This window comes from Sciurus carolinensis, chromosome 10 (assembly GCF_902686445.1).
Source record: "Sciurus carolinensis chromosome 10, mSciCar1.2, whole genome shotgun sequence".
Taxonomy (NCBI): Eukaryota; Metazoa; Chordata; class Mammalia; order Rodentia; family Sciuridae; genus Sciurus; species Sciurus carolinensis.
The window spans coordinates 97,316,308-97,534,134 of record NC_062222.1 but is presented as its reverse complement, the minus strand read 5'-3'; the positions used below and the strand labels follow the sequence as shown (position 1 = coordinate 97,534,134).

The following is a 217,827-nucleotide window of genomic DNA, read 5'->3' as shown; positions in this document are numbered from 1 at the left end:
CCATCAGTCACAAATTGTGTCTATTCTTTCTTAGTACCTCTCCCATCCATTCTGTCTTTGATATTGCTAATTTTATCATCACCATTTAGAGTGAATTGGAAAATAGGAAGTTAAAGATATGCATAATAGAGAACAAAGTAAGTTTTTATTGTGTGGCTCAGTTACTCATATTCTTTCTAGTCCCTTTAAAATATAGGGAAGTACATGATGTTGTGGACTTGCTAGTCAAAAGTCTAGGCTTAGCTCCTAATACTTCCTAATCTGAGAGACACTGAGCAAGTCAAGTAATTCCTCCAAGCATCAGGGTTCTTTAAGTTAGAAAAATAAGCATTTCAGAAAATTATAGCTTGGGTGCTGAGGATGTTGGTTGTAGATCTTTACAATTTGTTGTTGGAACCCTAGGAATGGTTAAAATGACTTAAAACTTTTTAACTCCAGCCTGTACCACTCCTTTGGGTTCCATACTCATATGTCCAATGACCTACTTGATGTCTCTTCTTAGGCATCTCAGATATAATGGATACCCCTTTCAATTTGTTCTCCACAGAGCAATAAGAATATTGCTTTGAATATATAAGTGGAATGACATGTTCCTTCTGAATACCCTTTATCATTTCCCATTCCATCCAGACTCTTAATCATGGCCACTGTATCATTTAGATCTGACCCCTGCCTAGTTCTCCAATCTTATAGCCTATAACTTTCTCCCTTTTCCCTAACACACCCACCCAGAAACTTATTTTTTTTATTCATTACTAATCTCTTTACTCCCAGGCATTAGCAAAGTTCATGCTGTTGCCTGGACCTCTCTCAGTACTTTTTCTCATGTCTCCTCACCATTTATATCTCAAAGATACAACTATACTGTTTAAGTAGATCTCCCATCTACCCACTCAATACCCACAGATAATCTCTTATTGTGTCTACTATTTACCCCATAATATTTTTTTAATTACATGTGTATGGTGTGTTTTCTTATTTTTTTTAGTTGTAGACACAATACTTTTATTTTATTTATTTATGTGGTGCTGAGGATCAAACCCAGTGCGTCATGCATGTGAGGCAAGCGCTCTACCACTGAGCCACAACCACAGCCCTGTTTTCTTATTTATTAACTCTCATTCCTATTACCACATGAAAGTAGGAAAAGAACCATTTGATTTGTTTACTACTGTATATGCAACATCCATTCCAGTGCCTGGGGTAATGAATAATTGAATGAATGAAATGAAAGGTAAAACAGGCTTTTTAGAATCATCTTCCAACCCAAATTGTGATTGTGGGTTGACTGTTGTCAAGACGTAGCCTTGGGCTGAGTAGCTCAGCAGCAGAGCGTTTGCCTAGCATGTGTGAGGTACTGTGTTTGATACTTAGCACCACATAAAGTCAAGCTGTCCATCTTTTTGTTTTTTATAAAATAAAAGGTAACCTTAGTAATGCATATGAAAGAAGAGGTAAATTTTTTTTAAATAAAAAGGAGAGGTAAATTGAAATCAGCAAAATTTGATGTAACAATAATACTGCACTAACAACTGAGTATTTGAGGACCCACAAGAATGTGTAATACTGTAAAATAATTGACACCTGTATGGGATGCTGAGTGAAGTCCAAAGTAAAACTGGACCTATCATAGCCAAAACCTCCAACTCCAGACTCAACCATATAAGCACAATGCTTGGGAAGAGGAGGGACCTTGAATCTTGAAGCTCTGTCTTCTTAGGTTTCTGGTTTAAGTATTGTGGCTTTTCCTTTTTATGCCCTTTCCCACACCAACTTAAGTGAATAAGGTTCCAAAAGAATCAGCTAGAGGAAACTTGTATCTCATCCACTAGCAGATTGGTGAATATTGCCCTGTATTTACCTGAACAGGAGGAGTAAGACTTGGAGAGAAATAGCTTACCAGGGAGTGGGCATAAAACAATCTGCACTTCCACCATTTGGAAAGGGAAGGATGTGTAAATTTCTCGAGGTTCGATTGCTTCTGTACAGAAAGTGCTGTACAGGTTTGAACCACCTTGACATTTATGGGGAAAGGAAATTCCCAAAACAAGAAGCTGTGTATACATCTGGGGGAGGAAGCTAAAAGATTAGAAGAGAAAAGGCCAAGTTTGATCCATCTCCCATGTTGAGTGAGGGACTACAGTGGAAGGCTGCCTTAGAGTTCCTAGAAGAACTCCAATGTACAATTCATGGAAGAGTGAACATTTGCAATATGGGTTGTACAGTTATGAGAAATGTAACCCTTTTCTCCTTCCCAGTTCCCAACATCAGGGAGAAAGAACTGGTTAAAAACAGTTCTTTCCAGCCAGGTGTGGTGTCACACACTTGTGATCCCTGCTGCTGAGAAGGCTGAGGCACAAGGATAATGAGTTCAAAGCCAGCCTCAGCAACTTAAGAGAGATCTTGTCTCTACATAAAATATAATAAAAAGCTGGGGATTTGGCTCAGTGGTTAAGCACCTGGGTTTCCACATAAAGACAAAAAACAAAAAAACTCAATTCTTTCCATCTTCAGAGTTCCTTGAGTCATGAATTCAGTCAGTTCTAACCTTAGCTTAGAACTGAGATTGGAGTTTCAAACTGAATAGATTTAATGATCTAGAGTGTGAGAGAAGAATTAAAGAATACGTTCAAACCGAATTTAAGGGATTTTCTGCCTAGTTCTTCTCAAATTTTAACATACATGCCAGTCACCTGGGGATCTCATTAAAATGAAAATTCTGACTCAAGTTGTTTGGGATAGGACCAGAGATTGTGCATTTCTAACAAGTTCCCTGGGAATGCAGATGATTCTATCTAGGACCACACTAGACAAACAAGGCACTATAAAGTACAGAAGCGTGTTTCAGGAGAGTAGTTGGCAAGAATAGATAAAAATATTAGAATGTAAAATAAGAAATACCTGCTTTTGTAGGTCAAAAATGGTTGAATATTATTGGCCATTTAAAACTTTTTAAGTCTCTACCCATTCAAATAAAAATCCAATAAAATGGAGAGCTATATTACATACCAAATAATTTTCCATATTCTGACAAATATTTATATCCTACTTAAATGAGAATGTGTCAATGAAGAAGCGTATGGAAGTAGTAGTGAGCTATATTGGTAGGTATGAGTCCTTGCTAGAAGAATGTATATGTACATATGGCAGAAGAGCAGGGCTAGAATCACAACCATTCCTAACATGCTATAATTTTAAGATTTTTACAAATGTTAAGGTCTTCAAAACTTTGTGGATGAAAACTTACTGCTGCTTGGTAGATCTTAGTTAAGAGGGAAAAATATGCAATTTCTATTTCAGCTTTCCTGTTAATTTCAATTTAAGATAATGGATAAATATGTATATACTTAAAATAAAAAAGAAAGATTACATTTAGGGAGACATTTTGTAACTGTTTCAACTGAAAGAGAATATAATGTCCATATTTATATGCATCAGATGGCACTAGAGTTACAGCATAACTTTATGGTAAAATGCCTCTTCCTTTGATCTCCACAACTGTTTTGTCATGAATATGAATTTATCCATCAATTTTAAGAAGTTCTGTTGGTCTAGATTGTTTCACAAACTATCAGAATTATGAGACAACAAAACAAACCAAGTAGAAGAATAAAACCTGTTACTGAACTGTTATGTGCTGGATTTACCTGCTTCTCCTCTGCAAGTGATACTCATTATTATGTCAAGATAAGACATCCTGCAGGTCTTCTGCAGTATCCTAATACTGTTTACTCATGATGTTTTCTTCCGTGATTACTATTAAAACACAGATTAGTCCCACAATACATTTTTACCTCCCCATCTCAGGATTTAGAAACTTACATGTCATAATACTGTTCTAAGAATTATATATTTTAATTATTAGTGAGAACACTTACTAATTTTCTAACTTAGTAGCAGAACTATTCAAAGCAATAATAAGATTTTTTACATACTTTTCAGAAGACTTAAGTTGCATTATCCTATTAAGTGGTTATTTTTAAATAGGTAAGAGATTTCATAGAAAAATATATGGTTGTAAATCTAAGAATTGTTAGCCAACACCCCTAAATAATAAAGACATGTTGACCTAAATGAAATTTATTAATTCTTTTATTATTTTCTGTCACAGGTCTCTTCTGAAGTGAATAGGCAACACAAAGAACTTGTGATCTTTGTGGTTTTGTCCAACAGGAGTCAGAAAAAGAAAAAGCCACAGAAAAATATAAAGGGGTTAATAGAAATTCTTATTTGTCAGAGGTAATGAATATTCTGAAGTACCAGAAAATTTTTGAAATGACATATATAGTTCTAACATAAAAATGAAAATAAATCTGTAATAAAGCGCTCAGTATGCATACACTTTAAAGCAATTTATTAAATATTTCTATTTGGTATCATTATCACTGTTGGAATTATCACTGTCATAAATAGAAGTGTTTCTAATTGAAGATACCATCATATCTTCAATGGCTTTCTTGGGGTTTTCTTCTAAATCAGTCTGTATTGCTCCAACTTCTGCTAGCTTCCATTCAAGTTCTACAATTTAAAAAAAAATCATTAAACTGGATAAAAATCTTGAAAAAATAAGAATTTCTAAACTATACAAAACAAAGATTGACTAATAAAATTAATGTGCAAAGAGGATATATTTAAAACTATTACAGTGAGAGTGCTACAACATCAGAATACACACTGGATACAGCAAGGTTATACTTAAAGGGGAAAGTGTGGTTAAAATGTAGTACTTTTAAAATGACTGGAAATAAGTGAGTTTAAAAGTTCAAATTGAAAAGCTATGATGAGAAGAACAATGAAGTAAACCTGGCGAAGAAAGAAAGAGGAACATGATGAAGAAAAATACCTTAGCAAAAATAGAAAAGCAAAAATGATAGGGATGACCAGCAAAGTCAAAATCTGAATTTTTAAAGAGACTAGTAGACCTACTTCAGGCAATAATGATCACAAGAAAAGAAATCTAATAATGCAAATAATGCACATGAGGACATAACCAAATAATAACAAGATACCATTTCTTATCCATCAAATTGACACACACACAAAACTCAAACAATACCAAGATCTGATGAGAATATGAGTAAATGAAAACTCCATAAAGATTAAACTTCTCTGAAGATTTTAAAACCCATGGGTCTGCTATGAAAAAAGCATACCAATATACTTGAAAACTTTAATGGGAGAATTTCATGAAAAATCTGAATTACCAAGAAATAAAGCCTGAATATACCAATGACTAAAAGAAAATTAAACTGACATCCCCAAATTCCCCCATCTATGCAAATTCATCATTGTTATATTTATTACTAAGTACTGTATGATGAACAGAACATTCAGAAGGCAATTTGCAAAATATATTTCCAAAACCAAAAGAAGACCAAAATAAATGACAAGATTTATCTCCTTCATGAATGGCCACATTCACTCTTGTTATAATGTCTGTTCTCTAACAATCTATAAATATGATTCTAATAAATATTCCACAGTATTTTTACAGAATTTGACTAATTCCAAGTTATATGAAATTCTGAAAGTTGTTACTGGAGATAATTAGATTATTATAAAGCTATAGTAATTACACAGTGCTGCATTAATCTAGGGATAGACAAAAAGAGAAGTAGAGCATAGAAGAGACTTCAGAAACTAATCCAAACATTTTTAAGCTATTAAAAATAATACAGGAAACATTAAAAACCAGTGGAGAAAACACTTCAAACCCGTTTGGATGACTATTATTAAAAAACAATAACAAAGTGTTGGTAAGGATGTAGAGAAATTGGAATCCCTGTGCACTGTTGGTAGTATAAAATGGTACAGCCACTATGGAAAAGAGTGTGGCAGTTCCTAAAAAAATTAGAATTACTATATGATCTGGAAATTCCACTTCCAAGTATATTCCCAGAATAATGAAGAAAGGGAATCTAGTGAATATCTGTACACTCCCGTTCAGAACAGCATTACAATAACCGAGAGATGTCTATCTACTGATGAATGTGTAAACAAAATGTGATATAATTTAACCTTAAAAAGGGAGGAAATTCTAATACATGCTACAACATGAGGAACCTTGAGGATATCATACAAAGTGAAGTGTGGACAGTCACAAAAAGACAATTACACAATTCTGCTTATATGAGGTACCTAGAGTAGTCAGATTCAGAAAGAGAGAGAAAGGTGTTCCCAGGGGATAGGGTAAGAAGGGAAGAGGAGATGTTTAGTATATAGATTATCATTCTACATGATGAAGAAAGTTCTGGAGATTGGTTGCACAAGAACGTGAATGTACCTAGCCCTACTGAACTATATACTTTAAAATGGTTATGATGGTAAATTTTATGTGTATTTTACCACAACTTTAAGAATAAATTTCAGAAACAGCAGTGAGAAACAAAATTTAATAAGTGGGGTAAGGACAACTGTGTTTTCTTACAGGAAAAAATTAAATTAGATACTATTCCTTATATCACATTATACATATGTTATTGAAGACCTGAGTTGAAAAATGGACTTCAAAACTATTGAAGGAACGTATAAGGGCATATCTTTTCACCTTGGAAAAATAGAAGATTTTTTTTAAAGTACAAAAAGTTAAAACCAAGAAAAAGAATTACATAATTTCAATTATGTCAATATTATTACTTATGTCTAACAATTAAAATAAAACCGGTCATGATGGTGCATGCCTGTAGTCCCAACTACTCTGGAGGCTGAGACAGGATTGCTTGAGCCTACAAGTTGGAAACCAACTTTTTTCAAAAAAAAAAAGGAAGAATTTTTCAAACCCAGACTGGGGATGTAGCTCAGTGATAAAGCACTTGCCTAACATTTGAGCAATCTTGGGTTAAATCCCCAGTAACAAATACAAAGATGGTTAGCTATAGATAGTGAGAATATATTGGCAATACTATAAAAGTAGTTTCCAGAATTTTACATACATTATTAAAGATAGACTTGAACAGATTTCTTATATGCCCATGTTAATAGCATTAAGCACAAGAGCATGTTAAGAGCATTAATCACAACAGATGAAGGGATACCCAAAATGTAATATATACATACAGTGGAGCATTATTCATTCTTGAAGGAAATTCTGATACTTGCTACAACATGGATGAACCTTAAGGACACTACACTAAGTGATGCTAGTCACAAAAGGTTGCTATGATCCCACTTATATGAGATTTCTAGAACAGTCAAATTCATGGAGAAAGTAGATCAGTGGTTGCCAGGGGCTGGAGAGAGGGTAGAAAGAGGAGTTACTGTTGAGTGGATCAAGGGTTTCAGTTATGCAAAATGAAAAGAATTCTGAAGATGAATGATAGTGATGGCAACACAACAATGTGTCCTTAAGACCACTGAATTGTATCCTTAAAAATGGCCAAGATGACAAATTGTACATTTGTGTATCTTCCCACAATTTTCAAAATATAACAATAAGTTTCATTTTGATGTCTCCTCAAAAAAAAAAACAGATAATAAAATTCATGATTGTGTTTGCCTATAAGGAAGCAGATAGGGTAACAGAGGTAGGAAAAGAAATGTGATGTGGATAACTTCGAGGATATTCGTGTTTTTCAAATTAAACAAACAAATTAGTAAACATAAAAAATGTCCATGTTTGTTATTTTTGATAATTGCTATGGTTTTGCATGTCGATGTACCCCGAAAATTCATATGTTGATATCAAAACTCCAGGATGATGTTATCAGGAAGTGGACTTTGAGAGGTGATTAGATGATGAAAGACAGAGCCCTTAGGAATGGTTTTAGTAGCCTGGCATGGTGGTTCATGCCTGTAATCTCAGCAACTGGGAGGCTGAGACAGGGCGACCTCAAGTTCAAAGCCAGCCTCAGCAACTTAACGAGGCCCTAAGTAACTTAGCATGACCCTGTCTCTAAATAAAATATTTTAAAAAGGGCTGGGAATGTGACATGTGGTTCAGTGGTTAAGTGCCCCTGGGTTTTAAAAAAAAAATGGTTTTAGTGCCCTTAAAGAGACCCAAGGGAACTTCTTGGGACACAGCGAAATGTCATCATCCATGAAGAACAGCCCTCACCAGACACTGAGACTTGAAATCAAACAGCAAAAGCAGGATATCATTTGAATAAGTAAAAAATAAATGGCATAGAGAATGTACACTACAGAAAATGAAAAGAAAGATAGAGTAGTTATTAGCCCAGGATTACATCAAAGGGTATGGAAATGAGGCGATCCATAGGAATGGGGTTTGAACAGGGAGAATAAAGAAGGATGGGGAATTTTAGATGTAAGGAAAGAACAAGTAACACAGTGTGATGGCATAAGTGAGTGAGATGCCGTCTGGGGTAATGGCTGAAGACCAGCCAGGCTGCAGCTGGGAAGCACTGAGAACATAGCTGGAGAGGTAGGCTCAGGTGCTAAGGGGGAAGATCCTAAATTTTTAAAGTTTTTTTAGACAGAAAACCATTAAGGATTTTAAGCAAAACAGTATTATGATAAGAGTATTAGTGTAGGAAAATTAATCTGGAGGCATTCAAGAAGGGACTAGAAACAAGGGGAAAAAAAGCTTTGTTTTAAGGAAATATACTTCCATGATACTTGTTCATCTAGGGAAGTTTTCACCTGCTATTTTTACAAACAAAATTTTGAATAATATCATTACCTTCTAGTTTGAGATTTAATCCTCCACATTCCATAATTCCAATGAATTTGCCTTCTATCTGACCACTTTTATAAACAAAAATTGTTGGTAAGCAATTGTCATGGTAGTGTTGAATACAGCTATTCACAATGGCTTTAACAAATTTGGTTTCTGGAAACTTTCTTGCTAGAAGACTAAGATGCTGGTTAACCAATAAGCACATTGGGATGCTGAAAAGAAAAACAGCACTCACAATATATTTTAAAACATTCTACTCACTTCGGTCTAATAAGTGAAACATGTCCCGGACAAAAAGGTTTCCTTAATTTTTTTTTAATATAAAAGCATATCGTCATCTTCCTCTATTGTGACCTAGCATAGACGAATGTTATGTACAGTCCTCTGGTATTTACTGGAAACATCACCATACCTGGCAATGAAGTAGCTACCAGAGGAGTCTGATGCTTGACTTGGACAAACTACATTCAATCTAGTGCCAATTTAGTTCAAGCCAGTTCCCAGTTGGTAGGACATAGGAAAAACAAAACAAAATAAAAAACAGCACACATCTAGGGATACTTCGGCGGTTCTGAGTTGAAATAAAAATATCCCAACTTTTGTCACCATCATGAGTTTATTTCCATGTAATGAGATTATCATGTCCAAATTTCCTTGTTTCAGACTTTCAAGACCTTAACAAAACTTCCCCCTTAGTCTTCTGGAGTCTCACTCCACACCACATCCTGGTCCCCATTATCCAGAGTTATTTCTCATTAGCAATTTAAGACTGATTGAAAGTCTGACCCAAACCTTCAATTCTTCCTGCTCAATCGCTTAACTCCTGTTAAACCCATTCTTCAGTTAGGCCCCTCTCTTCCAGCTTTACCAAATTGTATTGGGCCTATTCCATCACCTTTGCGTTAGAGTGCATGCCCCTTCCATTTCCTGTGGGACTCCTCCTTGTCGGTTTTTCTACTTCCCTCTTCTGTTTCCTCATCTTTCCTTCTCCAAAGACCCTTTTCTGATTTTATGTACACATATTCAAGTTCATAAATCTTTTTTTTTTAAATTCCTTTCTATTCGTTGTTTCCTTCTAGTAACTACTCTTTCCTTATAGTCACAATCCAGATCAAAACAAACAAAAAACCACTCAGTCTCTATGTTTTGCTCATCCCCCTTGTTGAAACACTTTCTTCTTTTGACTTCTATAGTAATGCTTTTATTAGTTTCCTCTTAATATCTGACTTTCTTTTTCTGTCTTTGCCTCAGATGTAGATGTTCTTTATGATTATATCCTGGGCTCTCATCTCATTCCAGATACATTCACTGAAACTCCTAACCATCTTGATATCAACAGCCAATGAATTTTGTCTCCCTTTCTCCCTCACCAAAAAGAAATAAATAATATTTTTTAAAACTCCGATCTTTCTCCAATATTTCATTAGGTTGGCCCTCAGGCCTGCTTTTCTTCTACAAGGTCTAATCAGTAATCCAGTCATATTGACTCTACCTCCTTGTTTTGTATTGATGCTCTCCTTTCTTTGGTCTTTGCTTTACTCCCTCATTTTTTAATCTGAGCTACATCAGATTACCCTGAATCTCAAATCTTCCTGTGTAAACCTGAGATTCCTCCCCCACCCCAACTGTAAAATATGGCAATGGTTCCTCACTGCCTTCAGGATAAGTTCTGGACTCTTCCATGAGGCCTTCAAGAGTGCCTGCCTACCATGAAAGGGGCCCTGGGTTTAATCTCCAGTACCGCCCCTGCAACACACACCCACAAAAGTAATGTTCTCTTTCATGGGAATGGTGTCCTATCAAAATTTGATTGAGAAACTGATGAGCTTGTAAATTGCAGTGTTATAATTTGCAAAAAAAAAAAAATCTATGAATTTCTCTAAGAACTCAAAGAAAGAATAAATTAATCAAATATTGGGATAAGGACAGTAAGGGCAGCTTGTCATGGTCTCTGAGATGGTTTCAGTGAGAGAAACAGGGAACTGTCCACCCTCCCTGTTGGTGAGGCCTAGGGATATTTAAGGTATAATTGATACAACTAGGCATTTTAAAATTAACTTATCAGGGAAATGGGGAAGTACAATAGAATTTTTCTATTTAAAGGGGCCTGAATAGACACAAAATATCTGTATGTCTGCATGACCTTTAATTGGCTCCTTGTTCAAAGATGTATGTGTTAATTAAAGATATTTTGAAGTTGGTTGGAAAAAAACATGAGTAAGGATTAGGTATTGGATGAACTGTTAATTTTCTTAGGCGGAAAAAGGGTATCGTGGTTATCTAGAAGAATGCTCTCGAAGGGACACAAAGTATGTCATCCCAAAATACGCCTGGCATGAGGATTGTCTTGATCTGAAAGTAACAGAAGAAACACAAGAAAAACTCTCTTGGTCAAGGGCAGGATGACTTCATCATTGGCGACAACTTAGCTCTTATCAGCTCAGAGTAGCACCAGAGCCATCAGTACAGCAAACCTTACTATAATAAGTCCTTCTTTCCCATTAGTTTTCCCCATATAATTGTCTCCCACAATATATGCCACCCCTAGAAGCTCAAAGTCCCTTTCCTTTGTCTTGTCACTTTTTTTTTAAATTTGTTTTTTGTTGTTGTTGTTGTTGTTAATATACTATATAAACTTCAGTTTTCACCATCCCTTTGAGTAACTCCTCACTGAGGTCTCTCTCGCCTTAATAGATTTGTTTTTCTCCTGTCAATCTGTCCTTCATCAGTTTAATGTGCAGGCCCCTACCAATAAATCTAAGATAGAGGAAAATGGAATTTTCTTCTACCTGACACCCTTATGTTTTGAAGACACATGCTGAAGTATTTAGGACAATCACCACACTGTGTGCAATTTACTTTGAACTGGTTCTGCATAAGCAATACACAACAAAAGCAATGATATAAAAATGGTAAAATATTTATTGTTGAATCTTTGTGATGGATATTTAAGGTGCTCATTGTTTTAACATTGTTTCTGTATTTTTAAAACTTTCATAATAAAAAGTTATTTTTAACTACCAAAGAGTGTTCATTTCTCTGAAGAATTGTTATAAGTTGTTTAAATTAGAAATGAAAATATTTTAAAATACCTAAACTTAATCCTTGAAGCTAATGATTATAGACTCCAGAGATGTATTATGTGTAATATATACACATTTTTCTTTTCCTTATGTACTCTTGATTATATTCATTATAAAACCTTAAAACTAGCAATGTTTTTAAAAGACATTAAATCATGAATCCATTCACATTTTGAAATGCTACAGTAATTACCTTGATCTGTATAGATGAATTATAACCCACACATCTTTTTCTGCATTTGTGACTTCATTCACATATTGATTTCCAGAAATTTCTCTTAATTCACCAAATTTTTGTTTTTTCTTCAGTGCTTTCCATTCCTGTAACCGCTTTTCTCTAATTAAAAGAATAAAATTAAGTTACATATGAAAATTGTTATATTCTTAAGATCATTCTTATATGCAGTAACAATTTAGGGCAATGTATGTCCATACATAGCAAATACTTTAAATGATAGGATAACCATTAATGATCTTGTAAAGTCACCCTCTCTTCTTACATGGGAATTTGTGTCATCATAAGTATTGCAAAGTATAAGAAGTTTGGTATTGGTTTTTAAATTTAGTTATATTTAAAACTAGGTTATTCAGACATTGGGCCAACAAATTCTCATGTACAGGTTAAATAATTCAAAAGGGAGTACATCTATAGTAATGATAATAACTGACATTGAGTACTTACTATGTTTTTAGGCACCATCTTAAGTATATCATATTAACAAATTTAATCCTTGCAAAAACTTTATGAAGTCAGTACTGTTATTAACCCCATTTAAGTAACATGCCAAGCTGCCCTCAAGTCCAAAGCCTTTGTGACTATTTATTATTAGTTTTAAGCATAAAGTTATTACAGGTAAAGAGGTAGTAGAGGAGAGTGATTAAGAGCTTGGACTCGTAAGGTCAAACCAAACTGGGTTTAAATGCCAGTTTCAGCATTTAAATAGTAGCATGAACTTGGGCAATTTATTTAATCTGTCTAAACTTCAGTTTCCCCTACAGTACATGGGAATAATGCTAATACCTACTCTTATGGAATTGCTGGAAATTAAACGATATTACACATGCACATTTCTTAGCATAGGATCTGGCACCCAGTGAGAATTCAACAAATTTTATATGTTTATTCTTCCATAGACAACATTATAACACTTTGTTAAGCAATTCTCTCAAATTTTACATACGTTCATGATTAAGCTGGTAAATGCTTGGAATTTGTGAAAGAAACTCAATGGTTTCTGACATGTCCAGATTTCTTTTTTCTTTGGTGGTGATACTGGGGATCACACCGAGAGGCACTCTGCCACTGAGCTACACCCCAGTCCTTTTTATTTTATTTTGAGACAGGAACTTGCTAAGTTGCTAAGACTGGCCTTGAACTTGTGATTCTCCTGCCTGAGCCTCCCTAGTTGTTGGGATTTCAGATGGGTGCCACCTCACCTGACAAGTTTCTTAACATTTACTGATTCTATACTTCTTAGAAGTGGGTACTTCTTCTCGTTCCCCTCCTCTATATGCTAACTGTATTTTCTCATTTTCTGTGTTCTTGATGTGCTGGCATCTGGAGCCTTGCCAATCTTCTAGAGAATGTCTGGCTAACTCCAAGAAAGAGCAAACACCTGCCAGAGAATAGTTCTTCAAATGTAAAGCAGCCAGTCCAGAGTACATAGCTCAATCACCTTCTTTATCAGGCTGAGCCATGGCCCCTGCTCTGGTACCAGACAGCTTGAGATAACCCTATAGCCCAGAGCCTACCAAAACCATTCAAACTAGCCAGTCCTTCACTTGCTTGGGCTGTGTTGTGTAGCCTTCCCACAGAAACCACAACAAAGCTTCCTTCTGACTCCTGACCAATTCAGGTACCTGCCTGTGTGGACCTGTGTGGCATGGTGTGATCCTTCCTCTTGGGAACCATGAGTGACAAACTATCCTTTCAATGGCAGCTGTCTCCTGACCATACTTGAATAAAAACAACATCCTGGGTACATTTTAAAGCACTCTGACTTTCACACATTAGAAACATGGCAGGTGAAACCTCTCACTTTATGTAACAACTGATCCAAACAAAATGAAGGCTAAGTGGGAGTGCTGAGGCTAATAGCTGGGCCCTCCCACAGTTTGCACATGGAAGTCCTTCCATTTTCCTTCTACTGGCTGACATATAACCTGGATTTACTTCAAAGATCTTTTGGAAGCCCTCATATTTTTGGACTGAAGACTGAGTATCACTCTCACTAACTTGCCTCAATTTGATCTCACTGGCTTAATATCATTCAGAAATTTCAAAATGTTCTTGTTCCAAGGATGGCACCATGCCCTACTCAGTGGTACAACTAACAACTACTTCTGCTCCTCCTCCCCTGTTCCACCTTTTTCTCCACCTCCTCCTCATTTTTCTTTGTTGTTTCATTGGAATTGGGCAGGGGAGAAAGGTAAACACCTGGGCTAGTTTTGTCATCAGGAAGTCACCTAGTGTTCAATGGCATGCATTTTTCACCTAACAATCATATCAGTTGGGATTCAGTTGCATAAACAGAAAGCCCTCTGGCTATTTTAAGCAGAGAGGAGCTTAATCTGGGGTATTAAGTGCTTTGCAAATCCAATGGAAAGATAGACGGAGTAGGCTCTAGGCTGGGCAACCAGGAATGACTTGCAGAACATTGCAAAACTAGTCTGCCAAGGCTCTTTGTTGCAATCCAGAAACTGGGGATTCTGGAACTGCTGTTCCAGTTATTGGCCCTAGTATCAAATTAATCTCAGACTCAGAAAGTCACAGTAATAGCTGTTGTCTCTAGAAACCTACCTCTCCAGCAACAATCCAAGGGTGAGACACTGTTGCCAGAATAATGGCTCCAAAACGATGCAAATTCTAGATTAGTACCAGCTAAATGAAAGCTTTGTGTGCTACCACTTCTTTCCCCACTTCATTTAGCTCTTAGTTCAAACACCCTGTGAATGTGTACAACTGCACCTAAATCACACTCATTATCCTTGTTGCATCAAAGTCTGAGAAATGTAGTTTTATTTTATTTTTTTAGCTTCTGCAGTACTGGAACATAACACCAAGAGAAAGAGGAACATATGTCAAGGCAGCCAAATTAATGTATTTGCCGCAAAAAGATATGTCCATGGCTATGTGTAGATCTTTCTTCATACTTTAAGCTTTAAGAATGTCTAAATTTATCCACTTATTATTTTATAATTAATACCCTATATAATAGCACTTATCTCTTCTTTTTTGAATATTATATTTTACATTTCTTTATCTTGTCCTGAGACCTGGTTAGGGTCTACAATATCATTATAGCTTCCTATTATGGGGCTTACAGGAAGACCACACTTTCTGGCTTCCTTTGCAAATAGATTAGGGTCATGAGACTAGATTATGCCCAATGGAACATGAGTGAAAGTGCTACATCTATTTCTCCAACTCATTCCTAAAATGTCCCTTGTGATCTTTCACACTGTATCTCTGATTCACGTGGTTGGAGATAAAGGATTCTAAGACGATGTAGCTCCTAATGAAAAAGGTGCAGGCCATAGTTATTGCCCAGAAAACAACTGCTCGGTAGAATTATAGGACATGGATCAAAAAGTTGAGGAATGATCACTACTAAATAGTGATCCAAAAACATTTTTATCATTCTAAAATTATGTATACATTTACAGTTATTCCCTATTTGCTCATGCCAGGATTCGGCATCCAATAAGCTGTTTTCTGTTTGTATGGTCTTTTGTTACTGGTTTCTTTCCCTTGGCATGATATTTTCAAAGTTCATCCATGTTATAGAACACACCGATATTCCATTTTGTTTTATGGCCAAGAAACATTCCTTGTTCATATATACCACTTTTGGTTATCTTCTCATCAGTTCCTGAATACTGAGGTAGTGTCTACTTTTAGTCTGGTGGATAACATTGATAGGAATACTTCTATACAAGTTTTGTGTTTTCAGTTCTCTAGGGCATATACCTACGAGTGGAATTGCTGGATTGTATGACAGCTCTATGTTTAACCTTTTGAGGGTTTTCCAGATTGTTTTTCATAGCGGCTGCACAATTTTGCATTCTCACTGGCAATGGCAAGGTGTCTAATTTCTCCATCTGCTCACCCACACTTCTGTTATTGTCTACCTTCTTGTATTATAACACCTTAGTGAATATGAAGTTATCTCTCATCATGGGATCTGCACTCTGATTGTTAAGTGTCAGAATTGAATTGAATTGCATGATACCCAGTTGATATCTGGAGCTGGTTAGTATGGGAAAAACAAATCCTACACATTTCATGTCAGAAGCAGAGTGAATAGCCTGACATGGTGGTGCACATTTGTAACCCCAGCAATTCAGAAGGCCAAGGTAGAAGGAACACAAGTTCAAGGCCAACTTTAGCAACTTAGAGAGACCCTCAGCAAGTTAATGAGATCTTATCCCAAAATACAAACAAAAAGGACTGGGGATGTGACTCAGTGGTAAGGCACCCCTGGATTTAAACCCTAGTACAAAAAAAAAAAAAAAAAAAAAGAAAGGAAAAAGTGGTGTGAGTAAAAACATACCAAAGAACAAAAAGTAAAATAAACTGAAATGAAAAAAATATACTGTAGTGCTTCATAGATTTGAGCAAGCAAAGAAAGATAAACTTGAAGATAAGAAAATGGTAAATATTAAGTCTGAAGAACAGTAATGAAGAAAAGTAAACAAAGGCTAATGCACCTGTGGGACACTGTCAAGCAGACGAACACACACACACTGTGGGAATCCCAAAAGGAGAAGAGAGAGAAAAAAGGGCATAATGAATAGTTGAAGAAATAATGCCTGAAAACTTCCCCAATTTGAGTAAAGACAAGGAGCTAGAAATTCAAGATGTCCAACAAACCCCAAGCAGGACAAACTCAAAGAGCACACAAAGAGCACACAAAGAGCACACAAAGAGCAATGACATCATAACCAAACTGTCAAAAGGCAAAGACAGATTCTTGCAAGTAGCAAGAGAAAAGTAAGTCATTACATAGAAGAGAGCCTTAATAAGACTATCAGCAAATTTCTCATTAGAAAGTTTTGAGGCTAAAGTGCTGAAAGAAAATAACTGTCAACCATGAATTCTATGTCTGGAAAAAAACTATACTTTGAAAACAAAGGAGAAATTAAGAAATTCCTAGATTAAAATAAAAAGAGCCAAGGGAGTTCGTTACTAATAGCCCTTCCTTAAGAAATATGCAAAAGGAATCCTTTCAAGTGAAATAAAAGGGCACTAGATAGCAATTCAAAGCCATAGAAGAAATTAAGAACATTGGTAAATTTAATTAACTAGAGAAATGTAAAACTAATTATTACTATACTTTGGAGTTTTAACTCCTTTTCCCCCATATGATACAAAAGGCAAATGCATAAAGCAATAATTTCAAATCTATGTTAATGAATACACAATATATAACAAGGTAGTCTGTGACAATAACAATACAAAGGGACAGGGATAGAGATGTGTAGGGGCTAAGTATTTGCAGGCCGCTAAATTTAAATTGCTATTATTCAAATTAGGTCATTATAGGATGCTATTTTTTATCTTAAGATAACCATTAAAAGAAGAAAAAAAAGGGAAGAAAATGGAAAAAGGAAATTAAAATGGTACGTAATAAAAATCAGCTAAATGTAAAAATAAAGCAGAAAAGAAAAATTGATAAACAAAAGCACATAAAAGGACTGGGGATATAGCTATGTGGGAGAGCACTTGCCTAGCATGCACAGGCCCTGGGTTTGATCCCTACAGCAGGAAAACAAAAAACCAAAAACACAACAAAAAAAGCCAACAAAACAAATTAAAAAAAATATAAGAAATGTAGAAAACCAGTAGCTAAATGACTGAAGTAAGACCTTCCTTAGCAATATTACTTTAAATGTAAACGGATTTTCTATTAATCTGATTAATCTCCAATTAAAGGCAAAGATTGGTAAAATGAATTTTTAAAAAGTTCTAGATTCCTCAGGCCTTTTGAAAGGGCACTAGTGGTGTCTTATTATGAGGATGCAGTCCTCATAATCTAATCACCTTCCGAATGCTCTATCTTTAAATACCATGGGCCTTCGGCATAGGTGGCAACCTGAATTTTGAGAAACAAACATTCAACCAAAGCACTGTCCTTTAGAGGTTTTTAATGGAGATTTCATTACATAGACATGATTTGTTAAATATTAGCCATAGGTGATTTGCAATGTTCGCCCTCTCCCCCTTCGATGGGGGCAGGGTGTGAGTGCACGCCCCTAGGCAAAATAACTTGGAAGGTCTAATCCTCTAATAATGTGGTTGGTCCCTCTGGAAACTAGCCTCCATTCTGAAGTTATTTCAGTGGAGACTCTCTGCCAACTCTCATCTCATTAGCTACCAAAGGCACTGTGGACCACAAATCATGGCTACCTTTTTATTGACTTTTTATTGCTATTTTCTGCTTTACTCATAGATAACTTGATAAAATTTCACTTTATGTTACTGGATTATTTTCTATTTAAGCAAAGGCAAGAAAATAATTTTAAATGATGTAATTTCATCTCATATGAAGAGAGTTTTAAATTTTTAATTAAAAATTAATTTTTTTCCTTTTAAAATTTATTACATTAAGACACAAATTCTTAGTTTTGCTCTTACAATACTTTTTCATTTAAAGATTTATTCTTAAGTAACCAAAATGAATCATTGTACCTATATATTTCAATAGCTTTCATATCTTCTTCATCGAATTCATCTTCAGCTTCTTTCAACTGTGCAAGAGTCATCTTTTCATATGGTTTAACTAAAACAACATAAATTGTAGATAATCAAGTTGTTTTAAAATATTTTTATTTTTAAGTCAATATCTAGGAAAAATATCTTAGATAAATGGAGAGCAAGAATACCTTTAAGTAAACCTGAAACGGCCACAAAATAGTGTACACATTGTAGAAATTATAGCATTAAAGTTTTATCACTCCCTCAAAGTTCACAGTACTGATAGGTTATATGTAAAAGTAGATGTGAAAAATCAATTAGACCCCATAAATTTAGACTCCCCCCAAATACCTGAAACTCTTAACAACTAATATATGCTATATGGAATTATCAGAATTGAAGGTAATCACCAGGAAAAGAGATATGGTGGGAAAAAAGTCTCATTAGACTACATAATAGCATATTTCAACTCTGTTATTAACTAGCATATGATTTCCAACATGTAAATTACTCATTTTAGGTTTCAGTATCTTAAATTTGAATGTATGGGTGGGGTTTACATTAAATTACTTCTAGTTTTTCTCTTCTATGTTCATGAAATACATTATCACCACCTTAACTGTATTATTCCCTTCATATCCATACCCATTGCTTCTTTCTGTAAACGTAAAACCATTTCTTCAATTTCATCTTTTGGTTCTTCTTTTGGAGGAAGAATGCCAAAATCTCTTAAAATTTCATTCCATTCTGTATCTTCATTTGGGTCCTACATAAGACAAAAGAAAATCTATTGACAAAATCATTCATTTTAATACAAGTATGCAATTATCCATGAACTCTACAGAGAGTTTTGAAGAATATATCAAAGTGGGCTACTTCTTCCCACTTCTCAGCATGAATAGATGACACACTTTGCTACACAGGATACATCTTCTACCCTCAATGTTACACTGAAAACTTAATAAAAATATCAATTTAGGGGCAACCTGCTGTGAGGTCCCGTTCACTCTGTGAGAGTTGTCTCCTTTTTTCTTACTTGAATAAGTCCTAGTCCTTAAAAAAAAAATCAATTTAAGACACATATCAAAAGTTAAGGAAGTAAACTTACAACCCATAGAAAATTCACTGATGACTATAGTGGGCAAAATCAATTCACATCATGCACAAATATAGTTAGGTTAAGCATTTAAGACCTTCAGTTGAACTTACTCCTATTTTCAGTTACATAGCTTTATGGGACTCTCACTCATGGATTAAATCTTAAAAAAGTTGGGGGGTCTTTCCACAGCTTAGTTTCTATCTAACCATTCATTTCTTTTCTATGAAAGTTAGCCTGTTTTCCTCATTACTTAGTCACTGATTTTTTATTTGCAACTTTTTCCCAGAAGTCGTCTACCATATGTAAGTTATTTTCCCTCTAGCCTGCTATCCACACCCTCTGACATTTTCAGGAAAGAATCATATACATGAGTGAAGACCATGCCAGACAAAGTCTAAGATGGCTTTTAATTATGGATGGGAACTGTGGCTTGCTTCTAACAAATGAGTATAGCAAAGGTAAAGGAATGTAATTCCTGTGATTACATTCTGTAAGATGATATCTATCATCTTCAAGGTGACTTGGTAGTGGGAGTGGGTGAAGCAAGCTGCCATATTGTGAGGTGTCCTATGCAGAGAATAATGTAGCAAGAAAACATGGCCAGGAATAAGTTAGGAAGTAAAGTTTTCAGCAAAATAGCCTCAAAGAACTAAATTCTACCTACTGTTGTACCTCTGTTGTACCTTCAAATGAGACCCTGGTTCAGTCTGATAACTTGGTTACAATCAACTGTCAAATCTATCAGATTTTTAAAGATAGTCTTTTAATTGTCTGGTTGCATTTTTTTTTTTTTTTGTCTCCAGTTTTCTGCAGTTTGGACATGATGCATCAAGGTGTATATTTCTTTTCATTTGGTTGTATGGGTTCACTGGGTTTTTAAAGTTGTAGAATAGTAACTTTTAACACTTCAGGAAAATTCACAGAAGTTATCTCTTCAAATATCCCTTGACCTCTTTCTAGTATTCTTCTTATTCTATTTTTCTGACCTGAAAAACCCATTCACTTACATTTTTTATTTCATTTGTTGCAGTTTTTAAATTTTGGAACTTTATACTAGGCTCTTTATCAAATATTTTTGTGGCAAAATGTATATAACATAAAGTTTACCATTTTAGCCATTTTTAAATGCACAGTTCAGTGGCATTAAGTTCAGGGGTCACACTGTTGTGCAACCATTGCCACTATTCATTTCAGGGTCTTCCAACCTTGTTCTTTTCCAAGACTGTTTGGCTATTGGGTTTCTTGAGATACCATATAAATTTTAAGGCAGGTTTTCCTATTACTGCAAAAATATGTGAGATTTGACAGGGATTGCACTGAATCTATAGATTGCTGCAGGTGGTATAGACTTTTCAAACAATAGTAAGTCTTCCAGTTCACAAACTTGGGATATATTTTCATTTATTTATGCCTTCTTCAATTTCTTTCAGCAGTGTCTTAAAGTTTTCTGTGTAGAAGTCTCTGGCCTCCTTGGTTAAATTTATTCCTAAGTATTTTATTCTTTTTGATGTTATTATAAATAGAATTATTTTCTTAATTTCCTTCCAGAGTGTTCACTGTTACTACACAGAAATGTCTTTATCAAAATCTCAAAGTGACTTTTTATAGTCTTCTATTCTCAGTAGATCCAGGGGCACTTATACTCCGAGCCACATTCCCAGCCCTTTTTTATATTTTATTAGAGACAAGGTCTCACTGAGTTGCTAAGTTGCTAAGGTTGACTTTGAACTCATGATCCTCCTGCCTCAGCCTCCTGAGTCACAGGTGTAAGCCACCACACCTGGCTCCAGAAGATATTTTTAAGCAGGTCTTTATTTTTAAAAAGAATAAGCATTGTTTTCTAACCTGTTTCTGACCATTCTAATACCTCGAGTATCTGCAAATCTGTTTTTGTTGGTTTATGGTTGTTCCTGTTTTTCCTTGTGTGCTTGGTTACTTTTGACTGATTTCTGCTTGCTATCCTTAAACATTTATTGATGGAAATTCCTTAAGACCACAGATTAAGATGTCTTCTGTCATGGGGGATTTATAGTTATTTCTTCCAGACATTTGGGAGCACAACAGGATATAAATCATTAATATCAAATTCACAGTTTGAGATTTGCTGGACCACCTTACGATGTACCTCAGATTGCAAAGTCATGTGAAAACTATCTTGGACCAAAACTTCTTGGGGTCAAGTTCTATCCTTGTCCACTAAGCAACAAGACGACCTTCCCTGAATTCCTCTAGGCAGAGTCCTCGTTTACCCTGCTATTAGTTCTATCCTTTGGCTCCCCCTCACCCTGTGATTATACCAATGACCACAATACAAACTGTTAATGCCTTCAGGGTAAAAGTGACTTTGGAGCTTGTAGGGCAGGAAAAAAATAATATTCTCTCCATACTTAAGAGATCTTAAATGGGACAGACTGCTGTAACAAAAAACAAATTAGCAAGAGAAAAGCAAGCAGAAGTCAATTAACAGGTATATCTTACGTATACATGGGACGTACAAGGGAAAATGAGGTAGCACATATAACTTCTTCAGTGGAAACAAAGGAAGAAGGTAAGTTATGGGAAGGTGATCATAAAAAGCATGGTAAACAAAGGTAGAGTCTACCATGCAGATCCAAGTCGGTACCCTCTCCACTGAGGAAATTCTCTTGTGGTGATCTAGGATCATTCTTCTCTTCCTAGAACAAAGAAGTAGACACCTTCCGGAATGGAGACTTCCTTTGTGAATGTAAACTTCCCTTACAAAAGGATAAGTTCTCTCTTCTCCCTGTGTCTGCTGTTTCTCCTAATAATCAGCTCAAAGAAATCTTTAAGCCAGAGAGGCATGTTTTGAGGTGGTATAGTCTAGTCTCCTACTGTCACATTTTGGAGTAGCTTGTTCTGGTCTCCTATGCACACTAAAAATCTACTGGTTTCCACTTTCCCTTTGATTTTTTTATGTCATCATTTTTTTACTATCATGTCACCTCTTTGATGCTTTCAGGGGATGCCTTTGATGCTTATAGAGGATCCTTTAATGGAATCAGTTGCAGTGGAACTTAATGTAAGAGTCAATACACTATATAGTCTGTTGATCCTTTTACTTTTAGAAATTATCAATGAAATTTTTGGGGGGCGGGTACTGGGGATTGAACTCAGGGGCACTCAACCACCGAGCCACATCCCCAGAACTATTTTGTATTTTATTTAGAGACAGTATCTCACTGAGTTGCTTAGAGCCTCACCCATGTGGAGGCTAGCTTTGAACTCTGAATCCTCTTGCCTCAGCCTCCTACGCCACTGGGATTACAGGTGTGTGCCACCTGGCCCAGTCAATGAAATATTTTCATTTGTTCCTTTTAGATATATATGACAGTAGAGTGTATTTTAACATACTGTAGATGAAAAATAATCTAACAGAAATAGCCACCACAATCTATTTCCTCAAGCTATAAGGGCATTTTATCTTGCCAGTTATATTTTTTAATCCCTCATAGTAAGCTCTTTTATAACAGGTCCATATCAAAAACATAAGTGATGTGTCGCTGGCTGTTGAATAAATCAGTGAATTCAATAAATACATAAAGCAAAGTTAGTGTGCTGTCGACTTCATTCTCAATACATTTCAGCTAAATTCCTAAAAAGCCGAAGCAAATAAATCAGGACAGATCTACAATGTGATGTCCCCCCCCCCCCATAAAATGTACTTTCTAGAAATTTATGACTAACAAGAAAGGGCTATTCATTAAAAATTTTATGTAACATGTTAAAAAGGTCCTAATATTTTGTACAATATGTACAAATATCAAAATCCCGATGGTTTTAATTTTGGGGAGCAGGTGGGAAAAGCTGTTTCTATAAATTGGAAAGTGAGAATTTTACTCTGCTAAGAAAAAAAAAAGTACAGACTTCTGGTTAATAAGAAAGTTTTAACAAAGGAGGAGTCTTCTAAGGAATAAATGGAAATCTAACAGATTTTTTTTTGCGATCATGTAGGTTGGAAACTCCAGGAAGAGAGAATCTTTAAGATCTGTTCAACTATTAGAGTCTCTACTCAGACCTCTTTTCCGTGCAGGGGTTTGAACTCACTGGGCCACATCCCTAGCCCTTTTGATTTTGAGGCGGGACCTCCCTAAATTGCTGAGACTGGTCTCGAACTTCCCATCCTCCTGCCTCAACCTCCCAAGTTGCTGGGATTACTGGCATGAACCACCAGGCCCCGAGCTATTCTACAGTGTGTGACTGTAGGATTTCCAGGACTCAAGCGCAAACGACAACACACAGCAACTGTAAACCGCATCAGTCTTGAATGTTGAAAAAATGGTTTTCTCCTGGGGCTCATTCGGATTTCTCTCAAAACTAGACAGAGATACAGGCAAAATTTAGCACTGAACAAGAACGAGGTTAAAACCCAACCCCAGGTTCCGCCCTCCCCATCAGCCTGGGACCCAACTGGGGTCCCCGCAGGGTGCTCCAGTGCCGCGCAGCGGGCTGCGACTCCACCTGCATGGTGTTCTGCTCTGCCGGTCAGGTGCCCGCGTCGTCCGGCACAGGTGAGGACTCAGGATGGAGACATGAAGCCGCCTCCAGGCTGGAAGGACCGCCACTGCAGGCTTGGCGGTTTCTAACGCCCGCGGGCCAGTGGCCAGAGAACAGGACCTGGTCCCCTTGTGTGCAGGTGACTCCGTTGCCAGGCAACACAGAAGCCCAGTCAGGCGGACGGTTTGGGGGTACTGAGGTTCCAGGTCTTGGAGAGTCTACCTCAAGCAGTGCCTGTTCGCTGCATGGTGCGGATGCTGCTGTTCCTCCCACCTTCCCTTTATCCCCACCACCACCATTTTCCGGTCTCTCTGGTGTCCTTCAACTCCTGAGTCCTCTCTTCAAGGAGAAACGACAAATTCCTGGGGTGAAGAATCTTTCACAGAGGTTCTTAATCTGGAGACCATAACCTATACCTGGATAAACTTTAGGGAAGGTCGAACCCCTAAACCCCACTTGTACTTATGACTTTGTTCTATATGTACATTTTTTTTCCCCTCTGAAGTTAAGAAACAGAACTTTCATCAAATTACCAAATGGAGCTGCATCTTAAAAACCCACTGCCTTAAAAACAAACAACAACAACAAAAACCCCACTGGCTTAGGAGACAGGCACTTTTAGGTAGGAAATCCAGATAGTTGGGTTCCTTGATGTTTACATTTACCTGGAGCTACTAGGACCTTGGGGGAAACCTTGGTGTCATTCACATTGATACACATGGTCCCAGAAATATACTCAAGAAATTTTTGAGAACTAGACAAAAATGTTTTTAATTATTTAAACTTGGGTTCAGCATTGGAGTGCTTCATCTGTAGTGCCTGGACTGCTTCATTTGTAATACCCAATTAATACAAATCCTGAACTCCTAGTAGCTGGTATGTTCCAGTTTAGATCTGGAAAGACTCCCACCCCCAAAAGGCTCATGGGTCAGGCAATGGTTCAGAGGTACAAAGATTGGATCATATAGGCTGTAACCTTATTAATCCATGAAATGAACTACTGGGTGGCAAGAGTACGGTGGGGTAGGGATAAGTCACTGGGGACATGGCCTTGGGGGCTATATCTGTCCCTGGTCCCTTCTTGTCAGTCCATTCTTCTTCCTAGCTGCTATAAATTGAACAGCTTCCCTCTGCCATGTTCTTCTGCCATGGAACCAGTGGACCATGGACTGAATCCTCTGACACTGTGAGCCAAAATAAATCTTTCCTCCTGTAGGTTGTTGTTGTTTGGTATTTTGACCGCAGTGACAAAAAGCTGACCAACACACCATATGTTTTGTTGTGTTTATATGTGACATTAATTTATTAAGTGCAAATACTTAAAAACATAATTTTTGTAACAAGGTCTTGTTATTTCTCCTCTTATCCCCTCTTCCTTCCTTATCCCAGGAACCTTAAATACGTAAGCAAACTTTGTTTCTGGAGTTTTGAGAGGCCCTGGAAACTACTGTTTAATATTCAACTACCTTGGGCTGGGGAGATAGCTCAGCTGGTAGAGTGCTTGCCTTGAAAGTACAAGGCCCTGAGTTCGATCTCCAGTACCACAAAAAAAAAAAAAAAAAAAAAAAAAAATTCAACTACCTTTCCTTATTTTACCAATCAAAAATCCAGGCTAGGTGAGTCACTGTGCACAGAACTTATTAGGCCATGCTGCCCCAGGCATTTGTGGCTTTGAAGCAGGGGGCCCTCCCTGCTCCCAGGACCCCATGCTGTCCAGGCAGTTTGTTTTAAAAGAAGAATACAATTTTTGCCTTCTTTTCTTATGAACTTCACTCAAATTGACAAAAAGTGAAATTCAGGAACTTTTTAGTGAAAGGTACGATTCAAGTTATAAGCCTTGGTCAACATCAGACAAAGGTTTGTAAGATACTTGGCTCTAAAGAATATACGGACCTGGCCCTACCAAATAGCCAAATAGCCTCCCTTCTCTAATTAGCAACAACATCCTTGGTGAAGGTGGGAATCCAAGAGGGGGTCAGAAGGAAAAAACTGAGGCAGAATGGAAGGGGACAGTAAACTAAGCTTCCAACTGCATTGATTCTGTGTCCACTAAACACTGATTTGATGTATGTTTAGATCCTCTACTAGTACAATTATTTTTTTCCTGGTAACAGACAAGACATTTCAGATGTTGCAGGATGAAAAAACTTATTTTAAGATAAACTAAATATTATGAGTTTGCAGACAGAGTCCCTTGATATATTTGTAGCAATCGGAAATCTGTTTTATACTATTTAAATCAGAACTTGCTTATTAGGTCATTGTGTGTGTCATGGCCAAAGCCCTCAACTAGCATAGTTTCAGTTGGTATTCACATTCTAAGATAGTTAGCTATTGGGCATTCTGGTAGAGTTGGTGTTATTGTTACTGAAAAAATCCAGATGTGATAAGTTAAAAAAAGCTTATTCAACTCTCTGTGTGACTTTAATAAAATATAAAAAAAGCTCCAGTATGTCAAAGACTGCAAGCATCCAAGGAACATCACCAACTTACAGCTTTATTATAACTATTTATCACTTTAACACTAAGAAAAAATACTTTAATATGCTTTATTTTCAACAAATCAAACATTTACAACCTTAACTTTTACTGAGAATGTTTACAATACAGGACTTTTCAACAGAGTTAACTTAGGAAGGACTGTTTTTGAGAAGAAAGCAAAATGTCATTACATTTTTTATTTCATAGCATTGTTTCTGTGAAAAATTAGTGGGCATCTGTAAAAAAGAAAAAGAAAAACTAAATTAGATTCAAGTGTAAATGAGCATGTGAATCCATATATATGATGTTTGTGTAAATTTCTATAATTATACTGTCAGAGTATAATAACATGGTGTCTGAGATATATTCCAACTGTTCTTCAGTTTGTATATTTTTTACTGTTATCAGTTAATATTTCTCTGATGAGAGATATTTGTTTTGCCCTCTTTCTAGATTAGGTTAGGCTAAATAGACTTTTTTTTTTTTTTTTAAGAATCAGATTTTTGCTGTGCCTATCAATTTTTCTACTTTGCCATCTTTTAATTTCTTGTTTTCCTGAGATTCATCTTGCTATTCTTTCTTGACTTATTGAGTTAAATCCTTTATTTATTAATTCTTCCTTGCTTAGGCCTTAAAATTTCCACTAAATAAGGAAATTTCCTATTTAGCCTAAGATCTACTATACAGTATTTTCATTATCTTTTCCCCCTAAATATTGTGTGATTTGGGTGTCAGTATGTTCTTCAGGTAGAAATTATGTGTTTTAGTTTTTTTTTCTTTGAAAAAATATTAAGAACTTTAATATACTTAAGCTAAGTATATTAAGGGCTGATATAAATGAAATATTAGCAAAAATATGTTCAGGAAAGAACCTGAATTTGCTATTGCATAAATTTAGTAGGTTATACTTATATTTCTGTGCTATAAATTTATCAATCTGTATTTTAGCTTGATTTCAAAATTTATAGTATAATAAAGTATATGACCAGGTATGCTGGCACATGCCTATCATCACAGGAAGCTGAGGCAGGAGGACTGCAAGTTCTAAGCCAATCTGGACAACTTAGTGAGACCCTGTTTCAAAATAACAAGCTAAGACAAAATAAATAAATAAATAAATAAACAAAAAAAGACTGGGACTGTAGCTCAGTGCCCTGAGTAAAATCCCCAGTAAGTCCTCCACATAGATATTGGGATTAGCATGTTCGTTAAATTTATGGGGCCAGTCACCAGCCACTGGTCCTGCATGTTTAATGAATAGGTTAATCCCACCAGCTACTGGCTACTGAGTTTCTACTGTGTGCTTAGCACTGAGGTAGGAACTCTGGAAGTACCAAAGTAGAAATTATGTTCTTATGTATTTCCACATTTTCTTAATTGCCTAGAAACCATTATATAACAAGCTTTTATAAAGATTCTTTGAATATAAGTTATTTGGAAGACAGAAGTATATTCAGTCTATAAATCCTGGGCCATCATGGTGAACACTGACTATCACAGTAAGAAGGCCATCCCTGGCGTGATACTACTTTCACAATAAGATATGACAAGGTTGATGTCTCCAAAGCCAAAGACGATGATTACCATTGTGGTTCCATCTGAAGAATACTATGGACAAAACAAATCTGGACCTTAAATACTGGTATTTTCCATCACATAAAACCCTCATTGCCCATATAATTGTACCATTTGTATGGAATATTAGTGTACACATACAATCAAATAATAGAAATATATTGAACATAATTTGTCAATGTTTGAAACCAACAGAAAATTTCAAATTAGGTAGAATTGTGAAACACTTACCACCATTTCATTTTATTTATTTATTTACTCATTTATTTTTTAAAAAACACATACCATTTTAAATGAAACCTGCTGACCTTCTTCCATTGCGTGGCTGAAAAATAGCAAATTAGAAATATATTAGTGAAACTAAAGATGGAAGCTAATATTCATAGAATATTGATATATCATAATGAAATAAAGGAAGGTTTATTTAATGTACATCAGAATCATCTGGACTGCTTTTGACAATGCAAGAACGGGACATCTGTGGCTGGGGATATAGCTCAACTGGTAGAGTGCTTGCCTCACAAGTACAAGGCCCTGGGTTCAATCCCCAACACCACACACACACACACACACACACACACACACACACACACAAAAGGGACATCTGGATCCCATTACTGTAGTTTCTGATTTAGTAAGTCTGAGGTGGGTCACCAAATTTGTATTTCCAACAAATTCTAAGGTGCTGTTAAAGCTACTGAGGACTACAATAAATTACTTGCTATTTGATTTTGCTTATTTCCTTGATGGTGCCAAAATTTTAGAAGAAATGTTCTGAAATTTAATTTGATATAAACCAAAATTAACTTACTGAAGTCATGGTTATTTAGTATTATGTTTTCCTACTGCCAATCTCCTTCATCTAATCCATTCTCCCAATTTGTTGTTAGAATTGTTTTCCAAAATACAAATCTTACCCTACGACCTCCGCTTAGCTTTCAAGTAAAGTTGAAAATTTTCAACTAAATATTTCATCAAGCAATTTCTGTTGATTCTGCAGAAATCAGCTCATGAAGATGTCTCTGTATCTCCTCACTTTCCAACTTAAGTGTTTTTTTACTCCACATCTTCCAGACTGAAGATGCATTTAACACAATGCAGTCAGCTTTCCATATATGAACCATATCCAAAAATGTTTGTTGCAAAAACTGCATCTGTAGTAAACACATATTGAATTGGTTTTCTTGTCATTATTCCCTAAGCAATATAACAACATTTTCCACTGCATTTACATTGTATTAGGTGCTATAAGTTATCTAGTGGTGATTTATAACATATAGGAAGATGTGCTAGGGTTGGATACTAAAGAATGACTTTATTTTGTATTTGTTTACTTATCTATTTCCTCTACTAGACTATAAACTCTTAGGGTGTGGGAATTGAATCCTATTTTTATTCTCATGCATTGGTACAATGCTCATCCCCAGTAGAAGTACAATAATACTTGTTGAATGAATTAATTAAGATTTTCTGGTAATGTATTAAGGAGCAAATATTTCAGAAAGTGTAGCTGCTTAGAAAGAAATCCACATTTCATACACAAATGTGGACATACAAAATGAGAAATGCAATCACAGTTTTTTTCTACATGAAGTTTTTATTGTAGTTGAGTCTTTGAATTTTAAAAATTTGTGAAAGTAGTCAGAACTCTTCCAATCTACTGCATCAAAAGTTTAGCAAATGATTCCTTGGAACTTAAGGAATAATGTGTCTCTAAGACATTCATATCCTATAAATGAAATATTATGGAATTAAATTATCAAGTAGGTGAATGTCACTTGAGGTATTTACAACTATGAGTAGTGAAGCAGAGAAAAGATCAGAGGCGCTGTGGTAGAGAAGCAATAAGGACTGACAGAACTGAATGTCAGATTGTAACGTCTAATGTCAAATACCGACACACTTTTAAACTTATAAGTTAATTAAATGCACAATGAGAAGTATTTTTAATTTTGATATTAGTTGATTTTTAAAAGTGCAACATGTGCATACCCTAAATAAAAAGTATCCTTTACTTCGACTTGCAAAAGGACTTTGGAATTCTTCCTGTAAGAGAAGAGGAGCGCATTACAAATCAAATAACTCTAAAAATAAGTGAAAACTCTTCTAAAGTGTATAGTAAAGCTCAAAGTTACTTTAACTATTATAAAAAAACAAAGAGCATCAAGGACTTGAGTAAATAATTAATATCAGTAGAGAATCATATTTATTCCCAAAATTTTTCAACTAGCAGTATCATCAAAATACTATATTTAAAAATATTTTCTCATATCGACATAACACATTCCTTTTTCAGGAATTTTGTCACTTGTATGTGTATTCATCAGTAGGTGGAAAGGTAATGGTCAGGCATATCATTATTAATTATATTTAAAATATCCTTTCACCATTTTGTTAGAATAAAATAATTTCTTTTAAATATATATTATTGTAATCCCAGCTACTTGGGAGGATAGGGCAGGAGGATCACAAGCGCAAGGCCAGCCTGGCAACATATCAAGACCCTGTCTCAAAAAAACAAAAATAAAGAAATAAACATATAAAGTAAAATATATATTGTATGCATTTTATGTGTACCAGGAAAAATATAAACAAGAATTGTGACAAAACCAAAAAATGTAAGCCAGAATCATGTTAAAACAATATTTCTATAGGAATGTAGATTGAAATTGAGGGACAATTTTGGCAAACCATGTTTATTCAACGATATTTTAGAAGAGATTTTCCTAATTGAATTATTTGTATAGAATGGTAGTAAAAAAAAAAAAAGGAGTAAATGAATTATTCATAAAGGGTATATTTTGTAGTGTTTCTTTTCTTAAACATGTCCTTTTAAACTTCATGGAAAAAACTTTAAATTTGTGGTTTTCATAAAAACTTGTAGCTTCCTGTCTGCATTAACAATTATTTACTATAAAAGTATTATCAGAATGACAATCATCATAAAATTTATCAACTAAGACCTTTTTCAAATATTCCATAATATAAGTAAATCATATTCTTAAATTATAATAAATGGTCCTGATATGTATTTAAATTCTGAAATCCCTGATTTATAATAAATGCATCTTAAATTCTCAATGATTGAATTCAATTCTCAATCTTTACTGTAACCCCCCAAAACTACTCAAGACTGAAAAATTAGTATTTAAGAATACATACATAATATTTATTTAGTTCCCTACATGAGAAAAGTTCTTGTGAATATAAAGAGAAAAAAGGTAGAACAAATTAAAATGCATCAAATATTTAAAACTTTCAAATGTAAAACTCATACAGTTTTTTTTGTCTTTTCATGGAGATTGGGCAAAATTTGGGAGATAGGGATAAAGAAGTGAGGATGGCAACCAAAATTCTAGAAAAGTGTTTGAATGCATTAAGATCTGAAACTTCATTTTCTTCAAAAATTCAAACTATTTCATTATCAAAAACCTATACATTAGGTGACTTAGGCAGTATAGTTAACACTATTGCAATTGTGTTTTTAACTCATCACTTACATTCCTTACTATTATAGGTCTCCAGAAATCTTGACTTGCTGCAAAACACTTTTAGGATTTATCATTTGTCTGACTATATAGAATATTCAGAGTTCACATCTTCAGCCTGTTGTCTGGACGTACAGATGGGCTGAACCAGCAATAGCACTAAATGTTTATCTTTGGATGTTTAAATAAAAACACTGAAGTAAAGTTGTTAAATTAATAATTGTTGGTTATATTAAGAAACTGGACCTATAAATTGAAATTATGCACTATTTCTAAGTTAAGCAAACATTTTGGGAAAGAAAAGTTAATTTAAAAAGCATATTTTATTTTTGAGGAAGTCTAATGACAACTGCCTTTTTTTCATTCTGGAAAATCTAAAATTTGAAGGGGCTACTGCATTCTCTCTTACATTTCTCTTTCAAATTAGCAGCAGATGCTGTCCTTGATGGAAGCCTACGACTAAAACGTGAAGAATTTAGAGAGGAAATTGTGATCACAAGGATAAATTTTGAGATCTTAGTTTGCTACACTGATTATTTTTAAAGTATTTGAAGACTTTGGTTAACATTTTAAGAAGAATCCATGAAAATTTGGTATTGAAATTAGAGAAAATTCGACCTAAATTCAACTTTTAAAAATAAAGAATATAGTTTAACAATAAAATAGCCAAAATATTCAAGGTTAAATTATAAACAGAAAATCATAATGAAAAAAATATTTGCCTAGATTAAAGTTCAGGGGCAGTGCCACCTGTCTTTCTAGTCTGATGTGGGGGAACTCCTTTATTCTAAGTTGTTTTCCTTCAATAAACTAAAATAACAGTACTTGTGTAAATACTAACAGAATCCCCAAAAGAGTAAAGTGAAATCATATAAAGTGAAAATTATAATATTTTGCCACAACATAAGACATTACTTAAAAATATCATCTATGAACTTTCAGCATTGACAATTTTAAGATTCTTCTTAAATGATAATTAAAAACTTCACAGTTTCTAGTTAAGAACATGTTAACTCCGTTATAGTCATCTTACACATAGGATTTAGGTCATCTTTCTGTTAACTGTGGGGAAAAAAACCCAAAATGTACATTCAGTTTCTGATCTGCCTATTTCATAATTCCTACTCCTACCAACATTTAACACTTGGACAAGTGTGCTGTCCTAGCTTTTTGCCAACACAAATGCAAAGGACAGCAAATTTTCTTCTGTTTCTTCTTCTATTTCTAAAGACTAGACATCCTGCAGTGTCCTTTCCTACGCCAAGAACAGCTTTTCTCACTTGGAGGGCCATGAAGGAAACGTAAAGTCAGATTTCCTGATGTTGGGAGCTTGGGTCAGAAGGAGCAGATCACGGGTGCGCCAGGGGTTGAAGAATTCTCTCCTTCCCCAGCGTGAACGCGCCTCCGCACACAGGTGCTGGGACTCTGGCTAGCCCGGCGTTAGTGTGCGGCTCATCCTGAACAAAAGCATTTCATAAACCACTGCACTGGGAATTCACAGAGTGGCAAAGCAAACATGCAGTGGGTGTTACATACGTCCACTTTGAATCTCTTCATTCTTCTCTCATGCAGTTGAGGAACGAGCTGCAGCAACGGATGCACGACAGATGACTGAGAGGACATGAACACACACGATGAGCACAGGGCTTCTCGGCATTGGGCATACAGAAGGTTTCCTGCTTTGCTTTGTTTTTGTTTTTGTTTTTGTTTTACTGACTCTACTTGCCCCAGAACTGCCCCCACCCCAATAAAAAAAAATTTTAAAGATGTTATCTATGACAGCTCTTTGTAAGCACTTCAAAGAACTGGGGTGAAAAAGCCAAGAGGTGGAATAAGATTTTTATTATTATTTGAAGAAGCAGTTTCCTGAGGGCCTCGGTTCTGTCCTCAGCTGCCAAGTAAAACCCCTCACTGCATCTTTGGGAGGCAAAAAGCCATCTGTTGGCTTCTAGACTTACTCAAAATAATTTGGTCCAGATGAAATCAACTTGTGAATATCAGTTTCCCATTATGAGCATGTTTATCTGGAAGATTATACTATACACTTATCTAGTAACCTCCTTTTATGAATTACGTATTTAAAATGGAAACATATGGAGCAAGACAACTGGGGACATGAAAATGACAATGTGTTGTTGATAGTGAAAAATGGGGCTAAGATATATTTTCTTAAAAGGTAAAGAGGCCAAGCAGAAGACAATGAAAACACAGCTGAGCCGTAGTTATCTCATATGGTTGCATTTTTTCTAAGGTATGGGTTGATTTGAGCCTTCTGACTAATATTAAATTTATGAAATGGATTACCGTAAGCCCTATATATGGCTATTTGTTCATGCAATCAACTTGTATTAGGTGTACAGCCAGTCTAACCTAACTTTCAAGTGCTCATATATCAGAATATTCCATGCAATAAACACTTAAAACTGAGCTTAAGCTTATAGTTAGCCTTTGAAACGCCAAAATAAACTGATTACTACTGTGCGTGTGTGTGTGTGTGTGGTGCTGGGGATTCAACTCAGGGTCTCACTCATGCAAGGGCTCTGCCACTGAGCTACCCCCAGCCCCATCCAGCTTTTTAAAAAATCCATGCATGTAAAAAGAAAAACTACCATGGAAAACACGCAAGTTTGAATTGAACTGATTTCATGCTACTGGTTTCTGGAAAAACTTTGTAAATTCTCCCATTAAATGCCTAATTATTGATAAGGAATAAGGATTATAGATATAGAAGAGGATTATTTCTAGTTATATTTAATTATTTTGATTATAAATAATTATTTAATTATTTTGATTTTTGATCCTCTTTTAAAATAATTCTTAAAAAGCTTTGGATAAAACTATTTTTCCTTGCACTAATTGCTATTCAAAATAATGTTTTATCTATTTCTTTTCTTGCTTTTTTTCCCCCCATGCTGTAAATTCCATGAAGGCAAGGATTTTCTTTTTTCTTTTACTGCTATATTTCTAGATTTAGAGTTGTGCTGAGCACATAGTTTTTACTCAGTAAATAATTGAATGAATGAATGAACAAATGAATATAATGTACATGTAGTTGTTGACATAGAAATCAAATGTATAATAAATTCTGACTTCTATTCTCACCAACAGAATAAACTTTTAAGGTAAAAAATCTGAATTTGGGGGTTGGGGCTGTAGCTTAGTGGTAGAGCACTTGCTAACCTGGGCTAAGGCACTGGGTTTCATCCTCAGCACCACATAAAAATAAATAAATAAAATAAAGGACAATCTACAATTAAAAAATATTTTTTAAAAAATCTGAATTTTGATCAAGTTATATTAGATAAACTGCAAAAGCAGATGCTTTCTTTTAACTAATACTAATGACTAATAATAAGTAGTTCTCCAACTTACCACAACATTTGAATTGCCCAACTTTTGTGTCTTTGAATAATGAAATAAGAACTGTTTAAAGAAAAAACAGTAAGTAATGCATAAAAGGTCAGTGGATTTTTAAAAATTGTTTTCTAATTATAAATATTTATAAAAATCACCTTACCCGCTTAGCATTATCTTTTTCATCTTGTTCCTATTGAAAAAAACATATAATCATTATCTTACATATTATAAAATTATAAATTTAAAATTTATATGCTACGCAATTATACCATATACTTTTTAAAAAAACATGATGTACATTACATATAAAATATGAGACTGAAATAAGTATTACTCTAAAAATAAATAGAAATAATACTGTTCATAAATAAAGATGTGAACAGCAATCCTTACAACATCATCCACAGGAGTGAAAAACTGGAAACATCCTATATGTTCAACATGGTAGAATGGGAAATTATGATATAACTACCTGATGGAATATCCAGAGAAAAGGACCAAGCAAATCACATCAAAATACTTGTCATTGTTATGACTGAATAATAAGATGATGAGTTATCTTGCTTTCTTCTATAAGCTTTTCTACAAACTTCTCCCCCTCTGAAAGTCTGTTTTTAAGAGTCATAAAATTTCTTCTTCTTTGTTGTTGTTTTTTCTTGTTTTTTCTTTTAATACCAGAGGAAGAGATTGGATATACACCTTTGTCATTTCATCTATCTTTATTAGAAAAAAATGTCAATTAAGTTTTTGGGAAAATGTCACCACTAAAAATAATAGATAATATACAGTTGTGTCTAAAGTTTCAGAAAACATTCAAACCATCAAGGTTTCCTTCTTTGAATTATTGTATATGGAAGGGATAGAGATTAGAGTGTACCAATGTTCACAGGTTAAGTTAGAGTTACTCATGAAAAATACAATTTTAAACTCAAGACTTTTATCTTTAATACAATAGTTTTAAAATAATTTCATCCTTTTCCTAAGATGTAGAAAAATCTTAGGAAATGAGATACAGTGAAAATGAGATACAGTGCTTATGCTTATTCAAGTTCCTATCTATCTTCTCTTAGGACAAAAAGTTCTCCCAGACTGATTAAATCATTTATATAAGAAAGTAGGACATGAAAGTAAGATTATGATTTTCAAACTGACTTTGACAATGTGACTTGCCATTTTGCTATTTTTGCTTTTTTTCCCCTTGTTTTTTGATACTTCTGGGGATGAACCCAAGACTTCATACATGCTAGGCAAATGCTCTACCGCTGAGCTACACCCCCAACTCTGCTTTTGCATTCCTAGCATCCTACTCTCTACAAAGTACAATTTCCTAACCTCTGAGCCATAAGACATTTTTGGCAGCTTAGAAAGATGCATCTGGTCTCCAATTGTAGTATGAGTCAGGGAGAAAAATACAGCCAATATGACCACAAATTTCTCCCATCAGACTGGAATACATTTTATAATTGAGGGAGGCACATAATTTCTCAATTAGATGATTCTAAACTCCATTAACATGACCCTAAATTATCAGACATGAGAGAAACTGAAGTATTTTTTTCTTATCCAAAAATCAATGTTTCCTTTTCTAGTTCTTCTTGGCATACTTCCAAAATGGGCAAACTTTGTTCTAGAGGAATTCCAAGAATTTTTTAGGCAATGTTTCTTTTGCCTAAAAGCCAAAACACTATTTCGAACTTACCCAAGGCTTTGGTAGAATTCCCATCACCATAAAGCAAAACTCCTTCAATGCAGTGGATGCCTAAGGAAATGAGAAAATGTATCTGTTGGCACAGGGTTTGCATAGAAGATGTAACTCAGAATGTTAGGAGCACAAGAATATTCTACTACCCAGTAAAGAATTCTTGCTGTGGACCACTGAAACTCTATTGGAATCCCTTGATTTGTCTCATAACAAAAACTTCAGTGTTAAAAGTAAAACCTTCCTTCTAACCAGACCCCCCCCAAAAAAAAGAAGAAGAAGAAGAAGAAAGAAAGAAAAAGAAAAAGGGAAAAAAAAAGTTGTATATACACTGATTAAGGCCTCCGCTGTGGTCCAGTTAAATAGTTCTCAGCACTTCCTATCATGAAATGCTATGACTAAGAGTAAGGAGGGCAGTGCCAAATAGGGATTAGTCTGCCCAGCTTGTAGCAAAGTGCATCTACATGCCAAAGCCATGAGCCTTGCTGAATATTACTCATTATTGGCTAATTTGAAAATCCTGCAATTGCTCTCAAACAATGGGAACTGCAGGAGAAGCAGCCATGTGTGGTGCCCTTAATCTGAGTACCACCCTTCCAGCTTGCTGAGTGCACTCCCCAGGATCAGGTTTGTCAAAGCATTTGGGTTCAGAAGTAGGGCAGGGCTCTTTGTGGTTAGCAGCCGGCTGGGTGTGGTAAGGAGCAGCTCAAATGGACAAGCAGGGGCAAAACCCACACTGCGCAGGATCTAGCACAGTAGTGCCATGAAACAATTGATTGCTTAATAAATGCGTTTTGGAAGTAATGAAGAGCTGGGACAGTCGGGGGCAATATAATTAGTGGTTAAAAGCGTGAGCTACGGATGTGGGCAGCCCCTAACTCTAAAGCACTGCAAATTCCATTTCTATTCTTAATAGCTGTGTTGCAGTGGGTCAGTTATCTAATCTCTCCAAACTTCAGTTTCTTCAGCCAGAAATCGGGGATGACATCACTGCAGGCAGTTCCAGGAAGGATTAAAGGTGAGTAAAATTCTTAGGTTTGATTTACAGCTAGAGTTATTCTTAATTTAGAAGATATGTAAGAAGTTGTTAACAGCCGCCAATATTCTCACCCCCTGAACAACAGCACACGCCTAACATGGCTGGTTGTAGACACAGTGAGAGTCATGACACAGTGTCTCTGTGTGTCCTTGGCATCAGAGGCCTGCTTTTCTCTTCATTTGTTTGCCTGCCATTCAAGTTGTTGGGATATTTATTAATAATTTAAATGGTTTATGTTTATACAGTGTTTCAATAAATTCCAAACACTTTCATATACATAGTTTGCACCTGTCCTTAAAACACCAGAATGAGGTACACTGGACAGGAATGGTTATTCTCATGGATAGAGGAAGTGGGTATTCCTGTGCTATATTGGCACTGTCTATTAAACCTGTAGTTAGGAGCTAATGTTTCCCATCCCCACACCACCCCACCCCCAAGTACTGGTTTGAATCCAGGGCCTCAGGCAAGCTAGGCAAGTGCTCTACCACTGAGCTACAGTCCCAGCCAGGGCAGTTGGGAGCCAAACAAGAGAAAATGTGGAGTGTGAACACTGATATTTCCTTTCTCATTTGTTCCCTTTCAGGTCACCCCATGAAATCTGGAAATAAAATCCCTAAGGCACCTTTTATGGTCCGTGTGGAAATAATGCAAAATATAAAACAGTAAAATGAAAATATTTGGACATGAAAAGTAAATTTACATATGTAAGCTGTTTCTCCTTAGAAAACGGTTTCTAGGTCAGATGAGGCTTGGCAATAAGACTGAATTTGACTGAAAGGTTTAAAAACGAATGCATTTGCTCTAGTTCCCCTTTATAAGAACCATTATTCTCAAACATTCTTCACGAGCAGTGGCACACACATGCCTCTAATCCCAGTGGCTCGGGAGGCTGAGGCAGGAGTTCAAAGCCAGCCTCAACAGAAGCAAGGCACTAAGCATCTCAGTGAGACCTTGTCTCTTAAATAAAATACTAAATAGGACTGGGGATGTGGCTTAGAGGTTGAGTGCCCCTGAGTTCAATCCCTGATACTCAAAAAAAAAAAAATTTTTTTTTTTTTAACTATTTTAATCTTAATTTATGGACTTAAAGATCTTTTGTTTTTCTATTTGGCAAAACCACTTTAAAGCATTGTTCAGATAATCAGTAAGTAATAAAATGAGGTGAAAATTAATGATGTTTTAAAAATACACCAAAGTATATTATAATTTGCACTATAAATGTAAGACTAGAGTAGCTAATTTACCAAGCTCTTCTTACACAGAACTGAAACCAATAAAAAGTTGGTTTGTCTTGACTGGGGTTTAAATGAGTGCTTTGAAATTCACCTTCCTGGTACTTCAAATATAAAAATGATTCTGAAGATATTTCTGAATTTTACATACAATACGAAAGCCTATATGCTAACATCCATCTCATGTTATACATCTGTCTACATTCTTTGGGTAACGCTCTTGGGTTCAATCCCCATTATGCATACCGCCCCCCCCCCCAAAAAAAAAGAAAAAGAATAAAACGTCATCTGTTGTGATCCTAATCTTGCTTTACCACCTAATGCCTCTAACTTCCTACAGGTGATCCTCTGTAGCCTGGGGCCTGGGTAGAAATAGGCAAAATACAGCACTTCATAAGGCTATTCTCTACACCAGTCAGGACAGGTATCTTCAGGGACTGAATGAATGACAGCCTGGGCCCCTTGGCAGGACTATGTAGGAAGTTTGTACCAGAAACATACTAGACTCTGTCCAGGAGAGCAGTGAGAGGTACTAAGAAAGTCAAGACAATTAGATGAACTCTCCTCTCTCTGCACTCAGACATGGATCTTCAGGCAGGAACAGCACATCCAGCACAGATCATGTAAAAAGAATTCACTTATTTCCCTCCTGTTTCCATGTAGAGAAGCTAGACTATCCCTCTAGGCCTCAGTCTGCAACCCATGCTTAACTCCCAGGGAAGAGGAGCAAGCTCTCTGATGGGTGAATTGGGAAGGGGATTCATGTTCAGCCTTTATGTTGGGGGAACCAGAGCTTTGGCTGGTGTCAGCTCTGAGGTTGAGAACCTGACTCTGGTGGGAGCTCAGAACCACAGCCTGAGACTTGTAGGCAAATTTACATCTTGGGACAAACACACTTGGCACTACATCTAAAACCACATTCAAATTGAGTTTTCAGTTATAATGATAATACTTTGATTTCCATAAGTCTGACTCATAATAAGTTTATCAATAGGTTTCAAACTCAACTGGGGGATAGAATTTTAGGCCTCCAATACAGTAAGACAGTGTTTTAAATTTAACACAGATTTTGATGCTGAAATTAGCATTCTCATTTGACATTCAATAATTCCCCAAATGTACATTATCCATGCATCTAATTTAGAGATAAAAGCACATAGTACTGATTATTACCTGCAGATGATGTAATAATACCTAATATGTTGACATGTTTTGATGAGTCCATAAAGGACCAAAGACAGAAGTGGAGAATTTCAACACTTCATAAATGCCTACATTGTTACCAAACACCTGCAATTGAAATTACCTGAGTCTGGGAATCAACAGACAGAAAAGATGAACAAGCATCGTCTATCTGTAGAAAACAAAAATGTCAGTTATATCCTGGAAACAGAGAGAAAAGAGCAGAAAACAGACTTTTCAAAGTCAAGTTACATACAGGACAGGAATCAAAGTTCTAAGGTAGCTTAGGATACTGGATATGGAAAACAGAAGTCCCTAAAACTTGATGCAGCAAGTCCTGGAATTGGGATTTGCCCAAGTTTCACTCCCAGCCACAAGGGTATACAGCCCTGTAGTTGATAGGGCTCATCAGAAAGTATAAAGATGCCTCAAACACTGAGGGCAAGAACTTCTGGTTCAGCCTGGGAAATGCAAGAAGTAACTGAAGAATGGCCTCGAAATTGAACATCCTTGGTTACTGTTCCTTATTACACATGGATCCAATGTCCCCTAAAACTTAACATGATAATTGCATGCTGCATGGCATGCAGGAAGTACTCTCAGGACCACACAAACAATTCACCCGTTCTGTACCATGAAACCAGCCTTAGATAAGAGTTCTATTTTATAACAAATATTTATTGAACTATAGTTGACAACAATCTGTTCTCAGCTTTTATTATAAAAAGAAATTTGTGAGACATTAAATTGTCGTTTAAGAGATTTATAGTAATCTTAAAAAAAAAAAAAACATACTGAGAAGTTAAGCACTAAGCTGGATTTCAGAAGTTGTTTATGGTACTTATGTCTTGGGTGACCTTTTCAGATGGCACTGGAAAAAATGGCACGGATTCTTGTGAGTCTGAAATGATTCAGGTTGAGTCCTGTGTATGGCATAACATCCCAGAGGCCCCTTCCCTTCCCAGAGTCCTTTGTTGATCAGTTTAACTTAATTTGGACTCTCACACCAAACTGAAAGGAGGCAGATTATTACACTTTTCAGTCATAATTTCTCAAACTCCTTACTGTTGCCACTTTGACCATGTCTCAAAATATATTTTTCTAATACAGAGACTAACAAGGTGTAAGACATACAGAAAAACTTAAGCATATGTCCCCCTCCTTTCTTTCCTCATAGAACTTCTCGTCTTTTCTATATATCAAAGATATTTGGGGAATATTTGGGATGTTTGGATGTCCATCTTCCATGACATACAAACCCAGAATCATGGATACAAGGGGACACACACACAAGATAAACTTCTTGAGGCAAGGTCAAAATGACTTGCTCAGAATAAGTGTTCAATAAAAATTCTTCAATTAAGTTGAATTTTCCAAAACTAAAAATAAAAAGAAGCCAATTGGGAAGGAAAACCCAAAAGATATTCTTTTAAGCGCAGAATTAAACCTTAATACACTGCCTTCAGATACATGGTCTTTGCTTTAGTTTGATAGGAGGAAGTGGTTCCTCCAGGAATGTTTGTGGTGCAGAACTATCTGAAGACCTTAGAAATTCAGGGAAATGTTGTCCATTCAAAAGCCAGGCTGCCCCATCTCTGTGAGGTAGTCTGTATCCAAGAACAGAGAACCCTTGAACCTCAGTTCTAATGAATCGGTGCATCAATGTTGCTTGATTAAAAACATCAGAATTCCTAAAAACCTAATTAATCAAATTAGGAAGTCATTGCAAAGCTTCCCAGTCTTTGTTCTTATTTCTTTGAAAGGTACAGCAATACTGCTTGCCCACCTTCCTTTTGGGTAAGCATTTCTTCATTTCACTCAGCTTCTGACTCTAAGGGTTTCAAGTGCCACTAACTGCTTTTGAGAACACGGTAAAGATCATTGGTGAAGCTATTTGAAAATGGTTCAGTCTCTGTATAAGGTCAGAAAAGTATGTTTTATAGTTCTGTAATTTTTAAAACCTCCAGCAGAAAAACTAACCATATGTTCTCAGCATCTTCTTTAAATATCTTTTTCTATACAATTATTTATAGTATTGTAAACACAAAGTGTCCTTCCAGCAATATTTCTAAAATATTTTCCAGTGATTTTCCATGAAAACAGATGATTTCAAGTAAAACCAAATGTTTCTTCTGTATTATACATTATTATCTGTGGTCTCAATTATTCTTCATCTTTTTTTTATATTTCTCTATCAAGGCAGAGACCCTCATAAAAGGCTTGGTGAATTTCTATATTCTTAAAGACTGTTTAGGACTAGGAGTTTATTCTCTATCTTGCTTTTTCCTTTATGTATTTTGGCATGGCCTAAGTACAAAGGATATTCTCCCCAGTTCATAGCTCATTATCATTATTAGCCTTTAGTATTTATTATTTAGTTTCAGTATTTATTATTTCAGTATTTTGATTTACTCCCATTCCATCCTTCCATAGGCAGGTCTTAAGTTATTTATGTGTATTTTCTAAATGTATGGTATTTTCTTTCTTTCAATTTTCACTTAACACTATACCTTGGGATCTATCCATGGTGCTGGGTGTACAACTAGTCTGTTGCTTTTAACTGGTGTACAGGACTTTATAACATGTGTCCATCATATATTACCTATCTACTCCCCAGGGATGGATAGTTGGATTCCAATTCCTTCCACTACAAACAAAGCTGCAACCAACCTCCTTGTAGAATTGTTATGTCTGTTGCATATCTTCAGCCTTTGTATCCAGAAGAGAGAATGCTAGATCATGGCGGTATTGAGACTGCTCTCCAGATGGTTCCACCAGTAAACAAGCCACCTGACCAGCAATGCTTGCGGGTTTGTATACTTCACATCCCTATGTACATGTGTCATTAAAGATTTCTAATTTTTGCTAGTCTAATGAGTAGGAAATAACACTGTTGTTCTAATTTTTATTTATTTGTTACAAATGAGTTTGAGCATCTCTCTAGATGTCTATGGAGCTCTAGGGCTTCCTTGTTTGTAAACTCTCTGTTCTTATCCTTTGACTGTTTTTATTTTGGATTCCCATCTTAATCCAGTTGATTTGATGGTGATTCTTGAGTAGTCTAGAGAAGCAATTCTTTATCAGTTGGAGTATTCATTGTATTTTCCTTCAAAAGCTCTTACTTTTTTCCAGAGTCCCTTATTGAAAGAAATCTTTCCTCTTAATGTAATTCAATTTATTATCTTCTTGGCCTTATACTCTATATTTAAATTTTTATTTAAGAAATCTTTCCTGATCTAGCTCACAAAGATATTTCCTATAATATCTTTTATTAACTATACAATTTGCCTATATTTAGGTATTTTATCCACATGAATCTCATCTTTGTACAGGGTGTTAATTTTACTTGTTTCCATACAGTGAGCCAATTTCTCAACCCTCATTAGCGAAACAAAACTTTCTTTCTCCTACTGAGTTCTGGCGTTACTTTGTTGTAGGTTAGGTTTATATGTGTGTGACTTTCTGACTTAACCTGGTTTCTGCCCAGAAACAGTACTTGAGATAAGGATGTGCACGCAAGGAGATAATTTGGGAGGTGATCCATGAAGCACTGGTAGAAGAGTGGAGAAGCAAAACAGGGAATAAAAGGAATCCAGTAAAGGGTATGTTAGTGAGTAGGTTTCCACAGTAACTGGGGCGTAATCTGTTCAGGGGACTCTGAAAGTCAGTGTAGAACACCTCAGAGTAAGCCCAAATGAGGGGCTGAGACAGCTAAGGTATTTATCTACCCGTTGAGGGCTGTTCTCAGTGGCTGGGGGCAATTCTGGTCACCTGAGTACAGGCAGGGCAGGCAGACACACAGATGGCTGTAATTAGAAACTAAGTTTGGCCAACCCTGGGATGGTGAATGCCAGCGGGATGTGGCAGGGTACTGATGGTGACTGCTGTGTTCTCCAAGCCTCGTCTCCATGCCATTAGTTCACTTCTCTGTTCTTGTGACCTTGCCTTACCTTTCTTATTACTGCAGCTTTACATTATGTCTTGACAATCTGTTAGGGAAAGTTCCTACTTTGAGCTCTTTGAATTTAAAATGCCCTTAGCTATTTGTTTGTCTTTATTTTTTTAAATCAACTTTAAATTTAGAATTGCTTTTTATTTATTTATTTATTTATTTATTTATTTATTTATTTATTTTGTGGTGTTGGGGATCAAACCCAGGGCCTTGCATGCTAGGCAAGCACTTCACCACTGAGCTATACTCCCAGCCCCTTATGCGTTTCTTAAGAAACCTAAATGGAATTATTCTGATTGGAATTGAGTTGACTTTATGGGATTTACACTGATTAATTTGGGGAGATTTGATATTTTTATTATACTAAATTAGAAACAATGCCACCCCATATATGCACATCATCATTTATTTCCTTTATTAGAATTGATTTTGTTCTGCATAAATTTACTGCATAATTTGGTTAGGTTAATTTCTAAATACTTACAGTTTTGTTGCCATTGTGAATAATACACAGTTGTTTCTCAGTATCTTTAGGGGATTGGTTCTAGAAACCTCCAAAGACACCAAAATCTGTGAATGTTCAAATCCTTTTATAAAATGGTGAAATATTTGCACATAATCTATACATACCATCTTGTAATAATTTAAGTCATCTCTAGATTACAATACCAAATACAATGTAAATGCTATGTAAATAGTTGTTACATTGTCTTGTTTAGGGAGTCATGACAAGAAAAAAGTCTGTATATGGTAAAGGCAGATCCAATATTTTCTCCAATTATTTTTGATTGATGGTTCATTGAATCTGTAGCTGCAGAACTCACAGATTTGCAGAGTCAACTATAATATTTTAAATGATATTGTTACCTTCTCCTACTGAAAAGAAACATTCTTGGCTCTTTTTTTTTCCTTGTCTTTTTGTTTTGTTTTGTTTTGTGATATGGGGATTGAACCCAGCGCCTTATGCATGCTAGGCAAACACTCTACCACTCAGCTATACCACCAGCTCTTTTTGGAGACAGGGTTGAGACAGTCTCACCAAGTTGCCAAGGCTAACCTTGAACTCGTCATCCTCCTGTGTCAGTTTCCTGAATATCTGGGATTATAAGCATGTGCCACCATGCCTGCCTATTGATTCTTGTATATTGGTATCATATCCCCAAATCTTCTGCACTCTTAGATTAGTTGTAATAGCTGGGGAGCAAGTAATTTAGTAATTTAATTCATCACAACTATAGACTAAAGGAGAAAAAAGCATATTGTTTCTCTTCAGTTAACAGAAAGTGCCTGATTAAGTTCAAACTTCATTTGGGATTTTCAAAATTTAGTGAGATAGGAAAAGAAGGGAACTCCTTAACTAAATAAAAACTCTATGTTCAGATTCTAGAGCAAACTTTTTGCTTTATGGAGAAGATTTAGACACATTGACTGTGTAAGACCGTGCACAGGGCATGGCCAATGAAATGAGGAAAGTGTTTCTTCAGAGTTTTTCATATCACTTTGGAACCTTTTTTTGGCATCAGATTTTTTTCTAAGAATTTATCCATTTCCTCTAAGTTTTCAAAATTATTGCCATATAGCTATCTATAATACTTATTCTTGGTAATAGTTTTACTGAGATATAATCTACATACCATACAATTTACCCATTTTAAATGTTCTATTAATAGCTTTTAGTGTATTACTGAAATGTCCAACTATCACCACAATCAATTGTCCATAATACTTAATTTTTTTAAGTCTCCAGTGTTCTTGATTGTCTACTCTTTTCAGTCTATAACTTGTTTATCTTCATTTTTTTTTTTCATCTTAGGCTCTAGCTAAAACAGTAGTTGGAGAGAAATTGTAGATATTATGTATAGTATATTCTAACACATGTGCTAATAACGTGTTAGTCTACAAATCTAAAATGTTTTTTTCATTCAGTTCTAAGTATTTTGTAATTTCATTTTATCCCAGGATTATTTAACAAAGTGCTACTTATTTTCCTAACACATGAGATATTCCAGTTATACATTCATTATTAATATTTTGTTTTATGGTATTATGGTTAGAAAAAATTTAAAACAGATCCCTTCTTATTTATGAAATCTTCCTTTCTGTTCTAACATACGTTCTATTTTTTTAATGCTCCAAGTATTTTCAATAAGAATGTGCACACTATCCAGTGTAAGTTTTTAACAGTTCAAATTTATTGATTGAATAATTAGGTTTTTGATATATACACTGCCTGTTATCTACTTTAATTATCAGTGACTGAGAGAGATGTGTTAAAATTTCCAACAATTGTTGATTTACCTTTTTAAAACAATTGAGGTGGTATTTGTAGTACATGTTAATAATGGCTGTAACTTCTTGTCTGTTATTCTTTTATCAGCATATAAAATCTCTAGTTGTGTGTTATGATAGTTTTTTCATTTGAATTCTATTTTGTCAGATATTAAGGCTACTACTCCAATTTTCTTTCAGTTCATATTTGCTTGGTACATAATTTTTCACCATTTTATACTTAGCCTGTTTTTTTTTTGTTGTTGTTGTTGTTTCCTATTTTAGTTGTGACTTTTATAGACAATTATTTCTGGATCTTTAACAATATTGAAAAAAATTCAAAATGGAAAATCCCTGGTTTTTTAAGTGATGTATTTTAGCACATTCACATTTATTATAGTTGCCTTATTTTAGGACTTAATTTCTTATTACTCTACCATTTACTATAGTGATTGCTCCTTTCCATCTTTTCTTTAATTAAAGCAATACTTTTCTTATATCAGAATGTTGGTAAAATCATAGTTGTCTCAAAACTCAATCACAATTTTTCATTTTACCGTAAAAATTACGAAGGGTAAAGTTTCCACTAATTTGCATAAGAATAATTCTTTACCTCATTCCACAGTTGTAGTTCTTCTGCAGGCTGTAATCCTTGAGGAAATATTGGAGAACCTAAAAGTCAAGTTATATCCACATGTTAATTTTAAAGTATTTCTTTTAAAACTAAATATCCATATATAATTACCTTTCAGATGTTCTCATTTTTACTGTATATTACTAACCAACTACTTCAATTGGATAGTTCAGCATTCAACTTTACATAAGAATACATAAAATAAATCTTAATGATACTATAAAGATATTATTCTCAAGAATGAATTACTTATATGTCTACATAAAACTTGAACTTGAATGTTCAGAGCAGCATTATTCATACTAGTCAAAAGTAGAAACAGTCTAAATGTTCATCATTAGGGAAAAAAATAAACAAAATATGGTATTTCCTTTTTTAGCTTTAATATTTTATTAGATTTGATAAATGATCAAGCTTTTAACATAATTCTGATTATGCAGCATCTACCAAATTTAAAATATCCAGTGATATTTTAAATGGTATTATATTATAAATATACATATACTCAATTTTTAAAAAGGAATCCAGCAAAACATAAAGAAAAGTTTTTTTGATTCATGGTACACAAATAGGGTACAACTGTTGTTTCTCTGGTTGTACATGAAGTAGAGTCATACCACTTGCATAATCATACATGTACACAGGGTAATAATGTTTGTCTCATTCTATTATCTTTCTTTCCCCCTGCCTCCTCCCCACCCCTCATTTCCCTCTACACAATCCATCCTTCCTCCATTCTTCTCTTACCTCCCCCACCCCCCGCCCCGTTATGTATCAGAGAAATCATTCAACCTTTGGTTTTGGGGGATTGGCTTATTTCACTTAGCATGATATTCTCCAACTTCATCCATTTGCCTGCAAATGGTATAATTTTATTCTTCTTTATGGCTGAATAATATTCCATTGTCGATATATACCAGTTTCTTTATCCATTCATCTATTGAAGGTTGGTTCTACCAACCATCTAGGTTGGTTCCACAATCTAGCTATTGTGAATTGAGCTGCTATAAACATTGATGTAGCTGCATCATTAGTCTGCTGATTTTAAGTCCTTTGGGTATAGGCCAAGCAGTTTGATAGCTGGGTCAAATGGTGGCTCCATTCCAAGTTTTCTAAGGAATCTTCATACTGCTTTACAGAGTCACTGCATCAATTTGCAGTCCCACCAGCAATGCATGAGTGTACCTTTTCCCCCACATCCTTGCCAACACCTATTTTTGCTTGTAAAATATGGTATTTCTATACCACGCAATCCTCTTTGGTCATAAGAAGGAATGAACTATGATATATGCAGCCTGAATGAACCTCAGAAACATTATGCTGTCAAATAAGCTCTTTGAAAGAAATCAAATAGCACACGATTTCATTTATATGAAATGTCCAGAAAAGTTTATATCTATAATAAGACAAAGACTGGTGGTTGCCTGGTGCTAGGAGTGGGGATGGGAATAAACTGCAAATGTATGTAACTAATCTTTAGGGGTGATGGAAACATTCTAAAATTGCTTTGCCAAGATAACTGTACAACTTTTTAAGTCTACTAAAACATCACTCAATTATATACTTAAAACTGGTGAATTTTATGATATATAAATTATATCACAAAACAAGTCTTTTTTAAAAGCATTACTTGTAAGATAAAAAAGCATTATTTGTTAAATCCTTAATTATTATCAAAACAAAACATTACTCAGCTTACATCCTCTAAAATAACATTTTCTCTGTATGTTTGATTTTCTAATTCATACTATACAAATTATAAATAGTATCTCAATGTTTCAGTTTTTACTAATTTAAATATAATTAGTTTTTATTGTCTTATATGTATACATTTATCTTTCCTAAAACAAGAAAACATCCTGTAGTAAAATAAAACAATTTTTTTTCTTTGATAGTACTAGGTACCACACCCAGGGCACTCCACCACTGAGCTGTATCCCCAGCTCTTTTTCCATTTTTTACTTTGAGACAGGGTCTCACTAAATAGCCCAGGCTGGCCTTGATCTTGTGATCCTCCTGCCTCAGCCTCCTGAAGAGCTGGGATTACAGGCTTGTGCCACCACACCCAGCTAAATTTCTTTTCAGAGATTTAAAATGTAGCAAGATTAAATACATAAAAAAGCAGTCTTCTGGCCTATGTATTCACAGGGTTTTTCTATATTCGAAAATATACTGTACTAAAGCTTATAGTAGTTTATAAATAAAGGTCTTTGACTATAAAATAGTCTTAAAAAAAAAGAACTTTAAAAACACAAATACTAACATTGCACCTATTAACATTGATCATTTATTTGATGCCTGATGTTATACTAAGTATTTCAAATGTCCTTTAATTTTCATATCAACTTTTCAAGATAGATGATATTATTATTTCCATTTTAAGTAGAGGAAATGAAAGAAAGGTTAAATAATTTGCCTATGGCCACCTAAAATAGACATGTAGCAGAGGCGGATTTCAAATACAATCTGGCTAACCACAGACCCTGAGAGTAATCTCCCCCCACCAGTTCTACCACTTTGTAGTCATATCTTACCTTGAGTTTTTACAAGTTTTTACTATTTCATTTACATTCTAATAATATTAATAACAGTGACTAATTATACTTTATATGGTACCGAGTATTAGAAATAACCTATAGAGGTCATGGAGTCCATAGCAAAGAGTTAATTTATTTCAGGACCTGACTGAATCCATTTTCATGGAACAACTCTTTAAAGTAGGTAAATAATCTTACATATTTCTCAATAATAAATTTCCCACAAATCCAAAGTAACAGTTGTCTGGTGAATCATATTCTGATCTTTTTAAGGCACCAGTATTCCTATGGCCGAACCCAAACATACAGAGAAATTTTTCTTTACCTTTTTCTTTTTTTTTTAAGAATTATTTTTCCTTTGTCTTTTTGTTAACTAGAGTTGATATGATTTCCCTCCCAAGATATTAGTCTATGTATTAGTCTGTTTTCCACTGCCATAACAAAATCTTTGAGGCTGGGTAATTTTTAAAGGAAAGAGGCTCTTTCAGCTCACAGCTTACAGTTTTGGAAGCTAAAGGTTCAAGATCACATGACCCTATCAATTCAGCCCCTTCTGAGGGTCTCCTGGCAGATGGGAGAGTCTGCAAGAGTGTCACATGGTAAGAGAGGAAACCCAAGAGAGCAGGAAGAGGCCAATGTCCAGTCTTGCTTTTTTTTTTTTTTTTTTTTTAAATCACTCTCTCTGTAACTGAAGGGAGTCCCATGAGAACTACCTTAATCCCTTCAAGGGGCAATGTTCCCAATAACCTAACTACCTCCCACTAGACCCCTCCTCTTAAAGTCCCAACACCTCAGTTCTGCAACACTGGGGGACCAAGATTCCAACCCAAGAACATTTGAGGGACATACTCAAACCATATCACCTTGGATGTGGGCTGTATATAGTACTTTAAAAAAGAATAATTCAGGTCACTTACCATATTTTCACAGTGTCACTATCTTCTATATCATAAAAACTGTACTGTTTTTTATGTTTCATTGACATATTTATACTTCAGTCATATCTAGTAAAACAGACCTGATTATTTAAAATATGGTGCCAACTTTCTTTTCTCATTACTGGCCCTTTAGTGCAGAGTTGGAAAATGAGAAATTGTTACTGCTGACTGAATGTTAAGAATTATTCAGTAATTAGGGACCTAGATAGGAAAAGACACAACTGAATTTAGCCTTGGCATTTGATCACTTATTGTCAGAGGCATATGCAAGTAATGGCTTGCAGCAGATATCCAAATTGTGGTTTTTAAATAGGAAATTCCCTTCTTTTAATAATGTTCTATGAATGAACTGTTTCTATCCACTAAATCTGTGGCTGGTCCATTCTCATCACATTGCTATTGTATGCTCTACTGATTCATTTTGCGCTGAGGATGCTGCATTTATTGACACTTTTATTTTCCCCTGGCTTTGTGACATTTGTTCTGTTGTTTTTAGATATATCCAATTACATTTACATAATGATCGATCATGGTGGACTGTCTCCAGGTTTTGCTTATGTATGTCATGTGTCACCCCTCCCACCACCATCGCCTAGGACTCGGGACTAAGGCAGATCACGCTGCCCTCTCCCCAAGGCCCACCCCAGCACATTTTTAGGGACATACAATTAGGTTTTTAGTATTAAGTCAGGTCTGAAGGAGAATGAAGACACAAAGGGGAAGTCTAGAGGGTCTCTAGGTAGCAAAAGAGGCATCTCATCCTTTTGCTTGAAAAATATCGAGGATATTCATGAGATAATTGGTTACCCTGCAGATATGCTCTTTTGGAAATAAAACCTGACTCATTCTTTTTAGGAACCAGCTACTTCCTTCCATAGTTACTGCTCAATTACCCGCAGCCTGAACTGGCCCCTCTGCACAGCAGTTGTCTCCCACAGAGACAAAAAAAATCATTGCTAGCACAGAGTATGTAACATGCATGGAAAGCACAGTTTGCTTACATAACTTTTAAAACTCTACCTGCTATCTTAAGAAGCCAGTGGTTATCATCTTAATTTTTCCAAAAACAAATTTAAAAATTGAAACAAATTTAAAATTGAAAAGGATGAATATTTATTTACCTTGTGGAGATTATGTTAATATCACTACTGCTTATGTGTGGAGATTTAGGTCTAATTAGCTGACATCTAATTGCTTAGATTTCAAAGTTAAACTCCCTTCAAGTCAGGGAGCCCCCCCCCCCCCCCACTCCCACTCCAATGCCTCAGGAAAGGAGAAAACCAAAATGATAAAATGAGGACAAAAATTAATAGATTAGGAAAATAATAATAGCCTTCGTTTTCCCATCTCTAATTAAGGACTGGGCTGAGCTTGGAAAGATCTCTGCAGTTGTGATTTTAAGTTCTCAACGTTTTGAAAAATGACAAAAACAGTCAGCCCACCTTTACCCCACTGGCAGGAGAACTGAGGAAAGCTAAAAGAATCCCGGGCTAAAGAATTTATGGCTGTAACCGGACAGTGGCTGGCACTGAAGGGGCCCCCAGAATTCAGGGATAAATAGCAGTCCCCTAAGGTACCAGGCAAGGTAGTCTTAAGAGAACCAAGGAAGTAGCTGGGCATAGTTGCTGCATGCATGTAATCCCAGCTGCTCAGGAGGCTGAAGCAGGACGATCTCAAGTTCAAAGCCAGTCTCAGCAATTTAGTGAGACCCTCGGTCACTTAGCCAGACCCTGTCTCAAAATAAAAAATAAAAAGGACTGGGGATGTGGCTCAGTGGCAGAGCACTCCTAAGTTCAACCTCAGTATAATAATAATAATAATAATAATAATAATAACAACAACAACAACAACAGCAATCATTATTTAATAACAATATTAATTATTATTATTATTATTTAAAAGAGAATCCGAGAAGTGTTCTTTCCACCGGTACCTTTGCACCCTGACACGTCTCCAAAGCTCCATCCTGACCTGCTATTCCTCTAGGCCAACCTCGGGAAGTCCCTATTATAATCAAACCACATCTGCCACATCACTGGTTTTAGCTGCACACCGCCCTGAAAGCTCCTTGGCACGCTTGCATCTCTACCTTTGAGTGATGAGAAAGTTTCCTGATCTGCTGCCTGCAAATCTGTAACACAGAATCCTCTCTTTTCCCCTTCTAACTGTCTCGAATGGGACCTACTCAGGGTTACCCGAACAGAAAGCGAGCTCACTCACCGCAGAGGTTGGGGGCACTCCAAGCACCCCTGACTCCGCAAGTGAAGTGTCAAACTCCTGTTTTGCTTCAACCATGGATGCCTCCGATAATTGCAATGAAAGAGAAAGCTTTTGAATTCTCTCTAATTTATTTTCCGTCACCCTTGGGCCACGGCTCTAAGTCGCGTCCTTCCAGTCTGCACCACCCGCGACCTGCCCGGCGTCTGGAGATCTTTGCCAGGGCCAGGACACTCTCGAGCGGAGCCACCCCACTGCCCCGCTGCCACGACTCGCGCCTGTGGTCAAGGGCGAGAACCTGTGAGGTCCGCAACAGTAGGGAAAGGTAGGTCCTAGAAGCCAAAAGGAAAAGAGGGCAATGGAACCCAGAGCGAGCGGCGGAGACAGCAATGGAGAGCCGCGAAGAAGCGCGTGGCTGGACGGCGGCGAGGGCCGGAGAGGTTCGGGGCCGTCTTACCTCGGCAGGCGCCCGCGCACCAGGCGAGCAGCAGCAGCAGCAGCAGGAGCGGGGAGACCACAACCACCTGTCCGGGGGATGGCCCGGGGCGGCGGCTTGCTGATAGCGGCATCTTGGCGCTTCAGGGCAGCTCGGAGCTCTGGACTTGGGACTCTGCGCTGTGCAGCGCCGGTACCCTGGCGATGCCTCCGCGTCCCTGGAGCTCAGCTCGTGGGGCCGACCACTGAACGAGCCTAGCGCGCCACCAACTTTTAAATCTTGTGCACACGTGGGCTTGGGTGGCGTGGTCCCAGCACGTGTCACTTCGCAGCCCGCCGCCCCCGGCCTCCTTCACGTCACCAGGACCGGCACAGCGCCCCCTTCGCACCCTGCCGCGGGCCACGCACGAATGGCCTGAGTATCTGACTCAGGGTAACACGCGATTTCACTCTGGGATGAGGGAATTAAAATAATGCATGTCCACTCCCACCTTTAGAAGGATCTGTGTGGGAGCAGGAGCTGGATGGCAAACTGAGCCGTCGGAAGAGTACCGGGGTGTAAATGGGCAGTGGTGACTCCTGTGCCTGCCTGGGGCGCCCCTTCTTCACCTTCCCCAGGAAGCCTTCTCTGCCTCACTGGTCTCTCGGAGTCCAGCGCCGGGTGGGAGCACCTGATTTGCTTCCGTGGTTTAGCACCAGCTTCTCGCACAATGCCTGATGCGTTTTAGGACGATGCGTTTAGGACTGATGCTTGTTCTACCTTGATGTTAATGCTATTGCCCATCCCCCAGATTCCCGCAAAGTCTGAAACCATTTAGGAAAAAAGCTCTTGTCTGTTACCGAAAGGTCCAGAAGATAGGAGGATTGGGGCTTGGTCCTACACACATTTCTAACAGGTGTGAAAGCGCAGTTGTCCTATGATATCCCAGCCTAAGGTAACTCCTTTTCCTATGAATTTCTGCAGCTTTGGCATTCTGATTTCTAGCGTGGCCTGTCGTCCTCTATCCCTCTCCCTTCTTTCCTGGGGACATCCAGGAAGCAGCCTCTTCCAGGACACCTGCTGATACCAGTCTAATTTTCCTCTGCAGAAAAAGGGAAAACTGATCTAACTGACCTCCTTTGAAAGGTGCGGAACGAGGAAGGAAGTTCATTAACATTCCCAAAGTGGCATTTTTGTGTTATGGACTTTCTCAGGCTATTGCATTTCACATTCATGAAATCCTTGTGATGTAAACTATTACATAAAGATTCTAAAAAGCATTTTTAAAACTCCTGTAAAAAGGTATTGTAAAATACATTAAATATGTTAGAAGATGATTATTTGATGAGGCTTAGAGAGTTTAAACAATCTGCTCAAGGATATGGACATGTGAGGGAGTCTGCTACGTGTTTCTCCTTAAACCAGGAGTTTTCATGCCAGGAATGTACTGTGCAACCCATTGTACACAAGGCATGTCCAACAATACAACTTTTAGTAATAAGCAGAACCTTTCCTAAAGGTAAGGACACCAAACCCATTCACAAATACCTGTGTTGCAGGAGAGACTATGATAGTACTCTGTCAGAAATAGAGAGGGAGGAGTAAAACCCTGACAGAGCAGGTGAAAAAATACCTGGCTAACAATTTTCACACATAAAAAAGACTGAATCATAAAGACTGGTCTAGGTTCACAGATGGATGAGAATAGAGTTGACTGAATTATTTACACTTTAATTTATTCCTAAAGTAGTAATAAATAAATAAGTGCAAAGGATGTGAATGATCTGAGAATGTGGGGAGGAGGGCGGCAGGAGAACATCGCTCCCCTTTCCCTCCCTAGTGCTTTTCAGAGGGGTGCTGAAAGATGACTGGTCTCAGCAGACAGTGTGGCCACTTGTTGTGAAAACAGAGAACCTTAAACAGTGGACTCAATACTGTCTATACCCCTGTCAGTCAGTAAAAAAGAACAACTCCTGTATTACAATTTTTTTCTGCATGAATGTTCTTGAATGTGTCCCTTGGTGCACAGGTGCAAGAATTTTCTGAAGCATATACCTGAGTAGAGTGAGTAAGTCATAAGGAATGACTTAGTTAAACTCTAAGTAGTTTTCCAAAATGTCACACCAATTTACACTCCCACCAGCAGTGAATGAAATTTCCATGGCTGTACATCTCTGCAAAAATCTTTGCCAGTCTGGTGGATGTGACATCTCAGTGTGAATTTAATTCACAAATCCTTGTTTACTAATGAGTCAGTTGAAGCATCTGCCTTGAATGTCTTTTTATACATGTATCAGCCATTATTTCCTCCATGGTGAACTATCCATTTATCTCTTTTGTCCAAACCCCCTTGAATAGTTAGGGGTTTCATTGTTCGTCCCTTTGTTTTGTTTTGTTTCCTTATTACAGGAATGCTTTATGTATTCTGGAACTTTTGTTGATTAAATATGTGACAAAAATTTCCTCTGTCTTTATGACATCTCCTTTACTATCTTTAATAAGAGTTTGTATTTTTGAAGAAAGATTTAAGGAAAGACTTGTAGACTTGAAGGTCATGCCATATGTGATTTTTATGTTAAGAGAAGATGGATGTGGTGGAGGGCACAGATAGATAGGCACTTTATTTCCCTAGGAACCAAGTTTAAGTTTGGGAACAAATGACTAAATGGAAGTTGATTGCACAGGTCCCCTTTTGTCCAAGCATTCCAAGAAAGTTAAATCCCGATCTCTGCAATGGAGCCTACATAATTTAATGACAAGTATTCAGATGTGTATCTAGAAATGCACTTTCACTTAAATTGAACTTGCATATAGGCATGCTCCACCAGGAGTAGTGAAGCATGGCAAACATTTACATTGACTCTGTTACAGACTGAGAGTTTGATTCTTAGTGTTATGCTGATTCCTTTTACCTATTGTCATTTATATTCTTACTACAGATTGGCAACAGGACTTTGCTCATTGCTAATGACCTATAAGAATGAAGGTTTAATTAGGTTATGAGACTGCAGATTAGCAAAAGCTGTTTGTGATAGAAATGTCCTAAAAATCTATCATGAAAGGCATTAGGAGAGTAGGATAGTAGGGTGCCAAGAGAATGGGGGAGTCAGCAATGAAAAGAAATCTGATCAAGTATTAGTTAGCAACTGGAAGTTCTAGTAACAGGTAAAGAGACCCAGTTTCAGGAACTGGGAATAGAGGGAAGATTTGAAAAGTTTAAGAGTTCCAGGCAAGATAGTCATATAGTCCTTCAAATATTTGAACTCTCACTAGAAGCTTAATTAAGATACAACAGTGACCAAGTTAGTTCAAGTCTCTGCCTTGATGAAGTTGGCATATTTTTAAGGAGAGTCAGATAATAAACTAGTAATCAAAACATAGCAACTACAGATAGTGACGAATGCTATAAAGAAATTATTGCAGGATAAAAAATAATAGGTGACTAGGAGTTGAGGGAAAGATTCTGGAGACAGTATCATCTGGGTATGCCTCTCAAGGAGGGGATGAAAGATGAGAAGGAGCCCAGCATGGGGAAAACTGTGAACAAAAGAACCACAGACAGAAGAACCTCAAGTGCAAAGACCCTGAGTCAGAAACAAAGTGGAAAAAATTCACTATCCTAAGAGGAAAGACCCAAAACCAAAGGCCATATAATTGTAGCAATATGTGAAGCCCAGAATAAGCAAGTCGTAGACAGAAAAATGAAACAGTAGACTCAGGGGCTGGAGAGAGTGATTGCTAATGAGTATTCTTTGGGAGGTTGAATATTCTGGAATTAGACCGTAATGATGGTTGCATACTCTTGTGAATAGAATAGTCAACACTGTTTCCTAGACCCCAGGGAATGAGGGTTATGTATGAGAATTTTATCTCAAATTTAAGAAAATACAGAAGTCTGGGTCAGGTATGATGATAACGGGTTGAACAGGATGGTGGCAATCTTTGCAGCTCAGCACAAGCAAATGTGTCTATTTTGGGCATGAAATATCCAAATGCCCCCCATTCCATCTCTTCACTATGTGGATATCTACCTCTGCTTCCAGGAAAAATCTTTTGACTTGGAAGGACTTTTGGATAAACTTGACTATACTGGAAATCATTCTGGGAGAAATGTTCTTCAAAAGACAATGAAAGTGCAATACATTAAAAAAAAAAAAGAAGAAGAAGAAGAAGAAGGACTATGGACCTAATATCTCAATGTTTCTTAAGACTTCCTGTTGTAAAATAATTAACTTCGCCCTGATCGTGACACAAAAGCTCACATAATTGTAAGAAATACAACATTCTTTACAAGAGAGGGAAGCTTTTCTTATTTTCTCTAATTGCTTGCTGAATAAATTTTAAGCATTTTGTAGAAATAATAAGCAATATTATTTAAAGTTCTTCCCCAGGATGTGGTTTTCAGTTCAGCCAACACATGTAGTGACTGTGACGGGGACTGATGGCAAGTGAAAGATTTGTGTGAGTCCCAGAACCGTTCTGGCTACTGATTTTCCCAAGGGAGTTAGTTTCATCTCTTCAGCTCCTTGAGGTTAGGAGTCACTGTGGGTGGGGATCCAGCTGATGAATTCTCTACCTGCAGGCCAGGAAGTTTGCGATGTGATCTGAAGGCAGCATGAGGTTTATCTGGGAGACAGCCCTGAGAGAGAAATTTCTTTTGAGAAACGTAATAAAAGAATTTTTTAAGCAACAAAGTCAGTAGCTTTTTGCAGTTACATGGATGCCTACAAGGTTAGATTTTTCACATGATAGATGTTCTGGGAGAAGAGCCATTATCAAAAGCAGCAATGTTATTGCTAATTTGAAACATGACATTAAAAAAATTCCAATCCGTTGAAGGCAGGATCGTTTCTTTGTTCCTTAAATTGCAATTAAAATATTAATACACACTAATAAAAGATTTATTAGGTTTTCTTGACATATTTATGAATCACATCCGGACAAAGCTGGCAGAAAAACAGAAACTTCTAAATTTATGAGGTTTTACAAAATGGAACCTAAAATTAAATGATAGCTATAAAAATCCAAGGACAGATAAGTAATTTTTATTATTTCTACACAGCAAATTGTATGGCCTTTTTTTTTTTTTTATTGCTAGACTGGTTTTCAATCTAATTAAAATGAACTAAAACATTATTATATTTTCTAAAACTATCCGGTATTTGAGAAACAATACATAAATTCCTTATATAGACCTGTTCAGATTAAAATTTTATTGTATTTGGTTGAAAGTAATTGAAAAAAATGAAAAGAAAAAAGGGGATATAATTTGACCTTTTTAAAAAGTTAAAATAATAAAGAGGCTTGGAATAAACTTCTGAATATAAAAACAAGTGACATTTTAGTTGATGCCATAAAAGGGGTAATACCAACTCATTTTATCTTTAGTGTCTCAATTTTAGCTCTGATTTTTTACGTTGACCATGCTTTATGAAATACCGAGAGTTGTATATGTATTTATGTCATTCTGTTCTGAATTAAATATTAGTTGATATTATTTAAGATATTTATGTTCCAAGAAAAATAAAATTATCCAATGTGGAATAGTTTATTCTCTTTACTCATCTGTAATCAAATTTATTTTTCTCAAAAATTAATCAGAGGTCTTGTTACTGTTCTTACTCATTAGTGTGATTTCTGACATAAGTCATTTTCAATCTTAGTGAGGCTCAACCCTAATTTAAAAGTCTATAATAGCTTAAAAAAATAAACAACAATATTTGTATTTATTAGAGAACATCAAAAAATAAAGGTAAGGCAATCATTGCCTTAACTGAGTATTTTTCCAAACGAGTCATCTCTGGTATTCTCTCTATGACTTCTAGTTGTCTACCATCTACTGGTTCACCTGCTGACTGATTTGTGTCAATCATTAATCCATTGAAATCACTTTGAACTTCTTTGTTCTCATCCTTCTTTCCTCCTATACTTTTATTCTTCTTCTAAAAACAAAAACAAAAACAAGGAATTGCCTCTGACTCCTATCCTGTTCTTACCATACCATTATTACTTTTCGTAACAGAGATCTTCTATACTCAAAAAAGCATTCAGGGAAGTAATATGTTACCATGTTGACGATATCTTCCTTGCCTGAGCTCCTGGTAGTAAATAGTACCCTTCCTCTCATTACTTCCAACCTGTTTGGTATAACTTTATTCATTCTCCTGAGCACTTCCTACCACCTGATAGATCATTTTACACACACACACACACACACACACACACACACACACACATACATATGTATGTGTGTGTATACCAATCTTCAGGGAGGCAGAAGGAGTAGTTAATTACCAAAATAAACTTTTACCATCCTGGCTTCTCAATAAACACACAACCTAAGCATCCATAAACCTTATTCATTTAGAGATAACATGGGAATGTTGCTCTATTCGCCAGGTTGGGCATAAGCAATTTCCTGTTTCAGCGTCTCAAGTTCCTGGGACTGTACAGGCAGCCACTGCAACTGATTTATGTTTTGATGATGCAAAGGATCAAACTTAGGGTCTGGAACATGCCAGAAAAGTGCTGTACCACTGAGTTACACCCCCTCATAATTGTTTTTAAGAAAACATTTTTATTTCGATATAATTGTAGATTCATAAGAAGTTGCAAAAAAATAAAAGGTACAGAGGACTTCTATGTATATTTTGCTTAGTTTTCCCCAGTGATAACATCTTGAATAACCAAAAATAAATAAATAAATAAATAAATATCAGGGCATTGACATTAGTATATTTCATACTGCTTATTCAGATGTCACCAGTTTCACACATACTTATTTGTGAGTGTGTGTATGTGTGCCTCTGTGTGTATAGCTCTGTGTGTATATGCAATTTCACCAGATGGGCAGATTCCTGTAACCACCATCGCAATCAAGATATAGAACAGTTCCATGAATGCAGGGCTCCTTAGGTAATTTTTTTTTATAATCATACTCATCCCTTCCCCTCGTTCCTCACCTCTAGCAAACACTAATCTGTTCCTCATCTCTATAATTTTATTTTAACAGTGTCATGTAAATGGAACCATACAGTATGTCATCTTTGGAGATTAAATTTTTTAGCACGACTCCCTTGAGATCCCTCTCAGTTGTTCATGTCAGTAGTTTGTTCCTTTTTATATTTCATTTAACCATTCCCCTATTGAAGGCATTTGGGCTGTTTCCAGGTTGTTATGAAAAAGCTACTATGGGCATTCTTTTACAGATTTTGTGTTTGACATAAATTTTCACCTCTCTGAAATTAATGCCCAATAGTGCAATTGCTGGGTTGTATAGTAAGTATATATCTTGTTTCCAAAGAGCCTGACAAACTATTTTCTAGAGTGGCGGTTCTGTTTTATATCCCCACTAGCAACATGTGATCCAGTTTCTCCATATCCTTGCAAGCACTTGGTATTATCACTATTTTTCATTTTAACCATTACTGATGGTTATGTGATGGATACAGTGGTTTTAATTTGTATTTCCTTAAATACTGATGTTGGGCGTCTTTTCACGCGGTTGTTTGCCATCTGTCTTCTTTATTGAAATGTCTGTTCATGTCTTTTGCCCATTTCTAAGTGGATTTTTTTTTAGAGTTGAGTTTGGAGAGTTCTTCATAAATTCTAGATATAAGATCTTATGTTAACTATGTGATTCTCAAATGTTTCTTCCAAGCTCTTGGGTGTCTTTTGCAGAGCAAGAATTTTAATTGTGATGAGGTTCAACTTTTTGAAATTTTCCTTTTATGGATAACACTTTTGGTGTCAAGTCTGAAAACTCTTTACCTAGACCTATCTGAAGATTTTCTCCTGCTTTTTTCATCAAAGTTTTATAGTTTTGGAGGTACTGGGGATCAAACCCAGGGTGTCATGTACACAAAGCATGTGCTGTAGCACTGAGTTCCTTCCCAAGTCCCTAAGCCCAGTTTTATATTTAATTCTGTGATTTTTTTTTTTTTTCTTATTTTGGTACTGGGGTTTAAACCCAAAGGCACCTCACCACTGAGTTACATCCCTAGCTTTTTTGTTTGTTTGTTTGTTTGTTTGTTTCCTTTTTTTTTTTTTTTTGAGACAGGGTCCCTTTAAGTTGCTGAGGGCCTCATCAATTTGCTGAGGCTGACCTCAAACTTGTGATCCTCCTGTCTTAACTTCCTGAGTCACTGGGATTACAAGTGTGCACCACAATGCCTGGCTTAATTCTATGAGTAATTTTTTAAGTTAATTTTTACATAAGGTGTGAGGTTTAGGTCAAAGTTAACTTTTTTGCTTATGGACATCCAATGGGTCCAGCACCAATTTTTCAAAAGTCTCTCATGAACTTATAAGAACATTAAGTTGGCCTTGTGTTTTTATTCTTTTGGTATTTTCCAAACTGTCTGCAAGTGGGATAACCACTTTTTATTCAAAAGTTACTTTAGGATAATCTTGTTTGCTTTGATTTGATTTACTGTACTCACAGTCTCAAAAAGTCATTTTTGCTGACAGATCAATTGTATCTCATTACATCTCAGGAGAAGGAACAGCAGTCCCCATAAAGAACACTCTTAGAAATGCAGTGACCTTTTCCAAACCAGGAAATAAATGCTGCTTTTAAAAATAACCTCCAAATTCCAAAGTTCCTATGATTGAACATAGTTTCTTCTTCCTCAACAAAACTTGGCATTTACATAAACATTAGTGAACCTATAAAAAAATCAACGCTTTAAAGTGTTACATGGAAATTGAAATCGTTTTCATAAAGCCCATCTCTGGAGTAAATCATTTTACAATTAAGTGTAGATCAAAACATGCTGGGACATAGCTTTAGCTTCAAGAAAACATACTCAGCCTTAAGCTGGAGTCGTGGCTCCGTAGTAGAACGCTTGCCTGGCATGTGTGAGACTCCACGTTAAATACTCAGCACCGCATATAAACAAATAAAATAAAAAAGATCCATTGACAATTAAAAAATTTTTGAAAAAAAAGAGAAAACATACTCAGCCTAAAATTTGAAAATGACAAAGAGACAACCTGTGCAGTCCTTCCATCAACTGAAAAGTTCAACCAGAAAGTGAGTGTGGGTCTGTAAATGGAATATAGTGTCTTTCCCCTTAATCCAACACGGAGACTTTTATAGTCTTGGGAAAACTTAAGCAGGTTTATGAAATCATCAATCCATCAGAAGACAAGTGAATAACATGCTGATACACATGTACATCCTTTGCTAACTGTCATTTAGACGTGGACATGATAGAATGGCATCAGATAGAATGCTTGGGGCTTCAAAATTCAATATAATGCATTCATAAGATTTAGAACTGCAAATTTCCTCAGCAATACATGACTGTGGAATAATATTAATAATAATAAAATATATAAGTATATATAATTGCTATAATATAGTTCTATAATACATAATATTTCTATAATATGCAATTTCATTGCAAAAGAAGCAGTCATGGGGCTAAGGGTATAGCGCAATGATAAAGTGCTTACTTAGCACACAGAAGACCCTGGGTTATATCCACAGGATCAAAAAAAAAAAAAAAAAAAAAAGCAAAACAGTTGTTATAAAGATATTAAAAGGAGTATAAAAAATGTTGATTGTGGTTTTTTTCCTCTAATTTTCACGTTTTAAAATGTGGTTAAATTATTTTCTAATTCAAAATACATACATATGTTTAAAAATGCATGTATATGTTTGGACTAAAGATTGGACATTTTAAATATGATGTTATTTCTCAATAAAGTAATAAAAATAGAGTAAATGAAATGTATATGCAAAACATACTTTTACTAAAAAGAAATTTTATTTTGTTTCTTGAGGAGGAAAAACTTGGGCGGGGGGATGTTACTTGAGAGGAATATCAAAGGCAATGTATGGAATTTGTTTAGATACCAATTCAAGCAAATCAATTATATAAATAAATAGGGGATTCAGAATTGGATACTTGATGATAATAAGGAATTAATACGTTCTTAATGAATGTATAATTTACATTCACTAAAATGCACTGATCTTAAATATTCATCAGACAAATCTTAACAACTACGTCCACCTGGATAAATACTACCCCAAACAAGACAAAAATGTAGATGTAGGACATTTTCCTCATCCAGAAGGTGCCTTACTCTTCTGTAATCAATAACACACCCCCCTCTGGGGCAATCACTTCCTGACAACTAGCACCATAGATCAATTTTGCTTAATCTTGGACTCCATGTAAGTGGAATCATGCCCTCATGTACTCTTGGGTCTGGCTCCTTCACATCTCATTACATTGCTTCAGATCCACCCATTCTAAGTAGACAACCCAATATCTTTTAGTGAGCCCACCAAAATGTACAACCTTCATCATAATCCTGTTTTAAAATGTTTTCATCATCCCAGAAAGATCCTCCTGCTCATTTTCAGGTAATCCCCATTCCCACATGCAATCTAGGCAACTGGTAATCTATTTTCTGTCTCTACACAGTTGCCTTTTCTGAACATTTCATATAAATTGAATTATACCATATGTGCCCTACTATGTTAGATTTCTTTCCCTCATCATGACATTTTTGAAGTTCATCCATGTTGTGGCATGGATGTGAACTTCATTCCTTGTTACAAGTGAATAATATTCCAGCACTTGGATATATCACATTTTGCTTATCCTTTTGCCTATGGACGAGCATTTGAGTCATATGTATTTTTCAGCTAGTGTAAATAATGCTTCTATGAGCAGTCATGTACAAAACATTGCACATCTGTTTTTATTTCTCTTGGGTAGATAAACCAGAGGTGAAATTATTGGGTCACATAGTAATTTTTTAAAAAAAAATTTAATTATTTTTATTTTATTTTTTTAGTTGGAAACGAACCTCTATTTTATTTCTTTATATGCAGTGCTGAGAATCGAACCCAGTGCCTCACATGTGCTAGGCAAACACTCTGCCACTGAGCCACAACCCCAGCCCTCACATAGTAAATTTATGTTTAATTTTTAAAGAATCTGCCTAACTATTTTCCAAAGTAGCTTCATCATTTTACATTCCCACCAGCAATGTATGAGGGTTTCAATCTCTGTATATACCCACCAACTTTTGTCTTAACAATTTGTCCATAACTGTCTTTTTTATTATAACCATTCTAATAGGTATAAAAGTTTTACTTGTTCCGGAAACTCACCAGCTTTTGGTTTCAACTCTTTTTTTTTTTTTAAGTTAGCTTCCTTATATCATTACTCCTAAATTGTGATGATGGCATTGTATAAACATGTTTTTTTTCCAAGTGTCCTCATCCTTTGGGTATAATGCCAGATTTCCTATAAATGAAATTATGTGTTATTTGGAACTAGTTTCATAAAAATCCAATGGGAGAAAGAAGCAGACAGTGAGGTTGAGTTGATATGGGAGGATGCGAGTTGGTGGTTTTGTAACTGGGGGATAGATGGCTTGAAGTTCATTGAAGATTCTCTCTAATCCTAACATTTGAAATATTCATAAGAAAATTTAAAAATTGAAAAAGGTATGAAAACATTTTTAAAAAGGAACCAAATGTTTAAGTTGTTGAACTGGAGATATTTCATTCTGAAACTTGTTTAACTGTCCCTTAGGTTCTTCTGGGAAAATGTTTCAGAACACAAAGTCAAGCTCAAGTGCCTTATACTGTCCACAGTCTCTCCTTCAAAACTATCGTCATGGAAGAAAATATCAAACCCTTAGTATTATAATGGCTGTATTGTCCAATGATTTAGTTTTTTTTTTTTTTAGGTGGACACGATACCTTTATTTTATTTTTATGTGGTGCTGAGGATCGAACCCAGGGCCTCATGCATGCTAGGCGAGCGCTCTATCACTGAGCCACAACCCCAGCCCAGAATTACCATGTTTAATCAGTTTGAACCATAGAAGGTCATTAAAAGTTGTCAAAGTTAAAAAAAAAAAATTGTCAGAGTTGAATTCCCTGAGTAAACTGTTTTGATGGTTGTAATGCTAATTCTTCCCTCTCTATTTTAGAGTATGCGGTTGAAATTGATTGCAAATAACACAACGGTAGAACGGAGGTTTAGTTCATGGATTGGTGGCTCCATTTTAGCTTCTTTGGTGAGTAGATAAGCTACTTCGCAAATTTAGATTCTTACTGAATTAATTAAATGTAGTACTGAAAATACCAAGTTTCACAAAAATACTAAAAATAATTCCAGTTCTTCATTTCTTTGCACTTTATAACTAGCAAATGAGTGGAAGACCCATTAAGAATATGTTTTATACGTTCTAACAGAATGTCTCTTTGCCTTACTAATTTGTTTCCCCGTGGAAGACCCATTAAGAATATGTTTTATACATTCTAACAGAATGTCTCTTTGCCTTACTAATTTGTTTCCCCTCTCAAACAGAGGTAGAAATATTGAACTATCCATGCCTCTTATAATAATAATCCTTGTTGGTACCAGTGAAGTTGCAGTGCATTTAAAAGTAAATCATTCCTTCTTAAAGTTCCAGTTGTTCCCATGTCTGTTGGTGAGGTATAGGAAGTTAGGAGTTGGCCCTTTGAGCAAATGAAGTTGTGGAGCTGGGTTTTGGACTGGTTTCTGCCTTGAGTCAGGAGGTAAAGTCCTTGTACTTTTCTGGATCCTAGCCTTGGGAGGATTTCCCCTTTACCTCAGTCCAGCTGAGTAACTCACTAAGTACACAGGTCTTTCGGTGATTTCTATTATTGCCTTTTGAAAGAGACGTTTTAATAGTAAGGAAATGTTATTGTTAAGAACTTTTCTAACACAGGTGATTCAGATACATAACTAGATCTTACCCTGACTGAGTCAGTTGTTCTTTCTTTGGGACAATCTGAAAGAAAAAGAGAATTTATAAACAATTCAACTTGTTTACCTCCTCTGAGCACCTTAATAACCCAGGATCATGGAAAATGGCCTAAAGCCATTGCGATCGAACTTTATTAAATCACTAGCATTGTTTTCAATATCTTAAGTAAATTAAATAATTTGCCACAGACCATAAATGATCAAGATACTTTATCTTAGGAAATGTATTGTTTTTCCTGATATATTATTTTATTATTATCTTTCCTAGTGTATTGATTTTTCTTGTCTTATAAATTGTTTTTTATATTTATTAGGGATCTTCCACCTGCCAAATATTAGCATTCTTGCTCTATAATCATTGCCATTTCTATAAAACCAAATGAGGACACTATTAGACTCAGACACCCAAGGAAACTGACCATCCTTATTCTAGAGGATAGTCTAGAGAAAACAGTTCATTCTGAACATAATCCCTATGAACTACTAACACCCGCTTGGGGCAGAGAAGAGTAGACTCTCATTGCCTGTCAGGAGCTTTGACAGAAGATTTTCATTTTCCAAGTACACACAGTACTCATTTAAAACTTATAACAATATTAAGTGGATAATATCTCCTTTCTTCTCAAGGTTTGATTGATGATTTCATCCTGTGATCTGCTTTGTGAGAATGTGATTTCATGAGAGTCATTTTAAGTCTCTCAGTCTGGGATAGAATTGAAGTGTTACTTTCTTGGTTGTTAATTGTAAAATTCTGAAATTCACTTTTGACTCACTTTTGAGTATTATACACCAAAAATTTTTTTAAAAGACACTCCAGGCATCCTGAGTTACTTAATTTCACTGTGTCCAAGTCTAGATTTATGAACTGCTCTTAACTTAAACTCAGTTGGATTGTGATTATGGTAAACGTGAATGGCTCTAGAGAGTCCCCAAATCCTGTATCTCCCCAAATGAAGGACTCTTAAACATCAAAAGAAGTGTCCTCTCATGAATTATATTAAAAGTAACATAAGTGGAGTGTCTACTTCTAAATGCCCTTTTTATGCAAGAGTACAAGTAACTTAAAAGTGAAATTTTAAAGTTTTTAAAAAGTTTATTTCACAAATGAATTTTCTGCTCATTTAAGTATTTAAAGCTTTGACAGCTATTATCTAAAAATCTTTTACAATTTTTCCTCAATTGCCTAGAAAAATATACCAAAAGTCCTGGTTAAACCTCCTATTTTATTCTTATATTTGGATGTTTCTCATGGACAAGTCATGCCCAAGGCAAGATTTAGCTACATATGAAACGAAAGTTTGTGTCTCTGCTTAAGTGATCAAGAGATATGGCATTTGAGGCAGCAAAACAAAAACAAAAACAAAAAAACACAGTCATTTTTATTTCAATTTTTTTTTCAGTATGGGGGATTGAACCCAGGGTCTCATGCATACTAGGCCAGCACTCCACCAATGAGCTATCTCCCCAGTCCATTCTGTTTTATTCTGAGACAGGATCTCACTAGCTTGCCCAGGCTGGGCTCACACTTGCAGTCCTCCTACCTCAGTCTCCCAAGTACTGGCATACACCACCCTGCTTGTCTTCAAATTCCTCTTTGAACAATTATTTGTTATAAGCTTCCCCATCTGGACTGTGTCCACCACTTGGGAGTGACAACCAATTAACTAGTAGACAGGCTGCTGAGCTCAGTAACAATTTCTGCACTTTCTGAGGACAATGATATTGTCTGGTGATAGTTATAATTTTGCAGTTTTATTAAATCTCAAGATAAAGCCCAAGAGAATGTCAAGGGTCCACAGAGTCATGACAAACATTTCACAGAGAAAAATAAAGCTCAAGGAAGGTAAGTAAGTGGCTTTCTCAAGGAAACACAATAAATGGCAGAGTCTGGATTCAAACTCAACTCTGTCTAACAAAGAAGCCTGTTCTCTTTCCTTCTGGAGTATGACCTTCACCAACACTGAGCAAACATTCTGGGAACAGGTGACAGTTACCCTGTATAATCCAAGCTTCAGTTATACAATGACAATACAGTCTACAAACCTGTATATTTAATTCTTAAATTGAAGGTTTCAGAACTTATTTGGCAGCAAAACCTGAACTGGCCTGAACTCATTTGGTGCTAAAACATGACCTGAAATATAAAGACTCTTCGTTGCTCTTATCTATCACATTTAGTATATAATATTCATATGTTTTGCTGCAGAAATGTTAATGTGTTCTTCCCCAGACCAAATGGGGGCTGAGTTGTAACACACATTATAAATGTACGGTATTACTTATCAATTTTTTAAAATTCTGAACTCTAAAATTGCACCTGGCCTGGCCTAAGTTCTTCAGTTAAGAAATTATAGACCTGAATAATAATAGTATTAATAACAATAGCAAAGATAGTAGAACTTGCATTCTACAGTTTTATCTCGTCTTTATGGGGTTTTTACAAAATACTTTCAAACAGACCTTATTGCATTTGTCATCATAATGTGAATATTTCCTGACTCTGGGTAGATTTTTTTCTGGTTATCTATTTAGAGTGAAGAAGAAACAAATCTCTTGTTGAGGATGCAGAGAAAGGGGAACTCTTATGTATAGCCATTCTGGAAAACGGCATAGAGATTCCTCAAAAAAACAAAAAATAGAACTACCATATGATTCAGTAATTCCACTACTGGGTATGGATCCAGAGGGGATGAAATAATTATACTGAAAAGATACCTGTGCTCTCATGTTTACTGGTGCTCTATTTACAACAGCCAAGATATGGAATCAACCTAGATTCCTATCGGTGGATGAATGGATAAAGAAAATGTGGCATATATACACAATTAATTATTATTTAGCCACAGAAATAAAGAAATCTTGTCTTTTTTTGCCTCCTCTGAGGCACGGGGGACTCAAACAGTGACCCCTGCGCATGCTAGGTGAGCACTCTCCAATATGAGCTATTTCCTCAGCTCAGAAATCTTGTCTTCTGCAGCACCATGAATGGACCTGGGGATGATTATGTTAAGAGAAATAAACAAGGTGCAGAAAGTTGAATGCCACACACTCTCACTTATTTGTGGAAACTAAAATGTTTATATCACAGAACAGGATGGAATAGTGGTAACTAGAGACTGGGAAGGAGGGTGGAAAGAGGTTCAGTAAGGAGCACCAAATCACAGAGGGGGAGTTAGTGAGGTTCTCATATAGCACAGTAGGGTAAATACTAGTTAAAACAATCTATGATATATTCCAAAATGACTAGTAAGAGCATAAAATTTCCTACAACAATTATTAATATTTTAAGAAATGGAAATGCTTATTACCCTGAGTTAATTACTATACATTATATACATGTATCACATTACTGTAATGTACTCCAAATGTACAAATATTATGTCTCAATATTTTTAAAAAATTAGAAAAAGGAGGAGAAAAGAGGAAAAGACTGAAGAAGAGGAGGAAGAGAAAAAGGAGGAAGAAGAAGCAGGAAACAAGTCCTTGGCCAAATGTAGACCTGATCTCAAACTGAGTTTTAATTTTCTAAGTAAGACTTCATTGAAATTAGAGATTTGATGTCATGGTGTGTATGTGTGTTTTGCTTGTTTTTATTTTCTGAGCTTTTCTTAAATCTTTTTAGTGATTTTATGTAAAAAGTAATGGTATAAAAATTTTAATTAGTTGTCTTAAAAGTAACTAGAGCACTGTAATAAATTAAGAAGCTTAGTGACCTGTTTTATATGAAATGGAATTCTAGAAGATATACTACGAATGAGAGTTAATTTTCATATAAACATAGAGTATTTCTTTATCTCAAAAATTATAAATGATCATTTGTACATATATAATTTATTATTTATTATAAATCTTTTTTTTTTCAGTACTAGGAATTGAACTCAGAGCATGGTACATGCTAGGCAAGCATTTACCACTGAGCTACACCACCACACCCTTTTTATTTTATTTTTTTGAGACAGGGTCTTGCTATGTTGCTCAGTTTTGCCCAAACTCCTGGGCTCCAGTGGTCCTCCTGCCTCAGCCTCCCAAGTAGCTGGGACTTAGGTGCATGCCACCATGCCCAACTTTCAATTGTACATATCTAACAAGATATTTACTCTCCAGGACATTTTAAATTCAAATTGAGTTTCAAATATAATATTAGTGCCTTTCTAGATTAATAGTTTTCAACCTCTTATTTTTTCTGCCTCAGAGTACATAAAAGATACAGCATATTTCCTCCAGTAACAGTGATCCACAAAGTAATTGTTATTTATACAACCAGCAACCATTTCTATGCTTGAGGTCCAACAGAACCAGATGGTGGATCAGTTTGAATTTTAATCAAAATTGAACACATTTCACAGGTTCTGGATGCTCACCTCCTACAATGGCAACTTCCTCTTAGTCTAGCTTATACTTTGTTAGCCCTGGTGCAGACCTAGGGCAAGGGGAATCTAGAATGGATGGAAGATGAGGTAGGGAATAAATATCAACTGTAGCCTTGGGACCATTTGCAGTAGTATAGAGGGTAGCTTGTTTTGACTTTCCTGAATTGAATCTTTTGAAGAGATGTGGCAGAGCATCTGGAACTGGACTTAATGTAGGGCACAAGTGGATCTTGTGGTGCAAGCCATAGCCTGAATGAATATCTCTGCTCAGACTCACACCCTCTCAGGTCATCTTTTACTACTGACATTTTAATGGCAACCAGCTTTGCACAGGTGTAACCCGGCAACACCTTACCCAGCCTCTGCCAAGTACTTCCTGTTTTCTGCTCTGGGGCTTCTTTGATGCCTCAATGTTTGACACACCCAGACATATACAGTCCAAATGCTCAGAGTTTAAGGGAGCCATTACCCTTCTGAAAAAAATCAGTGAAAAGGTGGTGTGGGGATTGCGAGTGTGTAAATGCTCCTACCTCTCCTTCAGGAAGACAGTTGTGAGAGATATGTTATAGCTCTACAGAACATCCCAGTCACATCGAGCCTCAGATATCCACCATCATCATCAACTTGGTAACATGTCTTTTTTTCCCCCTTCTTTCTTTCTGTTTCTTGGATCACCTCCTAAACAAACTGCCTCATGAGAATCAGGATTAGTCCTGCCTCTTCCGTGTTTTGTTGGGAATCCCCAATACTACCCTCAGGTTTGACAACTTGCAAGAAAATTTCACAGAACTCAGAAAAAGCTATTATACTCATGATTACTGCCTATTACACAGTAAAACCAGCAAATGAGATATGGACACTCTAGGAGAAATCAGGCAGAAGCTTCCAGCTGCCTCCTCTTGGGAGAGTTGTGTGAGAATGCATTGAATTCTCCAAGCAACATGTGAGGTATTGCCAGTCAAGGGAGCCCACCTGAGCCTTGAGGTTCAGGGTTTTTATTGCAAATTAGTCACATAGGCATGACTGGCCTAATTACTCAGACTTCAGCTCCCCTACAGGTAAAACTGAAGCATGGCCCAGGCTCCTCAGAGATACAAAAACACTCTTCTCAGGCAGTGTTCCAAGGGCTCAGAGGTTATCTCCCAAGAGCAAGTCAAGAGCTCCCGTCCTGTGGAGATAAGCTTTCTTTGGAATGTAAAGAGATAGAACAGGAATTCCGCCTTTGGGTCCCCTTCTTCCACCCGGGAGAAGTCTGCTTTTCCTTTTCTTTAATAAAGCTGCATTTTCCACTCTACATTTGCCTCGGCGTGCTTCTCCAGCGTTATACTTCAACACCTGAGGAAGCAGGACTCGTCACCGGTAAACAGCGGTATCAGATTTGGAGGTCCCACCGAGATCTACGCCGAGACCGCCCATCTCTCAAATGACCCTCCAACCTATCACTCTTCAACCAGACTTTTACCATGGACCCCTCGATCGACCCGATTTATAAAAAGGAACTCCAAGCTGCTTGCCCCTCGCCGTCCACTTTCAGCTCGAAGAAGTCAGAGCGGTCATCGACCCCCTTCCCCAGCAGCATGGAGTTCCTAAGATTAGAGGGGGGAATGAAGCCAGAATTGGGACAGGCAGTTAGTGTAGAAATAGGAAACTGGGTCAGATCGAGAAAATAGAGGCCATCAAGCCATCCGCCTCTGGAAGTTGGAGACTGCCATGGCAGAATGGAATATCAAGGACATGCAGAACCCATTGATAACCAGATTTACCTGCCCTTGCCAGAGACTGCAGGCAAGAAGGTGCTAATCAATGCCCCCTGGGCCCTTGCCTGTCTGAGACACCTTGACCCTCCCTCTGCCCCATCCGCTTTTCGCTTTTTACATTTCAAAACCAGGCCTAATCCGGTGGGCAGGAAGGGAGGAGATAAGGGGGTAAAGAAATGGGAGAATGAAACCCATAAAAAGGACAAGATTTGCTCATCCCATGGATTCCGCCTTTGGGTCCCCTTCTTCCACCCGGGAGAAGTCTGCTTTTCCTTTTCTTTAATAAAGCTGCATTTTCCACTCTAAAAAAAAAAAAAAAAAAGAGAACAATCCAGACCTGCTAAGTTAACCCTTTTCTGTACACTTGCATTGGTCTTATCACTGTAAGTAGATCATCATGACTTCAAAGGATCATGTATTTATAAAGTTTTATGAATTCCTGAACTTAGTTTTCTTCCAAAAGGATGTTTAAGTATTCCATTTGTAAAGTATTCTGGAACTGCTTTACCCAGATGATCTGATGCCCATTTGATTTATGCAGTTATTATTTACCGCCATGGAACACACAAGAATTCCACCTTTGTTGACCTCCTACTCCAAATCCAGACCTGTGACTTGGCTCCCAGTCACTGAGTCACACAACCAACCCACTAATCCCTGCTGAGAAGTAGTGGTGAAGCTGCAGACTCGTGGCCCAGACAGGCTGAGCATGCGTGGCAAGCAGGGGCCAGGACTGTGAGCAGCATGACTTGCCCACAGGAGCCTGAGGTGTGGAGAGCCAGGGCACACCAAACTGTCCCACTGTGGTGGCCCAGCCAAGCCCCTGAGTGAATGCCTAGGCTGGAAACCCATAGAAATGCAGAATTTCAAGCTTTACTCAGACTTGTAGACTCAAAACTCTGCATTTGAGAAGATTTTTAGGTGATCTATCTGTACATTAAACTTTTAGAAGCACTGATGTGGGCAAACAGAACTCCTCAACTCCTCATTGGATTTAGAAACCAAAGCTCCATTTGAAAAGATAGTATTCCTTGGCCTTGTAGGGTGGGGTGAAGCATGAATCAGGTTCCTACACTTCCCATTTCATTCAGTCTAACTACTTACAGATGTTTGCAGGGGAACGAAGACGAGGCTGGAAAGATGCCAGAATTTATTCCACCAATGATATCAATTTATGTAATAAAGATATATATTAATAGAGGATTTATACTATGTTCAGGAGGCCTGATTTCTTGTAAAATAAAGACACTCAAGCTTCAGGGAATTGTTTAAAATCTGAATTTTGATGAGCAAAATTTAGGGAAAGAGAAATCAATAATTAATATACCATAATCTTTCCACTTGACTTTCGAGCTACTAAATGGCAGTTCTGTGCCAGGCTTATACCTCACTAAAGGAACTGCGAACAAATCCATCCATCCACATTCTTCAGGCTGACCAACCATATCTCTGGGCCATTTTGTAGCTGCAGCTTTAGAATAGGACTTGTGATCTTAAGATCATGGTTTACAAAACTCATTGGCACCTCAATAATGGCAACAATGATTGTGTTTTGAGCACTTAGTATGTGCTAAACATTGTTCTGAGAGCTTTATAAATATTATTTCACTTATTCCTCAGGACTGTTTGAGATATTATTATCCACATTACATAGATAGGAAAAATCAGGTACAGAGAAGTTATACAAATGGTAATGTCAGGATTTAAACCAAGGCAGCCTGATACCTCCTACACGAGGTCGTAGACCTCACTGTCTAGAGAATCAATATGGTAAAGGGGAAAGAGACATCTTTCCTAAAGTGGTTGGAATCATCAAGTTGGAAGTCTTCTAAACCCCACTGGTATGTAAACTACATCCTGCTCTATCAAACAGATTCTACTTCAGCTTGGAGAATCTTCCTTAAATATATATTTTATCTCCTCATGTAATACCTTTCAAATGTTAATGTGCATATAAATCAGCCAGGGATCATGTTAAAATGCAGATTCTAATTCAGTAGGTCTAGAGCAGTGTATCAGAAAGTATAGAGAAGTGCCCAAGATTCCAACATTTCTATCAAGTCCCAGGTGATGGTCCATGCTGCTGGTCCACAGGCCGTGCTTAGAATAGCAAGGACATAGGATGCATATGTACTTTTTAAAAAATGTATAAACTCACAGACTCACCTCTTGATAAATATTAAGAATTTCATTCTTGTTAAATATTTCAGATCCAAGATGGCGGACTAAAGGGAGGCTGCATTCCTTGCCGCTCCGTAACTCCGGTTTCAGGCAGAGGATATCTGTTCTCGGTGAGGCAGTTTTTGCTGCTTATCAATCCCCTGGTGTTTACCCCATTTGTCTGCTGTGATGACCTGCAGTCTGCCAGCATATCAACGCCTTTTTTGAGTGCAGATTGCTCACTGTCAGGCGTCTATCATCCGCCATTTGTCTGCCTCTCGCCTGTCCATCGCCTGCCTTACACCTATCCATCACCCAACACACGAGGTTCACCTCCCGATTGTCTGACAACAGTCAGCAAACTGATAGCTGACCACCAGCGGAGCACCAGCTGCCTGCTATCGCCTGGAAGTTCACTGTTACAGTACCTGCAGGTTTGATTACACGTGGCTGCCGCCATTTTGAGACAACAGCCAGGCCCTGTAAGACCCTTGGCCGGACTGACTGAGCCCCGTCTCCAGGATACCTCAACCCAACCGATCACTCCCTGCCTCTGGGGCCTTCACATGGACTGACTGCTCCCTGCTGCCAGGACCCCCCAGAACAACTGACTGCGTCCTATCACTGGGAACCCAGATCAACTGATTGCACCCGGCCTCCAGGATCCCACAACCACACCAAACACGCCAGACCTCCAGGACCCCTGCCAGACCAACTGCATCCTATCTCCAGGATCTCCAGCTGACTACGTCCACCCCTGAGCTGCAGCTCCCCATTTGCCAACACATTTTGAAGCAGAGTGGCCATCTTGGATAATCCTGGAAGCCGTAGCTCCGATCTTTGGGTGGGGCAAATCCCATCCTGCGATGCCTGCTGGAGGCTTGAAGCTCACTGTCAGGTACCTCTCATGCATCAGGCTACTGAACACTGGGAGGTTTCATTAGTATATGACTGTTATACTGTAGATTTTCTTTTTTCTCCTTTTTAAAAAATTTGTTTTTATTTCTTTACTTTCCTTGCTCTCTTTTCCTTTTGTTTACCTGTTCCCTCAGAGTCTTTTTCTCCCTTTTTTGCATGCTAACATCTGATTTCTTTTGATTACACTCTCACCCTATTTTCTAGAACTTCTGTATATTCTTTTCTTATCCCATTAACAGCCACATTCTACATCACTCTGCATCCTCTTTGTCCTCCCTTAGAAACTGCAGACCTTATTGCAAACCTGTTTGTTTTACTGAAGATAATATTTGAACTCATTTTGTTTACTATGACAATTTTGTTACTGTCCCCATAGGGGCTATTTGGTCTAGGATTACATAGTGTCTGATTTGGGCACTGCTAATATTGATCTCCCCTTAAAGAAAGGATTTTGGAAACCTATAGGGCCACTATACGCCTATAGGGGGAAATCTGCAAAACCCAAATCTGCACTGCTAGAGGGGAATATACATGAACAACATGAAAAAACAAGGGAAGAAAATTATCCAAACAAATCTAGATTCTATATTAATAGAATCCAATGACAGTATGTTAGAAGAAATGTCAGAAAAGGACTTCAGATTATACATGATTAAGATGATTTGCGAAGCAAAGGATGAGATAAGAGAGCAACTGCAGGCAATGAATGATAATACCAATAAACTGAAAGAGCACCTACAGGAAGCAAAAGATCATTTCAACAAAGAGATAGAGATTCTAAAAAAAAAAACAAACAGAAATCCTTGAAATGAAGGAGACAATAAACCAAATAAAAAACTCAGTGGAAAGCATCACCAAAAGACTAGACCACTTGGAAGACAGAACCTCAGACAATGAAGACAAAATATTTAATCTTGAAAATAAAGTTGCCCAAACAGAGAAGATGGTAAGAAATCATGAACAGAATCTCCAAGAACTATGGGACATCACGAAAAGACCAAATTTAAGAATTATTGGGATTGAGGAAGGCACAGAGATACAAACCAAAGGAATGAACAACCCATTCAATAATATCATAAAATTTCCCAAACCTGAAGAATGAAATGGAAAATCAAATACAAGAGGCTTACAGAACACCAAATGCACAGAATCACAACAGATCCACACCAAGGCACATTATAATGAAAATGCCTAACATTCAAAATAAAGATAGGATTTTGAAGGCTGCGAGAGAAAAGCATCAGATTACATATAGGGGAAGACCAATATGGATAGCAGCCGACTTCTCAACCCAGACTCTAAAAGCTAGAAGGGCCTGAACCAACATATTTCAAGCTTTGAAAGAACATGGTTGCCAACCAAGAATCCTATACCCAGCAAAACTAACCTTCAGATTTGAAGATGAAATAAAATCCTTCCATGATAAACAAAAGTTAAAAGAATTTACAAATAGAAAGCCTATGCTACAGAATGTTCTCAACAAAATATTCCATGAGGAGGAAATGAAAAACAACAATGTAGGTCAGCAAAGGGAGGAACTACCTTAGAGAAAAACCACTCAAAGGAGAAACCAAGCCAACTTAAAAACCAAAAATAAGCCAAATGACTGGGAATACAAATCATTTCTCAATAATAACCCTGAACATTAATGGCCTAAACTCATCAATCAAAAGACATAGACTGGCAGGATGGATTAAAAAGAAAGACCCAACAATATGCTGCCTGCAAGAGACTCATCTCATAGAAAAAGACATCCACAGACTAAAGGTGAAAGGATAGGAAAAAACCTACCACGCACATGGACTCAGTAAAAAAGCGGGGGTTTCCATCCTTATATCAGATAAAGTGAACTTCAAGCCAAAGTTAGTCAGAAGGGATAAAGAAGAACATTTCATACTGCTTAAGGGAACCATAAATCAGGAAGACATAACGATAGTAAATATTTATGCCCCAAACAATGGTGCATCCCTGTACATCAAACAAATCCTTCTCAATTTCAGGAATCACATAGACCACAACACAATAATTCTGGGTGACTTTAATGCACCGCTGTCACCACTAGATAGATCTTCCAAACAAAATCCAAACCAAAGAAACCATAGAACTCAATAACACAATCAATAACCTAGACTTAATAGACATATATAGAATATTCCATCCATCAATGAGCATATTCATTTTCTTCCCAGCAGCACATGGAACCTTCTCAAAAATAGACCATATGTTATGCCACAAAGCAGCCCTTAGGAAATGCAAAAAAATAGAGATACTGCCTTGTGTTCTATCAGATCATAATGGACTGAGAGTAGAAATCAATGACAAAATAAAAAAGAGAAATTACTCCAACACCTGGAGACTAAATAACATGCTATTGAATGAAACATGGATAACAAAAAACATCAGGGAGGAGATTAAAAAATTCTTAGAGGTCAATGAGAACGACGATACAACATATCAAAATCTCTGGGACACTATGAAAGCGGTAAACAAAATAGACAAACCCTTAGCACACTAACAAAGAGAAGGAGAGAGAAGACTCAAATTACTAAAATACATGATGCAAAAGGAAATATCATGACAGACACCACTGAGATACAGAACATAATGAGAAGCTACTTTGAAAATCTGTATTCCAACAAGATAGAAACTTCCGAAGACATTGACAAATTTCTAGAGACATATGCTCCTCCCAAACTGAACCAGGAGGACATACACAATTTTAAACAGATCAATATCAAGCAATGAAATAGAAGAAGTCATTAAAAATCTTCCATCCAAGAAAAGCCCAGGACCAGACGGATTCTCAGTCGAGTTCTACAAGACCTTCAAAGAAGAACTCATTCCAATACTTCTCAAAGTATTCCAGGAAATAGAAAAGGAGGGTACCCTACCGAACTCATTTTATGAAGCTAATATCACCCTCATACCCAAACCAGGAAAAGACCCATCAAGGAAAGAAAATTTTAGACCAATATCCTTGATGAATATAGATGCAAAGATCCTTAACAAAATATTGGCAAACCGTATCCAAAAACATATTAAGAAAATTGTGCACCAAGATCAAGTGGGGTTCATCCCTGGAATGCAAGGGTGGTTCAACATTTGTAAATCAATAAACGTAATCCATCATGTCAATAGACTTAAGGATAAGAATCATATGGTTATTTCAATTGACGCAGAAAAAGCGTTTGACAAAATACAACACCCCTTCATGCTCAAAACACTAGAAAAAATAGGGATAGTAAGAACATACCTGAACATTGTAAAGGCTATTTATGCTAAGCCCATGGCCAACATCATTCTTAATGGAGAAAAACTGAAACCATTCCCTTTAACGATGGGAACAAGGGGCTGGGGAGATAGCTCAGACGGTAGAGTGCTTGCCTTGTAAGCACAAGGCCCTGGGTTCGATCCCCAGCACCCAAAACAAAACAAACAAACAAAAAAAAACGGGAACAAGACAGGGATGTCCTCTTTCACCACTTCTACTCAACATTGTCCTAGAAACTCTAGCCAGAGCAATTAGGCAGACTAAAGAAATTAAAGGGATACAAATAGGAAAAGAGGAACTTAAGCTGTCACTATTTGCTGATGACATGATTCTATATTTAGAGGATCCAAAAACCTCCTCCAGGAAACTTCTAGACCTCATCAATGAATTCAGCAAAATAGCAGGCTATAAAATCAACTCGCATAAATCTAAAGCATTTTTATACGCAAGCGACGAAACAGCTGAAAGGGAAATGAGGAAACCAACCCCATTTGCAATAGCCTCAAAAATAAAATAAAATAAAATAAAATACTTGGGAATCAATCTAACCAAAGAGGTAAAAGATCTCTACAATGAAAACTACAACATTGAAGAAAGAAATTAAGGAAGACCTTAGAAGATGGAAAGATCTCCCATGTTCTTGGATAGGCAGAATTAATATTGTCAAAATGGCCAAAGTACCAAAAATGCTATACAGATTCAATGCAATTCCAATTAAAATCCTAATGATGTACCTTACAGAAATAGAGCAAGCAGTCATGAAATTCATCTGGAAGAATAAGAAACCCAGAATAGCTAAAGCAATCCTTAGCAGGAAGAATGAACAGGGGGTATCGCAATACCAGAACTTCAACTATACTACAAAGCAATAGTAACAAAAACAGACACCAAAATAGACAGGTAGATCAATGGTACAGAATAGAGGACACAGACACAAATCCAAATAAATACAATTTTCTTAATACTAGACAAAGGTGCCAAAAATATGCAATGGAGAAAAGATAGCCTCTTCAACAAATGGTGCTGGGAAAACTGGAAATCCATATGCAACAGAATGAAACTAAACCCCTATCTCTCACCCTGCACAAAAATCAACTCACAATGGATCAAGGACCTTGAAATCAGACCAGAGACCCTGCATCTTATAGAAGAAAAAGTAGGTCCAAATCTTCAACTTCTTGGCTTAGGATCAGACTTCCTTAACAGGACTCCCATAGCACAAGAAATAAAAGCAAGAATCAACAACTGGGATAGATTCAAACTAAATAGCTTTCTCTCAGCAAAGGAAACTATCAGCAATGCGAAGAGAGAGCCTACAGAGTGGGAGAATATCTTTGCCACTCATACTTCAGATAGAGCACTAATTTCCAGAATATATAAACAACTCAAAAAACTCTACACCAAGAATACAAATAATCCAATCAACAAATGGACTAAGGATATGAACAGACACTTCACAGAAGAAGATCTACAAGCAATCAACAAACATATGAAAAAATGTTCACCATCTTTAGTAATAAGAGAAATGCAAATCAAAACTACCCTAAGATTCCATCTCACCCCAATTAGAATGGCGATTATCAAGAATACAAGCAACAATAGGTGTTGGAGAGGATGTGGGGAAAAAGGTACACTTATACATTGCTGGTGGTGTTGCAAATTAGTGCAGCCACTCTGGAAAGCAGTGTGGAGATTCCTTAGAAAACTTGGAATGGACCTACCATTTGACCCAGCTATCCCACTCCTCGGCCTATACCCAAAGGACTTAAAATCAGCATACTACAGAGATACAGCCATATCAATGTTCATAGCTGCTCAATTCACAATAGCCAGACTGTGGAACCAACCTAGATGCCCTTCGAATGATGAATGGATAAAGAAACTGTGGTATATATATATAATGGAATATTACTCAGCTATAAAGAATAATAAAATTATGGCATTTGCAGGCAAATGGATGAAATTGGAGAATATCATGTTAAGTGAGATAAGCCAATCTCAAAAATCCAAAAGACGAATGATCTCACTGATAAGCGGGTGATGACACATAATGGGGGGTGGGAGGGGGGCAAGAATGGAGGAAGGAGGGACTGTATAGAGGGAAAAGAGGGGTGGGAGGGGTGGGGGGAAGGAAAAAAATAACGGAATGAATCAAACATCATTACTCTATGTAAATGTATGAATATGCAAATGGTATGCTGTTACTCCATGTACAAACAGAAACAACATATATCCCATTTGTTTACAATAAAAATAAATAAAAAAAAGAAAAGAAAATCAGAAAAAAAGTCATCTGCAAGAAAAAACTGGTAAAAAAATATATATATTAATTTCATTTCTAGAGAACTCTGAGATAACTCCTATCTAATTGTTAGTAGGACTTAGAAATGTTCCCCCCATGGGCAAAATAGAGAGTCAGGTGACTTCTGAAGCTGAGTGGTGAGAATTGGAACTTCTTTCCTTGCAATGTATTACTGATACATTTAGCAAGGAGGCATTCCAAAGTGGTTTTCATCCCAATAATGACAACAGCTGCTAGTAAAATTTCCTTATTTGATACCTAACCTACTTGATGTTTCAGTTTTTACCTAAAGCAATAAAATATTAATCAACATAATAGTAAAAACAGTAATTCAATTTCTAGGCTGTGGACACAAGTGAATTTTCCTTTATTACTCTCCATTATAATGAAGGCAAATAAAAAAATGTCTTACATATTTTATTTTGAAAAGATGTGAGGAAATTGGATTTTAAAAGTAGGGTGGGCAAAGCATGAAGATTAAAGTACCAGGTTCCTACACAGCACAAGGGAGCACAGGTTTTAAAGAATCTCACACCTATCCTTTTCAACTTGTAAAGTTAGATGACTATCAGAGATGTTTTTGTGAGCTGGGGTTGTGGCTCAGTGGTAGAGTGCTTGCCTTGTATGTGTGAGGCACTGGGTTAGATTCTCAGCACTGCATACAAGTAAATAAATAAAGGTTCATCAATAACAAATAAATATATTTTTAAAAAATTTTTAAAAAGATATATTTGTTATGCCATGTACAGAGAAACAACATTATCCCATTTGTTTACAATAAAAAAAAAGATATTTTTGTAACATGACTCACTACCCAATAAAGAAAATTATCAGATTTCACACCAGCATGTCTAATAGGACGCCAATCTCTCTCTCTCTCTCTCTCTCTCTCTCTCTCTCTCTCTCTCTCTCTCTAACACACACACACACACACACACAAGAAACCGACAAGGATTTTATCAGTGGTTATATGTAGATGATTGACTTATGGATTGTTGGTCTATAATAAACACATAATCAAAGAAAACAGAACCAATTTATTTTGGCCTGATAGTTCATTTCTTTTTATTGCTGAATAATATTTTATTATCTGGAGGTACCATAGTTTATCCTCTTACCTACTGAAGGACATCTTGGTTACTTCCAAGATGGACAATTAGAATAAAGCTGCTCTAAACATAAAATGGTAATATAATAATAATAATAATAATAATAATAATAATAAATTTAATCCTTTTTTTTGTACCAGGGATGATTGAACCCAGGGGTACTTAACCACTGGGCAACATTCCCAGCCCATTTTTTATTTTTTATTTTGAGACAGAGTCTCACTAAGTTGCTGAGGCTTTCTTTGAATTTGCAATCCTCCTGCGTCAGTCTCCCCCACTGCTCAGATTATAGGCGTGTGTCACTGTCCCCAGCTATAAATTTAATTATTAAGGAAAAAATGTGACCTAGTGAGTCTGTCTATCTATTTATCTATCTATATTTTTTTTCCTGGCTACTCTGTTTGAATTAGTTAACATTCAATAAGTCAGTAATAGGATGTTTTAAGTTTCCTCAGTAATTCATTTGTTATCAAGCTAAACTTGTTTTTAAATTTTAAAATTGTTTTTCATAGCAGACTCTTACCACCTCAAAAATTGTTTGCAAATTTTTGTTAGTTTTGTGCTACAATAGTTTGGTTTTGTTTTAGTTTTAAAATTCCCAAATTGGAAGCTGCAATTTGTTAAATAAACAAACCATAAACAAATAAACCAGTGTCTTAATTATATCAATTTAGATATCAATTATTAGCTGATCAACTGCTTTACTCTATTAGAGAGACATGAACGTGAGATAGAAAATAAGTTTTTATGATACATTTCCCTACTTGCGAGAGTAAGGATTTTACAATCAATATAGAATATATTAAATGCTTTAGCTTACACATGAAAATAAGCTTGTGTAAGTTCTTGGACACTGAACATTTAAGAAGGATACAATGAGAGTTCCAACTGCTTGCTTGCTTCCTTCCTTCCTTCCTTCCTTCTTCTCTTTCTTTCTTTCTTTCTTTTTAAGAAACTGGAAAAACTATAATCCCAGCAGCTTGGGAGGCTGAGATAGGAGGATCACAAGTTTGAGGTGAGTCTCAGCAACTCAGTGAAGCCCTAAGCAAATAAATCTCAAAATAAAAAAACAAAAAAAGGGGTCTGGGGATATAGTTCAGTTGGTAGAGTGCTTGCTTACACATGCACAAGGTCCTGGGTTCAAGCCCCAGTAGCGCAAGGGAAAAAAAAAAAAAAAGGACTGGGCATGTGGTTCAGTGGTAATGTTCCTCTGGGTTCAATCTCTGGTCCCCACTCCCTACCTTTCCTCCCTCCCAAAAGACACTGGAAAATGGTAAGATTAATCTGAAAAAGGAGTGGTTCGGTGTTGAGCTCTTTTCGATATTTAAATATTCTTGGTGGACATTTCATAGGCCAGAGACCACTTGCAGACAGAATCCTCTCTAACTAGCTTAGGCAGAAAGAGGTGCTAATAGTTTGGATATGAGGTGCTCCCTAAGAGTTCATCTTTTTTTATTTTTATTTTTTAATTAAAATATTTTTTATTTTTACAGACACATTTTGATTCATTGAACACAAATGGGGTCAACTTTTCATTTCTATGGTTGTACACAATGTAGACTCATACCATTCATGTAATCACAAATATACATAGGGAAATACTGTCTGTTTCACTCTACTGTTTTTCCATCCCCACCCCTTCCCACCCCATTTTCCTCTACACCATTCGAATTTCCTTTATTCTTCTCTTCCCCCCACCCCCCCATCATTATATATTGTCATGCACTTATCAGAGGTAACATTTGGCCTTTGGTTTTTGGGCTTGGCCTATTTCACTTAGCACGATATTTTCCAACTTCATCCATTTACCAGCAAATGCCATAATTTTATTCTTCTTTATGTCTGAGTAATATTCCATTGTGTATATATACCACATTTTGTCAATTGGAGGGCATCTAGGTTGGTTCCACAATCTGGCTATTGTGAATTGAGTTGCTATGAACATTGATGTGGCTGCATCACTGTAGTAGGCTGATTTTAAGTCCTTTGGGTACAAAGCGAGGAGTGGGATAGCTGGGTCATATGGTGGGTCCATTCCAAGTTTTCTGAGGAATCTCCATATTGCTTTCCAGAGTGGCTGCACCAATTTGCAACTCCACCAGCAATGAAAGAGTGTGCCTTATCCCCCACATCCACACCAACACTTATTATTGCTTGCGTTCTTGATAATAGCCACTCTAATTGGAGTTAGATGAAATCTTAGGGTGGTTTTAATTTGCATTTCTCTAATTACTAGGGATGATGAGCACTTTTTCATATATTTGTTGATCACCTGTATATCTTCTTCTGTGAAGTGTCTGCCCATTTCCTTAGCCCATTTATTGATTGGGTTCTTTGTATTTTGGGTGTGAAGTTTTTTAAGTTCTTTATAAACTTTGGAGATGAGTGCTCTGTCTGAAGTGTGTGTGGAAAAGATTTTCTCCTACTCTGTAGTCTCTCTTTTCACATTATTAATTGTTTCCTGTGCTGAGAAAAAAACTTTTTAGTTTGAATCTATCCCATTTATTGATTCTTGCTTTTATTTCTTGTGCTATGGGGGTCTTGTTAAGGAAGTCTGGTCCTAAGCCAAGGTGATGGAGATTCGGGTCTACTTTTTCTTCTATTTGGTAAAGGGTCTCAGGGACTAAATAATATGCTATTGAATGAAGCATGGATAACAGAAAACATCAGGGAGGAGATAAAAAAAATTCTTAGAGGTAAATGAGAATGACGATATAACATATCAAAATCTCTGGGACTCTATGAAAGCAGTACTAAGAGAAAAATTCATTGCATGGAATGCATTCAAGAAAAGAATAAAAAGTCAACAACTAAATGACCTAACTTTACAGTTCAAAGCCCTAGAAAAAGAAGAATAGAACAACACCAAAAGTAGTAGAAGACAGGAAATAATTAAAATCAGAGCGAAATCAATGAAAGTGAAACAAAAGAAACAATTCAAAAAATTGACAAAATGAAAAGTTGGTTCTTTGAAAAAGTAAACAAAATAGACAAACCCTTAGCCACACTAACAAAGAGAAAGAGAGAGAAAACTCAAATTACTAAAATTTGTGATGAAAAAGGAAATATCACGACAGACACCACTGAAATACATAATGAGAAACTACTTTGAAAATCTATATTCCGACAAAATAGAAAAATACCAAAGACATTGACAAATTTCTAGAGACATATGATCCTCCCAAACTGAACCCGGAGGACATACACAATTTAAACAGATCAATATCAAGCAATGAAATGGAAGAAGTCATCAAAGCCTACCAGCCAAGAAAAGCCCAGGACCAGATGGATTCTCAGCCAAGTTTTACAAGACCTTCTAAGAGCTCTTCCTGTGTTAATGCAGGAACATTCAGAGGTGAAATTAATTAGATTATGAGAGCTGTAACCTAATCAGTGCATCCTAATTTGAATGGACTAACTGGTTAGTAGCTGTAGGTAGGTGGGGTGTAGCTGGAGGAGGTGGGTCACTGTGGCCATGCCCTGGAAGAGTTCATATCACCTGTGGCCCACTCCCTGCTCTCTCCTCTGCTTCCTGACCCTGCCATGAGCTGAGACTGCTCCTCTACCATGCTCTTCTGCCTCGCCTTGGGTCCAGGCCAATGAAACCAGTCGACCATGGACTGAACTTCTGAAACCATGAGCCAAAATAAACTTTTCCTTCTCAAACTTGTTCTCGTAGGGTATTTTGATCACAGGGAGAAAAGCTGATTAACACAGAGGTATATTGCAGGGTATTAAATGGTTCACAGAATTGCTGGGAGGGCAGAAATCATAGATTTCAACTCAAGACTTCTGAACCATCTCCTGAAACCATAACCTTTCCTGGTTGTCCAGGAAGCTACTACCTGTGACATGGTCAGGAAGGAACCTGTTAAATTAGGTCAGACCATGTTTCTCTGGTAAAGGTCACAAGCCAACAGGTGCCATTGTACCCTGCCTCTGGCCACAGTTCAAGCCCCTCAAGGTGTGTCTCATTGGCAGAATTCAACTCACACCCAGAACTTTGGATGCAAGGGACTCTTGAAAATTCCTTTATGACTTTCTGGCATCTTCAGGGAAGGAAGGCATAGTAAGAGGATGTTGGGACAGATGGTGAGTGAGCCAGTGAGGCTCCATCACGCGGGTTACACAGTCATCTGCAACTGGATTATATACAGTAACGAAACATTGTCTTGTCTGGAATCATGTCCACCATCTCCTGCACTTTAGACATCTTTTCTCTGATTTATCAGGTGTGCATTTCAACTTCTTTTCCTGATTTCTAAATTCTTGCAAATCCCTTTGCTATAATTTTTATGATCCAACAATTATTATTTATCTGTTGAAACAGGTTTTTAAAAAATATTTTTAATTGTAGATGGACACAATACCTTTATTTTATTTATTTATTTTTATGTGGCGCTGAGGATCGAACCCAGTGCCTTACCCATACTAGACAGGCGCTAGCCCTGAAGCAGGTTTTTAGGTAGGAAAAAAAATTTCAAAATAAAATCTACATGGAGGAGGGAGGAATACAACAATAAAAGGCCTCCTTGATCTAAATTAGGGAACCACTGGTTTAAACATACCCACCACAATAGATAAATGACATAGTCAATGGTAGAAGTTCTTCTGTTGCTTAAAGAAAGCAGAAAATGGCCCAGCAATTACTTGTGAACATAAAACTCAAGATTCAAGTCCATCATATTTTCTTTTTTTTAAATTTTTAAATTTTATTTGTTCTTTTTAGATATATTTGACAGTAGATTATATTTTGGCATATTACACATACATAGAGTATAACTTATTCTAATTAGGATCCTATTCTTGTGGTTGTACATGATGCAGAGTAACACTGGTCATGTATTCAAATACAAGGATAAGAAAGTTATGTCCAATTAATTTTACTGTCCTTCCTATTCCCCTCACTCCTCCCTTCTCTTTGTTTCCCTGTCTAATCCAATGGACTTCTATTCTTCCCTCTCTGCACCTTCCCTTGTTGGGGGTTAGCATCCACATATCAGAGAGATCATTTGGTCTTTGGTTTTTAGAGTTCATAGTTTGACTATTGTGAATTGACCTGCTTGAGAAAGTTGAATTTCACCTCTTTTGTTTATCTCAGGAAAGAAGAGATCAACGAAAAGACCAAAATCAGGAAGGCACTTAGAAGTTTGCAGTTTAGCCATTCAATGCTTTTCTAAGTTACAAATTCATTCAAACCATTAATATAAAAATTAAATCACAATACTTGTGCACCTTTCTCTTTCCAGACTCATCTGCTTCCAGGAATTTGAAGGTCAAGTTCTAACCTGAAATTGTCATGGGTGCCTCTTGGAGCCTAATTTTGAACCTGCAATTTTGAAAGATGTTTGCTCTTTTAAGATGTCACAGCTGATTCATTTGGGGCATCCAGAAACAGAACCTGGAGCTTTGGGAGTAAGGTCCTTCCAGATGGAAACTCAGCAGCCCTTTTCGTAGATAATCAAAGCCATGTGTGTCTCTTTTCTGGGCGGGACTACTCCAGACTGCTCACTGGAAGCCTCATAGACTAGTAGAGTAAAACTTCCATGGAGTCAGACAATCCAGGCAGAATTTGCTGCTCCAAAACTTACTAATCCTGGAATTCATTTCATTGCCAGTTTTCTGGATTTTTTTTTTTTTTTCCATTTTGAACTCAGAATTGAATCCAGGCACACTCTACCACTGAGCTGAGCTACATCCCCAGCCATTTTTATTTTATTTTGAGACAGGTTCTTGCTAAGTTATCCAGGCTAGTCTTATAACTGCAATCCTCCTGCTTCAGCCTCTGAAAAGCTGGGATTACAGGCAAGTGACAAAATGCCCAGTTTCCTTTTTTTTTAATCTACTAAATTCCTAGAGGACCTAGAACAGTGCTCAGGTGCCTTGATGACTCATCAACTTATCCTAACTCCTTTATCACTTCCACTAAAGGACTGCTCTCCTCAGATTCTGATCTAGGCAAAAGACAACTCTCAGAGTGGGCTCAAATTCTTAGCGCTGTATAAGGGAAGCGAAGCTGTACGATTTTTCACTATCTCATTCTTTCTTTCAACAGCCTCCTTGGGTGCAGTGACTGCCAGGGATGCTATTCAGTGATGTCTGAACTCAGGTGTAGGGAACTTACAGAAAGGCATTGTTTCCCTTTACCTGAGCTCTTCTAAAAATACAGATACACATATAATAAAAATAATAACATTACTGAGCACCTGTTAAGACCTAGGATTTGTTCTAAGAAGTTTACACAAATTAACTGATTTATATGACTACTCCATGGGGCAATAACACAAAATATTATTATAAAATAAAATAATTTTTTTACTAACATAAAATAGTGTTAGCTGCATCATGCAGATGAGGAATCTGAAGGACAAAGGATTAAGTACATATAGAGCACTTTGAATAGTGCCAGCACCTAGTTGACTCAATATATGTTAGTTGTTATTGTCACATAATTAGCGAGTGGCAGGGCATCTCACATACTTAACCACTCCCTGCTACTTCCCTACCTATGTAAACTAAGTCCAAGAACAGTCTTAAGTACCCCCATAGTTATACCAGATAGATCTAGAAGCAAGGTTTTCTAACGCCAAGATCTGCTCATGTTACTCCTTGGTCTCAGGATCTTTGGTGTATTCATATATGTACGTAGGGAAGTTAGGTCAGATTCATGCCACCGTCTCCGGTTCCTTTCCCCACTTCCTGCCCTTCGTGCCCCTTGGTCTCATCTATCTTCCGCCTCCCCGCCCCTTGCTGTGTGTTAGCATCCACAGTGAATCTCCACATCGTGTGCAACCACGAGACTGGGATCCTAATTAGAATAAGATGTACTCCATGTTTGTATAAATATGTCAAAATATACTATCAGGGACAACTAAAAAGAAGACATAAAACAAAAATAAAGATGAACAGAAAGAAAGAAAAAAAAAAAAAAAAAGAATCTTTGGTGTTTTCCTGTTACCTGCAGGATGAGACCAGCTCTCTTTAACATAGTTCTGGAAACTTCTCAGCATCTTATCTGACCGCTGCTCCCCACACACTCCACATTCCAGCCTTTGTTCTTGCTAGACCAAAAATTCCAGATGTTTCTCTCTCTCTCTCTCTGTCTGTCTCTCTCTCTCTCTCTCTCTCTCTCTCTCTCTCTGTCTCTCTCTCTCTCCACTCTCTTCTATTTTAAATGATCATTTCCAACTTCTCTCCCTAATGTCACCTCATTGGTTACACTTTCCCTGAAAGCCCTCCTCCAGTCCAGTCCCCGCCCCCCACACACCCCCACAGAGCTGTTCTCTGCTCCCGCAGGAAGTTTCTCACACCTTCCTCCCAGCACCAACTACACTGCACCCAAGGCTTGTGGTTTCTCTGTCCACCTCCCCCACCAGGTGAGGGACTGCTGAGGAGGAGGACTGCAAATAACGATTATTTGAACAACATTCGTACAACAATATTCTCAGGTGTCAGGCATGGCATTCGTTATTACTATATGCTTTCCTTGGTCCCATAGCCGGTGGAATTCCTAGTCTCCATTATTTCACACCCAGTTTAAGTTTCCCAGAAGCAGACCCTGAGATAAGGATTTGAGTGCAAGTAGTTTGTAAGGTGCGGGAAGCACAGATGGTGGGGTGGAGGGAACGAGATGGGAGAACTGAGAGAAGAAAGCTGTAAATGATGTTATTAATCCAGCTCTGGCTGTGGGCAACTGGTGCTTAGTGCTGCTGAGACCTTGGAAGAAATGGTGTAATAAACTGCAAAGCAATCTACCTTAGAGGAAGTGTTGTTGGGTATTTGTATACCAAACCCCGCTGTCTTTGGTTGGGGGTCTCAGAGATATTAATTTCTCTATTCCTTCCTTCTAGGCTGCTGCTTTGTGTCTGGGAAGAGCACAAGGCTCTGGAAATGCCCCCAGGCAAAGAGGCGCAGGTATCAGCAGCTGGAGGTGGACTGGAGCATCTGAGGGGGCAGCAGGAGGCATCTGCTTGGGTTACCAGCAGCATCTGCTACCCTGCCATCTGAAACTCTCCAGGGTAGTGAAGGAGAAAGGGGAGTTAAAATTTTGGAAAGCTTCAAATCATTCTCACTTGATGGTAGAGTTTCTTCACTCCTAGAACACAATAAATTCAGTCTTTGGAGCTAAAGAATATAGGTAGCTGAAAGCCAAAAGTAATGAGACTGAATCAATGGGTAAATTCTAACATACCTTGGTTTAGGCATTCTCTTTGCATTAAAGATGAGATTGAAACTTTGAGGAATAGGTGTATTTCCTATAAATTCCTTATACCCTCTATAAATCAAGAATTTCTTGAAAGGTTTAGTCAAAGCAAAACAAGGACACAAATGGAGAGAGTAGCCTTTAGCCATGAATATAAGCCAATAAACACAGAGCCATTTATAGTTCAAGTTAATAAGGGAGTCAGCAGATGGGATCTGGGTGAGTATACCCCAAAGAAAAAAAATGTATTAAGAACCTGAATAGTCATCTGACATGAGTGTACTTATTGTCTCAAGATGTCCTCTGGGTCTTCGTAAGGGAGTGTTTTGGAGAAAAAAACCAATATAGGGGCAAAATACAAATGGTTGGGATCTATGATAATAGCTCATGGGGAATAGTGCTATGTTATTTCTTTAATTTTCTCTAGCAGCGTTTTTACAACCATGTTAGTGAGGAAAACATAAGTTTTAAAATTAACTTCTTGCCTGGAGCAGTGTGAATTACCCTATTCCAAGCAAGCTACGCCTGTGTGGGCAGCAGAGTACAGACAAGAAAAGGGGCAAAGAACCGACTTGATTGAAAAACACCAACACAGGGGCAGAAGATAGCTGAATTTAAAGGGGGGCATGTTTCAAAGGGTCTGGACCTAAAACAGGAAGAGGTCATTTATCTGAGTGATTTTCCAACTACCCTCTATAGTGCTGGGGATCAAACCTCGGCCTTTGCACATGCTAGGCGAGCGCTGTTCCACTGAGCTACAGCCCAGTCCTTTACATATCTTACTGTTGCAGTATGAGAGGTAGTTTACATGAAATGCAGAAATGATAATCAGAGCAACAAAAGTCAGCATTGTCCACCCAGCTAATATCATTCATGGGAAAAGATACCAACCCTAGAAAAAATATACTCACTGAAGAGCTGGGTCCTGCTTAGTTAGAAAGGGCTCAGTTAGCATCCTGTGTTCCCTGCCGTATCTGTCAACCTCACTTTGCTCAGACTGTGTACTCACAGGACAACCAACACTTATTTCCACATGGGTTTTAAGATATCTTGAAACAAGGAAGAGTTTGCCAAAGGGCATATGTGACCATGTCTGTCACTGTAAAACAGCAGTCCAAATTATCATAAATTGATTATTTGGTAAGAGCCCTGGACTTAACTATGATGACTTTTTTGGCAGACTGGGAAAGTCAAGCTCCTGGATCACAAAGCTAAACACCAGACTTGGGAGTGTGGGGATTTCACCAAGTTAAAGCTAATTTTTAATGAGGCCTTTCCTGCAAAACCAGTCAAGCAACCCCCATCCCATTGACCCCTGAACCTTCAAACTGGATGATAGTAACCACATTATAGTACATGTGTAAGACACACACTAAAGAAAACTTTCTCAAAGCTCACAGGCAAAGAGGGCGGGCAGAGCATGCAGAGCCCAGGCCTTGGAGGGAAAAAAAGCAGGAGGCTCTGTGCCTGAATTTAATTTTTTAAATGGGAATAATTTTAATATCTGCTCCTATCATGGAACTAGAACTTGTACATATCATGAGCACTATCCTCCAAATTTGTCCTAAGAATATAAATGTTCTTTCAAAGAAAGCATTACCATTTGAACACTTTGGAACTGTACTGTGGGAATTTCCCTCAGAGGAATTTGTGTCATAAGTGTTGGTTATTTAAGCCACCCATCTATGGTATATAGTCATAAGTTGCTTAATATAAGAGGACACATTCTGAGAAATGCGTGTTACGCAGTTTTGTCATTGTGTGAATGTCCTACACAAACTTAGATGGTTAGCGTATCACATACTTGGGTTGTATGGCATAAATATGGGATGGTCTATGACCTATGACCATAATGATTAAGCCAAACCCAGGGTAAAATGATGTGATCAAGAGACAAATGCAAGATAGAGGAGACTATTCTGTACTGTACACAATCATACATACTATACTTTAATACAACAGCAGGCAGTAGGTTTGTTGACAAAGGTGTCACCACAAATATGTGACTAATGCATTGTGCTATGGCCAATGGCTAACACATCACTTGGTAGTGAAAAATTTTCTGCTCCATTGTAATCTTATGGGACCACCATCATATATGTGCTGTGCTACTGACTGACACATCATCACTGGACACGGATCACGCTTGTTATAACAGGCTGAATTGACCGAGACACACCCCTACCATACTGTGATCTCCTGGAGAGATCCATCCAGACATCTCCTGGAACCGAGTCCATTCTTCTCCAGAGCCCCCAGCACACTGACTTGTGCAAAGTGGATGCTCAGGGGAAGTTTGTTAGGCCCAGACCTCTGCAGAGGAGACTTTTTGCAAATGGACTCAAAAATATTTCTTGATGTTTTACTATCTAAACTAGAAAACAACTTGCCATCGGATCTGGGCCTGCTGTTCCTGTAGGCGAGCTCATTCTCCATTAGCTCATTCAGACCTTCCTTTCAGAAAGAGAAAAAATGACAAAGCATAAAGGGCCATGTCACGACAGGGGTCTTTTTACTCTCAGCAATATTTTGGGTTGCAGAGCAGTTCTAGTACTGCAGGTACTTCCAAGTCCCCCAGAGCCTTTCCTTTCCTTGGCATGGCAAAGGCCAACCAGTCTGAATTTACAGTGGATGCTCAACTGTTGAGTGAAGAACTAGTGAATGAACTGATGCTTCATCACATAAGAAATCCCATGCTAAGCAGGCCTGACACGAATAGTAGTTTTGTTATTTTCATTCATATAAAATATTAAACAATGGTATTTTCTATTATGTGGGTTTTATAAGCAAGATGATATGTTCTTCAAATTCCTAAATTTCTAATTGTTTTGTTTGACCATTTTTATTTAAGACTCTTAAAATATTCTCCTACATGTTTGTTTTTTGTCAAAGTAATCAAAATGCACATTGAGAGCAACATTAAAACCAGAATTTCAAAATTGACAGTCACAAGGCAAGATGTTGTTTTTAATTAATTGAAAGATGGGATTGGGGAAGATGTTTTATGTGTGTGCTGAAAGCAATTTAATTCACTAATATTTTAATGATGTACTTCTGGATGGCCACTTCTGCATGTTCTGCTTTATTTAAATTGACTCAACCCCTTCCATCATTTCTCAGTATTTGAATTTGATATTTTTGTGTATCATTTATATCCCAGAAACAATGGAGTCCCTGTTCTGATAGAGCTAATTTCTTAGGTTGAAATATAGAGAGGCAGACAGGAGAAACTACAATAATAAGCTATATAGTGCAATAAGTTGCAGTATTTTGTGCTGCATAAAGCACAGGGGGAAAGAAGGATCGATTATTTCTGCAATAGAGAAAGAGGCACCTCGGGTGAGCCAAAGGAAAAGAGGAATTCCAGGCAGAGAGAAAGGCTGAAGAGAAGGCCTTGATGTAGGATGTGCACAGGATGTTCAGATAAACAAAGGGGAGCGATCTGTCAAGGGAGAATGAATGGAGGCAGGTCTGGAGAGGCGGGCTAGTGAAGGTTACGAAGGGGCTTTGTTTATTGTGCTAAGAAGTATGAGCTGTCTTTGGAAAGAATGGTGAGAAGCCACTGAGAGTTTCAAGTGGGTAAGTGTCACGGTGAGACGTGTGTTTTAGAAAGATCGCTCTAATGCAGTGTGGGAGGCTGGATGGAACAGGAGTGTGCTGGGAGCTGAGCCGCCTGCACATTCAGGACTGATTCAGGCAGTGGGGACGGAGGGGAAGAGTGGACATGGGAGAGAGTGCAATAGATCTTAGTGGCCTCACTCTTTAGATAGACTTCAGGGACATGACAGGAAAGAAGTAGGAGAGCAGCACCCTCGGGGTGTGGTTAAGTGGAGCAAATCCACTTAAGGCCAAAAGAGGAAGCATGAAAAAAATGAGACTGTACAGCGTTTTTGACCAGGTTTCCAACCCAAAGTGCTGTCCTATCTAACTTCATTAAATACACATTATTGTATTAAATGGACTTAATTTTGGTGAGCCATAGCTGTAATTTTCAGAGGACGGGAGAGGGAGAATTAAGTTAATAACTTGTGAGAAAGTAGTAGTAAGAACTGAAATGCGGAACCACAGCAGTGACTCAGACAATCACCTCTTAGTAACCACCAAGAAACCATAAAGGTAAGCTGGGTTTGTTTCCACTGAGTCCTCAAAAGTGTTCGAATACATAAGGACAGAAATGCGAAATATCCAAATTCCCTTTTTCCAGGATGTGGTCAGCAGTCAAAGGTCCATTTATAATCAATTGCTTTTCAGTTTTCTAACTTAAGTGTTCTAAAACTGTGGACTTGTGGTAAAAGAATGAAGTGAGACCTGCAGCTCTTTCTGTCAGAAGAACAGGCAGAGTTGTCCATGAAGGAGCAGAAGGATAGTGAAGGAATAGACCAGAGTTGATGCTGGACTTAGGATCAAATGAATTCTTTACTGATAGTTAATTTCTCTCTGCAATTCACTATTTTATTATTTTCTTGCTGACCTGTTCACGATGACTTGGGAGACTCATCTAACATTATTAAATATGTTTTTGCTATCATATATTCTGGAATACAGTGCCCAGAGATGGCCACATGAAAAGCAGCTGGCAGGCAAATTACTGCCATAATTCATGGCCTCTGTACTTGGACCATGCCTTTTGGAGTCCACATTTGTAGGCTCTGATTTCTCTGTCCACATGGACCACCTAGAGCCTGTGGTCTTGTTTTACATCAGCAGGAGGTTTTGTGCATGGCAAGAGTTTTGTTGTATATCAAGATAAAGAGGGCGGGGACTGCAGCTCAGTGGTAGAGTACTTGCCTTGCATGTGTGAAGCACTGGGTTCGATCCTCAGCACCACATAAAAAGAAATAAAGATAGTGTGTCCATCTACAACTAAAAAATATTTTTTAAAAAGATAAAGAATATTTGATCCACAAAATGCAGAAAAGGGGAGAGAGAGAGAGAGAGAGAGAGAGAGAGAGAGAATACAACTAGAAGAGAAGATAATGGAACAAGATGATTTTGGAGGAGGCAAGAGGCATGGAAAAAATGTCCCCATTCATCTGAAAAGTCATTTTAAAACTGAATTCCAGAAGGCTGCTAAGAAATGTTCCAAGTTCTCTAACTTGAAAATTATTCAACTTTGCAACTCCTCTATTTATGAGTTTCTACTTATCAGAGTAATAGAATAAAATAATAAATCAAGATTTTTTTTTTGCTATTTAACTCTCTGAATACAGCCATTCAGAATATAAATTTAAACTCCATTTTATTCAAAATAAATACAGTGGCTCTATTGTATTCAAAATTTTTGAGTTCCCATGAATTTGGATTTGAGTTGATTAGTACATTTAAGAGTCACATTATGTAAATGTAGCTTTATGAATGCATATGTAATAGAATGAGCAAAATATAAATTATTATTTACTATCCAGGCATATCCAAATGGCTAAATACCTAGACAAACTATTTGTGTCAGGCCTCAGTATTAAAAACAATGTGAAAAAAGGGCTGTTAAATTAATGTTGAAGGTACAATTAGATGACCTGTGAGGGAGTAATGCATTAACCAGGCATTTGAGAATAGTTAATTTGGTATGTGTGTCTTGATATTTTTTTTCTAAACTTCATATTATGGGGCATTGATAATGTAGACAAATGACGGATAATATGTGCCATCGTATACCCATCACTCAGCTTCAACAAGCTAATTTCAACTATCCTCTGTCCATTCTCAATGTGTTATGATTTAGATGTGAGGTGTCCCACAAAAGTTCCTGTTAGTGTGGGAATATTCAGATGTGAAATGATTAGATTATGAGATCTGTAGTTCCTCCTAGTTTGGATGGACTGACTGATGGTACTATAGGTAGGTGTGGTATGGCTGGAGGAAGTAGGTCACTGGGGCATGGCCTGCAAGAGTTCATTTTCTCTGCAGCCCCTTCCCTCTCCATCTCTCTCTGCCTCCTGATCCCATGAAGAGCTGGGCAGCTTTCTTCCACTGTGCCCTTCCCCCAAATTTACTGCTTCACCTTGGGCCAAGAGCATTGGAATTGGTCATCTATGGACTGAGACCTCTGAAACTGCAAGTCCCAAATAAACTTTTTCTCCTTCAAGTTCTTGTCAGATATTTTGGTCACAGTGACAGGAAAACTGACCAAAACAGAAATTGTTCCTGAGAAGTGGGATCATTGCTGTGTCTAACCTGATTATGTGACTCAGAGTACTTTGGAACTGGTTTGCAAGAGGAATTTTGAAAAATTTAGAGATTCGAGTTGGAAAAACTACAAGATGTTGCAAGGGGAGCTTGATGGGGTGATTTTGGTGGGAGTGCAGAAGATCAGAATGTCAATAGGAATGTTAACTGTGCTCACAGGTTTCAGAGGGAAATGAGTACTTTTTTCAGAATTGAACTAGAGGCCACTCTTTTTATATTCTGGCAAAGAATTTGGCCCATGTTCTGAGACTTTCTGTGAGGCTGAGTTTTAAAATAGTGAACCAATTAATCTTGTGGAGGAAATTTCAAGGCAGCCCAGCATTCAGTCATGGATATTGCTGGTAGCTTTTAGCCAGATTTACTGTGAGAATTGAGAAGAGAAAGCAGAGCTAAAGAATCTTAAAAATTTGCAGTTTGGCCCCCCAAAAATGCTTGTACAGTTAGGGCCAATGAAGGAGAGCTTGTTGAAGAGATTATGGCCCCTAAAGAGATCATAAATACATTGAACAGATACCTTAAGGGCATCTCAGGAATTTGCAAAACACACCACTACAGGCTTCAGGGTACAGAAGAGAAAATTCCTTTGAAAAGAGTTTATTGGGATACCATGCTCACACAGGGAGCCCTAGGATGTTGTTTCACCATTCTGAGCCATACACTTAGAGGCTGTACTGTCATGATTCCAGGGGACCCAGCTATTGTGTGAGTTGGCAGCAGACCTTGGCATCATCCATGTGGCACTGGTTCTGCAGGAATGCAGAATGCTAGAATTAGGGGACATGGAAGCTTACACTGAAGATTTCAAAGGAAGGCCTGAGAGGCCAAGCCAATTGTAGAAGGGTCAAAGTCTCTGCAGGCTGCCCCAGAGACTGTGATACATGAAGCTATAAAGGTGATTTCAAAGCTGTAATGGAGATCCTAGGAACTAAGAGATGCCAGTAACATGAACTGTCTGCTCAGAAAAACTGTTGGCTATGTATATAGCCAGGCTAGAAGAGAGCCCATGTGCACAAGGTCAAAGGGGTGTGCTGCCCAAGTTCTTTATAGAGCTCATCTCACAATCATTTATCACAGATACTGTCTGTGAAGTTACAGGACCTGTTTGCCTATCTGGGTTTTTGTCTTGCTTTCGTTCCCTTCTTTCTATGCCCCTATTCCTTCCTTTTGGAAAGGAAATGTTTACTCTCACACTGTATATTGCATATTTATGACTTGTTTTTGATTTTTACAGAGGCTTACAGTAAAGAGTTTGCCTTGAGTTTCAGATGAGACTTTAGAATTGGACTTTTGGGCAATGCTTAAACTATTAAGACTATGGAAATTAAAAAAAAATAATTTTAGCTGTAGATGGACATGATAACTTTATTTTAATTATTTATATGAATGTGGTATTGAGGATCAAATTCAGTACCTCACATCTGTGAGGCAAGCACTCTATCACTGAGCCACAACTGCAGACCCACTATGGGACACTTGAAAATAAACTAAAAGCATTTTGCATTGTGAGATGGACGTGAGCTTTTGGGGGCAATGGGTGGAGTGATATGGTTTACATATGAGGTGTCTTCATAAGCTCCTGTTAATGAAAGAATACACAGAGGTGGGATGTTAAATTATGAGAGTTATGACCTAAATATTTCACCATAGTTTGAATGGACTAACTGAATGGTAACTGTATGCAGGTGGAGCATGACTAGAGGAGGTGGGTCACTGGGGAATGCTCTAGAAGGGTTGTTCTTCCCTGTAGCCCCTCCACCCTTCCTAACCCCACCAAGAACTTTAAGTTCTTCTCCACTGGGCCCTTTCCCTTTGATGTTCTGCCTCGTCTTGGGTTCAGAGCAATGGAATAGACCATCAATGGACTGAGATCTTTACTTATTTATTTATTTATTTTGCAGTGCTGGGGATTTGAACCCAGGGCCTTGTGCTTGTGAGGCAAGCACTCAACCATCTGAGCTATATCCCCAGCCCTGGACTGAGATCTTTGAAACCATGAGCCTCAAATAAACTTTTCCTCCTCCAAGTTGTTCTTATTGGGCATTTTGGTCACCATGATGGAAAAGCTGCCTAAAACACCCTGAAAATTATTTTGAAACCAAGCATATATATTGTTTTATTTCATCTATGTCTATGTATTACAATTTTAATTACTATTAACAGTGCTTATTTTGTAGGAGTGACTATCAGTCATCAAAGACAGATAATCAGAACAATAGCAAAATGTTTCTCAACAAATACTTGTTGAAAGATTAAATGAATAAAAGGCTAATATTCATTGACTACTTTCTATATCCCAGGTCCTTACATTCACTTTCTCACTTAATCCTTACAAAAACATGTACAGAAAAAAAAACAAATTGTGTTTCTCTGTACTCTCACTTAATAATCATATCACTTCACTTCTGGTCACCAGGTGTATGAGCTGTTTTCTCACACCAAGCAGTTCTCCAATTCTTGTGGACACTGACTGGGTACCCAACATGCAACTCAATTCTGACACTCTCTACCACTGAGTATGCAAACCCCAGTCAGAAGTGTTTATTTCTGTCAGGACCCATATATATCCCCTTGGGGCCACCAGCATTGGTTTAATTTAATCTACTTGCTATGTATGTGCAGGGCCTTTCCCCAGAATATGCTCCCCATAGCCATTTTCAGTCTCTGTCTCTCCTCCTGGCAGACAGAACGATTCTTGTTGGTGGCATTGTGTGCCTCAGAGGGTGCAAGAGAAATAGATTTGGATTCAGTCCATCTCTACACCATTGCTGTCCCCTACATCTACTCATTTCATGGACCCAGGCACCCACCTCAAGGAAGCTCAATAAAAGTTTGATCTGTAAATCAAGCAGATCTTTGCTAGTTGATTGAGAGCTTTTTGTAATTCACCATCCACATGGAAATAGATGGGTGATTCCAAAAACAGTCCTACAGGAAAAGAGGTTACTTGCTCCTTGCTATAGTGGATCCCACTGTGCATTCTCCTGGTGGCATGTTCCTGTATAAACCACTTGCATTTTATTATGTAATTCTCATAGGCACTGCCATTTATTATTAGAATGTTTTACTGACTTAACCCAAGAAATTATGGGTATCTCAGGTTTCATGATTATTTTCTCTTCTAGTCACTGAGACAGTCTCAATGCTCAATTGCAAGTTAGTAATTGTTTCTCAAATGATGTGAAATGGCAGCCATATCTGGAAATTTACTGGTCTCAAATCCCAATGGTGGCCACTGAGAGGTGCTCATGGTCTTCTGTCATAGGATCCATTGGCATGAGTGAGTGACAGACGTTTCCAAAATCATCTGAGAGGGGATCATATAGGCCCAAAGGCCCTGAGAGTATTACTGGTTTCAGAATTCAGACTTGGCTTGCTTTTGTTCATCTCTCCACTCAAATGTGGCTTTCTTTCCTATGACCTTATAGATTGGAGCCAGAAATATTTCTAGATGTGGAAGATGCATTCTCCAAAATTCAAATAAACCAACCAAATGCTTGTCATCTTATTTGGTTCTAAGGGTAGGTAATAACAGCTAGTTTTAGTTGCTTATAGAATGTCCTAGGTAGCTAAAGCCCAAACTATTCCCAGGAATTTCACCTGGCAGATTCTTGGGTCTTTGTTGGAGTTATTAACCAGCCTTAGTCAGTTATGTGAATCACCACTGCATTCAAATCAGTCCTAGCTTAAACTTCATTTTTTGATATTGTATTAATGTCATCAATATAATGTACTATTACACTGAGACCTGCATGAAGTGCAGATCCCTCTTACCCAAATTATGACAGTGAACTAGTAAGTTCAAGATAATCAGGGGAAGAACAGCAAATATAAATTGGGATCCTTCCCACCTGAATGCAAACTGAGCTTGGCTCTTCGCAAGATTTATTTATTTATTAAAATTATTTATTTATTTTAAAATATTTTACAGGCTGCATTTTTTTAAAGTTTGTTTTAGTTGTTGATGGACCTTTATTTTATTTTATTTTTATATTTTTTATTGTAAACAAATGGGATACATGTTGTTTCTCTGTTTGTACATGGCGTAAAGGCATACCATTTGTGTAATCATAAATTTACATAGGGTAATGTTGTTTGATTCATTCTGTTATTTTTTCCCCTTCCCCCCCACCCCTCCCACCCCTCTTTTCCCTCTATACAGTCCTTCTTCCTCCATTCTTGCTACCCTCCCTAACCCTAAACCTAAACCTAACCCTAACCCTAACACTAACCCCTCCCACCCCCCATTATGTGTCATCATCTGCTTATCAGCGAGATCATTCGTCCTTTGGTTTTTTGAGATTGGCTCATCTCAATTAGCATGATAGTCTCCAATTTCATCCATTTGCCTGAAAATGCCATAATTTTATCATTCTTTATGGCTGAGTAATATTCCATTGTATATATATATATATATATATATGTATATATATATATATATATATATATATATATATATACACCACAGTTTCTTTATCCATTCATCAATCGAAGGGCATCTAGGTTGGTTCCACAGTCTGGCTATTGTGAATTGAGCAGCTATGAACATTGATGTGGCTGTAGCTCTGTAGTATGCTGATTTTAAGTCCTTTGGGTATAGGCCGAGGAGTGGGAAGCTGGGACAAATGGTGGTTCCATTCCAAGCTGTCTGAGGAATCTCCGTACTGCTTTCCAGAGTGGTTGCACTAATTTGCAACCCCACCAGCAATGTATGAGTGTACCGTTTTCCCCACATCCTTGCCAACACCTATTGTTGCTTGTGTTCTTGATAATCGCCATTCTAATTGGGGTGAGATGAAATCTTAGGATAGTTTTGATTTGCATTTCTCTTATTACTAGAGATGTTGAACATTTTTTCATATATCTGTTGATTGCTTGTACATCTTCTTCTGCAAAGATTCTGTTCATTTCCTTAGCCCATTTGTTGATTGGATTATTTGTATTCTTGGTGTAGAGTTTTTTGAGTTCTTTATGTATTCTGGAAATTAGTGTTCTATCTGAAGTATGAGTGGCAAAGATATTCTCCCACTCTGTAGGCTCTCTCTTCACATTACTGATAGTTTCCTTTGCTGAGAGAAAGCTATTTAGTTTTAATCTATCCCAGTTGTTGATTCTTGCTTTTATTTCTTGTGCAATGGGAGTCCTGTTAAGGAAGTCTGATCCTAAGCTGACATGTTGAAGATTTGGACCTACTTTTTCTTCTATAAGATGACGGGTCTCTGTTCTGATTCTGAGGTCCTTGATCCATTTTGAGTTGATTTTTGTGCAGGGTGAGAGATAGGGGTTTAATTTCATTCTATTGCATATGGATTTCCAGTTTTCCCAGCACCATTTGTTGAAGAGGCTATCTTTTCTCCATTGCATATTTTTGGCGCCTTTGTGTAATATGAGAAAATTGTATTTATATGGGTTTGTGTCCATGTCCTCTATTCTGTACCATTGATCTACATGTCTATTTTGGTACCAATACCATGCCGTTTTTGTTACTATTGCTTTGTAGTATAGTTGAAGGTCTGGTATTGCGATACCCCCTGCTCACTCTTCCTGCTAAGGATTGCTTTAGCTATTTTGGGTTTCTTATTCTTTCAGATGAATTTCATGACTGCTTGCTCTATTTCTGTAAGGTACATCATTGGGATTTTAATTGGAATTGCATTGAATCTGTATAGCACTTTTGGTAGAATGGCCATTTTGACAATATTAGTTCTGCCTATCCAAGAACATGGGAGATCTTTCCATCTTCTAAGGTTTTCTTTAATTTCTTTCTTTAGTGTTCTGTAGTTCTTGTTGTAGAGGTCTTTCACCTCTTTTGTGAGATTAACTCCCAAGTATTTTATTTTTTTCAATGCTATTGTGAATGGGGTAGTTTTCCTAACTTCTCTTTCTGAAGATTCATCACTTATGTATAAAAATGCATTGGATTTATGAGCATTGATCTTGTAACCTGCTACTTTACTGAATTCACTTATGAGTTCTAAAAGTTTTCTGGTGGAATTTCCGGGTTCCTCTAAATATATAATCATGTCATCAGCGAACAGGGATAGTTTGAGTTCTTTTCCTATTCGTATCCCTTTAATTTCTTTGGTTTGTCTAATTGCTCTGGCTGGAGTTCCAAGGACGATGTTGAATGGAAGTGGTGAAAGAGGGCATCCCTGCCTTGTTCCAGTTTTTAGGGGGAATGCTTTCAGTTTTTCACCATTTAGAATGATATTGGCCACGGACTTAGCGTAGATGGCCTTTGCAATGTTAAGGAATGTTCCTACTATCCCTATTTTTTCTAGTGTTTTGAGCATGAAGTGATGCTGTATTTTATCGAATGCTTTTTCTACATCTATTGAAATAATCATGTGATTCTTAACTTTAAGTCTGTTGATATGGTGAATGACATTTATTGATTTCCAGATGTTGAACCAACCTTGCATCCCTGGGATAAAACCCACTTGATCGTGGTGCACTATCTTTTTAATATATTTTTGTATGCGATTTGCTAAAATTTTGTTGAGAATTTTTGTGTCGATGTTCATTAAGGATATTGGTCTGAAATTTCCTTTCCTCAATGTGTCTCTGTCTGGTTTAGGTATCAGGGTGATATTGGCTTCATAGAACGAGTTTGGGAGGATTCCTTCCTCTTCTATTTATTTCATGGAATACTTTGAGGAGTATTGGAATGAGCTCTTCTTTAAAAGTTTTGTACAACTCGACTGAGAACCCATCTGGTCCCGGACTTTTCTTTGTTGGTAGGCTTTTGATGACCTCTTCTATTTCATTGCTTGAAATCGATTTATTTAAGTTGTGTATGTCCTCCTGATTCAGTTTAGGTAATTCATATGTCTCTAGAAACTTGTTGATGTCTTCAAGGTTTTCTGTTTTGTTGGAGTATAGATTTTCAAAATAGCTTCTAATTATGCTTTGTATTTCACTTGTGTCTGTAGTGATATTTCCTTGTTCATTCCGAATTTTAGTAATTTGAGTTTTCTCTCTCTCTTTGTTAGTATGGCTAAGGGTTTATCAATTTTGTTTATTTTTTCAAAGAATCAACTATTTATTTTGTTGATTTTTTTGATTGTTTCTTTTGTTTCAATTTTGTTGATTTCAGCTCTGATTTAACTATTTCCTGTCTTCTACTACTTTTGGTGTTGGTCTGCTTTTCTTTTCCTAGGGCTTTGAGCTGTAGTGTTAAGTCATTTATTTGTTGATTTTTACTTCTTTTGTTGAATGTGCTCCATGAAATAAATCTTCCTCTAAGTACTGCTTTCATAGTGTCCCAGAGATTTTGATATGATGTGTCTTTGTTCTCGTTTACTTCTAAGAATTTTTTTATTTCCTCCTGATGCCTTCTGTTATCCATTCATCATATAATAGCATATTATTTAATCTCCAGGTATTGGAGAAGTTTCTGTTTTTTTATTCTGTCATTTATTTCTAATTTCAATCCATTATGATCTGATAGAATACAAGGTAATATCTCTATCTTCTTGTATTTGCTAACAGTAGCTTTGTGGCATAAAATATGGTCTATTTTAGAGAAGGATCCATGTGCTGCTGAGAAGAAACTGTATTCGTTCTTTGTTGGATGGTATATTCTATATATGTCCATTAAGTCCAAATTGTTGATTGTGTTATTGAGATCTATGGTTTCTTTATTCAATTTTTGTTTGGAAGATCTATCCAGTGGTGAGAGAGGTGTGTTAAAATCGCCTAGTATTATTGTGTTGTGGTCTATTTGATTTCTGGAATTGAGAAGGATTTGTTTGACGTACATGGATGAGCCAATGTTCAGGGCATAGATATTTATGATAGTTATGTCTTGCTGATTTATGCTTCCCTTAAGCAGTAGGAAATGTCCTTCTTTATCCCTTCTGAGTAGTTTTGACTTGAAGCTCACATTATCTGAAATGAAGATGGATATTCAGCTTTTTTGCTGTGTCTGTGTGCATGGTATGTTTTTTCCCATCCTTTCACCTTTAGTCTGTGGGTATCTCTTTCTATGAGATGAGTCTCTTGCAGGCAGCATATTGTTGGATTTTTCTTTTTAATCCAATCTGCCAGTCTATGTCTTTTGATTGATGAGTTCAGGCCATTAACATTCAGGGTTATTATTGTGATATGATTTGTATTCCCAGTCATTTGACTCATTTTTGTTTTTTGACATGATTTGGTTTCTCCTTTATTTGGCTATTCCTTTAGGGTAGTTCCTCCCATTGCTGATTTGCATCATTGTTTTTCATCTCTTCCTCATGGAATATTTTGCTGAGAATGTTCTGTAATGCCGGCTTTCTTTTTGTAAATTCTTTTAGCTTTTGTTTATCATGGAAGGATTTTATTTCGTCATCAAATCTGAAAGTAAGTTTTGCTGGGTGTAAGATTCTTGGTTGGCATCCGTTTTCTTTCAGGGCTTGGTAAATGTTGTTCCAGGCCCTTCTAGCTTTTAGGGTCTGGATTGAAAAATCTGCTGATATTCTTATTGAATGTAATTTGATTCTTTTCTCTTGCAGCCTTTAAAATTCTGTCTTTATTTTGTATGTTAGGTATTTTCATTATAATGTGCCTTGTTGTGGGTCTGTTGTAATTTTGTTTATTTCGAGTCCTATAAGCCTCTTGTACCTGGTTTTCCATTTCATTCTTCAGATTCGGGAAATTTTCTGATATTATTTCATTGAATAGATTGTTCATTACTTTGGTTTGTTTCTCTTAGCCTTCCTCAATCCCAATACTTCTTAAATTTGACCTTTTCATGATATCCCATAATTCTTGTAGATTCTGTTGATGATTTCTTACCATCTTCTCTGTTTGGTCAATTTTGTTTTCAAGATTAAATATTTTGTCTTCAATGTCTGAAGTTCTGTCTTCCAGGTGATCTGTCCCATTGGTTATGCTTTCTATGGAGTTTTTAACTTGGTTTATTGTTTCCCTCATTTCAAGGATTTCTGTTTGTTTGTTTTTTTCAGTATCTCTAACTCTTTATTGAAATGATCTTTTGTTTCCTGTATTTGCTCTTTTAACTGTTGATTGGTGCGATCATTTAATGCCTGCATTTGCTCTTTCATCTCCTCCTTCAATGCCTGCATTTGCTCTTTCATCTCCTCGTTTGCTTCCCTGATTGTTTTAATTGTGTACATTCTGAACTCCCTTTCTGACATTTCTTCTGTTGTGCTGTCATTGGGTTTTATTGATATAGTATCTAGGTTTGTTTGGGCCATTTTCTTCCCTTGTTTTCTCATATTGGTCAGATGTCAGTGGGACTCTGAGATATTGCAGATTTCCTCTATTGGCTTATAGTGTCCCTGTAGATTTCCAGTATATCACCTCCCAGCCTTCAGTAGCCTGAAGTCTTGGAGGAACTTGATAATGCAGTGCTTCCGAAGAAAAGCCCTAGCCCGCTACTGGCTCCAGGGCTGGGGGCTGGTTCTGCTTGGAAATCCTCTCACTGGGCAGCCGGCTCCTAGAAGCTGGCTATAGACAGGGCCCGCCCCCACCTGAGGGAGCCGGGCTGCTAGGGGAAAGCCTCTCCCTGTCCTGCCTTGGTCCCAGAAGCTGCCTGCAGGCCAGGGCCCACCGCTGGGTTCAGGGCTTGGGGTTGGCTCTGTGTGGGAAAGCTCTTACTGGGCAGACCTGCTCCAAGAAGCTGGCTGTGGATCAAGCCTGCCGCCGGAGGGAGCAGGGCTGTTTGGGGAAGACTCTCGCTGCCCTGCCCTGCTCCGAGAAGTTGCCCCTGTCCAGGCCTGCCGCCCGGGCCGAGCTTAACCCGGTGGGAGAGACTCACCCCGCGGCTCTTTATTGGTCCGAGTCTCTCAATGCCTCCCCTTCTTGAATCCTGATTTCTGGAGCGATGGGAAATGCAGTGACCCTCTAGTCTGCCATCTTGGATCCCCCCAGGCTGCATTTTGATTCCTTGTACACAAATGGGTTAGAGCTTTTTGTTTCTATGGTTGTACACGATGTAGATTCATACCATTCGTGTAATCATACATGTGTATAGGGTAATGATGTCTGTCTCATTCCACCATTTTTCATTCCCCCTCCCTCTCATTTCCTTGTACCTAAAGTTCCTCCAAGTGTTTATAAGATCAAACACTGAGACCCATTTTCTTAGCCTGTTGAATTTTTTACCTTGTTGAAACAATGACTGGGACTGCTGAGGCTATGATCAGTGCAAGTTTATTTAAGTCTTGGTAGTCTGCTATTAGTCTCCATGTGAAAAAGCCACCTTTTCCACAGGTCATAGAGGGCTACTACATAGAGACTTCATTAATACCAGTACTCTAGCCCATAGCATGCCATTGATTAAAATGACAATTCCTTTTTCCCCAGCAGGTGTCTATGTCATTCTAAAGTAACCAAACTGTGTAGGTCCAAGCATTTCAAGTGTTCTCTTTTCAGCATGTCCAGTCAAGTCTGGCTTGAGGACAGACTAACATGATTTCTGTTTTCAATGTTTGTAGGGGAAGAATCCTCAGCTGGACATAATATCCATGCCAAAAATACATTCCAGTAAAGGAGACATGACCACTTCACATAATATCTGTTCAAAAGTTCCAATTTTCATCTAAACTTTCATCTTAATCTCATCAATTATTGCATCTCTGTATCCTCCCAATCTAACTTTAGGTCTATTAAGACTACCAATAATTTTCAGAATCACACTGCCTGGGATCCTGCATCAAGGGCTACCAAAACAAGCATCTGTCCCCTGGCCATTTTATCTACAATTAGTGTTAGGTCTCCAATCCAGCCAAAAGACCCTACCTTTTCTATCAATCTTTGCCTTGACTAATATGCCTTGTCCTTGATGGAGGGAATAAGGCATTCTGTAAGTCCACAGATAGTAGCTTTGGTAGAATTGTGTTGATCAGCTTTTCATCTCTATAAGAAAATATCTGAGATAACCAACTTATAGAGAAAAGGTTAATTTTGTATGCTTTAGTCCATGATTATGTACGGTGCCATCTTAAGATCCCCACCTACATTGGAATACTGTAAAGTATCCAGGCTGCTGTGCCCAGCAACTCTACCAATCTATTGTGAAACAGCCAAGTAGCCCTGCTTACTTTCACCTCCATAACCACAGGAAGCAACTGGGAAGCCCTTCCAGCATGGATTAGCTTGTTGAGGCCCCCAGGAAATTATGAGACAGCTCTACCTACCTTTCTGCTACCTCCAGATGGCCCCACCCACCCACCCTCATTCTTGGCAAGTAGCTGGGCAGCCTGTCTTGAGTGGTTCAGCCCACAGAAGACTTGGTAAGCAGATGGACAGCTCTACCCCACCCATCCACCCATGACCCTGGGAAGCAATAAAGCATCCTTCCCTCAGTGATTTGGGCCCTGAGAAGTAGATGGACAGCCTCTCCTGCCCATCCATCCTCAGCCATGGGAAGCAGTCTGTCCTCAGCAGGTTGGTCCCCCAAGATCCTATGAAGTCACCCTTATAGCTGTTGGACACTGATATGTACCCAACTCCACTATTGAGCACACTGTTTCTCATCCATCTGATTCCCCTGTGGTGCCCCTGACCCAACATGACCCTCAAAGATTGATGGATGCCAGGTGCACCATGTGCACAGCTACTGGAAAACCTGCTTCACCTAAGAGAGCTGGATCCCAGATGACAGTGCATAACCCCTATGGTCTAGGCCACTGAGGCACCTGCAGATATTGCTACTGTTGATAAGAGCTATAGAAGCTACACTCTATAATATTGGTAGAGACAACTTTCCTGTCATATGGACAAACAGCAATAAAGGGACACAAGAATGCACAAACAAGATAACATGTTGCCACGGAAGGACTACAATAACCAAACTGTCAAAAAATTAGGTATAGAAGGAATGTCCCGCAACACAAGAAGAGACATATATGTCAAACTCACATCCTTTTTTTTTTTTTCATCCTAAATTATATTGAATGGGGAAAAGCTGAATTTTTTTCCTCTAAGTTCAGGAATAATACAAGAATTCCACTTTCACCACTCTTATTCATTATTGATTGAATGATTAGAGCAATAAAGCAAGAGAAAGAAAGAAAAGAAAGAAAGAAAAAGAAAGGAAGGTAGAAAGAAAGAAAGAAAGAAAGAAAGAAAGAAAGAAAGAAAGGGAGGGAGGGAGGGAGGGAGGGAAAGGAAATTCATATAGGAAAGGAGGTGGTCTAATTATCCCTGTTTGCAGATGGTATGCTTTTATATAATCAACAAAAAAATTGTTAGAATTGATAAACAGATTCAATAAGGTTGCAGGATACAAAATTAATGTGCAAAATTCAGTAGTTTTCTTAAACATAAATAAGGAAATTTCTGAGGAAGAAATCAAGAAAGAAATTTTATTCACAACAGCTATAAAAATTACCTAGGAATAAATTTAACTATGAAAATGAATATCTGTTAAGAAATACAAACCGGTGAAAGAAATTGAAGAAGGCACAAAAAATTGGAAAGACATTTCATGTTCATGTATTGGAAGAATTAATATTGTTAATTACTCAAAGCAATCTCCAGATTCAATGCAATTTCTACCAAAATAATAACATTCTTCAAAGAAAAAAATGCTCCCCAAATTTGTATGAAACCTCAAAGAACTGAATAGCCAAAACAATCTTGAGCAAAAATGTATTAAAAATCGATAGAAAAACAAAACAGTATGATACTGGCTTAAAAACTGACACATATACCAATAGAACAGAATGCAGAATATAGAAATAAATCCACATATTTACGGCCAACTGATTTTCAATGAAGACAACAAGAACATATACCAGAGAAAGAAAGTCTCTTCTATAAATGGTGCTGGGAAAACTGGGTATCCATATGCAGAAGAAAGAAGCCAGACCCTTATCTCTCATCATATACACAAATAAACTCAAAATGGATTGATGTCAATAAATGTAGGACCTAAAACTATGAAACTACTAGAAGAAACTGGGAAAATTGCTTCAGGACATTGGTCTGGGCAAAGATATTTTGGATATGATCCTAATGGCCTAAAGCAACAAAAGCAAAAATTTACAAATGGGGTGACATCAAACCAAAAAGCTTCAGTATAGCCAAGGAAACAGTAAAACAGGATGAAGATACAGTCTACAGAATGGGAGGAAATATTTTGAAGCTATTCCTCTGAGAAGGGATTGATATCTAAAATATATAAAGAACACTCAACAGAAAAAAAAATCTGATTTTAAAAAAATGGGTGAATGACATGAACAGATATTTCTGAGAAGACAATATGCCAATAGCCTACAAGTGTAAGTGTATGATACATGATCATTACCACAAATATATCAGGAAAATGCTAATGAAAACCACAATGAGATTTTTTGTCATCTCAATTAATATGGCTAAATCAAAAAGACAAAAAATGACAAATGCTGGTGAGGATATAGAGAAAAGAGAATTCTCATACACTGTTGGTGGGAGTGTAAATTAGAACATCTATTAGGGAAAACAGTATGGAGGTTCCAGAAAAAATTAGAATGATCCATCCATCACATTACTGGGTATATATCCTAATGAACTGAAGTCAGTATTCAAAAGACACATGCAGTCTGCTGATTTTAAATCCTTTGGGTATAAACCAAGGAGTGGGATAACTGGGTTAAAAGGTGAGTCCATTCCAAGTTTTCTGAGGATTCTCCACACTGCTTTCCAGAGTGGCTGCACCAATTTGCAACTCCACCAGCAATGTAAAAGTGTGCCTTTTCCCCCACATCCATAAATGGTCTAGATCTACATTGTGTACAACCAAAGAAATGAAATGATGTACCTCATTTGTGTACAATGAATCAAAATGCAGTCTTTAAAAAATTAAAAAATAAATAAATAATTAAAAAATAAATTGTCATTCTTATATTTTATCCATTTGGTATTGAATAAAGAAGATTCTGAAGGAAGGAAAAAAAGAGACATGCATTAGCATGTTTATTGCAGAATAGTTCACAATAGCTACGATATATAATCAACATAGTTGCCCATAAGTGGATAAGAAAATGTTTTATATATATTTATATGAATGATGGAATATAAACCATAAAAAGAATGAAATTCAATCATTTACAACAATATGGCTGTAACTAGAGTAAGTAGACACAGAAAGACAAATATCATGTATTCTCACTTATTATGTGGAAAACAAAAAGTTGCTGTTAAAGAAGTGGAGAATAGAATAGTGGTTAACACAGTCCAGGAAGGGTATAGGGGAAGGGGTGTGGGGAGAGAATGGACAATGGGTATAGGGATGTAGATGGACAGAAGGAATAATGTTTAATGTTCTACAGGACAGTAGGGTAACTTTGGTTGGCAACAGTTAATTGAATATTTCAAAATAGCTACTAGAAAGGATTTTGAATGTCCCCTCACAAAGGAACAATAGGTGTGTGAAGTGCTGGATATGCCAATTACCTTGACCTGATCATTATACAATGTTTACATGTGCTGAAATATCACACTGTATCCCATAAATAGGTACAATTACTATGTGTCAATTAAAAAATTTAAAAATTTTAAGTCAATGGTAAACTACCACAACCCAATTCAGGTAGGTTTAATGACCCTGACCCATCAGGAATGAAGGTCCGGGTCACCCCACCATTCAAATAACCATAATTAACTGAAGGGTTTGGTGAAGGCCAAGGGAGTACAGATTATGCTAAGCAGGTGGTTATAAAAATCAGCTATGGCCGCAGGATTAGTTATGGAAGCAAGAACTATAATTGTCATGAGCATTTTCTCCTTGTGTTGTTATGAATGTTTGTGTATTTTTATTCTTAGAGGTTTTCTAGTGTGCATATTTTATATTTATATACATGATGTCTTTGTTTTCTTCCTTTCTTACCCACTTGCCTTGTAACATAAGATGTATTGACATTATGTCATATGATTTAGGAATTTTTAACTTTATGTCACAGTACTCAAGCCACAGGATGTCAAAGAGAAAACAAACAAACAAACAAACAAACAAAAAAACCACACCATCCAAGATCCAGACATCCTCTTCCAGGGATAGGGTTAGTGCACCTTCGGTTTTACACAGGATAAATTTATCAATTTAGGCACACATATGATCTTGTCATTGTCTTCATTTGGAGATAAACTATGACTTAATGAGGTGCATGTGGGTGCCAACTTGACAAGAGTAGACTTTTAATGATTAATTTTATGTGTCAACTTGATGTTTTTGAATGGAATTCATATTTAAATTGGTGAACTTTGAGTAAGCAACTGCCCTCCATAATGTGGTGGGTCTTGTCCAATCAACTGAAGGTCCAAATAAAACAAAAAGACCCACCTCCCTGAGCAAGAGGGAATTCTCCAGTAATCAGCCTTCACACTCCTTTGCACCATCAACTCTCCTAGATTTGCAGTCTGCCACCCATGCTGCAGATTTTGGACTCTGCATCCTCGATAATTACATGAGTGAATTCCTTACAATAAACCTTCGTACATACATACAAACAGATAGACACACACACACACTTCCAAGTGGTTCTGTTTCTTTCAAGAACCCTGATGAATACAAGGGGCATGATAAATACAACCTACTTTTGAATGGTTCAGAAAACATTTAAATTAGAAAAAAATGTGGTAAAACATTAAAAATCAATGAACATGGGTAAAGGTATATGGGAGTTCTTTATATTATTACTGCAACTTTTGTGCATGCTTTACAATATTTCAAAGGAAAGCTTTGAATATTTGCCGTAGGTGGTCATTGATTTTTCAACTGACAAAACTCAAGGAAAATCCTGATTGATGGTTTGCATAATGGGCCAGGATTTCTCTTATTTGGAGTTTTTTCCTGCAAGGAGAATCCAAGTCAGACAGAGATTTAGGGAAGTCATGGGGGTGAGGGTGTCAGGAAGAAGAGATGAGGGAATGGGGAGAGCCACACACTGAAGTAGAAAAGGACAAGACCAGAATGCATAATCAGTTGCTCTCTCACTGAGACACCTGACTAACCCTCTGGGAGACCTGTGGTAAGCAGCCTCCCAGCTGTCCCCCGTGTAGTCACATCTCTATGTAGCGTCCTCCAGTACTGCACCAGGGTGGGTCTGTGTACCCAAGAGCACACAGTAGAAGTGATGGTGTGTCACTTCTGAGATGCAGTCATAAAAAAGACTACGGCTTCCATGGGGGGCACTGGTCTGTCTCTCTCTTTCAGATGATTCATTTTGGGGAAGCCACATGGTGGGAAGCCTTACAAAGGGGTCCATGTGGCAAGGCTTTCCTCAGTTGAAGTCTCCTGTCAACAGGAGAGTGAGCTGGGAAGTGGATCTTCCAGACCCAACCAGGCTCCAGCCGATGGCAGCCTTGGCTGACATGTTGATGGCAGCCTTGGCTGACATGTTAATGGCAGCCTCACGAGAGGCTTGTGAGAGGCCAGACCACCCAGCCAACTGGTTCCCCGGCTCCTAACTCACAGGAACTGTGAAATAAGAAAAGTTTGTTATTTTAAACTACGGAAATTATTATACAGCACAGGTAACTAATATCGGACCCGTCGAGGGACTGTGTCAAATGTACCTTAGAAACATTCCATCAAAGACTGGAAGGCTGGGACGTTCACCCACCCAATCCCATTCTCACTCTGGTTGAACTTTTCTCCTGGGGGTAAGACGCTGTCATCATACCTGTAGGAGGCCGCGCACGAGCGGCGCCTCCTCGCCCGACGTGCACAGCAGCCCCAGGAACCTCGCGGTGAGGCGGCGCGGAGCCGCAATAGCTGCGTGGGTGAGCCAGTCGCAGCACAGCGGGGCCTTTGTAGCTGGCCGCTGGGCCCTTCCCCGCCCCCGCCATGGGGCTGCCCCGGGGAGCAGGACGCTGTGGCCTGTGGCGGAGAACGCGCCTGGTGCCCCTGAGCAGCCAGCAGCTGCGCCTGAGAACGTGATGAGTGAGGCCTCGGAGGAGGAAGAGGTGGAAACGCCAGGCTTCTCGGGCGCCAACATGAGACTGGTACTTCACCCTGCACTTCAACCCTCAAGACCTGCAAAGAGAAGCATGCAAGGAAGCATCCCTCGAAAGTAGAATAAAGAAGTTGGTCATTCCCAGTCCGCCTCCGATTCTTTCCCATGGTGTCGTCGCTGCAGGCCACGACAAGTGGTGGCCCTTACGGGGAACTTCAGCAAGGTGAGTTAAGTACTGAGGAACCTCGCGGGAGTCTCTGGCCCGAGCGGTTAAGGGCAAGGGAAAGTAAGAGAAAAATAGGAAGGAAGGAGAAAAATAAAAAGGCTGTTCGTTCCCAGTCCGCCTCCATCATCGGCATGGCGGGTAAACTGAGGAACCTCACAGGAGTAGGGCGAGGGAAAGCAAAGCTGTTCATAATGGGGTCGGAAATCTCAAAGAATGAGATGACCAAAGTCATAAAAGATTTATTAATGAGTAATGGTACAGCAGTAAAAGAATCTACTGTAAAGTCATATGTTCAAACCTTAGCAACAGTGAGCCCGTGGTTTATAAAGGAAGGCTTACTTAATGTACCACAATGGGATCTTCATAAACAGAATTTAATAGCGACAGAAAAACAGGGGGCTCCTCTTTCTAAAAGAATGTTTCCTATGTGGCAATTAATTAGGGAATATTTAACTTCATCTAAACCTAGCATCCAGGAAAGTGTCACTGAAAGTGTGGAAGCCTTAGGAAACAAGGAGAACAAGGTGAGGAAGAATTGAGTGGTAGTGACTTAGAAAGTAATTACTCAGATAATTTAAGAAGAATAAGGGGAAAAGGTAGGGGAAAGCTAGATATTCAGCCTTCTGCACCACCATGGGGGGATCCTCTGATCTTTCAAAGCATTTAGATGCCCTGGAATGCAGGGAACCCCAGAGTTTGTGGAACCTGCCCATATTTGAGGACCAGGATGGACGGAGATGCCATCAACCAATAGATTTTAAAACTATTAAAAACCTTAAAGAGGCAGTTATGACATATGGACCACAGGCACCATTTATCATAAGTATGCTTGAGTCTTTGAGTAATTTAAATTTGACTCCTACTGATTGAAAACAGTGAACATGAACATGATAATTCTCCTCCTGATGATTCCACTGATTGAAACACCTTACAACTCTGGTCTGTAGTTATGGCCTTTGTCCCTCCCTCCTTAATGTCCTCCCTGATTACATTTAAGCCTACCCCTATATGTGTCATGTCACCGTTCATCCTTATAGCCTCTAATGCCTCCTCCATTGAACTCAATGTTGGAATAGTAGTTTTCCTTTAATGATTGTTGCTCGAGTTCCTAGGTACCTCCCAATGCCAGTTTTAGCCAATGTGGAAGACCTGCCTGTGGTGTTGTCTTGCATTGAACAACCTCACCGGTGGTGTGGCCACGGCTCTTCAAACACGGGAGACCATAGATCAACATCTTCGCTCTGGTACTCAACCAACGTGTTGATCTTCTCCAAGAATAAGTGGATATTTTGATGGACCTTGCTGCATCAGGATGTCTTGGACATTATTCAGGACTATGTCTTACAGGGGTTCAATACCATAATTATAGCAGGGCTGCCAATTTATCAAGACAACTTAGTGCTGTGCTTAATGGATCTTGGAACTATCAGTTTGATAATCTCACCAGATCACTACGAGCCCAAACTTAGTAAATTCTACTAAAGTCAATGTGCCCTCTGTTGCTGATGTAATTACGTTTTTTAAAGATATTGTACAATGGGGTCAAAAATGGGCAGGCATTATGGTGTTCTGTTTAATACTTCTGTTGTTCATTGTGTTAGCATTTTATTGCATGTGTAAGATGCACCTACGCCAACAAAGGGATAAGATCATTGTAAAAAATGCACTTGCACCTTAGAAGCCGGAACTTCTCCTCAGGTTTGGTTGTCTCAAATGGACAGCTGGTAGTCAAAGACGGGAGAGTCTCATGTGACTGACATATCAACCTAAGACAGGAGCCAAGACGATAATATCAAGCTTCTTGGTAATCCGAGGATGGGTAAGAATGTCAGTAAGACATGTGGACGCCTAAGACAGGCACAGTCATCCAGATGTAATGATAGCTATCACTCATCCATTAAAGTTTTCTTCACCTTTTAAAACAAAAAGGGGGAGATGTAGGAGGCCCTGCCGCAGGCGGCACCTCCTTACCCGACATGCCCGGCAGCCCCAGGAACCTCATGGTGAGGCGCTGCGGAGCGGCAATAGCCGCGTGGGCGAGCCAGTTGAGGCGCAGTGGGGACTTCACAGCTGGTGGCAGTAGCAACCACTGGGCCCTTTCCTGCCCCCCGCCATGGGGCTGCCGGGGGAGCAGGATGCTGTGGCCGGCGGTGAAGAACACGACCGGTGCCCCTGAGCAGTTGGCGGCTGCGCTTGCGCTGCTGCCCAAGAACCTGGTGAGTGAGGCATCAGAGGAGGAAGAGGCGGAAACACCAGGCTCCTGGGGGGCCAACATGAGACTGGCACTTCACCCTGCACTTCAGTCCGCAAGACCTGCAAAGAGAAGCATGCAAGGAAGCATCCCCCAAAAGTAGAATAAAGAAGTTGGTCGTTCCCAGTCTGCCTCCGAGTCTTTCCCGCGGTGTCGTCGCTGCAGGCGGGGACACATTCCAGAGTGCCTAACAGCTGAAATCAGAGGTAGGCTGAGGGTACCCAGGGTGAGGACACGAAGAAGCATCCACTGAAATGTCTAACCATTGTATCATCTTTAACTCTGCTAGGACAAGAAACAGGTTTTATATAATGTGAAGTTCTCTGCAGGATCATTTCCCTCTTTATTTACTGTGTTAATTTTTCAGTCTGCAAAGTTTCTATCATGGAAACATTAGCCCAAGAAGAACTAGGATTTTTTTAAGACTTTATTTTTCTGATTAAAAGAGTAATGGCTAGTAGAATATTTTTGAAAAGACAGAAATATCCCCCCCCCAAAAAAAAAACTTAAACAAAAAAATGCATAATTTGGGGACTGGAAATGTAGCTCACTGGTTGTTTTAGTCAGCTTTTTCACTGCTATGACTAAAAGGATCTGACCAGCACAGTTGTAGAGGAGAAAAGGTTTATTTGAGGGTTCAAGGTTTCAGAGGTTCTAGTCCATAGAAGGCTGACTCCATTCCTCAGGCTTTGAGGTGAGGCTGAACATCATGGCGGAAGAGCATGGCAAAGGGAAGCAGCTCACATCATCAGGAAACAGAAAAGAGAGACTTCACTCTCAGATACAAAATATATACTCAAAGCCACGCCCAATTCCCATCTCCTCCAAACATACCCTACCACTTCAGTTAATCAGGGATTAATCAGGGATTAATTCACTGATTGGGTTAAGCCTCTTACAACCCAGTCATTTCTCCTCTTAACCTTCCTGCATTGTCTCACATGTGAACTTTTGGGGGACACCGCACATTGAAACCATAACACGGGTAGAGTACCTACCTAGTATGCATGTGGCCCTGAATTCAAACCCCAGTACCACCAAAAGAAAAAAAAAAAAAAGTACACACACACACACACACACACACACACACACACACATATATATATATATATATATATATACTTTTTTTAATTGGAATCACATTAGTCAGTTTTCTAGCCTGTTTTTATTACTAACAAACATATTGAGCACACTATCCAATGTGAGCTAAAACCTCTTGGATACCTAAATCTCAGATATATCATTCAATGAAAAACAACAGTACAATTTCTCAGTTTTTCAATTGTGTTTTACAGTGTGACAGTTACCAGAGGGAGTTCTACGCAAATTATGATGTGACATCCTCTTTTTTGAGCAACACTGAATAAATCCTGTGCCCTGATCTCTGTAGAAGCAGATCTACAAGCAAACTGAAGTGAACTTTTACTTATTTTTTTCAATGTCTTTGGATTTTTCATTAAAAACAAAAATGAGCCGTGCCAGTGGCCCTGCTTCTTGTATTCAGGTGCTGCACCAAGAGTCTGGCCTTGTACTCATTCCACACTTGCTCCTTGGCCAGGTGCTCCTGAATGGCCTCCTCTGTGGGGTAAGTGCTAACCAGCTCTAATGCTGCTCTCCTGTTTTCCGCGCTGGCTTCTGCTAGAAATAAGTTTTTGGAAATAAAAATGCATTCTGCTCCTTGACTAATCTAGAAGAGAGAAAATATATGGAATGCTTAGCAAGCTAATGCACAAAGGAAATGTAGTACTGGATCAAACATGGACTTGAAAAAGTAAATGTGCCCCACCCATGCAAGGGCCTAATCAATCAACATGGATGTATTGCATATAAGAGGAGCTACAGACTGATCTGCCTAATCTGGAGACCAGGTGATAACTGTAAAGGCATTTGGGTCCATCTAGTTCTGACATCTTCCTTGCCAATACCTTAAGAGATTGGATTCTACATAAGGAGTATGAAAGGATTCATTTAGAAAATATGAATAGCAGCTGGGTTGTTGAGAGCAGTAACAGAGCATGGAAGAGCAGTTACTGAGATTGGGGGTCTTTGATGACCTTATGGCTGTGGCATGCTGGATGCCTGGATGGTATAGGATGCTTCGCTGCTGTGGCAATGCCCTGCATGAGGAGGCTCTGTGCAAGAGTCCTAAGAGCTCTGACCTTGATCTCAGGAACACAGCTCCTGGGAAGGAAGGAATTCTTATGCTAGAAACCACCATGTTTCACCAGCTCAGCTTCTCTGATTCCTGCCTGCCTTATAGTAACTTTTAACAATGGACTTTCTTGAGAGGTACACAAAGCTCCTAACATTGCACTTTGTAACTGTGGATTGCAACTGTGGAAAAGCTACATAGATGTCCTAGTTTCTGTAACTTTCCTGAATACAAAGAATAATGCTTGCATAGTCTTTAACCTGATAACGAGACATATAAAAATAAAGATTGCTGGTGTAACTCTGTAGATCCGCATCTCCATCAGAGAGCAGAGCTCCACCTGATCCCAGCTTAATCATCAAAATCTGTGTTTGTGAATCTTTATTTTCCAACCCCCCTTCGCCCCTCACCAGACCCGAGAGTTTGGTCACACTGCTGGAGGCACTGGGTCTAGTGATGCATGCCTGTAATTCCAGCTACTCAGGAGGCTGAGGAAGGAGGATTGAAAGTTTGAGGCCAGGCTGGGTGATTTAGCAAGACCCTGTTTCAAAAATAAAAAATAAAAATAAACAACTGGGGATGTAGCTCAGTGGTTGAGCATTTGCCTAGCATGTGGGAGGCCCTGGGTTCCATGGCCAGTACCAAGAAAAGAAAGTATGAGTGGAGGGGAAAAAGAAAAGAAAAAAAAGGATGAATGCCAAAAGGGACAAATCACACATGGCTTATGTACAAGACAGGTAGTTATATAACAATGTGCTGTACGGTGCTGCTGTTAGCTGTGAGTTCTCCCTCAGGAGGTCTCAGCATTCCAGTCCAGGTGTTGCTCTTCTGCTGGTTCAGGTTCTGTGCTTCTGACTTCTGTTCACACTTCGGTGTTGTAGTTGGGTCCATGTGTGCCAGGGATACAGCTATGAACAAGGCACCAGTCCCTCCTCTTATCAGACCTCATTCTCTCTTTAATTATTTAAAATTTCAGTCCCCCTCAAGGTTTGTCAAGGGTTTTTCTTATTGTTTTGGTTTTGCAACTTGTAATCCTTCTTAGTTGGTTCTGTCCAATACCAAAGTATCCTCATGTGGGATCCTGATTCTCTAAAATACTTTCTGCAGCAGTGCCAGAGTGGATTAGAATAAACTCTCAAAAAAAATTTTTTTTTTTTCTTCTCAGATTTCAAAAAAGGAAAAGAGCATATCGTGGGTTGGATGCTGCCTGGACTGCACTCTCTTATTATCTAAGTGACTCTCTGGTGTCTTTGTCCCAGTGCAAAGGCTCTCCTTGCAGATGGCTGCTAGGAGAACAGAGGCCAGCCTCACAGCAAAGAGCTCTGCAGCTACCTCCCTCCCTCCTCCTTACAAGCTCTACAGGCACAGGGACAACTCTGGTTATGGAAGTTTCAGAACTTTCTTGAAGAGTCCTACTCTCCATTGTTCAAAAACTTAGGTAAATCTCAGAAAGGGGAAAAAAAACCTAAAAGACTACTCCTAGGAAACTCCATAAAGTTTCAGTTAACATGGGATAAATCCCAATATATGTGTAATATGGAAAATAGCACATGAAAAAAAGAATTTATTTTTTTAAATGCAAAATTCCAAGGCAAATTGAAAAAAATTTAAATTCTATTTAAAATATCTCAATAATTTTGAACTGGAAGCTTTTTGATTTCCATGAATCCCTTGGGATTTCTACACATAAGATGCTGCTGGAGTGCCATGTCCTATCTGTGAGCTCCCGTGTGCTGACCAAATGGACACGGCGCTAAGAATGACCAGACCCCATTTTGGAAAAATGACATACTATTACCAGGCACAGGTGAAGATCACAAGATTTGTCCACTGTTTCTTCCAAGCCCTATAATGGAAAGAGAACCCAAATCATTTAACTTCAAAGGCACCTCTTTATCAACTAAATTAAGCAAGAGACCAGAAATGTCAAATCAGAAACAGGATTTTTAAAAATTAATTCCACTGTAGCAATAGACCTACACTTGATTCTTTAGGAGTCGAATAAAATGGGAACTAAACCATGTTAGAGTACTCTAAAATCCTTAGAAAGCTGAGAATCATATAGGCACAAGGAATTAACTACACTGCCAACTAAAACATCACTTAAGATAACCAAAGCAAGTAATCCATTTTTGTTAAGCTTTAAGAAATTTTTTTCTATTGGCAAAACTGAATGAGTATTACTTGTGAGGATTACTGGACTAGTGTTGGGACTTGTAAGACAAAAATTCTCATTCAGGAGGGTAGATAATATAAAGTAATTCCCATTTACTTAGTTATCAATATGCATGAGTCTTATTTTCAACTTATACATGATTCTTATTTCTTAACTTATGAGAAAAATCTTCATACATTTTTCTTCAGTTATGAAATCCAGAACAGGGCAAATGTTGTTAACCACCTGTTCAACACTCAGCTTTCACTTTGACACAGGAAAGTGAACACCCAAATTAAGCAGGAACCCATAAACCAGTTTGAAGAGCCAAGACCCAGGAGTTAAATGCCCTAATGTCTCTTAAACAAAGGTTTGGGTTTTTCAAAGGTTTTTCTAAGTATGCATTATGCGATTAAAAAAAGAAAAGTTTTGTTAGTCTAATATTCTTTTCTGAGTAAATATAGGTTCTGTCAAAAAGAAGAAAATTTTGTAATTAACTCTCTTCCAGTTAATGTATCCCAATTTTATGGGTATATTTATACATGTATATATGTGAATTTTATTAGTAAATATATATATATATATATATATGAATTTTATGAGTACATTATAGTTATACATAATATTAGGGTTCTTTTTTATTATTGTTTTTAGTTGTCAATGGATCTTTTATTTATTTATATGTGGTGCTGAGTATTGAACCCAGGGCCTCACCCATGCCAGGCAAGCACTCTTCCTCTGAGCCACAACTTCAGCCCCAGGATTCATTTTGACATAATTATAAAAGCATGAAATACAATTTGCTCCAATTCTGTCCCCAGTGCTTCCGCTTTCACTCTCCTCCCTCCCTGTTCCTTCTCCTCTACTGGTCTTCCTTCTATTTATTTATAATTGTTTTTAATTGGTGCTTTACAGATATACATAGAGGTGGCATTCACTGTGGTATAGTCAGACATGTGTACAGCATTATTTGGTCAATTTCATTCCACCATTCTTCCCTTTTCCCATCCCTAATCCCTCCCCCTCAATCTCCTTCCACTACTCCACTGTTCACGCTTCTATTTTCAAGAGATCCCTCTTCTCATTCCCCACTCCTTCTTTTGGTCTAGCTTCCACATATGAGAGAAAATATTTGACCCTTGACTTTCTGAGTCTGGTTATTTCACTTTGCATGATGTTCTCCAGTCCCATCCAGTTACTAGCAAATGCCATAAGCTCATTCTTCTTTATGGCTGAGTAAAACTCCATTGCATGTATATATACCATATTTTCTTTATCCATTCATCTGTTGATGGGTCCCTGGGCTGGTTCCATAACTTGTCTATGGGGAATTGTGCTGGCTGTATCCCTACAGTATGCTGATTTTAGATCTTCTGGATATATGCTGAGGAGTAGGATAGCTGGGTTATATGGTGGTTTTTTGAGGACTCTCCATACTGCTTTCCAGAGTGGTTGTACTAATTTGCAATCCTACCAACAATGTATGAGTGTACCCTTTTACCCATATCCTCACCAGCGTTTATTATGATTTGTATTCTTAATAATTGCCATTCTAACTGGAGCAAGATGAAATCTCAGAATAGTTTTGATTTGTATTTCTCTGATTGCTAGGGATGTTGAATGTTTTTTCATATGTTTGTTGGCCATTTGTATTTCAACATTTGAGAAGTGTCTATTTAATTCATTTGCCCATTTATTAATTTGGCTCTTTATTTTATTTGGTGTTTTTTTGAGTTCTCATATATTTTGGATATTAATCTCCTGTCTGAGGAGTAGGTGACAAATATTTCCCATTCTATAGGTTCTTGCTAGATGCTTTTTATTGTCTCTTCTGCTATGCAGAAGCTTTTAAATTTGATGATGTCCCTCTTATTGATTCTTGGTTTTATTTCTTGTGCTTTAGGAGTCTTGTTAAGGAAATTGGTGCCTGTGGCAATATGTTGGAGTGTTGAACTTACATTTTCCCCTAGTATTTACCGAGTTTCTGCTCTAATTCCTAGGTCTCTGATCCACTTTGAGTTGACTTTTGTGGAGGGTGAGATAAAGGGATCTAATTTTATTCTTCTACATATGGATATCCAGTTCTCCCAGCACTGTTTGTTAAAAAAGACTCTCTTCTCTCCAATGTATGTTTTTGGCACCTTTCTCAAGTATCAGGTGGCTGTATCTATGTGGATTTGTTTCTGCGTCTTCTATTCTATTCCATTAGTCTTTGTGTCTGTTTTGGTGCCAATACCATGCTATTTATTTTACTATAGTTCTGTGGTATGATTTGTGGTCTGGTATTGTGATACCCCCTGCATTGCTCTTCTTGTTCCCGATTGCTTTGTCTTGTCTGGGTCTCTTATTCTTTCAAATGAATTTTAGGACCTTTTTTTCTAGTTCTGTGAAGAATGGCATTGATATTTTGATGGGGATTGCATGAAATCTGTTTAACGTTTTTGGTACTATGACCATTTTGATAATACTAATTCTTTCCATCTTCTAAGGTCTTCTTCAGTTTCTTTCTTCAGTGTTATGTGGCTTTCATTGTAGAGGTCTTTCACCTCCTTGGTTAGATTTATTCCCAATTTATTGTTTTTGTTTTTGAGGTTATTGTGAATGGGTTAGGTTTCCTGATTTTTTTCTCAGCAGATTTACTTCTGGAGTAAAGGGAAGCAACTGACTTATGTATGTTGATCTTATATCCTGCTACATTGTTAAATTTCTTTATCAGTCCTAGAAGTCTTCTGGTGGAGTGGTTTTTTTGGGGGGTGTTCTAGATATAAGAGTATGTCATTAGCAAATAGAGATGATTTGATGTCTCCTTTTACTATTTGTTCCCTTTTAATTTCCTTCTCATTTCTGATTGCTCTGGGTAGAGTTTCAAGGACTATTTTGAATAGGAGTGGTAAAAGTAGATAACCTTGTCTTATTCTTGATTTCAGAGGAAATGTTTTCCATTTTTCTCTGTTATGATGTTGACCTTGGATTTGTCATATATAGCTTTTACAATGTTGAGATAAGTTCCTTCTATCCTTAATTTCTCTAGAGATTTAAATATGAATGGTTGCTGGACTTCGTCAAATGCTTTTCCTGCATCTATTGAGATAATTATATGATTTTTGTCCTTCACTTTATTTATGTCTTGAATTACATTTATGGATTTGTTTATAAAAACCAACCTTGCATCCCTAAAATGAAACCCACTGGATCATGGTGTACTATCTTCTTAATTTGTTTTTGAATGCAGTTTTAAAAATGTTCTATTAAGGATTTTGCATGTATGTTCATCAGGGATGTTAGTCTGAGGTTTTCTTTCCTTGATGTGTCTTTGACTGGTTTTGGTATCATGGTAATTCTGGCTTTGTAAAATGAATTTGGCAGTGTTCCTTCCTTTTCTATTTCAAGGAATCATTTGAGGAAGATTGACATTAGTCCTTTTTTAAACGTCTGATAGAACTTAACTGAGAATCCATCTAGTCCTGGACTTTTCATTGTTGGAAGGTTTTTAATTACTGATTCAATTTCATTCCTTGATATTGGTCTGTTTAAGTTGTCTTATTTGGTTTGATATGAATATCATCTTGGTTCAGTTTGAGTAGGTCATATGTGTCTAGAAATTTGTCAGTCTTCAAAATGTTCTAGTTTACTGTAGTAAATTTTTCAAAATAGTTTCTAATGATCCATCATATTTCAGAAGTGTTTTATTGATTTAGGTCTTCTCTTTCTTTTGTTTATTTTAGTTAATGGTTTATCAATCTTGTTTATCTTTTAAATAAGCTAACTCTGTTTCATTGACCCTTTGTTTTGTTTTTTATTATTCTCAATTTCACTAATTTTGACTCTGATCTTAATTATTTCCATAGTTCTATTAATTTTGTAATTTGTTCTTTTTTTGTAGGGCCTTCAGGTATAACATTAGACAATTTATTTGGTATCTTTCTACCTTTTTAATGTAGGAGCTCAATACTATAAAGTTTTCTTTTAGAACTGCCTTGGTAGTTTCTCAAAGATTTTGAGGTATTTTATCTCTATTCTCATTTATTCCTAAGATTTCTTTTTATTTCTCCCCTGATTTCTTCTGTGACCCATTCCTCATTCAAAAGTATATTATTTAATCCCCAGGTGTTAAAATAGTTTGTTTTTTTTATCTTGTAATTGATCTCTATTATAAGAAATATAAGTCTATTAATTGAGTTAATAGGATTCAAGCAATTATCTCTCTCTCTCTCTTTTTTTTTTTTTTTGTATTTGCTAAGTCTTGATTCATGCCCTAAAATATAATCTATTTTGGAGAAAGTTCCAGATGCTGCTGAAAAGAAAGTGAATTCAGCTGTTGATGGATGAAATATTCTATAGATGTCTATTAGGTCCATTTGATTAATAGTATTTTTCTGAAGAGTTTTTACTTAATTCATGTCTAGATGACCTATCTAATTGTGAGAGAGGTGTATTGAAATCACCCAGTATTATCTATTGTGGTCTATTTGGTTCTTTATAATGAGTAGGGTTTGTTTTATGTACATAGTTGCACTGTTGTGTAGGCAAATATTTACAATATCTTCTTGTTAGATGATTCTCTAAGCCAGTATGAAGTGACCTTCTTTTTCTCTTCAGATTAATTTTGACTTGAAGTCTATTTGGTTTGATATGAAAGTAGCTATCCCTGCTTGCTTTCAGTTTCCATTTGCATGAAATGTGACCTATCATTGTTTTCTTGCAGCTTTTAAAATTCTATCCTTATTCTTTATATTAGGCACTTTAATTATAATGTGTCTGAGAGAGGATCTCTTTGGATTTTGGTTTCTATATGCATCTTTATTTGGATTTCCATTTTGTTCCCAGGATTTAGAAATTTTTCTGATATTATTTCATTGAAAAGGTTCTTCATTACTTTAGTTTGTGTATTGGAATTCTTCACTTATGCCAAAGATTCTTAGATTTGGTCTTTTTATGTTACTCCAGATTTATTGAATATTCTAGTGATGGTCTCTTAACATCTTTTCTGTATTGTCAACTTTATTTTCAAGATTATATTCTTTGTCTTCAAGGCACAAAAATTATCTTCTAAGTGATCTAATCTATTGGTGATGCTTTCCATTGAATTTTAAATTTGATTTATTGAGTCTTTCATTTCCAGGATTTCTATTTGATTCTTTTTCAGAATCTCCATTTCTTCATTGAAATAATCTTTCACTTTCTGTATTTTCTAAGTTCATTCCTTACATCTCTTTTAGATAACTGAAGGTTTTAACTATGAACTTTCTAAATTCTTTCTCTGACATTTCCTCCACCATGGTGTCAATGGAATCAATTGGTAAAGTGTTGTGGATTTTGGGGATGGTTTATTCCTTTGCTTTTTCATACTGCTTATATGTCTACCTATTTATTGGGATGATTAGCACTTCTACTTTTATGCAAAGGACTACTTGGTGAGTTTCTTTCTCTTAAGCACTCTAGGCTGGGCAAACATCCAGGTATTGATACTTTCACTCAACACGTGTCTTCTGCAGTTCCCAGAATTAGCACCACTTTGAGAGAAGACATTAAATCCTATTTACTACAATCACTTCATAGTGAAACCATGTACTGATCAACCTTAGGAAAAACAAAAACGTGTTTATAACATTCTCCACAGTTGCTCTGATCTAGGTACAAAATTATAGTGATGTTCTGTAATAGGTTGAGAAATTAGTTATCAAACATAGTAAAATTTCTATTACATTATATAGGGGGAGAAAGAGAGAGGAGAGAGAAAAAAAGACCAAAATTAAAAAAGAAGAAAAATAAATACAGAGAAGACAGGAGAGAATAATACAAACCAAGGTAAAAAGATGGATGGGAGGTGGGGCTGGGGAGATAGCTCAGGCGTAGAGTGCTTGCCTTGTAAGCACAAGGCCCTGGGTTCGATTCCCAGCACTCAAAAAAAAAAAAAAAAAAAAAAAAAAAAAAGATGGATGGGAGGGGCAGATTTGAGGCAGTAGCAGGTAATGTAAGAGGGCAAAGTGTGACTAAGAGGAGCAAGTGTAAACCTGATACAGGAAAACAAAAAGAGAATGATTCCAATCAATGCTTTTAAACATTGGAAAAAACACAATCAGATGGACTGAGGGCACAATATTGAATATTAGGGGAACAACTACCAAATCAAAATGAAGAGTAATATATTTATGATCAGAATTGATATTAGAGTTATTTATGGTAATCCATGCCAAGGTGGAGAAAACTCTTATTGAGTCTTCTGGTTTGGGACCTATTACTCTTCATTTTTGGATCCTCCTAGAGGTGCTGGGGAACAGATGCTACTTCTCTGGTTGCTATGGATTTCTCAGCAGCCGATTCCTGGTTGTCAGCCTAAGCACCCAGTCTACATGCTGTGTTGGAGGGTGCTGTGTTGAGTCTGTTGTCTCTTTCTACTGGGTTCAGGAGTACAGGATGCAGGCTCAGGACATTCACTCAGACTGCTGTGGAGTGTTTTGCACTCACTCCCCTCCACAGGGTCTTCTTTAAAGTGGTATAGAGTCTAATGACTGTCTGCAATTGTGGGGACTGTGATTGCAAGCTCTCTGTGGGCCATCTGAGGCACAGAAGCCTCTGCCCAGGCTGATACAGATCACTGGTGTACTGTCCTCCCTGTGACTGTAAAAGAGAGTCAGTTGACCTGTCTACGAATGAGCTCTTATGGCCCAGAGTTGTGAATCCTGGGCATTCACTCCCATCTTTGCCTGATCTCCCACAGAAGCTGCGTGGAACACTGGGTCAGGGCTCCTCTCTGATCATCTGTTCTTTCACTGCTTCTTTTCTGGGCTGTGGAGGGGTCAGAGGATCTGTCCTCTCTGCCACCTTCTACAACTATATATGAACTTTTCGTGAAGCTTTGTACTAATTTTTCCTGTGATGGACTTCGTTATTATTTTAATTCATGTTCATCATTTCGGCTTATTTGTTTCCCTCTTCTTATCTTTTGACTTTTGGTTGCAAAATATTAGTACCGTTGTAAGAGAAGGAGTTTGGGAATCGACTTCTGGCTCTGCAATTTGCTATGTAAGATACTGGACCAAATCCTTAACTTTATGGAGACCAATTTGTTTTCATTGTTTTAAAATTTTGTAAAATGGAGATAATCATTAATTTATGGAATCATTATAAGGATCAACTAAGAAATCATACATAAAATCCTTACTGTGGACCTGGTGCAGTGGCACAGGCCTATAATCCTAGTGGCTCAGGAGGCTGAGAAAGGAGGATCTGGAGTTCAAAGACAGCCTCAGCAAAAGCAAGGTCTAAGCAACTCAGTGAGACCATGTATCTAAATAAAATGTAATATAGGGCTGGGGATATGGCTCAGTAGTTGAGTGCCCCTGAGTTCAATTGCAGGTATCAAAAAAAAAAAAAAAAATCCTCATTGTAGTTTTTCTTTTGTTGGTTACCTAAATGGGAGACTCCTCCTTCTGTAAGAAGCAGCATAGACAGCCTCCACCTCAAAACTGATAGTTGTCTAGGTCATGAGAGTACAAGTAAATATTCATTTAAAAATGTATGCAAACTGAAAAGTAAATACAGCATATATTAGATTCTAATAGCAGACTCTGAGAGGACTATAATCTAATCTTGAGTCTCATTCCTCCAAAGCTCATCAAGAATGGAGTCAGTCTCAGAGCCAGATAATGAAAAACCAAATAAGCTTTATTCTGATTCTCTGTCTGAGCCTCTTCCATAGAGACATAGTGGGTGACAACATCAAAGGCCGTAATCAGTCATCTCGTGTCTGTGGCGACCACTTGAAGATCTGGAAAAAGACCTTGCTTTATTTGAGTTTAAAGTTAATGGTAACCTAAACAAGTCATTGAAAAGTATTCTATAAATATACATTCTTAAAAAAAATGATTAGCAATCAGGAAATATTTAGGTAGAATGGGTGAGATTACGGGAAAGATGAATGAGATGTGATTTTGCCTTTAAGAAATCTCAATCTGCTTTGGAAGACAAGACTAAATCTTCAAATAGGTGCATTATGAAAAATGCAGGGATCTAATTTTAATGAATTGAATTCATATATGGAAGAAATTGACGTATTTTGCTGGCTGAATAGGTGCCAAACAGTGGGGACCTGGTGTCTCAGTACTCACAGCCAATGCTATGAAGAGGGTATAATTATTCTTAGTTTGTAGATGAGGTCATTGAAGCTTACACAGGTGAGACAACTTGGACAGGGTCACATAACTAGGGAGCAACCATTCCCAGAAGGCAATGCAGGTTAATGTCTCTGGATCCAACATCCTGCTATTTTCACTACCACTGGGATGGTGACAGGGATTATGAAATGCCCTTTAAAGGAGGAATCTGCAAATTTTTGTGACAGCTTAAATAGGGATGATATTAATATCAATATTTTATTAACAAAATCACAGGGAGCCCTGACTGAATCTTAATGAAGTCTTTCGTAAGCCAGACAAGGTGGGAGTATAAGGAAACGGAAATCCAATTAAGTGTGTTGAAAGAATCAGATTCGATTTCATCCACCTCTTCAGACTCAGCTTAATAATTTAAGTAACCATATTACTGTCCTCTTATGCAGTGTTTTAATTGTTGACATTTAAAATTTATTATTCTTATTTTTTTTTTTTTTGCATTGCTAGAGATTGAACCCAGGGTCTCACACAGACTAGAAAGGTGCTCTACCATTGAACTAGGCTCCCAGATCAAGCCTTTTATATTTAGAGGGAAACACTGTAGAGGGGAAAAGACATTCTATTAGAAGATCTGGGTTTGAGTTTCAGCCCCAAATTACTGCGGTATGCCCTTGGGAAGCTCATATAATCACTTTTAGTCTTGTATGAATACTAAGTTATCCTGTCCAATTCTGTCATCTACTTACCTACTTACCTGCCCCCTGTATCCATTTACTCATCCATTTTTCAATTATTCCTTCTACATACATTTATTGAGTATCTATGAAGTGCCAATCACTTGGGATATAACAGCTAAACTAGACTGAGACTCTGCCCTTGAGGAGCCCATAATCTAGAAAGAGACAGGAACAGAAAACAGTGTGGCAAAACACCATGGGTACTATAAAGAGAACCTGTCCTGGTCACAGTGAGGAGAAAAGAGAGGTCATTTCAACTTGGTGGGAGGGAGAGTGAAAAGACATCTCCCTCACATCATGGGAGAGAGGTGGGACAGGTATCATGAAAAAGTGACTCTTGAGCTGAGTCTTGATAAAGTACAATCTGGGTGATGTTGGAAAGGGTGTTCTGGCCAGAGGAAAATACACAGGTATGATAGGGTATCATGGGCAGCGACACATAGCTTGATGTGACTGAAACATGGGGTAGGGTAGATGCAAGTGGAGACCGACTGGAGGGAGGGCGTGTCATGAAGAAGAGGTTCGACTTTATTCTTTGGGCACTGGGAAGTGAAATGATCAGATTTGCATTTGGAGAAATGACTGGCTGTGGTGTGGAGAAGCTACGTGGAGACAGGAGAGGCAATACGTGACCCACAGTGAACTGCAAATCACTCTCTAAATCATTACCTAAGTGTTTGCTTTCATTCATAGAAATATAAGTCAGAATTCACTATATTATAGCCCATGTGTAACTGAAAACCATGAATTCTCTTGTACTCTATGCATTTATTTAAATAAATAGACCTATGAAGAAAATATTTTTCTTCAGTCAGAGCTAAATTATAGTAATACTCTAAGAAAACTCACAAACATTCCACCTTGTTCCAGAATTCTTATCTTGACAAAACATGCTACTGGTGAAGATCCCTGAAAAGTATAAATCAAAAGATTAATGATTTTTGAAAATCACAGGTTGATGAGGCTCTGGAGAAATTGGAAGATTTGTGCACTGTTGGTAGGGATGTAAAATGATGCAGCCATAATGAAAAACAGCAGGACAGTACCTCAAAAAATTAAAATAGAATCAGTGTATGACATAGCAGTTCCACTTTGGGGCACATACCCAAAAGAAGTGAAATTCAAAACAGGAGCAATTATTTGTACATCCATGTTCATAGTAAGTGGGATAGGAAGAAAATAAGCAGTCATTTTGGGCAATCTTTGAGGACCAGAAAGTGAAATCTATACCCTTGACTGCAATTGAAAAAGTAAATCACAATGAAAATAACATAAGTATCAATAAAATAAGAAAACAAATGCTTCCTACATTCAAGACCCGGCACTTCTTTTTAGGCTCTCACAAACACTTCTGTGGAATAATCAAGGCATAGACAAACACACAGACCTGTGCACTCACGCACACACGTATATAACTGAATTTCTCTTTCATGACACACTCAATTACTTCATCAAATATTTATTCAGTGCCTACCAGGTGCCAGACACTAGTGTGAGGAGCAAATGAGGCACCTGGCCCTCTGGAGCCAAAAAACCTAGAGGGAGAGTATGAAAGATGGTGGAATGAGACAAACATCATTACCCTTTATGCATGTATGATTACACAAATGGTGTGAATCTACATCATGCACAACCATAGAAATGAAATGATGTACCCCATTTGTGTTCAACGAATCAAAATGCAGTCTATAAAACACTTTTTAAAAATTAAAAAATTATTATTATTCCTGTGGGTCATAGCTTGAAACTTGAATGCATTACTGTTAGATTGAATGTTGCTCTCCAGGATTTTTTTTTTTAAAAATCATGAGCTACATTTATATCTTTTAAAAGTTAAGCAAAAATATATTTTCTTAATTAGAAAGTCTAGCATGACTTTGGGTACAAGAGTATGTATCTAATATTTTTGCTAAATTTAATTAGGAGGTAGGGGTTGCACTAATACACTAATAGTTTTCTTTGTGCTAGGTAATGTTCTCAGTGCTTTGCATAAATAACTTTATTTAATTAAGTGAAATGAGTCACATGTAAACATTATCATACATTTAGAATGTGCAAATCAGATGTATTATTTTTATCAACTTAAAAATGTCAGCTAATTTAATTTGGCTACCCAAGAGATCATTCCTTGGAATCCCAAATTTTTGTCTTGACCTATCCCATCACAATGAAAATATCAAACTTAGAATATCTGATACACTTGATAACATTAGTAAGAATAGTCTCCAATCATTTATAGTGATAATCATGTTTTAATATACTTATAAACTTATTATAATTGTTCTGAAAATATCTTAATTTTATGCATTTGAATTATGTTGTGAAGTAAATAATTTCCTCCAAAACAACTATTTTTTCTCTTTTTTTCCCAAGATTGTGCTTTCTTTATATTAGATTCACTGTCAAAATATGCAACTGTGGGCAGCAGAAATATTTTCCAGATCAAAGCAAATAATTATTCAAAAAATTTTGCTATCTTTTTGCTAAAATAATTTCTGATAAGTTTTTTCCAAAAATATTCAATCTAAAATGTGGTAGAATTATTTAATGTTTGCACCACAGCTTTAATTCAAATATTGTTCATCTGAGTGAATGTGAATCATTTAAAAAAGATACAACCCTTATTATTATTGAAATATTAAGATTTCTGAGCTACATCCCCAGTCCCTGACACTCAACAATTTTTTTTTTTTTTTTTTTTGCAGTGCTGGGGATCAAACCCAGAGCCTTGTGCTTGCAAGGCAAGCACTCTACCAACTGAGCTATCTCCCCAGCTCGACACCCAACACCCTTAATGGTGAGGTTTAAAGAGTGATAGGGAGAAGTTACTTGTATGTCAGTTCTTCATAAAAGTCTCAGTCATCCATATTTAAAATACTTACTCACACACGTACACAATTTGAAACATTTTTGTCTACATAATACAAAAATGTGCCAGGTCCTAAAGAATCACATTTTTTTTATAATGAGAATGTAGATATACATCAGCACCTAATGTATTATACTCCAAAATTTAAGTATTACTTAATATTTCCCCAGGGAGTCATCATTAAACAATGGACATACTATGTTTCTATTTACATTTCTAATTTTAAGTAATTAACAGGCAGATTTACCATGAAATAATGAATTTTAGGATTTAGAACCCCTCACTTGCACAAGCCCCTTACAAGATCTAAGAGGATCTCTAGAAACCCATTCACATGGACTTACATGTTTGTAAAATTTGCACAAGTATGGCATATTAACTACAATTGTTTCACTTCATTTTCTCTTTCTCTTACCACTTTCCCTCCACCACATTTTCCATCTTGTTGGATGGTGCTGGAGTAGCCAGAGATATTGTGAGAACCCAACTGAGGGGAAGCTGAGTTGGAGACACATCTAGCTTAGATTTAGTGGGACATACTGCTGTAGCTGTCCATCACTTTTCTATATAATGAGGTTACTGCTGACCTCCCAGAACAAAATTTCTTTCATGAATAGTCCAAGTGCCCATGCTGGGACTTACCTGGCTGTATTGTATTATGAATGTGGAGATAAACAGCTTCAAAACACACAGAATCAAAAGCTCATCTGTAAAGCGGAGAGTGTGGGAGCCCATGGCTGTAATTCCAGCAATTTGGGAGGCTGAGGCAAGAGGATTGAAGTTCAAGACCAGTCTCAGCAATTTAGTGAGGCCCTAAGCAACTTAGTGAGACCTGTCTCAAAATAAAAAAATGAAAAAGGTTGGGGATGTAGCTCAGTGGTAAAACTCCTCTGGGTTCAATCTGCAGTGCAGAGAGTGAGAGAGAGAGAGAAGAAGAAAGAGGAGGAGGAGGAGGAGGAGGAGGAGGAGGAGGAGGAGGAGGAGGAGAAGTTCATCTATGGAGAAGTCTTTCAATTATCAGACATGTAGAACTGTAAGTTGAAGGTTTGATCTCATTATCTCCCAAAGTGCAATTTCCATCTTGTTAAACATGTTTGATATTGCAATGTATGCAAATATGAACACTTCATATTTTTTAAATGAGAATCCTAAAAAAGAAAAATGTTCACAATTTCTGAGCATAAGCATGCAAACTTACAGCAAAACTATAGTGCTTCTGTGAGCAAATGTACTGTATACACATCCCAACCCATCAGATCACATCTTGTTATATCTGCACATCTTACAGTGTGGCAATTTCAGATCACAAAATTCTTTTCTTAAAAATGATCACTAAACTATATAAGCTTCAGGTCTCACAAAATCTGGATCTGTCCCTAGGAAACAATTCTACTTAGCCTATGTTCACCCAGTGAACTATAAAACCACAATATCTTCGAGATGATACAGACTTCAAATATCACGTAGGCTAGTGAGGTTGGTCATATATTTTAAGTTTCAAGATCCTTTTTTCAAATAAAAGCTTATGGGCTGGGGATATAGCTCAGTTGGTAGAGTGCTTGCCTTGCAAGCACAAGGCCCTGGGTTCGATCCCCAGCACCCCCCCCCCCAAAAAAAGTCTCAGTAGTTAATACTGAGAAAAAAGTTAATAAAGTGCTTATTACTACTCTAAAATTACAGAATAATAAGCTAAATAATAAGTAAATATGAAAAAGTGATAAGCTCAATTGAAAGAATCAGTGTAAACTCATAACCTTAAAAGATACATCCTCTTCCATTTCTGTTCTAAGTAAATATGAAACAAATACAAAAAGTGATAAGCTCAATTGAAATAATCAGTGTAAACTCATAACCTTAAAAGATACATCCTCTTCCATTTCTGTTCAAAGTAACCTATATTCAAAATATTGGGATGGATAAACAAAAATTTCTCAAATAGGACACAAAAGACATCATTCATAAAAGAAAATAAATAAATTTGGATTCATCCAAAAAAATTCTTCAAAATGCACAATTTCTTTTTAAAGTGAAAAGGCAAAGCTATGGACCAATAGAAAAGATCAATAATAAAAAGCAAGTCAATAATGAAACAAAGAGCGAGTCAATAATAAAACAAAAACTCAGTTTTTACCAATAAGCAAAAGATATGGGCAGGTACTTCACAAAAGATACTCAAATAGCCAATAAGCATACTGAAAAAGTGCTCAGCATCATTAGTCATCAGGAAGATGCAAATTAAAATTTCAGAGAAGCTAGCCCGGCACTGTGGTGCATGCTTGTAATCCCAGCAGCTTGGGAGGCTCAAGCCAGCCTCAGCAAAAGCAAGGCACAACTCAGTGAGACCCTGTCTCTAAATAAAATACAAAATAGGATGGGGGATGTGGCTAGTGATTGAGCACCTCTGAGTTCAATCCCTGGTGGAAAAAAAAAAAAAAAAAAAAGAGAGAGAGAGAGAGAGAGAAAGACAGAAGTTAAAAGGAAAGGATTAGCAATGCCAAATGTTGGCAAGGATATGGAGCAGCAGAAATTCTCAGACATTGCTTGGGGAGTATAAAACTGTTTGACCACATTGATAAACTGCCTGGTAGTTTCTTTGCAAATTAATACCAGACAGCTCTATGGTCCAAGAAATCCATTCCTAATTCTTATGGACATACCCAAGAGAAATAAATGCTATGCCCACAAAAAAATGTATACAAAAATGTTATCAGCACCTTTATTAATAGTGCTTCAAAAAGGAAATGATACAAATGTCCATCAAAAGGAAAATGGAGAAACAAATTGTGAGATATTGATATAATAAATTTTGTTTAGCAGTAAAAAAGAAAAATTTCCCAATACACACAACACTGATGATTCTTGTAAGAGTCAATTTAAAGCATTTCCCATTGGCCAAGCTGTCACAGCTTGAGTATCAATGAAAATAATAGTTGCTGCTAATTATAAATGAGCAATAGGTATTAGTAATTACTAATATAAGTAGTAACAGTTACTCATCATTTGGTTAACTGAAACAAACTCTATAAAATATACAAGTTCCAATAATACTCAAAAGTTAATAGAATGCAGTAGTTTTTGATCTTTTATTTTAAAAAACGATGATCCATAATTACAAATACATCATATGTGATTCAACACACACACACACACACACACACACACACACACTCCTTTTTTTCTTTTTTTTGAGAGCAGGTCTTTCCATGTTGCCCAGGCTGGACTTGAACTCATGGGTTCAAGCAATCCTCCTGCCTCAGTCTCCCATGTAGCTGAGACTACAGGTATGCACCACAAAACCAGCTCATACACACACTTTAAATGTTGTGGAAAATATTACCATTATTATGTTTGATGAAATCTGTTTCTACTTTATTCTACTTTTTAATTAATTTAAAACACTGATTATACAAACAACCAATTGGTTGCAAACTACAGTTTATAAAACAATAAAGTTCACAAAAAATTATTAGGTACAGGGTCTCTGTTCCAGTGCCTAAGTCTTTTTATTTTTCTTTTTGCATGGAATATTAATACTTTATTTCTTTTTGTTAAGGATTAGTATTCCTTTTTCTAAAGATATATCACTATTTGTTGTTTTTTTAATTTTTTAAAAATTTTTTACAGACTGCATTTTGATTCATTGGATGACGATATATAATAGGGGTAGAGGGTGGGGAGTGAGAGAAGAATGGAGGAACTTTAGGTTATGTAGAAGGAAATGAGAGGGAGTGGGTTATGAAAAATCATGGAATGAGACAGACATGATTACCCTATATACATGCATGATAACACAAATAGTATGAATCTACATCGTGCCTAAGTCTTTGATTCACATTGAATTGAGTTTTGTGCAGGGTGAAAAACAGCTTAATTTCATTTTGCTATCACCATTTGTTGAGGAGCCTATCTTTTCTCCAATGTATGTTTTTGCACCTTTGTCTAGTATGAGATAACTGTGTTTACGTGGGTTTGTTTCTGTGTCTTCTATTCTATACTGTTGGTCTACATGTATATTTTGGTGCCCATGCCATGCTGCTTTTGTTACTAGGGCTCTGTAGTATAGTTTTAGGTCTGGTATTGTGATGCCTCCTGCTTCACTCTTCTTGGCTATTCTGGGTCTCTTATTTTTTCAAATGAATTTCACAATTGCTTTTTCTAATTCTGTGAAGAATGTCATTGGGATTTTAATAGGAATTGCATTAAATCTGTATAACACTTTTGGTAGTATTACCATTTTGACAATATTAAATCTGCCTATCCAAGAACATGGGAGATATTTCCATTTTCTAAGGTCTTCTTCAATTTCTTTTTTTAGTGTTCTGTAGTTTTCATTGTAGAGGTCTCTCACCTCTTTTGTTAGACTGATTCCCAAGTTTTTTTTTTTTGTTTTGTTTTTGTTTTTTTTTTTTTTTTGAGGCTATTGTGAATGGGGTAGTTTTTCTAATTTCTCTTTCAGTGGACTCACCACTGATGTATAGCAATACATTTGACTTATGGGTGTTGATTTAATATCCTCTTATTTGCTGAATTCATTTATTAGGCACTAGAACACAGACCCTTTGCCTACAAGAAGAATAAGTAGGCCAAAATCTTCATCATGTTGGCTTAGGACCTGCCTTCCTTAACAAGACTCCTAAAACACAAGAAATAAAATCAAGAATCAATAAATGGGATGGAGTCAAACTAAAAAGTTTCTTCTCAGAAGCACAATCAATAACATGAAGAGAGAACCTATAGAGTGGGAGAAAATCTCAGAGCATTAATCTCTAAGAAATATAAAGAACTAAAAAAACTTAACACCAAAGAAAAAAATAACCCAGTCAATAAATGGGTTAAGGAACTGAACAGATACTTCACAAAATAAGAAATACAATTGATCAACAAATATATGAAAAAATGTTCAAAATCTCTAGCAATTAGAGAAATGCAAATCAAAACTACTCTAAGATTTCATCTCACTACAGTCAGAATGGCAATTATCAAGGATACAAGTAACAATAAATGTTGGCAAGGATGTGGGGAAAATGGTACACTCATACATTGCTGGTGGGACTGCAAATTGGTGCAACCACTCTGGAAAGCAGTGTGGAGATTCCTCAGAAAATTTGGAATGGAACAACCATTTGACCCAGCTATCCCACTCTTTGGTTTATATCCAAAGGACTTAAAATCAATATACTACAGTGACGCAGCCACATCAGTGTTTACAGCAGCTCAATTCACAATAGCTAGATTATGGAACCAACCTAGATGCCCTTCAACAGATGAATGGATAAAGAAAATGTGGTATATAGAAACAATGGAATATTACTCTTTATTACTTAAAGAAGGATGAAATGATGACATTTGCTGGTAAATGGATAGAGCTGGAGAATATCATGCTAAGTGAAATAAGTCAATCTCAAAGAAGCAAGACTGAATGTTTTCTCTGACCTATGGATACTACTTCACAATAAGGAGGTGGCAGGGCTAAGGAAAATTGGAGGAACTTTGGATTAGGCAGAGGGGAGTGAGGGGAAGGGAGGGGAGTGGGGTGGGAAGAATGGTGGAATGAGACAGACATTATTACCCTATATACATGTAAGACTGCACAACCAGTGTGACTCTGCATCGTGTACAGCCAGAGGAATGAGAAGTTGGACTCCCTTTGTGTAGAATGGGTCAAAATGCATTCTGCTGTCATGTATAACTAATTAGAACGAATTTTTAAAAGTTCACAAAAATTTAGTCAAAATGAAGGATAAGTTTAATTTTTATTGATTTTGAGATTTTGGCATAAAGGAATTTTCTGTGTCAACTTGACTGTGTCACAGAGTGCCCAGATATTTGTTTAAGTATTATCTCTGGAGGTTTCTGTGAGGGTGCTTCTGAATGATATTAGCAATTCGGTTTGTGAACTGAATAAAGCTGTCTTCCTCAGTGTGGGTGGGCATCATCTAATCCATCGAGGGCCCAAGAAGAACAAACTGGAATAGGAAGGGAAAATCCACCCACTTTCTCCCCTCCCGCTTCCCCCCCTTCCCTCTCCCTCTCTCTCTCTCTCTGTCCCTCTCCCTGACATTTGAGCAGGAACATCAACCTTTGCCTGCATTCAGACAGGAACTTAAACATTGTTCTCCAGTTGTCAGGCCTTTGGGCTTAGAGTAGAATTTTTATATCACTGATTCTTCTGGTTTTCAGGTCTTCGAATGTGGACTAGAACTATGCCACTGACTTCCCGGGTCTCTGAACTGTAAATGCCAAATCACAGAACTTCTTAGCCTCCTTAATTGTGTGAGCCAATTGCTTGAATTTAATCTACATATGTATGTGTGTGTGTATAGACATGCATATCCATATATGTGTCTATATGTGTGTGTGAGCATATATACATGCACACGTATATCCTGTGGATTCTGTTTCTTTGGAGAACTTGAATATTATTATATATGGTCATTTGGTTTCACTAATCACACATCTACTTTTATATATGTAAGGCATTTACTTGTTGCTCTTTAATGCATGCATAGAATAAAATCCAGATAACTACAAGTAAATCAAATAGCCCTAGAAAAAACAAGAATTGTACCCAAAAGAGAAAGAATTGTCCAGTATGGGTAATCAAATGCCCAAAGTAGAAAAGAAATCCAAATATATGTTTCTTAATGATAAAATAACCAAAATTAAATATGTTAAAATTCAATCTTTCATATCCAGGAACTGTAGCCTCTACATTACCAAATTAACTATAATAAAATACTAATAAAAATACATAATTTTATTCTTAATTTTTGAAGAATTAATATATTTATTTGGTTCATATTTCAATATAAAACATTAAAAGGTTTGAATAATATTAAATATTGTTATGGTTTGGATATGAGGTATCCCCCGAAAGCTCATATGTGAGACAATGAAGGAAAGTTCAGAGGTGAAATGATTAGATTTGAGAGCTATGACATAATCAGTGGATTATTCCATTTGATAGATTAATAATTAGAATGGATTAATGGGTGGTAACCATAGATGGTAGGGCATGGCTGGAGGATTGTAGGTCACTGGGGGTGGGACCCTCGGGAATTATATTATCCCTAACTCCTTGCACTGAAGCTCTCTCTGATGCCTGGCTGTCATGAACTGAGTACCCTTCCTCTACCAAGCCCTTCCACCATGATATTCTGCCTCACTTCAGGCCAACAGCTATGAAGTTGCCAACACGGACTGAACCTATGAAACCATGAACCAAAATAAACTTTTCCTCCTCTCCATTGTTCTTGTCAGGTATATTGGTCACCATGACACAAAGCTAACTAAAACAAATATTAAATTGTGTGTTTATAGAAAGATCCCCCTTTCTTGCCTGTCCCCCATCTGCTCAGTTCCCACTCTTTTGGAAACCCCTCCCAATACAGGTAACCACTGAAATGCACCTTACAGAGTTTTTTTTTTTTTTGCGCATAACAAGAAAATATAAATATTTCCCATTCTTTTTAAACAAATTTTATTCTTTTCCCAGAAGGTCTTAAAATTGACATAGAATTAATATAGCATAAAACTCACCCTTTTAAAGTATACAATTAAGTAGTTTTTACCATGGTCATAAAGTCACACAACCATCACTACCATGTAATTATGGGACATTTTCATCACTCTGAACAGAAGTTCATGCCCCTCAGCTCTGACTCCTCTGACTCCCTCCTTTCCCTATTCCTAAGTAACCATCAATCTACTCTATAGATTTGTCCACGCAGAACATTTCATGAAGAAAAATCAATATAGGAGGCACCCTTTTGTGACTGGCTTCTTATACTTAGAAGAATATTTTCAATATTTGTTCATGTTTTACATGTACAAGTAGTTCATTCCTTTCTATGGTTGAATATTTTAGTGTATGGCTATCTACCTTTCATTTATCTATTCATCAGTTAATAAATCTTTATTTTTGGTTTTTGCTATAGGAATAGTCATGTACTAGTTTTTGTGTGAACAAATATTTTTGATTCTATCTAGGAATGGAATTGCTGGGTCATATGGTAACTGCACACTTAATTTTTTTTGAGAAATTGTCAGATTATTTTCCAAAGGCTCTGTATCATACTACACTGCCACCAACAATGTATGTGCTGCAATTTCTTCCTATCCTAACAGCTGCTATTGTCTTTTTTTTTAAATCACCTTCACTTTTCAATACAAAAGGGAGGAAGTATATCATGCATGCTGCTGTATACCTTGCTTTTTTTCACACAATATCTTGGGGGTTTTTTACCTGTTAGGAAAATAGTTAGAGGATCTGTTTCTGGAGGAGCAATCTTAGCTGGCAACGAATGAGGAAGAGGTGAGGGGAATTCAAAACATATATACACATGTGTGTGTACATGTTTATTCAATCAATCCTATATTTATTCATTTTTTACTCACAGTTTTCTGTATCACAAACACACATCAACCACTGAAGGGCTCCTAGAGAACCATCTAAAAACTGCTTTTCTGGAGCTTCCTTCACTTGACACATTAGGAAAGCAAAGTACAGAGAGGCCACATGACATTCCCAGGAACAGTCATGTGTTGTTCTGATAAATGCACCGTTAGCCAATTCATCATAATGCAGACATCATAGAGTGCATTTACACAAACCCACATGGTACAGGTCAATCACTCAATGCAATCAAGAGACGTGGTAAACATGGGAGGTATGAGGTTGCTGCCAGTGTAACCCACGTGGTGTTTTATAGTACCTTTCTAAAAATAAGTAGAAGTATGCTCTCAAATTATAAAAAGTATAGTAGAGTAAAAACATAAGCCAGTAACATAGTCATTTATTATCATTATCAAGTATTATGTACTATACATAATTGCATGTGTTGTACTTTCATATGACTGGCAGCACAGTAGATTTCTTTACATCACAAACACATGGGTAACATGTTGTACTATGATGTTATGGCAGGTACAATGTCCCTAGGTGATAGGAAATTTCAGCTCCATCATAATCTTATGGGACTGCCGTTGCATATACCCACTGTTGTTGACGGAAACATTATGTGGTACATGACTATATATAGGTTTAGTAGGTCTGCTAAAACAACGTGCCACAAACTCATGGCTTAAATAACAAAAATTTATTGTCTCAGAGTTCTGGAGACTAGACATTCAAACTCAGGGCATCTATAGGCATGCTGTTTCTTCAGAATTATTATGAGAAAATCAGTTCTAAGCGTCTCCTCTGGCTCATAGTAGTTGCAAACAATCTTGGGTGTCCCTTGGCTTATAGAAGCATCATCCTGATCTCTGTCTGCCTTGATGCTCACATGGCAGTCTCCCAGTGGGAGTCCCCATACCCAAATTTCCCTATTTTAGAATGATACCAGCTATATTGGATGAAGGTCTACCCAAGTGATCTCACGATAACTCAATTACCTCTGTAAAGACCCTACAGTCACATTCTGTAAGACTTCAGACTTCATGTGAGACTTCATGTGTTATAAGACTTCAACACATGAATTTTGACAGAACATGATTCAACCCATAACACTTGGATTACTCCCACCAGTGACGCTTTCCCAGATATCCCTTAATTTTATAAGTATCTCTATATCAAGGAGCCAAGTTTTTAAACATTTTCATTAGTCACACCTCTAATTAAAGAAAATCTCTAAAAATTCACCAACAACTGAGATTTGACATCGATTTGAAAAGTTAGTTATTACTCTAATACAACCCACTTGGGGGAGGGTAAATCTTTAAGCACACCACAGTGTTGTGGAGAATTGTGAATGGAGGTGAAGAAATATAGAACCAAGTCCTAACTCAGAGATTCACTCACCATTTATCATCTGGGACCATTTATCATCTGGGACCATTTATCATCTGGATTGCCATTGCCTCTTCTCATGGAAGAGTTGACGACCTCTAAATTCCAGATGATTTTCTAATTCCCATACTATTGTGTGATGATCTATTTTATACTATTCTTTCCTCTCTTCCTCCCTTCCAAACAAATATGGGCAACAGAAAGATGATATAAACAGACAAGCATATTTATAACATCTTATCTACAGACTCCTAGAGTCTTCAAAACAGAGGTCTTTCATCTAAGTCCTCATTTAACAAAGAAATGGAAACCAGAGTTTTAGTGACTAGCCCTAAGGTACATGGATTATTCCTTATCCGAATAGCTTCAATAGAGTGGATCTTTAAATTAGGCCCACAGACCTAGGGATCTTTATTAATTAATTCTAAGGATCTATATACCTCCTGAGAGTTAGTATGCAAAAACTGGTGTGGATATATATGTATACATTTTAGTTTTTGTAGTTTTTAGGAGTCCCTAGCTTTCATTAAAATTTCAAAGGTGTCTATATTTATTCAGATAAATCCTCAGCTTCTAGTACAATAACTAGCATGTAGAGATCAGTAAACAACAGTTGACTATATCAAGAATAAGCTTATAACCACTTAAGTGGTAAAATATAATATAGTCATTCTCTGGAAAAATAATCCTCACAATTTCCTGTCCCCATAATGTTCCAATAGTCTTTCATCACCTTATTGTTTCAAGTCCTGGGTGAATTACACAATGTTGTGCTTGTCTTTTAAACTAATTTAAAAAGATGTTTAAAATCACAATCTCATCTGCTTTGGAAATCATCCATCTTTTTAATTTAATTTTACAATCTTACTTAATTAACAAGAGTTTAATGACAGTTAATAAATGATATATTAATTAATTTAGGGAGTGACTATTTTGTCCTTATTAAAGTAATTCAAATTTTAAATGCTTGTAATTTCCATTTGTTCAATCAAATCCCAAATCCAATTACATCTAAGTTACCTTACTTTACTGTTAGTCCAAGACTGAAGGAAAATCTCCAGTACAACCGGAACATGTGTAGGAATAATTATCCAAACTGTAACTTTGAAAAGGCTGGGAAATGTCTTGGGCCCAAGTCATATGATATCATAAGCAGTGCACAGCAGCAAAACAGAGAAGGAGCCCAATAAATATTTGAGGAACCAAAGAATTATAAAGAAGTAACTAATGCTGTACAGAGGATAGAAGGCCTAAGCAGGGCACCATCAACCTTAAGAACAGCTCACAGAATACCCACCAGTGAAGGGTGGAGTCAGTGGTTAGGTCCTTGTCTCTGAGAACACATGTTTTTGTGGAATATTAAGGAAAGGCACCAAACTAACACTTATCAATGTAGTTACCAAATACTTCTCTCTCTCTCTCTCTCTCTCTCTCTCTCTCTCTCTGTTATTGAGCATTTCTTTTAATAATTTGTTTCCAATAGCATACAAATATGGAAGCAACCAGAGATACAGAGAAGGGGGTCTCAGGGTAAAAAAAATATACCCTGCAAGAAGCAGGCCAGGTCATTTCATAGACATATGTAATAATGAATCACATTTGATTCAGAAATAATTTATAGTCTATAGTGGTGTTTACAGATCATGATTCACTTACCTAGAGATTAAGAACTCTCTTACAAGACTGGGTCTTACTCAGCTCAAAATAGTTATTTAATGAATAATTGTGGATATAAATTAAATACAATCAAGAGCATTATTAAGTAAAACCATGAAGAACGGACAAAGTCTTTTTATGTACCTTGTCTAGCTTGCTAGACTACTTGATACCAGGGTTTCTCATACTGGAAACTTCCTGGAAAAGTAATCATCTAGTTTGCAGGCTTCTAAGACAATCTGAGACTTAAAAGCCATAAAAGAAATGAATGGGAATTGTGAGTGCTTCCTTGGTGAGATGAGATGAAAGAATATTTCTATCCCGTTACTCTTTATCCCCTAGGACAATGACCTTCAATATTTTAAAGAGAAAAGAACCCAAGATTCAGACTTTAATGAGACATCAAATTCAACCTGTTTATCTTACCTGGTGCTGAGGATTTTTTGTGTTGAGTGTTGTTTTTCTAGCAGCTGAGAATGAAGTATTGGGAAAAACTGTGGATCCTGTAAAAAAAAAAAAAGGTGGATATTTTGTTACAGATTTTATTTTAAACCTATTAACTTTATTTTATGATCCATTCATGATATGGAATATTAAGCACTTCTTAAAATGGAGGTATAGAAGGATATTTAATGAAAGGCTTACTTTAATTTCTCCTGCTTTTTATGGAGAATGCATTTTAATTTTTCTGGCTTTCTTATATTGAACATTATTTCATGCAATTAAAAAAATAAATGTAATGTGGCAGATACAGGCCCAGAATGAGTTGATTTCAACTCTGAAAAAAGTTCTAATGTTTGTACAATATGATTACATAGAAATGTTCTTACTTTCTAAGCTTTTCCCAGTTATACCACTAGTTCTTCTTGATGGAAGACCCCTGTGAAAATGTTTTAGAGTGGAAGAATCTGTCTTCGTCACCCAGGAAGGTACAGATATTTTCTCATAGTTAATCTGTGCAATTACCAGACAACGACCCTGAAAAAAGACAGGTAGCAAAGAAACTTGTAGTTTAAATGCATTACCTTCCATGTTGATATGTAAAGATCATGTGCAATAAAGTATCAAAGAAAGATTGAAATCACTATGGGTTAGCCATGCTATTGAATCATCAATATCCATGGGTAATCTGATCCGGTTCAACCAGCTCCCTAGTTATAGAACTGATCACTAATATGAAGGTTGTTATTAGGAAATACAGTCAGCCCTTCATATCTGTGGGTTCCACATCAGTGAATTCTGCCAACTGCAGATTGAAAATGTCTAGCAAAAGTTGCATCTTACTGAACATGCACTGACTTTTTTGGTCATTATTCCCTAAACAGTATAGCATAAAACCTATTTCCCTGGCATTTACTTTGTATTAGAAATTATAAATAATCTGGAGATGATTTGGAGTATACTAAGAGAGGATGTGTGTAGGTTGTATGCAAATACTACACCACTTTATGGGTCTTGAGCATTCACAGATTTTGGTATCTGCAGGAGGTTCTGGAACCAATCCTCCACAGATACCAAGGGACAATTATAATTATTGCTTGTAGCTTCCTACCAGAATTTAAACTGAAAAATTACTGCTTCAATTACATACTTACAGATGTGATGAATACAAGGAAGCAGGATTTTAAATTATCAGAGATAATGGTTGTTCCGGCCCTGAAAGAAAAATAGGGGGTAAGGGAGATACAAGGCTCATTGAAAAAATGTATTTATTTATACCAAAATACCTATCAAAACTATTATATGCTGGACTCAAAATGAGCAAGGTACAGGCAGTCCTCCATTGTGTGGAATTTGATGTATTTATCTGCTCTCAAGTAATTCTTGAACATCCTCTATGTGCCAACTTTCAGGACTTAGAATGGGGAAGTCAGTAGCCCACAGTGCTTAGTCTTGAAAAGCAAGAAAGTATTTTATTTGCTCTATCATTAGAGATATTGAAGAAATGCACTAGAAAAAATGTGAGGGAGATAACTATAAGATATCATTTAAAAGTAGAATCTTTTCATAGATTTCCTTTCTTTGCATGTCCCTGTGTCTGCCTTTTCTTCTTCCTTAAGGAACCCCCTTGATATTCACCATAAATGGCTTCAGAGCTAATCCAAGATCAAATAACTAATTTGATAAGCTAATCTCTACTAAATTGCCATGGGAAATAATTAGTGTTATCCTCCTAAATAAAAGTTATGAATTTTAACTTTAGCCTTGTAGAGGCTTTTGATGTTACCTGTTGGCTCCAAACATCACCTAATGACCTCTCAAACTAAACCCTCCTTCCTTCCCTCCTTGGATCACAAACGGAATCCTTCATACTGCTGTCTGCAGGAACCCTAAACACTTTGGTCTTGAAGTCTCTGCCAGGTTGTACCAGATGCAACCTTGCCCCAAGGAAAAAAAAAATTCAGAGATGATCATGGCAAAACTCCTAATGTACACAAATGCACACACCTGGCTCTTTTTTAAAGCAGGCTCCAATATTGTCTTTACATGTTATAGTCTTCAATTCCTGGCACTGATTTCATTATATAATAGAGAAAAAAGACTCAGGAAATTAAGATTTTTAGAATTTCTTCAGAGTAAAACTCTAATTCATAGAGGAGCACTTAAACCCAGGATCTTAAATTGGTAACTTATTTGAATTTTGAAGAGAGAAGTGAAAATTCAGCATTTTAAAGAAATAAGTCCTTTGAGTAAAAATTCTAATTACTACTTATTATCTGAGATGATAGTTGTTATAATAAAAAATACTAGTTTAAAGGTTAATTAGAATGAAAATCATACTGCAATTTAAACTTTTTCTTTCTTCATACATAAAAACATAAATTGAAGATTAGAGTAAAGGTACTTAGGATTTTCTAAACTAAAACACATGCTTTGCCTTAACAGTGGCCTAAAAGGGACTTTTCTCTATAATTATCTTGATCAAAATACAGAGGTGAAGTAGAGATTTGGTAGAAATGTGTAACTTCTTACATTGTCACAGCGATAACCTATATTTCCACATATTAGGACAGTCAAAACATTCCATCCATAGTTTGCCCCAGACATAAATGACTATCAGCTGGTACCATCAGTTGCTCTCACAACATTTGGAAAATGGTGATCATTTCCTTATCGTATTTGCTGCCTTGCAGATAATGTAGAGTAAATAACAGATAAAGGAGGATTCTTTTACAAAGGCAGCTGCAACTTGAAAAATCTGCCAGGGATTCATTTTACTAGATATTGTGTACACAAGGCTGGAAGTTCTCTGAAACACACACACACACACACACACACACACAGATACCCTGTCTCCCCAGCATGATTATATGAATGGCTTCACAGTCTTGGCATAGAAGCCCATAAAACTTGAAAAAGATTTAGAGAAGACCTACAAAGATATTCATGGAATTAGAAAGAAAATGTTCTCTAATGAAAAATATACTAGTACAATCACTGTTGCCTAATAAATCCTACAAAGAGGTAAATGCCAATATGTTGAAGAGTTAAAGGAAGAATGGCCACACCGAGGTCCATAAAGAACTTATAAACAAAGGTGCTATAAGGCTCAAGGACTGAAGAAACCACATATGGATGGAGGATCCAGGAGAGGTCTCATGATAGAGGTGATTTTGACATGGTTATAAATAATAGGCAGGACCATGACTGGAGGAGAAGATTCTGAAGGGTCTGAAAGAGAACCAAGTTTGCTAATTCATTTAATACATTTCACTTAACATATTTTATTAACTGACTCTAAAAGGCAACCATTTAGTAAAAAATATAACAATGCAACCTGTAGTATCGGCGTAAGGAACAATGAACCAGGAAGTCTATCTTTTCTTTGGGCCATGAAGAGAATAATGGAAGATTCCTGTTGAGAGAAGGAAACACATTCATTAGAATTCAGAAGGAGGCCTGGGCTATCCTTTCCATTCTTTAAAGGTGGCTGTACTTTCTGTTGTTCATTCTAAGATCAAGATCAAAATGCATACTTTCCAACCTATCGTCCCCATCTTGGCCCAACAGAACCCAGCATTATTTTCCTTTCCTTTTAGGCCCACTGCCACCTGCCTGCTCTGACTTCACCTGAGGGTAATGCCCTCTAGCTGTCCTCCATGGCTGCCAGGGGCTAAGGCTGTCTTGTGAGAAGGGTCTCCTGGGCTTCATGGCACCATTCAGGGCCTCCAAGACTCTCCTTTCTCTTGGAGAGACCCAGCCCGTGAATACCCCCATCCTGAGTCTGCTGAGTATAAGAGGGTGAAGCTTCAAGGACCCCCAGGACATTTTTCATCTCGACAAAGAAGTGAAACCTTGAGAGAAACCGGGTTCTCCTCACTGCCCCGTCCTGATGAATTCTGGTGTCCTGAGGACTTTCCTTTTGCCCTAGTGACTGCCTTTCAGTGACCACATTCTTCTGCGGAAAGACACCAGATTGTTCTCACAAGGGTGCAGCCTTAGTTCATGGCTTCCTTCCACTGTCAGCAAACAGGAACAACACACAAGCCTCAATCTTCTGCTTGCACCCAGAGGACCAGAGGAGTTTTACTCCCACACACATCTGTGGCCCAGCGTTTGACTGCTTTTGTGACTCCCAGGATCTCCTCTGGCTTCCCATAAGCACTAGAGCCCTGCCTGAAGCAGTTTCTGTTCACTGGATCCCTGATTCCCCATCTAGAATGTGACAGTACCATTTCTAAGGCAGCCTCTTGCTTCCAGAATCCCTCCTCATATACTATTTATGCACCCCTCCGAATCCACAGTCACTGCTTCCCAGCCTTGTCCTGCCTTGTGGGAGAAAACCTGAATTGTGAAGCCAGGTAGGGTCGATGAAACCAGTTGTTTCCCAAACCTACCTAGTCACAAGATATCACCAGGAGGACTCAATGAAGAACACAAATCCTGAGCTCCCCTGCTAAAGACTCTGCTGTGGGAGACCTGAGGCAGGGCTTGGCAACCAATTTTTAAATGATGCCCTAAATGATCCCTAGGGCATTTGACATTTACGAAAATACTAGAGTTTGCTATGCCTTCCCAGACCTGGCGATTTGGACTTCTGGCCCCTCTCAGATTCATTTCCCATATCTCCAACCCCAACCAGTCCCAATCCTGTCCTTTTCTCTCCCATTTCCCAGTATATCTTACAGCCAGGAAGGTCACCTTTGTCACGACTCTTATACTCAGAAGTCTTCTCTAACCTAAGATTCTCACATGAGCCTTACAGAGAACCTTCCCAGCTCCTTGGGTCAACGTCCCTCGGATAGTATTGTTGACTAGCATCAGAATGCAATGGACCCTCCTGAGAGGGGACCAGCTCTTTATACTCATTAGGTTTTTTATTTTATTTTATTTTATTTTTGGCCCTTTATGGCAGCTTCCTCTTTGCTGCCAGCCAAAGATATAATCAGCCTATTTATGATCAGGCCAGCACTTCAAACAATATGTAGAGTATTACATGTACATGCCTAAATTACCTAATAATTTATCCTAGCTGTGTAATACACAACAGTACCTGCTTATCTATGGGATGTCTGAATCTGTAGATAGTATTGAACCCTACATTCCTGTGATAAAGTTTAACTTCTAAATTAAGCACAGTAAGAAATTAACAATGCTAATAATAAAATAAAATAATTATAAAATATACTACAGCAAAAATTATGTGAATATGGTTTCTGTTTATTTCTGGAATTTTTCACTTAATATTTTTGGACAGCAGTAACTGAAACCATAGAAGTCAAAACCATGGATAAGTGGGACTTGGTAGATAAGGTTTGCCTCTCTAGTTTAAGCATAAACCTAGTAATTAAACAATAACTACTTATTTGGCACTTATGCTTATGCAGGCCTTTTTATAAATGTATAAAATACAATAAATATAGTTTTAAATTTTCATTGTTTTTCTTTGCTCCCATATCGTCAGCTTCTCTCTTATCCTTGCTTACCCTTCACAGTCTTAGAATCCACAGATACAAAGTAAGCAATTGAAAGTTATGAGGAATTTAAGCTATACTGCAATTGAGTAATAGTAAGAACTCATAATGAATCTCAAAGGCAAGAATGTTTGGAAATCACCTGCTAGAGGAATTGAATAGATCAACCATGAAATGTCAAAAAAGAGAAGTCTGCCTTTTTAGTCACCTGGGTCATTTTGACTTCCAAGAAGACTATCTATCAATCTACTTGACAAATAGAAAATGAAATAGAACAAACAAATACACAACTAAACCTCAATTGCCCTTTCTGACTGAAAATAATGAACATGAAGGTTGGTGGAAATCTAAAAAATGGTTTTGCTGTGTTTGTGTTGGCAGAAATCCTGTGCAGAAGTGACCCGCTGACCGGGGATTTGAATAGCTAAGGATGAATTCATTTCCCATCCCATGAATTCTGCTTCTAGACTTTGCTCTTATAAACCACCATAAATTTTCTCTGAAAATGCTTTCTTTTAAATGAACCGCATTTGTAAAACCAAAAAATTCTCACATAAAAAGGATGGGAGGCAGAGAAGATGGTAAGAAATCATGAACAGAATCTCCAAGAACTATGGGATATCATGAAAAGGCCAAATTTAAGAATTATTGGGATTGAGGAAGGCTTAAAGAAACAAACCAAAGGAATGAACAATCTATTCAATGAAATAATATCAGAAAATTTCCCAAATATGAAGAATGAAATGGAAAATCAAGTTCAAGAGGCTTATAGGACTCCAAATACACAAAATTACAACAGACCCACACCAAGGCACATTATAATGAAAATACCTAACATACAAAATAAAGACAGAATTTTAAAGGCTGTGAGAGAAAAGAACCAAATTACATTCAGGGGGAAACCAATACGGATATCAGCAGATTTTTCAATACAAACCCTAAAAGCTAGAAGGGCCTGGAATAACATTTTTCAAGCCCTGAAAGAAAATGGATGCCAACCAAGAATCTTATACCCAGCAAAACTTACCTTCAGATTTGACGATGAAATAAAATCCTTCCATGATAAACAAAAGCTAAAAGAATTTACAAAATGAAAGCCAGCATTACAGAACATTCTCAGCAAAATATTCCATGAGGAAGAGATGAAAAACAAAGAAGCAAATCAGCAAAGGGAGGAATTATCCTAAAGGAATTGTCAAATAAGGAGGAACCAAGTCGTGTCAAAAATAAATAAATAAATAAATAAAATAAAATAAATGAACCAATTTTAAAAAATGGATGTGAGGGGCGTGAATGGAGCAGGGAGCAGTCATTCTCTAAGCACCCTGCACATTCCTGGCTCTATGGCTGGTGTGAGTGCACAGTGTCTCAGTTGGTCCAACAGCACCCTACCTGTGAGGAAACCAAAGCTCTGGAAGGGGAAGTAACTTGTCCCAGGTCACCAAGTGATAGTCAGGATTGTAACCAAGGCCAGTCTGACTCCAGGACAAAGTTCTTCTCCCAACATCAGGTTACCAACCTTACTCAACAAAAGGCACTGATGGGTGGCTTCAGGCACAGCCTCAGTCCTGGGAACACAGCAGTGAACACAAACAAAATCATTGCCTTTGAGGAATCTGCACTCTAGAAACTCCCAAAATAATCCTTCGGGATATTTAAGATATTAAGAATCACTTGCAGTCTCTTTTAAATGACTAAAGAAACAGTGGGGAAGGAGTCATGAAGGATCAGAGTACTAAATCCATGAGAAACTTCTTCATTCACAGGTACTTTTGCACCCATTTTCCAAAGCTCACTACAACCAAGGCAGTGTTTTTTTCTTTACTTCACAATCAATGAAAGGCAGAGAAGACACGCAGACATGGAATTACATTACAAAAAGTCTGATTACTGTCTCATAAATGTTAACTTTATGATTTACCTGCTGCCACAACTGACACACCACAACACCAAACCTACATTAGGCACCTGCAGATCCCAGGGTCCACACACTCACTTCTTGTGTCATATTTAATAAAAGAAGACATTGTCTCCTTTCACACAGACACTCTGTGGAACTGCCATTGCAAATCTTACTCCCTTGACTTCAACATAGCTAAAGGTTTTGGAGAAGTTTAGAGTAGCCCAAATTATAAAGGTGTTATGGTTTGGATGTGAGGTGTCCCCAAAAGCTCATGTGTGAGACAACGCAAGAGGGTTCAGAGGAGAAATGATTGGGTTGTGAGAGTCTTAGCCAAATCAGTGAATTAATCGCTGACAGGATTAACTGAGTGGTAAACGAGGCAGGTGGGGTGTGGCTGGAGGGAGTGGTTCGTTGGGGCATGCCTGTGGGGTTTATATTTTGTATCTGGAGACTGGAGTCTCTCTCTGCTTCCTGATGATGTGAGCTGCTTCCTTTGCTGCACTCTTCCACCATGCTGTTCTGCCTCACCTTGAACCTGAGGAATGGAGCCACCCTTCTGTAGACTAAGTCCTCTGAAACCGTGAGCCCTCAAATAAACTCTTCCTCCTCTATAGTTGTGCTGGCAGGTCATTTAGTCACAGCAGCGAAAAAGCTGACTAAAACAAAAGGAAACTGAATTTAACAAGCCATTTCCAAGACTCCTCAAAGTTCATTTAAGCAATGTAGAATCCTTCTTTAATATTGAGTTGACAGGTTTTTTTGCACACATTTTTTTCTTTTATGTAAGGAATAAAAATCAACCCGGGATTATTGTCTTGAGATATGGTATCATACAGACTTAAATATTCAGGTAAACACCAATCCCATCTCCAAACCAAACAGCTTTTACCCTTGCAGAATTTCATTCGAATTAAAAAAAATTAGCCATGGTGAGTGTAATCATGTTGACAATACAAGGAACCCTTATATTGTCAACATTTTTACCAACGTCAGTGCTACAGAAAGTATTACCATTTTATTTCTTGTTTATTCCAGTTCCTTCTCAGGTGCCTCCAGAAGAACACGTCTAGAAGTGAGCAATCTAATGATTTTGGAACAAGCTGGAGCTACCTTGATTCATTTTTAAATCTGGAACATTTCTTGCCATGCAAACAAATAATTCAGACATGTAAATGCTCGCCCTTAGTGAAGCACAGATAAAGAGGACTCTCTGCTCTGCTCTGCTCTGCTCTCAACTACCTCTGCACATCAGGGTTCCTCTGGCACCCCGCCCTCTCTCCAGAAATAAACATGAATGCACACAGAGCGGGGACCAGATTCATAACTATATATAGAGGATTCTAACCTGGATTCTAGTTTTGTGGGGATAAAAAGGGAGATGACATTATGAGCAAGGAATAGAAGGCAGGGGGATAGAAAGAGAGCAGAAAGCTTTTCCGTATTATAAAGAAGTACAGGAGAGTGACAGAAACTGGATCAATAAGAGACAGAGAAGAAGCTGACACTAAAAGGAAACATCCTGGAGCAAATTGCTACCAGAAGTTGTAATGGATTCTTGTAGACCTTCCTTTTTTCCCCAAAGCATTTAGTGTCACTGCCTCATACAAGTACTCAAAGAATTACATTCTGGTACTTAAATTTTTTTTTAAAAGAAACCCCTCATATATAAATTACTTCACTGGTACCCTTCACTCAGCTTTCTGCAATACAGAGCATACACCAAAATCAGGAAATTGATGTCGTTTAATGGTATTCACTAGGTATAGACCTTATTCAGATCTGACAGTTTTTCTTTTTTCTTCTCCCTCCCCCTTCCTCTTTTCTTCTTTTTCTATAGTTTTATGAAGTTTCACCACACACACGTGTAGACATGAAAAACCAGCGCCACAGCCCGGATCCAGAGCTGTTCCATCTCTGCTGCACCCCCCGCACCGTGCTGCTCCTTAGTAGTCACCCCTTCCCGCTTAGGGAGGTTAGTCAGCATGAGCAGGTGGGCAGCGGAAGGACAGTGAAGGGCAGTAACCTGCCAGGGAGACATCAGACATATGCATTAAGAAAAAAACATGAGTCACAAACTGAGGCCATGGGAGCCTCATCAGACAGGGAGCATCAGGAAAATGGAGCCAAAGTGTCCAACCTTCCCCCACCCATTGTAACCTTAAGGGAACTATTGCCTGAAAGCACAGGGAACCTTATTAAAGCAGACAAACTTCTGGAAAATGAGGCCTGATGTGTTAGAACCTCCCCAGGCATAGTTAATTATAATTATAATTATAAATATAATGCTTTCAGGCTACAGACACACCACCATTTCTTGTGACCAGGTTGTCACCATCCTCCCTTATCACCAAAACCAGGTCATGAGCACTCCTTATGCCTAGGTCATCACAACCCTCATGTAGGAATTCACTAAAGGCTATACTAAGGAATAATTAACTGCTTACGAGGACGCAAGGGAACAGGAAAAGGACAAAGAAGCTCAAACCCTTTAAAAACCCTGACTCTATAGGAGCCATGCCGTTCTCATCAGAGGTGGTCCAGGTCACTTGGTATACTGCAGTTTTATCTCTCTTATTCTCTCTTTTCCTTGTCCTTCAAATAAACTTCTGCCTGCTACTACATACAACTTGTTTGAAACCCTTCCGGCAAGGTGGCAAGAACTGGTGTCTGCAGATTCCCGTGGTTGCTCACGCTCTGTGGGTCTCCTCCTCTGCATCACCCCCAGTACTAGCCCCAGATCACTAATCTGTTCTCCCTGTCTATAACTTTGTCACTTGGAATGGTTAAATAATCATACAGTATACAACTCTTTGAGACTGGTTGTTAAGCTTACTCTTAGGACCCACCTTTGCGTTGATTTCTTGTTTGTTTTTGTTTTTTGCAGTACTGGGGATTGAACCCAGGGCACTCGACAACTGAGCTACATTGTTAGCCCTTTTAATTTTTTATCTAGATAGAGGGTCTCACTACGTTTAAGAAACTGACCTCAAACTTGCAATCCTCCTACCTCAGCCTCTCAAGTCACTGGGATTAAGGTGTGTGCCACCATGCCCAGCCCTTTACATTGATTTTTAAAGTTTCAATTAAGGAAAATTCCAGATAAAACCAACATCTTCTTAGCATTAAAAGTGCTCTTACAGTTTTCCAAAAAAGGTGTCAGAATAGATTTTGTTTCATTTTGTTCTAATTAAGAGAGAAAGACACACACACACACACACATACACAAACAGGCAACATGTGAAATGTGGAATGAAATACAGAGCTGTTAATGGTTCTGTTTTTTGGAGGAGATAAGAAATGGTTTTGTAAATTGAAGCATTTCATTTCAGACTCTTTCCAAAATGTAACAGATCACTGGAACTACAAGCATTTTGTCCATTGCTCAAATAGCTGTTACTATTTCTGAAGAGCAGACTACAGTTCTGGAGATAAAATACACTTTAAGAACCAGTTTCACAGAACCCTGAACTATTCAAATGCTGATGGCTACAATATATCTGTATCTGTAACTAGAAACACCAACTACAAAAACCAGCAGATTTTCACAACCATTTCTATCATTAATGAAGTGGTGCATTTACAAAATTTCTATTAAGATGTTTGTTATTCTCAGAATTTTAAAGGCTTGGATTTTAAGAATTTCATAAAAACTCACACCAGGCTAAATTTTAACAATGACAGTGTCAATTCTTCCTAATAGAAAAAGCACTTCTGGTTATACAAGTTTGGGGAATAAAAAATAATTCAGATTAATGGGCTTTCTGAAACACTCTTTAATCCTAAAAGCTCTTTTGGAAATATAGTATAAACTTACATCCAGAAACTATTGAGTTAGTTTTTAAATATAAATGAATAAGAATGTCCTGCTAAGCCAGAGCAGTACAGTAACAGGCATCCTGATGGACGTTCCTATTAATACGCATCCTAACAGGCATTCACAGCTGGCAGATCTCCAGTTAGTCCCAAGGTTCCTCTGTGGGGTTATTTGGCCTCTGGCCTGAACCACCTGCTCTGAATGCACATCAATGCGAGCTCTTTACTTGGTTTCCTGGGAACCACCTCATCTCACCTTTCAGACATCTATTATAACTCCCAATGCTGCCCACACTCCCTCAGGTGGACTTCTGCCTCAGAAGGAGTCTCATGATTTGCAACACTGTAGGTGGTACTCTGCAGACCAGTACTAGCAGAGACCAGCAGTCTCCAGATGGACAGACAGACCATCTCCCAGGAGCAATGTAAAAGTCAGAGCCTTTATGCACACACAAGTGGCAAAGAGACATTACACACGGTGCAAATGGGCAGCTCTTTGCTAAAGCATCAGGTCCAGTGATTTGGAAGAGGCCTTTGGGGTAGGGCAATCATCTGGGAGGTGGAGCGGGGCTAACCTAGCAGCAGCAATGGGAATGTCATTGGGGGAAAAGGAGGGGTGGGCATAACTAGAGAGCATGCTTCGGGGATAGTAGCCATTCAAAAAGGCAGGCAGGCAAATGGCTACTGAGAGGCACAGAAAACCATGTTGGGTGGTTGCCCTAGCAGCACAGAGCACTGGACAATAAGGAACAGAAGTAACAAGATGGTTTGGATATGGTTTGAGTGCTCCCCAGACATCCTCCATGTGGTGATGTGGGGGCTAATGAGATCTTTAAGTGGTAGTGCCCAGTGAGAGGTCCATTGTTCCTGAGGTCATTGAAGGGACTGTCCCTGGAAGGGAATACTAGTCTTTTGGACTGAATTCTCTAGAGAGTAAGTTATCATAAAAGTCTGAGTCTGACCTCTGAGTCTCTCTGGCTTCCTATTTGGTGATATAATCACTTGATCCTGCACATTTCCTACTTCCATGTGATGCTATCTGCCATTAGGCTCTCACCAGAAGCTGAACGAATGGAGCTCCCCATCTTGGACTTTGAATCTCCAAAACTGTGAGCTCTTTTATTTACAAAGTTAACCCACCTCATGTATTATGTTATAGCAACAAAAATCTAACCAATACAGTAGAGGTCCAGGCAGTGCTCAGCATCAGGAACATCTGGAAGCCGATACTGAAGGCAGGATAAGGCTCAGGAGAGCCCAGCGGCATCCCTGTTACTGGCACTGGAGAACAGATTTGAGTTAGAGCACAGGAATAAGGTAAAGAAAGGAAATAGAAAGGCACTGAAATTGATGGGCAGTCTACTCACCTTGGTGCTTTAAGCATGTGATCTCATTTACACTCACAGTCACCATGCAAAGTAGGAAGTAGTCTATTTCACAGGAGCATATTTCTCCTTGTGTCATTTATTGTTTCTCTTTAAATTATACTGTGCCATAAATTGGGGACTTTTTTAAAAAGATATTATCTCACTAAGTTGCCCAAGCTGCCCTCAATTTGCAATCCTCCTGCCTCAGCCTCCAGAGTAGCTGTGATAAAGACTTAAAATATATATATATTTAGTTAGTTAGTTATAGATGGACACAGTACTTCATTTTATTTATTTTTATGTGGTGCTGAGGCTTGAACCCAGTGCCCCACATGTGCTAGGCAAGCATTCTACCACTGGGCTACAATCTGGCGCGGGATAAAGACTTTTTAATGGTTTAAAAATTTACTTCCAACAATTATGACTGGGAAACAGAGTCAGACCAATTTGTGAATGGTATCCGGAGGCAGCCAAGAAGAAAGCGGGGGTTTGGGTGAGTTAGTCAGACTGTAGCTTCTGAGGGATCCCTGGAGGATGAAGGTGAACCAAAAGCAGAGACAACTTGGTGAGTGGAGTCACCTTAGGTTTGGTGAGACCAGGTGGGACACAGAAACTAGAGTCCTCCCTTGAACTGTTCACAGCATTCAGAGGCATCCCACAGACACACAGTGGGGCAGGTGGCTCTCACAGGGGACCAGCTTCAGCCCCCAGGATCTGGGAAAAGGACATGTCAACATACAGACTTTTTTGGTACAAATATTCATTGATTCTCTTTTTTTGTAATTATACTTTTTGTTTAAGGAAACTGAAACTAGTGTAATTAACACCTCCAATTTTCCTCCCAAACATCATGTTTTGAATACAAGTATTTATGTCTTTAAATAATAGAAATATTTCCAAATAAAGGGTAGTAGGTCATGTATTCTTTTCACTTTTGATAATAGTCATCAGGGAAAGTTCCAAGCAACACAATTTTTTTAAATTGACTGAAGTTTATTTGGTATTTCAGAGCACCACCTGGTGGATTAATTAACAATGACAGTCCAGAAAGAATGAATCTTAAAATAGCTCGAAACAACAGGTATTGGACCTCCAGTGCTCATCCCTTCTGTTTTATTTTCCCTCTCCTTTAGTTCTCACTCTTTCTCCTCTGCTCTCTTTATCCATCTCTCACTCTTCCTGTTTGGTGATATCATCACTCGATCCTGCACATTTTCCTACCTCCATGTGATGCTGTCTGCCATTAGGCTCTCACCAGAAGCTGAAGCAATGGAGCTTCCCATCTTGAACTTTGAATCTCCAAAACTGAGTTCTTTTATTTATAAAGTTAACCCACCTCATGTATCATGTGATAGCAACAAATATCTAACCAGTACAGCAGAGATCCAGACAGCGCTCAGCATCAGGAACGTCCGGAAGCAGATACTGAAGGCAGGAATGAGGCTTTTCCCAATCACTCCCTCTCTTCTGTTTTATTTATACCTTACGGTTGTCCATACTATCAGTATTACTAAGTCTTCAGGGTGGCAAAGAAGCTTGCTCACTTATGCCTGATTTCATAAAATCTATGATATGTATACACTTCAAGAAGAAAGACAAATATATATAAAGTTGGAAAACTCAGTTGTTTTCCAGAGATAATCTTTCTACCAGAAATGGCTTGTTTCCTTAACATGAAGTTATTTGTTTATATGTCTGTTTTACACAGAAACACTATAGATCCCCTCTTTCCTACTTTATTTGTAAATAATGATAGATCCCCTATAGATCCCCTCTTTCCTACTTTATTTGTAAATAATGACTAAAGTTGAGAAATTTTAAGTTTTCCAGACTTTTGCTCTGATCCAGCTGCCCAGTGACTTCTGAGACATAGGGAAGTTGATTTACACTAACCTTAAAGGTCTCTGTCTCAAATGACCCCAGATAATACAAATGAGTGAAACAGAATAAGTAAAAGACATTAGGGAGTGGTAGAGACTGGGGACCTGAAGACCTCATGACTTGTCCACAATGTATACCTTATTTTGATATAGACAGGTCTTCTAACTTTTGAAGAGACACTAAGAAAAACTTGATTTTTTAGTGAGAGGTCTTTTTAAAAATATGTTTTTAGTTGTAAATGGACACAATACCTTTATTTTATTTATTTACTTTTATGTGGTGCTAAGAATCGAATCCAGTGCCTCACACATGCTAGGCAAAGTGCTCTACCACTGAGCCACAATCCCAGCCCCCAAGAAGTCTTTAAGCATTTAAATGTCAGATTTTTAAAAAAAAATGTCTACAAGTCACAAATGGACCAACCTCTGGTTGTAGGAATATTGACTTTACCCACTGGTTGACAGATTAAGACTGAAGTAATCCGAGGCAAAAATTCACTCTGGTCTCTGAAAAAATTGTGTTTACTCTACCAACTGGTAGTGCTCCTTCAGTCCACAAGTCTATATTCTCCACTCCATTCCTGACAAAATCATTTTACAGGATCATGGGAAATTGAGATAGCCCAGCAGTGACCTTTTACCATGGAAATTAAAAACAGGAAATCAACAGAGAAAACAGACAAAGCCAAAATCTGGTTCTTTGAAAAGATTAATGTAAATAATAAGCCTCTAGCCAGGCTAAATAAGAAAAACAGAAGATACAAACTACTAAGTATCACAAACGAGTAAAGGGACATTGCTACAGATCATTAGAGATCCCACGGATAGATCAAATGAACCAATCCAATTCCTTGAAAGATATAATCTCCCAGAACTGACACAAAAAGAAATATACAATCTAAATACACTTAGGCCTAGATTCAAATTGAATCAAAATAAACTAATAATTAATAACCTCCTAAAACAGAAAGCACCAGGCCCAGAAGGGTTTACTGGTGAATTCTATCAAATATTTAAAGAAAAAATTTCTTCAGTTATCTATAGTCTCTTTCAGAAGGTAGAAGAGGGGAATACTGTCAGTCTTCTGAATCTGTGGACTCAACCAACCACAGATCAAAGTATTTTAATAACTTAAACCTATACTAAGCATATACAGATCTTTTTCTTGTCATTATTTCTTAAACAACACAGTATAACACCTCTTTACATAGCATTTACATTTAATTAGGTATTATAAGTAATTTAGAGATGATTTAAAGTATTTGGGAGGATGTATGTATGTTATATGCAAATACTATACCATTTTTTATGAAGAACTTGAGCATCTGAAGATTTTGGTATTCCCAGAAGGTCCTAGAACCCAAACCCCCAGGGATACCAAAGGACAACTCTACTTTCTCACTTATTGAATGAGGCCAGCATTATCTTAATACCAAAACCAAAGACATTACAAGAAGGGTACTATGGTCTGGTTGTTCATGTCCTCCCCAGATTCATACATTGACACCTAATCCCCACTGAGATGGTATCAAGGGCCTTTGGGAAGGTGATTATGTCATGAGGGCAGAGCCCTTCTGATCAGGGCCAATACCCTAATGGAAGATGTCCAAGGGAGCTTGTTTGTCCTTTTCTACCATGTGAGGATACATCAAGAGGGCACTGTTATGGTTTGGATGTGAGGTGTCCCTAGAAAGCTCATGTGTGAAACAATACAGGAAAATTCAGAGGAAAAATGATAAGGTTGTAAAAGTCTTGACCCAATCAGTGATTTAATCCCCTGAGAGGAATTAAACCGAGTGGTAACCGAAGTCGTGGGGTATGGCTGGAGGAGGTGGGAATTGGGGTCTGCCTTTGAGTGTATATTTGTATCTGGCAAGTGAACTCTCTCTCTGCTTCCCGATCATGATATGAGCTGCTTCCCTCTATCACACTCTCCTGCCATGATGTTCTGCCTCACCTTGGGCCCTGAAGAATGGAGTCAACCTTCTATGGACTAAGAACCTCTGAAACCATGAGCCCCCAAATAAACTTTTCCTCCTTTAAAATTGTTCTGGTCAGATCTTTTAGTCACAGCAGCGAAAAAACTGATTAAAACAGGCACTGTCTATGAACCAGTAAGCAAGTCCTCACTAGACGCTGAACCTACACACTGGACTTCATAGTCTCCAGAATGGTGAGAAATAAATTCGTGTTGAGTATAAATTACATGGTTTATAGTGTTTTGTTATAGCAGTCCCAACATCATAAGATTACAGACTAATATCACTAATATATGCAAAAATCCTCAATATAGAATGGCAAATCAAATCCAACAAGGTACAAGAAGAATCGTACACCACAATCCAGTGGGACTTATTCCAGGTATGTAAAGCTGGTGCAATATTTAAAAATCATTAAAGCAATTCATTATGTTAATAGGCTGAAGAGGAAAAATTACATCATATCAATAGATGCAGAAAAAGCATTTGAAAAGAAACACAACACCTGTTCATGATAAAAAAAAACTCTTAGTAAGTTAAAAATAGAGAACTTACTCAACTTATACTGAACATCTACAAAAAAAATAAAGTTAACTTTACACTTAATGATGAGAAACTTGAAGCTGTTCCACTAAGATCAGGAACAAGGCAAGAATATTCCCCCCTGCAATACTGCTTTTCTATTGAATGTTTTAGCTAATGCATTCAGACAGGAAAGGAATATATTGTTTGGGAAGTAAGAAATAAAATCGTCCTTGTTCACAGTTTAGATGATTGTTGTATTAGTCAGTTTTGTGTTACTACAACAAAGTAACTGACTTTTTCTCTTAATAAAGAGAAAAAGGTTATTTAGCTTTTAGTTTTGGAGGCTCAAGGGCATAATACCTGTATCAGCTCAGTTCTGGTGAAGGCCCATGGCAGATGGCATAGGCTGGACAGAAATGGGAAGAGCTTGTGTTGGAGGAGCCAGAAGTAGAGATAAAGAGAAAGACTGGCTTACTACAATCTCTTTTCCAAGGTCTCCCTCTAGGTGCTACCTCCCAAAGATTCCACCTCCCAAAGGGTTTTCCATAGTTCAAAGGGTTCACAGTCCTCCCCAATACTGCTACACTGGGGACTGAGATTTTAATATATGAACCTTGGGGGACATGATTAAATCATATCCAAACCATAGCAATTGTCTATGTAGAAAATCTGAAAGAATCAACCAAAAAAACAAAAACAAAAACAATAAGCAATTATAGAAAGGTAGTGGGATACAAGGTTGATACACAAAAGTCAATCACTTTCCTGCATACCAGCAACAAATTTGTGAAGTTTGAAACTATAAACATTTTACTATTTATATTAGTAATAAATAATATCAAAATACTTAGGCATAAATCTAACAAAATAGGTATAAATCAAACAAAATATATACAATATCTTTGTGAGAAAACTTCAAAATTGTAATGAAAGCTAACAAAGAATTAAATAAAATGAAAAGATATTTTGTGTTCAGGAATAGGAAGACTCGATATTGTCAAGTTGTCTGTTCTTCACAACCTGATCTGCAGATTCAATGCCACCCATCAAAATCCCAGCGAGTTATTTAGTAGATACCAACAAATTGTTCGTAAAGTTTATATCAAGAGGGTAAAGGTTCAGAATAACCAACTCAATAGTGAAGAAGAAGAAGAAGAAGAAGAAGAAGAAGAAGGAGGAGGAGGAGGAGGAGGAGGAGGAGGAGGAGGAGGAAGAGGAGGAGGAGGAGGAGGAGGAGAAGGGGAGGAGGAGGAGGAGGAGGAGGAAGGAGAAGAGGAAGAAGAAGAGGAGGAGGAGAGAAGATCACATTACTCAAGACTCATTGTAAATTAGCTGCAGTAATGAAGACAGTGTGATAGTGGCAAAAGAAGAGACAACAAATAGATCAACAGAACAGAAGAGAGAACACAGAAATAGACCCAAATATAGTTAACCGATCTTTGACAAAGGAAAAAAGATTATACAAAGAAGCAAAAGTAATCTTTTCAATAAATGCTTTGGAATAACTAGACATCTACAACTAGAAATCTATACATAAAAAGACAAGGAATCAAGCATAGACCTTATACTTCTCATAAAAATAAATTAAAAATGGATCATAAACTGAAACATATAATCAAAACTATAAAAGTCTTAAAAAGTAACATAGGAGAAAAATCTAGATGACCTTGGGTATAGAGATGACTTTTTAAATATAACACTAAAGGCACCATCCATGAAAGATATAATTGATAAGCTGTATTTTATTAAAATGAAAAACTTCATTAAAAAACAATGTTAAGAGAATAAGAAAAGCCACAGACTGCAAAAAAAATATTTTAAAAAGACATATCTAACAAAGGACTATTATCCTAGATATACAAGGAACCTGTAAGACTCAACAATAAGAAAAATGAACAGTCTGCTTTAAAGACAGGCAAATGCCTTAATAGATAGTTCACCAGAGAAGATATTTGGATGGCAACTAAGCATATGAAAAGCTGTCCAGCATCATATGTTATTAGAGAATCACAGATTAAAACAACAATGAGATAAAGAATGGCCCAAATCCAAGTCAATGAAAACCCCCAAAACTGGTAAGGACATGGAGCAAGAGGAACTCTCATTCTTTGCTGGTAGGAATGCAATATGGTACACGCTTAAGAAGGTTTGGTAGATTTTAACCAAACCCAATAGACTCTTCCCTATCATCCAGCAATGGCACTCTGGCATTTACGCCCAGTGAACTGAAAATTTACACCTACACCAAAACCAGCACATGGATACTATGGCAGTCGTGTTCATAATGACCAACACTTGGAAGTAAGCAAAATGTCCTTCAGTATGTGTTTGGATTACCTCCAAACAATGGAATACTATTCAGCATTAAAAGGAAATGATTTACCAAGCCACTGAAAAGACACAGGGGAAAAGTTAAGCACATATTACCAAGTGAAAGGAGCTAATCTGAAAAGGTTACATACTACATGATTCCCACTATATGATTTCTGGTAAAAGGCAAAACTATGGAGACGGTAGGTTCTAAGTGGTGGCCAAATGTTGGAGGGATACAGTGATATAGGCAGAACACGGGATTTTTTAGGGCAGTATAAGTATTCTCTATAACATCATATTGGTAGATACAGGTCAGGATACATCTGCCCAAACCCATAGAATGTACACCACCAAGAGAGAACCATAAAGTAAACCATGGATTTGGGGTGGTTATAGTATATCAATAGAGGTTCATCAATTGTAGCAAATCAGTATGGAATGTTGATAGTGGGGGTCACTCATATGAAGAAAATGGCAGTTATATGGGTCTCTGTGAACCTAAAATTGCTCTAAAAATTAAAATCTCTAGTTAAAAAACAATGTTTGAAGGAATGCCATTCTCCCCTTTAGCATTTGCAGGCTAGATACTGTGGTATGTTTCTCAGTATCTACCAGAATGTCTCTAGAAACTAAAATAAAGTATCCCCTTTTTAAAATCTGCAAGTTCTAATGTTGGATTTTTGATCTTAGCAAAATTATATTAAATCCATTCACCTTTTAAATTCTAATAAACACACTTGATAGTTATTTTCACATGTCTGTTAGTTCTTCATCATGTTCCAACTTAGTCTCTGAAACAGTTCTTTGTTGTGAAATAATTTCCAAGATTTAACTTTCCACAGAACTTCATGGCATTGCCTATAATGTAAGCAATAGGTGTAGATAGTTTCTTTTTTTAAAATTTGCTTTAGGACTTTGCAAAGTCATTTCATAACTCCTACTAGGATATGTGGCTTAATAACATTTTAGACCTCTTGGAGTTCTTTATCTTCACTCCTTGGGAAATGAGTGGCCTGACTCAATATGGTTTTGAGAACAAATGATTCATAATATTTTCAGCCATTTATGATATTTTAGAAGCAGAATTTTTTTAATGTCTTGAAAGGATACTGAGAAATGCCTCAGGCAGTGGACATCAGCCACTGGTCCTGTTCCTCTCATTTCCCCTACTTTAAGCCTTGCAGTCAGCCGGTTTCTTCTGCCCTCTGGCTAAGCTGGTTGGTGGAAAGCTGACCCAAGGCCAACCATTCAAGACTGGACTGTGCCAATCAGACTTTTCTTTCCTCACAGGAATTTGTAATAAGGAAAGAGAAAACCTAAGGAAGAAAGATGCTGGAATTTTTAATTTGTTCTTTTTAGATATTCATGACAGTAGAATGCATTTTGACATATCATATATACATGGAGTATAACTTATTCTAATTAAGACCCCATTCTTGTGGTTGTACATGATGGGGAGTTACGCTAGTTGTGTATTCATGCATGAACATAGGAAAGTTATGTCCGATTCACTCTACTGTATTTCCTATTCCACCTGCCTCCCTTCCCTTCTTTCCCCTTTGTCTAATCCAATGAACTTCTAATCTTCCTCTCCCTACCCTCCCTTGTTATGGATTAGCATCCACAACTCAGAGAACATTTAGCCTTTGGTTTTTTCACTTAGCATGATATGCTCCAGTTTCATCCATTTACCAGCAAATGCCATCATTTCATTCTTCTTTATGGCTGAGTAATTTGTATATACATACCACATTTTCTTTATCCAATCATCTGTTGAAGGGCACTTGGGATGGTTCCATAGCTTTGTTATCATGAATTGAGCTGTTATAAATATTGATGTAGCTGTGTCACTGTAGTATGCTGATTTTAAGTCCTTTGGGTATATGCCAAGGAGTGGGATAGCTAAGTCCAAGTTTTCTGAGGAATCTCCATACCACTTTCTGTTTTTTAAATATTTTTTAGTTGTAGATGGATACAATATGTTCATTTAATTCATTTATTTTTTTATGTGGTGCTGAGGATTGAACCCAGTGCCCTGCACTTGCAAAGCACACACTTGTAAGCCACAGTCACAGCCCTCCATACTACCTTTCAGAGTGGCTGCACTAATTTGCAGCCCCACCAGCAATATATGAGTAAACCTTTTTCCCCACATCCTTGATTTTACTTCTTGAACTTTAGGAGTCTTACTGAGGAAGTTGGTTCCTAAACTGACATAATGGAGATTTGGTTCTACTTTTTCTTCTTGTTGGTGCAGGGTTTCTGGTTTAATACCTAGGTACTTGATCCACTTTAGGTTGAGTTTTGTGTAGGGTGAGAGATAGGGGTTCAATTTCATTCTACTACATATGAATTTCCAGTTTTCCAAACACCATTTGTTGAAGAGGCTATCTTTCTTCCAATATATGTTTGTGGTACCTTTGTCTAGTATGAGATAACTGTATTTATGTGGGTTTGTCTCTGTGTTTTCTCTTCTGTTCCATTGGTCTTCACATCTATTTTTGTGCCAATTCCATGCCGTTTTTGTTACTACAGCTCTGTAGTATAATTTAAGGTCTGGCATTATAATACTTCCTGGATGCTGGAATTTAAGTCAGGTTATCCAAGGAACCATCTGAGGACAGGTCTGATGAATAATACCAAAGACAGCAGAGGAAGTTGGTCCTCAGAAAGCAAGAGGAAGGAGAGAGGTGTTCAGAGCAAAGCTAAGAGGGCTTGCAACCTCCTTCTCCACAGTTACTAGTTTTCATGCTTCTGAGCCCTCAGTATAGTTAAGAGAACCTAAAATGGGGTCAGATTCTCATTGTTTTAAAATACAATATATTAATAGAAAATTTGAGGTATAATGAGATCAGGAGATGACTATCATTGAAAGATAGTTTGTTACTCACAATTCCCAAGAATAGGAGGTCACACAAGGAAGTATTAGGGTCAGCCATGAAGCAGAGGGACAGGGAATTGTGGTCAAGAGACTTTACTATGGACCATGGGAAGGAAATGGTAAGAAGGTTAAGTAGGCCTAGGATTGGCTAATTCAAACAATTTCAGCAGGCTTTGGGGCATAAGGGCTATATATACCCAATTGTGTGAAACCTGACTCTGGAGTCATTAGGGCAGGTGGCAAGGAGCAGAGTATGAGAGTCTCATAAAGGAGAAGATTGGGTGTGTGGAGTCTGAATTGACTGGTTTGTATTTGGAAAGCATGTCCTGGGAAAGGACTCTTCTTAAAGGGGCAGGGAAGGAATGAGAGAGGCAGGAAGCCAACACAGGGTAACTCAGGGATGTTCTGAGTTGTCCAGCAAAATGTGTGTCCAGCAAATGCACATAGGGCAGATTTTAAGCATCAAATTTACAGAAACTAGAAAGAGGTCAATGCATTTATATCTAAGTAACTCTAAAATAGGCTCGGGAATTTGTCCTAAAACGTAGGGCTGATTAGAAGCAACACCAGGACTGAAAGCTAAGTTCCTTGTTAGCATGCTACACTGCTTCCATTGTGTCTCCAATAAACCTCCTGCAGATTCAGGGCCTCAGTCTCTGTGCAGAAAAATGTAGGCCAGGGAACCCAGAATCCAAAATAACAAAAGCAAAAATCCCCACAAAGTATTTCTTGATCTTTCTGGAGGGGACAATGTTGCCCCTGACAGCAAACCCCCTAAGCTACAGTACTCTTCCTTCAAACAATAACACAGAACTCATACCTCCCCAGACATCAAGGGCTAACTTTTCACCCAACTGCCACTTAAGATTGATAGAAAATATCATGGTAGGCATATTCTTTGCAAAGATGCATAGAGGGTTTCTAGGATGCTAGTAAGAATGTGATCTGAGTGTGCCACTGTGGGATCAACAGCCTCACCTCAGGATAGACAGGGAAGCCTCTCCTGAACATGCCATTCACCTTGATTCCCTGTACCCTGATTTCTATGTTCTGTGGACTCAGACACATCTGGTTCCCCGCATACGCTCCCATTCTTCCATCATCTTGCTAGACATTTTTAAACTTTACATAGTGCTTATTCACTAATTGGGAAATACATTTTGAAGGCTTGTTTCTCCTTATAGATTACAAACTTCCAACTGGCAAAAGTATTCTGCCTTTCTTTTCTTTCCATTCTCTGGAGGCCTTATTCCCCTTATAAAGTCCAGCCTGTGAAAGGAGCCTTGAGCTTAAATGAGCTATAACAAAGCCAAAAAATAAATGAAATCAAAAAGAACCCAACTACTATGTATAACTATAAAGCACTAATAAAAAATTAAATAACAAAATAATAAAAATAAATAAATAAACTGAGCTACTTTATAGCTATATGGTCCTCAGCAGCATGGTGAATTCTTTTTGATTTTCAAAATGTTTCTACTTCTCATCTCAGAGTCTAATTAATTCATCCATTTATTCTTAGATATAATGTAATATATGGCTAGTCTGAAATAAGGTATGGTAAATACATGAATCATATGTAATTAAATGCATGAAGATGTACTGACTACATCAAATACATTTGCATTATGAAATCTTTAAATGGGCTATCTGAAGAACTCACACACACATGCGCTCATGATGCTACTGCTTCTGACAGATGATTGTACTGCCTGATTAGGTGCAGCCCCAGGAATAGACTGAGCAGAATAAAAGATCCAGAAATAGATGAAAACTCATAAGATTTACATGTCAATTCGAGTGTTTTGCCTACACTGTTCGTTCAATTATTTATTCACCCAACAAATATTTACTGACTAGGTATTGTCAAATACTACTCTTGGTGACCTAAATAAAATAAAGGTGGAAAAAAATTCACCTTATTTAATCCACATCAACCTAATGAGGAATGTACTGTTATGCCCATTTTATAGATGGAAAAATTGAGCCTGAAAGAGGTCAATCTATTCTTCAAATATATATAACTGGTAACAGAAGGATTCAGGGTCAGGTATGTCTATGCTCAAGACTCAAGTTCTTTTCACCATACTGCAGCTCTCCAACAAGTGAACACTTTTAAGATAGTAGCCTGAATTTCAAATCAAAAATACCAAATGGATTTGTCAGTGACTTTTCTTTCAAACTGTAAGAACTGTCTACAGGGCTGGGGAGATAGCTCAGCTGGTAGAGTGCTTGCCTCATAAGCACAAGGCCCTGAGTTGGATCCCCAGTATCACAAAAAAAAAAAAATAAGAACTGTCTACAGTGTACCTGAGAAAGCTGTGCATTTCTTGGTATTGTTCTTGGACTCTCTGTTCAAGAATGCAGTGAAAATCCTAAACAACAAAGTAAAAGATAATTAGTATCTCTTTATTCAGTACACACACACACACACACACACACACACACACCACAACAGCCACAAAACCAACAACTTTCTAAAGTCATTCATTCTATTTTTTTCCCCTGATCAAGTCACATAGCTTTTTAAAATTCTATACACCTCTGCTAGAATAAAGATTTGCCACAAAAAGACAGCTCAAATATTATTTCATGAAATAAATTTCAATGCAGTAATAGTGTTAAAATATGCTTTTTCTTAAAAATAGACAAAGAGCATCATAGTTTTAGTTAGCCTTAATTTCTTAAAAAAGAAGCTTTTTCTTAATTTTTCTTTTTTACAGTTTATTTTCTTTTTTCTTAATTTTTAGCTACATTTTTTGTATTATAAACTGGTGATATTAACTGTTCTCAACAAGCTCTTCTATTTAATAAAATATATTTTTCAACAAATTGAATAATACCACACAAAAAGAAAATGACATACACATGTGTAAAATGATTTTTAAAGTCAAAGTTAATTTTACCATTTCCCCTAATATTAATAAAAACCAAATTTGTGCATTAAAAGTATAAAATAAAAATAAATACACTGTATTGCATTTTCTGCACACTGAAATGTGTAAATGCCAGTGAAAGGCCAAATTCCAGGAAAAGATACAGAGAAAATACAGACACAAAGATACTGACACAAAGCACAAGATAAAGAGAAAAAGATACAATAGACAAAAAGACAGGTTTTTTGAACTGTTCAAACAGAAACTAAACTTGTTTCTTTTTAAATGCTACAATCTTGGTTATTGATAATACCATTTACATGTCATTACTGAGTCCTTTATTCCAAACACATCCTAAGACTTCCTGGGTTTGACTGCATGTCAGCCAGTACAGGCTGATTATTCGTCAATACAAACAATCTGAAAAGTCCCAGCAGCTTAAAATGACAATTTCTATTTGTTACCAATGTGCATGTCCAGCATGGGTCAGCAACAGCTTTGCTTGCTTAATGAAGTGACCAGAGAACCTCTACTGAGAGAGACTCTGTCATGTCATAAGCAGAGAGGCAGAGAGCAAGGAGAGCCATGTGCTGATTCTTAAAGCTTCTGCCCAGAAGTGACACACCTCTCCTCCACTCACAGGCCACTGGCCAAAGCAAGTCATATGACCAAGCCTGACATCAAGACGGGGTGGGGGGATGAACAATTACATCCCAAGGAGAGGTACCGAATGTTTATAAATAGGATCTTCCACAAGCTCTAAAACTACCTTCCCCCTCGGACTGTAGTTTATGATACAGGCCTGTCTGCATCTTCTCCTTTGGTCCTGATAACAACGCAGGGCTATGCAATGTACAGCAAGGATGTGGGTGAACATAGACAACCAAGCACAGCAGAATATTTAAGAACTAACCCATAGTGTTAACTGCTTCTGCTATTTCTGGTCTTCTACATCGGCCAGTAGATCTGCTAGCATGGGGTAGAACAAAGCTAGACTAATTTTAGAAAGAAAATCATAACTCCTTTCAAATTGCTCTCGTGTCCACCTGTTTCATCCACTCTAGTTTCTCATGCTTCCAATTTTCTGCACTCTCTAATATTCCCAGAAATGCAGTGGGACAATGATTGACAGAACAAAGTTGCAGTGAGACATATGGAAACCCACCGGCAGTAGAGAAGCCTGGTCATCCAATCTGAGGATGTGGAGCTAGGCTACCATGCAGCTGCATTTGTGGATAGTGAAGAAATGTATGAGAACAGAAGATGGCCTGTGCCAGGTGAACTCGTCATATAAATGCTAATAAATAACAGGATGTAAAAAGCAATAGTGTGCATGAACTTCCAGGTTGATGAAATTCAGGGAGGGATTTCAGGGCTGTTAAGGGTTTGATCCACAATGGGGGGCGGGCGGCCCAGGATGGCTCCCAGATGATTCCTTGAACAGTTATCAACCTAGTTCGCTACTTCTGCCACAACTGCAGGTAAATTCACCTCTGGTCACCATAATCCAGTACCTCTCCATCCCAGAGTGACCAAGATGCAGACAGTAGCCAATTTGTAGACCATGTCTCTCCTGTCCCTTGTAGGTTGCTGCTACCACTCTGGAGTTCCAGGCACTGTCCTGCCCTCCCTGGCAACTGTAGAAACAGGTGTCTGTAAAGTTACAGTGCATCCCTTCACCTTCTGCCCCAGGCAGTGGAGTACAGTGGTTAAGCACAAGGACCACCATCAGACAGACCTGAGCTCAAATCTTCCACTTGCCAGGTGATTATCCTTCAATGACTCTCTACTCCTTCAGTGATTCATTTTTAAATGGAAGTGGTAATGACAGTACTCACTGCCCTGGTGCGGGATAAAGGGAACAGGTGGAGAAGCACTTATCAGCACATCTCAGTTATGCTTGCAGCCACTGTAATGCTCGTCAAGATGACGGTGTGCTTCTGAGATGTGCAGAGGACCATACCCCATTGGACCAGGGACCCCAGGGTATTGCTACAAAGTTCCCTCCCCATTTTATTAAACCAAGAAAGAGGCTCCTGACTTTCTCCCCAACACTGCAGAAGAGAGAAGCAGCTTGCCAGCTCCCCAAAGCCTAACCCTTTTCCTTTCTGTCTTTACTTGCAGCAAAGAACATAATGACTTGAATCCCACCCCTAGCCCCAGTCCCTTTCATCCATAAACCTGAGGCCAAAGTGCCTCCTGTCACCCCACACCAGCCCTGCACTTGTGCCTGGTCCTTCTATCTTTGCAAACCTTGCTCCTCCACAGTCACAAAATACTCCACAAGAGACCTACTGTGCACTGGGCAAATTTACAACCAACTGACCACCAAATATGTAATTATATGAATAAAAAATCAGCTTTAAAGTGCCTTGAAAATCCTATTAAATTCAGACACAAATCCAAGTCATGTCAACTCCCAAATTACAAAGCTCCATTAAATCTGTTTCTTCCCCATCGTTTTCTGCCTGCTGCCCATTATTCCTATTGAGCAAATATAGAGCAAATTAATTTGTTTTTCATCTTTTGGCAGGTTTCACAGTATTATAGGAAAATAAAAGTGTTTTATTGATTCCATGGTGAATCTGAAAGGCTTTCAGATCTATCCTCAAGTCATTGAATGCTCTAAGGGTATATGGATCGTTAAAAATAAAATAAAATTAAAGGTTAAAAAAAATGAAGAAAGGAATAGCTGTCATGTCACCAGAGTCCTCTGGAAAGCAAACTTCAGTGCTAAAGTTACCAATATATTGACAGCAGAATGTAATGTAGTGCTAATAGCCTTAGGGTGGAAAAGAGTTTGCAGAAGGTGGGGGGCACTCACACATGGAACATGGTGGTAAGGAGTGACAGTGTAGTGAATTGAATTACTGGCCCCAATCTCTCTCTCTCTCTCTCTCTCTCTCTCTCTCTCTCTCTCTCTCTCTCTCTCTCTCTCTCACACACACCCACACACATACACACACACACACACACACACACACACACACACACACACACATTCTTCCAACATGTAACTTCACAGAACCCATGCAAGAGGTTATATATTTCCCCTGCCACTCTGGACTTTAGGTTTGTTTTGGAATTTTCCTTGGCCAATAGGATGTTAGCAGCTGTGACAGAAGAATTGTGCTTAGGTGCTCAAGTATACTCTCCTGTCCTCTGCCAGTGCCTGTTGGTGACTGATCCCAAGAGGAGAGTGAGAGACACTTGGAAGAGCAGGTCCCCAAGCCAACCTGCTGCCTGAAGCAAAGCTGCCCAGTCCATGCAGCCTAGATCAGTCACCACCCAACCTGCAACCTGTGGGCAAACAGCTTCAAAGGGCATAGCACGCCTGGCTGTCAGGCAGGTCCAAGAAAAAGAATTGTGATGAGCCAGAGTTTTTCGTGCGTTTGTTACTCAGCATTATTGTGTCGTGAAGAACACACAATCCAATATCACTTTGAGCTGCCCTTGTGAGGATCAGACCAAACTCTTGTTTCCGGGCTGAATGCCTGGAGATGATGGCCCAGTGGGAACTGCCAGCAGAGCAGAGTGTGGTGAACAGCCTCTTGGGAGAGCTCGATGTCGGCCTTTTGGAAGAAGGGGATTGGGACCCCACCCTTTCCTTGCTCTCTACAGAGAGATGTGGAGGAGGACCACAAAGGCTCCTTCAGCTCCCAGTGGAGATGTAGATGACTTAACAGAAGGGCAGAAGAATGGGCTGACTGATCAGTGAGATGCCCGACTCTCTGAGGGGCAACCGTGATGGAGTAAAGCTCAATACCACCAAAAGAAAGCATCCATACCACATCAGGGGAAGAGGCCCAGCGAGGACCATTCCTTAAGGAGACTTATGCTTCCTTCCAAAGGGAGTAGAAGCTGGAATCTCAAGCTAGATCACAACTCTCTATACTCAAACCTGCCACCTTGAATGTGCCTCTAGGTTTTGTTGGACCAAGGGGAGAAACCGAGTTTAAGAAATGAGATTTTGGATTGGGCTGGATTAAATTTTAATAGCTAAAAGTGATTAATTATGGAATTGGGTCAAGTTCATGTTAAGGGGACTTCCAAGCAGAAAAAGAGTAGAATTCAAGTAAGCACAAAAAAAAAAGCACAAAATTAATTAATGAAACAAATTTGTATTCACATCTCTATGACTCAAGACTCTTCAACAAATCAGTTCCAACTACTAGGCATTAAGGTGGAGAAATCAAGTTAAGTAGGTGAGTCTGACTCAGATGAACCCATTGGTCATTCAGTTTGGGTATGAGAGCGTGGAGCATCCTAGGACCTCCACACACAGACATGAAGCAACCTTTGGTGAAATCAGAAAATGATAGAAGAGAACCATGAGGTAAGAGAAAAAGGACAATGTTGTGTTCCCGAAGCAAGAGAAAAAATGTTCCTTGAAGAATAGAAAGCACAACTGTCTCTAGCACGCATTTAGGACACGAGGGCAGGACACTAGGGCAGAACCCTTGTAAACAGGATTAGCCCCTATAAGAAGAAACACAAGAGCTCACTTCCTCTCTTTGGGCTCTGCCATGGGACGACACAGCAAAAAGGCACCATCTGCAAACCAGGAAATGGGTCCTCACCAGACACCAAATCAGCTAGTACATTGATCTGGGACTTTTCATCTGGAACTGCGAAAGATAAATGTTTGTTGTTTAAGTCACCAGTATGTGGTAGTTTGTTGTAGTGTGGAACGAATTAAGACAACAACTGGTGCAAAGACTTAGGGATGTTAAATACAAGAAGACTCTAGAAGTTACCATGGTTTTCAGCAACATGGCAGTCACTGGTGACCTTGATGCAGCTCTCATTGGAGAAGCGTGAGCAGAAGTGCAAGTGGATGGAACTGAGGAGAGGATTGAGAGGCGGGTGTAGAGATGACAGGCACCTGGTTCAGCAAGGGTTGCTGGCAAGAGGAGCAGAGCACCAGGGGGGTAGCTGGAGGGTTAGGGATAGAGGAGTTTTGTTCTGAATCTGAAGGGAGGGATTCAGGGAAGAGGGAAAGCCCAGTCATAGAAGGGATGGGGCAGTAGCAAGTAACTTAGACACAGCCCTGCTGCTAAGCTTATCAGTTCTACGCATTGCACAGAAATCTTTTCTCTGATCTTCACGATTCCTCTGTAAAGGAGGGAACATTAACTTGATGGGCAACCAAGACCCAGAGAAGTCACATTATCTTCCTAAGCTCACACACCCAGGAGGTGGTTGAACTGAGATTTGCCCTCAAGTAATTAGACTCCAAGACCTGACTACTCGACCACCAAGAGAAACTATGTGTCCCCAAGAGGTGTGAGAAGATGGGACCAGGGCACAAGGAGAGGCTCAAGGACACATCATCCGAGGAGAGACTATGGTTGCAGCACAGGGTGGCCGTTCCATGGTGTGGGACTGAATGGTAAGGGGCCCTGTTTTATTATTTATCTTCACTAAGCATCATAGAGGGCAGTTGTGCAGATCAAAGCAAGCGGGGAGAATTAGGAGAGGAAGAGTCATACTCGGGAATGGGAAAGCTAACATATTGAGGAAATAAACCAAGATGGACTTATGATGCAGTGGCTGTGAACATAAAGAGAGGCCAGTTAACTTGCTCCAGGGGTTTTCTCCACATTATTCAGAGGCTTGGTTCAGAGTTCATACCATTTTGAGAGGGGGAGGGAGAGAGGAGGAGGAAGCATGTCTACAGGGTATGATTGGAGCAACAGACCATGGAACCTCAGCTGGCTTTGGAGGGAACTCATGACAGACACAGAGAAGAGACAAAGGTGTCACTGGATTAAAGGTCCAAATGAATTCGAAGGACTGTGAAATCAGAGGACCCAAGTAGGCAAGCAGGAAGCATAGAAGATACTAGTTAAGAGGTGAATGCTTGAGTAAAGACTTTGGGGGTATCTCATTGGAGAGATCAGTGTTAAGACTGAGGGGAGCAGTAGGTAGGTGAAGAGAACCAAGCCAGGGTCAAAAGCACCCAGGGTTGGGTGAGAATTACCAAGAATGAAGGCAGAGAACGGTGATAGGAAGACAATGAAGCAGTCTGGGGTCAGCATTGAATGAGGAGGAAGAAGGGGGCTGCAGGGACCAGCAACAGGGAGAGGCAGAGGGGTGGGAAAGTGAGAAGGCATAAAACTCAAAGGAGGGGGGTGTTTACAGAGACCCATCAGCAGGAGTAGGGTGCTGGGAGGACAATCCCCTGCCATCCAAGTGAGAAATAATAATAACAATAATATTAGAACATCAGTGATAAACTGCCTCCACAGGAGGGTTGCAGGGGAAGTGGTATCCACAGGAAGTGCCCAGGTTTCAGTCATGTCCAGCAGGTGGCAATGGTGGTCAGAGTAGCAGCTGAGGCTGGTTAATGATATCAGGGACTTTGCTGTGGCCAATCATTAAATTCCAAAGGGCCTGCAGGAGAGTTTAGGAGGTTGAGAAAGAGCAGAAAATTGGACCAGAAGAATCGAAAGCAGAGAAAAGTAGCAGAGGGTACAGACAATATGGAAGCCCTGGGGGTGTGGTTTCCATTCTGGCGGGATGTGAGGCAGGATGAGTGTTTTAGTCAGCTTTTTCTCTGCCATCACCAAAAGGATCTGACCAGAACAATTGCAGAGGAGGAAAAATTTGAGGGCTCACAGTTTCAGAGGTCTCAGTCCATAGACAGCAGGCTCCATTCCTTGGGCTTGAGGTGAGGCAGGACATTGTGACAGAACAGTGCAGCAGAGGAAAGCCATTCACATGGTGATCAGGAAGCAGAGAGAGTCTCCACTCACCAGATACCACCAAACCACGCCCAATTCCCACCTCCTCCAGCCACACCCGCCACTTCAGGTACCACACAGTTAATCCCTGCTGGAGATTAATTCACTGATGGGGTTAAGACTCTCACAACCAAACCATTTCTCCTCTGAACCTTCTTGCATTGTCTCACATGTGGGCGTTTGGGGGACACCTCGCATCCGAACCATAACAATGAGCTAAGTGCTGATAAGCCCTCGGGAGTGGTGGGTGTCCAGTTCTAGAGTGTGGTGCCCAAGTAGGAAGCAAGGGTCTCTTTTAGACAAGAGGCACTGGCAATGCAGACACAGCAGGGAAGAAGAATTAGAAAATTAATTCATCACAGTTCTGTTTCTACTGCACAACAAAGAATAACCAGTCACTACCCAGGCAGTTAAGGTGTTGGTTATTAGCAAGTATTGAGTTGTTCTGGTTCTTACTGTGAATTGAAAAAATTGGAAAATTCCAAGCATGGAACTTATGTTCTCAACTATACTTGAACCATCAATAACTCTAATGAATTCAGAATTAAAACACACAAATGATTGATAGAATATGCATAAACAAGAGCCTTCCTAAGGGTTCTTTCCTGCCAAGACCACTGATTAGAGTCATCAAAACAAAATTCAGTCTTGATTTTGCTGAAAATCATAGTGTGACATTGGTGGAAATTCTGCTGTTGTTTTTTAATCATAACTTTGTCATATATCGCTGCTTCTTTTTAAAAAATTTTTATATGTATTTTTAGTTATTGATGGACCTTTATTCCATTTATTTATATGTGGTGCTGAGAATCGAACCCAGTGCCTCACACATGCTAGATAAGTGCTCTACCACTGAGCCACAACCCCAGCCCATATATTGCTGTTTCTAAATATCATATTTTATAACCCAAATGCCCAGAAATGGATGACTCCTTGATGAAACTGTATCTATGTAACATTCTATACTATAGCGCTTTGAAATGAGGTCTTATTTTTACCTCATTGAAGGTGTGAGGAAATTTTAAGTGAAGCAAGAGACAGCATGCAAACATATACAAGAAGGAGAAAGACAGCTGAATAGATAAACAGAAGATAATTTTTCTCAGGAGTTACTTCTTGAGGGTCAAAATATTGAATGTTCTATCTTTAAGTTTCTGCTGTCTTTTTTCTTTTTTCTTCTTTTTACAGTATTCAGTTGTAGCACAGAGGAACAAGGGATAAAAATAGTTCTTATTTATCACAGCCAACAGAGAATCTCAAAGCTTAATCAAAAGCCTTACTGTTCCTTGGGTGAATTCTGTTTATCCTTTAAGCTGTCTGAAAATCACTGTTGCACTGACAACAGTTCCTGTTTTTCAAGTAAAACTGCATTTGCAACAGGATGCCCTGTGTCCAACCTAGATTGTGGTCTGCAGAATTGGTGACCGAGTGAGCCCTGCAGGAATCAATCAGTGTGAGCTGCTCATCCAAAGGACTCACTTTTGACTAAAGAAGGAGAAGCATTTCTGTTCTGAGGTGGACAGGAATGAGAGACAACAAGGGGATGAATGGGATGGGATGGAGTCCATGCCCTTCACAGTCCAAGGCTCTGGTTTTGAATCATGTTGGGGAAAACACGGACCATGAAGCTGAAGGGCATGTAGAAGAAGCCCACCCACCCCTTCCCACAGCAGATCAAAAGACCACAGGATGGAACTGACACTCCCCAGAGGCATTGTCAGGGCAGTCAAAGCAGCTTAGTGAAAAGGCAAGAGCAGAAAATTTTGAGTGGAAAAGTTCATTGGGGATTCCTGGAACAAGGAGGGAGATTTCAGGGAGGAGATAAAGTGGCAGCCAAGAGCTTCCACGGTCTGGACATCAATGTTAAACAAGCCGTATTTGCCCTGGAGGCCTAACAGAGTACGTGGTGAAACAGGGTGTCAGGAGTGAGTCTCTCCAAGAATGTGGGTCTATCTCTCCTTCTCTAATTACATATTTCTTATTTCCATATTTATGGTAATAAGTTCTAGCTTTTGCAGCTGGATCTAATGAATGATGCTCCAAGAGGTTGAGCCAGCTTGCCATTTTCCAAGGCTCTAGTTTTCCAAGTGATGGTTTACTGTGTCCATGGGACGGTTGCCTTAGTTCACTTTGTGTTGAGAACACCTGACCCTTGGTAATTTATAATGAAAAGAAATTTATTTCTAGACGGGGCGATCCAAGATGGCGGTCTAGAGGGAGACTGCACCTCCGGTCGCTCCACAACCCAGGAGTTAAGAAGGGGAGGCATTGAGAGACTCGGACTGAAGTGGAGCCACGGGTGAGTCTGCCCACTGGGTAAAGCTCGGCCCGGGTGGCAGGCCCAGATAGAGGTGGCTTATCGGAGCCGGGCAGGGCAGCTAGAGTCATCCACAGGCAGTCCTGCGCACTCCGGCGGTGGGCCCCGCCCACACAGCCAGCTTCTCCAGGTTCTCGGAACGGAACTGGCCCGCTAGTGAGAGCCTGTCTGAACAGAGCACACTCCGAGTCCCGGAGCCCCTGCAGTGCAGTGTACTCCTGCAAAGAACCAGCGGAGAGGCTCGATCTGCAGTCAGCCTCAGGGATAAGGTCAGGGCAGCCGGAGACCTCTTCAGGCGGCTCTGCCCACTCCGGCTGCGGGCTCTCTTAACGGGGCGATCCAAGATGGCGGCCTAGAGGGAGACTGCACCCCCGGTCGCTCCAGAACCCAGGAGTTAAGAAGGGGAGGCATTGAGAGACTCGGACTGAAGTGGAGCCACGGGTGAGTCTGCCCACTGGGTAAAGCTCGGCCCAGGTGGCAGGCCCAGATAGAGGTGGCTTATCGGAGCCGGGCAGGGCAGCTAGAGTCATCCACAGGCAGTCCTGCGCACTCCGGCGGTGGGCCCCGCCCACACAGCCAGCTTCTCCAGGTTCTCGGAACGGAACTGGCCCGTTAGTGAGAGCCTGTCTGAACAGAGCACGCTCTGAGTCCCGGAGCTGCTGCAGTGCAGTGTACTCCTGCAAAGAACCAGCGGAGAGCCTCGATCTGCAATCAGCCTCAGGGATAAGGACAGGGCAGCCGGAGACCTCTTCAGGCGGCTCTGCCCACTCCGGCTGCGGGCTCTCTTCACGGGGCGATCCAAGATGGCGGCCTAGAGGGAGACTGCACCCCCGGTCGCTCCACAACCCAGGAGTTAAGAAGGGGAGGCATTGAGAGACTCGGACTGAAGTGGAGCCACGGGTGAGTCTGCCCACTGGGTAAAGCTCAGCCCGGGTGGCAGGCCCAGATAGAGGTGGCTTAGCAGAGCCAGGCAGGGCAGCTTGAGTCTTCCCAAGGTAGTCTTCCACACTCCGGCAGTGGGCTCTTCCCACACGGCCAGCTGCACGGTGCAGGCCCACAGTGAGAGCATTTCCGCACAGAGCCAGTTCCAAAACGTGGAACCAGTAGGGGGCTAGGGGCAGTATTCTTCGAATGAGCTGCTTTATCAGATTCCTCCAAGACATCAGGCTACTGAAGGCTGGGAGGTGATACACTGGAAATCTACTGGGACACTATAAGCCAATAGTGGAAAACTGCAATATCTCAGGGTCCCACTGACAACTGACCATTATGAGAAAACAAGGGAAGAAAATGTCCCAAACAAACCTAGATACTACATCAATAAAACCCAATGACAGCAGAACAGAAGAAATGTCAGAAAGGGAGTTCAGAATGTACGTAATTAAAACGATCAGGGAAGCTAATGAGGAGATGAAAGAGCAAATGCAGGCATTGAAGGAGGAGATGAAAGAGCAAATGCAGGCATTAAATGATCGCACCAATCAACAGTTAAAAGACCAAATACGGGAAGCAAGAGATCATTTCAATAAAGAGTTAGAGATACTGAAAAAAAACCAAACTGAAATCCTTGAAATGAAGGAAACAATAAACCAAGTTAAAAACTCCATAGAAAGCATAACCAATAGGATAGAACACCTGGAAGACAGAACCTCAGACATTGAAGACAAAATATTTAACCTTGAAAACAAAGTGGAACAAACAGAGAAGATGGTAAGAAATCATGAACAGAATCTCCAAGAACTATGGGATATCATGAAAAGGCCAAATTTGAGAATTATTGGGATTGAGGAAGGCTTAGAGAAACAAACCAAAGGAATGAACAATCTATTCAATGAAATAATAACAGAAAATTTCCCAAATCTGAAGAACGAAATGGAAAACCAAGTACAAGAGGCTTATAGAACTCCAAACATACAAAATTACAACAGACCCACACCAAGGCACATTATTATGAAAATACCTAACATACAAAATAAAGACAGAATTTTAAAGGCCGCGAGAGAAAAGAATCAAATTACATTCAGAGGGAAACCAATAAGAATATCAGCAGATTTTTCAATCCAGACCCTAAAAGCTAGAAGGGCCTGGAACAACATATACCAAGCCCTGAAAGAAAATGGATGCCAACCAAGAATCTTATACCCAGCAAAACTTACCTTCAAATTTGACGATGAAATAAGATCCTTCCATGATAAACAAAAGCTAAAGGAATTTACAAAAAGAAAGCCAGCATTACAGAACATTCTCAGCAAAATATTCCATGAGGAAGAGATGAAAAACAACGATGCAAATCAGCAACAGGAGGCGCTAGCCTAAAGGAATAGCCAAATAAAGGAGAAACCAAATCATGTCAAAAACAAATATGAGTCAATTGACTGGGAATACAAATCATATCACAATAATAACCCTGAATGTTAATGGCCTGAATTCATCAATCAAAAGACACAGACTGGCAGATTGGATTAAAAAGAAAAATCCAACAATATGCTGCCTGCAAGAGACACATCTCATAGAAAGAGACACCCATAGACTAAAGGTGAAAGGATGGGGAAAAACATACCATGCACACGGACACAGCAAAAAAGCTGGAGTATCCATCCTCATCTCAGATAATGTGGACTTCAAACCAAAACTAGTCAGAAGGGATAAAGAAGGACATTACATGCTGCTTAAGGGAAGCATAAATCAGCAAGACATAACAATCATAAATATCTATGCCCCAAACATTGGCTCATCCATGTACGTCAAACAAATCCTTCTCAATTCCAGAAATCAAATAGACCACAACACAATAATACTAGGCGATTTTAACACACCTCTCTCACCACTGGATAGATCGTCCAAACAAAATTGAATAAAGAAACTATAGATCTCGACAACACAATCAGCAATTTAGACTTAACGGACATATATAGAATATACCATCCAACAAAGAATGAATACACTTTCTTCTCAGCAGCACATGGATCCTTCTCTAAAATAGACCATATTTTATGCCACAAAGCTACTGTTAGTAAATACAAGAAGATAGAGATACTACCTTGTACTCTATCAGATCATAATGGATTGAAATTAGAAATAAATGACAGAATAAAAAACAGAAACTTCTCCAATACCTGGAGACTAAATAATACACTATTATACGATGAATGGATAACAGAAGACATCAGGAGGGAAATAAAAAAATTCTTAGAAGTAAACGAGAACAAAGACACATCATATCAAAATCTCTGGGACACTATGAAAGCAGTACTTAGAGGAAGATTTATTTCATGGGGTGCATTCAAAAAAAGAAGTAGAAATCAACAAATAAACGAGTTAACACTACAGCTCAAAGCACTAGAAAAAGAAGAGCAGACCAATACCAAAAGTAGTAGAAGACAGGAAATAGTTAAAATCAGAGCCGAAATCAACGAAATCGAAACAAAAGAAACAATCGGAAAAATTAATAAAATAAATAGTTGGTTCTTTGAAAAAATAAATAAAATTGATAAACCCTTAGCCACACTAACAAAGAGAAAGAGGGAGAAAACTCAAATTACTAAAATTCGGAATGAACAAGGAAACATCACAACAGACACGAGTGAAATACAAAACATAATTAGAAGCTATTTCGAAAATCTATACTCCAACAAAACAGAAAACCTTGAAGACGTCAACAAATTTCTAGAGACATATGAACTACCTAAACTGAACGAGGAGGACATACACAACTTAAATAAACCAATTTCAAGCAATGAAATGGAAGAGGTCATCAAAAGCCTACCAACAAAGAAAAGTCCAGGACCAGATGGGTTCTCAGCCGAGTTCTATAAAACCTTTAAAGAAGAGCTCATTCCAATACTCCTCAAACTATTCCATGAAATAGAAGAGGAGGGAACCCTACCAAACTCGTTCTATGAAGCCAATATCACCCTGATACCTAAACCAGACAGAGACACATCAAGGAAAGAAAATTTCAGACCAATATCCTTAATGAACATCGATGCAAAAATTCTCAACAAAATTTTAGCAAATCGCATACAAATATATATTAAAAAGATAGTGCACCACGATCAAGTGGGTTTTATCCCAGGGATGCAAGGTTGGTTCAACATTCGGAAATCAATAAATGTCATTCACCATATCAACAGACTTAAAGTTAAGAATCACATGATTATTTCAATAGATGCAGAAAAAGCATTTGATAAAATACAGCATCCCTTCATGCTCAAAACACTAGAAAAAATTGGGGTAATGGGAACATTCCTAAACATTATAAAGGCCATCTACGCTAAGCCCATGGCTAATATCATTCTAAATGGTGAAAAACTGAAAGCGTTCCCCCTAAAAACTGGAACAAGGCAGGGATGCCCTCTTTCACCGCTTCTATTCAACATCGTCCTTGAGACTCTAGCCAGAGCAATCAGACAAACCAAAGAAATTAAAGGGATACGAATAGGAAAAGAAGAACTCAAACTATCCCTGTTCGCTGATGACATGATTATATATTTAGAGGAACCTGGAAATTCCACCAGAAAACTTTTAGAACTCATAAGTGAATTCAGTAAAGTAGCAGGTTACAAGATCAATGCTCATAAATCCAATGCATTTTTATACATAAGTGATGAATCTTCAGAAAGAGAAATTAGGAAAACTACTCCATTCACAATAGCATCGAAAAAAATAAAATACTTGGGAATCAATCTCACAAAAGAGGTGAAAGACCTCTACAATGAGAACTACAGAACACTAAAGAAAGAAATTCAAGAAAACCTTAGAAGATGGAAAGATCTCCCATGTTCCTGGATAGGCAGAATTAATATCGTCAAAATGGCTATACTACCTAAAGTTCTATACAGATTCAATGCAATTCCAATTAAAATCCCAATGATGTACCTCGCAGAAATAGAGCAAGCAATTATGAAATTCATCTGGAAGAATAAAAAACCTAGAATAGCTAAAGCAATCCTCAGTAGCAAGAGCGAAGCAGGGGGTATTGCAATACCAGATCTTCAACTCTACTACAAAGCAATAGTAACAAAAACGGCATGGTATTGGTACCAAAATAGACAGGTAGATCAATGGTACAGAATAGAGGACATGGACACAAACCCAAATAAATACAATTTTCTCATACTAGACAAAGGTTCCAACAATATGCAATGGAGAAAAGATAGCCTCTTCAACAAATGGTGCTGGGAAAACTGGAAAAACTATATGCAATAGAATGAAACTAAACCCCTATCTCTCACCCTACACAAAACTCAACTCAAAATGGATCAAGGACCTCGGAATCAGACCAGAGACCCTGCATCTTATAGAAGAAAAAGTAGGTCCAAATCTTCAACTTGTTGGCTCAGGATCAGATTTCCTTAACAGGACTCCCATAGCACAAGAAATAAAAGCAAGAATAAACAACTGGGATAGATTCAAACTAAAAAGCTTTCTGTCAGCAAAGGAAACTATCAGAAATGTGAAGAGAGAGCCTACAGAGTGGGAGAATATCTTTGCCAACCATACCTCAGATAGAGCGCTAATTTCCAGAATCTATAAAGAACTCAAAAAACTCTACACGAAGAATACAAATAATCCAATCAACAAATGGGCTAAGGAAATGAACAGACACTTCACAGAAGAAGATGTACAAGTAATCACCAGATATATGAAAAAATGTTCAACATCCCTAGTAATAAGGGAAATGCAAATCAAAACTACCCTAAGATTTCATCTCACCCCAATTAGAATGGCGATTATCAAGAATACAAGCAACAATAGGTGTTGGCGAGGATGTGGTGAAAAAGGAACACTCATACATTGCTGGTGGGGTTGCAAATTAGTGCAACCACTCTGGAAAGCAGTGTGGAGATTCCTCAGAAAGCTTGGAATGGAAACACCATTTGACCCAGCTATCCCACTCCTTGGCCTATACCCAAAGGACTTAAAATCAGCATACTACAGAGATACAGCCACATCAATGTTCATTGCTGCTCAATTCACCATAGCCAGATTGTGGAACCAACCTAGATGCCCTTCAGTTGATGAATGGATAAAGAAACTGTGGCATATTTATACAATGGAATATTACTCCGCAATGAAGAATGATAAAATTATGGCATTTGTAGGCAAATGGTCGAAATTGGAGAATATCATGCTAAGTGAGATAAGCCAATCTCAAAAAACTAAAGGACGAATGATCTCGCTGATAAGCGGATGAGGACATATAATGGGGGGTGGGACGGGCTAGCATTAGGTTTAGGGTTAGGTTTAGAGTTAGGCTAAGGAGAGCAGTAAGAATGAAGGAAAGAAGGACTGTGTAGAGGGAAAAGAGGGGTGGGAGGGGTGGGAGGGGTGGGAGGGGTGGGGGGGAGGGGAAAAATATAATAAACATCATTACCCTATGTAAACGTAAAATAAATAAATAAATAAAAAATAAAAAAAATTAAAAAAAAATAAATAAAAAAAAAAAAAAAAGGTGGATGGTACTTAGAGTAGGGCTCCTTATCTCTAGAAAAAGCCTGGTGCTGATTGATTAAAGACAAAACAAACAAGTGCCCCCCAATTCTTGGGAGGGGCTTTGGGAAAACATCATCAGGAAGGATGGAACTCAAGAACATGAATCTCAAAGGGCTCAGAGAAATCATTTAATCTGGCCTGTGACTGGGGGGCATCATTTTTTTTTTTTTAGTACTTGAGATTGAACCCAGGGACACTTAACCACTGGGCCACATCCCCAGCCTTTTGTTTAAAATTTTGTCTCACTAAGTTGCTCAGGGCCTCACTAAGTAGCTGAGGCTGACTTTGAACTTGCCATCCTCCTGCCTCAACCTTCCGAGTCACTGGGATTACAGGCATGCACCACTGTGCCTGGCCCTGGGCATCATTCTTGATGTGTTCTTTTCTCCATTTTAATAAGTTTTGCTTACCTTAGACAGTATTACCCTATGTACATGTATGATTACATGAATGGTGTGAATCTACATCATGCACAACCATAGAAATGAAAAGTTGTACCCCATCTGTGTACAATGAATCAAAATGCAGTCTGTAAAAATAAAAAATAAAAATAAAAAAATAGAAATTTAAAAAAAAAAAAAAAAAAAAAAAAAAAAGAAATTTATTTCTAGAGGCTGGATGTCCAGGATGGAGTGGCTGCACCTGGTGAGGGCCTACTTGCCGCATCACAACGTGGCAGAAGACATCACGTGGAACAGTTGGAGGCGTGAAAACTCAGGTCTCTCTTCCTCTTGTTAAAAACCACTAATCCCATGATAGGGACTCGCCCTTATGACCTCATCTAACCTTAATTATGTCCCAAACATTCCAAGTGCCGTGAATTCGAGGTCAAGGTTCCAACACAGGAGCTTTTGGGAGACACATTCAAGCCAAAGCAACAACATCTATATGAGGTCATAACCTCTCTAACCTATTGCTAAAATCAAATCACTCTGGGCAAATATCATAAAAATTCATGGAATCTTCAATTTACCTTTGAGTTTTGACCAGATTTTATATGACACATCTTCACTTCATATTGCGAGGAAAACCATCCTCTTGGGCACTTAATCAACCACTGATCACATAAGAGATTCATTTTCAAAGAACAAACCCATGAAGAGGATCCTTGAAAATGTACTTGATTTTAAGTTAAATGGCTGATTATTCCTACATAAGAATAGTGGGATTTTAAAAAGTGGAGGCTCAGTGACATTTGCCACATGTCTCCATCCAGGTACCAGGCTGTACTTTTAGCAAAATCAAGTCTTTAATTTAAGAATGTGCCATAGACTCTATTGGAAAGGACATAAATAATGGAAACTAGAGCCTTGGAAAATGGCAAGCTGGCTCAACCTCTTGGAGCATCATTCATTAGATCCAGCTGCAAAAGCTAGAACTTATTAAAAATGCATGTAGCATTTCTTTTTAAGCATTAACACACCACTATTTTAAATGTTGGTTCTGACTGAGAATTCCTCTCTGCAGGTGCTTTTTACCCCCTTAACCTTAGCAAGCTGCCAGAGCCTCTGGAGACTAAACAAATTGCTAACTTAAAAATTCATTATAGTAGCTATTCCTTTTCCAATACATAAAATGTACTTTATAATATTTGTTCTTCTGAGTCCCAAGAACTTAATCTTCAAGGCCCCACATGCACATATGCTGCCATCTCTAGTCCATGATTAATTTACTAGATTGACTTTTTTAAAAACACATCACACCCGAAAGTCCTAAAATGAGAAGTAAAAATACCACTAGCCAGCACATTAATTTCTCTGAAATAAGCAATATCAACAGGGATGACAAGGGTGATGTCAATACACTAGATTCTTAGGCAGGAAGTGTGAAGCATTAAACTCCATAGTTAGTACAGAGGGTGCACGAAGGCACTGTTAGAAGTCCAGGAAAAAAAGAAATGTGATTTTTGTGCAGCTATGAAAATAATATACAGTTGAATACAATGCAAAAGTGCGGTGTTTCAGTACTACTTTGAAAATCTAAAAACTGGACATCTGGGCAAGGGCCCGGACTTAGAACAGATATAACAGGTGACTGATTATCTTATCCCATTTCAAAAGCTCACAGAAAGGGCCCAGGAACTCAAGGCATTTAGAATTCAAATAGACCCAGTCAAGACTTCTGCTCCCTAGAATGGGCACATGGACAAAGGAAGGAAGCCAACATCTAGAACCAGAGAAACCAAGCCAGCCAAAGAAGGGCCCCCAGTGAAAGTGATAAAACAGTGAAAATGGGGGTAATTGATAGCATTTTATTTTAAAATAAACCCATGAATTCTAGCTCATGATCAAGAATCAGATTTTCTTTCTCTGATTGCTTGGGGCTAAAATTCCTAACTGAATTCAGTTCAAAGAACTTGTCTAAAATTTAGTTCGTGGGGAAATAGAGTAGAAATGAATTAAATAGATGAAAGAATTGGAAGATCTAACAAAAGAAAGACTCATGGATTATTTATGTCTAAAGTTTTTGTTCTAAAGAAATATGGCAGTGTGTGTGTGTGTGTGTGTGTGTGTCTGCGTGTGTGTGTGTGTGTGCGCGCGCGTGTGTGTGTGTGTGTGTGTGTGTGTGTGTGTGTCTATCCTGAACCCTGGGCCTGCTGCATGCAGGGCAAGCACCTAGCACTGTACCCCCAGCACCCTAGGTAAGGGCTTTACCACTGAACTACATCCCCACCCACCTAGCATTTTTTGAATAGATAGATAGGTGCAAGCAAAGAGAACAATTTCATTTAGACAAGGGTACCAGGGGTACAAAAAAGTCCTAAACCTCTAAGAATTTGGCAAATAATCAAAACCCATTAAGGGATAAATTAGAAATGCACAATCACTTTAAAGAGATGGTACGACCTTAACTTATGATGGTAACTTAACCTTGATTATATTAGCATGTCATTATAGATTGAGTCACTCAGAAGAGTAATCAGCCCAACATGGGAAATGAGGATCAGAAAACATTAGCAATAAGTTTCCAGCACTGGTGGGATATGGAATCTGGGGATATGATGGGTTCTCTCTGGAGGTGCTCTTAGTTGCAGGGTGTCAATTTATACCAGGTGTCCCTGTGGCCTGGACAAAAGATCCCTTGGAACCATTTACCTGACTTTACTTCAATCCCATATTCACTTAGCAACTCTCTGACTGTTAATTCAGTCTCTCAGGCATCCTGATACTGGAAGGATTCATTAGATGATAAAAATGAATATTTTAGTGACTGGAAAGAGACATTCCCCCATCGAAATTAATAAATCAATAATCAGATTTATGCACCATTCTCTTGTAAGTTAATATGAGCCTGTCCTCTCCTCTCATCTCAGGAGGCATCCTATGAGGCACTGGCACAGAAACTTCTAGAACTTCAAGGCTAAAATCAAGCCCAGATAATAGGAATTCTACCACCCAGTGAGTCAGCTTGGCAGTCAGCCAGACAGCCCCCTCAAGTGTTCTTACCCCTTCAAGTTACAGAAAAAAGAATCATGTGAGAACAGTGACTCACTTAACATCCTATGAATTTAGCACCAGATGATTATGTGAATCAGAAAGCAATTCTATAAATCAAAATCTAATATTAAGTTAATTTGATTGATTGTTGTGGACTCTAACTCAGTGCCTGGTGCATTTTAAGAACTCAAGAAGTACTTTTTAAGTAAATAAAATGTGAAGAAAGAAGATAAAAAGAAAGAATCAAGTGCCTTTCCAGAAGATTAAGCTACTGATGAGATGTGATGATTTTTTTGCAAGATTATTATGGTAAGTGATTTCCATCCTTTGAAGAAGCAATACATAAAATTTTGGGGAGAACAGACAGAATTATCTGCAAATAGATTAGTCATGTAATTGGACTATGGATAATAGTTCAAAACTATAAACATATTAGTTGTTCCTACTTGTGTCAGTAAACTTTCTGCTATTATAACAAAATACCTGAGGCAGACAACTTATAAAGAAAAAAGCTTTACTGGCTCACAGTTTTGGAGGTTTTAGTCCATGGTTGGTGTCCTCAATTCCTTTTGGACCTGTGTTGAGGCAGCACATTATGGAGGAAACATGTAGAGGGGCAAAATTCCTCACCTCATGCTCGAGATGTGAAAAATTGGAAAAGGAAGGAGCTGGGGATCCACAATCCCCTTCAAGGACAAGTTCCCCCTGTGGCAGAAAGACTTTCCATTGGGCCTGACCTCTTAAAGTTTCCCTCACCTCCCCATAGCATCAAGCTGGAGGCTAAGCTCTTAGCTCATAGACCTTTGGGGGACATTCCAGATCCAAACTGTGGCACTGCTTTAATATAAACATAAACCGAGATGATCTTAAAAGTCAATTCCTGTATGTTTCTTGTCCCACCTGAAGAAAACGAACACCTGAAAGTCCATTGTATTTGTCTGTCATATGACTTAGGTATACATCGTCTTCAGAACTAAGCTTCAACAAAAAAATACGATCGAGAGAAAGTGAGAATAATAACCTCTAAAAAGATCATACACAGCTACCTCCATGTCGTCCTTACATTATCTGAGGGAACAGACTGATAGCCTGTAACAGATAAATCAGGACCCTCAAACTTTTATCATGGAGACTCAGCAACCCTTTCACACTCGCTGGGACACTGGTGGGTCATCTCGTTTGCTGAAATATCTTGAGCTCCCTCACATCTGGTGACTCAAATGCTGTCACGGTGTCAGAGTTCAAGGTCCAAGAAAAGACCCGTTAATGCCTCGAGAGGACAGGTGCTGAGTAAAATAAGCCAATCAGCAAAGGGTAGATACTGCACGAGTCCCTTTGTACCAGGAATCCCCACCAGTCAAATGTAGAGGCAGAGGTTCTGAGGTCTGGGGGAGGGGAAATGGGAGTTATTATTTAATAGGTACAAAGTGTCACCTTGGGATGATAGACAGTGGTGAGGGATGCATACCAATGTGGATATACTTAATACCACTGAACTGCACACTTAAATCATGGTTAAAGGGCTGGGGGTATAGTATCCTACCATATATGAGCCCTGGACTCAATCCCCAGCACCACCAAAAAAAAAAAAAAAAAGTTAAAATCACCAGTTTTGTTATGTGTATTTTGCCACAATTAAAAAAATAAATCCAGCGAGGAGCTAGTTGTCACTCCCTACACACTACAGACACCAGGGGCTGGGGCGGCCTGCGACCCAGGCCGGCGGTCTCTACCACTCTTGTGGCTGTAATCTAAATGTTCTGAGCAGTGAGCTTCATCACAACCCTTGAGTGGATGCAGAATGTCCCTCCCTTCCTGGGAGTCACTGACTCTAAGAACTCAAGCGTCCTCTGCTAATAGCCACTGTCGTCATCCACGGAGGCTGACCGTGTGCCAGCATCGATCCCTTTACACAAGCCATTCCTTTGGAATGAAATCCCAGGCCCTGAGCTGTGCTGTGGTTCCACTCTCCTGCCTCCTTTTTCCCGGGCTCTGTGCTCAACCCCCTGCATTTCCCCAGAATGCACCAGTCTTTTCCCCTGCAGCTACACACACACACACACACACACACACACGCACGCACGCACACGCACGCACACACACACATGCACACACAAAGCACCAACACTGGTGCATCCAGCATGCTTCATCTAGAAACTCCAGCTTCCTCTGATAAGCATCCCTAAACCAGTGTTTCTCAAATCTGACACCATATTAGAATCACTGGAGGGCTTAGAAATTCTGATTTAACTGTGATGAGACCAAGACATTGGTTTTATCTGACAATAGTCAAGGCAGAGATCCGCTGGCTGAAACTGTTACTTACATTTACCCTGGAGCACCTGAGGCCCCTTAAATTTCTCACTATCTTAGTCTGCATCTTATTTTATCATAATTGTTAACGTGCCTCTCCCCTTTGAAGTTCAAGTTTACCACCATCTCCAAAAGGCCTAGAACAGTGCCTGGCATATAGTAAGGGCTCAATAACCACCTTGAGTTGCTTTCTTGAATTAATTTTGTAGCCACTGTGATTAAAAGACATTATCATCCCCATTTACAGGCGAGCCAACTGAGGCTCAGAGAGGATGTCATTTACCCAAAGTCACACATTACATAAGTCGCAATGTCAGGGTTAGAATTTATTTCTCTGATTGTAAGTCACAATGCTGTACTGTTTTTGGACTTCTTGAGTGAATTACTCTTATGAAATGAGTTATCCCTACTGAAGGATTCTGAAATAAAGGCAAGACTGGAAACTTCAAGTGTTTCGAGAACAAATGGGTAATACACATCTGAAGATCAATTTCCTAGGACTTCTAGGGGACAAGCGTTCATACAATCTGGACCTCGAATGAATAATCAGCCACAAGCTGCTAAAAAGAGTTTAATCACCATTCTCACAAGGCCTTTTATTTCTCAGTGCTCACAACTCTTTTTTAGGGCTCCAGATCTAATCAAACCTAAACTTATATTTATGTATCAAGTTTCCGAGCAAACAACAAGCAAAACAAACACAGAAAGATAAAATGGTGACATTGTAATGTCTCCTGAGCTACGTGACGATTTTAGGTACAACCCGTGGTGCAGATGTTCGAAATACAAAATGGGGCATCAAGTTCTCTGAGGCTACTAGGCCCTGTCCTAGCCCCGGGTAAACTTAGCGGAGACCACGCCCACTGCCAGGCACCCACCAGCATGAAGGCTGAAGTGAGGCTTGCTGCCGACCTGGGATGAACTTCCTTACTGCTCTGGAGAGAGTGGGCTGCCCAGTGCCAGGTGGCGTGGGAGCTCCACCTGCTTTCTTCAAAGAACCCAGCCCCACCTTGACTGTGGAGAAATGCTAAGCACAGACCTAGGAAGAAAACACTGCTGTCTGTGGTTGAGCCAGGCAGTAAGCACAGACCGTGAGTCAGGCCAGAGAATGAGGCTTGGCAAGGGTTCAGATCCCAAACTGTAGGATAGGCCACTAGACAGTCTTGGCACACATGATTCAAGAGCCCTTATTATTCTCCTGGAAATCAGGAAGTTTCACAACCACCTCTCCAGGCTCACCTAGTCAGGTACTTGGTGTGAGCCCCAGTTCCAAGGCTTATTAGTCTGGGAACCTTGGATAACTTGCTTACTATCTCTTAGCTTCCCCCACTTAATCTGTGAAAGAGCAGGAAAAGAAGCCAGCAGGGTAGTGGAAGAATTAAATGAGATCATGCAAGCAAGTTCCGGAGCACACCCCAGTTTTTACTTCAAAGTGCTCCATAAGTCATAGTGTTTGACCCTGTGAGTCACAACTGTGTCAGATCCCGTAACCTCCTCCCTCTCCCAGCTCTCCCGATGGCCTCTCACCCAACAGCTAGTGGCCTGGGTTCCCACAGGGTCTTGGGACCATTGCCACTGGACTTCTCCTCCAGTTCTAATATTCTAGCCACCTATGGGCACCCAGTAACTTGCATAATCAGAACAACTCTTAGGTCAGGGGATGGTAAGGCCACTTGGACCTGAAGTGATCCATAAAGGTTTGTTGGTGCAGGAGACAGAACTTTTAAAGTTAATAATTTCATTTATTTATATCTTACCCCATCCCAATTATTTTGGGATTTGTTTAAAATGTGCATAATACAATGATGAAAATAAATAGGTGAGGGGGTCAGAGGGAGAGAAATACTGATGGGGAAAGAGAAAGGGTTGGCCATATTATTTCGCCGAATCAAGTCCTAGGCAATATGGAGTTAGATATGCACAAATCTGGTTACGAGTGTCCCGGTGCCGAAGCAAAGAAGGAACATATGTTCAGTTGCAAAATATATCTATACCAATATATGTCATATACCAGGCACTGTTCTAAACATTTTATTTGTATTCACTAATTTAATGGTCACTATTAACCCCTCCGTATTGGTACTGTTGTTGCTGTTTACAAGAAAGGAAAATGAAGCTCTGAAGGCTTAAGTGGCCACGTGCTCCCCAATGTGACACTGAAACTTGAACCCCAACCACCTGAGTGTGTTCACAGTCTGTGCTCTTAAGGACTAAGCAAGACTGTTTTGATAGACAACGTAGCCCAGATAACAGCAAACCAGCAATGTAAAGAAAGCATCTCCTGACATGAGATCTGAGTCCTCACAAAGACAAAACGGTCTGACATTACACCATTTCCAGATTGGGGGATCTCTCAGGTAAGTTGAAAATTTTGTAAATCGTAGAGGTAGAGGAATTTATCTACAGCTCTTTTTGGTTTGTGTGTGCTAAGTAAGAACTAAAACAATGACTGCCAAGGAGAGTCAATATCATTTCATTAAAATATATATATATATACATATATATATATATAAATATATGGCCTTATGCACCAAAAAATAAGAATTAAAATGAAAAGGACATCATCTTAAAAAAAAAGGGGGGGGGGCTCTTGTTTTTAAAATGTGAATAAATTCAGCTTTATGAAAAATGAACACTGTCTGTCTTGTTCTCATTCTGTCCCTGATTGGAGCACACCAGTCAGAGAATGTGGTGTGTGAACCAGCACTTGAGACCACTCCTGACTCCCTGGATTCACTCAGGGACTCAGAACACCTAGTACCTATGAGCAGAACTGAGACTTCTCCTCCTGGGTGGAAGTTCTCAAAATCAGTCTCTTCAGAACCAGATCATGTGATCAGATCAGAGAACTCAAGAGGTCTGTGAGGAGGGCCTGAGTGGAAGCTCTCAGGTCATGATTTTCACCCAAGACTTGCTCAGCGCTCTCAGACGTGAGCACACCATTGCTGAGATACACCACAGTGACACTTGTAAGTCTATAATCAGAGTCTTGAATGAAATGGATGACCGTTACATTAAAAATGACATGCATACCAATTAACACCAGGAATGTTATTATGTCTTCCTGCTGCTAACACATGGGCAGCATTTTCCCATTTTGCTTGGTAAGGAATTTGAGTTTCTTATAAATTTATGCTGAAAGCCATTGGACACTTTCAGAAGCCAAAGTAAACAACCTGACATGTTCGGGGTATTGTATTTACAATACCTAGTGTTCCTGTATTTCCATTAGAATGCAATTATCCTGCTTGGGAAAAAAAAAGGTCACTGGGTTAATGGAGCTCACCTTTCTTTCTTAGTCCATAAATAATAAATCAAATATAATTTAAAATGAAAACCACATCCTATATATCATTGTTTTCCTGATGCTTTTTTCATAGAACCTTGGAGTATGTGGCGCTTGCTGTGGCCGTAATAGCTGCAGTCCATCAGGTTCCTGTAGCACCAGCTCAGTGAAGAAGAACACAGTGTGTGTCTATTAAGTTGGTATTCATCAATGCTGAAGTGTTCAAGAAATTTCTCATGACATTTCCAAATCACATTACTGCATATTCTACTCCAAATTTAAGGAGCAGATCACAGAATGATTAATGCACAGAAAAATCTCATAAACTTCATCTGATAAGTATTGACAACGGTATCCATTTAAAAAATTCTAATCAAATACAGACTCAATGCACATTCCTTTGCTTCCAGAATGGCTCACCAATAGTGCCTCTGACAGGCAGTAGATGGTTCTTATGACCATAGGACTAATAATAAACATCTCTAGGCAAGATTCTGCTGCTACCAGTTTCCCTAATGAAAGAACAAAGAATTTCCTGCCAGCTAAATAGCTGAACAGTGCCCTCCCTAATCAATGATTTCACTTCAATATTCCCAAGGGATCAACTAAGCAATTGCTCCACTACCTGGCACATCAAGATTTATAAGGCAGAGTGGGAATGCATGGCCTAAATAGCTTCAGAAAATCATTTGTCTTAAGTAATAATAATAAAAACAAAAAATAAAAGACAGCTTAGAGCAGCTGTTGTTAGATCACCATTAACCTCAAACTAAGTTCTCCATCTCCTGAGATTTATCTGATAAATATTTTTAAATAAAAAGGGGATGATAATGCACCTCTGAACCTGCTATAAAAATTGTTAAACACTTCTAATCACTCCCCAAAACAATGTAAATTTAGAATTTTGCTTTCCACTCAATGTAGGCTTTCCACTCAATGTAACACCATGAACTGTCAAGGTCAAACACAAGGCATGCATACAGCTCTTACCCCATCATTAAGAGTCTCAGCAGAGCCAGGCATGGTGGCTCACACCAGTAATCCCAGTTACTCTGGAGGCTAGGGCAGGAGGAGCACAACAAGGTCAAGGACACCCCAGGCAACTTAGCAAGACCCTGTCTCAAAATAAAAACTAAAAAGGGCTGGCAATGTAGCTCAGTGGTAGAGCACCCCTGGGTTCAATCCCCAGCACCACCACTACCACCCCCTGCCCAAAAGTTTCAGTGACACCAGAGTATGTTCCTGTGACATGTAATTTTAACTTCAAATCACAAACATAGTAACAAGCCAGCAAACTGTCTTGTCTCTGAACGACACACAGCATTTATACTCACTTGACGATTTTGTTAGAAGGCCATATTTGCCATCAACAGCAAGAACTTATTTGTTCTCATTATAATAAAGCACAGCAACAGTTACTACCACTTGCCATTTTGTTCTGCCAGGTACAGATCTAACAGATTTAATTAAATCCTTCAAAATGCCTGTGGTGTGTGGTAATTTCCTAACTAAAGAGGGCTACTCATGACCTATCCACACAAAGCATCAAGATCTAACATTACTTACTTCATGAGCATAATTTTCATTAGTATTTATCTTAATATAAATATTTTTAGTTTGGAAGTATATCTGGGATTCCTAAAAAGCTTTCCTTAAAACATTAGATGTTTTAATGAGCATCATCAGATACTTACTTCTTTACCTACTACCAGAAGCTTTACATTTGTTTCACATAAAACTGAAGTAGGCCGACTGGCATTTGTTAAAAGGCAGATTTCCTGAAAAACAAAAACAAATGCATCTCTTTAGAATTATTTCAGCTCTGACATTAATCTTACACTGAAAGTCTGGGAAACTATGGAATTACAATTAGGTATCATTTTAAATAAATAATTTAATGTTTAAATTGAGATAGAATAATTGTACATATTTTGGAGACACAGCATATCTTTTTGAAAAAATATTTTTAGTTATAGATGGACACGATATCTTTATTTTGTTTATTTTTATGTGGTGCTGAAGATCGAACCCGTGCCTCACACGTGCTAGGCAAGTGCTCTGCCGGTGAGCTACCACCCCAGCCCAGTGATATCTTGATACATATATACAGTGTTTGATAATCAAGTCTGGTCACTGGCATATCAATAACCTCAAATATTTATCATTGCTTTGTGGTGGGAACATCCAAAATCCTGTCTTCTAATGATTATTGACTATAGTCACCCTACTGTGCTATAGAACACCAGAACTTATTCCTGCTAATCAAACAACTTTTAAAAGAAAATCTTGAGCTTACCAAATGAATGAATAAGGACTTGTTTGAACCTTGCTTTCATATAACTCCCAAGTCCCAGCAGCATCAGGTGTGTGCAAAGTTTTGTATGAAAACAGAACCCCAGGTAGAGTGCTTCTTTATTCTCAAACACTTCCTGTGTCAAAACAGAAGCATGATCTACAAACACATAATGCTGTGTCTTACCTACATTGAACACTTTATTACTAAGAAAAAAAGGGTCGCTTGGTTCTGAAGACAACAAGCTTGAAGTGGATAAGCTGATATAGAATCATGCTGCTAATGGGCCAGGGACAGGAGAAGTGTTAATGTGGACATTTACAAAACGTAACAATTCTTTATGATTATAAAACTGAACAAGTTGTAATAAAGAATCAAAGTGTGTGTATCTCATGGAAGGAAACACAGCATGACTTTAAAATTAAATTTGAGCTGGGGGTACAGCTTAGTAGTAGAGCACTTGCCTAGCATGCCCAAGGCCCAGGGTTCAATCCTCAGCACCACAAAATTAATTAATTAAAAAAATAAGAACACAAAAGGAATTCCACTATTATGTATAACTATAATTCACTAATAAAAAACTCTAAAATTTTTAAAAATAATAACCAGCTGGGCACCATAGCACATGCCTGTAATCTCAGCAACTCTGAAGGCTGAGGCAGGAGGATCACGAGTTTAAGGCCAGTCTTACCAGTTTAGCAAGGCAACTTAGTGAGAACCTGCCTCAAGATAAAAAATAAAAAGATCTGGGAATGTAGCTCAGTAGCAAAGTTCCCCTGGGTTTAACTCCCAGTACCAACCAGGAGGAGGAGGAAGAGGAGGAGGAGGAGGAGACCACAATTTTTTAAAAAATTAAATTTGAGAAACACCTAGTCCAAATGGTTTCCAAGATTCTTTCCTTAGTTGAAAAACCAACCGGTTGATTTGATCTGCACTTAATCAGGGCAGCACAGTGGACTCAGTAGGATTAAAACCATCACAGAAAATGCAGGATGAGGCTTCTGCATCCTGCATCCTACTTGGTATCCCCACATCCAGCGCCTTGCTCAAGGGGCTGCTGAACAGTCTCCCAACTATTCTCCAATTCCATTTTGCTTCCCTCTGCTAGTCATTTATCTTAATGATAAATCACCACTAGTCGTTTATCTTAATGATAATCCAGTCCATCTCCTCTCTGCTTAAAAAACCCTAATCAGTTTCACTGCCTGGAGAACAAGTCCAAACTCTATCACTGTTTCTGATACTATATTTCACCTCAATTGACATTTCCAAAATCAACCCAGCAAATGCTCTCCGTTCCCAAGATCTCTATACTTAGGGACTCTGGATTCAGGAATCTCCAAATTCAATCTGGCCTTAACTAAATGTAGAAATGATTACTACACACAAGCTGCCTTCTTAGCCTAAATCTTATCCCCTTTACATAAAAACTTTTGCAAACATAGAATTTCTTTAAAGAACCAAAAAGAGCTCCTGGAATCAGAAATTCTTAATTTGTTAATACCACCCTACCTCCAAAGCTACATGGTTTGCTACTCATTCATTAAATTGGTCAATGAAAATAACAACCATTAATTTATCCTATTAATAAATATTGACAAACCATATATTAGGATGTATGTTGACTCTATTCTACTAAGGAAAAATATATTGATTTTGAAGTATTTCACTTACTAAAATATCTAATACTTGAGGACAATACTATGCCACATTGTTATTTTAACACAAGCAATGACATACAGATTACATAATTTTTTTTTCTTCTGATCCTGGAGACTGAACCCAGGGTCTCATGCATTCTGAAAATAAATTCTACCACTGGGCGATACCCTCAATCATAATTTATTTTTTAGTTTTTTAAATTTAAAAAAATGATGAAAGACTGAGAAAATGAGATGATATTTACCCCTATGAAGTCACCTTCTTCAAACTCACTTAAAATGTCAGAGTTGGAGTTTTTGTTCTTGTTTGTATTATTTGATACAACCCTTAAACGACCAGCAAGAATCAAGTAGCATTCAAGGGGTGCATGTCCTTGCCTTAGAACCATGCTTTCAGCTTCAAACCTGGAGAGAAGGAATACCAAAGACATTTCTTCAGCAAAATGGCTAGCTAGAAGTCACTGGTGACAAACAGAACAAAAAGCAAAACTTTGTCATTTTCACCTATAAAGAGATTTGTTTTTGTTAAGGAGTAATTACCATCCTCCTCTGGACAGACCCTGAGGGCAGTAGACATCTAGGGTTGTAGAGCAGAGCCCTGAATGGCGCTGGGCCCAGAAAGTAGGTACTCGATGTGTATAGATTGAGTGAATTTATGAATAGGCAAGAGGAGGTATTGCACAACCACAGAGTGGAAGGTCTCCACACAAATGAATTACTTAGGTGAGCCTGCTATTTCACAAATATAAGCCTTTTTTTAAACCACTATTGCTAAATTCCTGATATAAGGCAAGGGTTTTGACTTACTGGGAGACAGATCTGGTGATGATTTGTACACCTTTTATCAAGAATTTTTAAAAGTAATATATTCAGGAACCTTTTAATAAAATTCACCACTTTCTATAACTATTTAGCCAGAGGATAGTAGTTGATCTACTCCTGGTTTATGGAAACGGTTCATCTCTTGTAATAATTCATGACAAGCTTTAACAGACTCAAAAGTTTACCTGGGACATTTGATTAAAAACATGATTCTTTTGCACCCTGGAAATTCTGATTAGGTAGATCTAGATGGAACCCTGGAATCTACCCCTAAAAGGCTCTTCACAGTATTTTGAGGAAACTATACTTGAGAAACAGTGCAAGGCTGAGAGTGAACACCATTGATTTTATTTTACTCATATGAGTATTACTTTTTGTGATGACTGAACAGAACATGTTCTATTGAAATATTGGCAAATCTGCATAATTTCAGATTATCAGTTAGTAATTATACTACACAGAATCCTGTCTTCCTAGAATAGAAATTACAATCCCTATATCTCAAATGAAGCAGGTATCATTGCAGAAAAAGTTAGCAAGACAGAAGTTGGCAGTATTACATGGTAAAGATGCTTCCATTCTGGTGTAATCAGTGAAAAGGCCTGAATGGAGCATTTAATCTGGGATGAATTACTTAAATGATCTTGAGAAAATCACTTACCCTCTACTTCTAATTATTTACAAAATGGGAATAAACATCACCTATATGCTTCACCATGTTTTAGGGGGGAAATAGAGAATATCTACTAGTGATTTGTATTCTTCAAAAGGAAGATAGTTTATAAAGTATTGGGATTTGGCCCTATTTCAATAAGTTTGACAGTGTGAAGGAGAATTAGAAGCAAGAAAACTCCACCCAAACAATTATACAAGTTAAGAAGTTAGGCTTCCACAGTTCCATGGATGCTGACAGAAGGCACTAGACTCCTGAGTCAAATACAAAAAAATTCTATTAGCTACATCAGCCACAATGATGGGATTATCAACATGGTTGCAAAATTCCCCAAGTCCCACAGGCCAATACCTAGGACCAGTGGAACCTGATTATGCAGCAGGATGAGCCACAAGAGACTTGAGCTTAGGGAATCCATTTATTTTATAGCAAGCAGTAATCAAGCCTATTATTTGTCTGGAAGGAGACCAGCTTCAGTACAAGAACTGCAGTGCACTATCATCTCAGAATTATTGGGTGTCTAAACAATCCTGACAAGTGGCCCTGGTAAAAGAATAATCAAAGTCCTGGGAGTTTGGGCCCACATGGTAAGGCATGCGGTAGCACAAGAGGACCACAGCAGACTGTTCCTCAACATTCAGGACACATAATGCAAGTGAATAGAATTTCAAGATCAAGTTATATGGTTACTTAAAGAACTATGATTCTAGTTCCAAAGGAAGAAGATGCAAAAAGTTGCTGTTTTCACTGCCTCTGGGAAGAAAATTACAAGATTAAAATGCAAAGACTCCTGACTTTCCATTGTTTATATTAACAGACTCGGATTTTTTTTTAAAGCCCTTATCTGAACTGCATAGTCTTGAGAAACTATTTAAAATTTCAGAGATAACTGTTACATGTGAAATGTCCTTTACATAATGATGGGTTTCTAAGAACAAAGAGTAGGATAATAGTTCAGTGGACCCACTGTGGAATCATGAGAATATAGCCAATGATAAGTACGTGGTGGAAAAGAAAAGGGAAGAGGGCGTGTGGGAAGGCAAAGTTAGAGGGAAGAGCTAATAGGACAAGCACTCCAGCGGATGCCAGTCTGATCTTCAGGGCTCTGTCAGATGAAAATCATCACAGAAAATGTAGGAGGAGGACTCTGCATCCTGCTTTCTCTTCTTTATATTGTGAAAGTGTGGAAGAGGGCCAGTCCTTCTCAGCCAGGTTTGGAAGTGCTTCCTCTGAGTGCCAGATGCCCATTACACTAATTGGATCATCAGCCTCTTCTACATCTCCTTGACACAAGGATTACAGGGCTGCCCATTTCTCTTGCAGCATTAAAATTTAAGAATATCGCCAATATAATAAAACCATAAAATATTCACATGGACCTATACTCTACTTTTGTATTATACTGTAACCTCAGAATGATTCTTCAAGAGCCTACTTAGTGAAGGAATGCCAATACTAAATACAGTTCTCATGTTTAAACATTTAATTTTATGCTTCCGGAGCATTTGAAGCACTTATGAATGGTTCCCTCTTCCTCCTTAATATTTTTTTTCTTGTTAAGTCTATAGACACAACTATTCCAACACTACCAGTAGATAAATCAGAGTATTTTTAAGAATAGAAAATGGCTTAATAACTTCACATTTGGAAATTAAAATGTCTACATAAATATGTGTATGGCTATATAGGTAAATTTTCTATCAAACTCTAAGAAGAACCTATGAAAATTATTAATTATTTATAGAAAAATATTGATTCACTTTTGGTTTTTAGTCTCCATTGTAAAGGGAATATCTGAATAAATATTAATAGTAATTTTCATTGAATGAACTGGTACTTAATGAAAGTAACTCCCTACTAAAATTTCTAAATATACATGATTTTTACTTGGCAGTCTCCTAAGAAAGGCAGTTCATATGTCACAAACTTTTTCCAAGAAGGAATCACATACCCAATGAATCTTGTAATAGAAAGCTCTGGGTTGCAGACAACAGAATCCAGTTAGGAAACAGGGACTAACTCACCTAAGCAAAGATTCCTATGACCTTTGCCCTTACCTGTATCAGAAACACTGAGGTCCTTGCCCTACTTTTATTCCATATGTTAATTTCAAATCAAAATGATATATCTATCACAACCTTAAACATATATTAAAAGGTAGCTGTTCTGTTTGTTTTCTTTTGTTTATAGTCCACGTTGAGAGTGTAGGGTTAACTTTTGAAGAACTATGAAAATGTTAGTTGGCATTTAAAGAAATTTCAGGTAACTCCAAATTACAAATGTCAACTGCAGACCTTTATCAAAAAACTTACTTTACCTAATACATTTTGTATGAATTTGCATGATTTCCTTTATTCTAGAGAAGTCTAGTCATTTTTATATTGTTTTGCTTCTCTACTTATAACAAGTGTTTGTTAGTCTTCATCTTATTTTCTAGTTTGCTTCAGATTGGTTTGAAATCTCATCATTACATTACAGAGTTCAAAACACACACCCCAAATGGTGATATATTCCCTTTGGTCAATATTCATTTTGCAACATGACTTTTGTTTGTAAGTTTTGCCAAACTCTATTCACCATCTGCCACTGACTTTCTTAGGGGACTGCCAAGACCTGAGTAGAATATTTCTGTGTCACTTACTTTTTTTTTTCTGTACCGGAGATTGAACCCAGGGGTGCTTAACCACTGAGCAACATCCCCAGTGCCTTTTCCTATTTTATTTAGAGACAGGGTCTCTCTAAGATGCTTAGGACCTCCCTAAGTTGCTGAGACTGGCTTTGAACTCGAAATCCTCTTGTCTCAGCCTCACCAGCTGCTGGGATTACAGGCATGTGCCACAGCGCCCGGTTGCATCACTTACTCTTCATAGATTGCGGTCTGGCAAAGTTGGAGCTGAACTTCATTTGGCAAACTGCAAAATGACCTATTCTTCTTTAGACATTGTTGAATCTTTTTTAAAAAAGAAAGAAAATAAATAAATAATAGCTTAGAAAAGGTCTAAAGGAAAGTTATGCTGATGTTCTGCTTAGATCCTTCAATATTTCTGATAATCAAAACAAGAATAGGTTTTATGTGTTCTCCAAAGGCTAGCCAATTTTTATATAGTGGACACTGGGAAGTAAAATCTTCTATGCACAGTCATCAGACTTTGTTAGGATTTTTTGAAACCAGGGTCTCACCATTTCACCCAGGCTGGTCTCAAACTCCTGAACTCAACTAATCCTACCATGTCAGCTTCCCAAATATTGGAACTAGAAGAACATGCCACCATGCCTAGCTTCGTATGATCTTAATAAGGTAAAACATCCCCTGTGGAAGGGAAGAAGACATCAGACACAGCAAGAAGACAATGGTCCTCGCCAGCATCCACACATGAACTTCCACAATGTCAGGTCACGTACCTCTATGAAGAAGGTCTTTCCTTGAAGGCTACTGGAAATGAGAAGTGCAGATATGCCTTTTCCCCCTTCTTCCAAAGTATTAGGTTTTGATATGCATTAATATTGATCTGCCTGCTATTTTTGAGAATGAACATGATGTGGCTACTAAATCTTTAAAATGTTTGCAATTTTTAAAGTCTGAAAAAAAATAACTCCTAACTCTTTTAAAGTCTAAAAAAAAATAACCCCTAACTCTTACCATATACAAAGATTAGCCCCAGGAGCTAGCGTCAGCAAGATGGTCAACTAGAAGTTCCTGGCACTTTTCCCTGTACTGCCACCACCACCACCCTGACACACAAAGGATAAACAACTACATTTCAACCAAAACAACTAAAGAAGAGCACTGGAGAAAAGAGGAAACAGAAATCCTGAAGCGCACAGAAACCCACAGAGAAGGGAAGGAAACATATTGCTTCTGCCACCCCATCCATTCGGGATCGGCTCAGAACCAGGAGGGCCTTCTCTCTGCAGGGAAACAGTAAGCAAGAGCACCCTGGAAGTCCATGTCACCACCAGACACCTGCAGTCTTTGCTAATGGAGACTCCAGCAGCCTCACAGACTCTGAGCTCTGCTAGAGTGTAAGCACCGAGCCACTCCAGAGGGGAGCAGATGCTGTCCTCTGCCTGTGTTGCTATTGTTCTTTACCATCTTAGAGCCAGAGCCACTGCTGGAGTGTCCCCTGCTCCAGTGGAGAGTAGTCATGGCATTCTCCCATCCCTGAGACTCAGCCACCACTGCTCCCTACCCACCTAGGAGCACATCATCCCCAAGCAGAGCTGCTAAGCATTATGCTTTAGGGCCAAGCCGCCATAGAGCTACTTCATTCTCTGCCCATCCCAGTCCCTGCTGCACCCTCCTCATAAGGCCAAGTCCTACCCTGCTACTGGGAACCCAGAGTTTTGACTACTTAAGTTGTCACACCCCTAGCACCACAGTCAAGGCAGAACTTCATCCCCAGGGACCTCAGGCCTTCTGCACACTGGAACAGTCACACCCTACCCCTAGCATCATGGCTGAGACAGCCCCCTCGGGACTTCAGGCCTCCCGAACTTCAAAACAGTCTCTCACCCACTACAAGTAAGGCCACACCCACCTCTGGGGGCTCCAAGCCTCCAGGACACAGGAGCAATTACACCTCTGAGCACCGCAGCTGATGTGATACCATCTTCCTCAAGGGATCCAAACAGCTATGCTCTCTGAGGCTGAGGAGACATGACACTTCCCATCTCAAGGAATCTGAGCCTTGGCCAAGTTTTGTCACCATGGTCTCCAAGACAGCTCTCCTACCTGAAACTGGTCTATCCCTCTACAGTTTGAGCCACCTCTTCAGGCAATGGAGTCATTGCTGAACTGCTCCGAGTCACCTAGAACCCATTCCCAATCCATTCCTGAGGCTGCTGCATTTGACCTCACAGAGCATGAGCGACTGCTATGTCCCATCATTCCAGAGTCATTACTATATGGTACCTTATTCCCTAAACCCCCAGATGCCACTATGCCCTGTTGTTTCTGGGTCCCAAATTGCAACTGTGCCCTTTTCAGAACCACAGTTATATCCCACCCTCTTGGATCTGAGCTGCTGGGCTATACCTCAGAGCAACAGATCCCAGCTTAGTGGGAGAATGACATCCATGCATGCCTTGAAGAATGAACCTATGCTTCAAATTCCAGATGCTATTGTAGTTTCATAAGAACCTGAGCACGGGAACCTTGTTCCATAGATTGTCACAAAGGTGGACAAGAGAAGAAGAAAGGAACAAAGGAGCTACAAAAGACCAGAAACCAAATAGGAAAAGAAGTTAGTAAATCCTATCTATCAATAATATCCTTGAATGTAAATAGTTTAAATTCTTCAATCGAAAGATACAGAATATCTGAATATCTGAAAAAAATGTCCAATGATATGCTATCTACCAGAGACCCAAATAATCTTTAAGGACATTCATAGGCTGAAAGTGAAAAGGTAGAAGAAGCTATCCATGCAAATTGTAACCAAAAGCAGAGAGACTATGCTGATATCTGATAAAATAGACTTCAAGGCATCAAATTCATAAGATGACATGGTAATTATAAATATATATATATATATATTGCTAATGTTGGAGGGCCTGACTATATAAAGTAAACATTAATGGATATGAAGGAAGAAATAGATAGCAACACAAAAATAGTAAGGGACACCAATACCCCACTTTCAACAATGGGTAGATCAACTAGACAGAAAATAAATAAGGAAATACTAGACTTGAATAGCACTTTTGACCAGATAGCCGTAATAGACATACACAGAAATCTCCATCCAACAGGATGGAACATTCTCCAGGATAGATCATATCTTGGGCCAGAAAACAAATTTAAGAAGATCAAAATAATGTCTAGCATTGCCTTAGACCACAATGCTATAAAACTAGAAATCAATAACTGGAGAAATCTTGAAAATTCACAAATATGTGGAAATTAAACAGCATGCTCCTCAATAATCAAATGGTCAAGGGAGACATCCAAAGGGAAATGAAAAAATATATTGAAACTAGTAACAATGATTATATAAAATACCAAAATCTATGGAATACAGCAAAAGCAGTTCTAATGAAGTTTATAACAATTGTCAATATTTAAAAAGAAAAATCTTAAATAAATAAATTAGCATTGTACCTCAAGGAACTAGGAAAAGAAGTACAAATTAAACCTGAAATTAGAAGAAGTAACAAAAATCAGAATAGAAATCAAGTAGAGAATATAAAAATCATGGAAAGAATCAATAAAAACAAGAGTTGGTCTTTTCAAAAATTAACAAATTGCCAAACTCTTAGCTAGTCTAAGGAAAAAGAGAAAAAACTCAAGCAAATAAAAAAGTAAAAGTGGAGAAATTACAGATTTCCTCAGTAAAAAAATGAAGAAAGAATACTTAAATAAGATTTAAAATAAAAATGAAGAAATTACAGATTCCTTGAAATTAAAAAGGATAATAAGGAACTATTATAAATAATTATTTGTCAATAAATTGGGTAACGTAGAGAAAATGAAATAAAATTCTAGAAAAATACAATCTAACTGGTTGAGTCAGGAAGTAATAGAAAGTACAAAGCATGAAAAGATGAAAAACAAATAAGGAGATTTCAGAATAAATAAAAAATCTCCCTACAAAGAAAGTTCCAGTATCAGACAGCTTTACCAGTAAACTTAAACATGTAAGAAAAATTAATGCCAATGCTTCTTAAACTCTTCTGAACATTGCAGCTAGAGAGAATAGTTCCAAGTATATTTTATGAGGCCAGTATCATTCTGATAGCTATCCCAGACAAAGACATCAAACAAACAAACAAAAAAAAAAAAAAAAAAAAATAGGAAGGAAAAGAGAACTACTAGCCAATTTCTCCAACAAATATTGAGGCAAAAATTCTAAATGAAATATTAGCAAGCTAAATTCAACAACAAATAAAAAAGATTATACATGATGACCAACTTGGTTTTATCCTTGGCATACAAGAGTGGTTCAATACACCTAAATCAATTGATGTGACACATCACATTAACAGAATTAAATATAAAAACCAAAAGAACACAGCAATTGACATGGAAAATGCATCATAAAATCCAAAACCTTCCTTACATATAGAAAGAAGTTCCTCAATATAAGAGATATTTATGAAAAACCCACAGTAACACTATAATCAGCAGGGGAATAATGAAAGTTTTTCCACTAAATTCCAGTATAAGGTAAGGATGCCTACTCTCACCATTTCTATTCAACACAGTAGTAGAAATACTAGCCAGAGCAATAAGGCAAGAAGAATAAATAAAAGACATTGAAATCAGAAAGAAAGAAGTAAAATCGTTTGCAAATAACATTATTCTATATGAAAAAAACAAAGATTCCACCATCAAGACTAGTTAACTTAAAAAACAAATTTAATAAAGTTGCAGAATACAAAATCAACATAAAAATCAGCAGCATTCTTATACACAAATAATGAGCTAACGGAAAAAAATTAAGAAAACAAATCCATTTATGAGAGCATCAAATCAAATCAAATACCTAGGAATAAATTTAACCAAAGAGATGAAGGGGCTATGCTCTAAAAACTCAAAATATTGGTGAAAGAAGTTGAAGAAGATACAAATAAGTGGAAATATATATCACCCTCATGGATCAGAAGAATTAATATTGTTTAAATGTCCATATTCTCCAAATTAATCTATAGATTCAATGTAATCCCTACCCAAATCCTAATGACAATCTTCATATAAATTTTAAAAAATCTAAAATTCATGTGGAACCATAAAATACTGAGAAATAAAAATAAAATTGGAGACATTGTACTTTCTGATCTAAAATTACATTACAAAATTATAGTAATAAAATATCATAGTTCTATCATAAAAACAGACACATAGCTCAGAATAGGTGGTCAGAATAAGGAGCCCATAAATAAATCCAAACATATGTGGTTAATTATGGGTACCAAGAAGACACAATGGGGGAAAGAGAGTCCTCAGTAAACGCTGCTAAGAAAACTAGATTTCCATTGGCAAAACAATGAAATTGGCCCCTTATCTTATACTATGCACAAATGTCAACTCAAAATGAATAAAAAACATAAATATAAGACAAAAAACTATAAAATTCCTTGGAGGGAATATAGGGGAAAAACTCCTGGATATTGACCATGGCAATAATTTGGGGGTTATTACAAAGTTGAATGAAATTATTCATGTACCACAGTAAAGCCACCAGAATATTATATAAATTTTATTTGCTTCAGCTAGACTCATATCAACTCAGCATGGGAATACCAGTTATAATGCTGATCGAAACTGCTAATTGAAGCTGGGCTCAGTGGTGCACACCTGTAATTACAGTGACTCCAGAGGCTGAGGCAGGAGGATCACAAGTTCAAAGCCAGCCTCAGCAAAACAAGGCGCTAAGCAACTCAGTGAGACCCTGTCTCTAAATAAAATACAAAATAGGGCTTGGGATGTGGCTCAGTTGTTGAGTGCCCCTGAGTTCAATCCCCAGTACCCTCTTCCCAAAAAAGTACTAATTTTTGGTAAGATGTGACTTTATTTTTTTTAAGTAAGGAGATAAATTAACTATTAATGGATGACTTTTATTTGGGAGGAAAAACCCTTTCAAACCCTCAAACGCAGGGTTCATGAAGCAGCAATGATTAGGAACCAGTATGCTACTTCTTAAGATACCTGCCCTCAACTTTTTTTTATTTATTTCTTTTGATTCATTGTACACAAATGGGGCACAACTGTTGTTTCTCTGGTTGTTCATGAAGTAGAGTCACATCATTTGTGTAATCATACGTGTACATAGGGTAATGATGTTTGTATCATTCTGTTATTTTTCCTTCTTCCCACCCCTCCCCATCCCTCTTTTTCCTCTATACAATCCATCCTTCCTCCATTCTTGCCTTCCTCCCACCCCCCGTTATGTATCATCATCATCAACTTATCAGAGAGATCATTCGGCCTTTGGTTTTTTGGGATTGGCTTATCTCACTTAGCATGATATTCTCCAACTCCATCCGTCTGCCTGCAACTCTTGAATCTGAAAGCTGCCACCTCTACCTCATCATCAGTATCCTCACCCCCAGCTTCTTGCCATGAAAGCATTCTTTGGTGATCTCTGCTGTAAATTCCATTTGCCTGATAATTTAATACATCTTGACTGATTTATGCATATACTCAAAAAAGATGTGAATTGAGCTGCTGTAAACGTTGATGTGGCTGCATCACTGTAGTATGCTGATTTTTAACTCCTTGGATATATACCTACAAGTAGTATAACCAGGTCAAATGGTGGTTCCATTCCTAGTTTTTTGATGTATCTGCATACTGCTTTCCAGAGTGGTTGCACCAATTTTCAGTCCCACCAGCAATGTCTGTAGCAGCTCAATTCACAATAGCTAAGCTATGGAACCAACACAGGTACCTTCACATATGAATGGATAAAGGAAACAAAAGGAAAATTACTCAGTCATAAAAAAAGAACGACTTTATGACATTTGCTAGTAAATGAGTGGGTCTGGAGACTATTATGCTAAGTAAAATAAGCTAATCCCAAAAAACCAAAGTTCGAATGTCTCTCTGATATGTGGACACTACACACAACAAGGGGGAGAGGGAAAGAATAGAAGTTCATTGGATTAGACAAAGGGGAATAAAAAGAAGGGAGGAGGATAGGAATAGGAAAGACAGTGGAATGAATCTAACATGACTCTCCTATGTACACAGTGAATCTCCACATAACCTACATCCACAAGACTGGGATCCTGGGATTAGAATAAGACATACTTCTTGTTTGTATAAATATGTCAAAATATACTTAACTATCATATATAACTAAAAAGAATAAATAAAAATTTTAAAAAGAGGTATACTTCATAGTATGCATGTGATTCATAGAGTTGAGTAAACATCATGTCTATTTATACACCTTTAGGAAAAATAATTCTCTATTTTAAATTATTTCTATAAGAAAAATTAATTTTAATCATGTTTACTTATACTACTTTTTCCAGGTTGTAAGTTCTCTGTTAAGTTCAGGACTGCCTGTACTCAGACAAAAAGTTCAGCTCCTAGCAAAAGAATTCTATGGCTATGCAATTTACTAACGTTGGATTCCCCCAGGTAAAAATGGTGTAGGTGCATTCAAGGCAATGTCAGAAGCGTAGAAAACACCCACTTTTAGAAATTTCTGATGCCAAAAATAATGATTAATACTTATAATATGGCACTTTATTCTTTAGAGATACCCTAAAAAGTTTTATATCTTAAAATGTTTAAAACTCAATACAGCTTTTTCCTTTATAGCTGATTTATAAAACATATAACATTCTTTAGAGGCTAAACAAACAACAGATGCAAATCTGATTTGCCTAAGCATATTAAAATTTTAATAGAAAAGGTTCACCTAATTTCTTAAGGACTGAAATCCATATCCACATAATGGATCACTGAAGTCCATTTGAAGATTAGTAAGTTAAAATTATGGAAAACATTTTAATAGGCTTTAACTAAATTGATTTGTATTCACAATTATTTATGCCAAATACATACCTCAAATAAATGTAACACAAAGTAGGAACTCAAGGATAAAATGTCTTTAATCAGTGTATAAAATTAATAAAATAAAATAATTGCTTCACTAGACCAAATGAAAATATTAATATCTCAACCACCTTTATTTAATCTCATTTTGATTTCTAAACTCTAAAATTTAGGCAAGGATGAAGATGGTAGAACTGTAAGTAAAATTATTTGGCATGATTTACTTATAGTATTTGTTGAAACAGGAAATAAGCATGATTGATTAACATGGAAATAATCATGTTTGAGGAAAAAAATTTATTTTTTACCTCTCTGAGATTTTCTTGGCTCCTTTGTTTAGGCTGAATGAACAACAGTGTCTTCAGTTTTTCAAACTTTTTGCTCTGTAAAATAAAGTGTATTTACACTGAATGTATGCTACTTGTTCCCATGGACACAATTTCTTCTAAAAATTTGAAAAGGATTTATAGCCTGAGGAACATGAAGCAGCATATTTATGTAATATTGACTTTTTATTCTTCACATAAACTTTGTTGAAATAACTTGAAGAAACAAATTTACTTAAAGCAATTGAAGTAGCAAGCAATGGAATTTATTGACGGTTAGGCGTAGATCTGTTTGAGTATAACTAAGACAACAAGACCATTACAATAAGTTGAGGGTTGTTTGCACAATAAAATGCTATTTTGTGAGTTATGGTTATGAGTCACTTGGTGGATGTAGGTTAAACTCCGGCTCACCAAACAGATTTCGTGTACCTTTAAAAGAGGGTCAGTAGTATCTAATTCCCTCCTTATCTGTGAAGGATCTGCTCGAATAGCCCCTGTGAATGCCTGAAACTACAGACAGTATCAAACCCCAAATATACTATTTTCTATACATACACACCTTGCTAATGTTTAATTTTAAACTATGCATAGTTGGAGCTGGGGTTGTGGCTCAGTGATATAGCGCTTGCCTAGCATGTGTGAGGCACTGGGTTTGATTCTCAGCACTGCATATAAATAAATGAATAAAAATAAAGGTTTATCAACATCTACAAATATTTAAAAGATAAAAAATAAAGTATGCATAGTAAGGGATTAATGATGATTAATAATAAAATAAAACAATTATAATAATATGCTGTAATAAAAGTTATATAAATGTGGTCTCACTCTCTTGAGAGTCAAGGCAATATTACTATTTATGGACCACAGTTGAGGATAGGTAAGCTGAAACTGCGCAAGCGTAACTGTGGATAAATGGGACTGTATTTCCTCCTTATCTAGGGAATTCCGTTTGACTGAGGGCCATGCCATGAGAAATACGACTTACTTCAGTGTGTTTGTTCATCTCAACGTCCTATCTTCCTTTACCTTTTTATTCCAGGTCTTAGGTATCAACATGTGTTAGTCAGTTTTTCATTGCTATGACACATACTTGAGAAAAAAAATGAAGATAAGATTTACTTTGGCGTCAGTTTCAGAGATTTCGGTCCCTGGTTGGCTGGCTCCAAGGCAGAAACATGGTGGCGGAAGGGAGTGGTGGAGCAAAGCTGCTCACCTCATGGTGGCAGGAATAGAGAAAGACAAAGGAAAGGGAACCAGGGACAAGACAGAGCCTTCAAGGGCATATCGCCAGTGACCACTTCCTCCCACTCACTACCTACAGTTCCCACCACCTCCCAATAATGCTGTCGAGTACAAATCCCTCAGTGGATTAATCCATCGATGAGGTCGGAATACTCGTGATTCAACCACTTCCCCAAAGTCCCTTCTGGACCTTGCTGCACTGGGGACCAAGCCCTCGACACATGAGCCTTTGGAGTACCTTCCAGATCTAGACCTTAACATGAAAAAGAATGAGCTCCGTGCTCCCTCTTGATATGAATAAGAATGAGCTCCATGCTCTCTCTTGATATGAATAATGAGCTCCATGCTCTCTCTTGATATGAATGAGTTCCATGCTCTCTCTTGATATGAATTTATTCTTCACATCACACATAATGATAAAATCTGAATGCAGACCTAAGAGACTCCTGGACTGTTCTGATAATTTTTTCTGCTGTTAATAGTAATACTCATAATAATATATTGAGCATTTAGTATGTGTCAGGCACTACTACAAGCACACACACACACACACACACACACACTCACATTCAAACTCAATTTGTATTTTTGGCTTCCCTGCCTCAATTCTAGATTTTAGTAGCTATTCTTAAAAAAGGAATGAATGACAGCAGCATCAAGAAAAATGACAGAGATGACACAGCACGTGACCCTTCAGTCAAGGAACTTTGCTCCACTCTGCCGTGCCTACATTGGAAACCATTCCATACCAGCAAATTGACACTTGGGTCAGTTTTAATGGACCTAGGAATGTTATTCACACAGGGTCATGGAACCCTGGCTAACTCTGCATAGTCTACTCAAATGAGTACCCACAACCCGAAGAAAACTGCTATTGATATGACTGATAATAATGATTGAATTGTACCAAGTAAAATAACAAAGAATGAACTGTTTTCATTTGATAACCATATACTCCCTAACTATACATAAAAAGTACAAAAATTAAGCATAATAAATGAGTTTTTTAATTGACTTTTGATCTGATAGAATAAACTGATTTTCTAATTTTCATAAACTAACTTTCAATCATGAAACATAATAAACTAATTTTCAGAATTAAGTTTTAATTTGATAGAATGATACGAATAATAATCTCAAATTATTTTTAGTATTGAATATACTAAAATTTCTAACTGATCTACAAAACATATATCACCATGAAAATGACTAATATATTCATATCCACAGAAAGAAAGGAAGCAAATACCCAAATGTTAAGATTGATCATCTGTCCTCTTGGGGATGGAATTCTTTAATCATTTCATTTTCTTCTTTAAAACCTTTCTATAAATTCCAAATTTCTTTCATGAAACCCGAATTATTTTTATTTTATTTCATATTTTAAAAAATAACTATAACAAATTTATAGTAAAAATAATACTTCCCACGTCAAAAGTAAAAACAGTTGAAATGTAAATTGCTTCCTTTTTAAAAACTTTTAAACAATTGAAAGAACATTCTTAAACATACAAGTGTGTATACTTATCCAATCATACTCATGAGGTGAATTTCTAAAACTGGAATTGCCAAGAAAAATACAGCAAAGGTGAGACAACATATGATCCTTAAATCAAGGACTGTGGCATGCACATTCTGGACATTATTATGTATTGTCAAATTGACCTACAGATCCCTGTAGGAATTACATTCCCACCATCAGAGAAGGAAAGTGTCCATTTTCTTCATGTCCTCAAAACAATGAACATTGTTATCCTTTTCTTCAACCTTCACCATAGGTGAGATCTTATAATTATTTATCACATTTATAATCAAAAAATAATTTCAAAATGTATTATAGATTTTTCTATTCTACTAACTAGATACTTATTAATTAGGATGCAAACAAAATATACTAACCAAATTATACTTAGAAAAATCAGTCACAGTAAACAATAGTTCATTAGCTGAATGATTCTTCATATTCAGGTAAAACAGTGCCCACTCTTCTGCCCAACTCTTCTCAATGTATCTGTAGGAAAGATAATATAAATTTAAAAACCAAAATTATGTAGAAAAAATAAGTACCTACTTAATGGAGAAAATTTGCATGATAACAAGCTAATATGGAAATATATCAACTGGAGTAGAACATACACAAATTAATGAACAAGCCAGGATCTGAAGTGAAACTCCATGGCATAGATTCAAAAAACAAGGTGAAATTGACAACTTACTCTCAAAGTGGTTCTCTTAGTTCATTTTCTGTTACTACAACAAAATGCCTGAGACTGAGTAGTTTATGAAGAAAAGAGTTTGTTTAGCTTACAGTTCTGGGGATTCAAGAGCATTATATTAGCATCTTCTCAGTTCTGCTGAGCACCTCGTGGGAAATGGCATCACACTGGTGGGAATGCATGTGAGTGGTAAGCACATGGAAGAGGGACTTGGGGGAGTTGCCGGACTCACTTATAACAAACCATTTTTTATGGTCTTTAATACAGTCCCATCTGACCCCATTCCACAGACCAAACTGCTTTAATATCTTCATACTCCTCCTCTCTTCTAGTTATTCATAAAGTACATAAGTTATTGTGAATTATAGGTCCCCCACTATCCTGTAGAATGCTAGAACTTATCTACCTGTGTTTGGATACCTATTATCTAACCTTCAACTATCCCCTCTCCCCTCCACTATTCCCAGCCTCTAGCAATCACTATTTATAAATTCTGATCAACATTTCTTTATGTAACATCCAACATGAAATGGAACTTGCAGACATTGTCTTTCTGTATCTGCCATATTTCACTTAACATGTACTCCAGTTTCATCCTTTTTATAGCAAGTGATAGGATATCATTCTTTTATATATATATATACATATATACATGTATATTTACATATATATGTATATATACTCCATATTTCTGTCCATCATTTGTTAATGGGTATCTAGCTTGATTCCATACCTGAGCTATTGCGAGTAGTGCGGCAATAAACATGAGTGTGTGGATGTCTCTTTGATATACTGATAAGCATTTTCTTTGATATAATACCCAGAAGCAGGATAGCTGGATATATGGTAGATCTTGTTTTAGTTTAGATCTTCCATATTGCCATACTGTTCTCCACAGTGGTTGCACTAATTTACCTTCCTGCTTGATGTATGAGAGTTCTCTTTTCTCCACATCCTTACCAGGGTTTTTGTTTGTTTGTTTGTTTGTTTTGGTAACAGCCATTCTAACTGGAATAACAGGATATACCATTATAATTTTGATTTACATTTCCATAATGTAGTGAAGTTGAGCATTTTTTCAGAAATTTTATGGTCATTTAAATTCCCTTTTTTTTTTTTGATAAGTGTCTATTCATATCCTGCCTGTTTTTAATTGGATTATTTGTTTTTGTTACCAAGTTCAAAGTGCTTTATATATGTTGGCTATTAATCCTTTATCAGATGAATAATTTGCAAATTTTTTCCCATTCTATAAAAATTTTTCAGGAGATGGAAAAGTTAACTACCCTAATTTGATCATTATACAATATATACAAGTATTGAATTATCATGAGGTATCCCACAAATTTTTACAATTAAAATAATAACTTAAAATTTTTCATACAGATAACTTGTTGAATGATCATAGTTTTGAGATACTAGGTTGAAAATATATTATTAAGAATAATTTCACCTGTTTCCACCACCACCACCATTTACACACACCCATTTTGGGATTTTGCTTGTTAGAGATTTTTTGTTGTTTCATTTTGTTTGGTTTTTGTAGCACTAGTGATTGAACCAAGTGGCGGTCCACCACTCAGTTACAACCCTTCATTTTTTATTTTGAGGTAGGGTTTTGTTAAATTGCCCAAGCTAGCCTCCAACTTGCTGTGATCCTCCTGTCTCAGCCTCCCAAATAGCTGGGATTACAGGCAAACACTACCACACCAGAACCTACCCCCCCCCGCCCCTTTTAATGTGACTACAAGAAAATTCAAAATTGCATAGGTGGCTCACATTTGTGGCTTGCATTATATTTGTACTGGACAACAACACAAAGATTAAGGGTTGAATTATGAAGCTATCAGGGTGAATGTTGTGCCTTAAGAATCCTCCAGAAAGGAGCAATAAAGCAAGAATTTAAAGGAGCTAGGAAAATATTGTGAATTGGGCTTGGCTTGGATCCAATCTATAACAGATCCTATCTTAAAGTCAGCTTTTTTTCATTTCTGTGAAGACCCTCCACAGGTAAATTCTTCATCTAGTTCACGTCAGGGAAAACAAACAAAAATAAAATCCCTCTGTCCCCCATGCTGTCGACTCCCATCAGGAACCAGAGCTCTCCCTGGGCAGCAAACATTCCCACAGTTACTTGGAGCAACACTTAGTCAAAGTCCCAGGGGGACAGATCTCTGACTCTTGCACGCTCCAGAGGCAAATGTGATAAACTTGAGACATCCTCCGGTCGGTCTCCTTGTTTAGGGAGCCAAATTGACACCTCTGATTCACTTAGAGAAGGTGAGATGGGTCACTGGCGACCTAAACAAGGTTCCTGGGAGAAGGAAGGCAGAGATTTCCCTTTAGGATTGCCAGCAAGTTCGCGGAGGGCGCTACTTCGCTGCTTTGGCTGGTGCCTTCGGTCCTGGACCAGAAGCCGGGTGGTGGGGGCTGCCATCGGAACCAGGCGGGGTTCCTGGCCGCGGCAGGCCAGCACCTGGGCCACAGTTACCTTTTCATGCACAGGGCTAGTCCGCAGACGTGCGCCAGGATTCCCGCGGCCCGCCGCAGCCTTTCCCTCGCTCCAGAGCTGAGAGTCCCCAAAGAGGACCCAGGGCTTGGCGGGGAAGCCATCGCCACCTGCTCCACCTGCGCGATCCCCGGAGCTCGGCGCCCTCTGGGAGGTGGCCAGAGGGCGGAGCCTGGGGAGGAGACTCCTCTGACCCTGCCTTTTGATTCAAAGATCCCCTGGCTCCTCAAAGTGGGGACCCAGAAGAGAACCCGGTCTGGAGCAAGGAGATGTTGGGGCGCGAGTCGTGAAGTTGCAGCAGGAACAGAGAATGCGTGCGTGCAAGTGGGGGATCTGAATTCGTGTGCGGGTGTGAAACTAAAAGGATAAGTGGAAGAGGTAGAAGACAACATTTGCGTTCGTTTTTAACATTTTGTTTGACTTTTTAAAATAAATGTAGCGGGGAGAGGGAGGCAATGCGGGTAGGCCTCGGGGAGGTGCTTCGGTGGCAGGTTTGAGAAGCGCCGAGGCGCAGGATGCTTTTTTCTAAATACAAAGTCCTGAGACTTGACTCGCAGTTCCTCATTGGTCTAGAGCCAGGAAACGCCCTTGGGCTGCAAGTTGCCCATAGTCCCTCAGCCCGCAAGGTGGGAGGCAGGACAGAGGACCCAGCCCTCACTCTTTATCAAGAAAGAGTGCAACCGACTTCTGAGCCCTTAGGGAGAAAAATGAGGGGACCGAAGCATTCAAAAGCCATAACCAGAACTTTAGGGAACTGTGCGGAGAAAGCCAGGGTCTCTCCTTTGGCTGTAGGATAAACCGCGCTGTGGGCACTGATGACGCAAAGGGCTCTAGAAATTCCTTTATTAGATCGAGTCATAAGTCACTGCTGTTTTCCTCGGATAGCTTAACATTAAGAAAATTACCTCGTTAGCCTGAAGTTTCCTGGGAAATGAAGTTAAATACATTTTAGCCCATTATAAGAATTTACGATGTCATAAAAACAACAAACAGCCACTGTAATGAATTGATCGTCCCAGGAATTAATGTCTTCTACAATTTTCACTTTTTCATTTCATTAGAAAGGTCTTAGGATGGAGAGTCACACCAGAAACCTGAAAATGCACCTGGTTTTATAAGGAAATCACCTAAAACAGCAAATCTATGAAAGCCACTATTTTTTTTAAAATATTTTTTAGTTGTATGTGGACACAATAACTTTATTTTATTTATTTATTTTTACGCAGTGCTGAGGATCGAACCCAGTGCCTCACACATGCAAGGCGAGTGTTCTACCACTGAGCCACAGCCCCAGCCCCAGCATGCCCCTGAAAGTCACTATTGCCTGTATGAATCAACTTCATTTTTAAAAATCAAAGTTTTCACCTGGGGGAAGAATACAAGGATGCACAACTTTCTTAAGTCTCAAGGAATTCGGATGGTGATCATTAATGTAAGACCTATCCACTTCTAAACGCACACTGATTTTTCTTGTGCAAAATCAGCTCTAATCAGATTCCCATCCCACAGAGATACGGTGACAGACTTGTTTACTGAGATGGTTCCAGTCTCAGTGAATGGAACCCACCTGTCCATTTATCCAAGACAGAGACCTGAGGATCACTCTTAAATCCTCCCCTTTTCCCCACACATCTCTGCAACTACAAGAATGATCTGCATAAAATGCAAATTTGTACATATATCACTCCCTTGCTAGAAACCCTTAAATGGTTCCCCACTCATTTGAGGATAATCCAAACTTCCTTCTTGTATTTTAAAGGCTCTTGGGCAGGGGGTGTGGTTCAGTGGTAGAGCACTTGCCTGGCCTGTACTGGGCCCTGGGTTCCATCCCCAGAATCACAAAATTTTTTAAAATGTATTTGAAAAGAGGAAGGTTGATTTCAAAGATGCTTTCTACTCTTCACCCCCTAACTCCTCCACTTGCTTCTCCAATCTTTTATCTTTTTACCCTCCCTACCTTTCCACCACCTCCCATCCCTCCTTCCAAGGGCACTCCTTGGGAAATTACTCCAAATTCCCCAAGGCACAGGAATGTCTCTTTGATCACTCAACCTGAAACACACCTCGGCCCTTTCTCTGGCTGGTGCCTGCTGTGCATCTAGCTTCTTAGACTCCCCCACACTATGACCCTGGGACACCCTAGCACATATTACTGTAATTTCCTATTTCCCTTTATTTCATCACTGGAGTAAGCAGCTCACCTGTGCCCAAAAGGAAGCTGCATATGAAAAGAACCTGAGCTTTCAAGTAAGAAAAATTGGGTTCCAAACCTGGTGACCCCTCTTACTAGCTGTGCAAACTTCAGCAAGTTTCTTAACCTCTCTGCATTTCTGTTTGATCCTATAAAGAAAGAAGATCATAAAAAATTTAAAGCATTTTGCATACAGTCAGGTACTTGGTAGATGCTCGGGAACTAGTTTTTAAATGGTAAAAATTCTATCCCAAATCTCCTTCCCGGTTGGACTCTTCTCAGGAGAGTAGATGGTTATGACACTAAGTGGAGATAGATGAAGAAAAACCAAGATTGTTCCAACCCCAGAAATAGCCTTATTAACTGCATATTCTTAGGAAGGTTATTAGTTTTCTTTGATGCTTCATTTTTTT

At 37.9% G+C, this 217,827-nt stretch overlaps 3 protein-coding genes and 1 non-coding gene across 7 annotated transcripts; 1 reads left to right on the top strand and 3 right to left on the bottom strand.

Moving 5' to 3' along the window:
- Nucleotides 1-4,366: 4,366 nt before the first annotated feature.
- Pdcl2 (phosducin like 2) lies at nt 4,367-19,187 on the bottom strand. Its single transcript, XM_047567517.1, is given in 5 exon segments — nt 4,367-4,518; nt 8,639-8,847; nt 11,912-12,055; nt 18,410-18,500; nt 19,061-19,187. Coding segments are annotated over 5 exon segments (723 nt in total).
- Nucleotides 19,188-26,639: 7,452 nt separating this feature from the next.
- Nucleotides 26,640-88,790, bottom strand: Nmu (neuromedin U). The gene is made up of 10 exons (XM_047565821.1): nt 88,659-88,790; nt 46,919-46,977; nt 40,210-40,257; nt 36,630-36,689; nt 35,091-35,120; nt 34,946-34,996; nt 33,110-33,184; nt 30,078-30,131; nt 28,371-28,410; nt 26,640-26,746 (listed from the first exon to the last, which is right to left on the bottom strand). The coding sequence occupies exons 1-9, from the start codon at nt 88,708-88,710 to the stop codon at nt 28,375-28,377; spliced, it is 465 nt and encodes a 154-aa protein (XP_047421777.1). The 5' UTR covers nt 88,711-88,790; the 3' UTR covers nt 26,640-26,746; nt 28,371-28,374.
- Nucleotides 88,791-116,595: 27,805 nt separating this feature from the next.
- On the bottom strand, nt 116,596-215,343 carry LOC124994643 (cyclic nucleotide-binding domain-containing protein 2-like). 4 transcript variants are annotated; one of them, XM_047566798.1, is made up of 14 exons: nt 215,206-215,343; nt 212,398-212,509; nt 209,233-209,307; nt 201,279-201,367; nt 197,168-197,327; nt 194,663-194,746; nt 167,809-167,873; nt 146,701-146,778; nt 144,518-144,578; nt 143,753-143,900; nt 143,349-143,425; nt 129,457-129,516; nt 119,394-119,447; nt 116,596-117,136 (listed from the first exon to the last, which is right to left on the bottom strand). In XM_047566798.1, exons 1-14 carry the CDS (start codon nt 215,325-215,327, stop codon nt 116,906-116,908), a joined length of 1,416 nt encoding a protein of 471 aa, XP_047422754.1. In that variant the 5' UTR covers nt 215,328-215,343; the 3' UTR covers nt 116,596-116,905. The 4 variants fall into 4 exon arrangements, with proteins under 4 accessions (XP_047422754.1, XP_047422755.1, XP_047422756.1 ...); XM_047566799.1 differs by having other exon boundaries at nt 119,400-119,447; XM_047566800.1 differs by lacking the exon at nt 215,206-215,343 and adding an exon at nt 214,494-214,611.
- Trnaa-ugc (transfer RNA alanine (anticodon UGC)) lies at nt 133,009-133,081 on the top strand. Its single transcript has one exon. It is a non-coding gene; the product is annotated as a tRNA-Ala (tRNA).
- Nucleotides 215,344-217,827: the final 2,484 nt, after the last annotated feature.

Excerpts from the sequence above, each read along its gene's own strand:
- LOC124994643 (XM_047566798.1), bottom strand. The coding sequence starts at position 215,327 with ATGGCTTCCCCGCCAAGCCCTGGGTCCTCTTTGGGGACTCTCAGCTCT. Across the intron at positions 212,510-215,205 it reads CTAGCCCTGTGCATGAAAAG|ATACATTGAGAAGAGTTGGG; the intron begins GTAACTGTGGCC and ends TCTTTCCTACAG. Across the intron at positions 194,747-197,167 it reads AAGAAGGTGACTTCATAGGG|GAAATCTGCCTTTTAACAAA; the intron begins GTAAATATCATC and ends TTTGTTTTTCAG.
- Nmu (XM_047565821.1), bottom strand. The coding sequence starts at position 88,710 with ATGCTGAGAAGTTTCCAGAACTATGTTAAAGAGAGCTGGTCTCATCCT. Across the intron at positions 36,690-40,209 it reads CTGTTGATTCCCAGACTCAG|GCATCCACTGCATTGAAGGA; the intron begins GTAATTTCAATT and ends TCATTTCCTTAG. Across the intron at positions 30,132-33,109 it reads TGAAGAGATTCAAAGTGGAC|GAAGAATTCCAAAGTCCTTT; the intron begins GTATGTAACACC and ends CTTCTCTTACAG.